Source organism: Macaca mulatta, chromosome 3, assembly GCF_049350105.2.
Source record: "Macaca mulatta isolate MMU2019108-1 chromosome 3, T2T-MMU8v2.0, whole genome shotgun sequence".
Taxonomy (NCBI): Eukaryota; Metazoa; Chordata; class Mammalia; order Primates; family Cercopithecidae; genus Macaca; species Macaca mulatta.
This window is the reverse complement of record NC_133408.1, coordinates 127,204,731-127,493,088: the sequence shown is the minus strand read 5'-3', so window position 1 is coordinate 127,493,088 and position 288,358 is coordinate 127,204,731. Positions and strand designations below refer to the sequence as shown.

General features: G+C 37.7%; 4 protein-coding genes across 23 annotated transcripts; 1 reads left to right on the top strand and 3 right to left on the bottom strand.

Moving 5' to 3' along the window:
* Positions 1–560: 560 nt before the first annotated feature.
* On the bottom strand, positions 561–8,185 carry MTERF1 (mitochondrial transcription termination factor 1). 4 transcript variants are annotated; one of them, XM_015134126.3, is made up of 3 exons: positions 8,098–8,185; positions 7,514–7,572; positions 561–2,437 (listed from the first exon to the last, which is right to left on the bottom strand). In XM_015134126.3, the coding sequence occupies exons 2-3, from the start codon at positions 7,540–7,542 to the stop codon at positions 1,267–1,269; spliced, it is 1,200 nt and encodes a 399-aa protein (XP_014989612.2). In that variant the 5' UTR covers positions 7,543–7,572; positions 8,098–8,185; the 3' UTR covers positions 561–1,266. The 4 variants fall into 4 exon arrangements, with proteins under 4 accessions (XP_014989612.2, XP_001092039.3, XP_077853203.1 ...); XM_001092039.5 differs by having other exon boundaries at positions 8,115–8,185; XM_077997077.1 differs by lacking the exon at positions 7,514–7,572.
* A 47,988-nt stretch (positions 8,186–56,173) lies between these two features.
* AKAP9 (A-kinase anchoring protein 9) lies at positions 56,174–228,965 on the top strand. Of its 17 annotated transcripts, XM_077997065.1 has the most exons (51): positions 56,174–56,375; positions 88,302–88,559; positions 94,569–94,613; positions 107,076–107,129; positions 107,794–107,964; positions 109,498–109,653; positions 110,466–110,663; positions 115,982–118,369; positions 127,162–127,375; positions 128,654–128,733; positions 130,567–130,705; positions 131,454–131,539; positions 137,006–137,120; positions 137,579–137,777; positions 142,917–143,013; positions 144,834–144,926; positions 155,220–155,576; positions 157,465–157,689; positions 158,833–158,973; positions 159,437–159,540; positions 162,022–162,227; positions 169,730–169,962; positions 178,224–178,386; positions 179,219–179,431; positions 180,416–180,454; positions 182,443–182,675; positions 183,943–184,062; positions 187,518–187,694; positions 188,357–188,461; positions 195,301–195,453; positions 196,140–196,319; positions 197,832–198,905; positions 201,540–201,680; positions 202,189–202,674; positions 203,686–203,749; positions 203,868–203,989; positions 204,544–204,735; positions 205,276–205,464; positions 208,397–208,541; positions 212,096–212,315; positions 214,024–214,174; positions 215,278–215,946; positions 216,175–216,383; positions 216,698–216,803; positions 218,595–218,777; positions 219,786–219,986; positions 221,472–221,704; positions 224,152–224,237; positions 225,777–225,906; positions 226,808–226,947; positions 228,419–228,965. In XM_077997065.1, the coding sequence occupies exons 1-51, from the start codon at positions 56,328–56,330 to the stop codon at positions 228,454–228,456; spliced, it is 11,769 nt and encodes a 3,922-aa protein (XP_077853191.1). In that variant the 5' UTR covers positions 56,174–56,327; the 3' UTR covers positions 228,457–228,965. The 17 variants fall into 17 exon arrangements, with proteins under 17 accessions (XP_077853191.1, XP_014989607.3, XP_028701912.2 ...); XM_015134121.3 differs by lacking the exon at positions 180,416–180,454 and having other exon boundaries at positions 187,518–187,670; XM_028846079.2 differs by lacking the exon at positions 180,416–180,454.
* A 1,061-nt stretch (positions 228,966–230,026) lies between these two features.
* CYP51A1 (cytochrome P450 family 51 subfamily A member 1) lies at positions 230,027–252,962 on the bottom strand. Its single transcript, XM_015134225.3, has 10 exons — positions 252,684–252,962; positions 250,253–250,351; positions 247,336–247,512; positions 245,974–246,100; positions 244,723–244,897; positions 242,209–242,328; positions 241,597–241,792; positions 236,803–236,898; positions 235,331–235,499; positions 230,027–232,115 (listed from the first exon to the last, which is right to left on the bottom strand). Exons 1-10 carry the CDS (start codon positions 252,855–252,857, stop codon positions 231,937–231,939), a joined length of 1,512 nt encoding a protein of 503 aa, XP_014989711.1. The 5' UTR covers positions 252,858–252,962; the 3' UTR covers positions 230,027–231,936.
* Positions 252,963–262,950: 9,988 nt separating this feature from the next.
* On the bottom strand, positions 262,951–284,121 carry LRRD1 (leucine rich repeats and death domain containing 1). The gene is made up of 5 exons (XM_015134223.3): positions 282,052–284,121; positions 277,537–277,735; positions 269,254–269,415; positions 264,478–264,595; positions 262,951–263,183 (listed from the first exon to the last, which is right to left on the bottom strand). The coding sequence occupies exons 1-5, from the start codon at positions 283,975–283,977 to the stop codon at positions 262,997–262,999; spliced, it is 2,592 nt and encodes an 863-aa protein (XP_014989709.1). The 5' UTR covers positions 283,978–284,121; the 3' UTR covers positions 262,951–262,996.
* Between the last annotated feature and the right edge of the window lie 4,237 nt (positions 284,122–288,358).

The window sequence follows — 288,358 nt, the reverse complement described above, 5'->3', positions numbered from 1 at the left end:
GAGGTGCATTTTCATTTGATTCCTACCAACTCTGGAAGGTCAATTTCTAGTGTTACAGATGAGAAAAACAGGTTCAGTAAATTTAAAACATTAACACAAGTTATTCAGGAATGGTGCCCAGATACATCACTCTAAAGCTCTTGCTTTCTAAACTGTGCCATGCTTGCCATCAAATAAACAAAGATAATTATAATAATAGTATTGTTGAATATATAAATGGCCTTAGAAAAGCAGACATATTGTTTTTATCAATAGTAGGAATAAGGTTTTTTAAGGCATCACTGATAGCAAGTGAGGTTTAAAAGGTTGAGCGCCATTATGTTAATTCAAAAACGACATCTAGAAAACAAATGCCTCTGGAAAATAATTAAAAGTCATATAATTAAAAGTCATATAATTTGTCCCATATCTTTCAGTTTATGTCAGAGCTAGATTGTATCTTGAAAATACCGACATTATCTGATTTGTCATTTTTTAAGTCAACGCCTCTGAAAATTACTCAATATTAGCTGAAATGCCAACAAAATGCACAGAAATGATTACCATTTCCTTAAACTATATTAGGCAAAAATATTCCTTTATTTAGATTATTCACATTTAGTTTTTTATGCACATTTAAGACTTCATAAACACTTAATATTAGCAATTCCAGAAGGGTAGGTAGATTTTTTAAATATAATTACTCTTATAAAAGGAAGAAACACAGACTTAACACTAAAGGACTGTATTTTGTGACTTCACCTATAATGCAACTAATCATCTACTTAGTTGCTATATTAATCTATTCGCTTCTGCAGCAAATTATCACTGACTCAGTGGTTTAAAAGAACACAAATTTACCATATTATGGTTCTGTGGGTCATAAGTTTGACATTGATCCCACTGAGCTAAAAAGGTGCCAGCAAGGCTGCATTCTTTCTGGGGACTCTAAGGGAGAATCTGTTTCCTTGCCTCTTTCATTTTTTTTTTTTTTTACAGGCCCCCTTCATTCCTTGGCTCAAGGTGTCTTCCTCTTTCAAAGCCCCCTTTTACCTTCCTTCAAAAGTGGTCGTCTTTCTTATATACGATCACTCTGCCCTCCTCTTTTGCCTCCCTCTTCAACTTTTAAAGACCCCTATGATTATATTGGGCCCTCCCAAGTAATTCAGGATAATCTCCCCATCTTAAGGCCCTTAATAACATTTTAACTTAATCACTTCTGCAAAATTCTTTTGCAATGTGGCATAACATATTTACATTTCCTGAGAATTAAAAACACTGGCATCCTTAGGCCAATCTGCTTAACTTTTTCAATTTAGCTTCGTATCTTTTTTTACTCCAAGATAGAAGACTGATGTTTAAAGTACTCAAGTTACAGCCAGCATTTACCAATTCTCTGATTCGACTTTTTAAAGTACTTATGCTTGAATCCAGAACCCGAGGATTTTCAATTATTTGTGAAATACTAACGTTTTCTTCTAAGAGGCAGTCTATTTTATCATTAAACTTCTTCTCTGCCAAGAAGATCACATCTGGATAGCTTAAGACAAACTTCTGTACCTCTTCTTCAGTACATTCAAGAGAAAACAGCTTCTTTTTGATATTTGTGTAGCTTCTTCTGGCATAGTCATTGGAAAGATCTAGGATTTCAGCTCCTGGACCACATATCAGAACCAGCAGTTCCTCACTGTTCAAGTTGAAAGTTGACTGTAAGAATTCAATGTTAGCTTTTACCCGCTTGGTGCTCTGAATTAAGATAAAAGGGTTTTTAAAAATTATCTTCCTGACAAAATCTGTGGGATCATTGTGACCCAATGACAAACAGGTTGCCTGCAAAAAATCAACCATCTGTTTATTCAGATCAAGACTATTGGAGAAGGTACGAGGGGCATTGGTCAACAATCGACAAAGGCATTTACGGGTCAATCCAACTGAGTAGAGGAACTTTATATTATTCTCTAAGTTTAAGTTGTTATTGGACCGAAAAAAGGATTCAGGAGAACGTTCCAAAATATTTACAATTTCAAGGTCTGATGTCACAATATTTCTCCACAGATCCCACCGTTTTGAAAGATTCTCAGGAGTACGTGTTATTGCTCGTGGGTATCTTGATATGATGCTAGCAATCACTTCTTTGCTAGCTCCTTTGGAAAGAAGGAACGTCTTCAGGTCCTGCTCATTGGTAATCATCCTATGAAAAACTCCAGGCTGTCGTTTCCTTGCCATGTCAACATCTACTCCCATAGTAAGTAAGTTGTTCAGTAGGTCCTCATTTTCCGAAGGCTCACTGTCTGCATTATGACACTTCACACCAAAAAGTCTAAATGAAACTGATTTGAAGATGATTTCTTCTGAAAATCGGGTCATCCAACATCTTGAACCAAAGAGAAAGTTACTTCTCATATGCCAGAGGTTTCTTGGTGCCATAATGGTTAGGTAGTTCAAACCTTTTGAAGTGCTGTGTAAAACAACACATAAAATATTATACAAATGCATGTGTTAAACAACTAAATGGCCATATTATGATCCTATGAGCATCATGGTCATTTCTATGAGAATATTACCTTCAGTTCCAGCTCTACAGAACTGTGTTAATAATTCAGCCACTGCACTGTCTCTCCCTAGCTCACTGCTTCTGTTATTTGTAGGCATGGGGCTGCTTCCATTGTTAACATAAAGAAAAACAGGATGGGGCACCATTAGTGACCCAGAATTGTTCTTCCTTTTTTCATGCTCTTTTTGTTTACCCTTGCCTGCCTTGGCTACCTAAAATCAGTTGACCCTCTCCATCTCTGCTTTGTCCTCCGGATTTCCAAACTTTTTTTTTTTTTTTTTTTTTGAGACAGGGTCTCACTCTGTCATCCAGACTGGAGTGCAGCAGCACAATCATGGCTCGCTGCAACCTCATCTCCCTAGGCTCAGGTGATGCTCCCAGCTCAGCCTCCCAAGTAGTTGGGACCACAGGAATGCCCCCACACACCCAGCTAATTTTTTATTTTTATTTTTTGTAGACACAGCGTTTCACTATGTCACTCAGGCTGGTCTCAAACTCCTGGGCTCAAGTGATCTGCCTGCCTTGGCTTCCTAAAGTGCTGGGATTACAGGTGTGAGCCACCATGCCAGGTCTGGCTTATTGCCTTATATTTCAATTTTCCAGGTCTTTGACCTTGCCCTGCCCATAGATACTAGATTTCTTTGCCTCTGGCCTCCTGGTTTTCAAACTCTAAATCTAGCCCTGAAAACCAACACCTGATTAATTTCCTAGAAACAGTAATTCATAATATTGATTGTTAATGAACATATGAGGAAACAGAGGAAATTCTCAACATCTTGAACATCTTTTTCTAGATTCATGCTACCCTTTATATCCATGTTACCATTAAAGCCTTAATTTTTCTTAGCTTATATAGAGCTCTAGTCAACAGCTCTTGATCACAATCATTTGGTTTACCCTGCCATTCCCTACATTGTAATCCAATAATTCCAAACCAATTTTCATCTTCAAAATGATCTAGTTGCGATATTAAATCCTCATAGCCCATCACATGTGAAACTGTGCTGAAAGATGGCATGTAAACATTAAAACATTACTTTCACCATTCTCCCCTTCTCCATCACCATATTAACAAGACTAGTTTTGGGCTGTTTGCATGTGTTGCACAACACTTTCAACTTGCAGCTTCTAGCATGTGACTAAAACCTCAATAACTCATTTTTCCTGATCATTTAGAAATGGGGCTCAAAACATACAAGCTTATTTATAATCATAATCATAGATCCCTATTAAATTGAGCATCTCTATTTATAAGAAATATTTTATGGGAAAAGCAACAGAAAAAGTGTTCTGTTATTCAACCTATCTGATTTGTTTCTAAGCTACTTGTGCCTGAGTCATATAACGTACATACATATTTTTTTAAACTGTACTTTTGCCTTTTTAGAATATATAGCTGTAACAAGTTCATGCTTGATTTCTAATTACTTACAACGGGCTCTTACTTAGAAAAGGTATTCTTTTTTCTCCTTTTCCTAATTAAGCATAAAATAGAAAATAGAGATAGATGATTCCAACCCACTACTAAACTCTTTGGGCTAAAGACACTGCTTTCAAGATCAATTTCAAAGAAAGCCTCTTTGTGTCTGTCCTTTCAATTACTCCAATTTTAACTAGAACTTGATTATGCCTACAGGCAGGGAACATTCCTGTGGCTCACATAATCTACAGATTCTCACAGAATTGGGAAAAGACCCCAAAACTATAGAATCAAGTAATGTGTAAAGCCAAATGCAAGGCACTCACAACATAAACATCAAACAACAAAAGCACATTTTAGATTGATCCATACTCTGCTGAACTCACTATTCTTCACTTCTCCATAATACCACATACTACTCTGTAACTACATACTCTTCCAAAAATGCATGAATTTCGAAACTAAAATACAATTATCCTTCTAACTGAAGAATGAAGGCTCTTCCTTGCATAGCTCAACAGCCTGTTCTCTCTTCCAGATGCTCGAGTGACCTCTACTGGAATAATGGGGCAGAATGCATCAGCTGGAAATCAGACCAGTACTTTCTAGAGAGGTCCAAGATGATACAATGGGATGGAGGAAGAAAACAGTAAAACTACAATTTATATTTGTCTTAGCCTTTGAAAATTCTTTCTACATATGCTTTATAATATAAACAATATGATGGTACTGTAAGACATATAATCAATAAACAAATGTACATATATTGTAGGTATATTTTTATTGACAATGTACACAATCAAGGAAGTGTGGACTACTACTTTAGACAGTGCACTTTCTTAAGACTATTAGCATCATGGTAAACAGGCTGAACAAGCCACAGAATGTTAAACAGAAATTATATTAATAGCAAACTAAAAATAAGTGAAAATGTATGCCAAAATTCCTAACAAAAAGTAACAAATCTATAAATGTTTCTTCTAAATCTGTCACAAGTAAATTTGATGTCTTGTGTATAACTCATCCTTCATGGAAGTATCTTCCACACAAACTAACATGCCCCAAACTTGAGTATCTTTCCCAGTCCCCAAAGTTGCCCTCTTCTGACTAAAGATATCATTATCACAATCACTATCCTAAGAGTCATTTGTGATAAAAATCCAAAAGTGAGCTTTGCTTTCTTCCTCTTCCTCAACTCCAGTCATCAAATCAAGTAGATTCAACTTCTTTGGCATCTCTCTGAAATCCACCCTCGCTAATCTTTGTAATTCTCATTCTGTTACAAGTCTTCATTCTCTTTCACCCAGCCTGTAACAGCCACCTGATGCGCTTCTCTGACATCAATCACTCAAAACTGCCACCATACTGATATTTGTAAAATGATGTGATTATGTCCCTCATTCTCTGATTAAAGACCTTCTGTAACTCTCCCCGAAAAAACAAAATCTTCAAAGTGATCTTTTTCTAGCTACCTTTTCAGTTAGTTCTAACAACCTTACCATCTACTTCTAACTACCTTTCCAGCTATCTCTTCTATTCTACCACCTCAATACCTAGCACTACTGCCTCTCAAACCTCTGATCCCAAACATCTTTGCCCATTCCTGTCTCCCTGCCTTTGCTTAAGTTGCTCTTTCTTTTAGAAAGGCCCATCCTCCTGATGCCTATCCATAGGACAAGGTCCCATTCAAATATAATCTTCCCTCAAATCCTTAAAATACTTACAATTGAAGTCAATCATTTGTTTTATGATAACTTATTACTAAGGAATCTAAAACTAAGCTTTCTATTTATAGAAAACAAGAGCTGAAATGGACTTACAACAGGCATCTGAAATTTGGTCTTGATTACAATACTAAAATGCAATAAATTTACTCTAAAAATGACATGTGTGGTCTCAACTAAACCTAGAAACAGTAATTAATATCGATTGTTAATGAACATATGAGAAAACAGAGGAAATTCTCAAATATTGTTAATGGGCCAGAACCAGAATTTGGCACCAGCTGCCACAATTTTAAATGTTCATAGCCTTTAACGCAGCATTTCCACTCCCTGGAGATTATCCAAATGGAATAAAAAGGGCCAGGGGCAGCAGCTCACATCTGTAATCTCAGTATTTTGGAAAGCCAAGGTGGAAGGATTGCTTAAACCCAGGAGTTTGAGACCAGCCTGGGCAACAAAGTGAGACCCTTATTCTACAAAAAATCAAACTATTAGCCAACTGTAACAGTGCACACCTATAGTCCCAGTTGCTCAGGAGGCTGAGGCAGGAGGACTGCTTGAGCCCAGGAGGTCAAGGCTACAGTGAGCCATAATCTAGCCACGGCATCCCAGGCTGGATGACGGAATGAGCCCATCTCAAAAAGAAAAAAAAACAAGAATACGTGTTTGTTATGAAAAATAATGACCAGGCCAAGCACAGTGGTTTTACGCCTATAATCTCACCACTTTGGGAGGCCAGGAGTTTGAGATCAGCCTGGCCAACATAACGAAACCCCATCTCTACTAAAAATACTAAAATTAGCCAGGCATGGTGATACATGCCTCTAATCCCAGCTACTCAAGTGGCTAAGGCTCAAGAACTGCTTAAACCTGGGAGGTGGAAGTTGTAGTGAGCTGAGATTGCACCACTGCACTCCAGCCTGGGTGACAGAGCAAGACTCTGTCTCATAAAAAAAGAAAAAGAAAGAAAAAGGAAGACCACCATAACATTATTAGCTACGGCATAGAAGAAGAAACTCAAATGGCCACTAATAGAATGATTAATAAATTGTGGTACATCTAGGCTGTATACTATAAAGGTGCCAAAAATAAAGACTGATCTACTGCAATAAAAAGATGTCAAAGATACTCTACATGACAAACTGCCTAACAGTATGGATAATGCCATGTATGTTAAAGGCAGTGGGGGGACATTAATATATACAGAGGTGGAATGACAGTTATTTCTGAAAGATTATTGGAGGCTATGTACTACTTCTGAAATACTGGGACTTTAATGAATATGTGCTACTTTGCAGTCGGACAAAAAAGTTTTAAACAAGTAAAAATGGCCTTAGGTGTGAAAAACAATGGGAAATACGTATTATCTTTATCGATTTTTCGGTTTCTAGCACCAAAAAAGTCACACTTCAAAATTCTCCATGATGCTTTACTCTTAGCAACGGATCTCCATTCAAAATATTCATAATATCTAGTAGGGTAAATGAACACCTAAATAGCCTAATACAAGAAAGTCACCAACTTTCCTCATGTACAAATTTCAGAAATGGCACCTATTCCAAAATTGACTTCAATCTATTTCTCAAATTGACTTTTTAAGTTAACCAAAACCATTATCCCAAGGGCTAATGTTCAAACTTAACAAACACACTGAAAATCTCTATGCTTGTAGTATGATCGGTCTAAAAAAAAGATTTACGTTCCCCTCTGCCCCACAACTGGCCTATTAAACAGGCTGTTAATGGAAATAATCACTGGCCCTAAGATGCCACATTCCAGCTGGTCTTCTTTTGATACAGCAAGCTAAGTTTGGAGATCTTTACATGCATTTCTCACCTTGTTTGTCTTAAGGAAAGGCTCTGCATCCCTCTAGAAAGGCTGGAGAACAGCTGTCCCTAGAAATGACACACATACACAAAAAAGGCAAAATATTTCAGGCCTTCCTAATACAAAACAAGAGTTCGATCCCAGCTAACGTTCGCATTGCATTATGTTCTCGTGAGACGCATTACCTCTTGCAAACAACATCTCTCAGACATACAGAAAAGAAAACGGCAAGTACATGCCTACATATGATGGGAAAAGGTAGCGGAATCACGAATGTTTTGTAAAACCAAAGCTAAGTGCTTCATATACATTGTCTCGCTTTACTCCCCACAACAATTTAGAAGGTAGGCATAAGCCTTAAAATTACAAAATCTGAAACAGCGCCGAGCTCCCATACTAGCCTGCCTTCGCTAGCTGAAGCATTAGGATTCGAACCCAGGTGGATCTTTCTTAACTCAAAACCAAGGTAATTCCACACCGAAGGCTCTTTCCATCCCTCTTCCTCCCCCAAGGGCAACTCTGCAAGGGGTTGCACTGTACAGCAGTCACCCACACCCACTTCTTAACAAAAAGAAAGGAAAGCACGGCCTCACCAACTTGCCAATCTCACCCTAAAGTGCATCCACCCGCTGTAAACGGCTTTTACTTCCGCCTCTGGGGTCCGGAGCTGCGAGGAGAAGCGGAAGTGGAAAAGACTAACTTCCGGCCTCGGGTCGCGCGCAGAGGTGACGCCATTGGTCCTGCGCCCCCTCGTGGCGGTACTTCAGCCCTTCGTAGCCCGAAGCTAGGGGCCTGGCAGGGGGCAGCAAGAGACCGCCTTGAGCGCCGGGTATTGAACGCCCAAGACGGGTTTTGGAGGGCGCGGTGGGGCCTGGGACTCCGAGTCGCCTGGGCAGATGGCCGTGGGGGAACTGTAGGGCATTCTATAGGGATCCTATGGTGGCATCCACTGCCTGCCGACGACACGTGGTGGGAAGGTCGCTATTATTTGCATGCCATGTCGCAGTTTTTGATAATGCGATTGCTGCTCCTAATGTGACTAACGCGATGCCGATCAACATCTCGGCGTGTTTTGGTGCAGGAAAAGCGGGTGTGGACTCTCTGTTTAGTCCCAGATTCTCTTTCTTTCATGAACTACCGTGGAAATCCTAGAGTGTCACTCCTGGTCTGAATTCAGCATCCGCCTTCAGGCTGGGAATCAATTCTAGTATATACTTCGATTTACTTGCTTGCAGCTCGAATTCAAATATGGTTCTTTTGACATTGTGACGGGTTTGCGCTATTTAAAGAATGAAGGCAACCGAAACCTCATCTCCACAGTGGATGCGTTTTTGCTCCCTCCTGAAGCGTTGCCTTAAACCACGCAGTCCTCAGCCTCACCTGCCTAGTGATGGTGACAATGGAGGAGATAAAGCTTCAATTCAAGGCACTTCTACTGTGGCCATCAAAAGAAAGATAATATTTACGTTAATGAATTAATCGTGTCTGTTGAGTTATCCTCAAGAGACAACAGTGATTTGGTCCTTAAAAAAACACAGGATCAACAGGGTTGACCCTGAATTTTACAAGGAGGAAAAATTTCAGGCATTACTAACTCCTCCATGTAAGAGCCTAATGATATAATTTTCTGGCTGGGAGCGATGGCTCAGGCCTGTAATCCCAGCACTTTGGGAGGCCGAGGCAGGAGGATGGCTTAAGGCTAGGAGTTCGAGACCAGCCTGGCCAACATGGTGAAACCCCTGTCTCTACAAAAAATACAATTAGCCAGGCGTGGTCAAAGGTGCCTGTAGTCCCAGCTGCTCGGGAGGCTAAGGTGGGAGAATCACCTGAGCCTGGGAGGTTGAGGCTGCAGTGAGCCGTGATTGTGCCACTACACTCTATCCTGGATGACACAGTGAGACCGTGTCTCAAAAAAGAAAAAGAATTTTCTTTATGCCATTTCTTTTTTCCTTTTTTTTTTTTTTTTTTTTTTTTTTTTTTTAAGACGGAGTCTCACTCTGTTGCCAGGCTGGAGTGCAATGTGCGATCTCGGCTCACTACAACCTTTGCCTCCCGGGTTCAAGCAATTCCCCTGCCTCAGCCTCCCGAGTAGCTGGAACTACAGGCGCCTACCACCATGCCCCGCAATTTTTTTTGTTTTTTTTTGTTTTTGTTTTTGTTTTTTTTGTATTTTAGTAGAGATGGGGTTTCACCATGTTGGCCAAGATGGTCTCCATCTCCTGACCTCGTGATCCACCCACCTCGGCCTCCCAAAGTGTTGGGATTACAGGCGTGAGCCAACGTGCCCGGCCTCTTCATCCCATTTCTATGCCAATGAACCAATTATGTTTTACCGTCAATCTTCCCCTTTGACTACTCCTAGCTGGGTGGTTGTTGTCACTTTGTTTTTAATTAACTCTGTTTTGTTGGTTTAGAAGGATAAAGATTTATCTTTGGGAATTTAAAATACTAGTAATCAGTCTATCTATTAAGTGAAACTACTTACTGCAATTCATCCAGGTAAAAATTAGTCCTGAAAAATTGGAAATGGCTGTTAAAATGTGAATTTCTAAACTCTATATTCCTTCTTCATGGAAGGAGCTCCTATGTCTGAATTAATATTATTATATATTATGTATATACATACACACAAACTGCTTTACAATCGGCATGTAAAAAAATAAAATTTAGGGATTAAATTAAATAAAATAACCTTTGAGATTATTGAGGCCCAGGCCTCTCATTTTACAAATGAGAACACTGAAACCCCTAGAGTAGGAACTACCAAGAGAATGCACATCTTATACTTCCTTTACCAGTAAGTCTAAGATTTATACCACATACTTTGTTGTATTGACTTAGCTATCAAGAATTATTTCAGACTTACTTAAGTAACGTCACCCATGTTGGTTTTTAGTGATATTTTGTCGGTAAAGGTAGATTGGTTTTTTGAAAATAAGTTATATTTCCCCTCAGAAATTTTCCGATTACAAATCTATTTTAAATGTGTATTATAAAATACTGAAAGTATAACAATAGAAGTGTAATAATGGTTGTGTTAGGATGTTGTATAATTAATTAGGTTTCTTTCTTATTGTATTTCTTCAATGATTTTTGAAATGTCATTACCTCCAGTAAGAGAAATGACTATTGCCTCATCATCCTTTATGATGTTTTACAATAGGACCTGTATATACTTTGCCTGTATTTCATTTGTTTATTCAATGAACATTTATTGAGCACCTGCATATTCCAGGCCCTGTTTTCAGGTTAGGGGATATAGTGGGAACCAAGACAAAGCCCCTGCCTTCCTGGACCTTATTTCTAGTGATGGATCTTACTCTCAGCCTGAATGTCTTCTCCTCTACATGCCTCTTCCATCTCCTTCCCCAAGACCATAGCGACCCATGTCCCTACCAAGTTGATGTAATTAAGAAAAATAAAGTGGCTGAGTGTAGTGATTCACACCTGTAATCCCAACACATAGGACTTAGATACTCAGAAGCTGGGCTGAAAGTCAAGTCTGCACACAGAATCTGTGCTCTATTCAGAAGTGCCTCTGCCTTTTACAATTAAGAATGTTTTGACTGTGCCAAATGTGCCTGTTCCTCTGCCCTAGAAGTGTCCTTCTTGCTTCATGCAAATAGATTTCTGGCAAACCACAGCCCCTCAGTTGACCATTCGTTCATGTTTGAATCTCAGCAAGCCCAAATAAGGTCAAAAAGAAAGTTGCCCTTCATTCCTCCCACCCTTACCTTCAGTCGATAAACACCCACAGATTCCTGGATTCAGTAGACAAATGCCTGCCCCACCCCCACATCAACTTCACAGACAGACCTGCTAGCTTCCTATGTGACTTACTTGAGGGCCCTCAGAGAAACATCAGGTCTCTACCCAGGACTCCCTTATTCCATTCTCTTGCCTGCAGCTGTTTTGTTTGCATAAAGCATAAAATGTCTCCCAGTTGTTCAAGGCTAATTAAAGAAGTAGATAAAATTACCCAGAGTATCTCAGGTTAACACTTTGTTGGCAAAAAATGAAAAAGATTGCTTAATTTCCCCCCCTTTCACAATTGCTTTTTAACAATTTAAGATTTCTAAAGATTTTACTTCAGGCAACTTTATTTCTCTTAAGTGTGCCTAAAGACTTCCTGAGTCAGCTTTCATGTTCCCACACTCATTACCACAAGGGTCTGTGGCAAAGAACTGGATATTTAGCCTAGCAAATTTGCTGATTCCAGACCTGATATGATCGCAATTCCCATGGTAGTTGGATCAGCCCGACAGAGTTGGCCAAAGAAACCCAATAATCATTTGAGATCCCATTTAGCCTCATGAGTTTAAGTACCTTTTGGATTGTTTGATTCTGCTGCACCAAACCTTCAATTAATTACCACGAAGTGATTCTTAATCATTGGTAGAAAAATTAATCTCAACAGAGAGGAGGGGAGCAAACATTCACAAGATGAAATACTATTTTTATTGTCCGAAACTATTTTCCTTTTCTGTTTAAGATGTTTCTTGAAATTCCTCCTTTAGAGATTTATTCCTTGGTATAAACTGTGCTGATTTAAAATTGCAAATGTATTTGAAAGGGAAAGCATATTAAGCCAAAAGTCAGCAACCTTTTCCTATAAAGGACCAAATAGTATTTGAGGCTTTGTGGGTCACATACTGTCTCTGTTGCAAATTCTTTTTTTTCTTTCCATCTTTCACAACCCATTAAAAGTATAAAAACCATTCTTAGCTTGGGGGCTGCTGGGCCACTGGCCATAGTCTGCTAAGACCTGCATTAAAAACTATAGTGAACTACTCACATATAACTGTAACTTCATTTGTTGATTGCTATATTAAAGACATCCAAAAACTAGGACTTTTAAGAGAAAGTACGTGGAGAGAAAAATAATATTTGAAAACATTTATGTAATGCTATCTGCCATGCACAATTCTAATCATTTCACCTATATTAACTCATTTTGTTGTATAATGGAAGTAATATTATCTCCATTTTACAAATGGGGAAACTGAGATGGAGACTATGTGACTTCCCCAAGCTCACGCAGGTAGTAAGTAAGGGAGCCAGTATTGCAACCTAAGAAGTCAGGCTCCAGAGTCTATGACTGTATTCACAATGCTATGCTGACACTCAGGGAGACATAATACTTTAATTTACGTTAGAAAATACAAATAAGAAAGGGGCAAAAAAAATAGTAATAATTTCACTTGTAATTCCATCACCTAGAAATAACCACTATTTATATTTTATTTATATTATTTTGGTTAATATCCTTCCAGAACATATGAAAGAATATAAACCAGAAGAATATAAATAAAATATATACACTAAGTATTTTAGGCATTGTGGGTGACATATTGTGTAACTGTAACTGAAGCTAAATTACAGTTATATGTGAGTAGCTCATTATACTTTAATGCAGGTCTTATTAGACTGGCCTATATACATATACCCATAGAGTATATTGAATATCTTTATTCAACCCTACGAGGCAGGTATCATTTTGCAGATGAAACTTAGGCTCAGATGAATTAAGTGACTGTGTGTCTTAGTACATTTTTTGTGTTGCTATAAAGGATTACCTGAAGCTGAGTAATTTATAAAAAAAAAGAGGTTTAATTGGATCACAGTTCTGCTGGCTGTATAGGAAGCATGGCACTGACATCTTCTCAGCTTCTGGTGAGGGCCTCAGGAAGTTTACAATCATGCTGGAAGGCAAAGGGCGAGCAAGCGTCTCATGTGGCAAGAGGGAACAAGCGGGGGACAGGAGGTGCCACACACTTTTAAACAACAGGGTCTCACAAGAACTTACTCTCTCTTACAAGGACAGCACCAAGAATATGAGGAATCTGCCCCCATGACCCAAACACTTCCCACCAGGCCCTACCTCCAAGACTGGGGATTACATCTCAACATTGGATTTGGAGGGGACAGCCAAACTATATCAAGGCTGTACAAGAAGCTTGGTGCCAGCATTTGCTTCTAGAGAGAGCCTCAGGCTGCTTCTACTCACAGTAAAAGGCAAAAGGGCATGCAAAGATCATGTGGCAAGAGAGGAAGTGAGGGGTGGGGGATGCCATGCTCTTTTTAACAACCAGCTCTCATGGGAAGTAAGAGTGACAACTCACTCATTACAACATCAAGCCTGTATCTCTCCCATTATGCCCTACCTCCAACATTGAGGATCATATTTCAACATGAGGTTTGGAGGGTCAAACATCCAAGCAATAGCATTATGTCAGGATCATAAAGCTAATGTTTGTGAAACCAGGATCTGAACCCAAGCTACTGCTTCTAGAACCTGTACTCTTAATCCCTTGCTTATACTGCATTTGAGATTATACTTCGTTGTATAAAAAGTCCTTTTCACCTCAAGCTTATAGAGAAGTCACTTTGTTCTTTAAAAGTCCTTTTCACTTCAAGTTCATAAAGCCCAGGCACATATATTTTCTTCCAGTACTTTCATTATTATTTTTCTTGTTTTTCCTTTAAATCTTTGAATCATCTGGATTTTATTCTGGAATGAGAAATGAAGTAGAAATTTATTTTTGTTTCTTTTCAAAATTGCTAGTCAATTGTCCCAACATCATTTAATGAATAGTACTTTATTTCCCCTTTGCTTTGAAATACTACTGTATCATATACAAAATTATAAAGTAATATTTTATTACAATTTTTGGATGACTGCATTCCAGTTTTGGAAATATTACTCAAAGTCTGTTGTGATTGTCTAACTTAAGTGTTGATATGAAGCAAGGAAAGTAGGTTTTAGGCTGATTTAAGAATTTTCCTTTATAGATTATTTTTCTTTTTTAAAAAATTAAAAGGATTCAGTTAAGCATATTTTGGCTCAAACTTTCCAGTTGTTATAGGAGTGTGAAAAATGGAAACTGAGCCTGAAGGAATACTGAATATCTTGTCCAACCTGCCTTATTTATAGATAAGGAAACTGAGGTCCAAAATGGTAAAAAGTATTATTTAACAAATAATGTTGCTAATTAGTGACTATTACACAGGATTCTTTCAATTGCAGGTGACAGAAATGCAACTCAAGCTAACTCAACCCAAAAGGGGAAAGAGCACAATTATTTTCTCCTATGGGAAAAAGAGAGGCAGAGGTGTCCTCAGGCACGACTTAATCCAGGAATTAAATTAGACCCACCGCTCTCTTTGCATCTCGTCTCAGCTTCTTTCTATACGTAGTCCTAATTTTCTCAGGCTCTCCCATGCAACAAGGTGTATGGCTACCAGTATCTCTAAGGTTGCAACCTTTTTACTGGAAATGTAAAGGAAAGAGAGAAATTATATTAGTCTTTGAACATCAAATCAAAAATAAATATTCAGATTAGCTTCTTTGAGTCATATGACCATCCCATTATTTTGGAGGTGGCAGGATATAATGTAATTGGCAGTTCCAGAAAAACTATCTGGAGTTGGAGAAAGGAAGTTAAGGGAAATAGGTGCTCACTATTACTAGCATGAAGAAAAGGAGGTTGGACAGACAAAAGCATCTACTGTCCACCAGGACAGCTAGAGACCCTGAATTGGAGTTGGGGGTCTTTGATCTTTCCTTCAATCATCTTTCCATTTCTCTATTTATTCATTCAACACATAGTTACTGAGCAGTCTATGAGAATTGTTATTTAGCTGCAAGCAACAGAATCTCCAGTCAATGATGGCTTACATAGCAAAAAATCTAGAGATAGCAGTTAGTTGTTCATGTTGTTTTCTAACACTATGTAGTCTCACCATTTCTCAAGCACACCCTTGCGCTTCCTTGCCTCTGGTCCTTTGTTTGCTCCTCTTCTCTCCATCTCTACTTGTTAGTCACTTAACCCACAGAGCAATACCATCTCTCCCTGAAGCCTTCCCAAATCCACTTCTTTCCCACTTCTGTATAAATCAGAATAAATCTTTCCCACTTCTATATGTATGCAGCACTTTATTCAATCATTATAACACTGAATTCATTCTACCATGTGTTGAAATTAATTTGTTGCATACGTATCGATTTTCTCCACTTTTAGAAAATCCTTGAGGACACAGACTTTTATCCATTTTTGTGGAATACAGGTGTCAACATCCCCCATCCTCTGTCTCTGCCAGCTATACATGCTCCCTGCTGGAGCTAGAATCTAGGACCACTCTGAGTTCTGCTAAAGTAAACCACATCACATATAAACATTAGTGAGCAATATAGACCTCACTGCTGGTTTGTCAAGGGGTTACATACCATACCAAATAGAAAAACAACATTGAGATCTCCTGTTAAACTCACTGGCCCACAATTTCTTCTTACTGACCAATTGGTCCTCAAGCCTCCAGACTTCTCTCCCCATTATTTTGTCCCAATTTAGCTGTGCCCTGGCCCCATCTTCACACTGGCACCCCCAAACCCAGCATCAGGCTCAGCAAAATAAAGTTTCATCTACGTAACAGCCTTGCAGGTTTTATTATCCCCATTTTACAGTTCAGAAAAGGGAGTCACAAAGAGGTTAAATAAATAGCCCCATATCACACAGCTAGGAAGTAGGAACCAGAAATTGAACCCAGGCTATCTAAATCCAGAGCTTGGGCCCTAATAACTGTACTCTCTAACCTTTATAGAACGCAGTGCCTTCCCTAGCAAGGTATCAATATGTTAGTTGGATTAAATTTACTTGCATAAGAGCATCAGAAACACTCTAGCCTCTTATATTTCTAATTAACTTATGTCATTATGTCATTTTATGTCATTCATGAATATCTAAAGCTTTCTGTTTTTACTAGTATTACATGAATGAACGAATGAATGAACCTACTAATTTATTGACTCTGGAACTCAGATTCCTCATCTGAAAATTATTTTATTGGTCATATAACATCCACCATTATATCGTTGGTTATATAATATCCACCATGTGGGTGCCAGAGAAACCATGAAGTATAAGAAATACTTCCTGCTTTTGACAAGTCTAGTGGAGATATTTACAGTCTGAAAGAAAAGGATGAACCTAGTGATATCAAAGGCCCCTTCCAGCTCTAAAATTCTAAGATTCTATTTAGTGGGAGATTTGCTCACATTGTACCTAAGTGGTAGACTTTTTATTACAAGGAGACGGCTCATACTTCCTCCCCTCCTAAGTGCACAAATCAGTGCAAAAAGAGTAAATTCTGATACATTTTAAATGACTACTGCCCTTGCTAGGCACTCGAAGAGGAGACAAGTACTGCTTGTCATATAACCACTGAGGAGTGAATAATGTAGGGCTGCCTCAAAGCAAAATAACAAAGAATAAGAGGACTTACTGCACCGCCCCCTGCCAGCCTTCCTCACTGCACTCCAAACTCCACTATGTACTAACCAGTGCCCTCCAGATCCTTTGTATATACTTTACACTAGCCACGCCAGCCAAACATGAAGTGTCCCCTACTCCAGAACTGCTTGTAGAGCTTCCTTCTTCACTTTTACCCATGAGGTGGATGCTTGACTCTTTCACCTCTGTATACTTCATATCCTGTGGTTCTCAAACCTAGCTTCTATTAACATCACCTAGGGAGCTTGTAAACATACAGAAGCCCAGCTCTTCACTGCCAGGGATTCTGATTTCATTGGTTTGACCTGAGGCCCAGATACTGGTCAGATTTTCATTGTTTTTCTTTTTAATTTCCAGCAGATTATTCTAATATGTAGCCAGAATTGAGAACTACTGAACCTTTGAAACCAGAGTTGCTTAATTTTTACCTGCTGGTTAAGCCCTTACTCTGGATTCTGGGGTCAATTCTGATCTCATCCAGGGAGTATTCAAGGATTCTTAGGCCAGCAGCTCAGCAGCTCAACCCTCAGAGCTTAATCCCACTGTGGCCTGGACTCCCAATTGCAGTAATTACAGGCTGTTGTTGTTCATTGTGACTAAGCCTCTGCCCCAAAAGGAACGTGAGTGATAAAAGGAGAAAGAGTTGCTAGGCAGACAAAACGGCAGTTGTTTAATGCCCTCCCACTTCTTTCTGCCCCCCATCCCCTATTCTCAACATTTTAACAAAGTTGTACTGAGTAAATAGTGTCACTTAGTGACAAGCATGCATAGGAAATCATCTGACCAAACATCTCTTCAGCCATGCTTTATGTCAAGCTGCCAGATAGTTCTCTTTATTTCACTGCATACCTCTTTAGTGATACCTTAATAATCTCTTTCCCACAGATGACTCATCTTTAATCCCCTTCCCTTTCTTTTCCCTCTTTTAACTTGTACCTAGTTAATTCCAGAATCTTCTGCTTTCCTTTGATTCATGTTTACAACCTCTCCCCCAACGCTGACTGTATCATGCCTAAGCATAAGTGGTAAAAATGGTATATTTTTCTTTTTTTTTTTTTTTTGAACCCCATATACACTGGAATATCAGTGGTTTATTTAAACCAAAGAAAAAGAAAACTAAATTTTTTTAAAAGTGGAATTTTGATATGAAAATAAAGAACATCTAGTGTCCATAAAAGTACTACTATTTGACACTTGTTTGGCAATGGTTTTTTTTTTTTTTTTACTACTTCTTTCCCCTTTTTTTTTAACAACACTTCATTGGCGTAGGTTATTCTCAGAACATTAGCACTATCTATAATATTGTTTACATTGGAAATTCTACTCTAAGTACCAAAGTTTTGGAAGCCAGCTCATCTGTAAATTGAGGACTGCATGAATATGCCTAACAGTGTGCTGGGCACCACATTAACTAAGAAATCCACTTTGCCAGTGTCAGAGGGAATTGTCTTTAAGGTTTGCCAAAGGAGAGGAATGCATATGAAGGCAGACTTTAATAGCATATGTTTCTATGGATAAGACTGATGACTGGCCGGGCGCAGTGGCTCGTGCCTGTAATCCAAGCACTTTCGGAGGCTGAGGCAGGTGGATCATTTGAGGTCAGGAGTTCAAGACCAGCCTAGCCAATATGGTGAAACCCCATCTCTACTAAAAATGCAAAAATTAGCTGGGCAGTAGTGGCACACGCCTGTAATCCCAGCTACTCAGAGGGCTGAGGCAGGAGAATAACTTGAATCTGGGAGGGGGAGGTTGTGGTAAGCCAAGATCATACCACTGCACTCCAGTCTGGGCAACAGAATGAGACTCTGTCTCAAAAAAACAAACAAACAAACAAACAAACAAAATGACCGATGACTTCCCAGCCATCAATGAGGTGTAGGGAGTTATTCTCTTCTTTGCCCTAGCAGAATCTGCCGTATATGATGTTCTTAGTGCCAAGCACTAAGACATAGCACCAGTGAACCCATTAATTACTAAAAGAATCTGTTGAAGCAGTTCCTATTATCATGCCTGGAACTATTCTCAGAAAGGTGCTTTTAAATTTTAAATATTTGTCTAATTAAAGATAAGTACTCCAAAGTATGTTCATTTTTCCTGACATTAAATATAAACCTAACCTTGATTCTGTTCTCTATTTTAACCAGGCAGTGTGATCCTCTGTGAACATTAGCAGAAGACCAAAAAATAAAATAAAATTTTTGAAAGCACATAAACGATTAATTTTTTCTATTATGCAGTGAAGTATATGTTCTGTATTGCCGTTGAAAATAATGCGATCATGATTTGTGATCTGTATGTGTTTTTAGTACATATTCAAATTAGCCATTGTGAATCAAGTATACTAAAATCGTTTAATTAATTGCCTGCATTATTTAAACCCCTACTTAAATTTCTACCCTAGACATGTTATTCCTACAGACTAAATTATTCATCTCACCAAACTTTCTAGACTGACAAAGCCACTTGCTTTCTAGCTAAAATGATATTGTGAAAGCGAGTATCTGCTCAATAAATACTTTTTCTTTTATTAAAAGATAAGGGTAAAGAGCCATCATGTCTAAAAATAGATACTTGGAGCTTAAAATCTGTCAGACCATATGTTGTAGGACTCCAAGATCCAGGAAACAAAGACCTTCTCCTGGGGGTATGTATTATTACAATCATTCTAGAAGATTAAGTGCCAGTTCATTTGTATAACTATCCAGTCATGTAAACATCCTCAGAAGAGAAACAGATATGAATTCCTGGGGATGGAGAAGGAAAAACATTAGTGAATTGGCACTGAACTGACCTGCATGCATTTGTGCCTGTGTTGTGAGAATCCATATGAGCATGTGATTTTTTTCCTAGTATCCTTAAGATTTATTTTCAGGAAAAAAGTTTTACTTTTCTTGTTTCTCATTGAGTCTCAATGAGTGGCAACAAAATATAGGATTTGAGATAGTCTTTGCCTATAAGCAAGATAGCATTTTACAAAGCATTATAGTGTCTTTGTTATTCTTTTTTCCATGTTGAAATTTTAACATTTTTTTCTGTTTTACTTCATTTTTTTATTTGTTTTTGTTTTTTGAGAGAGAATCTTGCTCTGTCACCCAGGCTGGAGTGCAGTGACATGATCATATCTCATTGTAACTTTAAATTCCTGAGCTCAAGGGATCCTCCTCCCTCAGTCCCCTGAGTAGCTGGGACTACAGATGTACTCCATCATGCCTGGCTAATTTTTTAAATTTTTTGTAGAGACAGGGTCTCACTTTGTTGCCCAGGCTGGTCTCAAACTCCTGGGCTCAAGCAATCCTCCTGCCTCAGCCTACCAAAATGCTAGGATTACAGATGTGAGCCCCTGCCCCGGCCCACTTGTAAAGTTTAAAAACTTATTTTAAAGCTTTGACATAAGTTCTCAAACCTGTTGCCATTAATCTCTAAATATGTCTTACATATATAGTGCACATTTTATAATGTTTTACATATTTTATATGGTGCGCACTTAATCATCTTCAGAAATTTAATTACAATTTGCTATTAGATAATCATTCTGAGACTGTGTACATCGTACATTGAAGCGATGTGGCAGGTACTCAGTTTGGACCACAAACAATTGCAACCTCCAAATGGGATTTTTTTCTACATTAGTAACTATCAAATCTCCACTTCTCTTTAGATCAGAGAGACCCAATTACATTGGCATATTTACAAAGCCAAACACTTTTTAAATGTTGAGGTTGAGAGGTCCAAGTCTTCTCTAATTACTTGGCAATGATTGTGCAGACTAGTTGTAAAGGTAGAAATCTCTATTCTTTTTCAACGAATAAAATAACTCAAGTCTTTTTCAAGTAATGGAGATGGTAGGAAGAGATGAATTTCATTTCAGTGTGTTACTTCTAGGTCATGAGGCCATATTTCTTTTAGTTTTTAAAATTATATGTGTGCGTATATATATTTACATACACATGATACCAAAATATAAAAGCATATACGATAAAAGCTAAATCTCTCTACCTTTCCTCTACTTTTTCCTCTTTTCCCAAAGAGGGAAAAAGTTACTCATTTTCCCTCTTTGGAAGCAAACACTATACCCAGTTTCTTGAAGATTCTTCCAGTGACAACCTATTCATTTGCCAACATACGTGCATAAATTTTCCCTCTTTGTCTCTTTTTCTCTCCCTCTCCCTCACCCCTGACTCTGTCCTTTCACGCACAAGATAGTGTATCATATATTTTGCTCTGTTCCTTGATTTTTCACTCTTGGCCTTTGTTCCAAATCAGTATATATAAAAGTCATTATTCAAGTTAGTGGCTGCATAGCGATCCATTGTATGAATATATCATAATTCATCTAAACAGTCTGTATGATGAGTGTTTAGACATTTTTTCATCTTTTACTATTGCAAATACTCTGCAACAAATATTTTATTTGCATGTACTTTGGGTTGCACATATGCAAGATTATCTATACAATAAATACCTGAGAGTTGATATTATTAGGTCAAAGAGGATGAGCATTTTTAATTTTGACAAATAGAACAAAATTGCCCTCCAAAAAAGTTGTACCAATTTTCATTTCCAACAGTAATGTATGAGAAGGAAGTCATATTTTTGACTCATTTTATATTTGTGTTCAAAAGGAATAAAAGAACAAAATATTCTTTCTACACGTTATAAATGTTAGCAAAATGCAACATTTGAAAGATAGAAAATATAAAGTAAGAGATAGCAACTTGACTGCACTGTATATAGCAAACATTTCAGTTGGTTGGCAAGCAAGAAAATAATCATATCATAATATGAGAAACGGTTTTGAATTACAATTTTCAAAACCATGAAAATTACTATATCTATTTCTATTAATATTATTAAAAGTAATAGTTATTACCATAATAATGATAATAATAGAGAAAATATTGTATGGGATACACAAAACTTTGACACATAAAACAAGTATGTCATTCGACTGTGACTTGTTAAAAATCTGTGCTAAAATAGACATCATAATATTACAAGACTCTAAATTAGGCCTCAAGTTGATAAATAGATATTCTGGAAGTACGTCTTAAAATTTTTTTAGAAAAAAAAAAACACTTAAAGATTGGAAAACTTCAACAGAGTATAAAACTTTTGACCAGGAGGCCAAATACTATGCTACTTCATAAAATGAAAGAAGTTTTACAAACATAGAAATCGTAAAGAAAAATCTAAGCACATAGTTTTGGAGGTAAGAGACTTAAGGAATATTAATGTCCAAAAAAAAAAAAAAAAGGATTCCTCCCTTAATAAAGTTTCTAAGAGCACCAGGTGACTATTTCACTAAGGAAAATTAAAGTATGCCTTAGCATAATCTAATATTGTCACTTCTGGATATTTGGGATGTTAACAGATAAAAATGTGTTTTTTTATGAAGAATTGACAAAGTAAGATAATAGTGACCTGTTCTATAAAATTTCTGAATAATATGAATTATAATTACAAAATTAAAAACAGAAATCATCTCCTTTATTAAGAAAAGAATTCTCAACCGTCTTTTTGTCATTCACAATTCATTTTGTCAGTCAAAATTAAGGCCTAACTAAAAGTTGATACCACTGTGTGAATTTTTCTTATTACCTTACAGTAATTGGACTAGATATTCAGTGGAAAACCTCATTACTGAAACTCTGTTATTAAAAGTGGGTGAATGAATCATTTTTATTTATCCACAATATTTCTGCATATTTATGGGATATGTATGATATTTTGCTACATGAACAGAATGTGTAATGATCAAGTCAGGATATCATTTTTATGTGTTGGGAACATTGTAAGTCTCTTCTTCTAGCTATTTGAAATGTGCACTGTGTTCTTGTTAACTATAGTTACCCTCTCTGCTATCAAATATTAAAACTTATTCCTTCTATCTAACTCAATGTTTGTACCGATAAAAGAAAAACTTCAGCCAAATTAAATTTAAAGGAGTTTAATTGAGCAATGAACGATTCACAAATTGAGCACCCTGCCATGCCAGAGTAGAGTCAGAGACTCCAGCGTAGTCACGTGGTGGGAGAAGATTTATGGACAGAAAAAGGAAAGTAACATACAGAAAACTGAAATGACGTAAAGAAACAGTCGGATTGGTTACAGGTTGGCACTTACCTTATTTGAACATGGTTCCAACAGTTGGCTACATTTGATTGGCCGAAACTCAGTAATTGGCACAAGTAGGCTTCGGTCTGTTTACAGCTCCACTAGTTATAGCTCATGATGTACATATAAACCTTTAAGCTGAACTTAAAACATGTACGGAGGCAGCTTTAGGCTAATCTTGATTTAACAGTGCCCATTAACCAACCTCTCACATTCCCTCCTTCTGCCAGAACAAATAGTTTAAAGACAGTCCCACACAGCTAGTTATTAAATTTATTATAAATTGTGTCTACAAGATAACAAAGGAAACAATTTGGTCAAGTAACTACTGGTCAAGTCAGTTAAACATAGTTAACATAGCTTTGGGCATAGCCTAAGCCTCCTATGCTTGAAGATTAAATGCAAAGTGGTGCATAAAGTACTCAGCATGGTGACCAGGGCATATTGAGCACTCAATAAAATCCTTACTATAAAAACAAAAACATGCCGGGTGCGGTGGCTCATGCCTGTAATCCCAGCACTTTGGGAGGCCGAGGTGGGTGGATCGCGAGGTCAGGAGATCGAGACCATCCTGGCTAACATGGTGAAACCTCGTCTCTACTAAAAAAAAAAAAAAAAAAAAAAAAAAAAAAAAAAAATTAGCTGGGCATGGTTGGGGGCGCCTGTAGTCCCAGCTACTCAGGAGGCTGAGGCAGGAGAATAACGTGAACCCGGGAGGCAGAACTTGCAGTGAGCAGAGACTGTGAGCCACTGCACTCCAGCCTGGGCAAGAGAGCGAGACTCCGTCTCAAAAAAAAAAAAGAAAAGAAAAGAAACAAAAAACATAAAACAAAAACATGAAACCAGTCAAACCAGTCTTTTGACATCATAAAGATAAACTGTCATTTGACTGAATTTTTCATATTTCACACAAATATTTTTCATGCTATAATCTCAGCCCTAATCTCAAATGACAGAGAAAAAGGTAGCAAAAACACTACTTTATAGTAGTTCTTTAAAATTAATTATGTAACTCTGTGGCATGTTTCACCACAACAGATGAGTCAAAAAACATGACTCCTATAAAGTAGCATTAATCTCACATAAAATTAAATAGTACTGTTCTTTGTATGAACAAGAAATGCACTGAAATGATTGAACACTTGTGTTTAATACTAATATTAAGTAATCTATCCTTACTGACTCACAATAGCATGGTCATTATCATCATCATCATTATCATCATCATTTCTAGCATCAGCATCATATGTGATACCAAAGCATTAAGTAATTTTTAAGCTTAAATGATCAATTCTCCATCCTATTGTCTTTTCAACACTGATTTTATTGCTGCAGCTACTTGATGTTGGGCATCTTTAGGTTCTGGAACTTTACACACTCGTATCTTCTCTCTGAAGAGTTAACATCACATACAATTCAAGAGTACAAAGAGAACTGATTATATATTTCTTCAGATAAACAAGTCTTCTTGTACAAATGTAGAAGTCAACTCCTGGATTTCTGAAATAATACATCTTGAATGTTCCCCAGATGCTGCTACCATGGCGACAGACTAACTGGTAACATTCTGGAGTGCTTTACTGTAATGGCTGGTTCTGTTATTTCTTAAAGCAGAGAAATGGTTTTAAAAAGTAAAAGACTAAAATGAAATATTTCCCAAGTTGTTGCCCCTTTTTTCTGTTTATCTACAATGCTGTCTCAGCAAAACACAAAATCTAGACCAAATTAATATCCCACAAAAATTTCTCATGTGTAATTTCTATGGTTTTCTTCCTTCTTATATTAGTCTTTAAAAAGTCATTGAATTCATTAATGAACAGGATATTTAGCTACCCTGACAACCAATATCTTTACAATCAATTAAAAATCATCCATGCTGGTGTCTAAATTCAGTTGTTAATATATCCATTAAAAAAACAGGGTGAAGTGTTTGTTTTCCAAATTAAGTTTTGTTTTTTTGGGGTTTTTTTGTTGTTGTTTTTTTTTGAGACGGAGTCTCACTCCGTCGCCCAGGCTGGAGTGCGGTGGCCAGATCTCAGCTCACTGCACGCTCTGCCTCCCGGGTTTACGCCATTCTCCTGCCTCAGCCTCCGAGTAGCTGGGATTACAGGCGCCTGCTACCTCGCCCAGCTAGTTTTTGTTTTTTTTTTTTTTTTTGTATTTTTAGTAGAGACGGGGTTTCACCATGTTAGCCAGGATGGTCTCGATCTCCTGACCTTGTGATCCACCCATCTCGGCCTCCCAAAATGCTGGGATTACAGGCTTGAGCCACCGCGCCCGGCCATGTTTTGTTTTGTTTTGTTTTGTTTTTGAGACAGAGTCTCGCTCTGTCACCCCGGCTGGAGTGTGGTGACACAATCTCAGCTCACTGCAACCTCCGCCTCCCGGGTTCAAGGGATTCTCCTGCCTCAACCTCCCCAGTAGCTGGGATTACAGGCACCCACCACCATACTCGACTAATTTTTGTATTTTTAGTAGAGACAGTGTTTCACCATGTTGGCCAAACTGGTCCTAACCTCAAGTGATCACTCCTGAAAAGTGATCTGCCCGCCTCAGCCTCACAAAGTGCTGGCATTATAGATGTGAGTCACTGTGCTCAGCCATGTTTATTTTTTATTTATTTATTCATTTATTTTTGAGACAGAGTTTTGCTCTTGTTGCCCAGGCTGGAGTGCAATGGCAGGATCTCGGCTCGCTGCAACCTCCGCCTCCCAGGTTCAAGCAATTCTCCAGCCTCAGCCTCCCCAGTAGCTGGAATTACAGGCACTCACCATCGCCCGGCTACTTTTTTTTTTTTTTCTGAGACAGAGTCTTGCACTGTCGCCCAGGCTGGAGTGCAGAGGCCCGATCTCGGCTCACTGCAACCTCCATCTCCCAGGTTCAAGCAATTCTCGTGCCTCAGCCTCCCAAAGTGCTGGGATTACAGGCGTGTGCCACAGCGTCCGGCCTAATTATTTTTGAAGCAAACATTATCAAAGAAAGAAATTAGCCAGACATCTAATTAAATTTCCTTTACACTTTGCAAAAAGATTCTCACATAAGATTACAATGATTAACTTTCTATAAAAATAACTGCAGGTAATGAGTGCTTTATATACATTAACTCATTTAAGTCTTATGATAACCCTAAAAATTAGAAATTATTATCTTTTCTTTACAAATGAGGAAATTGCAGGTCAGAAGAATTAAATAACTTGTCTACTACAGTTATACAGTTAGTAGTAAGATTGAGGCAGAGCTGGACTTGCAACTAGATCTACTCCAAATACTATGATCACTTATATGTGAGTGAAAGCAAAGATATTGTGTAGATATTCATCTCCAGAGAAAAGAAAAAAGCCAGAAGAAATTAATTTGAGGCTGGGTGCTGTGGCTCAAGCCTGTAATCCCAGCACTTTGGGAGGCCAAGGTGGATGGATCACCTGAGGTCGGGAGTTCAAGATCAACCTGACCAACATGGAGAAACCCCATCTATACTAAAAATACAAAATTAGCTAGGCATGGTGGTGCATGCCTGTAGTCCCAGCTACTCAGGAGACTGAGGCAGAAGAATCGATAGAACCTGGAGGCAGAGGTTGTGGTGAGCCGAGATCGCGCTATTGCACTTCAGCCTGGGCAACAAGAGTGAAACTCCGTCTCAAAAAAACAAACAAACAAAAAGAAGTTGATTTGAATTATGATAGGGAGCATTGAAGCTAGCTTATAGAGAGTGCTATGTTATCAATGAGGATGAGATGTGGAAAGGAAGCACTCAGGGAGTTACAAAGGTACTGGTAGTGCTCCCGTTATTAAATTGGGTGGTGGTTTCACTGGTGCTCATTATGTCACCATACTTTATCCCTTATGTATGGGTTACAATATCAGTGCATATTAAAATACTATGTAACAAAAATATTTTTAAAAATTTATCAGAGAGGTGAGTTATTGAGTAATGTTGTGAAGTCTTTGTCTACGTATCTTAAAAAATAAAAACCAATATTCTTTTCCTCTGAGTACCACATAATCCATGACAGGGTTGAATGCTACCATGGCACACACAGAAGTCCTGACTGTACACTTAACTGCCATTACTGTTTCTTTGCTATTTCTGTGTTAGAACTCAAATGACTCCACTGGGTATTAGAGAAAATCTGCCCTTACAATAGGATTAGAACAAAAATCTCAAGAGGATCAGTTCTTCCAGGAAGGTCATTTTGATTCAAGTGGACAACTTGAATTTGGATTATAGCCTTTGAGTAATTCCTATTACGCCAACAGCTGCCTTTCCTTGATATTAATGTACTAGACTGAATTTTTAGAATGGCAAACCATTGCGACATCATGTTAAAGCACACATATGTCCATGTTCTCAAAACTAGTAGTTTGTCTCTGTTAGCTGATGTGTTCTCTCAAAGTGACCCCAATAAAAACTGATTAATTCATGATTATTTTTTCAGTTCTATCCTGTTCTCACAGATATCTGATAGGCCAATTGATCTTATTCATTTATTTTTATTGTAAAAGCAGTCATGCCTATGGTCAGAAAAATTTCACCCCGAATGCCACTTTTCAGAGGTAACCATTGTCTCTTACCATCCATGTTTAGTTCCTTTATTATTTCCATAACTTTAAGTGACATTTCTCTAATATTATTATTATTGTTATTATTATATTGACACAGTCTTGCTCTGTCACCCAGTCTGGAGTGCAGAGGCATGATCTCAGCTCACTGCAAACTCCACTTCCTAGGTTCAAGCGATTCTCCTGCCTCAGCCTCCTGAGTAGCTGGGATGACAGGCATGCACCACCATAGCCAGCTAATTTTTGTGTTTTTAGTAGAGATGGGGTTTCACCATGTTGGCCAGGCTGGTTTCGAACACCTGGCCTCAAGTGATCCCCCGCCTTGGCCTCCCAAAGTGCTGGGATTACAGGTATGAGCCACCACACCAAGCCTATTTATTGATTTTAGATTAACTTTTTACATCTTAAGTTTTATGTTTATCAAAATTCATTTATATAACTTAAGAAATCAAATAGTACTATTAAATTGATAATGGACAGGAGCCTGCGAGGGTCCTATTCCTCTCAATCTCTCATGCCCAGCCTCCAGATTTAACTTCTTTCAGCTCTTTTATCTCTTACTTTAGCTATTTACACTTATATTTCTAGCTAACATGCATATAGTGCTCTTTTAATTATTCCATGTTAGGTATTTATTTATCAATTTCTTATGATGAAAAATTTCGATTGGCTCCTGTACATCATTTCATCACATTCTTATCTAACCCAACCTTACATTTTTGGTCAACTCAGTATTCATTTTACATATGCACATATTGTTCATAACTAAGCCACAAAGTGTTATTTATTTATTTATTTATTTATTTATTTTAGCGACAGGGTCTTGCTCTGTCTGTTGCCCAACCTAGAGTGCAGTGATATGATCATAGTTCACTGCAGCCTCAAACCCATGGGATCAAGGGATCCTCCCACTTAGCCTCCTGCACAGTTAACAGTACAGGTGCACAACACCAAGCCCTGCTAATTTTTTTTTTTTTTCCGATAAAGACAGGATCTCACTCTGTTGCCCAGGCTGGCCTCAAACTCCTGGCCTCAAAAAATCTTCCTGCCTTGTTCTCTCAGAGTGTTGGGATTACAGGTGTTAGCTACCGTGCCAGACCCGTCTATTACCATCTTTTCCACAAAATCTCCAATAGGACTGTAGAAGTTCTCTCATTAAGAACAAATATATCAGGGGAGCTCTCAGTTCTGGTTTTGTTTTTTTGGAGACATCTTTTTTGGAGTCCAGGTCCTCCTGCTCCTGTCAACTGGTTGCTCTCTAGACCTTCTGCATGGCAACAGCCTAAAGTTTTCCCTAATTATCATCTTGGGTTCTCCCTTTGCCTTTCCTCTATGTTGAAATCCTTGTTTCCTGGAAACTATGTCTTCCTATTTCTTGATTTTCTTCCTCATTTTAGTGGACATATATCATCTGATAGCTTCCTAAGTTCATGAGAACAAAGTTTTTGAAATCTTGCAAATCTGAAAGTGTCTTCAATTGACCTCCATGCCCTATTATGTTTGACTGGATATATAATCCAGGGATGCTGCAAATCATTTTTCCTTAAATTTTTAAGGTCTTGATCTTTTGTCTTTCACCGTCCAATGTTGAGAAGCATGGTGCCATTCTGATCCCTGAATCTGTTGTTGTTGTTTTTTCTCTATAGGACCTTTTATAAAACATTCATTTATTTACAAATATTTATTGAACAGCCATTACTGTACTAGGGTCTGTTTTAGATGCCGGGGATTACAGCATTGAAAAAAAGAAAGGCACACATTCCTGCCTTTGTGGAGCTTACATTCTAGTGGGGGAGACACATAATAAATAAGATAAATAAGTAGAACATATAGTATATTAGGTAGTGATAAATACTCAAGAAGAAAAGGAGAATATGTAGTGTCAGGGGTAGAAATTTGGATAAGGGCCTTACTTAAAAGAAAACTTTAAGTAAAGACTTGAAGGTAGTAAAGTACCAAGCCATGCTAATATCCAGGGAACTTCCTTTCTGGGCAGAAAGAACATTCAGTGCACAGGCTGTGAGACAGAAGTGTGACTGGTTTGTTTGAGGAACAAGAAGCACTTGTTAGGGAAGCCAGTGTGGTTGGAGCAAAGTGAATAAGGTGAAAGGTAGAAGGCAATGAGGTCAGAGCAATAAGATGGGCCAGATCATGTGAGGAAATCAGTTTATACTCTACAAGAGATGAGAGGCTATTAGAGAATTTTTAGCAGAAGTGGGACTAATCTGACTTTGGCATCAAGCAAAAGAATCGCCTGACAGAAGAGGTAGGGGTGAGCACTTAGAAAGCTATTGCAGTAATCCAGGTGAGTGGCAATGGTGGCTTGCACCAGAGTGAGGTAGTGGAGGTGTGAGAAATGGTCAAATTCTGGACATATTCCAAAGGTAGAGCTAACAGTATTTGTTGACTTAATGCATGTAGAAAGTGAGAGAAAGGAGTCAAGCATGAAAAGGTTTTGGCCTGCAAAAAGAAAGAAAGGAGTTGCCCTTAGCTAAGGATGGAGAAGTCTATGAGAAGAACAGGTTGGAAGATGTATCTGTAGCTCAATTCTGTTCATATGAAATCTGAGATGTCAACTGGAGATATCACATAGACAGTCTGGGAGAAGTCCAAGCTAAGATATAAATCTAAGACTTCTGAAAGTATCAATGGTATTTAAAGTCTTGTGATTGGATAAGACCACCCAGAGAGTGTGAGTAGGTACAAAAGTCCAAGGCACTCCAACATTTAGAGGTTGAAAAGATGAAAAGGAATCAGGAAAAAAAAAAAGACAGAGAAGGAGCAGCCAGAAAATTAAGACAAAAACTAAGTGTAATGTGCCCTGGAAGTCAAGTGAAGAAGAGTCTCAAGGAGGGGAGAGTGATTATCTGTGTCAAAAGCTGTTGATAAATCAAGGAAGATGAGGCCTGAGAGACAGCCATAGATTTAACATCATGGAGGTCATCAGAGACTTTAGGTAGAGAAGTTTTGATGACATGATAGCGATTATGATTACATGAAAACATGATTACAGTGGGTTTAAGAAAGAATGGGTGGATGGGTGGAGAGAAATTGGTAATGGCTAGAGTGTTGCTGAAAAGGGAAACAAAAATGGAGCAGAAACTGGAGACGTGGGTTTAAGAAAAGGCTGGCTTTATACACACACACACACACACACACAGAGAGAGAGAGAGAGAAGAGAAGAAGAGAATTGCTGGAGCAACCTCCTTGAGTAGGCAAGAGGGGATGAAATCTAATGTACAAGTGGAGAAATTGGCCTTTGCTAGGCGAGTTCACCCAAAGTAACAGGAGAAAGCAGAACATGGGCCCCCGTGATGCAGGTAGAAGGATACTGTGGTGGTGGAAGTTTGTATAAGATCTCTTTTAGTTGTTTCAAAACCTTTCTTTGCAAAAGACATTGTTAGCTTAAAGGGAGGAAGCTGGCAGAGTTGGAGTTTGATGAGAGCGGAGATGGTATGAGGTGGTCACTAGGAGCAAGAATGAACCTTGGAAATACGGCATGAGTAAAACAGCATTAGACCAGAATGTCTCATTCTAATTCTTGGGATTAGTGTCATTAAAATTATGCTAGTCAGTGTGGTTTTTCCGCAGTTTTATTCAACTGTGGCAGGGAGTACAGACAAAGAGTGAGCTTTGAGTTGGACTTAATCCAAGTTGTGGTTTTCTCAAACAAGGACAAAGAAGGAAAAAAGGCAAGGGAGATGAAGGCACAAGATCTCTTTATACCCAGAGTTCTGTAATTTTTCTGTGATTGCCTTAGTATAGGACATCTCTCATTCATTGTGCTAGACAATCTGTGGGCTCTTTCAAAGTGGAATTTCATTCTATTTAGTTCTGGAAAATTCTCTTGCATTATTTCTTTCATAATTTATCCCCTCCACCTTCTCTGTTATCACTTTCTAAAACCTCTACTAGCTAGGCCTCTAATTTTCTTATTATTTCTCATCTCTGCCTTGTTTTGTTTACTTCCTGGGTAATTTCCTAAAGGTTATCTTCCAGCTCTTCTATTGAGTTTTTTTTTTTTTTTTTTTTTCCACTACTCTGTTTTGTTTTCCAAGAGCTTGTTCTTGGTCGTTGAATATTACTTTTTTATAGCCTATTGTTTTTGCTTCAAGTGTGCAATCAATATCCTCTCTTTATCTCTGAAGACATACCATTTATGTACTTAAAAATGTTTTTCTTCACGCTGCACTGTCTCTGTTTTCTCTAAGTTTTGGTTTCAGTTTATTTTGGCATCTGTTTTTTATATTAAAAGTTTCCTTCAAATGTTTGGTGCTTCTTTTTTTAAAATCTCTCTCTCTCTCTCTCTCTCTCCCCCCCCCCCCGTCTCTGTGTGTGTATGTGTGTGTGCGCAAGTGTGCGTGTGTGTGTGTCTCACAGTGTCTTGCTCTGTCACCTGGGCTACAGTGCAATTCCATAATCATATCTTACTGCAACTACCTCTGCCTCCTGAGCTCAAACAAGCCTGCCACCTCAGCCTGCCAAGTAGCTGGGACCATAGGTGCACACCACCACACCCAGCTAATTTTGTAGAGTTGAGATTTCACCATGTTTCCCAGGCTGGTCTCAAACTACTGGGCTCAAGCTATCTTCCTGCCTAGGCCTCCCAAAGTGCTGAGATTACAGGCATGAGTCATCACGGCTAGCCTATCTGGTGGTTCTTGATTATCTGTTTGCTTGTGTGTACATTGGCGGTGTTTATTGATAAGTGGGTTCCTCTAAGAGTGATGTGCCAGGACTATTGAGTCAGAAGGCCTCCAAAAAGGACCTTCTCATCTTGTCTCAGGCTGATCCATTTCCTCAGAGAGGATTTCTGGCAACATTGTATCTGGGAGTATATGTCTAGCCTAAAGAGTTCTGGAAGCCAAGAAGGAAAACAGAGGCAGGGAGGTTTACTGACTCTTCTATCAGTTTGACACCCTACCCCTAATCTCAGCTGTACCTGATGTCTCCAAGACCAGAGCCTCTCTAATTCGAAATTTCTAGATGCACTCCCAGAAGACTTCTGTCTTTTCCCGAAATGACTTTGCTCTTCTGCAGACAATGGGGATTTCAGATTTCTTTTTATCTACTAAATCTTTTACTCAGATCAACTTTCTATCTTCTAAAATCTTTATGATATCTCTGGCTTGATGTCATCTCCTCTCACATTCCTTTTATCCTTTAAGGTTTATATCTTCTTAAAGGCCAAAGCTTCTATTTATGCCTTTTGGTGAAGCTTATTCCATGCTCTTCCCTGACTCCACAGTGGAGAAGACTTAATATTTGAGATAATAAAAGTTAGAAGTCCCAAGAAAATGGCCATCTATATTAATCATAGACTGGCACTATAGATTTAATTCTGTCCCCCCAAAAGATGTCAGAGTCCCAATACCTAACCTGTGAATGTGACCTAACTTAGAAATATGGACTTTACAGACAATCAAGTTCAAATGAGGTCGTTAGGGTAAGCCCTAATCCATTATGACTTATAATGAGATATTTGGACACAGATACAGAGACAGACACGAATGGAAGACGGATTATGTGAAGTCACCCAGGGAGAATGCCATGTGTCAATAATAGCAGAGACTGAAGTATTACATCTATAAGGCAAGGAATGCCAAAGACTTCCAGCAAATAGTGAGAAGCTAGGAGAGAGGCATGGAACAAATTCTCACAGCCCTGAGATGGGACCGACCCTGCTGACACCTTGATCTCACACTTCTACCCTTCATAACTGTGAGACAATACATTTCTATTGACTAGGCCACTCGGTTTGTGGTTCTTTGTTATAGCTGCCCTAGCTGACTAATTTACCGGATGTTGGGAATGCATGAGCTCAACTCTTCCTACTTTTCTCCTTTGCCTTATTTTTCCAGCAGAGAGGATAGAAAATGAATGGCAAACAATCTGGGTGAACTACCAAGGCAAGATGGAGCTAGACTGAACAGAGGAGACTGAGGTTAGATAATTATAAGGAAACTGAGATTTGTAGTCTCTGACATTCATTCTGATACCTTTGAACACTGGCTGGCACCAGAGTCCTGGTAAAAATATTAGTCTGATTAGCTGGAGTGTGGAGACACATGCCTGTGGTCCCAGTTACTCAGGAGGCTGAGGCGGGAGAATCGCTTGAACCTGGAAGGCAGAGGTTGCAGTGAGCTGAGACCGCACCACTGCACAGCCTGGATGACAGAGCAAGACTCTGTCTCAAAAAAAAAAAAAAAAAAAAAAGATTAGTCTGTTGTTCTCCTGTTCTTTCTGAATTTTTTTCCTAACCACGTCTCTTTTCTGACCTTTGGCCTTCATTCAGTCGATGTCCAAAATTTTTCCTTTCAACCACAGACCTCTCCTCTCATGCTCAAAATTTCTATCTTTTTTCCATCAAATAACTCATCCCCTACTTCTTCAATAACACTACTACTTCCTTGGAGATAGCTGCTTTTTATGGGTGGTGATCTGATTTAAAGTGAATGACTGATGGAATTTAAAAGAGAGATAGGTTTGGGCTTCAGGACCCTTCAGTGTTCTTTGCTGATTACCTTTCTTGTTTTTTTCTGAAGTAGCTGTAGTAAAGTGCTGTAGTGACTCAGAGCTTGGTTTGAATTCCAGCTCTGTCAGTTATTATCCACGTGATAAAACAGAAAACATTTCAATGCTCTCAGTTTCCATTTCTTTATTTGTGAGAATTATTGGCCAATAAAGTTTTTCTCACAGGGTTTTAGTGAGGATTAAATGAATAATATAAATAAAACCCCTAGGCAGTGCCCTGTGCTGTACAAGCATAAAATGAAAGCTAGCTTTCATACCTAAGCATTTATCTTATGCAGTTTAACCCAGAAGAAGGAGCATGAAATCAGTCCTGCCCTAACAAACTATACCCCTCCATTCATCACTACTTTCCATGTCTTTGTAAGAAAAATTCCACAGGGAGTCTGTAAAACTAAAGAAAATTACTGAGGCTCATCTCAAACAATTTAAAGGTTTATTTTGTCAATGTTGAGGATATGCCTGGGAAAAAGAGACACAATTCATAATAGGATGTGTGGCCTATATGTTTTCCAAAGAGGATTTGAAGCCTTCAATATTTAAAGGGGGAAAAATGGGCAAGAGGGGAAAGGGGAAAGAAAATAAAAGAGGGAGGATGTGGTCAAATGCTTGTGAGGCTTTAGTTAGAACTCACTGAATCCACATGTTGCATGTGAAAAAAGGAAAGTAGATGGAAGAGTCAATTATGAATTCCTCTAGTGCTCAGTGAATCTGCATTTTTACATGAGATAATCATAAAGTAGGAGAAGCAGTCAAATATGCTTTTGTCTTAGATGAACAGAGGGATAACTTCTAGCCCTGTCTTTGTCTCCTACTTGCGAATATAAGTTGTTATTTACATTGTCAGGGTGAAATTCAACAGAACTCAGTTTTAGGGAATTATGAGGGAAGCCTTCTGGGGAGATATGTGGCCTTCTAGTCAATGTCTTTGTAGCTATCAATTTAGGAGCAAAAAGACAGCCTAACTTTTCTTCTTGCCATAGTGAGTTTGAGGTCCTGAGATTTAATTTTCCTTTCATGTGTCATAACTTAAAGAAAGATCATGGTGGGTCCAGGGCATTGTGGATATTCCTAAACTCCAGTTGGAATCTTTGTGAGTAGACAGCATCCTGCTGGAGCAATTTTCCTATCTTGATGAATGTAGATCTTAATTACAATCACTTAATGTCCTGTGTTATAGACATAGATAATATGAGACCCTTTGGGTTATTCTGTATCTCCCCAAGATGTGTCTCAGAACTGAATCTCATGAATAAATGTGGGATATCAGCTTCATGTCTTTTTCCCTACCTACGTCTCATAAGGAAGAGAATTTGCATTTAGCTATATGACTTGCTGAGCAACAAGCACATTAAGATTTTAAAATAAAATGAAGTTTGCTCCCAAGCCATTTTCTTTTCAATAACTCCTTTAATGTATTTAATCCCCCCCTTTTTTTTTTACATTTTAGAACTATTCAAAAGATTCAAATGCTTCAGTATCTGTGGTCACACCTTCCTTGTTATTTTAACCCACTATCTAGCTTAGTTGCTCATGGAGAAGAATCATTAGTATCTTTTACACTTTGGGAATCACTGAAGAAATAATAGTTTTTCAGTAATCAAGCAACTTACTACATTTTATGCTTTTTGTTGATCATTACTGTCTAGTTTTGCTGCATTCTTAAATGTTTATATGATCTAAATAATTGAGGCATGGCCACTAAACATATATCTATGTAAGACTTATGTAAGAAATTAAGAAGAATTCAATAGAGCAACAATTCTTTACTCCTATCTCTTCCCATTCCCTGACCTGCAGAAAAGGAATGGCAAACTGTAAATGCTATTTCTATTTTTTGAGAATGAAGGAAGGAACTTAGAATAATAGTGAAACTTCATGACCTGATCAAGAACTATATTCAGTTAAAATATTTTTTGGGAGTTTTCCTGAAACTTCTTTAGGCAACTGGGTGAGGAGGAGGACAAGGCTAGTCTCTATTTCTGTGGCTCTACTAAATGTTTTCTCCAAAAGCCTCCGAATTTTTTCTTATTTGGAAGAAAGGTTATTTAATCTTTTGAAACCACTTTCTCATGGAATAGTTTTAATTAATGTTTTGGCAATTATGCTATCACTGTCTTTCAAAGAGTAAAAGAATAAAATTGCAAAACTGAAAATATTCTAGTTATCTTTAGAAAGTTTCACTGTAGATATTATACATCATCTTCTGAATTATCTGAGACTCTGTAATTATCTTATTAACAAATTATAACTGATCATTATTCTCAGATCTTTTTTTCCAGATTTATTGAGGTATAATAGACAAATATTATTCTAATATCTTATACAAGGTTTTACCACCATTTAAATACTAAGATGAGGACAGATTATGGAATGTGTTAAGCTACAGAATTGCAGTGTAGTCCACGCAAACTGTGATTATTAGCCACAATATCTTCCTTCAGTTCAAAGTAAGATTGTCTTTTAATTTTTATGAGGAACTCTAGTTACAGTTTATGAGAACACCCCACGAGGTCAGAAATTGTCAAGATTCTTTTCATATATTTGTTAGGGGAAAAAAATCCCTACTTTAAACCCAGTAAAATTATCATGCATTGTCCTGTGGTGACAGGGGGAAAGGAAACATGGCCATGGTTAAGGGCACTAATCTTAGCGGTCTGACAGACCCAGGACCAAAGTCTGCCTCTACAAAAGTTGCTCAACCTCTCTGAAACTGAGTCTCCTCATACCAAAATGGAAATAATACATTCCTCATAGAGTTGTTAGGATTATGTATAAAAAGTTTAGTACGTGACTGATAGATACTTGGAAGGCACTCAACGAGTATTAGTTCTCACAATTATTTTTATGGTATGCAATTTGAACTTTTTCAGCATGCATAATTTCCTCTTATTTTAGCAAATATTATTTTATTTTATTTTAGAGACCAGATTTCCAGAAGCTATGTAACATCTTGTTCTTTACTTATATTTGTCCTCTTGTTTACCTTTAAAACCAACACAACTTTTATAAGTGTACATTCTAGTTTATCAGTACTAATATTTAATCAATAACAAGGTACATTTCCTTAATATGCCTTTTCCCTCATGTCAATGCTTCCGTGACAAACTATTTTGGGTCATTGTAGAATCCCATTGGGTGAGATGTAGAATGTAACAAATCACATAATATGAAATTGTTATATCACTAGTGTCATTCAAAACTCCAAGTAAAATGTATTTTTCATTTTCTTGACTAACCCAACTAGGGTAGCTAAAACAAATAGTTTATTTTTCCGACATAATGAGAAATCGAGGTGGACAATTACTGTAGTGGTTCAACGACTTAGCACCGTTATAGTGAGTATGTCTGCATTTCTCTTGGTCTTTCTGCACAGACACAAATGAAAGTGGCAACTCCAGGAATACTGTCTAGGAAGAAAGGGGAATGGCTGAAGGGTATGTTAGCTACCTCTCTTCCTTTTTTAAAAATTGTGATATAATTTATATGTAATAAAATTAATATATCTTAAATATACCAATCAACGAATGTTGACAAAGGTATATACACTAATGTGGTCATTACATAAATAAACATGTAGAACATTTTCATCAGTACTGAAATTCCCTTGTGCTCCTTTACAGACAGTCCCCTTACCTGTTCCAGAAGCAACTATAGTTCTAATTTCTATAAGTAAAGGCTTGTTTTATCTATTTTTAAATTTCATAACAATTAAATCATACAGTATGTATACTTGTCTGGATTTTTTCACTCAACATAATACTTTTGAGATTTTCATATGTGTATCAATAGTATATTAGTCTGTTTTCACACTGCTATAAAGAAATACCTGAGACTAGGTAATTTATTTTAAAAAGAGGTTTAATTGATTCACAATTATGTATGGCTAGGGAGGCCTCAGGAAACTTACAATCATGGCCAAAGGCAAAGAATAAGCAAGTACCTTCTTTACTAGGTGGTAGGAGAGAGAGTGCATGAAGGGGGAACCACCAAACACTTGCAAAACCATCAGATCCCAGCACTTTGGGAGGTTGAAGTAGGCGGATTGCTTACAGCCAGGAGTTCGAGACCAGCCTGGCCAACATGGTGAAACCCCTCTCTACTAAAAATACAAAAATTAGCCAGGTGTGGTGGCATGCACTTGTAATCCCAGCTACTTGGGAGGCTGAGACAGGAGAATCACTTGAAACCTGGAGGTGGAGGTTGCAGTGAGCTGAGATTGCACCACTGTACTCCAGCCAGGACAACAGAGTAAGACTCCATCTCAAAAAAAAAAAAAAAAAGAAAAAGAAAAAAGAAAAAGAAAGAAAAGAAAAGAACCCCTCAGATCTCATGAGAACTCACTCATTATCATGAGAATAGCATGGGGAAACCATCCCCATGATCCAGTCACCTCCCACCAGGTCCCTCCCTCAACATGTGGGGAATATGGGGATTACAATTTGAGATGAGATTTGGGTGGGGACACAGAGTCAAACCATATCAAACAGATTGTGCCTTTTTATTGTGAGTATATTCCACTGTCTATTCCTTTCTTATCAGGATACCAAAAGCTTTTCTAGAAACTTTCCTAGTAAATCTTGGGTCTCTTGGGTCATATCTGGTCACACAGTCACTGCTTGCTGCAAAGGAGGCTAGGAAAGCATTTGTGTTTCTAGCTCCTATCATAGGGGACTACAAAGGAGAATCAGACTGAGAATGACTTTTGAGTAGCCAAACAACATCCACCAAAATGAATTTCACAGTTTTCAATTATATGATGAAACTTAGATTTTATTCTTTCTATTAAAAAGTACTGATTATCTTATTTATATACTACTATTATTATTTGATATATGCATATGTGGTCAGGCGTGGTGGCTCACGTCTGTAATCCCAGCACTTTGGGAGGCCGAGGAAGACAGATCACCTGAGGTCAGAAGTTCAAGACCACCCTGGCCAATGTGGTGAAACCCTATCTTTACTAAAAATACAAAATTAGCCTGGCATGGTGGTACATGCCTGTAGTTCCAGCTACTCGGGAGGCTGAGGCAGGAGAATCACTTGAACTCGGGAAGCAAAGGTTGCAGTGAGCTGAGATTGCGCCATTGCACTCACACTTGGTCCATAAGAACAAAACTCCGTCTAAAAAAAAAAAAAAAGAAAGAAATATGCAGATGTATATTTCAAGGTAAATGTAAGTTTAACTTGGAAGAAACCTACTAAAGAGTGGGTTAGAGAGAAAAAACGAGGAAAATTTAAAAATGGGAATTATGAAGCTATTTGCTCCACAATCTAAGAAAACAATGATAAATACAATAAAGAAATCTAAAATAGAAGTATAGCATTATGAAATGTGGTCGGGCGTGGTTGCTCACACCTGTAATCCCGACACTTTGAGAGGCCGAAGGGGGCAGATCACGAGGTCAGGAGATCGAGACCATCCTAGCTAACACAGTAAAACCCCGTCTCTACTAAAAATACAAAAAATTATCCCAGCATGGTGGCGGGCGCCTGTAGTCCCAGCTACTTGGGAGGCTGAGGCAGGAAAATCACAGGAACCCGGGAGGTGGAGGTTGCAGCAAGTCAAGATCGCACCACTGTACTCCAACCTGGGTGAAAGAGTGAGACTCCATCTCAAAAAATAAATAATATATAAAAATTATGAAATGTTTTGGCCAGGCACAGTGGCTCACACCTGTAATTCCAGCACTTTGGGAGGCCAAGGTGGGTGGATCACGAGGTCAGGAGATCAAGACCATCCTGGCCAACATGGTGAAACCCTGTCTCTACTAAAAATACAAAAATTAGCTGGCTGTGGTGGCGCATGCCTGTAATCCCAGTGACTTGGGAGGCTGAGACAGGAGAATTGCCTGAACCCTGGAGGTGGAGATTGCGGTGAGCGGAGATTGTACCACTGCACTCCAGCCTGGCAACAGAGCAAGACTCCATCTCAAAATTAATTAATTAATTAATTAATTAAAATAAAATGAAATTATGAAATGTGTAATTGGAATTCTAAGCCATCACATTCTCTAAAACTACACTGTCCAGTATGGTAGCCATTAGCCACATGTGGCTTTTTAAGTTAAAATTAGATGAAATTGCTGGGTGGAGTGGCTCAAGCCTATAATCCCAGCACTTTGGGAGGTCAAGGAAGGAGGATTGCTTGAGGCCAGGAGTTTGGGACCAGCCTGGGCAACATAGCAAGACTCTGTCTCTACAAAAAAAACATGTTTTTTAAAAAATTAGCCGGGCATGGTGTGCACACTTGTAGTCCTAGCTACTCAAAAGGCTGAGGTGGGAGGATTGCTTAAACTCAGCAGGTTGAGGCTGCGGAGAGCTATGATTGTGCCACTGCACTCCAGCCTGGGTGACAGAGTGAGACCTTGTATCTAAAAAAAAACAAAAAAACAAACAAACAAAAAAAACAAAAAAAACTAGGCTGGGTGTGGTGGCTCATGCCTGTAATCCTAGCACTTTGGGAAGCCAAAGTGGGAGGATGGCTTGAGCTTAGGAATTCAAGACCCACCTGGGCAACAGAGTGAGGCCTCATCTCTACCAAAAAATTTAAAATTAGCCAGGCTCAGGAGTTTGAGACCAGCTGGGAACACATAGTGAGATTTTGTTTCTGCAAAAAGATTTAAAAATTAGCCAAGTGTGGTGGTGCACACCTGTAGTCTTATCTTCAAGTGGCTGAGGTGGGACGATTGTTTAAGGCCAGCAAGTCAAGGCTACACTGAGCTATGATCATGCCACTGTACCCCAGCCTGGGTGACAGAATGAAACTCTGTCTCAGACAAAAAAAGGAAAGTTAAATGAATTTAAAATTTAGTTCCTTCATTTGTGCTAGCCAAATTTGAAATGTTCAATAGCTACATGTGACTAGTGACTACCATATTAGTGAGTGCAGATATAGATTTCTTTAATCATTGTGGAAAGCTGTATATAACAGCACTTGGCCAATAAAGAGAAAGAAAAGAACAAATAAAGATCATTCCCAATCATTAGAATACCATCTTAATTGATTTGGGGAACTATCAAAGAATGCTGTGTAGTTTTACTACAAAAATATTTAGTATATATTTAAGTAACTATCAAAAAGCAAAAGAGGGGGAGAGAGAGAACTAAAAGACCGTTCATTCTTTCAGTAAATATTTACTGAGCACAGACCATGTGCCAAACTGGGATACAGCAATGAACAAAATAAAAAGTCACTGTTTTGGTGGAACTTCTGGTATGAGTTGACAGAGAAACATAAAATAAACAAATGATGTGATAAAAGAAAATCTTAAGCCAAATTAAATTTAAAGGAGATTAATTGAACGATGAATGATCCACGAATTGGGCAGCCCCCAGAATCACAGCAGATTCACAGAGACTACAGCGCAGCCACATGGTGAAAGAAGATTTATAAACACAAAAAGGGGAAATAATGTACAGAAATCAGAAGTGAGGTACAGAATGACTGGATTGGTTACAAGTTGCCATTTGCCTTATTTGAACACAGTTTGAACACTTAGCAGTGTGTGAGTGGTTAAAGTACAGCTGCTGGGACTTGCCAAGACTCAGCTATTGTTACAGGCATATACTCCTAAATTAGGTTTTTAACCTTGTCTGCCTATTAAGCTAGGTTGCAGTTTGTCCACAAGGACTCAAATATAGAAGTATGGAGTCCTTCTCAGGCTATATTTAGTTAGCTTTAACAGATGTCAGGTAACTTTTTTGTGGCAAGTGCCACACACAAAAAATAATAATAATAGAGCTGGAGCTGGGTGCACTTGGAATCCCAGCTACTCTGAAAGTTCAGGAGGGAGGATCACTTGAGCTTGGGAGTTCAAGGCCAACCTGGGCAACATAGTGAGACTCCATCTCTAAATAAATAAATAAACAAATAACACTGGACAAGGAATGGGGCAGAACATGTTTATAGGGTGTGTAGGAAAGACGTCCTCTGATAAGATGATAATTACACAGAGGCCAGAAGGGGATAAGGAAATGAGCCATTTGGCTATATGGAGAAAGAACATTCCAGGCAGTAGGAATAGCCAAGTGCAAAGAACCTGAAGTAGATAATATGCTTGGCTTTTTGGAGAAAAATTAAGAAAGTCAGTGTGACTGGATCAGAGTAGGACTAGAGGATACAGTAAGAGTAAAAATACAAAATATTAGCCAGGTGTGATGGCATGTGCCTGTAGTCTCAGCTACAGATGAAGTCAGACACCAAATCCAGAAGGCCTTATAAGGATTTTAGGGTTTACTCTGAATGATATGGAATGCCATTAAAAGATGTTTTGTTTTGTTTTGTTTTTGAGACAAAGTCTCACTCTGTCACCCAGGCTGGACTGCAGCAGCATGATCTCAGCTCTCTGCAACTTCTGCCTCCTGGGTTGAAGCGATTCTCCTGCCTCAACCTCCTGAGTAGCTGAGACTGCAGGTGCCCACCATCACACCTGGCTAATTTTTGTATTTTTAGTAGAGATGGGTTTTCACCATGTTGGCCAGGCTAATCTCGAACTCCTGACCTCAGATGCTCCGCCCACCTCAACCTCCTAAAGTGCTGGGATTACAGGTTCAAGCCACCACACCTGGCCCATTAAAGGGTTTTGAGTGGAGGAATGACATGATGTGACTTACATTTTACAAGGATTAGTCTGGTTACAGTATGAATAATATATTACAAGGAAGCAAGGGTAGAAACAAAGATATCAGTTAGGACCTTGGCAAAATTCAAGGTGAGAGATGATGGTGGCTTGGACCAGGGTAGCACTTGCAGAAGTGAGAACAAGTAACAGGGTTATGGATCTATTTGAACACAATTGGCTATTAGACTGACTATGGGTTATAGGAGAAATAGAAGAGACAAGGATGACTCCAAGAAACTCCTTGGTAGGATGACTCCTACCAAAGAAACTCCTAAAGTAGGACTACCATTTACTGTGATAAGAAGGACAACTGGAAGAGCAGGTTTTGGAGGGAAAACCAAAGGTTGGTTTTAAACATATGTAAATGTGTGTTACTTGTTCAAGTAGAGTTGATAAGTAAGTTGATAAATAATCAGAGAAACAAATTTTGAGTTCAAGGGAAAGGTCCAAGATAGAAATATAAGTAGACAGCCTATCAGTGGAATTTTAAGCAATGGCACTAGATGAGATCACTCACTATCAAAGTAGTGAAAATCTGAGGACTTATCTTGGTCACTGCAACATTTAGAGGTCAGGAAAATGAGAAATAGCCAACTGTGAGCACTGAATTTGACATGTCGGCCATAGGTTACTCTGACAACAGTAGTTTGGGTAGAGTGGTGAAGATGAAAGCTGGCTTCAAGTGGGTTCAAGAAACAATAAAGAAACTTGAGACAGTGAACCCAGACAACTCTTTTGGGGTGTTTTACTGCAAAAGGAATCACAGAAATGGTGTGGTGGCCAGACTGCCCTGCCACATGGGGTTGAGAGTTTTTGTTTCTTTTCAGATAGGAGGTTGTCATTTTTATATGCTGATGCAATGATTGATCTATTAAAGAGGAAACTGTAGGTGGAAGAGGGGACAATTACTGAAACAGTGCCCTAGAGCAAGAGGGAAAGGGAGGCAATGGAAGGGTTGGCTTTAAATAGGAGTGATAGAATCATTTATTGTTACAGGCAGGAAGGAACTTGCAGAGTAAGCAAAATGTGGGTACATGTGCAGATATGTCAACTGATATGGTGGTGAGAGAATGTGAACATTTTCTTTCCTAAGTAATTAAGAATCAAGCCGGGCTCGGTGGCTCACGCCTGTAATCCCAGCACTTTGGGAGGCTGAGCCGGGTGGATCACCTGAGGTCGGGAGTTTGAGACCAGCCTGACCAATATGGTGAAACCCTATCGCTACTAAAAATACAAAAATTAGCCCAGCTGTGGTGGCATGTGCCTATAATCCCAGCTACTTGGGAGGCTGAGGTGGGAGAATCGCTTGAACCCAAGAGACGGAGGTTGCAGTAAGCTGAGATAGTGCCACTGCACTCCAGCCTGGGAGACAGAGGGAGGCTCTCTCTCAAAAAAAAAAAAAAAAAGAATCAAGATCATTACCCAAAAGCCAGAAACTGTGTAGAAGGTATTGAAAGTTTATGGAGAAAAAAGATATTAATTCAGTCAACAAGATAAATGAATAAAAGAATTGACTATGAAAATGTAGTAAATTTAAAGTAAGACTGGTTAACATAATTGAGTGCTATGTTTTTAGCCAAGTTCAGCAGCTGGAGTGAATTTTATTCAAGTTTAGGGAGGGAGAGAGTCAAAATCAAAAGAGATAGGGTATATGCAAGGAGTGAATGTAGTAACGGTCCATAAACCTAAGCTGTATAAGGCAAGAAGTAAGGATTTCAGTGGGTACAAGAAGATATTAAGGTCAACAGATTAAACATCATTACATAAAGAATTATTGGAAGTTAGGGTCCCCAAGGAAATCAGCTGAAAAATAAGAGGGGGTATTTTAGAATGGGATATTTTAAATTGAAATTATTAAGGGGTACAGACATTAGTAATGACAAAGTCTACAATGTAACAGTAGGTAAGGATGGCTTAGGTAGGATGGAGGACAAAATCATCAGAAGATAGAAAGTCAAGTAACTGAAGCCAGGTATGGTGGCACATACCTGTAATCCCAGCACTTTGGGACGCAGAGGCAGGCAGATTACTTGAGGCCAGGAGTTCAAGACAAGTCTGGCCAACATGGAGAAACTCTGTCTGTAATAAAAATACAAAAAATTAGCTGGGCATGGTGGCATGTGCCTGTAATCCCATAGTCCCAGCTGCTCGGGAGGCTGAGGCATGAGCATTGCTTGAACACGGGAGGCAGAGGTTGCAGTGAGCCCAGAATGTACTGCTGCACTGGGTGACAGAGTGAGATTGTCTCAAAAAGAAGAAAGAAAAAAAAGGGGCAAGTAACTAAGGGATCAGGGTACTGGAAGGATCATCTACATGAATATTGAAATCACCAAGAATTATGACAGAAATTATAGTAAAAAGAGTCAATGAGGGCAGGTCTAAAATTCAAGGAATGAGGAGTTGAGATCTGCAACAGAACAGTTGATAGGTGGTACTATCTGATACCATGAACTTCAGAAAGGTTCACAGTCTGTTGACACAGTAAAGGGTAAGACTCTTACCCCACTTCTAAGCCCATTAACACTAGGGCTTTGGGAGAGAAACAGCTCCCACATGAGAAGACTGCAGGGAAAGCAGTATGCTAGGGGAGAGCTGAGTTTCAGATAAGAAGTGAAGGGAGAAAGATCAGAGAAAATGTTTTGAGATATCTGGGATTTTGCTAACTAAAATACACTTGTGAGTTCTAAAGGGCAGATTGGAAAGGTTTAATTTGGGAGATGAAAGAGATTGGGGAGGAAGCAAAAGACAGGGGTTGTATTACAGAATGTGTGAAAAGTTCTCTTGAACCTTTTGTTTTTTAAAAAAAAGGACAGGAGAGGATTGAAGCCATTAGCTAGACGATTCAGTTGTTTGTTCTGCTCAAGTATTCTGATTATTATATTAATCTACTGTTTAGCTTGTCTTGTGCAGATATAACTTTCGTAAATTATCAAAGATGAAACAAAGGAGATTAAAGAGATCAAAACTGTACACGGGCTCTGTGAATTCATTGTTTCCACTACTTTCTCATCTCTAGTTCCTAGGGACTGCAGTGGTTGTTATAGCAATTTGGATGAAAATATATAGAACAGAAATTGTCATAAGACGTTTATTGAAAATCAATTTATGTTTTTCATTATCTGAACAGGTAATGGAAAAAAGAGTAATCATGAAAAGTACAGCCACACTGATACTAGAGTGAGGTATCTCTTTCTAATTTTATGTCTTTACACCTAAGCTGTTTTTTTTTTTTTTTTTTTTTAATGAATCCCTTGGTCAGTCTATGCAGAATTGAATTTCATTGATATACAAATCTATATTCCCTACTGTATAAGAATGTAAAAGTAATCAAATCATAAACAAGGGCAAATTTTGTGAAATCACTATTTATACCAATATAGTATAACACGTTAAAAATACATGTGCACAAATAAGTTGTATATTTTATATTATAAGTTTTGGAGAGCTATTTGGTCATGAGTACATTTGCAAATAAAATGAAAATCAAATACTGGTTGGCAAAATGCTCAACCTAAGACTTTACAACCAATGAATATCATACTAAAAAATACAATATTTATATAGTATAAGGATTGGGAACTGGAAATGCTTGATGGTGACCTCTTGTAATGGTCAAAATGAATGACTTTTGAGTTATAAAATGTATTCTATGAACATCACCTTTATTAGTTTTTTGCTGATAAGGACACTTGCGTTTTACATATCCACCTCACCTTATATGACAAACGTAATTCCTTACATCATCTAATACCCAGTCCATTGCATTGTCTCAAAAATGTATTTTTTCAGTTGTTTGTTAGAAACAGAGTTCAGAAGATGCCTACAAACTTTATTTGATTATGCATCTATGTCTTGTTATTCTAGGACTGTCTGCTTTTCCCCCTCCATTAGAGAAAACAGTCATACAAGGTCTAGTCTTGTAGAATGTCTCACATTCTAGATCTGGATAACTGTTTTCTCATGGTGTCCTTTAACTCATCCTTTCACCACTTGGATTCCATATGAACTGGTGTTTGGCTACAGAGGCTTAATTTGATTCTGGTTCTTTTTCAAGGCAAGAACATTACATAGGTGGTACTACTGCACTTCCTGTTGCATCACATTATGAGGCATGTAATGTCTGGTTGTTCCACTCTGAGTGATGGTGAGTCTGATCAGTAGGTTTAGATGGTATATCCTGATCCTTTCATTAGAAAATTTTCAATCGGTCTTACAACTAATGACTTTAACACCCATTGATAAATGTTGCCCAGATCCATTATTTCTTTGGGGTTTGCAAAATAGTTATTTTTGAATTCTATCATTTATTTTGCATTTTATCTTTCCTCAGTGTTTTTATGCTACTACATTGGTGTACAATAGTGTTAGTATTTTTTAAGGGATTCTTTTTTGTTTCCATTTTGATTTAATTTTGTTTTTTCATTATGTAAAACATTGCATTTATGTACATTCAGAGAAGTCTACCTTTACATCCTTTCTCATCTATCCTCTTCTCTCCCTCCCATTATAGATAACTGTTTTTTAAAGTGTTTGGTGGCAGGGTGCGGTAGCTCATGCCTGTAAATCCCAGCACTTTGAGAGGCTGAGAAGGGCCGATTGCTTAAACCTAAGAGTTTGAGACCAGCCTAGGCAACATGGCAAAAATCCGTCTCTACAAAAAATTAAAAAATTAGCCGGGCATGGTGATGCATGCCTGTAGTCCCAGCTACATCAGAGGCTGAGGTGGGAGGAACATCTGAGGCCTGGAGGTCAAGACTGCAGTAAGCTGTGATTGCACCACTGCACTCCAGCCTGGGCAACAACTGTCTCATAAAAGAAAAAAAGTGTTTGGTTTAGGCTTCTGTTGTTTCAAATACATACGCACATGCATATAACCTCTTTTGTTTACATGAAACCGTCACATTATAAACACAGTTCTATACCTTGCTTATGTCATCTAATAATATTCTACAGATTGTGTCATATCAGCATACAGAGATTGAGTCTATTTCACAGTTGTTAAGTACTCCATGTGTGGATCTACCAAACATTATTCAGTCAGTTCGCTACTGAAAATTTGGTTTGTTTGCAGTCTTTTGTCGTTATACACAATGCTGCAATGAATAGACCTGTATATACATAATTGTACATTTTTGCCAGTAAATCTGTGGGTTGGATTTCTAGAAATGGGATTACAGGATTAAAGAGTGAATACATATAATCTTGCTAGTTTCTGCAAAATCCTTCTTGACAGGAATTATGTCATTTTGCATTCTTACCAACAATATGTAAGAATGGCTGTTTCCCCAAAACCATGCCAACATAGTATGTTTCAAACTTTTGGATTTTTGCCGACCTAATTAATGTATGTATAAAATGGTATCTTAGTTTGTGTTTGTCTCATTATTGGGCAAGGTCCAGCAATTTTTCATGTTAAAGTACTATTTACATTTCTTTTTCTGTGAATTGTTAATATATTTTGCCTACTTTTCAAACCTAGATTATTTAAAGATGTGCTTCCTCTATTAGGAATTATAACATTTATAATTCTCCCCAAATTTGAATTCTGTAACAAAGACTATAATTAATATCATAAAAAAGAAACAATAATTTCACATGTGTGTCGATACATATTTGGCAAATCATTACTTACAGAACAGAAGGCTTGCCTTCAGACCACCTGCATCACTGGCACTGTCACATAGGCTACTTACTAAACATGACCTAAGAAATTTATGTTTCTAATAAACACTCCATGTAATCCACAAGCACATTAAAGTTTAGGAACCACTGTAGTAGAAGATACAAAATCAATGAATCAACCCATGTAACTCATATGTTAACATAATGTCTAAGGTTTGTTTTTTTATTTATTTTTTTTGAGACAGAGTCTCACTCTGTCGCCCAGGCTGGAGTGCAGTATCGGGATCTGCAAGCTCCGCCTCCCGGGTTCACGCCATTCTCCTGCCTCAGCCTCCCGAGTAGCTGGGACTACAGGCGCCCGCCACCATGCCCAGCTAATTTTTTGTATTTTTAGTAGAGACAGGGTTTCACTCTGTTAGCCTGGATGGTCTGGATCTCCTGACCTCGTGATTTGCCCGCCTAGGCCTCCCAAAGTGCTGGGATTACAGGCGTGAGCCACCGCACCTGGCCATGTTTGAGTTTTTTTAAACTTCTATAGAATGTATAAAGATTAAAGTTAAAATCTATCTCATAAAGGAAAATCAGCAAACTTAACAACTCTAAATAATAATTATACCTGTAGACTTAAAAATTTTGTATTTTAAATGATTAAAAAACAGTGCTATTTCAGAACCGGAAATACCATTTGACCCAGCAATCTCTTTACTGGGTGTATACCCAAAGGATTATAAATAATTCTGCTATAAAGACACATGCACACGTATGTTTACTGCAGCTGCCCCGAATGAGGCAGCCATATTGCTTGGATTCTTCTGGAATTTTTGAAATACGAGATAAAGGACTAGTCTACCATGGTGGCAATGGAAAAGGAAAATTTGCAAAGGAGTCAGATACTGGGGGAAAAAAAAAAAAGCTCACAGGGCATAGTATCTAATATGATGGATGATGTAGAAAGGAATAAAATATATAACTTGGCTGGGGATGGTGGTTCACGCCTGTAATCCCAGCCCTTTGGGAGGCCAAGGCACATGGATCACTTGAGGGCAGAAGTTCAAGACCAGCCTGGTGAACATGATGAAAACCAATCTGTACCAAAAAATGCAAAAATTAGCCAGGCGTGGTGGTGTGCACCTGTAGTCCTAGCTACTTGGGAGGCTGAGGTGGGAGAATTGCTTGAACCCAGGAGGAGTAGGTTGCAGTGAGCTGAGATGGCACCACTGCACTCCAGCCTGAGTGACAGAGTGAGACCCTGTCTCAAAATGAAAAAACAGAGATAACTCCAAGATATCAAGTTGAGGAGAGTGGAAGAAGGTCATTAACTGAAATACTTTGGAAGTGTTGCCACTGGAGGGAAAACCTTGTGCATAGTTTGGGGCGATTTGCGTGGCAAGTGAAGGTTGGAAGTGTTTGGTGGAAATACTAACGGACAATGTCTTCTAAAAAGAAGTAAAGTCATGAAGATAGACATAATGATTAAACAACTGAGTAGGTCATTACCTAGTTTAGAAAAAAAAAATCATAGATGCAAGTTTCCTCTGAATGATTTTGGTCCTGTTTATAATCAAATAATAGCTTTATTACCATAGGATCATTTATCTAGATCTTTGTTATATTAATTTAGACTTCAAAAATTGAAGGAAGTAATTAGTAAAATCCTAGGGGATGAAGACAGATTGATTAATGAGCACAAATAAACAGTTTGGAGAAATAAGACCATATTTTGACCATATCAAAATAGTGTTTGATATGTCAGTAGGGTGACTATCTATAGTTTACAATAATCTATTATATATTTCAAATAGCTGCAAGAGAATAATTCGAATGTTTCTAGCATAAAGAAAAGACATATTTATGGGGATGGATATATTTAAATATTTAAGGTGATGGATATCTCTGATTTGATTTTTACAAATTGTATGAATATTAAATTATCACATGTACCCTGAAAATATATACATCTATTAAATATTAATTTTTAAAATTTTAAAATAAATGCTTCTGAGGAATGAGAAAGATGAATATGTTTGTCAAGAGTCATTGATGAGATGTTTGAGGGAATCTGACTCAGTACAAGATAACATTTTTAAAAAGGTTTGTATAACAAGATATAGCATTCACTAGTAGGCGAAGAGCCTTCAAGAACTGGGTTAAATTTTAAAAGCCCATGTACATTTTAGAGATTCATGGACGATGATATGGTTGAATTACATATTGATAATTTACTCATGTGAAAACTCCAGAAGACCACATGCTAAAAAGAAGGCAAAACCAGCATTGTAAGGGAAAAATGTGATCTGCATTTAAATGAAAATGAAGTTAATAACTCAATCATGGTATATTGCTATTAAAATATGTGTGACATAAATGGGAATTAAGTATATAGGAAACACAAGATAAGTATGCTATGGAGAGACATATAATTCAAATATTTAATGACAATCATTTGGTTACTTAAATTAGTTATTTGAGAATTTGGCAAAGATTCAGAGAATGGCAACAAAAATGATCAAATATATTTTAAACAGACCTAATAAGAAATGGCTAAAGGAATATTATTTAATCCACAAGAAAATAGGCTAAAGACAAACTGTGATGTCCTGCCTCCTGATTTAGGAGGTAGGTTTTGTCCCCTTCAAAATAGGAGAGTTTATTATTATTATTATTAACATAATCTAAGGAATTGCTTTAACTGCTGCTGCAGCTTTTGTGAGGTCAAGGTTTAAGTGATATGTATTGGTGACTAAAATGAAATGACTGATAGGTTGTACCTGACTAATTTGTGAAAGAGCAAATAACATGGAAGTGACAACATATCCTGGGAGTAGGGTAGCGGGGTGGTGGAAGAAAGCTCAAAATATTTAACTACAGTATTAGAACAATCTTGTTTGCTGATTCACATAGGTATTCTACATACACTAGTTTGCTATCTTACCAATGAAGAACTAGTACCATTCAAGTGGAAAATATAAAAAGTACCTTTAGAAATCTTGAATTTAGGCCTGGCATGGTGGCTCGTACCTGTAATCTCAGCACTTTGGGAGGCTGAGAAAGGTATATCGCTTGAGCTCAGGAGTTCAAGACCAGGCTGGGCAACATAGGGAGATCCCTTCTCTACACAAAAATTTTAATAATTAGCCAGGTATGGTGGCATGCACCTGTAGTCCCAGCTACTCAGGAGCCTGAGGTGGGAGGATCAATTGAGCCTGGACGGTCAAAGCTGCAGTGAACCGTGATCGTGCTACTGCACTCCAGCCTGGGCGACAGAGTGAGAACCTGTCTCAAAAAAAAAAAAAAAAAAAATCTTGTATTTAATCTCTCAGGGGAAATGAGTGTTGTGCAGTATTCTTACTATTGGAAGGCACATCAACACTAAAAGAAATGTAGCTTAATTAAATTATGAATTTTACAGATGTTATAAACAGAATCACTAGAATGTAACCCCAATAGAGGATACCAATTAGATTTTATTTCCCTTTTCAATTCTGGTCCATTGGACATGACTGCCAGAGGCTCTTTGTTGAGAAGGATACTGAGGCAGTGCTTGCACTCAGTTGGAAATAATTAATGATTGATTTACAGTGCCTTCTATGGAAGCCTCCAGAGACCTTCACCTGGCTATATCCAATGTTTATTTCTCAGTCCTCATTTTACGTGACCTTTTTTTTTTTTTTTTTTTTTTTTTTTGAGACGGAGTCTCGCTCTGCCGCCCAGGCTGGAGTGCAGTGGCTGGATCTCAGCTCATTGCAAGCTCCGCCTCCCGGGTTCACGCCATTCTCCTGCCTCAGCCTCCCGAGTAGCTGGGACTACAGGCGCCCGCCACCTCGCCCGGCTAGTTTTTTGTATTTTTTAGTAGAGACGGGGTTTCACCGTGTTAGCCAGGATGGTCTCGATCTCCTGACCTCGTGATCCGCCCGTCTCGGCCTCCCAAAGTGCTGGGATTACAGGCTTGAGCCACCGCGCCCGGCCACGTGACCTATTAACAGCAGTTGTCTTGGTTCATCACTCCTTCCTCCTTCACTTTCTTCGCTTGGCGACTGGTTCCTTTCACATAGCTAGCCACTGTTCTCAGTCTCATTTGCAGATTCTGCTCACCTTTCCTCCCTCTTAGAGTTGAAGTATTCCAAAACTCAGTCATTGTAACACCTTTCTATCTAAACTTGCTCCTTAGAGCAGCATGGTCCAATAGAAAAATAATGCGAGCCACAAATGCAAGCCACATATGTAATTTGAAACTTTGTAGTAACTTCGTTTAAAAAAAGAAACTGATAAAATTAATATATATCTTATTAAACCCAATATGTCCTAAATATAATCATTTTAATAATATAAAAATAGTGCAATATTTTAAGTTATTTTATTTTAATATTAAGTCTTCCCAATCCAAAGTGTTACACTTGCAGCACATCTCAATTCAGACTAGCTAATAGATGTTGTATTGAATAGCATGACCCTAGATTATCTCATCCAATTCCTTAACTTAAAATACCATCTACATCCTGAATACTGACTGTCACATTTTTATTTCTAGCTTGGACCTGTCTCCTGAATTCCAGACTAACTGATGTCTAAGGGTGACATCAGTTCTCGGATTCCGAATGTGTATGTCTAACTTACCATGTCCAAAACTGAACACGTGGTCCCCAGATTTGCTTTTCTCCATTTTAGTTACTGGCAACTTCATAACTTCAGTTGCTCAAGCCAAAAATGTTGGAATCAACCTTGACTTTTCTTTTTGTCTCAAACCTCATATCCAATTTACAACTCCTATGATACTATTGGTTCTATGTTCAAAAGATATCCAGAATCTAATTCCATATCATTTCCTCCACTACAGTACTATGGCCCAAATTCCCATTATCTAGGATTACTGAAATAACATCCAAACTGATCCCCCTTTCTCCTCATAGCAGCCAAATGTCTGTGAATAACATAAGCCAAATCATGTCATTCATCTGGTCAAAATTCTCCAATAGCTCCTAATCTTACCCAGAGTACAAGCTGAAGTCCTTACAACGACCTTTAGAACTCTACAGGATCTGAGGCCAAGCATGGTGGTTCACCTCTAACCCCAGCACTTTGGAAGGCTGAGGCGGGTGGATTGCTTGAGCTTGGGAGTTTCAGACCAGCCTGGGCAACATGGTAAAACCCTGTCTCTACAACAAATACAAAAATAAGCTGGTTGTGGCTGAGTGCACCTGTGGCCCCAGCTACTCAGGAGGCTGAGGTGGGAGGATTGCTTGAGCCCAGGAGGTTGCAGTGAGCCAAGATCAGGCCACTACACTCAACCTGGGTGACACAGTGAGGTTCCGTTTAAAAAAGAAAGAAAGAAAGAAAATAACTCTACAGGATCTGGCCCCCTGTTACTTTTCTGACTTCATCTCCCACTATTTCCCTTGCTTATTCCATTCTAGCCACCCCCTCTTCCTTGAGAAGGTCCATCATGGTCTTTCTTGAGGGCCTTTCTTTGGATTTGCTGTACCCTCAACTATCTCCATGGCTCTCTACCCCACCTACCACCCCCTTGTTTTTTTGAGACAGTGTCACCTGTTGTCTAGGCTAGAGTGCAATGGTACAATCTGGGCTCACTGCTTTGGCCTCCTGGGCTCAAGTGATCCTCCCCCCTCAGACTCTGGAGTAGCTAGCTCCCGCCACCACACCCAGCTAATTGTTTTTGTTTGTTTGTTTGTTTGTTTTTGTAGAGACAAGGTTTCGTCATGTTGCCCAGGCTGGTTTCGAACTCCTGAGCTTAAGCGATCTGCCCCCCTCAGCCTCCCAAAGTGCTGGGATTACAGGTGTACACCACCCCACCCAGCCTTCTCATCTTTTTCAAGTCTTTGCTGAAATATCTTCTGAAAGAATCACTTGAATAAGTGAATGACATGACATGAATGAATGATTGGTATGACGAGATGTGACAGAATAGGTGCCATAAGGAAGAGTCAGAGCACTAGTGCCCAATGCTTGCCCTTCTAATAGAAGTTAACACAAATCTAACTTTCAATATTGATTGAGCACCCATTATGTAAAATAGACATGTATATGATTGGCTGCTATCAGTGAAGGGAAACATTGAAATAATCTTGTTGCTTTGGAAGGTATTCTTGAACATTTTCAGCACATACAAATAGCTGACTTCCTTAGTCACTGAGAAGGCAGTATCCCTTAACAAACAGGAATAGCTTCAGATACCCCAGGGCTTCCCCCTCCTAGGCAATCAGCATCTACACACATAATCCCTCAATCCAGGCAGTATTTAAATCACTGCACAATTAGAACACTTACTTCTAGTCATTACTCTTAATTTGATGGGTAACTAAATCACTTACTGCCTCAATTCTTTTATCCCTATGATAAAATGTCTAATTTCACCTGGTTCCCAATTCAGGTTGAGATAACAGGACAACATGCACTTGGCTGTTAGAAGTTGGCAGAATGTATGCATTACAGAACTTAAGAAAAAATCTTTTTTAAAGCTAAGATTTCTAAACGAGGGCTATTTAAAACTCATCCTCAGTTTGTAGTCAGACTTTAGGTCTTTAGTCTCTCCTTTTATATACATATTCTTTTAGAGATAATTGTCAGCAATCATGCTTGGACAAAAAATTGTATTACAGGTAACTGTTTTTCCTCTCTTCCTTTCTTTTCTCTTCTCCGCACATAAATATGAAACCTGAGTAATCAACCAGAGACATTGAAATGTGTAGTTCACTCCAGGAATGGATTTGAGCGTTGGAGGGTAGGGAGAAGAATACAAAGGATCGAGGGAGCACATGTAGGGGAAACAAGGAAAGATAGTAATGCTAAATTTATAAACACTGCTCAATTCAATCCAAAAAGCGTTTATTGAGTGCAGAGCTCTGTGCTGGTCATTTTAGTAAAACCAAGATGAGCAAGACTCATGATGATTCTCTGTCATCAAGGACCTGGGAGTATGAGCTGAACTAAGACGCACACAAATTATTAAAATATGGTGCAGGGTACCCTATTTTAATAGGGTACATAAAGGAAGTCCAAGGAGAAATAAAGCTGACATTAAGAACGTTTTAATATGCCAGGGCAGTTACATATATTAACAACCCTTCCAAAAATTCCAGGTAGGCTCAGGGAGAATAGGAAACTTGTCATTAAAGCTAGAAAGTTGGTGTAGTCTGGCATTGTCCCTAACCTAGGTTCTGAAGCTCAAGCTCCTTTCAGAACGCTACTGTTAAAGGGAAGCCCGAAGGAGTCGGGGGAGGGGAGTACGTTTTGACTGGATGTGTCTCGGTTGCCGTGGAGGGAACAGGAGGTCAGAAAAGCCATTTGGAGGCAGCGTGTGCGATAGGACTAGAAGGATGAACCGGAGATTGAGTGGGAACCAGTGGAGGGAAGAGGGAGGGACTTTTCAGGCTAAGGAAGTAACAAGAGCAATTAGCTCCTCTCATAATTCCTTGAGTCGAGGAGTTAACGTAGGTAGAAAAACTGGCGTCCGCCCCCCCACCACCCTCCACCCCTGGAACTTTTCCATTGGAGCTTTTAGGTGTTCGCCAATTTCACCATTAGGTGTGTTATTTTTGTAACTTGAAGGAAAAAACAAAAAACTCATGTTTTAATAGCACTGGATTCCTCGGAGGGTGGGGGTCCGGCCAGGAGCCTCTGGCACATTCCGTCCCTTCTACCCCTCAGCTCGGCCGCCACCTGCGAGCCATTGATGTGCGGGAAGGGCGCTCCCTACGGCGGGATCCTCGCGGGTCGGAGGCCGGTCCCAGGCCTGGCGGGGGTTGACCCCGGAGGGCTGGGCCGGGGCGGGACCCCAGACGCACCTGCCCGCGAGGCGGCTGCGCGGACAGACGTTCCAGCCCCTCCCGCCTCGCCGTGTGTTTACGTGGAGACGAAGATGGCGGCGGCGGCGGCGGTGACGGCGCTTCCCGTGCGGCTGAGGGCGATCAGCCAGTGAGCGCCGAGACTGTTTCCACTTCGGGCGGGGGAGCGCCGGCCTGGCTCGGCTCTCTGGGCAGCGGAGCTTGCTGTCCCACCTCCGTCGAAACCGACCTTTCTCCGACCACCCCTCAACCCCTGTTTTCCCCTGCCTTCCTTGCAGAGGCCATGGAGGACGAGGAGAGACAGAAGAAGCTGGAAGCCGGCAAAGCCAAGGTAGGAGAGCCCGAGGCAACTGGGCCTGCAGTGGGAGGCGATGGCTAGCAATGGGTGGGAGGGGGTCTGGGAAGCTGAGTTCGCTGCAGCCTCAGTGCACTGCCGGAGAGGGAGGTGCTGCAGGGTCTGCATCTCTCCTCGCCCTCCTCCTTTCCCCTTTTTCCAGTTGGGGGACAAAGCCTTGTGCTGCTAGCTAGCTGATAATACTTCCGTGAGGATTGAATGTTGTGCCTTCTTTCTCGTGAATGTCCAAATAAAACTCCCCTTTTACTGTATTGCTGTAAACTAGTGTTTAGTTGCTTCTAAACCTCCGACCTTTCATTTTTTAAGGAGTTTTCTGGGTGGTGCAGGCATTGTGTTTTCCAGGGTGGGGATTTAGGGCTTTTCTTTATTGGGTTGGGGATTTGTGCGCTGATCATCGGCTTGTCTTCCTTAGGTGGCACGCTGGCACTCTTGGGTGTGTGTGATTGGCCTGTGACAGCTGTCTCAGCAGTGGCTTGTGTGTGCCACAAGTGCCAGCTGTGAACTTGGCTTTAGGGGCGTTTTTAGAAGCGTGTCTTTGTATGTTTGTACTTGAAGGTCTTTGTCATGGCATGCGCTTTTGTGTCGTATGGAATGTTATTGCAGTCTGTGAATGGAACTTCTGGGGACCGAAAGGTTCCATATGCCTAGTAACACCTATAGAATTCCTGCTTTAAGTAATTTAGTTGTTATATATCTCTCTGGCGAATCCTGATTATGCGTGTGCGTGTGTGTGTATATGTGTGTGTACGTGTATGGAAAAGCCTGTAAAGCAAACAATACAATACACAATTATACAGAGGCATCGTTCATTGGGCTTCATGAGAAATTTAACATATACAAAATATAAGCTGCGTAGCATATTTCTTTTAAAAATTACATATTTGAGCGTATATTTTGTCTGGGCTCAAAAGCCCCCTTCCTCCCTTCAATGAAGTCTTCTTTTATAGATTATATTCTTTTTAGAGATAATTGTTAGCAGTCATACTTGGACAAAAAATTGTATTACAGGTAACTGTTTTTCCTATCTTCCTTTCTTTTCTCTTCTCCGCACATAAACAAAGGAACCCAGGTTGGTGATTTATTAGCAATGAAGGGCCATACCGCAGAGATGCAGTGATAGAAGCTCAACACAAGTTTGTTAAATGAATATAAATGTAAAAACTAGCTTCATATTTCTAAAATATAGTTGACTTTCCTATAGGATCCCTCTATTTAAGGTCAAGATTTAAATGCTTGTATATAGCCAGGTAAATTTTTACTTTCGGATCTATAAATGGTGGGAAAGGGTAATCAGGGTACCTTTAGAAGCCCAAGCGCTTACACTTGTGCAGTCTGAGGGGCTGAGCAAGCTCTGTGCATCTAAGGAAGTAGTGGAGATGAAGTGTGTGCCCCCTCCAAAAGCACTGAAGATCTAATTAGATATCTTATTTGTCTGTTACCTCAGAATTTTTATTGCCTGCCCCCAGAAATATCTTTCCTAAATATATGTGAAGCAGTCCTACAAAACATGGTTTACTTTGGACATACACATTTCATAATAGAGGATTTATTTAAATTGCTTGCAGTTGTAGTTGATTTGGCAAAATACAATTCTAGTTTCTTTGTGTGTTTCTTTGTCTTTCAAAATTCTGCGTATGGGGTAAAAACCAACATGTTTAAGATGAATTTTTGTTGTAAAAGATTACCTTCTTTTAGAATTTAGTCCTTTTTCCAGTAAGATAGAAATCTATGAGACTTGTAAGGCAAGGTATGTTTGCTGCAACATTAACTATACAATGTAAAAATGCTGACATTGGGAGCCTGGGGCGAGAGGATCGCTTGACCCCAGGAGTTCAAGACCAACCTGGGCAACATAGACTCCACAAAAAATTAAAAAAAAAAAAAATAGCTGGGCATGGTGGTGTGCGCCTGTATGTATTCCCAGCTACTCGGAAGTCTAAGGTGGGAGGATCACTTGAGCCCAGGAGTTCGAGGCTGCAGGGAGCCATCATCATGCCGCTGCACTTCAGCCTGGGCAACAGAATGAGATCCTGTTTCAAAAAACAAACAAACAAACAAACAAAAAAACCCTGGAAATAACTTTTAAAGACAACATGAAGAGAATCATTTTCTAAGTTATATAAACATGATGGAATATTTTAAAGCCATTAAGATTATGAAGATTGCTAGGAATATGAAAAATAGTGTGGAAAGGGCATTATCAAAAATAACGTATACATTATTTCATTTGTATAAACGTGTGCTTTCAGATTAGAACTGAAAAACTCTGGATTATAATGTCATTCAGCAAACCTATATTGAACCCCCATTTTATACCTAGAGGTGGTGACAGTGTCTGCTCTCAAGTTGCTCACTGTTTAGTGGGAGAGACAGACTCTGGGTGATAAGTACAAAGAGGGATGAGCTGCAGTGGGATTTGGGGGATATTTTTCCAGATTTTGTTAAAGTGTTTTAAATGCTACGATCTCATTTTATAGAATTACTAATAAGGCTCTTACTATTGATATTAATGCACCGTAATATAATGCCTTTCAAATAGTAGTTATATGTATTTGCTTAATGAATGAGCAGAATGATTACTGAGTCATTAATAAGTGTTACTTTACTAGCATGGTTGTAATTTAATAACAGTAATCTAGAATTCTCTTAATGTGAATTCCATATTCCTGGTATCAGAAACAACTTTAAATGATCATTTTCCAAAGTTTATCTGAGACTTCATTCTCCAAATGTCTCATTTGTTCACTGGACTTAAGTATTGTATTTGATAATCTAGTTTCACAAACCACAACTTATAAGTCTTTTGGGGGGTAATTTATTGGTAAACGGTTCCACTGAAAAATTCCCTTTCTGTGTCTAAACCTTATAAATGATGACTTCTTAAATAGCTTGTCATGTATGTGGTATAATATATAGTATACTTTATAAAATATTTTATACTACCCCAAATCTGTAATAATGGGTTAATAAATTGTGGTATTTAAAATAATTCTACAAAGACTTTTTGAGTTCAGAAAATGCCCACAAATAATGCCAGGTTAAAAAGAAAAAAGTTACCAGAAAAAGGTATATGTACATGTTTAAATATCAAGACACCTGAAGCACCAAGATATAAATTGTGGTTATCTCTGGGTTGTGGGTTATAGGCAATTTTAATTTTCTTTACACTTTTAGTAATTTCCAAATTATTGATACAATATATCTCTTTTATGCCCAGAAAAGAAGGATCAAGTGCCTTTTTTTTTTTTTTTTTTTTTTTTTTGAGACAGGCTGTCTCCCAGGCTAGAGTGCAGTGGCACGATCTTAGCTCACTGCAGCCTCCACCTCCCAGGTTCAAGTGATTCTCCTGCCACAGCCTCTCGAGTAGCTGGGATTACAGGCATGTACCACCACGCCTGGCTAATTTTTGTATTTTTAGTAGAGATGGGGTTTCACCATGTTGGACAGGCTGGTCTCAAACTCCTGCCCTCAAGTGATCTGCCTGCCTCGATGTCCCAAAGTGCTGGGATTACAGGCATGAGCCACTGCACTCAGCCTCAAATGCCATTTTTAAAAAACCATGAAGGCTTATTAAATATATTATATTAAACACGTTTTAGTGTATGACCATTATCCAGAACAGGAAAATGAGGCATAGAATAACTTATGTTTCCTATTTTAGTGTAGGCCTGGAATTGTAATTGTTATTTCAGTGCAGTGTATTATATAGTTGGGATTATACTGTTAGACATTTTATAGATCTCCTGTTTTTGTTGTTCTTCTTTCCTTGCTGTTAGTTCTTATTGCTATGGGAATGCTCTTACTCTTCAGCTGCCTCTTTTCCTAATTTGCTGTTTTAGGTTTGCTACAAGTAAACCCAGAACTGAGCTTGATAGAATACTATGTAAAAAGAAAACAACAACAAAAAAACAAAGACCTTAGGCGGGGTGTGATGGCTTACACCTGTAATCCCAACACTTTGGGAGGCTGACGTGGGAGGATCGCTTGAGCCCAGAGGTTCTAGACCAGCCTGGACCATAAGACCCCATCTCTAAAAAGAAAAAAGTAAAAAACCAAAACAGGCAGGGTGCAGTGGCTCACGCCTGTAATCCAAGCACTTTAGGAGGCCGAGGTGGGTGGATCACCTGAGGTCAGGAGTTCGAGACCAGCCTGGCCAACATGGCAAAACCTCGTCTCTACTAAAAAATATAAAAAATTAGTCGGGCGTGGTGGCGGGCACTAATCCCAGCTACTGAGGAGGTGGAGGCAGGAGAATCACTTGAACCCAGGAGGTGGAATTTGCAGTGAACTGAGGTTGTGCCACTGCACTCCAGCCTGGATGACAGAGCAAGACTCTATCTCAAAAAAACAAACCAAAACAAAAACGGAGACCAGTGGAGCTTGCCCAGTGGGCTTTAGGGCAATTTAGTTTTTCTGCTGCTTGTTGGTTATTTTGGTTTACTATTGGGTCTCAGCTATTTCCTCAGTATTGATGTTGCAAGAAGCATGACCCTGGGAGATGTAAGACATTACTGCATTATGTATTAAGTAAATATTTTCAGAGCTAGGCTAACTCCCTCTACAGTGTTTTGACAGGGATGGCACTACATAGGTTGTCCTTGTGTTGAACCAAACTATTTTAACTCTGCTTTAAATGACTTCATTTTTTCCCAAGTATAATTATTCATGTCCCGTAAAGAAAGTATTGTAATTTAAGTGAACAGAATTAGAGGACAGTTGTATATTTAATATAAAATTATTACTCTTGTAAATTTGCATTAGGTATACTTTTTTTAAGTTATTCAGTATTTTATATAATGTGCATTATTTGCTGAAGAATAAAAAATTATTGCCTGTTATATTCAGTAATTTGTAATTACATGACTTTTGTTTAACAAGCATTTTCAGTGTGAAGAGTAGTTCCAATTGTGTACCAAAAAAAGGATGGTGCTTCATGCAAGCTGTGTATGGATTATTGATAGCAGGACTTTTCAATTACTGTTTCCACTGTGATAGACAAAGCTGGTTATGGTGTAAAACTGTTCTTTGCATGTTTCAGATAATGTGTTCCACAGCTAAGAAAGTGTTTTCCCTTCCTGTTTTAAGCATTCTAGTTTTTTATACTTACATGTGACAGAGCTTACTTAGCATTCGGAGTAGATGCAGCAGTTTGATAACCTTCATCAACATTTATTGTGGCAATGGTACATTGCCTATGACTTAAAACTAATTCATGACCTTCAGGCTTTTTTTTTTGTTTTTTTGTTTGAGACAAGGTCTCGCTCTGTTGTCCAGGATGGAGTGGCAGCCTGCCTCGACCTCCTGAGCTCAAGTGATCCTTCTGCCTCAACCTCCTGAGCACCTGGGACTACAGATGTGCACCACCACACCTGGCTAATTTTTTAAAATTTTTCGTAGAGATTGGATTTCACCATGTTGCCCAGGCTGGTGTTGAACTCCTGGGCTCAAGCGATCCTCCTGCCTTAGCCTCCCAAAGTGCCAGGATTATAGGTGTGACGCACTGCACCCAGCTCAGGCTTTGTCAGAATGAAGCAAAACATGGTGTTTAGAGAGAGAATGTGGAGGAAGGAATGTGATGCCCTGTCAGTGAAACTGAAAGTTGAATGATAGCTCATGGAAAGAGGAAGTGAAAAAGATAGGATACATCCAAGTGATTGAAATATGACAAGAATAGAACAAAAATTTTTTTCAAACAAAAACATCTCTCATTTTATAAATAAAAAGATTCATAGTAAAAACTATGACTACAAAATGTCTATTATAGGCTACTGAATATTGAAATGTAAGTGAATTTCTTCTAATATAGCTAGAAAAGGTTATGGTAAATTGTTAAAACAATAAGGGACATTGTTTATATTTATTTCTTAGTAAGGTTCCACTAAAATTAAGATTAGTCACTTTATATAATTGGTTAACATTCATTTAAAAACTTTAATTTGAAAAAGCTGCGGAATTTTTCAAAACTTATTTATAAAAGCGGTTTGGCATCTGGCGGGGGGAGGTGTGTGTGTGTGTGCTGGAGAGAGGGAGAAAGAGAATTTATAATATTGCTCTCTGGCCTGGTAGAAATGGCACTAGGACTTTGGAGACATTTGTTTGCTCGTTTGTTCAACCAACGTTTTTGAACGCCTACGACTGCAGCTATGAACTTTTACTTAGCAAGCTTTTTTTCCCGCCCTTTCCACCCCCACCCTCGCCCCCCGCCAAGATGGAGTCTCGCTTTGTCGCCCAGGCTGGAGTGCAGTGGCACGATCTTGGCTCACTGCAATCTCTGCTTCCCAGGTTCCAGCTATTCTCCTGCCTCAGCCTCCCGAGTAGCTGGGACTATGGCGCCTGCCACCACACCTGGCTAGTTTTTGTATTTTTAGTAGAGACAGGGTTTCACCATATTGGCTAGGCTGGTCTCGAACTCCTGACCTTGTGATCCGTCCGCCTTGGCCTCCCAAAGTGCTGGGATTACAGGCGTGAGCAACCACGCCTGGCCGCAGGCATTTATTTAAATGATCACAAATTCTGTGCCTTATTTTCTATTGGAATAATCTTATGATGTGTATCTCAACAGGTGTTTTGAAGGATAAATGAAATAATGGGAGCTTTTTGAGTTCTCTAGGTGCTAGATATAAAGAACCTATAATTATTTTTTTAATTGAGGTGAAACGCGTAAGAAAAATTAACCATCTTAAAGTGAACAGTTCAGTGGCTTAACACAATGTTATGCAACTACCACTTCTATCTACTTCCCAAACATTTTTTCATCTCTATAACCCTGTGCCCATCAAGCAGATATTCTTCATTGCTTCTTCCCTCTAGCCACTAACAATCACCAACACACTCTCTGAATTTACCAGTTCTAGATATTTCATATAAATGGAATCATGTAATATGTAACCCTTTGTGTCTGACTTCTTTCACTTAGTATGTTTTCAAGGTTCATCCATTTTGTTGCATATATCAGTACTTCTTTCCTTTTTATGGCTGAATAATATTCCATTGTATGTGTATACCATAATTTGTTTATCCATTTCTAGACATTTGGGTTGTTTCTACCTTTTGGCTATTGTGAATAGTGCTGTTATGAACATTTGTATGGATGTATTTGAGTACCTGTTTTCATTTCTCTTGGGATATACTTAGTAGTAGAACTGAGCAAGGTAATATGGTAGTTATATTTCAACTTTTTGAGGAACTGTCAGACTGTTTCCATAGTGACCGTACCATTTTACATTCCCATCAGCAATGTGTGAGACATTCCAGTTTTCCCATAGCCTCACTAACACTTGTGTTTTCTGGTTTTTGTTTGTTTGTTTGTTTTTAATACTCATCCTTGTGAGTATTAAGTGGTTTCTAATTGTGGCTTTGGTTTGTATTTTCCTAGTAAATAATGATGTTAAGTATCATCTTTTAATGTGCTTTTTGGCCATTTGTAGGTGTTTTGTTTTGTTTTTTGTTTTTTTTTTGAGATGGAGTTTTGCTGTTGTCACCCAGGCTGGAGTGCAATGGTGCAACCTCAGCTCACTGCAGCCTCTGCCTCCTGGGTTCAAGCAATTCTCCTGCTTCAGCCTTCTGAGTAGCTGGGATTACAGCCACCCACCACCACGCCCAGCTAATTTTTTTGTGTTTTTAGCAGAGATGGGGTTTCATCATGTTGGCCGGGCTGGTCTTGAACTCCTGACCTCAGGTGATCTGCCCACCTTGGCCTCCCAAAGTGCTGGGATTACAGGCCTGAGCCACTGTGCCCAGCCCATTTGTAGATCTTCTTTAGAGAAATGTCTGTTAATATCCCTTGCCCATTTTTTAATTGGGTTGTTACCAACTTCTTTTATCTAATATTAATTATATCTATATCTATATCTATACTATCTATATATATATATCCTTTCTATATTTGTGGAGAGAGAGAGAGCGTGTGCACTCAAGTGCCAGAGAGGAATGGGTAGAAATACATATCCCCAGTGGGATTATCTTCCTTTTTTTTTTTTTAGGCTTTTTGGGCTTTGCCAAAATTTAAATTGTTGCTTCCTTTGAATAATAGATTCTTGGTGAGTTGATAAGAGCATGATGCTGAAGTTTGATTTCTTTGTTGGCCAGTGAGTCATTCCATTCCATGACCAGCTGTTTTACAAGTGCATGCAGTTGGTCAAAGGGGCACCTGTTGGATTTTTGGCTTGATCATTGCCAATCCATTTACACTGTGAGAAAAAAGTAACTTAGTGTTCAAAAATAAAAAGACCTGTCATTTTAGTATGTGAACATGGCAGATCTATAGCTACTTCACCAGTATGAGATGTCTTTGTTATCATATTGATACCCCTTTTACTTTTTATCTTAGTCATCACCAAAATGTAACTTACAACACTTAGTGCCCTTCTAGGTGCACTGCATAAAGCTTTGGTTGATTTGTGCATGGGTTTTTTTTTTTTTTTTTTTTTTTGAGACGGAGTCTTGCTGTGTCTCCCAGGCTGGAGTGCAGTGGCGTGATCTCGGCTCACTGCAAGCTCCGCCTCCCGGGTTCACGCCATTCTCCCGCCTCAGCCTCCCAAGTAGCTGAGACTACAGGCGCCCGCCACCACGCCCGGCTAGTTTTTTGTATTTTTAGTAGAGACGGGGTTTCACCATGTTAGCCAGGATAGTCTCGATCTCCTGACCTCGTGATCCACCCGCCTCGGCCTCCCAAAGTGCTGGGATTACAGGCTTGAGCCACCGCGCCCGGCCGAGCATGGGTTTAACAGTATTCAAAAGTGTTCAATATTTAGAGTATTCAAAAATTTAATATTATTTCAGGAGTAGTTTTGCTTAGGTTCTTGTTTAAATTTATAGAGTCTTTTGTACTATGTAAAATTCCTTTTTCCTCCTTGTTCATGAACAATGTAGTGTTTGTTTTCAGTTACCATCAGAGTTATGATTCTTTTTTTTTTTTTTTTTTGAGACGGAGTCTCACGCTGTTGCCCAGGCTGGAGTGCAGTGGCGCGATCTCGGCTCACTGCAAGCTCCGCCTCCCGGGTTCCCGCCATTCTCCTGCCTCAGCCTCCTGAGTAGCTGGGACTACAGGCGCCCGCCACCGCGCCCGGCTAATTTTTTGTATTTTTAGTAGAGACGGGGTTTCACTGTGGTCTCGATCTCCTGACCTTGTGATCCGCCCGCCTCGGCCTCCCAAAGTGCTGGGATTACAGGCTTGAGCCACCGCGCCCGGCCTAGAGTTATGATTCTTATTGTGGTTTACTGTTCTCTGAGATTTTTGTGTGGTCTGAAAGTTTCTCTGTAAGTCGAAGGGTTTTTCCCCCTTTTAAGAAATCATTTCTTAAAGCCCCCAAGATTATTGTTTTGATGATTCAGAACTATACTCAACTTTACCATAGAAAGTTCTAATCCATAAAGATTGTTTTCATAGGTTCACTGATTTACAGATCTCTGAAAAACTAATAGGGTATAAAATCTAGGCTCCCCTATGTACTGAACACACTACATAATTTGTTGTTTAATAGGATTGCTCATTGTGGGCTCTGTGATTAGGCTGTATTTATTCCTCCAGGATCCCACTTTTTTTTTTTTTTTTTTGAGACGGAGTCTTGCTCTGTCACCCAGGCTGAAGTGCAGTGGCGTGATCTCAGCTCACTGCAAGCTCTGCCTGCCGGGTTCACACCATTCTCCTGCCTCAGCCTCCCCAGCAGCTGGGACTACAGGTGCACGTCACCACACCTGGCTAATTTTTTTGTATTTTTAGTAGAGACGGGATTTTACCATGTTGGCCAGGCTGGTCTTGACCGCCTGACCTCGTGATCCACCCACCTTGGCCTCCCAAAGTGCTGGGATTACAGGCGTGAGCCACCGCACCCGGCCCAGGGTCTCACTTTTATTCAAGTTAGTATTGCCTTATTAGTTGTTTCCCCAGAGAAGATAGTGACAGGGATCAATTATAACTAGAATAGTAGTTCTCCGTATGTATCATGAATCAAATTTTGTGTGTGAAGGAGACCTTGTGGGGATTGCAGTGGGCATGAAGCAGAGATCTCAGTTAATTCTTATGCCATTTATATTCTCTTGACTATATATATATTGGTTTCTTGAGAGCCAAGTAAATTAGTAGATCTTCTTCTAAATGGCAAGTTATTAGAAAAGAAACTATGTTAAAACTGCATTAGCAAATATCTACTGGGAGTTTATGTATGAAGTAATGAGTTTTGGCTGAAAGTTACAGAAACTCTCTTATCTATTCATATACAACTTAAAAATATTGGAAATACTTTTGGTGTGAATTTTTTTATACTTGCCAAAATAATATTTAATTTTAATTTGTATAAATTCCTTTCACAATGAAAATTCGTATCTGAGCATTTCTAATGCCTCGTATAACAAGAGAACTCTCACTTTTCCACTTTAAACAACCATTCATAATTTTTATAATAAGTTTGAGAAAAAGAAAATTAGAGTTCTTTTTTAGTTGAAAAGAATATGTAGTTTTTTAATAAATTCAAAGGGTGAGATAAGGTAGGTAATTTTAATAGGCCTCAGGATTTTAATTGTATGGCAGGAAAGTCTGTCTACTTTTTCTCTAGGATTTGTACTTAAATTTTTTTATTGTTCTATGCTTTCTCTTCTTTCTTTCTCTATCTCACTCTCTTTCTCTCTATTTTCTTTTTCGCCCTTTTTTTTCTTTTCTTTCATTTTTGAGACAGGATCTCACTCTCTTGCCCCGGCTAGAGAGTAGTGGCATGATCATGGCTCATTGCAGCCTCGACCTCCTGAACTCAGTTGATCCTCTCACTTCAGGCTCCTGAGTAGCTGGGGCTACAGGGGCTCACCACAATGCCTGGCTAATTTTTAAAATTTTTGTAGAGACAGGGTTTTGCCATGTTGCCCAGGCTGGTCTTGAGCTCCTGGGCTCAAGCGGTTCTCCCACCTTGGCCGGCCAGTATGCTGGGATTATAGGTGTGAGTCACCACTCCCAGCCAATGTTCTCTTTTCTGTCTCATGCACCATGATATTTTCTAGGCTCAGTAGTTTAGTTTATACTTACTAATATATTCAGAAAGCATCTTGGTTAAAAAATCCTTTGAATTATTCTGTGATTATGTCCCTTTATTCTATACACTCATAACCAAATCCTACTTTTTAAATTAAAAATTTGTTTCACACACTTGGCGGTGAGCCGAGATCGCGCCGCTGCACTCCATCCTGGGCAACAGAGTGAGACTCTGTCTCAAAAAATAAAAAATAAAATAAAAAATAAATAAATAATTAAAAAGTTGTCTCACACTTAACCTTTTTCTTTCAATTCTAATATTGCAGTCGAATAGAATCAGGCCCACATTCCCTCATCTATTTGGTTTCCTTGCCTCTACTTCATCTTCTCTGGTTCATCCTATATATTGTCACTGGGTTAATCTTAAAACACCCTTTTCATTTTGTTAATCCTCTACTCCATTCTTTTCAGTCTTTCAGATCAAATCCTAGATAACTTAATATTTACTCAAGCCTCTACTTTATGCAAGTCAGTGGGAATTCAGAGATAAAGTCACAAGCCTGCCTCTGATACTTTCACATTCGAGTAGAGTAGAAAGTCAATCACAATATAGTAAGTTAAGTATTCAGAGTGAAGTACAGGGAGTTATTTACTCACTCAGTAAATATGATTGAGCACTTACTACTTGCTAGACACTTTGCTAACACTATAGGATGTTAGAGACATGGACTCTGCTAAGCATAAGCTTTATTTAGTCAGTAGGCAGAGACATAAAGAGATAATTATAAATACACAATGGGTAATATAATTCTGGGTCCATGAAAAACACAGAGGAGGGATATCTGATTCCATTTTAGCAGTTAGGAAAGGCTTTCTGGATGGATAAACCCTGAATGAAGCCTTAAAGGATGGGGAGGGACTGCCCAGGTGAGAAGGGAGTGGAAGGTGAGTAGAAGCTTTCAGAAGAATGAGACAAAATGGAAAAAGCACAGAGATGTGGAATCATTTGACTTGTTTTGGAGAAGGCATTGTATTACCTACCTTGTTTGGTATTATTGGAGTATAAAGCTATTAGCAAGATGTGGCAAGAAATGAGACTATAGGCTAGGGCTCCATCTTGAAGATCCTTGAATCTATGTTAAGGAGATTGAATTTTATCCCGTACTTTGTGGGAATCTATTAATGAGGGGTGTTTTTGTGTTTTATGTATTTTTTTAGAGGCAGGGTCTCACTCTTTCACCCAGGCTTGAGTGCAGTGGCGTGATCATAGATCATTGCAGCCTTGAACTCCCAGGCTGAAGCAATCCTCCTGCCTCAACCTCCCGAGTAGCTGGAACTACAGGCATAAGCCACCCCACCTGGCTTATTGATGAGTGTTTAAGCTGGGGAATAATATGGTTAGCTAGATTTGCATTTTAGATAGACGTATTCGACAACTGTGTGGAGGATAGGTTGAGGAGGATAAAACCATTTACGAGGCTGTTGAAAGTACAAATGACAGACAGTGAGGCAGGAACAGAGGGGATACATCAGTAAATATATAGAAGGTAAAATCAGCAGAACTTGGTGACTGGCTGGATCTGAAAGGTAAAGGATAGTGAGCATGGAGAACAAATATTTACTACTAAGAAAAATGTGGTCAAGGTTTCAGTTGTTGACTTAGGCAAGATTGTGAAATCAGTTTTGTACATTTTATAAGTTCCTTATTATACATCTAAATGGAATTTTTCAAAGATTTTGAATTGATAATTGTAGTGGTTATGAGGTTGGACTGGACCAGACCATCTAGGCTCAAGTCCTGACTCTGCCGTTTACTAGTTTTTTGACATCAGGAATTTACTTAACCTCTCTCCTCCTCTGTTCCTCCTCTAGAAAATGAGAACAATAATAGTACCTGCCTTGGTACTTGGGGTTGTTGTGAGGATTCACTGATAAGTATAAAACATTTAGAACATCAGTTTGTAAGAAGTGTTCAAGAAGTGTCAGGCATTATCATCATTATTGTCATTCTGGAGTATAGAGGATTAAGCTATATAACAGAAAATGGGATTGGAGAACTAGGGATCAGATAATGAGGAGCCACATATGACATTTAAAATGTTGTGGATGTTATCCTAAAAGTAGTGGAAAACTGTTAAAGAATGTGTGTTTGTCATGGTTAACCTCTAATGTTATTTCTTTACCCCCCGCCCCAACACACACACAAAATCTCACCTTAAGATAGGTATGCTGCCACCAGGTGGCAGTTGTATGTTATTGCTGTACAAATGAAGTAATAAAAACCACTATGTTCCTTTTTTAACATAAAATATTTACTTGATTAAAATAGCCAAGTGTAAGCAATCTAATTCTAGTAGGGCTCTTTTGTTCCAAAACAAACAAACAAACAAAACCCAGTTAAGTAAAGGAGAGAAAAGAGAGGGTAATTGTAAAGATGTGGAGGTTTCAGAGGAAGTTCAGAGTATCGCTGGGCCTCATGGAAACTGAAAAGCCATTGGAAACTGGTGCCATTCTCTCCATCATTTTTTTTCTCTCACTTTCACAATATGTTATGCTCCTCTCTTTGTAGATCAGCTTCCTTGCCTACATATCAGTTTGCACATGACCAAAATTATGGGATGAGTCTCCAAATCTGTTCTAGCCAATGGAATTGTTTCCTACTAAATATACCTTTATTTATTTATTTTGAGACAGGGTCTCACTCTGTCACTTAAGCTGGAGTGCAGTGGCATGATCATGACTCACTGCAGCCTCAACCTCCTGGATTCTAGTAATCCTTCCACCTCAGCCTCCCAAGTAACTACTACAGGTACATGCCACCATGCCCAATTATTTTTTATAGAGGCAGGGTCTCACTGTGTTGCCTAGGTTGGTCCTGGGCTTGAGTGATCCTCCCACCTCAGCCTCCTGAAGTCCTGGGGTTATGGGCGTGAGCCACTGCCCAGCTCTACTAAATATACTTTAAAAAGAACAAAGAAGGGGAATATAAAAATTATATAAATATAGAAACACATCTACTTACAGAGTAATCATCGAGCCTAGAGGCTCCCAAATTTTGCTGCATATGGGAAACACCAGGGAAGCTTTACAAATTTTTTGATGCCTACATTACATCCCATACCAAAATCAGAAAATCTGGGGTGTCAGCCCTCACTATTTTTTGTAAAGATACCCAGTGAGCAGTAAACTTTAGGACCCACTAACACAGCCACTTTACTTGATTCTACAACACTGTGATTATGTCTCATGACCTCTTCTAAGCCAGCTACTTTACTTGGTGTGGAACTGAAGGAATAGGGATGATTCAATGCCAGAAGGAAAATTGACTGTGTTGGATACAAACAGAAGCGTTTTATAGTCTGTAACATGTTTAGTAGGTTGATTATGTAAACTGTACTTTATAGATGATTTTAGGAGTATCTGTAGATTGATATGATTATTTCATGATGCACTCCTTTTAGAATCCTTTATATAAGATGAATCTCCTCATGTTATCTTTCTGGACAACTTTATTACCTCCTTGTTCCCTAATTCTGAGAGAAGAATCTAACCGATTGACCTTTCTTTCCTTATCAAACTTAGGGTGGGAGGAGAGGCAGGGGTGTCATGGATGGGAGAAGCTATGAGCACTGGTTAGTTCCCTCAGAAGGAAGTTCTACATACTTTATACTTAAATGTTTCTTCTACAAAAGAATATATGTGAAATGTATGTATAAAATAAAGACTGATGATAAAAAGAACACCTCTATACCTGTCACCCTGCTGAAGAGGCATACACGTATGAATATATTTGAAACCTTTCCTCATATCATCCCAACCCTTCACTTGAGGTACCTATAGTTCTGAATTTGTTTATTTCCTTGCTTTTCTATACCACATCTATGTACACATACAACATATTCGTTTTCCTGTGCTTGAACTTAATGGTATATGAAGTCATCAGTGATTTGCCTTTTGTTCAGTATCATGTAGAGCATGTTCACTTCCGCATAGTATTCCATTATAGGAATTTACATCAGTATCCATTGTGAGGTCAGTAAGTATTTGGGTTGTTTCCAGTTTTTACTGTTATAAATACTGCCACTGTGCTATTTTTTTTCTGTTATGATGTACAGCACATGCTAAGGGTTTAGAGATATGCAGAGATCATGATCCCAAGGTCCTTCAGTCCTTGGGGGTAGTGACTATGTTCAGGAATAGAGTAAGAAGAGGGAGTGAAGTCAAAAGCAAACTGATATTCATGTGTTTATTACATGCCTGGTTTCATCACATAAATATCTCACAGATGTCCATGGGAGTTGATGATGGATGCTGGATACCCGATGTCCATCAACATGGACCACTATGCTGACCAGATGCAGCAGTTCTTTTATTTTTTAGCAAATATTTCCTGCAAAAATATATCCATATAAAAGGGAATAATGTATAATATAGGTTTATAAATGAGTTAACCTCAGATGGTAAACTGGCATGCATTTTATGCTGTTAGAGAGTGTCTGTTTGTTACAAATATACCTTGCTTTGGGCATTCTTCTTTACATAAACTGTGCGGTGTTAATTTGTTGTTTATTTTTAATGGGATTAAACTTAATAATATGCTTAGGGTAGATAACGTTGGGGCAAAATGCCATTCTTCTTACTGTTCATTGTTAGCAGTAACCGAGATGACTATAAAATGAAGCAGAGATAGGTGGCATCTAAACAGCACTTTCTTTCTCTTTAGGGATAAGATTTCTAGTAGGTATGTAGTTGTATATATCCTTTAAAAAAAATAGTGATATTAGCATATGGGCCCATGACAATTTTATTAGTTTTAGTGAGTATTCTTTAGAGTTGTGTGAGGGAGTCAGGCAGTAAAGATCATTCAAAGAGAAAAACAATTACCTGTTGTGTTATAACCTACAAGTAATGATTTTGAATAGTTTGTTATTGTCTATTCTTTGTTTCTATGCATAAGTAAAATGTTACTTAAATCTTTATATATGCAGTTTTGTTCTTTTTTACCCAAGTTTATGTTGAGAGCATTTTCCCTCATTAAGATTTTTTTTGAAAACATCATCATCATCATTATTATTATTATTTATTATTATTATTTGAGACAGGGTCTCTTGTCAGCCAGGCCGGAATGTAGTAGCTCACTCCATTCTCCACCTCTCAGGCTCAAGTGTCCCTCCCACCTCAGCCTGCCAAGTGGCTAGGACCACAGGCCTGCGCCACCATGCCTGGCTAATTTTTGTATTTTTTGTAGAGATGAGGTTTCACTATGTTGCCCAGGTTTGTCTTGAATTCCTGGGCTTAAGCAATATGCCCACCTCAGCCTCTCAAAGTGCTAGGATTACAGGCATGAGCCACCACGTTGACTTGAAAACATTATTTTTGACAGCTGCATGTTGTTACATTGCATGGTTGTGCAATAGTGTAACCATGGACCTGATATATCACCTTGGTTTTTAAAATAATTTTAATTTTATTATTATTACTATTTTTGAGATAGGGTCTCACTCTGTTGCCCAGCCTGGAGTGGAGTGCAGTGATGTGATCCTAGCTCAGTGCAGCCTCACTCCTGGGCTCAAGCAGTCCTTCCACCTCAGCCTTTCAAGTAGCTGGGACCAAAGGTGTGGGCCACCACTCCTGGCTAATTTTTTTTTAAAAATTTACTTTTTTAAGAGATGGATCTTCTTATGCTGTTCTGGCTGGCCTCAAACTCCTGGCCTCAAGTGATCTTCCACTTTAGCTTCCCAAAGCACATACTCTTTTTGAAACATTATTTTCATTCAACAAATAAACATTTGTGTTTATGTGGCAGGCAATGAAATTGTGTTAAAATATGCAACATTTAGATGGTTTCTTAAGCTGCAGAATTTGTTTTCTTTTTAGATATGATGGTGGTCCAAAACCTTTATTAAAAAAAAATTATATCATTATATTAAATGAGATTATAGGCTATAAGTAGGACTGAACTGGTCACTCAATAGTATAAAATCCTGTGGTCTTTTCCATTCCTGATTCCCTCAGGCCTATTTGACACTGTTATTTTCCAACAGTTTGTATCTTTGTGGTATTTAATAATACTTTAGAGCATACTTAAAATGTTGCTTTTATCTTCTTTGCTTTCAGTTGCCTTACTTCAACTTCATTTACAAATGGTCTTTGGGACAACTGTTACAATCTTTTTATTTCCCTAGTTAGGCTACTGGAGTTTTGTTGTAGTCGTTTGTATAGCATTCTTGTTTATCATTCGTTAAGGAATATTAAAAACGTTTAAAGGCAGCATTGACAAATATATATAGTCATCATAATTAGAATTAATTAGTATTTTTTAACTTTTCTACAGCAAAAACAAAAAACAGCTCTATTTACCGCTATTTTTGAATACTGGAGAAACTAGGTAACACATTTAAGTAATATTTGGTACCATTCTCTCTAGAGTATATTTGTGTCATCGTGTTTGTTTTTATTTTCTCTCCAGTCTTATCAAAAAAGCACTTGTCTGTTTGGTGATATCACTTGCTCATGTTCTTTAAGTTAGTGTTCTAGGATTGTACTGTAATGACAGATGAATGAAAAGCGAGATGAGAATGCATGGAAAGCAAATGGTATAATTGGAAGTTGGATTTTGAGTCAGATATTGTTGTTCCATTTTATTTTGCTGCTTACTGCTTATGATCTTGGACAGATAACCCATATTCATCTTTAAATCTCAGTTTCCACATTCTTTCAACATTTCCTGACTTCTCCCCACATGACCCCATCTAAATTAAATCTTTTCTGTCTGAGGCTCTCCTAGTACCTTTTTCTTCAAAGCACTTTTTATCACTTGAGATGATACATTTCTGTGTTTATCTATATTTAATTTGTTTTTCCCACCTGTATTACAATTCATGAGAGTAGGGTTTATATCTCTTTTATTCCTCACTACATGTCTTACCTTAGCACAAAGTTGCATACATGGTGGGCAGTCAATAAATATCTGTTGAATAAATACACTACTTACTACCTGACATATGCCAAGTTATTTTCTTCACAGGTAAAACTCTACAACCACATCTCTTTTGGAAAGCCTTCTATGAAGAAATCAGGACAAGAGAGGTTCCCATACCACCTCCTTAAATATATATAGGACTGTTGAGTTAATGAAATTGTGTATTAGCTTTTTTCTCATTTATTTCTCATAACTTGATGAAATGAGGGACTGTTATTAAATAATAGTAGACTAAAGGGTCCTACTGTTAAGATCATATATTTTGACACGTCTAGCACAGTGCCTGGCACATAATGAACAATGAACACTCAAGAAGCTGAAGAGATTCCAAATAGTTGAATTTTTGAAGTGACATTATAAAAACTTGGCTTTTTTTTTTTTTTTTTTGAGACAGTCTCACTCTTTTGCCCAGGCTGGAGTGCAGTGGTGCCATCTCGGCTCGCTGCAACCTCCGCCTCCCAGGTTTAAGTGATTCTCCTGCCTCAGCCTCCAGAGTAGCTGGGATTATGGTGCCTACCACCACACCCGGCTAATTTTTGTGTTTTTAGTAGAGACGAGGTTTCACCACGTTGGTCAGGCTGGTCTACATCTCCTGACCTCAGACGATCCGCCCACAGCCTCCCCAACTGCAGGGATTATAGGTGTGAGCCACCGCACCCAGCCAAAACGTGGCATATTTTATACAGCATTTTGAAAATTCATTGTTTTATTCAGAATGATCATTTATTAAGTTAAAAATCTTGAGTTTAAGCAATCAGTTATTATTTGTATTAAGTCATTTATTCATGTTCTGATCAGAGTAAGACATTTGCTTGAGATTCAAACCAGTTTTGAAAGACAATTATATATGGACATAATATCTTTCCAGTAAATCTTGCAACTATTTCTGTGACTACATATGTTAACATTTTTATAATTGGCTTCCAAATAACAAACACAGATGGCTGTAGTCTGAATTTTCATCATGTTTTAGAATAAATGTTTTCTCAGAAATTTAAAGTGCATCATTTCAGTATAAGATGATTACCTAATTGAGTAGAATTTTTTCCTTATCTGCTAGCTTGCCATTTTTCAGATTGAAAGTAAATAGCTTAAATATCTATTAATGTAAGAAATTGGATATATATAATCTTGTTCCCTCTCTCACATTTTTACCAAACAGAACTCTTGCTAAAAAGTTATTGTAGGTATTATTTTTCTGAGAATTTAAATTTTGTTTTGCTTTTTTTCTTTTGGTGGAGGAGAGAGATTATAATTTTTTGTGTTTTAATTCATTTAATAAGTAACTAGAAATTTGTTAATTTTGAAACCATGAGGTTTTAAGATAGTAGAATTAAATATGCCTGTTAGACTGTTTTGGTTCTCAAGTCCTATGAAGTGGTGCTTAAAATTATTGCTTAATGGTGACTTTTCTGTAAAAGATAAATTATTTTTTCTTAACATGTATTTATTGAATATTATTTTAGGCTTTGTATGTATAGCAGTGAACAAAAGAAAAGCCCTTACCCTCATTGAACTTACCTTCCGGTTAATCTGAAAAATAATATGACTTCATATAATCAGTAACATAGGCCTAAAACAATGCCATGGTAATTTAATGTCCTTAAAAGTGATGCATTCTAAGCACTATAATAGAAAAATTCCTCCTTTTATTCCATATCTATCCATTGTCTTTTTAATTTGGGTTCATTTAATAATGAATATTATTGTCTCAGATTTTTAATTGAACTTTTTATAACGCAAAGTTTTTTTTCTCACATATTATGTGTTTGCAAATCTGAATAAATATTAAATATAAATTACGTATACCCTAATTACAGTTGGAATCTCAAACCAAATTTTCATCTTTGCCCTGATATATTTTGCTGTCTCAATGTATTTTCTAATGCAGACAATGTAGAATTTTAAGTTTCTGAAATTGAGCATAAATATCAATAATACTATTAATTTCTTTTGGTTTTGCATTCTCTCTTAGGAATCTTTTCTTTTTAAACAATGCGCCTAGAATTTTGATTCCATTTACAGATAATATATTTAGCAGTATTCCAGTTGGTTTATTTTTAAGAATGAATTTGCTGTCCTCCAAAGTAGTTTAAGTGCATTCCAGTTGCTTAATGTACAGATAGAGGCAACTGGTCTTGCACCTGTTCCTCAAGGAGACATGAGGTGAAATAACTGTGTAGTTGCTGAATAACTGGGAAAAAATTTAAATATAATCTATTTTTATATTCTACTGGGCTAGTGATTAGCTATTTCTGATTTACAAATTAGATGTCTTCATTAAGTAAACAATACGTATACTTTCCTTCATCCACAGCAGACAAAATAAGTATAAAATATGTTGTGTGTTATTCTGTAGATAACATATTTGTCACATATTTTGATAGTAATATGAGCATCATTAAAAATTGCTTTATTTTTATGATAAATTTTCTGGCCATTGTTGTAATTGGTCTAATTAATACTAGTAATCTATTAATACTAGTAGTGTATTTCTTTTTTTTAAGGCACAAAGAAACTTACACTTTTTCTTATTCTTTTGTTTCTCTCCTCTCAGAATGACCAAACAGCTCAAATTCAATTTAAGAATAGGTGGCTAATAGTTGCTTCTTAGAAAAATTAGAAAATCTATTGCATAAAAAAGGAAATTTCACATGAGCAAAAGGAAAAATACCTGCAATCTCAAGTCCAGAGATACACCAAAGTTATTAGTTATATTCTTCCAGAGTTTCTCTATGCCTACAAGTACGATGTTATTAAAATTCCAGCTAGATATAATTGTTGAAGGATGTGAGTTTGAGTCCTGCGTTCTCTGTTAAAAGGGGTGTACAGGCCGGTCGCGGTGGCTCACGCCTGTAATCCCAGCACTTTGGGAGACCAAGACCGGTGGATCGTGAGGTCAGGAGATCGAGACCATCCTGGCTAACACTGTGAAACCCCGTCTCTACTAAAAATATGAAAAACTAGCAGGGCGAGGTGGCGGGCGCCTGTAGTCCCAGCTACCCGGGGGGCTGAGGCAGGAGAATGGCGTAAACCCGGGAGGCAGAGCTTGCAGTGAGCTGAGATCCGGCCACTGCACTCCAGCGTGGGCGACAGAGCGAGACTCCGTCTCAAAAAAAACAAAAACAAAAACAAAAAAACAAAAAAACCCAAAAAATATTAGCCTGGTGTGGCTGCATGCGCCTGTAGTCCCAGCTACTTGGGAGGCTGAGGCAGGAGGACGGCATGAACCTGCAGCGAGCGGAGATCGCGCCACTGCACTCCAGCCCGGGCGACAGCGAGACTCTGTCTCAAAAAAAAAAAAAATACTGTGCAGAAGCTCTTTAATGAGATCCCATTTGTCAATTTTGGCTTTTGCTGCCGTTGCTTTTGGTGTTTTAGACATGAAGTCTTTGCCCATGCCTATGTCCTGAATGGTACTACCTAGGTTTTCCTCTAGGGTTTTTATGGTATTAGGTCTAACATTTAAGTCTCTAATCCATCTTGAATTAATTTTCGTATAAGGAGTAAGGAAAGGATCCAGTTTCAGCTTTCTACTTATGGCTAGCCAATTTTCCCAGCACCATTTATTAAATAGGGAATCTTTTCCCCATTTCTTGTTTCTCTCAGGTTTGTCAAAGATCAGATGGCTGTAGATGTGTCGTATTATTTCTGAGGGCTCTGTTCTGTTCCATTGGTCTATATCTCTGTTTTGGTACCAGTACCATGCTGTTTTGGTTACTGTAGCCTTGTAGAATAGTTTGAAGTCAGGTAGCGTGATGCCTCCAGCTTTGTTCTTTTGACTTACGATTGTCTTGGAGATGCGGGCTCTTTTTTGGTTCCATAGAGCTTCTGCACAGCAAAAGAAACTACCATCAGAGTGAACAGGCAACCTACAGAATGGGAGAAAATTTTTGCAATCTACTCATTTGACAAAGGGCTAATATCCAGAACCTACAAAGAACTCAAACAAATTTACAAGAAAAAAACAAACAACCCCATCAAAAAGTGGGCAAAGGATATGAACAGACATTTCTCAAAAGAAGACATTCATACAGCCAACAGACACATGAAAAAATGCTCATCATCACTGGCCATCAGAGAAATGCAAATCAAAACCACAATGAGATACCATCTCACACCAGTTAGAATGGCGATCATTAAAAAGTCAGGAAACAACAGGTGCTGGAGAGGATGTGGAGAAATAGGAACACTTTTACACTGTTGGTGGGATTGTAAACTAGTTCAACCATTATGGAAAACAGTATGGCGATTCCTCAAGGATCTAGAAGTAGATGTACTATATGACCCAGCCGTCCCATTAGTGGTGTATACCCAAAGGATTATAAATCATGCTGCTCTAAAGACACATGCACACGTATGTTTATTGCGGCACTATTCACAATAGCAAAGACTTGGAATCAACCCAAATGTCCATCAGTGACAGACTGGATTAAGAAAATGTGGCACATATACACCATGGAATACTATGCAGCTATAAAAAAGGATGAGTTTGTGTCCTTTGTAGGGACATGGATGCAGCTGGAAACCATCATTCTTAGCAAACTATCACAAGAACAGAAAACCAAACACCGCATGTTCTCACTCATAGGTGGGAACTGAACAATGAGATCACTTGGACTCGGGAAGGGGAACATCACACACCGGGGCCTATCATGGGGAGGGGGGAGGGGGGAGGTATTGCATTGGGAGTTATACCTGATGTAAATAACGAGTTGATGGGTGCTGACGAGTTGATGGGTGCAGCACAGCAACATGGCACAAGTATACATATGTAACAAACCTGCACGTTATGTACATGTACCCTAGAACTTAAAATAATAATAATAATAATAATAAATAATAATAATAAAATAAATAAATATAAAGAGGTGTACATATTTTTTCATAAAAATCGATCATACAGCAGTAATATACCTACTACTGTGTCATGAACATTTTTGTTAGCAATAATGGTTTACATTAATATTTTAATATGGAGTCATAATAGTTAACCTAGTGTTGCCTAAAGCATGTGATACATCTGATGTTAGGTGGTGATATTTTAGGTCTATCCTGATCCAGTATTAAAAACATTGGATAAATGGGTACAATGTACACTACTTGGGTAATGCCTACCCTAAAAGCCCAGACTTCACCACTATGTAATAAAACTGGATTTGTACCCTCTAAATCTATAACAATAAAAAAATAGAAAAATAGAGAAAAACATTAGATAGTATTGTAAGAAAGTTATTATGAGGTTTGCCAGTTTTCTTTTAGTTCATCTGCTTATGATAGCCAAGAGTCTGTTTGATACTCATATATCTTTAACATCCTTTTAACACTTGCCCATTTCTCTCATACCCTTCAACAAAATCTAACTAAAATTTTAATAATTTTTTCATTGTATTTGTTTTTGTTTACTTTTCTAAAAAAGAAATGACAGTGATACTGACATTTAATTTGTGCCAGGGATAGAGTCTCCTTTTAAAATAAATTTACTTTAAAATTTTTATTGATGTGTAATGTATATATTTTGGGAATACATGTGATAATTTAATGCACTCATATAGTTTGTAAAGATCAAATCAGTGTAATTGGGATGTCCGTTACCTTTAATTGGATATTCAAATATTTTTTAGAAATATTCAAATTATTTTCTTCTAGCTATTTTGAAATATTCAGTAGATTTTTGTAAACTATAGTCACCCTACCAATCTATCAAATACTAGGTTTTATTTCTTCTGTTAAACTCTTCTTTGTACCCATTGTCAGCCCCTCTTCATCTTCTCCACCCTCCTACCCTTCCCAGTCTCTGGTAACCACCAATCTACTCACTATTTTCGTCTACTTTTTCACCTCCCATATATGAGTGAGAACATGTGATATTTGTCTTTCTGTGCTTATTTCACTTAACATAATGTCCTCCAGTTGTGTCCGTGGTGCTGCAAATGACAATTTGTTTTTTTTGTGACTGAATAATATTCCATTGTATACATACCACGTTTTCTTTATCGGTTTATCAATTGATTTGCACTTAGGCTAATTTCATATTTTAGCTATTGTGAATACTATTACAAAAAAAAAATGGGAATGCAGATATCTCCTTTATATGTTGATTTCCTTTCTTTTGAATATATACCCAGTAGGGGAATTGCTGGATCCTATGATAGTTCTATTTTTAGTTTTTTAGAAATCCTCCATACAGTTTTCCATAGTGGCTGTGCTGATTTACATTTCTATTAACAGTGTACAAGGGTTCTTCTCTTTCCACATCCTCCCCTGCATCTGTTATTCCCTGTCTTTTTGATAAAAGTCAGTTTAACTGCAGTGAGATAATATATCATGGTGGTTGTGATTTGCAATTCTCTGATGATTAGTAACATTGAGCATTGTTTCATATACTTGTTGGCCACTTGTATTCTTTTGAGAAATGTCTATTCAGATCTTTTGCCCATGTTTTAGTCAGATTATTTGCTCTTTTGCTGTCCAGCTGTTTGAACTTCTTATATATTCTGGTTGTTGTTAACTCCCTGTCAGATGAGTAGCTTGTAGCTATTTTCTCCCATTCTGTGGGTTGTCTCTTCACTTTGTTTTGATTGTTTCCTTTGCTGTACAGAAACTTTTTAGCTTTTTAGCTTTGGAAGCATTTTTTTAATTATTTATTTTTTATAGTGATAGATCTATGTCTCACTATGTTATCCAGGCCAGTCTCAAACTCTCAGGCTCACGTGATTCTCCTGCCTTGGCCGCCCATTGTGCTGGGCTTACAGGTGTGAGCCACCATGCTTCTGAAACTTTTTAGCCTGGTTCCATTTGTTTTTGCTTTGGTTGTCTGTGCTCTTGAGATCTTAGACAAAAAAAAACTTTCCCCAGACCAATGTTCTAGAGTATTTCTCTACTGTTTTCTTTTAGTAGTTTCAGGTTTTAGATTTTTTAGTCCATTTTGATAGGATATTTTTGTATATGGTAAGAGATACATATGTAGTTTCATTCTTCTACATATGGTTATCCAATTTTCCCAGCATCATTTATTGAAGAGATTGTCCTTTTCTCAGACTATATGGTCTGTTCTGGAGAATGTTCCATGTGCTGTGTAAAAGAATGTGTATTCTTCAGCAGTTGGGTGAAATGTTTTGTAAATATCAGTTTAGCCTATTTAGTCTAGTGTGTAGTTTAACTCTGATGTCTATTTTCTGGACGTTGTATATTCTTGGCACCTTTGTAGAAAATGAGTTGACTGTAAATGTGTGAATTTATATCTGGGTTCTCTGTTTTGTTCCATTTGTCTGTGTGTCTGTTTTTATGCCAAGACCATGCTGATTTGTTAGTATGGCTTTGTAGTATATTTTGAAGTCAGGTAGTGTGATGCTTCCAGCTTTGCTTTAGCTTTTTGCTTTGGCTGTCTGTGATCTTTTGTGGTTTCTATCAACATTTTAAGATTGTTTTTTCTATTTCTGTGAGTAATGGCATTGGTATTTCAATAGGGATCGTATTGAATCTGTAAGTTGCTTTGGGTAGTATCATTTTTACAATATTCTTCTAATCCACAAACATGGATTTCTCTCCATTTTTTAATGTCCTGTTCCATTTCTTTCATCACTGTTTTATAGTTTTCCTTGTATAGATTTTTTACTTCTTTAATTAAATTGATTTCTGGGTATTTTATATTCTTTGTAGCTATAGTAAATGGGATTACTTTCTTGATTTCTTTTTCAGATTGTTTGCTGTTGGTATACATAACTGCTACTGATTTTTGTATGTTGATTGTGTATCCTGCTATTTTACTGAATTTGTTTATCAGTTCTAACAGCTTTTGGTGGAGTCTTTAGGTTTTTCTAAGTATAAGATCATATTGTATGCAAATAAGGCTAAATTGACCTTTTCCTTTCCAATTTGGTTGTCCTTTATTTTTTTCTCTTGCTTAGTTGCTGTGGCCAGGACTTCCAGTATTATGTTGCGTGAAAGTGGACCTCCTGGTCTTGTTCCAGATTTAGAGGAAAGGCTTTTAATTTTTCCCGATTCAGTGTGATATGAGCTGTGGGTTTGCCATATATGGCCTTTATTATTTTGAGGTATTCTTCTGTATCCAGTTTGTTGAGGGATGTTGAATTGTATTAAATGCTTTTTCAGCATTAATTGAAATGGTCATAGGGTGGTGTTCTTGATTCTTTCAATGTGATGTATCACATTTGTTGAGTTGCACATGTTTAACTATCCTTGTATCTTTGGGATGAATCCCACTTGATCATGGTGAATGATCTTTTTAATGTGTTGTTGAATTCAGTTTGCTAGTATTTTGTTGAGGATTTTTGCATCTATGTTCATCAGTGATATTGGCCTGTAGTTTTCTTTTTCTGTTGTGTTCTTGTCTGGTTTTGGTATCAGGGTAATGTTGGTTTCATAGAATGAGTTTGGAAGTACTCCCTTCTCTTCAGTTTTTTGAAGAGTTTGTGGAGAATTGTTATTCTTTCTTCAAATGTTTGGTAGAATTCAGAAGTGAAGCCATCAAGTCCTGGGCTTTTCTTTGATGGGAGACTCTGTGTGTGTGTGTGTGTGTGTGTGTGTGTGATTGGGTCTCATTCTGTTGTGAGGCTGGGGTGCAGTGGTGTGTTCACAGGTTACTGCAACCTCTGCCTCCTGGGCTCAAGCCGTCTTGCCATGTCAGCCTCCCAAGTAGCTGGGACCACAGGCATGTGCCACCATGCCTGGTTAATTTTTTTGTATTTTGGTAGAGACGAGAATTTGCCATGTTGCCCAGGCTGGTCTCAAACTCCTGAGTTCATGCTCAAGCAATCTGCTTACTTCGGCCTCTGAAAGTGCTGAGATTACAGGTGTGAGCCACCACTCCCAGCTTGATGAGAGACTTTTTATTGAGGCTTCGATTTCATTATTGGTTTGTTGAGGTTTTCTATTTCTTCATGGTTCAATTTTGGTGGGTTCTATGTGTCCAGAAATTTACTTATCTTTTTATTCTAAGTTTTTGAATTTGTTAGCATATAGTTGTTTATAATAGTCTGTAATGATTTTTGTATTTCCGTGGTCTCAGTTTTTATATCTTCTTTTTCATTTCTGATTTTATTTGACCTTTCTCCTTTTGTGACAATTAGTATAACTAAAGGTTTGTTGATTTTGTTTATGTTTTCAGAAAAGCAACTTTTTGTTTCATTGACTTCTGTATTGACTGTTTTGGCCTCAATTTCATTTGTCTCTGCTCTGATTTTTGTTATTTCTTTTCTTCTACTAATTTTGGGTTTGGTTTGTTCTTGGTTTTCTAGTTCCTTGCAGTGCATTGTTTGGTTGTTTGTTTGAAGTCTTTCTCGTATTGTTTTATTGGTATAAATTTCCCTCTGAGTACTGCTTTTGCTTTATCACCTAGATTTTGGTATGTTGTATTTCCACTTTCGTTTCTTTCAGGAAATTTAAAAATTGCCCTTTTAATTTTGTCATGAACCCATTTGCCCTGCAGGAATATGTTGGTTTTTTGTTTGTTTGTTTGTTTTGTTTTTTGAGACAGGGCCTTTCTCTGTTGCCCAGGCTGGAGTGCAATGGACCTCCTGGGCTCAAGCAATCCTCCTGTCTGAGCCTCTCAAGTAGCTGGGACCACAGGCGTGGGACACCATGCCTAGCTAATGTTTTGAATTTTTGTAGGTTTGAGACCAACCTGGGCAACAAAGTGAAATCTTGTTGTCCAGGTTTGTTTTGAACTCCTGGGCTCAAGCAGTCATCCCACCTCAGCCACTCAAAGTGCTGGGATTACAGACATGAGCCACCATGCCCAGCAGGAACATGCTTAATTATTATTTGTTTGTGTTTTCTGAGGTTCTTCTTGTGACTGATTTTTAGTTTTATTCCATTATGGTCAGAAACGATACTTGATATGATTTCTACCTTTTGAATTTGTTGAGACTTGTTTTATGACCTAATATATGGTCTATTCCGGAGAATGTTCCATGATGAAAAGAATACTCTTCAGGAGTTGGGTGAAATGTTCTGTAAATATCAGTCTGGCCTATTTGGCATAGTGTGTATTTTAATTCTGATGTTTTCTTTAATTTTCTCTTGGGATGATCTGTCCAATACCGGGATTGGGGTATTTAAGTTCCCTACTATTATTGTATTGCAGTCTGTCTCTCCCTTTAGATCTATTAATACTTGCATTTTATGCTTGGGAGCTGTGGTGCTGGGTGCATAGATATTTATAATAGTTATATACTCTTGCTGAATTGACCCTTTATCATTATATAATGACCTTCTTTGTCTCTTTTTATAGTCTTGACTGGTAGCCTGTTTTATCTGATGTAAGTATAGCTACTCCCATTCTTTTTTGGTGTCCAGTTGCATGGAATATCCTTTTCCACCCCTTCACTTTCAGTCTGTGCATGTTCTTAATAGGCGAAGTGGGTTTTTTGTGGGCAGCTTATGGTTAGGTCTTACTTCTGTATTGATTCAGCCACTTTCGCCATTTTAACTGAAGAATTGAGTGTATTTACATTCAGTATTATTATTAATAAGTGAGGTCTTACTAGTGCTATTTTGTTGCTTGTTTTCTGATTGTTTTGTAATTCCTCTCTTCCTTTCTTACTCTCTTTCTTTGAAGTTAAGTGATTTTTTTTTTTCTGGTAGTATGTTTTAATTTGTTGATTTTTATTTGTAGTGAATATAGTACAGTTTTTGGCATTGTGGTTACCATGAGACTTAAAAAGACATAGGTTCAAGAAGTTATTTTAACGAGATGACAGCTTACCTTGGATCACAAAGAAAAGAATAGAAACAAAAGAAAAAAAGAAAAAAAAACCCCTCTATAACTCCATTCCCTCCACATTTTGACTTTATTTTGTCTCAATTTACATGTTTTTATATTGCCCATTTCTTAATAAGATGCTGTAGCTATTAATGTTTTTGGCAGGTTTGTCTTTTGGACTTCATCCTAGAGTTACGAGTGGGCGCTACACCACAATTACAGTATTAGAGTATTGTGGGTTTGTCCATGTACTTAATTTTACTCGTGGGTTGTATACCTTTACATGTTTTGTTTCTTCACATTAGTGTTTTTTCTTTCAGGTTGAAGAACTCTCTTTAGCTTTTCTTGTCAAACAGGTCTGTGTTAGTGAATCCTCTCAGCTTTTGTTTGTCTGTGAAAGACTTTATTCCTCTTCTTTGTATTTGAAGGATAACTTTGCTGAATACAGTATCTTTGGGTGGCTATTTTTTTCCTTCAGCACTTTGAACATGTCCCACATCCTCCTATATGGTTTCTTCCTCCTGTACGACCTCTGTGGTATCTGTTTAGAAGTCTGTTGCCAGACAAATTGTAGCTCTTTTGTACAGCTCTTTAATGCCTTGTTTGCTTCTTTTCTTTTGCCACTTTTAGGATCCTGTGTTTGTCCTTGACCATTGAAAGTTTGATTATTACATGCTTTGGAGTAATCTTTTTTGGGTCAAATCTGCCTTGTTCTCTAATGTTCCTATACCTGGATATTTTATCTCTTTCTCCGGTTTTGGAAAGTTTTTATTATTTCTTGAATAAGATTTCTCTCCCCTTGCATTATAGTTAGGCATTATATTATGTAGTGCTGAAGAACAGGCAGTGACATAGTACAAAAAAAAGATACAAAAACAATACATAAATTACAAAGACTCTCTGAGTGATCACATTCAGTAAAAAACAAAACAAGCCAGACAGTGAAGACTAGAACTCCCTTTGAACACTGATAATTCTTAGATTTGATCTTTCGAGGTAATTTTCTGTATCTTGTAGGTGATCTTTGTTCCTTTTCATTCTTTATTTTTTCTCCTCTGTGTATTTTAAAGTAGCCTGTCTTTGAGCTCACTGATTCTTTTTTCTGTTTGATCCATTCTCCTGTTGAAAGCCTCTAATGATTCTTTCTGTTCAGCAAATCTATTTCTTAATTCCAGAATTTCTGTTTGATTGATTAAAAAATTTTAATCTTTGTTAAATTTTTGTAGTAAATTTCTGAATTGCTTGTCTGTGTTATGGAGATCACTAAGTTTCCTTTAAACTGCTATTTTGAATTCTTGTTCACAGACTTCACATATTTCTCTCTTGTTAGGGTCATTCACTAGTTCTTTGCTTTGTCCATTTGACTAAGTCAAGGTTTCCCATTTGTTGTTGTTTCTTGTGGATATATGTCTATGTTTTTAAAGTGAAGATTTTGTTATTTATTCTAGTCTTCTCTGTCTGGCTTGTTTTAGCTTTTACTGGATGTGTTTGCTTAGAGAATCTTTCATGTTTTGCTGTGTTTTATTTTTGCAGTATGTCACTGCCTCCGTTTCAGTACTCCATAATATAATGCATATGATGCCTTTAGCCCCAGTTTGCCTCAGTTCTAGTAAACAATCAGTGTTATCCATCCTTGATGGTAAGGTCCCAAAGGCCCCTGGCTGGCTAGGGGCTCGTGCCCAGAGGACCTGTGGCATGAACCTCTTACAGTGTGATGCTGCTGAACAGCCAGTCTGATTTGGTGTCTCCTTTGGCCAAGTTACAAAGCAGGGTTTTTCAGGGCTAGGAATGGTAGTCTTGCATTCCCACTTTGCCTCTGGCTGTTAGGCATATTTTTCCCTTCAGATATTCCCAGTACTTCCCATGAGTCGAGCCAGGGACAGATCTCCTGTCAAGGAGCCCAAGTTGATGGGGAAGCTGGTTGTCCACCTTGATCTTACTTTTTCCAGTGTGGAAACCGTGAGTCAGGGGAATATTTTCCATGTTTGGTGCTGGGCAGATTAGGAGAATGGGAATCAGGAAAATCAAAGTCTAATTCTTTTAACTTCTGCTCAGAGTTTTTTCACTTCTCTGTGGTCTTGAATACTATTTTTTTCCTCATATTTGAGTTCTGGGATATTGCCAGTAATAATCTAGGCACTGTATATTTGTTTTTGGTTTTCTGTGAGGGGGAGTGAAGGCAGCTTGCTTCTATGCCGCCATTTTGGGGCTATTAGGTCAGTGCAAAAGCAATTGCAGTTTTTGTATTGACCTAATAGAAGCCTCTGTTCTTAAAATAAATTTAAATAAGAAAACTACATTGGTTAAAACATGTTAAGTAAATGATACATAAAGGTGGCTCTAGGATAGGACAAAAATCCTGATGATGATATGTAAATGATTAAGGGCCAGAAAGCACTGCTGTTTGATATTTAAGTTATTTCCAGTTTTTTTCCCATTATAAATAAGGCTGCAGTGACCACTTTATATAGCTAAATCTTTTTGCATGAACTAAATGTTTTTAGTGTACAGTAATAGAAGACCCAGAAATTCCAGAAAGCAAATTCATTTAGTGCTCTGTGTGTGCGTGTGTGTATGTGTGTGTGTTTTCATATAATCTAAAATCCAGAAATTGGCTAGCACAGTGGCTCACGTCTATAATCCCAGCATTTTGGGGAGGCTGAGGCAGATGGATTGCTTGAGTCTGGGAATTGAAGCCCAGCCTGGGCAACATGGCAGAAACCTGTCTGTACAAAAAATACAAGAATTAAATTAGCCAGGTGTGATGACATGTTCCTGTGGTTCCAGCTACTTGGGGGCTGAGGTGGGAGGATCCGTTGAGCCCAGAAGGTTGAGGTGAGCTGTGATGGTGCTGCTGTACTCTAGCCTGGGTGACAGAGTAAGACCCTGTCTCAAAAAGTAAAAATAAAATAAAATCTTGGTGAGATTATATTCTCACCAAGCCGTGAATGACAGTGCCTGATTTCCCTTATTCTGCCTAATTCTGGGCGAATTTTCTTTTATTTAGACATGACGTTTTCAGTTCTTACCCCTCAATATTTCAGTAGGTTTATTCAGAAATGTTTCTTTGCATTCCAGTAGTTACATTAAAGACTGTAATAATTGTTCTTTATTTTGTCATCATTTTTTTTAGTGATAGTTTGGTCTTTAAAAGAGAGACTCCCAAAGCTGCTTTTTTCTTGGTGGCAATAAAGAAAAATTATCTTTGACAATAATGGTAATTTTTTTTCTTAGCTTGCCCAGTTTCGACAAAGAAAAGCTCAATCGGATGGGCAGAATCCTTCTAAGAAGCAGAAAAAAAAGAGAAAAACGACAAGCAGTAAACATGATGTGTCAGCACACCATAATTTGAATGTTGATCAATCACAGTGTGATGAAATGTACATAAATAGTTCTCAGAGAGTAGAATCAACTGTGACTCCTGAATCTACAATAATGAGAACTCTACCTAGTGGAGAAATAACCAGTCATGAGCAGGTCTTCTCTGTGGAAGTAAGTATTCTCCCAGATTTTTAATCATTTATGGTTCTCAGTGTAAAGTAGTCATAATAACAACAGTCATTAGCAACTATGCACAATTTGATCATGATTTTTATATCATCTTGAACGTTTTAGTAGTATGGTAACTAAACAGTCGTACCTAAAATATTTTATCACCTCAAAGAGGGAGTTTTGTGAGTTTAATTTAACATTGTTGAACAACTGCAGTACACCAAAGATTGAGCACCAGTGTTACAAAGATGGATATGATTGTCGCTGCCCTTTAGGAAAATTATTCTAGTGGAGAAGGCAGATTTAAAGATATGCAGTGTGCTATGATTAGGCCTTTGCTAGTATGGGAGATAGGTGTCCAACTTCATTTTTGTTTGTTTGTGACTATCCAGTTGTACCAATACCATTTGTTGAAAAGATTATTCTTTTCCCAATGAACTGACAGTGAATATAAAGGTGAGGGTTTATATTTATTCCCTCAGTTATATTCTGTAGATCTGTATGTTTAGCCGTTGCTACTGTGCCCCCAAGTCTTGATTAATGTAGCTTTATAACAAATTTTGAAATCAGTAAGTGTGAGTCTTCCAACTTGCTTCTTTTTTGGATTGTTTTGGTCATTGCCTTGCATTTCTGTATCAATTTTAGGGTCAAGTTTTTCTGTTTCTGCATTAAAAACACCAAGGATTTTGACAGGGATTGCATTGAATCTGTTTTGTCATCTTAACAATATTAAATTTTCAACCTATGAATGCAGGATTTTTTATTTATTTAGGTTTTTAGTTTTTTTTAATGTTATCTTGTAGTTTTCAGTGTAAATGTCTTACATTTGTTTTGTTAAATATACTCTCAAGCATTTTTAAAACATTTTTATTTATTTACTTTTTGAGATGGGGTCTCACTCTGTCACCCAGGTTGGAGTGCAGTGGCACCATCTCGGCTCACTGCAACCTCTGACACCCAGGTCCAAGCCATCCTCCCACCTCAGTCTCCTGAGTAGCGGGGACCACAGGTGCATGCTACCACACCTGGCTAAAGTTTTGTATTTTTGGTAGAGATGGGATTTCACCATGTTGCCCAGGCTGGTCTCAAACTCCTGAGCTCAGGAGATCCACCCACCTTGGCCTCCCAAAGTCCTGGGATTACAGGCATGAGCCACCGTACTTGGCTTTGTTTTGGTTATTTTATTTTTATTTTTTTTGTGGAAACGTGGCCTCACTTTGTGCCTGGGCTGGTCTCGAATTCCGAGATTCAAGCCATCCTCCTGCTCTGGCTCCCAAAGTGCTTATGCCTGTGAAGTATTATTTATAGGCATGAGCCACTATGCCTGGCCACCAAGCATTTTATTGCTGTTTTATTTCTAAGCATTTTACTGCTTTTTACTGTGATTCTAAATATAATTGTATTCTTAACTTTATTTTTTGATTGTTCATTATCCATGTATAGAAATACAACTACATTTGTATATTGATCTTGTATCCTGTACCCTTGCAGAACTAACTCATCTGTAAGTTCTAATAGGTTTGTGTGTGTGTGTGTGTGTGTGTGTGTGTGTGTGTGTGTGAATTCCTTGGATTTTCCCTGTGTGCAAGATCATATTATCTGCAACTAAACTAGAAATGTTTAACTTCTTCCTTTCCAATGTTGATGCTCTTTTTTCTTTTTTCTAATTGCCATAGCTGGAAGATATAGGACAATGTTGAAAAGAAGTGGTGAAAGCAGATGTCCTTGTATTGTTTCTCATAATAAGGGGAAAGCATTCAGGTTTTTTTTTAACCATTGAGTTTTATATTAGCTTTTTTTTTTTTTTTATGGTAACTATCCTTTATCGGATTGAGGAGGTTCCCTTTTATTCCTGGTTGATTAAGTGTTTTCATTATGAAGAAATGTTGAGGGTTTTTTTGTTTGGTTTTTATTTTTTATTTTTATTTATTTATTTTTTTGAGACAAAGTCTCACTTTGTCACCCAAGCTGGAGTGCAATGGGGTGATCTCAGCTCACTGCAGCCTCTACCTCCCAGGTTCAAGCAATTCTCCTGCCTCAGCCTCCTGAGTAGTTGGGATTGTGAGCCATCACACCCAACTGATTTTTGTATTTTTAGTAGACATGGGGTTTCACCATGTTGGCCAAGGTGGTCTTGAACTCCTGACCCCAAGTGATAACGTCCACCTCAGCCTCCCAAAGTGCCGGGACTACAGGCGTTAGCCACCGTGCCCAGCCATTTATTTTATTGTTTTTTGAGACAGGATCTCACTCTATTGTCCAGGCTGGCATGCAGTGGCTCACTCATGGCTCACTGCAGCCTCAACCTCCTAGGCTCCAGCGATCCTCCCACCTCAGCCCCACAAGTAGCTGGAAGTACAGGCCCATGCCACCCCACCCAGCTAATTTGCGTATTTTTTTGTAGAGACAGAGTTTTGCCATGTTGCCCGGGCTGGTCTTGAACTCCTGGATTCAAGTGATTGCCTGCTTCAGCCTCCCAAAGTGCTAGGATTATAGGCATGAGGCAGTGCTCCCAAACTGAGTGTTGAGTTTTGTTAAATGCTTTTTTTGTGTCTATTTGCAATGACTTTAATATGAAAACCGTTACCGGGGACAAAAGATGTTATAGCACACATTTTATATTATATAAATTCAGTCTTTTAAAATATTTTGAGTATTTAAATGGTCTAACATATAGTCATCTTTCTATTTTTCAGAGTGGATAATTGCAATTGATCTATCTTGAAGTTTGCTGATTCTCTGTCCCTCCTACTTAGATCTACTACTGAGTCCTTCCAGTGGCTTTTTCATTTATTTTCCTTTTCAACTCCAGAATTTTTATTTGATTCTTGTATAATTTCTTTGTTTTATTGATATTCTTCATTTGGTGAGGTGTTGTTCTTACAATTTAAATTTTTTTTTGGTCTCATTTTTAGATTTTATTTCCTTTAGCTACTTGACTGTATTTAAAATGGCCAAGTTAAAATCTTTGTTGGCCAGGCGTGGTGGCTTATACCTGTAATCCCAGCACTTTGGGAGGCGGAGGCAAGGGGATTACTTGAGCCCAAGAGTTGGAGACCAGCCTGGGCAACAAAGGGAGATCCTGTCTTTACAAAAAGTAAAAAAAATTAGCCGGGCATGGTTGTACACACCTGTGGTCCCAGCTACTCCAGAGGCTAAGGTGGGAGAATCGCTTGAGCCCAAGAGGTGGAGGCTGCAGCAAGCTGTGATCATACCACTGCATTCCAGCCTGGGTGACAGAGTGAGATCCTGTCGCAAAAAACAAGACAAAACTGAAAATAACTTTGTCTATTAAGTACAATAACTGTGTTCCTCAGGGACAGTTTCTATTGGCCATTGTTTTTCTTGTGCATAGGCTATCGTTTCCTTTTTTTTTTTTGTATGTCTTGTAATTTTTGTTTTATTAAAGCTGGAATTTTAAAAATAATGCAGCGTGGCAACTCTACTGCTTGATTTGGCCCAAAGGTGTATTATCTTTTTTTAATATAACAAACCAATGTTTTTGGGTTATCTATTCTATAGTTTTAGCATTTTGAATGCAACAACTGTCTTATTCATCATTTAATTCTCAGTACTACCGTTTCTAGTACACAATATGCACTTAATGAATATGAGGGTTGTATCATGAAAGTGTTTCAGATTTAAAAAATAATCTCGGCTGAGTGCGGTAGCTTACGCCTGTAATCCCAACGTTTGGGGAGGCTGAGGCGGGCAGATCACTAGAGGTTAGGAGTTCAAGACCAGTCTGGCCAACATGGTGAAACCTTGTCTCTACTAAAAATACAAAAATTAGCTGGGCATGGTGGTGTGTGCCTGTAATCCTAGCTACTCGGGAGGCCGAGGCAGGAGATTTGCTTGAACCTGGAAGGTGGAGGTTGCAGTGAGCCAAGATCATGCCACTGCACTCCAGCCTGGGCAACAGAGCGAGACTCTGTCTGAAAAGAAAAAAAAGAGACTCTTGTGAGTTAGGAACCACTGTTAATAGCATTTTAGATTACAGGCAAGTTTATTTTTGTTCTTGACCTTGGTTACTACTTCATGGAGAAGGTAGTTTTAGAACTTGGACTTGAATGTTGAATAGAATTTCCACAGGTGTAGATGAGAAAGGAGACAGTGACAGTTAATATTTGTTGAATGAAGGGGTGAAACTCTCTGGGTCTCACCTTTCTAACCATTAAAATGAGATTCTTAGGTTAGATGAGAAGGTCAATAGTGAAAATAGTACTTTTGGAGTCAGAAAATTTGGATTTGTTCTTGACTCTTTCCACTACTTCTTTTAGGGAAGCTTGAAAAAGCTGCTCACTTCATACCCAAATCCAGGGATGTGATAGTGAAACAAGAATGACTTTAAAAGTGCTTTTGTAAACTATAAAGGTGTTACAACAACAAAGGTGGTTATTTTTTCTTTAGTTATTACTTTTTTTAGCATCAAGATGTTATAATTTTTCTTTCAGATAAATTGACCTTTTCTTTTTTATTGATTCATTTAAATTATTATTACTATTTTTTAAGGCAGTGTCTCACTCTGTCACCCAGACCAGAGTGCAATGGCATGATCTTGGTTCACCACAAGCTCTCCCTCCCAGGCTCAAGCAATTCTCCTGCCTCAGCCTCCCAGGTAGCTGGGATTACAGGCGTGCACCACTACCGCCCAGCTAGTTTTTGTATTTTTTTTTTTTTAAGCAGAGACGAGGTTTCACCATTTTGGCCAGGCTGGTCTCGAACTCCTGACCTTAAATGATCCACCCACCTCAGCCTCCCAAAGTGCTGGGATTACAGGCGTGAGCCACCATTCCTGGCCGAACTTTTCTAACAGTAGCATTTTAGGATTTTGTTTCATTTTAAAGAGGTACAGTAGTTCCTCCTCATTTGTGGATAGTTGTATTATTCCATTTTCATGCTGCTGATAAAGACATACCAGAGACTAGGTCATTTATAAAGAAAAAGAGGTTTAATGGACTCACAGTTCCACATGGCTGGGGAGGCCTCACAATCATGGTGGAAGGCAAAAGGCATGTCTTACATGGTAGCAGACATGAGAGAAATGAGAGCCAAGGGAAAAGGGAAACCCCTTATAAAACCATCAGATCTCATGAGACTTACTCGTTACCACAAGAACAGTATGGGGGAAACTGCTCTCATGATTCAGTTATGTCCCAGCAGGTCCCTCCTAAAACACATGGGAATTATGGGAGCTACAATTCAAAATGACATTTGGATGGGGAACTCAGCCAAACCATATTGAGAGTATAGTCCAGCACCCACAGTGGAGACCTGAAACCACAGATAGTACTGAACTCTATATATACTGTGTTTTTTTCTATACTTATATACTTATGATAAAGTTTAATTGATAAATTAGGCATAGTACTCTTGTGCTTTGGGGCCATTACTTGAACACAAGCACTGCAATACTGCATACTGCCATACTGTATGGCAGTGCATCTGATAATGGAGGTGGTTACCAAGTAACTATTGGGCAGGTAGCATATACTGTGTGGATATGGTGTACAAAGGGACGATTCATGTCCTGGATGGGACAGAGTAAGATTTCATCATGCCACTTAGAACAGTACACAATTTAAAACTTATGAATTGTTTATTTTTGGAATTTTCCATTTTAATATTTTCTAATCACAGTTAACCATGGGTAAATGAAATTATAGGAAGCCATACTATACAGAGGGGGCTACTGTATGAGGATTGAAGAATTTTGTCTTACTTGGTACTTTTGGCTTACAAATGATATGTATATGAGACCCTGTATGAAAGTACCTCTTGATACTTTTATATTTAGAAAAATGCCTATGGGTACATTTTAGTTGCATTATTTTGCCATTGTTATTTATAATTAAATAAAAATTTTAAAGATTTGAATAATTTTTACTAGTTTTTCAGTGGCATTTTATATGACTTTTCTATCATATGTTACCAATAGCAATGACTTAGTAAAGTATGATATTTAGCACAAAAAGTCATAATTATATTTGGTTTTTATTTTTGTTTTAGCTGGAAAGTGAAATTTCAACCACAGCAGATGACTACAGTTCAGAGGTAAGACTAAATTATATTGATTTCTAATATCATAAATAAACATATTTTACATTATTATTGAAATTGTTGATTGTTGCTACTTGATTTCTTGTCACTCATACTTCTCTTGTATTTTTATAAATGTAATGTTAAGTGACTAGCACCTGAGGATTATGTATTACTGACTTTTTTTTTTCGGATTGTTAGCTAAGGTCTTAAGTCTGGTTGAATAGCTTGGTGTCTGTTTTAGTTTCTGGAAAGTATTTGATACTGGGTTTCTTAGACATGTGACTATTACAAGGCATCCATATTTAGCACAGTAAAAATATCAAAATTTTTTTGAGACTTTGGATAGGACATTTCATTTTGAGTAATGCTTTTTTATAAATGCTTGAATTCTAGTTAGTCATATGAACTTGTTTATTGAAATTAATGTTTCAGTAGTAGTTTTTACTTTAGGTGATCAAGGTATTTTTCCACTTTAGGAAATACCTTCTTTATGTGTTGGCAAAAGTATATGTCATTTTGTTATCTTTTTCTTATTCTTTTAGATGTGATTGTCATTTCTTTACTCCAGAATTTGAGGAGACTATAAACTATTCTGTTCTATGAATGGTTTAGCAACTCTGTGTATTCAGTAAGTCTCAATTTATTGTAGGTTTCTAATAGGAAAAAAAAACCCTCCATGTTCTTAAATGAACATATTACTGTTTTAGATTGCTTATAGCAATAAAAACTGCTACTTTAGAAGTTAATGTGTTTAAAAGTTGGAATATACTTACTAGTAATCTGGCCAGGAAAATAATTAGCCAACATTAAATAAATACATTGGTGCCTGATTTAGGCTTAAGTTGCCTTATGGGAAGTATCTTGATTTAAAATCACTGCTTACAATTCAGAGTCTGCTTTTGTGACTTTAAATTTGGGGCACATATAGTTGGCCCATATCCCTGGGTTCTGCATTTGAGGATATGACCAACCACAGATAGAAAATATTCAGAAAAAAATAAAAAAATAGCAGTACAACCATAAAAAATATATAACATTTAAAAATACAGTATAACAACTAAGTACATAGTAATCTTAGAGGTGATTTAAAGTATATGGGCAGATGTCCACAGGTTGTATGCAAATACTATGCCATTAAGGGTCTTGGGCATCCATGATTTTAGTATCCTTAGGGGAGTTCCTAGAACTAATTCCCTTGAAGACACCAAGGGATTATTGCATTTGAAAACCTTTTTTCCTCCATAATGCTGTAATTTTTAATAGCTTGTATTTCTTTTTTTTTTTCCGAGAGGGAGTCTTGCTCTGTCGCCCAGGCTAGAGTGCAGTGGCGTGATGTTGGCTCACTGAAACTTCTGCCTTCTGGGTTCAAGCAATTCTCTGCCTCAGCCTCCCAAGCTGGGACTACAGGCATGCGCCACCACACCCGGCTAATTTTTGTATTTTTAGTAGAGACGGGGTTTCACCATCTTCGCCAGGCTGGTCTTGAACTCCTGACCTCGTGAGCTAACTGCCTCCGCGTCCCAAAGTGCTGGGATTACAGGTGTAAGCCACAGCGCCTGGCTATAGCTTGTATTTCTTGATTGAAAGTCTTAGATGCTTTGGTGCTTAAACTGCCTGTATCTTTGGTGGCACCCCAGAGTTCCACAAAGTGCATTTTTATCTTTACACTAAAGTGAATGTTTTTTTATACGCTAGTGACTGTAGGTCAGACCATCCCATATATGCCCATGAAATTTGGTTAAAATTTGTGTAGCTGTTTTCTCACATTGAGATAATAGAGCAAATTTTAATTTAATTTTTTTGTCATTCTAAGTATTATTTTATGTATGTATATGTATGTATTTATTATACTTTAGGTTCTAGGGTACCTGTGCACAACGTGCAGGTTTGTTACATAGGTATACATGTGTCATGCTGATTTGCTACACCCATCAACTTGTCATTTACATTGGGTATTTCTCCTAATGCTATCTCTCCAACCCGACAGGCCCCCATGTGTGATGTTCCATGCTCTGTGTCCAAGTGTTCTCATTGTTCAATTTCCACCTATGAGTGAGAACATGTGGTGTTTGGTTTTCTGTCATTGTGATAGTTTGCTCAGAATGATGGTTTCCAGCTTTATCCATGTCTCTGCAAAGGACATGAACTCATCCTTTTTTATGGCTGCATACTATTCCATGGTGTATATGTGCCACATTTTCTTTATCCAGTTTATCATTGATGAGCTTTTGGGTTGGTTCCAAGTCTTTGCTATTGTGAATAGTGCTGCAGTAAATACATGTGTGCATATGTCTTTATAGTAGCATGATTTATAATCCTTTGGGCATATACCCAGTAATGGGATCACTGGGTCAAATGGTATCTCTAGTTCTAGATCCTTGAGGAATTGCCACACTGTCTTCCACAGTGATTGAACTAATTTACACTCCCACCAACGGTGTAAAAGCATTCCTGTTTCTCCACATCCTCTCCAGTATCTGTTGTTTCCTGATTTTTTAATGATCGCCATTCTAACTGGTGTGAGATGATATCTCATTGTGGTTTTGATTTGCATTTCTCTGATGACCAGTGATGATCATTTTTTCATGTTTTTTTTTTTTTGCATAAATATCTTCTTTTGAGAAGTGTCTGTTCATATCCTTTGCCCACTTTTTGATGGAGTTGTTTGCTTTTTTTTCTATTGTTATTATTATTATACTTTAACTTCTAGGGTACATGTGCACAACATGCAGATTTGTTACATAGGTATGCATGTGCCATATTGGTTTGCTGCACCCATTAACTCGTCATTTACGTTTGGTGTTTCTCCTAATGCTATTCCTCCCCCTCCCTGCCACCCATGACAGGCCCTCGTGTGTGATGTTCCCCGCCCTGTGTCCAAGTGTTCTCATTGTTCAATTCCCTCCTATGAGTGAGAATATGTGGTGTTTGGTTTTCTGTCCTTGTGATAGTTTGCTCAGAATGATGGTTTCCAGCTTCATCCATGTCCCTACAAAGGACATGAACTCATCCTTTTTTATGACTGCTTAGTATTCCATGGTGTATATGTGCCACATTTTCTTAATCCAGTCTATCATTGATGGACATTTGGGTTGGTTCTAAGTTTTTGCTATTGTGAATAGTGCCACAATAAACATATGTGTGCATGTGTCTTTATAGTAGCATGATTTATAATCCTTTGAGTATACACCCAGTAATGGGATCACTGGGTCACATGGTATTTCTAGTTCTAGATCCTTGAGGAATCGCCCCCCTGTCTTCCACAATAATTGAACTAGTTTACACTCCCACCAATGGTGTAAAAGCATTCCTATTTCTCCATATCCTCTCCAGCACCTGTTGTTTCCTGACTTTTTAATGATCGCCGTTCTAACTGGTGTGAGATGGTATCTCATTGTGGTTTTGATTTGCATTTCTCTGATGACCAGTGATGATGAGCCCATTTTTTCATGTGTCTTTTGGCTGCATAACTGTCTTCTTTTGTGAAGTGTCTGTTCATATAATTTGCCCAATTTTTGATTGTTTTTTTCTTGTAAATTTGTTTAAGTTCTTTATAGATTCTGGATATTAGCCCTTTGTCAGATGGGTAGATTGCAAAAATTTGCTCCCATTCTGTAGGTTTCCTGTTCACTCTGATGGTGGTTTCTTTTGCCGTGCAGAAGCTCTTTAGTTTCATTAGATCCCATTTGTCTATTTTGGCTTTTGTTGCCATTGCTTTTGGTGTCATTTTGTGCCATTGCTTTCATGAAGTCCTTGCCCATGCCTATGTACTGAGTGGTACAGGCTAGGTTTTCTTCTAGGGTTTTTATGGTTTTAGGTCTAACATTTAAGTCTTTAATCCATCTTGAATTAATTTTTGTATAAGGTGTGAGGAAGGGATCAAGTTTCAGCTTCCTACATATGGCTAGCCAGTTTTCCCAGCGCCATTTATTAAATAGGAAATCCTTTTGCCATTGCTTGTTTTTGTTAGGTTTGTGAAAGATCAAATGGTTGTCGATGTGTGGTGTTATTTCTGAGGCCTCTGTTCTGTTCCATTGGTCTATATCTCTGTTTTGGTACCAGTACCATGCTGTTTTGGTTACTGTAGCCTTGTAGTATAGTTTGAAGTCAGGTAGCATGATGTCCCCAGCTTTGTTCCTTTTGCTTAGGATTGTCTTGGCAATGCGGGCTCTTTTTTGGTTCCATATGAAGTTTAAAGTAGTTTTTTCCAATTCTGTGAAGAAAATCATTGGTACCTTGATGGGGATGGCATGGAATCTATACATTACCTTGGGCAATATGGCCATTTTCACGATATTAATTCTTCCTATCCATGAGCATGGAATGTTTTTCCATTTGTTTGTGTCCTCTTTTATTTCATTGAGCAGTGGTTTGTAGTTCTCCTTGAAGAGATCTTTCACATCTCTTGTAAGTTGGATTCCTAGGTATTTTATTCTCTTTGAAGCAGTTGTGAGTGGGAGTTTACTCATAATTTGGCTCTCTGTCTGTTATTGGTGTATAAGAATGCTTGGGATTTTTGCATATTGATTTTGTATCCTGAGACTTGGCTGAAGTTGCTTATCAGCTTACAGAGACTTTGGGCTGAGACAGTGGGGTTTTCTAAATATACAATCATGTCATCTGCAAACAGGGACAATTTGACTTCCTCTTTTCCTAATTGAATACCCTTTATTTCTTCCTCTTGCCTGATTGCCCTAGCCAGAACTTCCAACACTATGTTGAATAGGAGTGGTGAGAGAGGGCATTGGTGTCTTGTGCCAGTTTTCAAGGGGAATGCTTCCAGTTTTTGCCCATTGAGTATGATATTGGCTGTGGGTTTGTCATAAATAGCTCTCATTATTTTGAGATACGTTCATCAATACCTAGTTTATTGAGATTTTTTAGCATGAAAGGCTGTTGAATTTTGTTGAAGGCCTTTTCTGCATCTATTGAGATAATCAAGTGGTTTTTGTCATTGGTTCTGTTTATGTGATGGATTACATTTATTGATTTGTATATGTTGAACCAGCCATGCATCCCAGTGATGAAGCCCACTTGATCATGGTGGATAAGGTTTTTGGTGTGCTGCTGAATTCGGTTTGCCAGTATTTTATTGAGGATTTTTGCATCGATGTTCATCAGGGATACTGGTCTAAAATTCTTTTTTGTTGTGTCTCTGCCAGGCTTTGGTATCAGGATGATGCTGGCCTCATAAAATGAATTAGGGAGGATTCCCTCCCCCCGGCTTTTTTTTTGTGGCAGAGTCTCACTCTGTTGCCCAGGCTGGAGTGCAGTGGCGCGATCTCAGCTCGCTGCAATCTTAGCCTGCAAGGTTCGAGCAATTCTCCTGCCTCAGCCTGCTGAGTACCTGGGACTACAGGTGTGCGCCACCATGCCTGGCTAATTTTTTGTATTTTTATTGGAGATGGGGTTTCACTATGCTGGTCAAGCTGGTCTCGAACTCCTGACCTCATGATCTCTCCACCTCGGCCTCCCAAAGTGCTGGATTTACAGGCATGAGCCACCTCGCCCGGCTGATTGCCCCTTTTACTGTTGATTGGAATAGTTTCGGGAGGAGTGGTACCAGCTCCTCTTTGTACCTCTGGTAGAATTTGACTTTGAATCCGTCTGGTCCTGGACTTTTTTTGGTTGGTAGGCTATGAATTATTGCCTCAATTTCAGAGCCTGTTATTGGTCTAATCACAGATTCAACTTCTTCCTGGTTTAGTCTTGGGAGGGTGTACATATCCAGGAATTCATCCATTTCTTCTAGATGGAAAAAATGGGACCTGCTGAGCCAGGCACGGGAGAGAATCTCTTGGTCTGCCAGTTTCTAAGACCATTGGAAAAGCGCAGTACTGGGCAAGAGTGTCCTGTTTTTCCAGGTACAGTCTGTCGTGGCTTCCCTTGGCTAGGAAAGGGAAATTCTCTGACCCTTTACACTTCCGGGGTGAGGCAACGTCCCACCCTGCTTCAGCTCGTCCTCCATGGGCTGCACCCACTGTCCAACCAGTCCCAGTGAGATGAACCAGATACCTCAGTTGGAAATGCAGAAATCTCCCGTCTTCTGTGTCGATCACGCTGGGAGCTGCAGACCGGAGCTGTTCCTATTTGGCCTTCTTGGAACGGATCCTTACAAATTTTAATTTTAAATATTGATTTGAAAAGCTAAAGAGATCAAAAGATGGTGATTTTCAGGTTTTCTTTAGAAAAATGTGAATTAATAATATGGGAAATTCTTGTTATAATAAGACAGTCTTCAGCTAAATTTTTTAAATTAAAAAACTGGTGAAGATTATCAGGTTCCGAAAAATGTAGTGAAACTATTTATCTGTGATACCTAGTAAATACGATGTGTTTTAAGGTAAGGTACAAATAGTATTTAAATATAAGCACGACCAATAAAACTTAGAACAGTATTTATCATTCTTGTTGACCATAGCTCGTGGTGAGAAATATATTTTACATACATGTTTGTAATTTCATATATATATAGTTACATATGTTTATAGTTGTATACGTGAATAATTATATATGAATAAATATGTATATGTACATACTTTTTTTCAAACAAGTTCTTGGAAAGATACTTATTCTTACACAGTATGACATAGCTTGTGATAATACTGTTTCTTGTTAATGTTGGTCAAAAAAACTAAATTGATGAGCTGTCTTACCGTGTGGAATAAATAGTAACTTAGAAGATTACATTGAAAAAAGATAATTATGGGCCTGGCATGGTGGCTCATTCATGCCTGTAATCCCAGCACTTTGGGAGGCCAAAGTCGGAGTTTGAGACCAGTTTGACCAACATGGTGCAAACCCATGTCTACTAAAAATAACAAAAATTAGCTGAACATAATGGTGCATGCCCGTAGTCCCAGCTACTCAGGAGGCTGAGGCGGGAAAATTGTTTGAATCCAGGAAGTGGAGGTTACAGTGAGCCGAGATAGCGCCATTGGACTCCAGCCTGGGCAAGGATGAAATTCCATTTAAAAAAAAAAAAAAAGAAAAAAGATAATTATGAAATAATTTTTGACAGATTTGACCTGGTTTGAATTATAACCCTAGTAATATTATATGTGTTATGTATAGATTCACAATGGATTATACTTTGAGAAATTTATAGATTCACTTTGTCTAGAGAAAACATAGAAGTAAAGTTGATCGTTGGTGAAATGTTTGATATGTGTCGTCAAAATTGCTAAGATGGATGCTAGTTGGATCTATGATGCTGTAGGCTAGTTTTGAGGCTTGAATTCCTCCATTTAATAATATTAGACTGGCTTGACTGAACTAGAATTACAGGAAACTTCTAAGCCATATCCACATATTCAGGAGGCGGAAGAATCATCAGTGGACCAAATTTATAACCTGAGAAATAAATCTCATACTGTAATAGTTTTTATATTGGAACTTTTGTGGAATTATCTCTCAATAGCACACCTAAAAAATGAGATTTATTGGCTGGGCATAGTAGCTCACACCTGTAATCTCTGCACTTTGGGAGGCCAAGGTGGGAAGATCACTGGAGCCCAGGAGTTCGAGACCAGCCTTGGCAACATAGGGAGATGTCATCTCTACAAATTAAAATAATAAAATAAAATTAGCCAGGCATAGTGGCGAGCACATGTAGTCCCAGCTACTTGGGAGGCTGAGGTGGCACTACTGGCACTCCAGCCTTGGTGACAGAGCAAGACCCCATCTGAAAAAAAAAAAAAAAAAAATTAGGTGATAGTGTGTGTCTGTACTCCCAGCTGCTCAAGAGAATGAAGTAGGAAGATCCCTTGCACCCAGGAGTTTGAGGCTGCAATGACCTAATGATCACACCACTGCACTCCAGCCTGGGTGACACAGTGAGACTTTGTCTCAAAAAGAGAAAGAGAGAGAGAAAGATTTCTGGGCAGCATGTAACATCATAACTTCACTGCAATGACATATTTGCAAAGTTTAATAATCTTGGGAGATCTAGATTGTATTTGAGTATTCTAAAATTTTGAAAGCAAGTAGTTTTAATCATAGACCACATAATTATCTTGTATTTTGCCTAAATATGACTGTCGTTTTTCTGGTAAATAGGGCAATAAAATGTAAGAAAAGAGCAGGGGGACTTTGGAGCCATAAAGTCCTGTTTACATACTTCATCACCTTTGAGCTCTATGAACCTGGGCACATCACTTAAACTCTGAAATACAGTTTGTTTTATTATTATTATTATTATTGTACTTTAAGTTCTAGGGTACATGTACACAATGTTCAGGTTTGTTACATAGGTATACATATGCTATGTTGGTTTGTTGCACCCATCAACTAGTCATTTACATTAGGTGAAATACCATTTTTTGAACTGTAAAATGGGGGACGATAATAATATCTACCTGACAGGATAGTTGCGTACCTCACAAACTAGTTCACAAAATAACCTTGAGAATGTTTAATACATGATTGGTATACATTAGACATTCAGCAAAGCGTGGTTTTTAAAATTGCTCATCACTTGAAGTATACTTTTCTTTACACTATGTTTTTATGAAATGAGTGATGAGGATTCCCTTAATAAATTGTTCTCAGAGGGATTTCAGGTTCTGATAATATTTGATTAGAACTTAGTTTGTAAATTGTATTTATTTAGGTATGTTGTGGGTTTAATGTTCTTGACTGCTGTGACTAGTACACTCATTGGGTTGGAAAACTGGTTCCATCTTAGAATTAGTCAAATAATTCTATTCCAAGATATCTTTTGTAGAAATATGTATCCTATTATGTACACTGGAGAAATCAGACTAAATGAAAAATACTCTTCTTACAAATTAAATTATATGCAATCATCTTCAATCATTAATGAAGGAACATTTCATGTCCAGAATGCCATATTTACATGAATTGTTTTTGATACCCTTTGAGCAGGGTTATTTGGAGGAAGTTGGGAATACAGGCAATATAGAGTCAAGACAAGTAAATAAATATACTTGTCTTGTATAATAGGAAGATGAAATGATAGTAATTGGGTATTCACTTTATTATAGATTTCATCTGATTATTGAATACTTTTTAACGAAGTGCTTGTACGGTTTATGACATTTGTTTTAATCTCATTAATTACTTGATTCCAACTCCATGAGTCATTTAGGCACCATTGAACTCTTATAATTTTCATGAACTTTTATGAGCCATCAGATTTTTATTTTTTGTGAAAATATTCAGTAGTAATGTTTTTAACGTATATATTTCCAAATTAAGTATAAGAATAAGGCATTAATCATAAGTAAGGATGAGTTGTTCTTTTTTGTTTCATCAGCCTAGTGTTCACCACAAGGATGAGTTTTTGTGTGAAGGCCATTTTATAGTCACACAATGAAAGTTACCTTTCCTCTGATTCTTTCTGAATAACAATCTTGTTATGATGTGATACCTCTATAAAACATTTTAGAATTTGAAATGTACCTCACTTGTACTTTCCCAGATCTTTGAGTCGTCTGTGCAAATAGAGTAAATTTTTCTGTGAATGCAGAAGGAATATATTAACATAGTCTGTAGGTTAAATAACTTCAACAAATGCCACAGTAAAAAAGGACATTGAGAGAAGTTGAGCTTTTTTCTGCTGAAGGAGTCTGTTAATCTAATCTTCATGTGTCAAATCATTTATTTACTTTCACATGAAGTATGTATAGTGTTAGAAGTAAGTACAGTGTTAGAAGCCTAATTTTAGCAGAAGAGAAAAATACCCTTTAGATATCAATAAAATAATTATCTAAATTAAAAATAGAATAATTTATTGTTAACTATTAATGATCCTGATATTCTGTTAAGTGTTCCTATTCTAACTTTGGAATATAGTGTGTTTTAGTTTAGTTCTGGTGAATAATCTTTTATAACCAATTTATATGATGTTAAACTTTTCAAATTTATTAATATTGATAAGTTTTACATTTATTATAGCATAGATATGTTTTGAAAAACAGTCATGTATTAATAGTATTTTAAGAATTCAATATATATGAGTTCAAGTATAACATTTGCTTGTCTGAATTAGAGAAAAATGAAACAGCAGTGGCTAAATAAAGTATTAGATGAAATTTTATAAACATAATTATTACAAACTGATAACTGATTCATGTAATACTGACATCATCACTCCTTAAAGGAATATTCATTGCTTTATATCATATTTGAAGAAGCAGTAGTCCCCTTATCCCTGTTTTTACTTTCTGTAGTCAACCATTATCTGAAAATATTAAATGGAAAATTCCAGAATAAACAATTCGTAAGTTTTAAATTGTGCCTTGTTCTGGGTAGCATGGGGAAGTCTTGCCACATCCCATTCATCCCACCCAAGATGTGGATCATCCCTTTGAACATACAGTAGATCCACACCATATACTCTGTCCATCTCGTATTCACTTAGTCTGTCTACCTTATCAGATCAAAAAAACATAGTGTACATGGGGTTCAATACTATTTATGATTTCAGGCATCCACTGGGGTTCTTGGAACATATCCCCTGTGGATTAAGGAAGATTACTGTATTCATAAACATCCATTTCGTTACACCAGTAGGCTACAGTAAAATATTTTAGAGGACACATCAGAATGCTTCATTTCAGGATCAAGGAAAGCTAATTGCAATTTAGAAGTATTTAATTTGAAAGTTATTGCAAATGACTTGATACTAATAATCTTTTCTTCCAATTAAAAATAAATTTTTTTAGAGACGTTCTCAGTATGTTGCCCACAGTGGAGTGTGGTGGCAATTAATGGGTGTGCCAGTAGTGCCCTATATCCTCAAACTCCTGGGCTCAAGCAATCCTCCTGCCTTAGCCTCCCTTGCAGCTGGGACTACAGGCATGCACAACTGCACCTGTCTTATTGATATTAATAATCTTAATAGAGTTAGTACCCCTGCCTTCTAATAGTTTTCACCAATTGCAATATTGTTTTACCATAGAATTTTCTTTTTTTTTTTTAACTTTAGCTTTGCTTTTCGGAAATTGTCCTTAGCTGGGTGCAGTGGCTCATGCCTGTAATACCAGCACTTTGGGAGGCCAAGGCAGGTGGATCACCTGAGGTCAGGAGTTTGAGACCAACTTGGGCATGGTGATGTTCACCTATATTCCCAGCTACTTGGGAGGCTGATTCTCCTCAGGCAGGAGAATCACTTGAGCCTGGGAAGTGGAGGTTGCAGTGAGCCGAGATCACACCACTGCACTCCAGCCGGGGCAACAGAACAAGACTTTTTCTCAAAAATAAACAAACAAACAAACAAACAGAAAACATCATCCTTATGATAAAGGCAAAATAATCAAACTCTGATAAAGAACACTTGGTTAGGATTTTTACTTTTCAAAGTGTTGTGGCCCATGTGGATCTAAACCTGTTTCTGGGCCTGTCTATCCTATGCTTTTCAACAGCAATAAATCCATTATCTTGGATTCCTTTAACATAGAAGTGTGAATAATTAAGATTTGGGAGATACATAGTTGGTTTTGGCACTGTTAAGGGGGAAAGAGGATTACTAAGTGGATTAGTTGATCTTTAATTTCTCACTAGGTCAACCCTGAAGACATATTCTGTTATTTTCCTTCCTCCTACCAAAAAATATCTGTGCTAGAGATTACTGCTGGAGATGGGCAGTCATATGTTATAGAAAATCTCCACGGCCGGGCGCGGTGGCTCAAGCCTGTAATCCCAGCACTTTGGGAGGCCGAGACGGGCGGATCACGAGGTCAGGAGATCAAGATCATCCTGGCTAACCCGGTGAAACCCTGTCTCTACTAAAAAATACCAAAAACTAGCCGGGCGAGGTGGCGGGCGCCTGTAGTCCCAGCTACTCAGGAGGCTGAGGCAGGAGAATGGCGTGAACCCAGGAGGTGGAGCTTGCAGTGAGCTGAGATCCGAGATCCGGCCACTGCACTCCAGCCTGGGCGACAGAGCGAGACTCCGTCTCAAAAAAAAAAAAAAAAAGAAAATCTCCACATGGGTCAGTGTTGGCATAGCTGTCATAGTACTAGCCCCAGAGGAACGTTCTTGAGGGAGTGTTCTTACCTGTTTATCTCCTCCTGCCACTTACCTTGCTCATCCACTTCAAGACATTTCTACCAGTAAATTGTTTTACTTGAAAATGAATAGGGCTTAATAAAAAAAATTATTTAAACTATTTTAAGGAAGCCTTTCATAGAAGAGGATTTACTGAGGTTTATACTTCTGAAGAGCAACAGAAACTGCACTTAGAACTTTAATTCACTTAAGTGAAAATGTATATATGTAGTTCAGTGTCTTCTGCATTGTAAGCACTCAGATGTGTGAGGAATGATTGACATTTGAAATGGTCATTATGTCTCTTAGATATTTTAAATTAATCTCTGTATCTGTTTTTGCCAATGATGCATTTTCCCTAGGAATAAAAGACATACACATGAATACAGTTAACAGAAATATTGTTAGCTAAATAAAATTATGTCTAAGATCATAATATATCAGGACATTGTTTTTATACAGGTAAATGGTTGCAGTTTTGTGATGAAAACAGGAAAACCTACAAATTTATTAAGGGTATGGTATTTAAAACTACTCATGATACTAATGTTGTATACTATTTAAAATCATCTGGCTTACTAACAAAACTTTTTCCTGCATGTACTTCTTTCTGTGTGTGATTTCAAATTAATTTTAATGTTTACTAAAACAAAGTTATCTACCATTTATTATAAAACTCAATTGTAGACCAGGCATGGTGGCTCACATCTTTAATCCCAGCACTTTGGGAGGCTGAAGCAGGTGGATCACTGAGATCAGGAGTTCGAGACCAGCCTGACCAACAAAGTGAAACCCCATCTCTACTATAAGTACAAAAATTAGCCAGACGTGGTGGCAGCCACCTGTAGTCCCAAGCTATTCGGGAGGGTGAGACGAGAGAATTGCTTGAACCTGGGAAGCAGAAGTTGCAGTGAGCTGAGATTGCGCCACTGCACTCCAACCTGGGTGACGGAGCAAGACCCTGTCAAAAAAAGAAAACTCAATTGTAACAGAATTTGCGGATAGCCTGTTTATATTCTTGAGGTAAATGCCATGTTAACAAAGTAGGTTGCCATACTGTAATCTTCCAGGTGGTGAGTGATGTTTTAAAGTGGACCTTGCTGTGGATTTCAGTATTTTAATCTCTCTCCCTAAGGAATATTGCTAGTACTGAATTCTTTAAAATCTTGGATTAATTTAGGAAGAAGAATTTGGTGTTGATGATTCTTATTCTGAACAAGGAGCACAGTACAGTCTGACTCACCTAGAGATGATGGAAAGTGAGTTGGCTGGGAAGCAGCATGAGATTGAAGAGCTAAACAGAGAGCTGGAAGAAATGAGGGTTACCTATGGGACTGAAGGACTGCAGCAGGTATGTTTATTTTCTATGGCTTTTGATTTGCTACTCACAAAAACAGAAACAGGAACTGTGAATAATAGTGGTCTTTAAAGATGTTTTTTTCTTTTTTTTTTTTTTAACTTTTTGCTTTTTTTTTTTTTTCATACAGGGTCTTGCTGTCTCCCAGGCTGGAGTGTAGTGGTGCAGTCTCGGCCCACTGCATCCTCTGCCTTCTGGGCTCAAGTGATCCTCCCACCTCAGCCTTCTGAGTAACTGGGACTATAGGCATGCATTAACACACCCAGCTAATTTTTTGTAGAGACGGGGTGTCACCTCAAATTCCTGGACTCCCCTTGGACTCCCAAAGTGCTAGGATTACAGGCGTGAGCTACCGTGCCTGGCCTAAAGAAGGGGGTTTTCAAATGGTAACTTAGTGGGACACAGTGGCATGCCCCTGTAGTTCTAGTTACTCAGGAGGCTGAGGTGGGAGGATCGCTTGACCCATGAGTTCAGGTCCAACCTGGGCAACATTGAGAGTCCCTGTCTCTTAAAAAATCAAACAGAAAACTAAATGGTAACGATATCACTTACAATTTTTGTTCTTATACACAGCATAAATAACCCTGCTTAAAAGTAGGATTTCATTAACAGGGTTGATATAACACAGACTCTTTTTTAACTTTATGATAAATCACTTTAGTAAGACAGATGTTTTTGTAATCAGCCTGAGAGAAAATTATGGTGCAAACCACATCAAAATATAACTTAAGTCCGTTAAGAATGTCAGCAAGTTGGGCATGGTGGCTCATGCCTGTAATCCTAGTACTTCATGAGGCTGAGGCAAGAGGATAACTTGAGTCTAGTAGTTTGAGACTGGCCTGGTGAAAATAGCAAGACCCCGCTTCTACAAAAAATTTAAAAATTAGCCAGGCATAGTGGTGTATGCCTGTAGTCCTAGTTACTTGGGAGGCTGAAATGGGAAGATCAGTTCAGCCCAGGAGATTGAGGCAGTAGTGAGCCAAAATCACACCACTGCACTCTAACCTGTGCAACAGAGCGAGACCCTGTCTCCAAAAAGAACAGAAAAACAATGTCAGTGGGTCCTTGTAAGTAACCTCTTGTGGTTAGACTAACATCTGTGGTTAGACTGCCATAACTATCTATGGCAGTCAGTTATGAAAACAAGGTGAAATAGGATGTTGATGAGGATGACAAAATACATTTCAGTCTCATCCTCTTCAGAAACAAGTTGGAATTAAACATGTCTAGGGTGGTGTTGCCTGGGAACAGATTAGGGGCACCCCTAAATATAAAGGCACTTGTCCTTCTATAAGTAAATATATGGATTAGTCAGATCAAATATAATTTTTTCCTTAGTTCAGATAAATTTTTTGAAGTTGATTTGGAAGCACCAATTTCTATAATAGTTCTCAAATGTGGAAAAGACTGCTTACAAAATGTAAGAATTCTGCCAATGTGTTTTGAATTCTTATTTTGAAAAAGTTGCCTGTAATAATAGTCAATTTTTTAAAAAAAATAAATCTAGCACTTACTATTTTCTTTTAGTTACAAGAATTTGAAGCTGCCATTAAACAAAGAGATGGCATTATAACCCAGCTCACTGCTAATTTACAACAAGCAAGAAGAGAAAAGGATGAGACAATGAGAGAATTTTTAGAGTTGACAGAACAGAGTCAAAAATTACAGATTCAGTTTCAGCAAGTAAGTGTTACTAATGCAACAAAATTCATTAGTTTTTTAGTAATGAATTTTAAAAATTCAAGAACAAATCTAAATTTGTTGAAAAGCCATTTCTTATATCATGTATGAAAAATTAGTGAATATGTGTTGCTATGTTAACCAGGAATTTAATTCATATTTCTTAAATGGTTTTCTACTAATATTTCCTTTGTATTTCCTCCCTGTCTCTATTTTGAAATCTTACAAATCTTATAAGGTTGATTGAGGGTATTTCTGCAGAAATTAACCTGTAGTCACATCCTACCTTTGCCAATTCTGGTATGGTTTATTTTAGTTAGGTTCTAAATGATAATAAGACTAAATATATTCCATTTTCTTTTAATTAGAGCCACAGGAATCTAATTGCATTAATCAGAATTTCTGATGGCAAGTAGCAAAACAATTTGAAATAGCTGAAGCAAAAGGGAGGTATTTAGTGTAAGGATTCAGGCTGTTTCCAGAATCCAAGGGCAGAAATACAACCAGGCCTCTGAAAGGGATTGGAACTACAAACTGGAAAGCCACGGAGAATTTGGGAAGTACTGTCTTTGAGGCCTCACTTTTCTTCCCATATCTACCTCAGTCTCAGGAGACCTAGCTTCTCTGCTGTATCATGGAAAAGATAATTTTATTGGCTCAGCTTGGGTATACCTATCTAGTTAGCCAAGGTAGCATGTTTGCTAGGGTCTCAAGCCTGCAAAGTTCCCAGAGAGCTATTGCAGGCACACCCCAAAGGTGTCTATTCCCTAATACAGTCACTTCAGAATTTAACATTTTGAGGTTTCTATTTTCAGTTGCAGGCTAGTGAAACTCTGAGAAACAGCACTCATAGTAGCACAGCTGCAGACTTACTACAAGCCAAACAGCAGATCCGCACTCATCAACAGCAGCTTGAAGAACAAGACCACTTACTAGAAGATTATCAGAAAAAGAAAGAAGACTTCACAATGCAAATTAGTTTCTTGCAAGAAAAAATTAAAGTATATGAAATGGTATGTTTATTTTAAGGAAGTCAGCTAACTTGTAGAAGCTTTACAGTTTAAAGTTTTTTATGCAAGTGGCTTTTTTTGTTAGGCACATGAATCACAAAATTTCATAATTAAGCTCTTTGTGTAATTTATTTCAAAAGCAAATGGGAATCTCAGTAATAGAGTTTTTAAGATAATAGTCATTACTGAGTTCCCTAAAAGTGATCAACCTATGTTAAACTGAATTAGCAGGAAAATCTGAATTTATAACTATAGTTTTTTTTGTCATTTATAATTATTTCCACTTATTTTAGCCATGGTTGTGAAATTCAGAAAATATTTTCACAACAGAAAGAAATTTTATGGATTTTAATGAGAAAAAAAATCGAATATAGTCAGTTCTCTTTATTTACATGAGTTATGTTCCATAGACTTAAGTTTCTGGGAACACTTATTTAGCAAATAAGTTCTCTGGTGGGGGGCTGGTGGAGGAAGTATGTGTCTGTGTATGGGTGTGTATATTTTACATATATGTATACCACATTGATTATAATCTTAAATCATAAAAACTACTCATCCTGGAAGATTGTTTCTTTATTTTTTAAAAGAGAAATCAAGGTTCAGAAGTGACTTGCTTGAGGCTGCCCCACTAACAGGTGTCAGGCTGGGATTCAGATCCTGTCAGTTACCCCAGAGCTGGAGCTTCCTATACTATACTGCACTGCCTCGGGTCCTCTCCATCCCTCTGGTCCTCTCTATAAGGGATGAACAAGGCAGTGTGTCACCTTGTTTGACCTCAGCTAAAAGTGTATGTCCAGTAACTCAAATTTTTTGTCACTCTGTGCACACCTACAAATGACTGAAAGCACCATGAGCATTGATTTGGGTGTTACAAATAAATTTTTGCAAGAACTCACAAATATGGAATCTGCAAAGAATGAGGATGGATTGTACATGCTATATAATACTTTTTATAAACTTAGGAGGTTCTTCTGCAAGATGTTGAGAAATTACCAAGACAAGAATATTGTTTGGATAATAATAATAGTAGTAATTAGCATTTATTAAGTGCTTACTGTGTAATACACAGTATTCAAAGCATCTTACACATATTAACTCATTGAATCATCACCGTAGGCCTGTGCAATAGAAGTACCATTATCACTACTATTTTCTAAATGAGGACACCAAGACAAAGCAAGATGAGGTAAATTGCTCTGGTATACACAGGTAATAAGTTGATAGAGCCAGATTTCAAATCTAGGTTGTCTGACTCCAGAGACTGCTTTTAAATAATAGGGAGTGTACAAATTGGTAACAATGATATTATGAAAAATACGTGCTTTACAACTATAAGGTAATTTAAAAGTAATTAGGTAAGTGTTTACAGAACACCTATTTTTGTAGCAGGCCCTTGAAAGAAATACAGTGAGGCTTAAAGTGTGCCCTTTTCTTCACTGGAACTCATAGATTAGTAGGAGAGCTATGGCATGTACAAAGGACACCACAAAACCAGGATAAATGTGGGCCAAAAGTGCTTTGAAAGTTCTGAATAGGTCTGGCTTCATGAGGGAAGAGATTCAGGGTAGGCTTTATTGGAGGAGTTTCTATTTCAGTTAAGTTTGTAAGTTGGAACACCCCCTTTTTAATTGTATTTTGTTTCCCCAGCAGTTGGTCTAATGCATAGAACATAGTAGCTACTCAATACTTACTTCGTAAACAAGTGGATAAATTAAGGATCTAAACTGATAGAAATGGGGAGAACATTTTAGACAGAGTGTGGAGTAGGCATAAAGACTTAGGATGAAACATGTTAAAAATCAGTAAGGATCAAAAAATGGTGTAATTTATCTAGAAACAGTAGTCTTTGAAGGTTAATCTTTCCAGGAGGTAAGAGTAGAAGGATAATCTAGGGCTCGGTGAGAAGAGCCTGGAGATTGGATTGTATTAGATTTACTCTGTGGGCCATATAAATTGAGATTATCTAAAATTCAAGTAATTCATTTTTGTAGGGGGAATAACCTTTGTTTATTTGAATGTAACAAGAATACTTTTATCAATCTGTTTTTCACTATTTACATATTTTTAAAATTTTTATTCTTAAGAAAATGAATCCCCCCGAGTAATAGTTCTATTGGCAGCTGAGGCATTAGGGTCAGCCAAGGCATTAGGGTCAGAAATGAAATGGTCTTTGTTCCCTAGACCAGTGGTCCCCAACCTTGTTGGCACCAAGGACCAGTTTCATGGAAGACACTTTCTCCACAGACTTGGGGGAGGAATGGTTTGGGGATGACATCAGGCATTAGTTAGATTCATATAAGGAGCTTGCAACCTAGATCCTTCACATGGACAGTTCACAATAAGGTTTGAGCTCCTATGAGAATCTAATGCTGCAGCTGATCTGACAGAGGCGAGCTTACTGCTCGCTTACCTCCTGCTGTGGAGCCCAGTCCTTAACAGGCCCCAGCCGGTACTGGGTCCGCAGCCTGGAGGTTGGGGACCCCTTCCTTACACAACTGTGTCGATGATCAAAAGCTCATTCTCATTGTCCTAATCCTGCAAACTTCCTATCGTGCCATAGCATATTATTCCCCACCATCTCAGGTGTATTTCCAAAAGATAGTGTATTCAACCACAAGGCTTTTTTTTTAAGACCACAAAATATAAGTGGTTTAAAACCGTGTACTTTGAAATGAGTGACACTAAGAAAAATAAACCATAAGTTTGTGTTGTTTAATGGTTGAATGAAGAATTATTGTTGGTTGTTATTATATCAGGTGTTGGACAATTTTGAATTAAATGATACTGTTTTATGAAGACCCGCCTCCCTTACCGAAATCAGGAAACAGAAAAGTTAGATTTTATAACATTAACATTTTTCAAACTTAGTTACTTATTTAACAGTTTAACTGGAATTGACCACCATGAACCGATTTTACTTTCTCATAGGCTCCAAATGTGTTATAGATTTCTTTCTAGTATGTAAATATATTATACTTGTATATATTAATAGTGCAGTAAGAATAAAATGCCTTAATAGATGATATTTTATTTTAGCATATTCTGTGAGATAGAGGAAATAATATTATCTTTGTTGTACGGATGAAACACTGGGATTCAAGGAGATTAAACTGATTTACTAATATCCTGTTGTAGTGCAGAGTTTGAAGTAAGAAGGCTCAGGACTTGGTAATAACATGGTAATATTGGATGGGATATGTGATACTAAGACAAAAGCTGATAGAATTTTGCCCAAGAGGCTGCACAGGATAACATTCATTGCCTTGGTTAATTTGTATAGTACAGAATCTGGCCTTCAACTTGTAGGTTCAGAAGTCTGATTTTTTTTTTTTCCCCTGTCAACTGAGACGAGCTACCTCAGAAGTGAACTCAGATTTTCCAAGTTCACGAGACTAATTTTTTTTGTTTGTTTTGAGACAGAGTCTCGCTCTGTCTCACAGGCTGGAGTCCAATGGTGAGATCTCAGCTCACTGCAACCTCTGTCCTCCAGGTTCATGTGATTCTCCTGCCTTAGCCTCCTGAGTAGCTGGGATCACAGTTGCCCACCCTCACACCTGGCTAATTTTTGTATTTTTAGTAGAGACGGGGTTTCACCATGAGGCTAATGTTTAAAGCTTGAATAAGATTATTAATTTACAATGAGAAATCATTATCACAGGGACCTAAATATTTCAAGTTCATTGGATTTTTATATTATTTCCATGGGCAGATGAATTTTAAAAGTCAAATAATAATTATGAAGTTAGTTAGTGACCATGAGATCAAAAGGTTTTAGAGGAATCACATGTTCAGGGGCATTAGGCTGAGATAACCTGATCTATCTCTCTCACAGTAGGAATGATCATGCCTATAGATGGGAATTCTTTTTTTTTTTTTTTTTTTTTGAGACGGAGTCTCGCTCTGACGCCCAGGCTGGAGTGCAGTGGCCGGATCTCAGCTCACTGCAAGCTCCGCCTCCCGGGTTTACGCCATTCTCCTGCCTCAGCCTCCCGAGTAGCTGGGACGACAGGCGCCCGCCACCTCGCCCGGCTAGTTTTTTGTATTTTTTTTAGTAGAGACGGGGTTTCACCGGGTTAGCCAGGATGGTCTCGATCTCCTGACCTTGTGATCCGCCCGTCTTGGCCTCCCAAAGTGCTGGGATTACAGGCTTGAGCCACCGCGCCCGGCCTAGATGGGAATTCTTAAATGCTGTTTGCTACAAGCCCTGACGTTTCTTTCTACGTTAGGTAATGTTTTTTCTAGAGCGACCAGAATTCTCAAAGGCTGTATTTGAATGGGCACTGCTAACATTTCTCTCTGAGGCTTTTCTTTTTCTCAGCCTTGACGTTTCTTCTTTAGATAAGTTAATACATTCATTCAAGGCACCTTTGAATCCTGTTTGCCTGGGACTCCTGTCTCCTTAAAATAATTTTACTTACCTACTTATGTTCTGATCCATTCTGTAGATTTCATGTATTTATTTGTCTTTGAGACTATAGCCCTCTGTTACTTACAGAAGCAACTAAGTTACTGAAGCAAAACTTTGACCGAGGGCCTCTGCTTGACTTTGTCATGCTGAAGTAATCACAATAACAAATATGCCTTGGCCTGTGTCTGCGCTTAGCCTTGTCTCCGTTCCAGAATAGAATCCCAAATAAGAACTGGGGGAGAGTATCTGCTTTGCTTTCAAAATTCTGTTTAAACCAAAAGTTTAGGACCAAGTTGATATGCCATAAATGGTATAGTTGTCTTAGATGTCACTTGAGGTTCAACCTTTTAAGCATTGCATATCTCTAAATTTCTGACTGACTTAAGAGCCCAGGACTGAAGTTAAGACAGACCATTAGGAATCTGTTTTTGTTGTTTTTCTTTTCCATAGCCCTTGCCCATGACACACATTGAAGTCACCAGAATACATGTGAGGAACTTTGATTTGTTTTTATCTTTCTGAATGTGTTTAGAGTATATGCAGTACTTTAGCTATAGAGAATACTAAATATTTAGAATGTTGATCAGTTATTAAGAAAAATGAGAATATAACAGTTTGGAGACATCTAAAATCAGACTGGGTTTTTAAACTAAAACTTTTAATCACAGAAATGTTAAGAGAAATTTCTTCTAAGAAGGCCATAACTACTGTAGTGTTTGCTCACAAGTAGTGTTGGGTACACGAGTTCTAGGTCTCATTATTGTGGAAAAAATTGAGGGGCAGGACCAACATTTACTTTTTGTAGAATTTTTTAAAAAGGAAACTTCTATCAATCTTTTGGTAATGAGATGAAGCGGTATAATTTGCCAGAATCTAAAAATGCCATCTTACATTTTCATTTTTTTCCCTAAAGGAACAAGATAAAAAAGTAGAAAACTCAAATAAAGAAGAAATACAGGAAAAGGAGACAATCATTGAAGAATTAAACACAAAAATAATAGAAGAAGAAAAGAAAACTCTTGAGCTAAAGGATAAATTAACAGCTGCTGATAAATTACTAGGAGAATTACAAGAACAGGTTGTGCAAAAGAACCAAGAAATAAAAAATATGAAATTAGAGCTGACTAATTCTAAGCAAAAAGAAAGACAATCTTCTGAAGAAATAAAACAGTTAATGGGGACAGTCGAAGAACTTCAGAAGAGAAATCATAAAGACAGCCAGTTCGAAACTGATATAGTACAACGAATGGAACAAGAAACACAAAGAAAGTTAGAACAACTCCGAGCAGAGCTGGATGAGATGTATGGGCAGCAGATAGTGCAAATGAAACAAGAATTAATAAGACAACACGTGTCACAGATGGAGGAACTTAAAACACGGCATAAGGGAGAAATGGAGAATGCTTTAAGGTCATATCCAAATATTACAGTTAATGAAGATCAGATAAAGTTAATGAATGTGGCAATAAATGAACTGAATATAAAATTGCAAGATACTAACTCTCAAAAGGAAAAACTCAAGGAAGAACTAGGAGTAATTTTAGAAGAAAAGTGTGCTCTGCAGAGACAGCTTGAAGACCTTTTTGAAGAATTGAGCTTTTCAAGGGAACAAATTCAGAGAGCTAGACAGACAATAGCTGAACAAGAAAGTAAACTGAATGAAGCACAAAAGTCCCTTAGTACAGTGGAAGATTTGAAAGCTGAGATTGTTTCTGCATCTGAATCCCGAAAGGAACTAGAATTAAAACATGAAGCAGAAGTTACAAATTATAAGATAAAACTTGAAATGTTAGAAAAAGAAAAGAATGCTGTGTTAGACAGAATGGCTGAATCACAAGAAGCTGAATTAGAGAGGCTGAGAACACAGCTTCTATTTAGTCATGAAGAAGAACTTTCCAAATTGAAGGAAGATTTAGAAATTGAACATCAAATAAATATTGAAAAACTTAAAGATAATTTAGGCATTCACTATAAACAGCAGATAGATGGTTTACAGAATGAAATGAGTCAAAAGATAGAAACCATGCAGTTTGAAAAAGACAATTTGATAACTAAGCAGAATCAATTAATTTTGGAAATTTCGAAGCTAAAAGATTTACAGCAGTCTCTTGTAAATTCAAAGTCAGAAGAAATGACTCTTCAAATCAATGAACTTCAAAAAGAAATTGAAATACTCAGACAAGAAGAAAAGGAAAAGGGTACACTTGAACAAGAAGTTCAAGAATTACAACTTAAAATAGAACTATTAGAAAAACAGATGAAGGAAAAAGAGAATGATCTTCAAGAAAAATTCACACAACTTGAAGCAGAGAATAGCATTCTTAAAGATGAAAAGAAAGCTCTTGAAGACATGTTGAAAATACATACTCCGGATAACCAAGAAGAAAGATTGATTTTCATAGACTCCATTAAGTCCAAATCCAAAGACTCTGTCTGGGAAAAAGAAATAGAAATACTTACAGAGGAAAATGAGGACCTCAAACAGCAATGTATTCAGCTAAATGAAGAGATTGAAAAGCAAAGGAACACTTTTTCATTTGCGGAAAAAAACTTTGAAGTTAACTATCAAGAGTTACAAGAGGAATATGCTTGCCTTCTCAAAGTAAAAGATGATTTAGAAGACAGTAAAAATAAACAGGAATTAGAGTATAAAAGTAAGCTTAAAGCACTTAATGAAGAGCTTCATTTGCAAAGAATAAATCCAACTACAGTGAAAACGAAAAGTTCTGTCTTTGATGAAGACAAAACTTTTGTAGCAGAAACATTGGAAATGGGTGAGGTTGTTGAGAAGGATACAACAGAACTCATGGAAAAACTTGAGGTAACCAAGCGAGAGAAATTAGAGCTGTCACAGAGACTAGCTGATCTTTCTGAACAATTGAAACAGAAACATGGTGAGATTAGTTTTCTAAATGAAGAAGTTAAATCTTTAAAGCAAGAGAAAGAACAAGTTTTATTGAGATGTAGAGAGCTAGAAATCATTATTAACCACAACAGGGCAGAAAATGTACAGTCATGTGATACTCAAGTAAGCTCCTTATCAGATGGAGTTGTGACTATGACAAGCAGGGATGCTGAAGGATCAGTTTCTAAAGTAAATAAAAGTTTTGGTGAAGAATCAAAAATAATGGTGGAAGATAAAGTTTCTTTTGAAAATATGACTACTGGAAAAGAAAGTAAGCAAGAACAGTTGATTTTGGATCACTTACCATCTGTAACAAAGGAATCATCACTTAGAGCAGCTCAACCAAGTGAAAATGATAAACTTCAGAAAGAACTCAATGTACTTAAATCAGAACAGGTATGTTTACTTATTTACATATGGTAAAGCACAATGAAAATGTACGTTTCGGCCAGGCGCAGTGGCTCACGCCTGTAATCGTAGCACTTTGGGAGGCCAAGGCTGGCGGATCACAAGGTCAGGAGATCAAGACCATCCTGGCTAACATGGTGAAACCCTGTCTCTACTAAAAACACAAAAAATTAGCTGGGCATGGTGGCGGGTGCCTGTAGTCCCAGCTGCTGGGGAGACTGAGGCAGGAAAATGGCGTGAACCCAGGAGGCAGAGCTTGCAGTGAGCCAAGATCGTGCCACTGTGCTCTAGCCTGGACAAGAGAGTGAGACTCTGTCTCAAAAAAAAAAAAAAGAGAGAAAAAAAGAAAATGTACATTTCACACTAAGGCTTCACCTTCATAAAACATAAATTCATATCCTTAGAAGAAAATGAAAATGAACCCTCTAATGTAATTTTAACTTGAGCCTATCATTTATTTATCATTTAAGTATTTTTTTTAAACCATTGTTGACTTTCTTTCAATCTATGTTGCATATTCTGCTTAGGAAATAAAACACACTAATGGATTCAGATTTTCTTTGGAAAGACAAGAGTTTGTATAACTTTGTGGAGAATCTCAGCATTAGAAAAGTTACTAATTTCATTTTATAATTTTTGTTATAATCTCAAAGATTTGTTTCAGTTTTATTTCATAGTGATGTTTTCAAGTCTCCACAACTGAAAATGAACTCCTAAGCTTTTTAGTAGTCTTTATAGTTGTTAGGTGGTTATGAAATTATATTTTCCTGGAAGAAAGAAAACCCCTTGATTTAAGTCCTAGAGTTTTTTCAGAATCTTTGTTATACCTGAAGGGAAAAAAACAGTATTAACTCTAAATATAGTTAAAGAATTATATGTATATAATAACAGATCACTCCTGATAATTTATATTTGCCAGATACTGATATTAAAATAACAGGAAAATTCTGCTATCTACAGTGTAATGATGCTAACTAAAGTTTTATGTGTTTCTTCATTTATCTAACAAATGTTTATTGACTCTCTTGGCAAGTACGAATATAGTGGCCAACAAGAGAGAGGTTTCTGGTCTCAAAGAACATGTATTTTAGTCAGGGAGGCAGGTGATAAATGAAACAAGTAGGATAGTTAGAAATAGTGATAACGTCTATGAAGAAATAGGATAATGTGATAGAGAATGATGGAGAGAGAGGGTAATAACAACATTAAATATGGTGGTCAGGAAAGGTCTCTAGGAGGAATTGACATTTGAACTGAGATCTGAATGACATTGAAGCTCTAAGTAGAGCAATTGTAAAGACATGGGTAAGTTTAAAGAACAAAATGAAGGCCTGTGTAGTTGAGTTTGAGAGAGCAAGAGAGTGGAAGAAGAGTTTGAAGGAGAAAGAGACCAGACCTTGGAGAATCTTACAGACTTTGGAAGTCATTGGAAAATTTTCTCTTTTTATTCCTAAATATATCATATTTGTGATCTTATATCAAATGTCGAGATATTTTATATTTATGATTTATATCAAATGTAGAGATATTTTATATATTTAATTGCCTAAATAGCGTCAAGAAATTCAAATTGCTTAACGGTTTTTTTTTTTTTTTTTTTTTTTTTTTTGAGACCGAGTCTCACTCTGCCACCCAGGCTGGAATGCAGTGGTGTGATCTCAGCTCACTGCAACCTCTGCCTCCCAGGTGCAATCAATTCTCCTGCCTCAGCTCCTGAGTAGCTGGGATTACAGGCATGCGCCATCACGCCTGGGTAATTTTTGTACTTTTAGTAGAGACAAGGTTTCACCATGTTGGCCAGATTGGTCTCAAACTTCTGACCTTAGGTGATCCAACAGCCTCGGCCTCCCAAAGTGCTGGGATTACAGGTGCGAGCCACTGCGCCTGGCCAAATTGCTTAACTATTAGTGTTCTGTTAAATGTCTGGAATTGTTTTCAAAACCATAATGTGTGGCAGTTACTTGTGAAAATGTCACACATCTTTTAATTTTTTTTAGAAAGCATTTTTGGAAGAAGACCTGCATTTGACCCTGAGCTGTCAAAATGGTCAAATTTTCTTAGTAAGAATTCTAATTTTCTTTTTTTTTTTTTTTTTTTTTTTTTGAGACAGGCTCTCACTGCTCTCCAGACTAGAATCTCATGGTGCAATCACAGCATCCTGCAGCCTTGACCTCCTGGACTCAGGTGATCCTCTCACTTCAGCCTCCTGAGTAGCTGGGATTACAGGCATGCACCACACACCCAGCTAGTTTTTTGTATTTTTTGTAGAGGCAGGGATTTGCCATGTTGCCCAGGCTGGTCTCAAACTCCTGGGCTTAAATTAAACGATCTTCTTGACTTGGCCTCCTAAAGTGCTGGGATTATAGGCATGAGTCTTTGTCCCCAGCCAGAATTCTGTTTTCTCTAATAAAGAGATACTAAAAAAATACTTTTGATGGCATTCAGATACCCTCTATGTGACATTGACTACATAAAGTAAAGGGGAGCAAGCCTGTAAACTTCCTGCCCATTCATCATTACCAAGACAGACCTCTTTATTGATGGAAAGGGAAGTTCACAGAAGAAATCGAGCAGTGACTTACACAATGGTAACACCTAAGAGCAGCCTAAATATGCTTGAAATAATGTGGATGCCACAAAAATATCTCTAATATACTTAGGAAGTTTGGGCAGAAGGAGAAAAATAAAAACATCATAGAAGTCTTTTCAGGGTTGGGATGCAAGGAAGAAGGAAGAGTGACAGGAATTTTATAGATACTGATTAATTATTGATGCAGGGAGAGGTCATAGATTGAAGTGTATGTGTTTAAACTCGAAGATAATTATTAGAATCAAAAGAGATGCCGGAGCTTAGAAACTACAGCAGGAACCACTAGAATATCAGCTCCTTGAGAGCAGGGACCCAGTCTCCTGTATCTCTAGTGCCTAGAATAATGTCTAACACATGATAGGCAGTAAATAATTTTTTTAAATGAATGAATGAATGCATGAATAAAAGGGGGGGAATAAATAAAGCCCACTTATCAAGAACCAACAGTGAAATAGCACAGGCCTTCACGTTGGAGTCAGGAAGATCAGAATAGCTTTTGTCACTTGCTGTTCTGTTATGTAGGTCCTAACCATTGCAAAGACAAAAAGATACGTGGTATGATTGGAGAGAAAGATACTTGTCATAATTCACATGTATAATTAAATTAAAAAATTAAACATGAGAAATGAAAGTCTTTTTTTTTTTTTTTTTAGACGGAGTCTCACTCTGTTGCCCAGGCTAGAGTGGATCTCAGCTCACTACAAATTCAGCCTATCGAGTAGCTGGGATTACAGGTGGCCACCACCACGCCTGGCTAATTTTTGTATTTTTAGTACAGATGGGGTTTCACCATGTTGGCCAGCCTGGTCTTGAACTACTGACCTCAAGTGATTTACATCTTTAATGTAAAATAAATATGAATAAGCCAATGTAAATAAAATTGTAACACTTTAATGAAGGATAAGAGACTTGAATAAATGAAAAGTCTCATTTCTGAGTGGGAAGATTTGAATATTGTAAAAATCCAGGTTATCTCTAGATTAATCTGTAATCCTTATGTAGTTCCATTCCAACTCACAATGAAAAGTTACTGAAATTCAGCTTAGTAATTGGTGTATAGTTTATCTGGAAGAAGAAATGCACAAGAGTCAAGAATATTTTTGAAAAACACAGAATAGTAATTGCTGTATAGTTGATGTGGAAGAAGAAATACACAAGAAGAGTCAAGAATATTTTTGAAAAATGCAGAATGCATTTAACATGATATGTTGAATAACTTTAGCCTTAAATGTACTGATTTTATAAATATTGAAAATGAGTTAAGCTATTAGTTCTAGAAGCTAGAATATCAGAGCATGTAGACTTAAGAAAAGTAGAAAGAAGGAAATAATAAAGTTAAGAACAAAATAAGCAAAGTTAGAATAACCAAAACAGGAAGAAGAGTTTTCAAGGATTTTGAAAGTTTATTATTTGTAAACACTAGTGGCTGGGCATGGTGGCTCACACCTGTAATCCCAGCACTTTGGGAGGCTGAGGTGGACAGATCACGAGGTCAGGAGTTCGAGACTGGCCTGACCAACATGGTGAAACCCCGTCTCTAATAAAAATAGAAAAATTAGCCGGGCGTGGGAGCGCGTGCCTGTAATCCCAGCTATTCAGAAGGCTGAGGCAGGAGAATTTCTTGAACCCAGGAGACAGAGGTTGTAGTGAGCTGAGATTGCGCCACTGCACTCCAGCGTAGGTGACAGAGCAAGAAAGACTGTGTCTCAAAAATAAATAAATAAATAAAATAAAATAAACACTAGTAAAGTGTTGGACTTCCAAGAATATGGGCCAGTGGGTGCGGTGGCTCACACCTGTAATCCCAGCACTTTGGTAGGCCAAGGTGGGTGGATCCCAAGGTGAGACCAGGAGATCGAGACCATCCTGACTAACATGGTGAAACCCCATCTCTACTAAAAATACAAAAAATTAGCTGGGCCTGGTGGCATGTGCCTGTAATCCCAGCTACTCAGGGGACTGAGGCAGGTGAATTGCTTGAACCCAGGAGGTGGAGGTTGCAGTGAGCCAAGGTCGCGCCACTGCACTCCAGCCTGGGTGACAAAGGGAGACTCCATCTCAAAAAAAAAAAAAAAAGAATATGGGCCAGGCATGGTGGCTCACGCCTGTAATCCCAGCACTTTGGGAGGCTGAGGCAGGTGGATCACGAGGTCAGGAGATCAAGACCATCCTGGCCAACATGGTGAAACCCTGTCTCTACTAAAAATACAAAAAATTAGCTGGGCGTGGTGGTGCGCACCTGTAGTCTCAGCTACTTGGGAAGTTGAGGCAGGAGAATTGCTTGAAACCCAGAGACGGAGATTGCAGTGAGCTGAGATCGCGCCACTGCACTCCAGCCTAGCAACAGAGTGAGACTCTGTCAAAAAAAAAAAAAAAAAAAAGAAGAGTATGATCAGGGAAAAAAAGACAAACCAAATGAGGCTTGGTGCAGTTGCTCGCACCTATAATCCCAGTGCTTTGGATGGCTGAGACAGGAGGATTGCTTGAGCCCAGGAGTTCAAGACCAACCTGGACAACATAGCAAGGTGCCTGTCTCCACAAAAAATTTAAAAATCAGCCAGGTATGATGGCATGTGCCTGTAGTCTCAGCTATTTGAGAGGCTGAGGTAGGAGAATTGCTTCACCCCAGGAGTTAGAGGCTGCAGTGAGCTATGATTGCACCATTGTACTTCAGCCTGGGCGACAGAGTGAGACCCTATCTCTAAAACAAACAAAATCAAATGAATGAAAATAAAAACATAAGTATAGATACCATAGAGATTCATAAAAGAATACTATAAATAAATGTCCATCAATAATTTTGAAAATAGAGATGAACTGGATGGTTTTCTGGAAGAATATAAACTACCTCAATCAACTCGAAATACAAAACCTGAATAAACCAATAACCATTAAATAATTTGAAATCATAGAGGTTTTCCCTCTCTCCTCTCCTCCAACCAAAAATATTAGACTGAGACCATTTTACAAGTGGGTCTTACCACCTCAACCAGTATGTAATTGCTTAATAAAATAGAATTAAAGAACTAGAGGGAAGAAAAGAAGGAAAGAAGAAAGGTAAGATAGACAAAAGAAAAACCCAGTTATCTTATGAGACTGATAAGAAGACCTGATAAGAACAGTACAAACAAATAAAATCATAGATGAATCTTACTTATGAGTGGTTGTAGAAATCCTAAATAAAATATTAGCAAATTATTCTTTTTTTTTTTTTTTGAAACGGAGTCTCGCTCTGTCGCCCAGGCTGGAGTGCAGTGGCCGGATCTCAGCTCACTGCAAGCTCCGCCTCCCTGGTTCACGCCATTCTCCTGCCTCAGCCTCCCGAGTAGCTGGGACTACAGGCGCCCGCCACCTCGCCCGGCTATTTTTTTTGGATTTTTTATTAGAGACGGGGTTTCACCGTATTAGCCAGGATGGTCTCGATCTCCTGACCTCGTGATCCACCCGTCTCAGCCTCCCAAAGTGCTGGGATTACAGGCTTGAGCCACTGCGCCCGGCTGCAAATTATAGGAATGGAAGAATAATTCAATATCTGAAAAATCTATTAATGTTAACTTCACATTCATAGATAGCAGGAAAAAAATCCATATGATCTATTTTATTTTTTATTTTGTTTTGTTTTTGAGATGGGATCTTGCTCTGTCACCCAGGCTGGAGTGCAGTGGGACAGTCACATTTCACTGTGGCTACAACCTCCCAGGCTCATGTGATCCTCCCGATTCAGCCTCCCAACTAGCTGGGACCACAGGCACATAGCACCATGCCCAGCTAAGATTTTTTAAAACATTTTTGTACAGACAGGAGGATCTCGCTGTGTTGCCCAGGCAGGTCTAAAATGTAGGGGATCAGTCAGGGTGGTGGGAGATAAAGTTATAGGAAATAGACACAAACCTTCTTGGAAGGCTGGGAGGTTTGCGTAGCTTCAGTGAAAGATTTGATTGAAGGCAGCTGAATTCTATTAAAAGCTTAGGACGTAGGTACATAGTAATGTAGGGGAGTTTACCTAAAGAGCTTGTTTACTCATGTGGTCCTAAGACAGACCTTTGATCATTTGCAGGACTGCTCTCTCTGGGGAGGATGACCAGATTACCCACAAGTGTGTTGACTCAAAGCCTTTGTCATTAAATCTATGCTGAATAAATGCCCACAGGACCAGCTAGTCAGGGCATGCGGCTGCTGCAATTCTTTCTGTGAGCAGCCTGGCCCCCTAACCACTCTTTTACTAAATACTGGTGTCTGAGTACGTTATTCATCCATTGTGCAGCCTGAGTCTGCGGGTCAGACCTTGGCACTTTAACTCCTGGTCTCAAGCAGTTATTCCACATTGACCTCCCAAAGTGCTGAGATTACAGGAGTGAGCCATCATGCCTGGCCTTATTTTATTTTTTTAGAGACAAGTTCTTGCTCTTGCCAGGCTGGAGTGCAGTGGCATAATTATAGCTCACTGCAACCTTGAACTCCTGGACTCAGGCAGTCTTCCCATCTCAGCCTCCTAAGTAGCTGGGACTACAGGCACATATTACCACTCCTGGCTAATTTATTATTTTTTTTTAGAGATGGGGTCTTTTTATGTTGCCCAGGCTGGTTTTGAATTCCTGGACTCAAGCGATGCTCCCACCTGAGCCTCCTGAGTAGCTGGGATTATAAGTACAAGTTACCGTGTCCAACCCATATAATCATTTTAATATATATTGGAAAAGAATCCATAAAAAACCTAATAACTCATAATTTTTTTTCAATGGAGAAAATCCGGAATAGAAGGGAAATTTCTTAACCGCAGTAATTGTTTTCATTAAAACATTTAGCAGATAACATTTCTAATAGTGAAATTTAGAAGCATTCTCCTTAATATCAAGTAAGTATAGAATAAAATATGATAGAAGCATTCCCATTAAAATTAAATATAGAATCAAGTGTAGGATACCTACTTTCAACATTACTATTTCAACATTGGTTTGTAGTTCCTAGCCAATGCAATTTGACAAGAATAAGAAATGAGATAAAGAATATGAAAACTTCTTTATGAATAACAAAATAAACCCTACACAAGATGTTTTGAACTTTTGTCAAGAAAATTATAAAACACTGAAGCATGTAAATATCTCACTATATGGCAATATGTACCATATTCATAGTGGAAAGATGTAAAGAAAAATGTCAGTTCTCTCCAAATTATTCTCCGTATTCAGTGTATTTCCAGTTATAATTACAAGGAAATTTTTCATGGATCTTGAAAAACTGATTGTAAAATTGATACAGACAAGTAAATACTCAAGAATAATCAATAGAGTCCTAGAAAAATGTATTGCATCTGATAACAAGATTTACTACAAAATCATGATAGACAGTATGGTTTGATGCTAGAATGGACAAATAGATCAGTGGAGCATAATGGAAAGCCCGAAACTCATTGAGATCCTTGTGAAATTTTAGTATATAGGAAAGAGACCCTACAAGTCAACTTTTATTTAATAATACTTAGTGAGCCTCTGCTGCATTCTACACAGTTTTATTCCCTGGTGATATAACAGTGAATAAAAACAAGTAGTAGGGGGGGTGCAGTAGCTCATGCCTGTAATCTCAGCACTTTGGAAGGATGGCTTGAGCCCAGGAGTTTCAGGCCAGCCTGGGCAACAGAGTGAGACCCCATCTTTACCTAAAAATAGAAAGTTAGCTGGACATGGTGGCATGCACCAGTAGTCCTAACTACTTGGGAGGCTGAGGTGGGAGGAGCGCTTGAACCCAGGAGGTCAAGGCTGCAGTGAGCCATGACTGCACCACTGTACTCTAGCCTGGGTGACAGAATAAGACCCTGTCTCCAAAAAAAAAAAAAAAAAAAAAAAAAAGCATTTATTAATTTGGGGTGTGAGTACATAAATGTTGGTTACTTCATTATTTCCATTTCTGTACATTTAAAATATTTTAGAACAAAAAATTAAAGATGAGTCATGCCAGCTATACCAAAAATATCACAATTTAGTATAAAACAGAGGCAATGAAAACATTGTGCTACTTTCCTTGAAATAGAAAAGTAGATCAATGCAACAGAATGAAGACAGAAAAAAAAATTAGCCTTCAGTTCTCTTATGAATTTTTAAACTCTTGTAGTCAGTATATGCAAAAAATAGGAGTTGAATTATTTGATTTGTCATTTAAAAATATTATAATGTTTACATATGTTTACTTTAAGAATGATTTAAGGCTACAGATGGAAGCCCAACGCATTTGCCTCTCTCTGGTTTATTCAACTCATGTGGATCAGGTCCGTGAATATATGGAAAATGAAAAAGATAAAGCTCTTTGCAGTCTTAAAGAGGAGCTTATTTCTGCTCAAGAGGAAAAGATCAAGGAACTTCAGAAAATACACCAGTTAGAGCTACAGAATACGAAAACTCAAGAAACAGGTAAAATGGTTTCTGACTTATAAGTACCATGATCCAAATAAGTATTGGATAGAGCCCGCCATTCTATAATTTTTTCCTTGTCATAGAACCCACAGAGGAAGGTGATTTCCAGTTGTTGATATAATCACTAGGCATTCATTTAAGTGCTTGAGAAAGCTGAAATCATTCTCCAATAGGAAGTCACAATCCACTGAGAAAGTATATATAAAATAAACAATTTATCCAGCAGAAGAACGAATAGAAAGAATGGGAGGAGAAAGGAGAAATATCTAGTGCTTCCTGGCAGGATGAGTAGGGTGAGGTGGGAGACAGAGTAGTGGGGTTGGAATTTTAAGGGAGGTTCTGGAGTCCTTAGAATTGAGGTGTAAAGGTACACCCATTTTGAAAAATTGAGAGTTCAAGGTGTGTGAGAAAGTAGTTGGGGTTATAGCTGGAGAGATTGGCAAGAGCTTGATTAGAAAAAGTTTTGTTCTGAAAGAAGCATGTATAAGCCTTATGCTGTTGGTGATAAGACCTACTACAGGGTTTTAAATAGAGTAACACAATATGGTTTTTATTTTATGATGACACCACTGGGGTGAGTTGGAGGAGGTGAAATTAGTGATTAGAACACCAGGTAAGCAACTAAGGCTATCGTTTCCATAAACAGTAAGTATTAACTAAATCTTAATGAGGATAGAAAAGAAGTTTGCATTCAAAAGTAGAAATTTGAGAATGGCTTAAATAAGAGTACAAACTTTTAAAATTCAGGAGTGCTTTGGGTTTTAATTTAATAAGATTTTAAGCATGTAATATTTTTATTGATGTCCTCTTCAAACAGGTTAGTGTTTTTCAAACTAGAGGCTAATTAATAGGTCCATTAATGGGTGGTGAAGTCAGTTTAGTGAGTAATGATCAACATTTAAAAAAAAAAACAAAGTAGAGTAGAACAGAAAACATTGGAGTACATGGCACTATAGTAGAAGAATAAATATTGATTTCTGAGATTTTTATTTCAGTTTTACATAGATGTATGTAATAGGTTATGATATATGATGCGTTTTTTTATGTTGGGTTTTAGTAAAAAGAAGTCACTGCTTTGTACCATTTTGTGGATAGAAGTGGAAAATCTCACAAATTTTCTGAGACAATGTTGAGCAATGGAAAATAACTCAAAGAAATAAAGAATTTAAAATGATTCTTATTGCAGGGGAGTTTCCAGTTGAAACATAAGTTAAATATTATCATAGTTCTTAAGTATGTAAATTGAATCTCTTAATCCATTATCTGTTCTATTAGGTGATGAAGGAAAGCCTTTACATCTGCTCATTGGAAAACTTCGAAAGGCAGTGTCTGAAGAATGTTCTTATTTTTTACAGGTAAGATGTTTAAAAGTACTTTTATGGCCAGGTGTGGTGGCTGACACTTGTAATCCCAGCACTTTGGGAGGCTGAGGTGGGCGGATCACTTGAGTTCGAGACCAGCCCTGCCAACATGGTGAAACCTGGTCTCTACCAAAAAATACAAAAATGAGTCCGGCGTGGTGATGTGTGCCTATAGTCCCAGTTACTGGGGAGACTGAGGCATTGGAATCGCTTGGGCTTGAAAGGTAGAGGTTGCATTGATGAGTGGAGATCATGCTACTGCACTCCAGCCTGGGTGACAGAGTGGGACTCTGTCTCAAAAAAAAGAAAATAATAATAGATTTTAAAAAATAAATAAAAAGTACTTTTACACAAGGAGTGCTAAATTATAAGTTGCTACTAATTTGATGATCACCCAGCCTAGTTTTCTCCACTACCTTACTTCAGAACTGTACTTAGAAAGTATTCCTGAGTTTTTAAGTTAAAATGAGCATTAAAAATTTTCCTGATAATCTGTTTGAAACAAAAGAAATTCTGGTAAATTATCTCACCTGTAGAACAGACAGTAATTGTTGGTGTTGCCATAGATGAGTTACAAGGACAAGATGGAGACATCTTGGGAGACTGTGTAGAGTGAGCCAAAACACTAAGATGGCACCTATCTTTCTGGGTCCCAGTTTCTTTGTCTGTAAATTGGATGATTGTTTACGGTTTCTAAAATCAACTCTAATGTGAAAAAACTGCATCTTAGGGGCTATGCTGAAAATTTAATAAACTTAATTATTAATTGACAGTATAGTTTAAGCAAATCTCAAGAAATCTGAAGAAATAGCAGTGAACAATTTGATTTTTAAGTCTAGAAGTTGGTGGTGGTAATTTTTTAGTTATATGAGGAACAAAGGTAAAAGTTATTTGAAAGCTTATCAAATGATTATGGGGCATGTATTCTTTTAAATGATGATAGAATTGTCTGTTGCCCAGGAGAAGAACCAAAACAATGGGTCACATATTTTCAATTTTTGTGTGTGTATATAAATTACATAAAACTATTCTCGTGTGTTAGGAATCTTTTTTGTTTTTCTTTTTTTATTTGAGACAGAGAGTCTTGCTCTGTCGCCCAGGCTGGAGTGCAGTGGCACAGTCTCCGTTCACTGCGACCTCTGCCTCCCAGGTTCAAGCTATTCTTGTGCCTCATCTACCGAGTAGCTGGGATGACAGATGCAGGCCACCACGCCCGGCTAGTTTTTGTATTTTTAGTAGAGATGAGGTTTTGCCATGTTGGCCAGGCTGGTCTCAAACTCCTGACCTCAGGTGATCCACCTGCCTCGACCTCCCAAAGTGCTGGGATTACAGGCGTGAGCCACTACGCCTGGCCTCATGTGTTATATTATCTTAAGTATATGAATGTAATTCTCTTGCTTGATATAATTTCTTTAGAATTTATAGATTTCTTTCTGATCAGCATTTCTGAACTTCCATCCTTGTCCTGTGGTGTTTTTTCAAAGGTATTTGAGATTACAGAGATAACATCAGAAATAGGATTCAAGCTAGGAAGTAGTTGATTAAAGTATAAGATAAATTCTATTATTATAAGGAAGCAAAAAAAATTATGGTTTTTTGCAATGAAGATTATTATCTTCCTGATATAAGAAGATTTCATGCCAGAGAGACAGAGAAATTTAGACTTGTTTCTTTTGCAGATTGATAAGGGTATGGAGAGAAGGTTTTCTTAATTATTTTTATGTGCCATTTTGACTGCCTTACATCAAGGAGAATAATGTTTAATGATCTTTAGAAGTAGAAATCAAAATTTAAATTCCTTAAAATACCCAATTTTGTTGTTGACAGACTTTATGCAGTGTCCTTGGTGAATATTATACTCCTGCTTTAAAATGTGAAGTAAATGCAGAAGATAGGGAGAATTCTGGTGATTACACTTCTGAAAATGAAGATTCAGAATTACAAGATTATAGATATGAAGTTCAAGGTAATAAAAGCTTACCATACTATTAAACAGTATTTAATCCTCTTAATTGATGACAGATCTTTACTTTTTATTATGATTTAATCACCCAGCCAAGTTGTTTATCATCTTAACATCTTATCCTCCTTTCACGTTCATGAAATCTTATATTTAATATACATTTAAAATTTTTGTAGTGCGATAATGGTGATATGAAGATAATTGGAGCTGTCCGCTATTGTCTATCCTCTCTCTCTCTACTCCTATCTTTTTCCTTATCCTAATTCTTTCTTTTAACTTTTTATACCATAGATCCAAATTTTTAAACGTTATTGTATTTATTGAATAAGTTCATATCAATGGTTTTTGCTTTAAAATGAGTAAGATTAACATTAAGAAATAAGAAATATATTAGTATCTTTCTTAATATAGATCTGCTATTAGTTTGTTTTAGCAAATAGTAACCTCACACTTTTTTGATGTTCTTTCACAGATAAAATGTTTCCTAGCCCTGTCCATTTGTATAGATAATGAACAAAATGTGTATAAATTAATGACTACCAAAAGAAATTAACATATTTTAATATGAAATTTTCAGGTTATCTTCGTAGCAGGCATTTCACATGAATGAAATTTCAATTTTTAGTTACTAAATATCTGAGGTTTACTTCTAGCAGGCAATTTTTTTAAGTTATAAATAGGTGAATAATATTTATTGGAAGATGCAGACTTTTACTGTGAAGTGAAATTATTATAATTGTTTACCATCCAGACTTTCAAGAAAATATGCACACTCTTCTCAACAAAGTAACAGAAGAATACAACAAACTCTTGGTACTTCAAACACGACTAAGCAAGGTCTGTGAAATGGAAAATGTATTGTAATATTTGCATTTATTGTATTACCTGCTTTTTTATAAGCTGCTTTTATCAACCAAGAATTTCTAAAATAAGAGAATGTGAAAAAGGAGATTGGGAAAAGCGATATATATTTGTAGTAGATAATTTATATTGGTAAGCTAAAAGAATTTCTGCAAGTCAAATAATAACCCCTTTAGAGAGTTTTTAAAGTTATGATAATTTAAAATATATATAATGTATCAACTGGTAAACTGTGTGAAACAATTGCATTTAATTTTACTTACAACATAAAGCAGTGGGCCTTCTGTTTTAGAGAAAATTGGTAATGAGTTTAGTTGCTTAGTACATAGCTAATTAGTTTCACACAGCATTATATATGTCAATTTTATGTTCAAGCAATTTTTAAAAACGTCTATAGAAAACTAGGTAAGATAGTTTTCTATCATGGCACAGTGTAATTTATTAACTCTATCAGAACAACGTAAGGCATATATTGGCAAGGATAAATGTAATTCTCATGTAGAAAGAAATCCAGAAAGATGTCTATGTGTATTTTTGGGGGGTGCTTTTTGATGTTCAGTTAATTATTAAAATGTTTAGGCAGATTTGAAAGATTTAATTGTTAGTGAAAGTTATAATGTTGATGAGTTATGTTTTGGCTGAAATTCTTCCTCTCCATCTCTCTGCCCTTCTTTCTTTCCCTCCTGTTTCTTCTTCCCCACTCTGTTTCTGTGCAATTAAGTACAACCTTATCTAGCCTTTCCAAAAATCTATAAACCTACTCCAGTAGATTTATATGAGTAGAATCTATTTTGGTTTCATCTCTTATTTTCTTGTTCATTATGGATTTATGCCTTTTAAATATTCTTTACTATCATTTTAATTGCGTAATCAAAAGGGAAGAAGTTTGCGTCACTAATCACAAATGTAAATGCCTACATTAATTTAGTTAATAAAATAAATGAAGAAGGCCAAGGCCAAGTGAAACCTGGAGAAAACATGCCTCATCCAAAAGGGGTGCAGCTGCCCAGCTTACGCATCTTGTTGCCATTAAGTAGGAATCAGGGCCCAGTGTTGCTAGTACTTTTAATCTATTAATTTTATATGGTTTTTTTTCTTTTAAAAATATTAGGAAATATAAACCGGGCATGGTGGCACATACCTGTCCTCCCTGCTACTTGAGAAGCTGAGGTGGGAGGATCACTTGAACCTAGGAGTTTGCGGCTGCATGAGCTATGATTGTGCCACTGCACTCCTGCCTGGGCAACAGAGCTTAAGACCTCATCTCTGAAAATATAACACACACACACACACACACACACACACACACACACAGAAATATTCAAAAATAAACGGATTCTATTTTAAGGTTGGGAAACAGAAAGCAGCCAGACAACAACAAAAACTGTTTTGTCCCCAAAAGAGCACTATAAAAGTATAGACTGGATTTAAAGTTCAAGCCTTCACTTTGTAACCTCAGATATAAACACATGCTCAGTGTACTATCTTGAACTAGTTTTCTTTTTACTTTAATCTATTATTTCTTGACTGTAGTATTTGCTGCTTTCTGATAATGTTTTCTTCCCTTAGCTTCTGTAGCTTTTCAAGCCTCCATTTTGGACTTTAGCTACCCTGTCTATTTTACCAGGGATCTTTATTTGATCCTCTTAATCTGAATGCTTTTTTCATCTCCTTTCATTGCTTTTAGATCTCTATGTTTAGGTCAGTCCTTCTGAGCTGCAGAGTCATATATCTCATCAGTTATCTCTACTCAAAACTCTTGTAGGTATGTTTCAATCAGCATATTGAAATATGAATTTATTAACTTCTGCTGCTTAAACCAGCTTCTCTCGTCTCAGTTTCAAGGAACAACATTCAACCAGAAACTTGGGAATTTGTCTTACATAATCTTCTCTTTTCACTCCTGGTCTTCTACCATACTGATATATACACTGAAGGGAGTATAAAGAATATGAAAGAAAAACTTATACTTTGTTCTCATTCAGTTATCCAGTCAATTTTTATTTTTATTTTTATTTTACTGTACTTTTTTTTTTTTTTTTTCTCTGAGACAGAGTCTTGCTCTGTCTCGCAGGCTGGAGTACAGTGGCACGATCTCGGCTCACTGCAACCTCCGCCTCCCAGGTTCAAGCGATTCTCCTGCCTCAGCCTCCTGAGTAGCTGGAATTACAGGCAAGCTGCACCACACCCAGCTAATTTTTGTATTCTTAGTAGAGACGGGCTTTCACCATGTTGGCCAGGCTGGTTTCGAACTCTTAACCTCATGATCTGCCTGCCTTGGCCTCCCAAAGTGCTAAGATTACAGACGTGAGCCACCGCACCCAGCCTACTTACTTATGTATTTATTTATTTATTCCTTAGATCTGAGGACAGACTGGACAGCCAATATTTATTATTTGCTAATTAAATGCCAGGTTGTTCTATGTACTGGGAATAAAGTAATGAAGTCACCAGACTGAAGAAATGTATAAATTAATGGGATTTATGAACTAGTTTAAGGAATGTCATATACATATATACTATTTTACACATATATATATACACACACACACACATATACATAAAATAGTTTTCCATGGCAACATTCTAGTAGGTGTTTAGAAGAGAAATGTAAGGCCGAGCATGGTGGCTCATACCTGCAATCCCAGCACTTTAGGAGGCCAAGGTGGGCCAATCACCTGAGGTCAGGAGTTGGAGACCAGCCTGGCCAACATGGTGAAACCCCATCTCTACTAAAAAAGACACAAAAATAATTAGCTGGGTGTGGTGACATGTGCCTATAATCCCAGCTACTTGGGAGGCTGACACAGGAGAATCGCTTGAAACCAGAAGGTGGAGGTTGCAGTGAGCCAAGACTGCGCTGCTGCACTCCAGCCTGGGCAACAGAGTGAGACTCCATCTCAAAAAAAAAAAGAGAAAAGAAAAGAAATGTAAGTAAATACGTTTGCTTAACAGGTAGATGAATATAGCAAACAGGTAGATGTCTTTTCTGCACAAGGGGTAATAAGAAGATATCATATTTGAATTCTGTAAATTAGCTGCAATTAGAGAGGCATTTCAGAGTTAACTTTGGGATCAGGATCAGCACTGCAATACATCACTGCCTAACTTTTTGGCTTCATCTTCTAATCTTCCTCCTCATTTCAGCCATACTGAAATACTTAGTTTCCCAAATGCACCCTAGGCTTTTTTGCATGCTGCCCTTTCTGCATAATACTGCCCATCCCCTCCCAGCCTTTTTGGTTTGTTCCCGCTTGTTCCAGTTGGTTCAAATGTTTACTCCCTCTGTGTCATCTGCTTTACCTATCTTCCTAGGCTTAGGCATTTATTCCTCTGTTTCCTTAGCAACAGTACAGGCCTTGCTTATCATGCTTCTCTTTTTTCGTTACTTTATTTTTTTTTTATTTTTTATTTTTTTTGAGATGGAGTCTCCCTCTGTCGCCCAGGCCAGAGTGCAGTGGCGCGATCTAGGCTCACTGCAAGCTCCGCCTCCCAGGTTCACGCCATTCTCCTGCCTCAGCCTCCCCAGTAGCTGGGACTACAGGCGCCCACCACCATGCCCAGCTAATTTTTTTGTATTTTTAGTATAGACGGGGTTTCACCATGTTAGCCAGGATGGTCTTGATCTCCTGACCTCGTGATCCACCCGCCTTGGCCTCCCAAAGTGCTGGGATTACAGGCATGAGCCACCGCGCCTGGCCTTTTTTTGTTACTTTAAATACTTGATTACCCTTCTGTCCTTCCTCCATGTTCCTATAGCTTCTTATACGCATTTGCATTTGTATCACATTACTTTTCATATTATATAATTGTTTGTTTACCATTCTGCCTCTTTCACTATTATTCTAAACCCTTTGGAATCAGGGAATCTTCTGTTTATTTTTGTTTCCTCCTCTTATCACAGTGTTAGCATACAGTAAAGGCTTAATAAATGTTTGCTGAATGAGTTAGAAAGGTTGGACTAGAAACTTAATAATTTACCCGATGATCTTTATTTTCCCTGGGAACTAAGAGGTAAGATCTCTGTTGAAACGTACTCATGGGGTAGGAGTTGGTTAGAGGATTTATAAGAGTAGTGGACAGTTAAAACAGCCTTCTTGGCAAATAGCTTTTTTTCTTTTGCTCACCTGCTTCTACAGTATCCTTTGTTCATCTGGTCTTGCAAGTCCAAACTCTTTCCCCTTGCTTTTAAAGTCTTACGTAATTTGGATCTATCTTATTTAACTAGCTTTATTTCCCCCTCCGTATCCAAATTAAACTCTTCTCAAGAAGATCATTGTCAATTATGGCATATGTCATTCTTTCATAAATTTTCTTACTCTTTCTTCCTTAGAGCCTTCCCAAATCATTGCCAAAAACATATGAGCCTAAATCAAAATTGACTTCCATAATTATTCAGATCCACATCAGTCTTCTTTATCATTGTAGTTATAGTCAAATTTTATAGTTTAGCCGTTCTCTAATTGTTTATTTTCCCATCTGATTGATGAATTCCATGCAGGCAGATATATTGTTATTTTTTAAACGGATTTTATATTTTTACTATCTCTTGTCACAGTGCTGGTCACATTGATTATTAAGTATTTGATGAATGAATAAATTAGTACACACAGGTATCTGACATATTGCTGCTTAATTTTATTTGTTTATTTACTTATTTTTTTGAGGCAGAGTCTTGCTCTGTCTCCCATGCTAGAGTTCAATGACTCAATCTTGGCTCACTGCAACCTCCCCTTCCCAGGTTCAAGAAATTCACCTTCCTTAGCCTCCCAAGTAGCTGGGATTACAGGTTTGCGCCACCACACCTGGCTAATTTTTCAATTTTTAGTAAAGATGAAGTTCACTATGTTGACCAGGCTGGTCCTGAACTCCTGACTTCAGGTGATCCACCCACCTCGCTTTCCCAAAGTGCTTGGATTACAGGCTTGCTGCTTTTTAATAGTTAAGGAAATGAGCTGAGATTTATCTATTTTCATTCTTTTCTTTTCTTTTGTTTACTGTACAGAGCAGCATACCATTTGTCAGTTACCTGGTTGTACATAGGACATATCTAGAGATACATAAGCTGTATTAATCAAGTATTGGTAATATAAAATTTATTATGTACAAATTGAAATTTCAAAGACCAGGTTATACTATAAATATTGTTATCAGCTTTCTACCAAAATTCTCAGAAGCACTTGTTTTTGTAGTAAAATGAACTTCCTTTTAGATATCAAAGAACATTACTAACATAATTTCAGTGCTGTGAAAGGTATGGAATATGAATTACTGTTACAGAAGAGAACAGGGAATAACTTAGAAGGGAAAACACTTGTATTAGAGTGCCACAATTTTGGGTGGTTTTAAAAAAGCATCTTAATGCAGAGTTGCTTTAATACAGCTTTCTAATTGCTGGATTACGTATTTATGTTACTGCTTTTATTCTGTGGTTTTCAATAGATTTGGGGACAGCAAACAGATGGTATGAAACTTGAATTTGGAGAAGAAAACCTTCCAAAAGAGGAAACAAAGTTTTTATCAATCCATTCTCAGATGACCAGTTTGGAAGACAGTGGTAAATTTTGATCATATACCACAATGTGGTGTTTTTATACCAAGTATTGAGTAATTTGCTTTTTTACTTTAAAATTTGAGCTAACATAGTGACGTTGGGCATTTCACTGTAGCCTCTCTGATCTCAATGTTTTCATCCTTAAAATGAAAGATTTGGGTTACTTATCTATTTGGTCCTTTTTCACTTCTTATGTTCTGTAATAGTAAATTGTTTTAAATTTTAAAGATATAAAATGTTGGATTTAGGAGTACTGCAGCATGAGGATCAAAAAGATTATCTTGAATTGTACTATTTATATTTTCTTGTTTTCATCAGAATGAGTTTAAATTGAAACCAGAGTTATTACCACTTAAAACATACTCTTTCAAAAAAGAATATTTTCTGTACACAGTGATTGTGCTATTTCACTAAGAAACTTCTGTTGAAATGTGCATTTTTTGTCTCTTTATATAACATAGATGTCAATCATAAAAGCAAGTTATCTTCTCTACAACATCTTGAAAAAACTGAACAACTTGAAGAACAAGTTCAAGAATTAGAAAGCCTCATATCCTCTTTGCAGCAACAATTGAAAGAAACTGAACAAAGCTATGAGGCAGAGATCCACTATTTACGGAAGAGGCTTCAAGCTGTTAGTGAGTCCACAGTTCCGCCAAGGTATTCATCTGCTTATAGCTTCATTCAACAGTATTTGTAGCTTTGTAACAATTATAGTATCATCTAGAATGGCTATTTACAAAAAGTAACTTAAGCAAAGTTGCTGAAAAGAGATAGGATGCAGCATTTTTAAGAAAGAAGAGCAGGAGATCATTCTATATCTTTGAAATGCCTGAAATAAATGTTGATGTAAATCAAAGAGATTATAGGAATTCTACTTAAATTTTTACATTATAAAGATGTTGGAGGCCGGGCGCGGTGGCTCAAGCCTGTAATCCCAGCACTTTGGGAGGCCGAGGCGGGCGGATCACAAGGTCAGGAGATCGAGACCACAGTGAAACCCCGTCTCTACTAAAAATACAAAAAATTAGCCGGGCGCGGTGGCGGGCGCCTGTAGTCCCAGCTACTCAGGAGGCTGAGGCAGGAGAATGGTGGGAACGCGGGAGGCGGAGCTTGCAGTGAGCCGAGATTGCGCCACTGCACTCCAGCCTGGGCAACAGCGTGAGACTCCGTCTCAAAAAAAAAAAAAAAAAAAAAAGATGTTGGTTGTTGTTAATCTGCTTAATTAAATCGGCAGTGTGCATGTATTTGCAGTTTATTCTGTACCTAGTCTTTGGTACTTTGATATGGTGAATACTTAAGGAATATAAGATAGGATCACTCCAGTCATGGCAGGATTTCACTTTGTCTCATGTTCAAATTAACCACGTCCAAAGTAGAACTCTGGATCTTCTCAAAATTTGCTCCTTCTGCAGTTATATCCATCTGTCGTTACTCCTCTTTCTCTTATACCTCTTTTCTAGTCTATCAAGACATCCTGTTTTCTCTGCCTTCAAAAATATATCCAAACTGTACCACTCCTTAAAACCTTGCTGGTCTCTGCCATCCTTTTGTCTCACCTGGATTACCCTAACTCCTCCCTAAAGTCTGTTCTCAACACAGTTAGAGCAGGTGCCAGAATCTTGCTTTTAAAATTTAAAATAGATTATGTCATTCCAAAGCTCTTCTGTCCTACATGATGAGTACCCATTACTTTTCTGACTTTTAATCTCCTACTGACTTGTCTGTCACTGTCTTCTGACCCCAAGATGCTGTCACCAGTAACAAGCATTATCAGTATGCTTCTGCTTTAGGGACTTCTCATTGGCTGTTCCTTCTACCTAGAATGGTCTTCCTCCAGATATGTGCCTGGCCAACACCCTCACCTCCTTTGGATCATTACTCAAGTGTCATGTTCTCATGAGGCTTTTCTTAATCACTCTGTGTAAATTAAAATTGTCTCCTAGAACGCTGATTCCTATTTCCCTACTTTACTTTTTCTACATTACTTAATATTGTCCATTTATATATATGTATACATTATACACATTTTATATAGTATATATTACTTATATAACTAGGCTGGTTGTGGTGGCTCATGCCTGTAATCCCAGCATTTTGAGAGGCGGAGGCAGGCAGATTACCTGAGGTTAGGAGTTCGAGACTGGCCTGGCCAATATGGCAAAACTCCATCTCTACTAATAATACAAAAATTAGCCAAGCATGGTGGCATGCACCTGTAATCCCAGCTACTCAGGAGGCTAAGGCATAAGAATCACTTGAACCTAGGAAGCGGAGGTTGCGGTGAGCTGAATTCGCACCACTACACTCCAGCCTGGGTGACAGAGCAGAGCAAGACTCTGCCTGAAAAAAAAAAAAAAATATATATATATATATATATATAAACACCAAATATCTGTAAATTTGGAGGGGGTGGATTCATTTTTATTTTGTTTATTGTTCGTCTCTGGTCAAAGACTTTAAACTTTATAAGGGTGGGGCTCTTTTTCCATTTAGGTCAGTGATATGTCCCAAACACCTAAGATAATTCTCTGTGCATAATAGGTACTCAATAAGTTATTTTTTTAATGAATAAACAGTTTATAATTTAGTTGGGAAGTATGATATAATATATAACTAGCTCTATAAAACCCTCAGAGATTTATTCTAACTTTGGCTGGCTCTGCTATTCTAGCACTGTCTTCATAGGCACTTGCTAGTAAAACCTCAACACAGTTTTTTTGGATAGTGAATGAAAATTGAATGTCTACTTGTTTGGAACTAGTCGTTACTCTTCTGTATTTGGAACCTACATAGGGCTTTGGAATTGTTTGCTTGGTATTGGCTTAGCCTTATAAAGCTCCCATTTTCTTTGAGATTGGTGGTTTCTAAACATGACCGTACATCAGAAATAGTGGAAGTTTTTGAACTTTAATATAATTTTTTTAATACTTATAATGAAAGATCACTGAATTATAATTTGGAGAGTCATACTCAATAACTTTGAGATAGAATATGGAAATTTGTGTTTTTAACAATATAATTCAGAGGCATGGAACCCATAGATTGACATTTGGAAACCACTGCTTTCTGATATGAAACAAAATAGGTGATTAGGAAGAACTTTCTAATAACCAGTCAGTATTTCAAGTAATCTTCCTTTAATTAATGATGCTTTCTCTCCAAAGCATGAAGAAAAGAGAGGCTTCTGGAAACGTAGGCTTACATTGTTATTCCTGCATTTGGGCTTCTGCCAGCTCACCACCCTCTCTCAGAGTTTCTGTAATACTCCGTGGAAATGTGTTGACAATGCCTTTGAACCAAAACCATTCATTTGCTCCCTGCACCCCTACCAAAAAGAGTCTTACTCACCACCATCCTCATTCTTACTAATAGTAATGAGTCAAAATTTTTTTTTTGTAAATAGCATCACATATTTTGGACACAACTGTAACACATTTTGAATAGAGTATACTGTTCCCTGTGGGTAGACTTGAAATGGTTAAGAAAAATAATTGAGTCATTCTTTTAACAAATATTGGGTGTTTCATACTAGAAACCTCTAAGAGAAACACTCTGATGTTGGAAAGATCATGGGTTTTAGCCAGACAGATCTGCATTTAACCCTGATTTGACCTTTTACTGACTATATGATCTTGGACAGATTATTTAAACATCTCTAAATAATAATAGGGATAATAATAATTACCCTTAAGATTGTGAGGATTAAATGAAACAGTAACCGAAAAGAGCCTTAGCTAGATATCCTGGAGGTAGAATTAGATGTTTATGTAAAGTGGCTATTTCCTTCCAGGGACTTCAGTGTAATCACCGAAATAATAATTACTTGCAATAATTTTTGAAGGTAATGGTTGGGGAATATAACATAGTGATATAACTAAAACGCTGGAATTTAAACCCATCTCTTTGTGGCATTTTTTACTGCACATCTGTAATACTGCCTATTAGAGTAATAACAGCAAAATGGAAATGAAGGATGAGTATTAAGACATTGCAATGGAAGGAATGTTGGAAACAAAGCAGAGGGGAAAAAACAAAGATAACTCTGTGTTGCTTGAGCCTAGGGAATATGGAAAATGAAAGTACATCACATAAATAGGAAATTCAACAGGGGTTGCAGATAGTAGGAGCTTAATTGCAAGAGGGGAGCAGTGAATTAAGTTTATGCCGGACTATTTTTTCAGTTTGGAGTAAACACTTTCAAATACTGTAATGCTTAAAGAATGAAGTCATTGTGGACTAAGTAGTACTTTTTGGAGTTTAGATCATAGTGGCTGGATAGATAATCAGGAGGATTTTCTAGGCTGTGAAAATAAGATCCAAGACATAAAGCCAAGAATCAGAGGAGTATATACAAGGGACAGTGAGGAAAACAGAGACAAAATAGCAATAAAGAAGAAGCAGGAAAGGGCAGAGAAGAAAGACAAGAAGAACAAGTTTTTAGAAGCATGGGATGGTCATAGAACATGAGAAGGTAGTTCACAGCAGGAAAAACCTAAATGGCCAATAATGTTTGAAAGAAAATGTCTTCTCAAAAATAAAGACATACATGTTCTAGCAAAGTTTTACAATTGTTATGACCCCCGATTGCTGAAGTTTTGAGAAAATACTTAAATGATACAATTATGATAATAAAATTAATAAAACTTTTTGGAATATAGCCCTGAATTAAAACATGAACTATTAAGCTTAACAATTACTTACAAGATTTTATCATATAGAAACATCCATGGAAGTGTGCCAAGATACATTTGTGAAGATCTGTATTATAGCATTGTTTGTAATGGTGAACAATTGGAAGCAATCAAATGGCCATCATTAGGGGTTTAGTTATATAAGTTATGAAATGGGATGATGACAACTTTTATCTGCCCAGTTTTGGACGGAATTTAGGATAGAAAAGAATACGAGAAAGAAAGGTATGTGGACAAGAGGAGGGTCGAACTAAGAAAGCAACATAGTTGTACATGAAAATGGGTGTGGAAGATTGTATTTGCCAGAAATGAAAATTATAATTTCCTCCTTTTATTTTTTTCCCATGGTTCCTAAATACTGATCTTAGTTTTTATGACCTAAGTTAAGCATTTTAAGAAAAAAAAATTTTTTAAATAATGAATGCATGTAAAAACTACACAATACAGATGTGAATACCAAAAAATTAAACAAAAAAGTCCAAAAGTGAGTATTTGTAAATTAAGATTCTTCTCTGTACCACCACTGCTCCTGAGTTCCACTAGAGGTAAACGTTGTTACTTTTGATGTGGACACATAGGAAAAAAATCAAACTTTGTGTATCCAAATATACATATGTATGTTAAAAGAAGTTTCTCATAAAAGTGAGATTTTACAAACTTTTTAAAAGTCACTAATATATCTTAGATAACTTTTAAAAAAAAGTTAATACTGGCCAAGCATAGTGGCTCATGCCTCTAATCCCAGCACATTTGGAGGCTGAGGTGGGAGGATCACTTGAGGCCAGGAGTTTGAGATCAACCTGTGTAATATAGTGAGTCCCCATCTCTCCAAAAAAAAGTCAGTATGTATAGTTCCATATCATACATTTGTAGTGTAAGATGACATAAAATTCAGTTGATCATCTGTTAAAATACTGTTACTCAATTGTGTTCTTTTAAGTGGAAATATTAGTCAAAAATATGATTTAAGTTACAATACCTACAACCCTTGACTCATTTTTGTCTCCCATACCCCGGTACACATTTTATGTGTGTTATAGATTTTGGATGAACACTAAAGCACATATACAACTCTAATTCTTTAACCTTTTTTATTTATATTCAGCTTCCCCGTTGATTCGGTGGTAATTACAGAATCTGATGCACAGAGAACAATGTACCCTGGAAGTTGTGTGAAAAAGAATATTGATGGTACAATAGAGGTATTATATTTTTAATTTTTATCTTTTAACTGTTATATACACTGATTTTTCTACTATCATTTTTATGTCTGGTTTACTGTAGTTGCTGAGAAGTAAGCATAATAAATATGAGGATAATACCTTATATAGAAAACTCAGAATACATATGTAAAGAAATTTAGCCGGGCGCGGTGGCTCAAGCCTGTAATCCCAGCACTTTGGGAGGCCGAGACGGGTGGATCACGAGGTCAGGAGATCGAGACCATCCTGGCTAACACGGTGAAACCCCGTCTCTACTAAAAAATACAAAAATACTAGCCGGGCGCGGTGGCGGGCGCCTGTAGTCCCAGCTACTTGGGAGGCTGAGGCAGGAGAATGGCGTGAACCCGGGAGGCGGAGCTTGCAGTGAGCTGAGATCTGGCCACTGCACTCCAGCCTGGGCGACAGAGCGAGACTTCGTCTCAAAAAAAAAAAAAAGAAATTTAATCTATTTTTATAGCATAGGAAAAACACAGAGGAAGTTTGAGGGGTTATATTTCCTTAAATATGTTATAGTTTAAGATTTATCTTGTTTTTTGTAACATGTGGGCTATGTACAAATTAGTTTCAGTGCCCTGGTCAACATAGCTTTGTCTTTCCAGCATGGGAATTTGGACCAGGCCATCTCTAGAAAAGTGCTTAGGGGCCAGGCGCGATGACTCACGCCTGTAATTCCAGCACTTTGGGAGGCCAAGGCATGTGGATCACAAGGTCAAGAGATCAAGACCAGCCTGGCTAACACAGTGAAACCCCATCTCTACCAAAAATACAAAAAATTAGCTGGGCGTGGTAGCACTTGCCTGTAGTCCCAGTCGCTCAGGAGGCTGAGACAGGAGAATCGCTTGAACCCAGGAGGTGGAGGTTGCAGTGAGCTGAGATTGCGCCCCTGCACTCCAGCCTGGGTGACAGAACGAGACTCCCCCATCACAAAAAAAAAAAAAAAGAAAAAAGTGTTTAGGAATCCCCAGAATCCAAGACAGTAGGGCTGGGATAATAGATTAGGCCTACTCCAGTAAGGTCCATTCGGTATATAAAAGTTCCACATCTTTTACAGCGCATGCCATCTAACTAAACCACCCCCTGCCTCTGCTCAGCATTGTATTATTCTCAATTTCTCACACCTGCGACTTTCTCAAACCTGCAACTGCTGAACCCTGGTTTTCACTCAGATTTTTAGCTCTTAAGTCACAGAAAAAATTAAGATCATCATTCTTCCTGGCTCAGTATACAGAGGAAAGATGTTAGACATTTCCTTGATTCTGCTATACTCATCCCATATCATGATAATTGCTAAATAAATACTTTCATACTGAGAACATGTTTATATTTTTTTAAAGTTTATAGTTTTTTCTATTGATAACTGTAACTTTGTATTTGTAGAAAATTAGATAGTATTAATAAGTACCAAGAAGAAAAGAAAATTTGCTTGTAATTTTATGAGCAAACAATGCCACTGTTTAACATTTTACTTAAAAGGAAATATATACACACATATATATTGTATTAGTTATATTTAAGTATCCTTTTCCCACTCTAGAACTGTATGTTGGCATTTATAAATATGTAAACATATTCCTCTTTGCATCTTTGATTGTTAAGTTCACAGTAGTAAGTATAATTATTTACTAGAATTATTTACTAAAATTGTTTTTAATTGAGAGAATTAAAATTGATTTTTTGCTGAAAGTGTGTAGAACTTTTCTAAAAATACTGATACTTTGGGGAGATTTTGAGGTAGAAGTTTAAAAATAAGTGGTGTATAATTAATGTAAATAAATGTCATGTTTTGCTTTTAAATATAGTTTTCTGGTGAATTTGGAGTGAAAGAGGAAACAAATATCGTTAAGTTGCTTGAAAAACAATACCAAGAACAATTAGAAGAAGAAGTAGCTAAGGTAAGCTTATAGCTTATCTGGAAGATTATCTTAGTTTATATTCCCTTTGAGCCTTCAAAAATAGCATGGATTTTATTGATGGTATGTACTTTATTTTTATAAGTTTCATATATAGTTCATCTTTAAGTGTTTGGATAATGATATCAATTATAGTTGCCTTTAAACAAAATATCTTGTGAACTTTTATTTGAGAAGAGCATTCTTTGATGTAGACTAGTAATTAGAAGCTTTTCAGAATGCCAAAACAAGTCTATATATTTGTTGCCTTGTGAAGGAGTTTGGTCTTCCTTAAAAGTTGGGAAGAAGATAGGAAAAGAAAGAGAAAGTGGTTGGTCCTCTGTGTATATTATCTGTATCTATTTCCAATCAGAAAAGCTTTGTTAGGTAATGACTACAGATACTAAGGGAGGATTATCAGTGAGTATTAATTAGCTCCTGGCTAAGTGAAGGAGTTTATCAATGTGAATTTTGCTCATCTCTGTATGCTTATCTGCTGTGTCCAGGGTCGTTCTTTAATATTAGCCATATAACCTAGTGTAACGTTATGGTTCTATTTGTTTTGTCTTTGTATTCCTTTTCAAAATGTGTATACCTGGTTGGCTTTTAATATTGGAACTGGCCGGGTGCAGTGGCTCATGCCTGTAATCCCACCACTTTGGGAGGCCAAGGTGGGCAGATCACCTGAGGTCGGGAGTTTGAGACCAGCCTGACCAAAATGGAGAAACCCCAGCTCTACTAAAAATACAAAATTAGCCAGGTGTGGTGGCTCATGTCTGTAATCCCAGCCATTCAGGAGGCTGAGGCAGGAGAATCACTTGAACCTGGAAGGCAGAGGTTGTGGTGAGCTGAGGTCATGCCATTGCACTCCAGCCTGGCCAACAAGAGCGAAATTCCATCTAAAAAAAAAAAAATATATATACACACACACACACACACACACACACACACACATACAGGAACTATTGAATTATGAGTTTGCTTTTTTTTTAATAATATTTCAACTGTCTTAATATAACAATCCCAGTGGAATATGTGGATTTTAAAGGGGTGGGATTGATTGGTAGGATATAAAGGAAATATATAAGGAATTAGGAAAAACATAAATTAGATGAGGAAGTCAAGACCCAAGGAAATATCTGGGCCATAAGGACTTGTTCACTTATGACTAAAGCGAAAAGTGAAACACTATCTTTTTTTTTATAGCTTTCAATGTCTAGTTCTTGGAGGAATGCAAGTTTTCTCTTGCATGTAGCTCTTATACAAATTTATCAAATGGAATGGTATAGTAATTAATGTGAGGTTTGGTATTGGATATACCATATTTTAAATTCTTGTTCTTTTGGTTTACTAGATTTGTGACCTTAGGAAAGTTACTTGTGAATCTCAGCGTTTTATATGTTGAAAGAGGAAACTGATATAGTAGTAATTTTTATAAGGATTCAATGAGCTAATGCCTACAGAGCAGTTAGCAAATGAGTTGATACATAGTAAAGACTCATAAATACTATCTTAAAAGTAGTCTTATTACTGTGATAATGGTGGTAATATGAAGATGTTTTATAAAGCATTACTCACTCAAGCTGATAGCAAAGCACTAAAGTACCGGTCAGTGAAGACTCTTCTAAATGCAGCCAAGATACTGTGATCCAAGAGACTACATTTGATGGCCCAGCTTGGTCCTAGAATAATACAGATTGTCGACATTAGTCACCAGTACCGATGGGATTATTCTGTACTCTGTACCCCTCAGATATGGTAGAAGAAGGTTGAAGACCATTTTTCTTTTTTCTTTTCTTTTTTTTTTTTTTTTTGAGACAGGGTCTGGCTCTGTCGCCCAGGCTGGAGTGCAGTGGCGCAATCTCTGCTCACTGCAATCTCCAACTCCTGGGCTCAAGCCATCCTCCCACCTAAGCCTCCCAAGTAGCTGGTACTACAGGTGTGCACCACCACCCCAACTAATTTTTTTGTATTTTTTTTGTGGAGATAGGGTTTTGCCATGTTAGCCAAGCTGGTCTTGAACTCCTGATCTCAAGCAGTCTACTCGTCTTGGCCTACCAAAGTGCTGGAATGGCAGGCGTGAGCCACCATGCCTGGCTGAGAATCATTTTTCTAAAAGCACAAGGCTATATAGAAGAAGCCCAGTAAGAGTAGTGATTCCCAGTATATATCACACTAGAGTCCTCCTGTGATTTGAGCACATACTACTGAAATTAGACATTCATTTACATTTCACTGTTAGGCAGTGTTCTGGGTGCTGAGGTATGACAGAGAATAAAAGAGGATGAAATCTTTACTTCCATAGACCTTACATTCTAGTTGGTACAGATAGACAACATACAAACGATGGTAAGTACTATAAAGAAAAAAAAAAAAAAGGGACTAGGAAAATCCATGGGGAGTGAGATGGTGTTATTTTATATAGGGTTGTCATGGAAGGCCTGACTTTATGAAGTGACATTAGAGGAAAATCCTAAAGGAAGTGAGGGAGTGAATCAGGAAGATATCAGGTTGAGGACCTTTTAAAGAAATATGAAAGGGAAAGTCAAGAGAGACAAGACAAAAAGAAAGGTCAAAAATTACTCTAACAGGTGTCTTTAAGATGTGGTCAGGAGACTTGACTAGAGTTTGTGAAGGTTGCTTGCCCAGCTGCTACCTCTGCTGAGTTGGAGGACAATTCAGTTTAATCCTGCAACTCCCACATTCATGGTGAAATACTGTGAAATCTTGGCACAGATTTGTCTTTTCTGCAGATGTACAGGAGGAGAATTTTCCTTTTCCTGCATACGGGAAGAAGAAATACAGGGAAAGAGGGCAAGCGTTCACACTTAAGGGGAATATATTACTCTAGGTTATTTGACCTGAGCAACTTGAAGAATGGAGTTGGTATTTGCTTAGAGTTCTTTAGTAGGATGGAAAAGACTGCAAAGGAGTAGTTTTGAAGAGGAATGAGGAGACTCAGAATTCAGCTTTTGACTCATTAAATGCAAAAATATTTACTAAATGTCCAAATATAAATGTTGAGGAACAGCCAAGGAAATGTTGAGTAAAGCAGTGTTTGGGATATATAAATCTAGATTTTAGGAAATAAGATAAGAAATATAAATTTGGGAGTTAGCATATAGTGCAAGGTTTTTTTTTTTTTTTTGAGACGAAGTCTCGCTATGCCGCCCAGGCTGGAGTGCCGTGGCCGGATCTCAGCTCACTGCAAGCTCTGCCTCCCGGGTTTACGCCATTCTCCTGCCTCAGCCTCCCGAGTAGCTGGGACTACAGGCGCCCGCCACCTCGCCCGGCTAGTTTTTTTTGTATTTTTTAGTAGAGACGGGGTTTCACCGTGTTAGCCAGGATGGTCTTGATCTCCTGACCTCATGATCCGCCCGTCTCGGCCTCCCAAAGTGCTGGGATTACAGGCTTGAGCCACCGCGCCAGGCCTAGTGCAATGTTTTTTAAACTGTGAGTTGTAACTCATTTTTAAGGCATGAAATCCATTTAGGGGGTTGGGAGTAGGATTTTAATGTTAATGGAAAGTTTTAATTATATAGACACATATGTACCTGTGTATGCTTTGGGTCATAATATAACATGTGGTTTTGTTGTTTTATGTTGTTTTATGTGTGTGTATGTTTGCCATGGATTGCAGTGAAAAAAATTGAAAAACTAATATAGGGAATAAGTGTAGATAGAGAAGATATCTGGGAACGGACCTGAAGCATGTCAATGTTTAGAGACCAGATAAATAAGGAAAAACAAAGGAGATGGAGAAGGAGCAGTAAGTTAGATATGGGAAGAACAAAAGAATGGGCATGGCAGAAACCAAGTAAAACTATTATCAAGCAGAGAATGTATTAAACTGTATCAGATGTTCCTAATAGGTCAAGAAAGATTATTACTGCAAATTAATCATTTGATTTTACAAGATGAAATCATTGGTGACTTTCACGAGAACACATTTGATGGCATGGTGTAGACAAACTGATTAGACTGGGTTTGAGAGAGAATGAAGGAGAAGAATGAGGAGATGAACTATATTGAGGAGTTTTACTTAAAAGGGGAGCAGAGAAATAGAGTGGTAAAGAGTGATGTAGGGGGTCAAGTGGTGAGTTTTTCTTGTTGCTGTTTTGTTTTTATTTAAGATAATAGGTATTACATCTACTTTTGTGCTCATGGAAATGATTGAAGAGAGAGGGAGGGAAATAGCTAATTTAGGATACAGAGGAGCAGTTGCTGGAGTAGTGTTCTTGATTAGAAGATCATACCCTGGATGGTTGCCATTAGATAGGAGCATGGCAGTTTATAATAACAGGAAGGAAGGCAAAGAATATTTGGTTTGTTATTCGGATATCTTTTGAGATGTAGTATTCAGAGCCTATGAAAGTTCTCTTCTAGTAATTGCTTACATTTTCTCACTAAAACAAGAAGCAAGGTCAACACCTGAGAGAGACAAAGAAAGAGAAGATGTTGGAAGTTTAAGAGAAGGGAAAAGTTCTGTCTAGGGGAAGGAATCAGAAATGGAGTAAACTAGGGAAGTTGAGTTAAATTGCCTGATTCTACCAAGGGCCCATTTTAAAGGTAGTGGTTATGAATTTAAAATGAGACCAATCAGGTTGGTTGGATTTTTTAGACAGTATAGCGAAGGGAAAGGAAAGAGTAACAGGGTAGTTAAGTCTGTTTTTTTTAAGTTTCCAAACCAGAATCCTGTTTTTTTTTTTTTTTTTGAGACAGAGTCTCACACTGTCACCCAGGCTGTAGTGCAATGGCGTGATCTCTGCTCACTGCAACCTCTCCCTCCCAGGTTTATGTGATTCTCTTTCCTCAGCCTCCCAAGTAGCTGGGATTATAGGCACACACCACCACACCTGGCTAAGTTTTGTATTTTCAGTAGAGATGGGGTTTCACTATGTTGGCCAGACTGGTCTTGAACTCCTGACCTCAAGATCCACCTGCCTTGGCCTCCCAAAGTGCTTGGATTACAGGTGTGAGCCACTGCACCCGGCCCCAAACCAGAATTCTTTTATCTGTCATTTCTTTCTAATCTGAATGCATATACAAAAGAAAGTGATCTTTATGATACCAATTTTTCAAAATTTCAACAGCTTCCTTTGTGTTTTTTGTTGTTCTTTGTTTGTAATCATCTCTGCTGAGGTATAATTTACATAATATGAAATTCACCAATTATAACTGCAAAATTTGGTGAGTTTTAGCAAGTGTTAAAAGTTGGGAAACTGGCCGGGCGCGGTGGCTCAAGCCTGTAATCCCAGCACTTTGGGAGGCCGAGACAGGCGGATCACGAGGTCAGGAGATCAACACCATCCTGGCTAACCCGGTGAAACCCCGTCTCTACTAAAAAAATACAAAAAACTAGCCAGGTGAAGTGGCGGGTGCCTGTAGTCCCAGCTACTCGGGAGGCTGAGGCAGGAGAATGGTGTAAACCCGGGAGGCGGAGCTTGCAGTGAGCTGAGATCCGGCCACTGCACTCCAGCCTGGGCGACAGAGCCAGACTCCGTCTCAAAAAAAAAAAAAAGTAAAAAAAAAAAAAAAAAAAAAAAAAAAGTTGGGAAACTAATACCACAATCAAGGTATAAAACATTTCAGTCATCCCTAGAAGTTTTCTCATGCCCTCTGGGAGACAACCCCCTCCCTTTATACATTACTAGATTCTGTTTGCTAATATTGTGGCAAAGATACTTATGTCTGTGTTCATGAGAAATATTATTTCAAGTTTGGTTTTCTTGTAATGTCTTGGTTTTCATATCAGAATAATGCTGGCCTCCATACAATGTTGAAATATATTGCCTCTTTTATTTTCTGGAGTAATTTACATAGAATTGGTATTATTTCATCCTTAAATATATTTTAGATATGCTGGTGAATGCTACTGGGCCTGGAGTTTTCTTTGTTGAAATATGTGTTTAAGCCATGAATCCAGTTTATCTAATAGATTTAGTTTTATGTTAGTTATCTATTTATTTTTGAATGAGTGTTGGTAGTTTGTATCACTCAAAGAATTGGTCCATTTCCTTTAAGCTGTTGAATTTATATAGGTAGGTAAAGTTGTATTGTAGTATTCTTTTTTTTTTTTTTTTGAGATGGAGTTTCGCTCTTGTCGCCCAGGCTGGGGTGCAGTAGCACAATTTCGGCTCACTACAACCTCTGCCTCTGGATTCAAGTGATTCTCCTGCCTCAGCCTCTCAAGTAGCTGGGATTACAGGCATGCACCACCACACCCAGCTAATTTTTGTGGGTTGTTTTTTTTTCTTCAGTAGAGACGAGGTTACACCATGTTGGCTCTAACTCCTGACCTCAAGTGATCCACCTACCTCGGCCTCCCAAAGTACTGGGATCATGGGTGTTAGCCACCATGCCCCGCCTGTAGTATTCTTTTATTATTTAATGTCTGTGGAATCTGTAGTGTTATCCCTATTTCTCACCTTTTTGTCAGATTGGTTAGAGGTTTATTGATTGTATTAGTATATTAAGGATTCAGCTTTTTGTTTCCTTGTTGTTTTTATTGGTTTTGTTTTTATTTTCAAATGCTACCCATATCTTTTTGATACCCTTTTTCTGCTTGCTTTGGATTTAATTTGCTCTTCTGCTTTTCTAAAGGGAATTTCTTCTTTTCTAATGTGTGCATTTAATGCTATACTCGAAAGCATAGCGTTATACCTTTAAACATTATAGCTTGTAAGTATAGCAATGTTTCCTTATAAGCAATGTTTAAAGCTGCATTCTGCAAATTTTCATTCAATCCAAATATATTATTTCCCCTGTGTCTTCCTCTTTGATTCATGGGTTATTTAGAAATGCACTGATTTTCACATTTTTGTGATTTTCAGATAGCTTCCCATGGTTGATTGATTAATTTTTAAGTTTCTTTGTGGTCTGGCAAAATGCCTCATATAATTTCAGTTCTTTTAAATTTGATGCCTAAAATGTGGACTTTTCTGGGTGAATGCTCCATGTGTACTTGAGAAGAGTATGTGTTCTGCTGTTATTTAAATTTCAGATTTCCCTCTGGTGCCATTTTTCTTTAGCCTGAAAACCTTCCCTTAGCATTTATTTTAGAGCAGGTGTGCTGACAATGAGTTCAACATACAACGAATTTTATGTTGCCTAATTTTGAATTGTACATTAAATGTTTTATATTTTATGTTTTATGTGCTCTGGATGTCATTATAATTCTTTGAAGAATGTGAATTTTTTTTTTAAAATAGGCAGTCCACCTAGTTAGGTTCAGACTAAAACTCCTGTTTCATCTTTCCCATACAAATCACCTAAGTGTTGACTTCCCTCTGCAGTCTCCTAGCCACTGTTTACTCTTCAGAATTCTTCAGCTGTTTTGTATTTTGCTGAGAGTTTTTAGGTAATCAGTGGGAGAAGCAGGCCGTAGTGGGCTTATTTTATGTTGCCTGGAAGCACAGTCTTTGTGTTTTCTTATTCCATAATTCAGATGCAATTATTGCCTTGTAGCATCAGTATTTCAATTTATCCACATTTTTTTTTTTTTTTTTTTTTTTTTTGGAGACAGAGTCTCGCTCTGTCGCCCAGGCTGGAGTGCAATGGCCAGATCTCAGCTCACTGCAAGCTCGGCCTCCCGGGTTTACGCCATTCTCCTGCCTCAGCCTCCTGAGTAGCTGGGACTACAGGCGCCCGCCACCTCGCCCAGCTAGTTTTTTGTATTTTTTTTTTTTTTTTAGTAGAGACGGGGTTTCACCATGTTAGCCAGGATGGTGTTGATCTCCTGACCTCATGATCCGCCTGTCTTGGCCTCCCAAAGTGCTGGGATTACAGGTTTGAGCCACCGCGCCCGGCCACCCACATATTTTTTTAAGAAGATTGTTTATGCTCTAATCCTTTTTGCATCTTAGGCCATCGTTTTAGAATCTTACTTCTTTTTGAAGAAAATGTTTTAGAAGTTTTTTTTTTTTACTGATTATCTGTTAGGAGTAAGCTATGTTTTTTAGTTGTCTTTATTTTATTTCTTTATTTTGTTTTTATCCATAAAAGTTTGTTTTGTTGACTATTTGAACCTGGTTAACAGTTATTTTTATGCCAGAACTTTGAAAGTAACTTCCAGTGTTTTCTGATTTCTTGTTTCTGCCGACAAGGTCCTTGTTACTTTCTTGTTCCCATGTGGTTAATACATCTTTTTTTCTTTGGAAACATTTAAGATCTTTTTGATTTTGGTGTTCTCTTTTTTCCTTTTTCTTTTTTTTAAGAGATGGATTCTGTCAGCAAGGCTGGAGTGCAGTGGTGTGATCATAGCTCACTATAGCCTTGCACTCCTGAGCTCACGCAATCCTCTCACCTTAGTCCCTGGAGTAGCTTACCACACCCAGCTACAGATGTTTTTGTAGACATGAGGTATTTGTTTTTATTATAATTCATTGATCATCTTGAATCTTGGCAGTGGTGTCTTCTGTAAATATTCTCAGCCATTGTCTCGTGAAATAGTCCATTTCCATTGTTCTCTATTATATCTACCTGGAACTCTAATTAGATGTTGATTGACCATTCTCTATCCTTCATATCTCTGTTCTCTTTCATATTTTTAATCTTTTTTTTCCATGTTACATTTTCAATATATTCAGTATGAAGAGACAGAGGCAAATCAGGTTCAAGACAGGAAATTAAAACAAAACGCAGTCATAAGGTTTTGATCACTAGTTACAGAAGGCTAAAGATATGTTTTGTTAAGTTGTATGATCTAGTTAATTATTTTTAATTATCTTTGTCTTTTGACATTTTGCTGTAATGGTATGTGTTCCAGATGACATTGTTGTTACCAAACCCTGGTTCTTTCTGAGCTAGCATAGGCACCACCCAGAGGTCCCATTTGGTAGGTGAGATATAGTAGCAGGATTATCTGGGAAGAAGCAGGATGATATGTAGTGTTTAAGGTGCTTGAGCTCTGTATAGACACATTTTGATTCAAATTTCTGCCCTAACATTTATTAAATATGTGATGTCATTTCTAATGTTGCAGCACTTGCATTTTCTCTGCATTGGCTACTGGTATTATAATTATTCCTCTTAAGTCAGTTGTGCATTATACTTCTAGACAGACTCATTTAGATGTGGAATAGTATAATATTACCTTTTGGAAAGTTAGCTTAGGCAAGACTATAGGATTTTGAACCCTAGCTTTAATGATTTATTTGCTTTGTGTTTTTGAGTCAAATTACTCCAAAGGAGGCTAGCACAGGAACCAGGTGGGAATCAGGACCCCACATAGGTGAATAAGATTCAAGACAGGAAATTAAAACAAAAGTTCAGTTATATTTCCTGGACCAGCAAGGAAAACAAAGAAGGCTGCAGGTCTGTAAGTACAAATATTTCCAATCCCAGGCATACTTTATTCTGGGTTTATTACAACCAGCCTTCCTTCATTACAAATTATCTGTGGAAAAAGGACATAAAGTTATTGATACAGTTGGTTCTCAAAGGTGTAGGGACTTGTCAGAGCCAAAACTGCTAGTCAGAATTCCTAAGTACCTGTCATGGGGTGGGATGGGAGGCTAGAATAAGCAGGGATTCAGGATCATAGTGGTAGTGAAAAGTCAAGTTGGATTATAATGAAATGTCTACTCATATTTACTAGTCATACAAACTAAGTGTTCCGCTTCTGGGAATTTGTTTTGAGGAAATAAAATATATGCACAATTATATAATTACAAATATTTCATCACATTGGTGTTTAAAAATAGTAAAGGAGTGGAATCACTCTAAATGTCCAACATAGAGAATTGATTTAATAAACTTATACTACATGTATGTAATACGAAACTTTGAACCCATCAGAAATTATATAGAAATGTATTTCTATTTCTTAACTTGAAGATATATTTACTATAGTTAAGCTATAAAAACTGGTTACAGTATTAGAATATGATCACATTTTTATAGGAAAATGATATCTGTATCTATTCATATCTATCTCTGTAAAGAAGAATAAGAAGATTTGGGAAAGTATTTACTAAAATGTTTACAGTGATTTTTCTTGGAAGAGAGAAATATAAGGGCTTTTATTTTCTAATTTTTACTGAAAATTTATGGCTGTTATAGTAAGAAAACATTTTACTTTTTATTTAAAATGGCAGGTAGTAAAATAAATACTTTGACATTAGATTTATTGTAAAATAGAGAATCTATCTCGGTATTACTTTATTATAGGATTTCTTTTTGTTTAGAACCGTGAGGCCATGCTTTTTTCTGTTCATACAATTTTGAGTAGTAACTTGCTTTTTAAATTCCTGCTGATATTTCTAAATCCTTTATTGTTTGCTTTTATTTCTTTAGGTTATTGTGTCAATGAGTATAGCATTTGCTCAACAAACTGAACTGTCTAGAATATCTGGGGGAAAAGAAAATACTACATCATCAAAGCAAGCACATGCTGTGTGTCACCAAGAAAAACAGCATTATTTTAATGAAATGAAATTATCACAGGATCAAACTGGTTTTCAGACTTTTGAGACAGTGGATGTGAAATTTAAAGAAGAATTTAAACCACTTAGTAAAGAGTTAGGAGAACATGGAAAGGAAATTTTATTATCAAATAATGATCCCGATGATATACGAGAATCAAAGGACTGTGTACTGACTATTTCAGAAGAAATGTTCTCCAAAGATAAGACATTTATAGTCAGACAGTCTGTAAGTATGCCTCCTTGAACATAAAAAACTTATTTAAAAATTGTGAATTCCTTCACTATGAAAATATTAGCAATCATGCTGCATAATATTTGGAGGAGGAAAATACCAAACTCAGTCTTATGACTCACATTGTTGTTTTGTTTTTGAGGCGGAGTCTCACTCTGTCGCCAGGGTGGAGTGCAGTAGCACCATCTCGGCTCACTGCAACCTCCGCCTCCCAGGTTCAAGGGATTCTTCTGCCTCAGCCTCCTGAGTAATTGGGACTACAGGCGCGTGCCACCACATCCAGCTAATTTTTGTATTTTTAGTAGAGACAGGATTTACCATGTTGGCCAGGATGGTCTCAATCTCTTGACCTTGTGATCCACCCTCCTCGGCCTCCCAGAGTGCTGGGATTACAGGCATGAGCCACCGTGCCCGGCCGATTCACACTGTTAATGTGTTTTATTAATTGTAAGATATATGGATAAGTGACTTAATATTAGTATCAAATAAAACAAGTCTGGTTCATAATATTCTTGTTTATCTTAAAGACGTTGTACCTGGTAAAATCCCATTGTAAGTTGTATGCACATTAATTCTCTTTCAACCAATTCGAGATTAATTATACTACAATTTGGTAATATCTGTGAATAAAAGATTTGCTTAATTAAATATAACAACATTACAAGGAAATAGCTACCTATTTAGGATGACTAAAAGATTTTATTATCTATATCCTAACTATTGGTTTCTTTACTTATTTATTAATAGAAGATCTGTTCTGTGTCTATACCTCAACTGTTAAACAGAAAGTAATAAATCCTACTTCTTTTAACATCTGAATTAAATTTTTTAATTAATATTCAGGATAGGTTATGTTTTGTTCAGACTAATATTCAAGTAAATTGCCAACTCCAGGCCAAGTGTGGTGGCTCATGCCTGTAATCCGAGCACTTTGGGAGGCTGAGGCAGGTGGATCACTTGAGGTCAGGAGTTTGAGACCAGCCTAGCCAACATGGTAAAACCCCATTTCTACTAAAAATGCAAAAAATTAGCTGGGCATGGCAGTGCATGCCTGTAATCCCTGCTATTTGGGAGGCTGAGGCAGAGAAATCACTTGAACTGGGGAGGTGTAGATTGTAGTAGCCAAGATGGTGCCACTGCACTGCAGCCTGGGTGACACCAAGACTCCGTCTCAAAAATAAATAAATAAAATAAAATTACCATCTCTTTGTGGAATGCGAAACTTGTTAGGTGTTCTTGAAGACCTCTTTAATTTACCATCAACTGTTCAAAGCAAAATGATTTAAGTAACATCTCTCCAGGAAATGATGTACTCATAGAATGTATTAAGGAATTGACTTCTTATGAGCGTGAGACTCTGGAATGTAAAGCTTTTATTTTCAAATAAAATGTATTGAAAATTATTTTTTATCAGTAGTTCTCTGTAGTACTGTGATAACCACTGTGTAAATTAAATGGATAGTTTCTCATGTTTCATACATTTAATTTTAAAATATAAATATTCCATTGATATTATTTACCCGTCATAAAATGTCAAGAGGAATAATGGCATTATAGCTTCATTAAGGGTAGAAGGAATCTTAAGTATCTTAGTTCTTTTTGTTTTCTATTAGAATTAGATTAAGTCTAAACTAATTGATAAATAATTGTTTTGCTTTTGGAAAATAATATATATAATGATAATAAAGTAGCTTTATGTTGTTTTGGAATTGTAATGAAGAAAAACACCATTTTTAAAAGTATGTTTTTGTTTAATAATAAAATCACACGCTTTATGGCATAAGTAATAGAATTGCTTTCGTATTTGTTTAAAATATTAATGCTGACAGATTTTTACAAAATGTGTTATGGCTGAATTTTTTTTTTTTCTTTACTCTTGAAGATTCATGATGAGATTTCGGTGTCAAGCATGGATGCTTCTAGACAACTAATGTTGAATGAAGAACAATTGGAAGATATGAGGCAGGAACTTGTACGACAATACCAAGAACATCAACAGGCAACAGAATTGTTAAGGCAGGCACATATGCGACAAATGGAGAGACAGCGAGAAGACCAGGAACAGCTACAAGAAGAGATTAAGAGACTTAATAAACAATTAGCCCAGGTAAGGGTCTTGTAGTCCCTATTCTCTCCCCAATTTTTTTTTTCCAAACACCAACTTCAACCAGATCCCCAGTAAAAACAACAGTATTTTTTATGTAGCCATAATTTTTTTTTGCCAAAATCTGAATAAACTACATATATTTAGCATCAGGAACACACTCTATACTAACACAGCAGCTTTAGATCTTGTTAGGGACACCTCTGTCAACCTTGGAGTGGGCATTGTCTTTCTGTCATTTTATTTAACTCCTTTTTCAAGCACTGGAAAAGTGGCTACACGGTTGTTGGGGTTTTTTTTTTTTAAATCTATTAACCATATATAGCAAACGCAGTTTGACATTTTGGAAATAACATTGTGCTGAGGTGCTCCATTATGCAGTTACTATCGTTCAGTTTTACTATATTCATATAGTTTTGTGAGTCCACCAATTAGCATCTCAAAGTTTTACCTTTATCTGTCTTTAATCCATCTTTTTAATCATGAATGGAAATCGGAAGTAGTATGCTTCTGGAACTCTTTCCAGGGAAACATCTCTTCTTGATTTGAGAAATGCAAATTTATTTAACATTCTTATCCCTTTCTTGACTAAATTTAAATACTTCTTGGTATTTGGGAGCTGGATTCTTGTCAACTGCTATATAAAATATACTCACAAAATCATTGCAGAAAAGCAAGAAATATTTATGTAGAAGTTCTTATGACAATGGATTTATTGAATTTAATTTTGAAAACTGAAGCTAAAAAGGAGATAAGAAATAACTAGAGATAACTATTAACATGTATTCTTTCAAATATAAAATAATAGGAAAATTGGGAGCTGAGCATAAAACATAATTTGGAAAATTAACTTTGCTTTTCTTCATTGCATTTTGTGAATTCAGACTTCTTAATTTTCAATGCAAAATTGACGAAAACTAAGTGAACTGCACAAATTCCTGAATATTTAGGCTTAATTGGCTTTTTAAAAATATTTTAAATTTTGCATTGATCTTTGTATATACTTTTAACCCCTTATGATGGAATACGAATCATAAGTAGAACCAGGACCTGTTGGTCCCAGGGGTTAAAAGAAATCTGCTTAATATTTCTACCCTTTTTCTCTGTCGCAAACAATATTCTCTCATGACCTTTTTTCTTATTTAGAGATCCTCCATAGATAATGAAAACCTGGTTTCAGAGAGAGAGAGGGTGCTTTTAGAGGAGCTGGAAGCACTAAAGCAGCTGTCTTTAGCTGGAAGAGAGAAGCTGTGTTGTGAGCTGCGCAACAGCAGTACGCAAACACAGGTAGTATGGACTTTGGCCCACCTAGGAGCAGTGGATCAACAATTCAGTAGGATTTGTTTATCTTTGTTGTTGGTATGAGGTGTACTCTTTTATAGGTACTGAGCTTAACATATTTGTGACTGCATACATGTAAGGTAGGTGGAGTCAAAATGCCTTATATTTCATTTAAGGTAATTTGAATCTGACATTGCTGTTAACAAGAGAACCTAACAAACTTTATTGTTGCACTATAGCATGCATAATTTGAACCCATTAAACTTTTTTATTTATGTACGAGAATGTTTTATGCTCTTTTGATGACACTAGTCTCAAATATAGTTAAATATTATACCAAACAGTATCAATTTTGTGCACAGAGATTTCTATTTTATCTCATACCCATATAGAAGAATGACATGCTATTTCCAAGATGACAGGTTTTCTTTCTGTCTTCTCCTCTCTTCCTTTACTCAAATTTAAACAGAATGGAAATGAAAACCAAGGAGAAGCTGAAGAACAGACATTTAAAGAAAAGGAATTGGACAGAAAACCTGAACATGTGCCTCCTGAGATTTTGTCTAATGAAAGGTATACAAAATGTGTACTTTTTCAGTGCAAAGTAGATTAAAATGGTTGTTTCAATGTAATAGACTTTGTCCTTATTTTTATCTTGTACATTGATACTTTGTCTTAAATATCATCATACTATATGTGTATGAAACATGTCCATATATGTGTAGTATGTAAAGGATTTTCAGTTTTTTATCATTAAATAGATACAATTTTAAAAAAATCATTTCTATATAAATTTTGATTGGATATTAATCACATACTTAACTGTTAATATTAAGGTATTTGGATATTGAAACTTTCTTGATTAATTTTATACTTATATGCCATTTTGTATCCTAAAAACACAGTTCTACTTGTGAACTGTATTCTTTCACTGTATGGACATGTATTCAGTGTAAGCCATCCCCTGCCTTGTTTATTCTGAGAAAAAAATTACCGTTAGTGTAAATATTCTAAACTTCTTTCATGCATTTGCTACGTAACAGATGACAACTTTTAATCCATATCCCAGTCCTATAGAGGGATAAATTAATCACCTGATGTTAGCAAAACTTTTCCTTACTTTGATTTTGTAGAGGTTAATATAAAAATGTAAAATATTAGGTAAGAATAGTTATCCTACATTAGTATTAAAGACTTTAAGCACAATATTTTAAACTTTGTTCAAATGAAAATAATTTCTTTAATTTTAAATTAAAACTAATATTTACTAACTTAATTTCCTCCTTTTCCAATTTCTGTGACTGTCAACCCTCTTGTGTCCTCCTAACCTCCTTCCTCAGCTTGCATGGAGGAATTTGGCCCCTAAGATTTTGGCTTCCCCATTGGATCATCAGTATGGAACGCAGTCAGTATGGAACTCAAACAAGAAAGACAGTGTATGAAAATTAGAGTTACCATGGCAATATAAAATAAACACTTTGTTTATTTTATATTTTTTATCTCTAATTGGTAAATTTTGAAAACTATGCAGTATTTAATTTTTAGGAATTTTTACAGTAAGTGCCAATAAAATGAGTATTTTTTTTTAACCATCATATTAATCATTTAAGTAGAAATATTTTCACATTATTCTAGTCCTGGGGTTCGGCGCTTAAACAAAACCTCAGAACAAGTTAAGGAAATAAAACCCTTGGCTTCCTACTAAATTATTTTAGTTTTATTTTTAGTATTCTTGATTATATAAGCAGAGAACTTGATCTAGGTGCAAAAATAGAACTGTCTCTTTCACTTGACAAATACTAATGGAAAACTTCTCCATTTATTATCTTGTCTTAAAATAGATATGTCATGTGCCTGTGAAAACAGGTATCCTTTAGCCTGATTGTTGGCAATCGCCTACAATGTGAAGCTAAAAGATAAAACTATCTTAAGGCAGAAGACCTTTACCGTGAAAATCTTTTATTTAGTCTGCATGTATAAAGTGTGCCTTTGTTGAACTGAGTTGCTAGGACAAGAGAGTTGTTTAGTTTTTAAGAAAATTAATCAGGCAACCTTCTGAATCACCACTTATGGAAATACCTTGCTTCACATGGTAGAATGTTCATGTTAAGCAAAAAAGAGAGTGTACAAAAACACTTTGTTCAGGATGATCTCATTTTTGTTTTTAAAATATGTATATATTTATAAGAGGCAGGAGGAAAAGTCTAGAAATATAGGTATTAAAATTGTCATAGTTATTGCTGAGGTTTTTGGTGGGTGGTTTGCAGTATTTTCCAGATTTTTTAAAATAAGGATTACTTTTTAAAAAGAGAGACACCAAATTCATTCTATTTAGTTGAAAACAGGGTTCTTCTACTGACTGAAATGAGTGGTGAGTGTAACTTGAGAAATTTCTGTCTCTGGAGCAGATGTAATAAAAACAGCCTGTGATACTCCCTCTGGTGTTGACAGATAGTGATATTTCATTACAGACCTTTTTAAAAACAGATCTCTGCCTAAGTATTACTTTTTGTAATTTAAATATTCAGCTCATTACCATTAACTTGTACAAATACTGCCACATAATTTTTTCTGGTGTGATTTTGAAATTATGTTTTAAAATATGTTTTTATGTTTAACATATAGAAAGATTAAATGTACAAAATACATATGTATAACCATGAGCAGCAAGCTCAATAACTTGCATATGCTTTGGCACTGCCATACTTTTTAAAACTTAAATTTTGTCTCCCAAAATTTTCTCTTAACCTAGTTACTAGCTTAAGACTTTAGTTATTTTTTTCAAGTCAATTAGACATTGTACATTTTGAAAAATGGCATGATTAAGCTGATTGGCCAAAATTTTTCAGACAAAACAAATCATTTTATAATATAGTCACAAATAAAAAACAAGACGCACTTTATTGTAGATGCTATTGGGTATTATTTTAACAAAGAGGATCATCTGTTATTTTTCAAATCAAATATTTTGCAGTGTACTTTTTAGTGGACATAAGCAAAGTGTTTGCTTCAAAAATATTAAACATTTTAATCAATGCTTCTTTATCTATACAGGTATGCACTCCAGAAAGCTAATAACAGACTTTTGAAGATCCTTTTAGAAGTTGTAAAGACAACAGCAGCTGTTGAAGAAACAATTGGTCGCCATGTCCTTGGGATTCTAGATAGATCTAGTAAAAGCCAGTCATCTGCCAGCCTAATTTGGAGGTCAGAAGCAGAGGCATCTGTAAAGTCATGTGTCCATGAGGAACATACAAGAGGTACTAGTTTTCTATGTTGTTGAAACAATCATTTCAACAAATCTTGCCGAGTTCAAGGCATTTTGCCATGTGTGGAAAATATAGAAGAGAAAATAAGTATTTTCCAGCAAATGGACCTTCAAACAGAAATACATTAGAGTGACTCTTCTCAAATACCATTATTGTATAGCATTTGCAAGTGGGTATCATAGAGTTGTCATTATATTTATCCAGGGTTGCCACGGTGCCTACATAAACCAGAATGCTGTTACATTTCTCCACCAATAAAAAAATTTCTGCATCAGCACTCAGGACTCTTACCAGTATCTGTGAGGTATGGATGACATCCTGAAACCATCCTATAAATTAAGGAAAGATTAGAAATAAAGACTTTTTAGGAACCTAGCACCAGTTTCACATACCTGTTGAAATGGTTGGAAGAAAGCCTTGATAAGAAACCCAAGGTTTTTGGACTGTTCTCTGCTAGATTCTTTCTTCCTTTTGAAAAAGTGGATTGAAATATTATGCAATGTATATGGATCCAGAGATTAGGCCCTGATATGCCAGAGCTGTCTTTGTAACTCTGTCTTCCTTCAGCTGTGTGGATTCGGCTCTTCTTTCCGTTGCCTTTTTTTTTAAAGACAGTGTCTCGCTCTGTCGCCCAGGCTGGAGTGCAGTGGCGCATGCTAGGCTCACTGCAACCTCTGCCTCCTGGGTTCAAGCATTCTCCTGCCTCAGCCTGTCAAGTAGCTGGGACTACAGGTGCATGCCACCACACCCAGCTAATTTTTGTATTTTTAGTAGAGATGGGATTTTACCATGTTAGCCAGGCTGGTCTTGAATTCCTGACCTAAGGTGATCTGCCTGGCTTGGCCTCCCAAAGTGCTGGGATTACAGGCGTGAGCCACCATGCCTGGCCTCTTCTTTGCATTTCTTCCCATCACATTGCTGAACTCCATTGTCTCTTGTTTTTTCAATTTCTTTTTCCTTGCAGGAGAGGGAAATGAGGAAATCAGAAGTGGGGAAAAGTTTTGTGAGATGGAGAAACATAGGATCTGGACTCCTGGCTCAGATCAAGCTCGCAGTTCACTATCATTCCACACTCAAGCATCTCTCCCAGTTAGAGGCAGACCTAAGATGCCAGTTTTTGTAACTTTTGAAGAGCATTCTGTTTGTTAAATTTCATGTGGAGAAATGAGAAGAAATTATCCCATTTATGGAAGGTTTGCCTAATTATAAGTTAGCCAGTAGTGTGTTTCTAAGTACAGAGAAAAACTTGATTTGGAATTGCAAATAAAACTGATTTTTAAACACCTCAGTTGAGTTCAAAGATAGTTTTAAAAATTGCTTTTGGTAAATTAAAAGCTGAAATAATACTGAATTTTAAACCTTGCTTTCAAATTCACTCTTTTCAAACTTGGTAGAATTTTTCGAATTAACTTCACTCTTGGTTAAGCTCTCAATCACGGCTATTTTATTTCTGCATATGGATCTTTATAGAGAAGAATTAGGTAACATTTTCTTAGTCTGGTAAAAGTGTTTATCAAATTATGCTTTTTAAAAAACAATTATTTCACAAGCTTATTTCACTTAACCATTTAGGGAGGGATTTTGCAGTTCTACTGGTAAGACCTAGAGACCAGGTTGACTGCCATATTCAAAAGATACTCTGAGAATGTTCTGTGCATTACAGATGTATTTTGTGCTTTTGTTGTTAGTAGTTCTCTTAGATACTTCTCAACATGGCTGCCAAAGTATTCAGTAGACAACATGCCTTGAAAGACAGTGAACTTACTTCCAGAGCACTGTCTCCATAAAAAGGAATAAACTGATAATTTAACTTAAGCACAGAGGATTATATTTATGTTCATTTTCCATGAGAAAGCAGACCTAAAAAGACTTCTGATCAACTAGCCTATTTTCTTGCATAAGTGTATCTCAATCTTCCAACACAGGTGAAATATGTATATCCTATTTTAAGATACAGTAATGGTTTTCTTTCCTTTTTTCTTTTGAGTCTCTCTCTGTCGCCTAGGCTGGAGAGCAGTGGCTCAATCTCTGCTAACTGCAACCTCCACCTCCGGGTTCAAGTGATTCTCCTGCCGCAGCCTCCCAAGTAGCTGGGATTACAGGTGCCTGCTGCCATGCCTGGCTAATATTTTTGTATTTTTAGTAGAGACAGGGTTTTACTGTGTTGGCCAGGCTGGTTTCGAACTCCTGACCTCAAGTGATCCACCAGCCTCGACCTCCCAGAGTGCTAGAATTACAGGCGTGAGCCACTGCAACTGACCATAGTTTTCAATTATAAGCAATTTTATGAGTTTAATTCTACAGACATTTGCTTAACTATTTCTCTACGCTTTTAGCTTTACAGTAATTCATAGTCTAATGAAGAAGTCATTGCTATTCTGATTCAAAGCAAAATAGTCATAATACTTAATATTTTGCCTAAAACCACTACATATATTTGTATTAACTACTCCCTTTAAAATTTTAGTTAACTGTTGGCCAATTCTGAAAGAATAATATTGAGATAAGAGGAAAAACTAAATCCAGAGTTAAGAAATATAGTGTGTAGAATATTGTAGCAGAGATAATTTTGCTAGGATTAGTATCATTGGTTATATTTACTTTCCATTTAGTTACCTCCATCTTACTGTTTTTATGTTTAGCAGCAGTATCTTACTAATAAAATTAGAATAACCACTGATATCACTGGGGGACACTTAATGGATCCATCTTGCATCTTTGAGGATATATTGAGTTATTAGAATTTATAATTTAAAACTTTTTTTATAAACTTGAAAGAAAATACTGGCTTTAAAATATTATCACTGTGCTCCATATGTAAGAATTTTTTCTGATATTCCTTCATAAATATAATGGAAGCATTATTTTTTAAAATGAAATACACTTTTGAAAGATTTATGTTTTTTACTATAACAAAAATTTAAATCAATCTAATTGCGAAGCAACTTTTGCTTTTCAGTTTTCATATATGACTTTTTGTTGTAACACTTGTGATGTATTTTCAGCCTTCAAGTCTGAACATGTTTTGATTTTAAACATGTATGGACTTGTTAACACTCAAAAAATTAAGGAATAAAGTTGCTAATATTTGCTTCCTCTTAAGAGTAACCTACTTTATGAAATTAAAGGGAAATTTTGAGCTAACATAAAATCACTTAAACCTGAATGAATATTAGATCAGTTCATAAAAATGAATTCCCCAGGTTGTGTTGAAAAAAAATTTCCTTCAGGTGTTCGCTGTGATGATTCAGTAGTTTTATGCTCACCTCTCCCATAGGAGGCCAGGGATGGAATCTTATCTGCTGCTGCCTCCTTTTGGAGAAATGAGTTCTTACAGAAAGAATGCTAGGGGCTGAGAGTCATGGCTCACGCCTGTAATCCCAACACTTTGGGAGGCCAAGGCAGGCAGATGACCTGAAGTCAGGAGTTCAAGACCAGCCTGGCCAACAGGGTGAAACCCCATCTCTGCTTAAAATATGAAAATTAGCCAGGTGTGGCGGCACATGCCTGTAATCCCAACTACTCATGAGGCTGAAGCAGGATAATGCTTGAACCCAGGGGTGGAGGTTGCAGTGAGCCGAGATCGCACCACTGCACTAATCAGAAGGCCTTGTTTCTTTTCTAGCCCACTGTGATACTGGGCAAACCTGTTAAGTCTCCCAGGGCTTCAGTACAGTTTTCTCAACTGTCAGATACCAGGGTCAGACTAGAGCCTAGTGGTTTCCATTGGAGCCATAGAAGAGAGCCTTTGGGGCAGAGAAGGCTTTATTAAATTGCCTATCCTGCTTTAACCTGAGGAATTTATTGTTGTCTGTCAGGGAATGAATATGATATAATTCATAAAGTTAATAACTAAAGGACTTTAATAACCATCATTTACTATGTTTAAGACATAAATCCAAGAGGTTCACCACTTTGAAATGATTCTATTTACCAAAGTGGACATTCTAAGATTGTTATTGGCATCTTGTGACATTCCGCTGCTAATCTATATTATCCTCTGAATTTTTCCCTCCAAGACTAGTTGTTAAAGTCTTTCTCATTTTTCTATTTTATAGGATTTTTTTTTTTAATTCACTTTTTTCTTGGAACATATTCAGATTATTTCAGATGGTTTATACCTTCAAAATGTTATTAAGAAAATACCTTAAGCTAGTTGACATCTTCACCTTTTCTAGGTACTTTAATGTCTATTTTTAAAAATTAGCCATTTCAAGAAGCTAACATTCAAAGACCTTTTATAAGTTGCTCTCATGCACCCTCTATATTTTGTGGTTGAGATTTGCTCCCATCTAATACACAATACCTTCAGTCTTTTCCTCATGTTGATTCCTTCTCTATAGCCCAAAACATTAGACTATCTTCATACTGCCTTAAAACTGTAAGAAGTGTTGGATTTTTCTCACCTTTTTTCCCTGCTCAAGGTAAATTTAAGCAAACTTTTCTTTCTTTTTTTTTTTTTTTTTTTTTGAGACGGAGTTTTGCTCTGTTGCCCAGGCGGGAGTGCAGTGGTGCAATCTTGGCTTACTGCAACCTCCACCTCCCGTGCCACCATGCACAGCTAATTTTTGTATTTTTTAGTAGAGATGGAGTTTGGTCATATTGGTCAGGCTGGTGTTGAACTCCTGACCTCGTTATCCGCCTGCCTCGGCCTCCCAAAGTGCTGGGATTATAGGCGTGAGCCACCGCACCCAGATGATTTGACAACTGGGAGGTCAGTGTTGTCCTTTGAGAGAGCAGCTTTGGTACTGCAGGAATAGAAATCAAGGCTGGTGAACACAGGAGTCTCCATAGCATTTTCTCAGTCCTTGTCCTGTTTATCTTTCTAGACAAATAATGTTACTAAAGTGTCTTGAAGCTGTCCTTTTTTGTCTGCTGGAACATCTCTTTCCTGCCTCCCTCTGATATTTTTTAACACAGGTTCTTTTGTTAGATTATGATATACAGAGGCTTCAACTTTGCCTTTCTTCTCTCACTAAAAATTACTCCTAAGACAGATGTATCTACTTCCAAGGTTTCAATTCTCACCTTTCTACAAATGACTTCTAAGTCATTGCAGACCCAAAATTCCAACAGTTGACTCATCTCCACAAATCCCATTAACACTTTAGACTAATCATTTTTCATCCCTACTCTGTATACTTTCTCCTGATTTCTTAGTATTTTTCTTAATGATTTCTCTGTCACCTAAGAATCATCTAAGCTGGAAGCCCAGAGTCATCTTATACATAATCTTCTTTCCTTGTCTTCTTCTACATTGTCTTCTCCAACCTGTGCTCTTTCTCAACACCACCCCCCACCACCCATCATCTTAGTTCATGTCTTTATCCCCTCTCATCTAGACAATTGAAATAACCTGTAACCAATTTTTTCTCCTTAACTTACCTCTGCATTGCTACAGTTTGCTTCCTGATTCACATATTTGATATTATCTTCTTGTTCAAAATATGATTTACTCTTTCCATTTGTTTATAGCAAAACCCCTAAGGTTCCTATAAAATTTAAGACCATTTACAACTTGAATCCAGCTTACTTTCCAGCTCCCTTCTTTTAGCTCTCTCACCTACCTCACCACCACTTCACCATGTCCCTTTGCCCTAAAAAGCCTAGAGTTCCCATCATATCGCACTGTTCCCTTTGCCTCACATTTCTGTACCCATGAGAAAGAAAATGTTACTAGAATGTATTTAATTTTTCACATAAAGATGCTATAAATTCCAAGATTATCTTGCACTTCTAAATATTTTCAAGGCATTCAATTTTGAGCACATGGAGTACTATAAATAAGTAACAGTGTAGCTGATGTGTTTTTTACTTTGGGGAATAAAAACACAAAGTGAAAGTTGTATTTACTGTTACCTAAAAAATTAGATAAACCTATATATAATGGCAGACATTTAAAATCATGCCCTAAAATGCAATTTTGGGCTCTACAGCCAGTGACTTACAAAGAGGACGTGCTTAGTGAATATTGAATCGTGCTGAATTCAGATCTTGCATCTGAAGCTGTATCTGATGTCATTACTACATAGATTAAGAAAACTCAATATGGCACTAGCTACTTTAGCAAGACAAGTTCTAGTAAGTAGAACAGGTCAAAAGTACTTAATAGTGGTTAAGAAACAAAAATATTAACAGTTGTTTTCATATATGAAAGTACAAATCACAAAAATTAAATACTAATATACCTGAAATAAGCAAAAAACAAAACAAAACAAAAGCAGGATCATGTAGGAATTCAGCATAGAATCATTTCTACTATACAACTTGCATACAACCAAAGGGATAATTAAGATGCATATGCATTCAAGCTTTGAAAATGCCAAACAGCAACCCATGAAAATATCGAAATTAGCTCAGTCGAGAGAGTGGGATAGCACATTGTACTTCAAACTCAGTACCTATTAGCAATATAAGGAGGTTACCTGACTGCTAGTTTCACTTATGGCTTCTAGGAGTTTTTCAACTGCTGCTTGTAGTTGAGAGCTAATGTGTCAAACTGAGTGCTTATTCCAAGCACTTGGTACCTGAAGATTTCCTCTGCTTTAATTTGTTAACTTTGTACACTTACTGATAACAAATATGTACTACATGCAATAAAAGATTAGGTAATTCCTCTTCAGGAAACTTCACTGTTGGGTTGTAACATCTGCCACAAATGAGTATTTAATGTCAGTGGTGAATAGCCTGTGCTTTTATTATAGCTTAGAGAAAACACTTGGAAAGCTTATCTTCTACCCATGCAAACTCATTTTTTTTACATAAGAAATAAGAATAGTGTGGGTAATGTAGATAACAATGTCCATAATTAAATTAGAACTGCTTGTCAGCCTAATCTTATCCCAGTATTCCTCTTTAAAAAGTAGCAAGCAACAAAATGGTCTTAGTTCCTTTTACTGTGTAGCCAGAGCAGATTGTATTGCCCAGTGTTGGCTCAAAAAGTTAGTCATCACCAGACAAATTCAAGCACTTATTTCTATCCTGTAATCCCAATGTAGGCTCAAAAGTCAGTCTGCTCCCGACAAATTCAAGCACTTATTTCTATCCCTCTGTACACTTGGAACGGCCTACTGCACAATGCTTCTCTTTTCTTGTGATTGTTTATGTGTTTGCTTATTACATTGTAAAGTCGTCAAGGGTTGGAGCCAGATCTTGTCACCTATATGTCCCTATTACTTAGCAAACTCTGCACGGTGGGCATGTAGTAAATTTCTGTTGATAGGTATCTCAGAAATTTTTATCAAAGAAAAAAATACTGAATTACCCAAATAATTTCTGCAAATTCCTGTTAGCATAACATTTCTCATTCTTTTGCTTGGTTATTGAATAATATTATATCCTATATTTGCATATTTTATTTGTTTGGTTGCAATGTTATTTTAAAAGACCTTACAATTTCCATGATTTCCAGTGTTACTTTGATTTTGTTTTATAACTTTAAAAAAGTATGATTATTATAATTAATTTATGCCTTTAAAATACTGTTATTCTAGTTACAGATGAATCCATTCCCTCTTATTCTGGAAGTGATATGCCAAGAAATGACATTAATATGTGGTCAAAAGTAACTGAGGAAGGAACAGAGCTGTCACAACGACTCGTGAGGAGTGGTTTTGCTGGAACTGAAATAGACCCTGAAAATGAAGAACTTGTGCTGAACATTAGCTCTCGACTACAAGCAGCAGTTGAAAAACTCCTAGAAGCCATAAGTGAAACTAGCAGTCAGGTAACCTCCTTATATTGCTAATATGTACTGAGTTTGAAGTACAATGTGCTATCCCACTCTCTCGACTGAGCTAATTTCGATATTTTCATGGGTTGCTGTTTGGCATTTTCAAAGCTTGAATGCATATGCATCTTAATTATCCCTTTGGTTGTACAAAAGTTGTATAGTAGAAATGATTCTACACTGAATTCCTACATGGTCCTGCTTTTGTTTTGTTTTGTTTTTTGCTTATTTCAGGTATATTAGTATTTAATTTTTGTGATTTGTACTTTCATATATGAAAACAACTGTTAATACTTTTTGTTTCTTAACCACTATTAAGTACTTTTGACCTGGATCTTGGCCAGTATTAATGCTGTTGCTGCTACTTGATACCATTGTAAATTATGAGCAGTTTAGTTAATGCAACATAGTATTTGTCTTTTGAGGAGCAACGTGAAAAATGTTAAATAAATCAAAAATGGTCAGTGGTTCCAATAGGCTACTTGTTTTTAACAGGCTATTAGAGAGAAACTTCTTCAAAATTTGTTAATGCTGCCAATAGTCAAGCGTGTGGGCTCCGCCTGAAACATTCACTTCCCCAGGCCAAGACCACAGCTCATAGCAGCTGTCTGCTTATGTGACCAGGTAGTGAAGTACAGTAGGAGTCTGACCATGGCATTTTCCAGATTTTTCCCAATTTGTTAAATACTAAATCCACACTGTGTTATTTAGCTTCTACTGTATTGTTGTAATTTAAATATCACTGAATGGATCACAAAAGCTTTGTGTAGAGCAGTAACCCTACGGCAGAGACTTTTCAAAGTGCAGCCCTTAACCAGCAATATCAACATCACCTGGTGATATGTTCAATATATAAATTCTTAGGCCCTACCCCAGACCTACTGAAATTGGGAGCCCAGCAACCTGTGTTTTTAATAAGTCCTTTATATGATTCTGATTCACACTAAAGTTTGAGAACCACTAATCTGTGGATTATTAGTATAATGTTCACATTGTTCTCTGGCTTAATTTTGAAGTACTGTACTAACATCTTTTATATAAAATGTTAAGCTAATTGTTGACATTAGGTATAATAAGTTATAAAAATCAGATATTTCTTAAGTAAATAATATTTTTCAGCATTTCGAATAGGAGTTTTAAAAACTTTCTTTTAAACTAATTTCAGTTCGGTTTTTAATCTTCCATGGATAGATGCTTAAAGCCATTGATTTCTTCAGAATAGTCTCATTAATTAATAACTAAAATTATCTTGAACCTGATGAATATTTTTAACGGATTGACACAGAATAATGTGTAATATCTTTGTGAAATAACTTATATTCCACTTTCCTCTTCAACATGTCATTATTTGGTTCTACTTTATAATAGTATACTTCCCTTTAACTTTCTTTTTTTTTTTTTCACTTATTATAACAAAATGTAAAACAGCTGGGAGGCATGCTGTGATATCTTTGTGTTTTCAGTGAAAGAGAAATTCAGGAAAATAGCTTTGTACAGAATACTCTGAGACCAGAGAAGAGAGCAGCATCTGACATATTAGAGTATACTGGGGACCAAGTAAAGTTTACTGTGGGACTTGATGCTTAAGATGAGTCATTCAGTGGCAAAATTTTTGAATATTAGGGCACTGGACAAGAATCTGCCTTATAGGCTGATTGGCTGATTTCATAATGTGTATTATAGGAGTTATTTACTTTAGATATTTTATTTGAGGGGTAACTTGCCCAGTGGTATGTCCAAGTCCATATTATAATACATTTCTTGCAATGGTTTTACCTCTCTTTTGCTTGGACAGGCTACCATACAATCAGGCTTATATTTACTTTATTGTTAGGTTCCTACTGGTTGGGATAGCTTTCATGATAGTATTAAAAAGAATGCTTAAGAGACTGCCGTAAGGCCCTTAGAGAGGTAATCTCTTTAACACAATCCTTATTCAGTAGTCTCTTTGTGGTTCTGCAGAAATGTTATCTTTGAGAGTATGGTTTCACAGATTCTAGACTCCTGGATCAGGTAGAAATCAAAACCATTCTCTTCTTTGGGAATAGTTTTTCAGCAATTAAAGTTTTCCAGAATCCAGAAGTATTATTTAGAGCCATAGGAGGTTATTTACCAAGAGATTCCCCTAGGCCTTGGAAGAAATTAATGGATATGTAATTTATTCCCATGGTGTGATTTTCACTATAAGAAATTTTCATGGGCTTCCTAATACTTGTTTTTAAGAATTACAACATCAAAGCTACATGCTTCTATATTTTCTCCAGAAAAGGAATCTGAGGATGAAACAGTAGTATAACTTAAGATTTTGTTTTGTCATTGTTGTGTTTGAAACATAACTGTAATCAAAATACTGAAACACATTTTGCCTTCAAGTATTGTCCCCAGTATGCTCAGCATTGGTCCAGGCTCCGTCAGGGTAATGTTTACAGGTTATAGGCCCTCTGTGAAATAACTTAGAAAAATAGGGAACAAATCAAAGTCCAAAAGAGAGCAACAAAAGTGTTTTACAGTTTGAAGAAAATAATTTATGAAGAAAGGTGGTTAAATGGTTTGACATTATTTGATTTAAGTAAAGCTATTTTGTTTAGGAAACAACTCTATGCTGCAAATTAATAGCCTTCAAATATACATTAAAATCTCAATTATCTGAAACCCAGGGATAATAAGCTAGTCTGGATAATTAAAAGTGTGTTCTTCTAAGTCATATTATAACTATCTTTGATTGCAAGAAGTTTTATATGCTTTCTAAAACAGAGGGGAAGCAAGATAGAATATAATTTGAATTATTCTAATTCAGTCACCTTTCTGAACATCAATTAATATATCATCAGTTAATATTACTGTTGTTACAAGGGCTGTATGCCACTATCCTGAATCACCTTTCTTTAATACTGCTTTTTTGAGTCTTTTTTGCCCTAATTTTACTCTATTTTCTTTGTGTAAGCTTCTTACCTTGACCTGTGTTCCTAATATAACTACTTACTTACAGGTTTTTGTTTTACATGGATGGAAGCAAGTTTTACATGCTTCCAAAAATGGGTGAAACAATAGACTATAATTTCAATTATTTTAGTTCCAGGTCATCTTTATGAACATGAATTAATATAATATTCCATCAATTAATATACTGTTATGAGGACTCTTTGCCCTATACTGTGATCATCTTAATCTGTTACTTTTTTTGGTCCATTTTTCTCAGTAATTTCTCTCTCGTATCTTTGTAGTTAGTTCTTATCCTGACCTAAATGTTACTGTTTATAAAGGGCTGTTTCTTACTTACAGATTTTGTTTTTGCTTCAAATAAGAGAATTTGGATATCAGATTATCAAAACAAACTGTAGTTTGCAGAGGGAGCAGGGAAAGAGTATTTTAAGAGGTATTTGATAGGCTAAGCGTGGGTCCCCACAGTTCATAAAGCTGAGCAGCTGGGATATTGACAACTTCTATCTGCCAAAGCCCCACTAAAGTCACATTTAGCTGCAGCAGTGATAAGATTAGTCCTCTATCTTGTATAGGTGTTTATTAGGGTTTCTTATGCAACCCTCCAGTTAGCCTGTGAACGTGCTTTGTTAAGACATCTTCACAGACTAACTGGAGGGTCGCATAAGAAAGCCTAATAAAAAAATTTTATTGCCTAGTCCAGACTTGTAAGAGGCAACTGCCCCTCCACAGGAAATACAATCCATTTCCCTGTAAATTCTGGCTTTCTGTAGAAAATGTAATTTTCTCTGCCCTAATTATTAGTCTACCTACCGTGAAATGGTTTGAGTACTGGCTTACACAACTTTATAGTGTGAGTCACTGTAGAATGGATTTGTGTTGGTATTACCTGCCTTCTTTAGCATGCATTTTTCCATTTAAATAAAGGCTTTGTGGATTTAGGATATTTAGTTACTGGATAGAAAAACACCAAAATGAGGGCTTTTTCCTTTCTTTAAAACAACTTTCATTATTGAAAATCTTTTAATATTAAAAAGTAAGTTGTTGATCTAAAATTCTGAGTGGCTTACTTATTCACCATTGCCCAGGTTTCTGGAGCTACCCAGAGGCTATTATATATAACTTGGGCTTTTAAAGTTTAGTCAGGGTTCATAGGATACCTTAAGTGGTATAGTTTTCAACTATTATATACAGTGCAGCTTTAAAAAGAATTTTTTCCTTAACATGTACTCCATAAACAATATGAAAATAGGTTATAACTGAAATGTCTATATTTAGTTTTAGTGGCTGCTTGAAAGATGAGTAATATTTCTAAGGAAATAGCAAAAGTAAGTTTTTAATTTTCCAGAAATAATTATGGTTATTTTATATACTTGAATAACTTATTACTACTAATGTGGACTCCAACATAATTAATTTCACATTTTTAAATTAAAGCAATTTTTTAATGGAATGGAAAAACACCAGCTTATCTTACAGACATTATAAACTTGTCTAAATGCCCTTTCAAAGTCGTGACGTGGAACTTGGATCCTGTCTGGCAGGCTTTTTTGTGGGCGTATTAATTCACATTCCACCTGTCAGTGTACCTATAGGTAAAGACATTAAACCACACCCTCTGTTCTGACCTTTTCCTCAGGGGACACTGACTAGAATCCTTTGGCTCAGCATGAGAGGCTACTTGAATAGCTCAGTTCAAAAGAGCTTTTCCTTTTGAATAGAATGAAGCAGCAAGAGCAAGGGAAATAATGTTGCAACTGGATTTCTCAAGACTGCTACTATGGAGATTTCAAACTTGACCTTCCCTGCCAGGTTCTGCTTTGAAGGCTTACTTACTACTACAGACATCGTTGATACTAAAAGCAGTTTTATTGCTCATCTAATTAGATGTTTATATTTTTATTTTTCTCTTCAAGGACTTAGTTATGCTAGTTTAAAAGGTGTTTTTGTTTGCTTGCTTTTTGTTTTTTGTTTTTTTTGGTTTTTGTTTTAGTTTGGGTTTTTTTGAGGGTGGATGAAGATTGATAAGAGACCTAAGTTTTTTTTAGATTTTTAGTTTTTTTCCTGGACTTTCCCTTCCTTTTATTGTGCAGTTGTATGAATTAATTTTATAATGTTTATTTGGTAGTGCTAAAGAAGGAAATTTTTATACTGCTATGATAGATCTTGATAAACTAAAAAGAACTTTTTAATGTACTAGAAAACTGATAAAGCAAATTAGGAAGCTTGGCAGCTATATCTTCTGAGATGGATTCTTATAGCACCTATTTGGCAACTGTCAAACTCAGTGGCTCATGGTTAGAAGAGCAAGATGAAGACATTTATGAGGTTGAGTCTCGCGTGCCTTTACCACATCCTTTTCCTCTATTTGAACATTTGGATGAAAATAACTCAGTAATTGTTAATACTTCTATTTTCCATATTATTCATAAAAGAAATGGACATATATTAAAGCTTATTTCTAAAATTTCACTGCCTACCCCTCCTTATTCAGTAAGTATAAAAAATATTCATTTAAACACTATAATGAGAAATTAAATTTTCAGTGTCTATATTAATGCTAAATGGGATAGAACCTTGTTTGATGTGTTACTATTCATTCATCCTAGATGTATTTAAGGGCTAAATTTGGTCTGAGTTCCAACTTGGCTATGTTTTTAATTACAGAAAGCAGAATGAGATAATATTACATTTCTCCAATGCCAGGCAGGTTGTTTAAAAAGATCTTGCTTTTCCTTAAGATTCTTGCTTTTGTACGTTTGTGATGCCCATCCTGAATAAGAATGGAATAATTATTATATTTGAGAGACTGGGTATTGTGATACTTATAAAACAGCTAAGTGAATTGTCATTGAGCAATTAGGAAATATTTACAATCATGATATATTGGATGTTCCAGACAAGGAAAAAAGGAAGCTTGGGTTCTAATTTTAATATTCTTAACAACCTAAGGAACTTATTTTTTGTTTTTAATATGCCTCCTAATCTTGTGGAACAAGATCCCTTTCTGCTTTTTATATGAAATATATTTTATAAACATTGTTAAGGATAAGTGTTTAGCATAAAGAGGCTTGAATATTTAGTATTTCAGGTTCACTACAAGTTATTCAGTATAACTAAAAGTTATTCAGCACTTTTTATGACTTTCATAGCTTTATCCTGTACTAGTTAATATTTAACAAGCCAAATGGTTTTCAGAATAGTTTTGCTACCTCTTTTGCAACTTTTATATTAAAGTGACAGAATATTAACTGATACTTTACATGTACTTTTAATGTAATTATAAGTTTCTTAAATATTTTGGAAATACTGAATATTAAATTTTATATACTTCATATTGTTATAGATATTAGAAATAAACATACTCTGAATGGAAGAAGATTCTTTATTAAGTATTTGGATGAACATTTGAAGGGTGTTTCTTATCTCCCGATAAAGTATGAATCTCATCTGCTGTAATAAATGAAATTTTTTTGCTAAATTTACTATATTTGATTGTTCCAACTTTTTTGTTTTATTTTATAAAACTGAAGTTTTTTCTTGTGGTTTTATGATAAATATTTAAATGGATTATAAGCCTGGTTAAATCTTGTCAAGAAGTAGAACATGGAAACAAAGACTTATTTAATTTACTTACCTAAAGCAAGCATTTATTTTGTTGTAAATCCTTTGTTGTATCCCTATAGTAAATTTGAAAAAGGAAAAAAAATGCATATCCTTTTTAGTCATGTGTATTTACTACATAGTCTTTATGTAATGAACAGAAAAAAATGACATACGTGTATATAAAAGCAATTGATACGTTTTTAAAATATGGATTGTGACTGTAAATTCAGGAAGTAGTTGTATATAAATTAGTTCATACTTTATTATGTGTCTTTATAATAAAAATTAATGATATTAGTTATCCACACTTAAAGGAAAAACTCTTGCCAACTAAAAGTAAAAATACTCCTTTTGAGATAACATATTACGGGTATTTTAGGAAATAATTTATAATTTAGAATGTAGGATTAATTTTCTATTATGAGTCTTAAATGTGTATTCATATTAATTTTAAACACGTTATAAGTGATATTTGAGATATCCTATTAAAACAAGAATAATCGTATACTGGATATTTTGGAAATTGATTTAGAGTGGCCATCAAAAACTATAGTTACTCTAAAATCCATTTGCTATGACAAATGCTGCTCGGATGTGAAAAGCAGAAGTCTTTAACAATAAAGTATTATTTAATATTATCATGATTTTGTAATACATTTTCGATATGTGTCTATAAATTAGAAACCACTACATTTGATCATATTTTAAGCTTAAAATGTAGTAATATCTTTTTAATGCACAAAGTACTTTATATATAAATTTACAAATTCTTATGACTTTACTGTGAGCCTGTTATTAATATATGTGATGGTTTTTTGTTAAAATTTTTGGACTAAATACTAGAAACATTTGAGTTCAATTTTTTCCCATGTAATTGTTTCAGTAATAACAGATAAGCAGGTACTAATATTCAAAAGCTCAGAAAACTAAGGCAGAGACAGTAGTTTTCTGCAATTTCACAGAGCTCATTTAGTAGCAGTGATCAAGAGAGCTTTGGCCTTAAGCCTCCTATCATCTTAAAAAATTGTTTAAGAATATAGTCAGTATGTGCTATTGGTAGTATTTTAAGGAATCTGTGTTTATGGTTAATGTCTGTGTATTGTAAGGTTTTGAAAATAAGCTGAATATTCATAGGAGCTTTAGATGTTTCACAAATGGACAGAAATACAAAGCTTTTAGTTAAGTACATGGATTATAAATATAATTTCATTTTGTTGTGCCACTATGGTTTTGTTAATTGATGCCACTGTATTAATCATGTATTATTAGTACCCCACAGTATACAACAGATACTGTAGGAGTCACAATCCATAAATACTAAATGTAAAAAAGTTTATCATAGACCATATAGCTACATAAAATTCTTTGGCAAATACAGTAAATGCCTGTGCTTTGTTAATTTTATATCTTCTTTTATATGATAAACTACACAGCCATTGATTTAAAGTGGCTTATATCCAAAAGAAGCATATTCTTTTGTTCTGTAAAGCTAGAATATGTCACTTTACAGAAAGTTGTGCACAGCCAATATACATGTCTCCTCTGATTTATCCTGCCTGCTAATCTTAGCATGCACTGGTAATATCTATATGACTACAATTCAGTAGTATCTCTTTATTTTAAAATCCCCCTTTTTTCCAGCTTTAATGGGGAACGAAACTAGTATTTCCACACTTTATTTTCTTTTATATATTGTTTCCCTCTTTGTTTAGCTTGAACATGCGAAAGTTACACAGACAGAGTTGATGCGTGAGTCGTTTAGACAGAAACAAGAAGCAACAGAGTCCCTTAAGTGCCAAGAGGACCTTCGAGAGCGCCTTCATGAGGAGTCCAGGGCCAGAGAACAGCTAGCTGTGGAGCTCAGTAAGGCTGAGGGTGAGCAATTTGCCATTGACAACTAAGGGTACAGAAATTTCAGTCTTAAAATAGAGACTTTTGATGCACAGCCAGGTTTGGAAGCCGTCAATCCAATTTAGAGTGACCATTAAAAAGTACTTGTGGTTTATCTTCAAAGTTCCTCCAAGCAATTTTTAAAACTATATATATATATTTAATTATAAAAAGAATTTATAGAGTTACAGAAAATATTAATAATTTCAGAAAATACCAAAAAGGATGGTGGTGACTTGTTACCATAATCACACCATCTTAAGACAACCTTTGTAATTTAAAGATGAGGAAACTGAAGCTTAAAGATGTTATTAAATTGTTAAAGGGCACCATTACCATTAAATGGTGATTCCAGGCTTTGAATCTCTAAAGCCCTATGCTCTTTTTAATTCTTCTCTGCTGTTACGGGTGTTGGCCTTCTAAAATTACTTAAAATACCAACTTTCTAATTTTCAAAATGTGATTCATTTCACAAGCATCTAATTTGTATTAAGCTTTTCAGAAACTTATTGTTTATATCTGTTTAATAAAGTGAGTTACACCTACGTGATGTGATACTTTAGTATAGCAAAGTATTAGAAAATTCAGAGAAATTTCATGTTTTTGCACAATGGTAAACAACGAAATGTCTGCATTGACCATACCCTATTAAAGGTTGATAGTTGTTGTGATGAGCAGCAAATTCATTCAAGACTTTTAATAGGTTGGAATGATGGAAAGTTTTGCTAACAGTACACCTTTTGTTGTTTATATTAAAACCTAGTGGTTGAATCTGAAATGAATAATAGTTCTATTTTCTGTTAATTTTATTTTATAGGTGTCATTGATGGCTATGCAGATGAAAAAACTCTTTTTGAAAGGCAAATTCAGGAAAAAACTGATATAATAGATCGTCTTGAGCAGGAGTTGTTATGTGCAAGTAACAGATTGCAAGAATTGGAGGCAGAGCAACAGCAGATCCAAGAAGAAAGAGAATTACTGTCCAGACAAAAGGAAGCTATGAAAGCAGAGGCAGGCCCAGTTGAACAACGTATGTATTTTCTGAATTTGTATGAAACATTCCACTGATTTTATTTATATTCTTCAAAGGCTTAAAGTGGCTTTTTTCCTCTTTCAGTGCCATTATTCATATATTTTATAGAGATTTGAAAAATTATAAGAAATCTACCTTATAGATAAATGTCTCATTAGCCAATCATGTGGAATTAGGTTTGTTTTTTTTTCTTTGTCTTTTTCTTTTTCCTTAGGCAGATGTTAACAGGAAAAGATAGTTCTTCATTTATCCTCAGACTTCTGCTTCAAGAGAAAGCTGCAAATAATGAGGCAGGATATTTTTAAAATTGTATAAGGTTTAGTTCTAATAGCAGAGAAGCAGCAAAAATGTATACTTGGATTAAATATCTAAAAGCACTGATCTGGCACTAGTAATGAGCAGGTGGAGGGGATTTTTGACTTGCAAGCAGAGTAGATTTAAAAAGGTCAGTGGCTGGTAGGCTGACATCTAGTTTAATCTAAGTAGGAATTCAATAATACTTAAATGTATAAGTAACCTTTCATTTTTCATTAAATAAGAAATTAAGTAATATCTTGAAGTGAAAGTTTGTTTAGCAGTAAATGTCAGTCTTTGTAACGATGGAACTTTAAATCCTGTTTACCATGTCCTCTTTGATGTTACACATGCAGTTGGATTTTTAAATGTTTTAATTTTTCACTTATTTCATTTTATCAGTTTAGAAATACAGCATACATTTTTGTAATATAGTTAAGTTTCTTCCGGCTGCTCAAATTAATTAAACAGGTTTAGTTTGGAATTTTTAATGTGGAAAGTATATGTCATGCAAAATATTCAAGAAATACTGGAACTTCTCAAAATATTACCAGTGATAATCAGTGTCTTCAACTCTTGCTTTTGATACGTGTGTGTGCATGTGCATTATCCCATTTTAGGAAGTGGGAGACATATAAATTATACTTTTGTTTTGTCTTTTTTTGTTGTTTTTCTCTATTCTCCTAGGACTAGTAGATGCTGCAGTCGATGCAGCAGCGGGAGCAGGTGTGTGTATACAATTGCATGGCCAGTGTTTGGGTGGTAGACTTGAAACTCCAAAATGTGGGTGACCTCTGGATTTTCAACCAACTAACATCTCTAGTTTTGCAGTGTTGCTGTTGTTTCATACTTACAGTTTTTAACAACAAAAAAAAAACTTTTCTTATGCTAAAAGTACAAATTTTCATTGAAATTAACATCTGAGATTCATACTGACCATCATCTTATGATGTCTGTTTTTGCATAGAGCTTAAAACCATTTTGATTTTGTTTGTTTGTTTGTTTTTGAGATGGAGTCTTGCTCAGTCGCCCAGGCTAGAGTGCAGTGGTGTGATCTCAGCTCACTTCCACCTCAGCCTCCTGAGTAACTGAGACTACAGGCGGGAGCCACTACACCTGGCTAATTTTTTGTACTTTTAGTAGAGATGGGGTTTCACCATGTCGGCCAGGCTGGTCTCGATCTCCTGGCCTCAGGTGATCCACCCACCTCGGCCTCCCAAAGTGCTGGGATTACAGGCGTGAGCCACCGTACCCAGCCAGTTTGATTTTTTTAAGAAAACATTTAATAAATATATTAAACTCTGTCAATCTATGAGTTTTTAAAATGTTCCTTCTAGGCCGGGCGCGGTGGCTCAAGCCTGTAATCCCAGCACTTTGGGAGGCCGAGACGGGCGGATCACGAAGTCAGATCAAGACCATCCGGGCTAACACGGTGAAACCCTGTCTCTACTAAAAATACAAAAAAATTAGCCGGGCGTGGTGGCGGGCGCTTGTAGTCCCAGCTACTCGGGAGGCTGAGGCAGGAGAATGGCGTAAACCCGGGAGGCAGAGCTTGCAGTGAGCTGAGATCCGGCCACTGTACTCCAGCCTGGGTGACAGAGCGAGACTCCTCTCAAAAAAAAAAAAAAGAAAAATGTTCCTTCTAAATCAGGAAGTATGTAAGATGATGGTAGCAAAAGATCAATAAAATTTAATAGAGACTTTTTGGTTGATTTATTTTTGTATTAACATCTAATATTAGTATTGTTTTAAAAGGAAAGCTGTTTTCTAGAGATTCCTAGTCCTGAGTACAATGTTGGCATACCAGTTAATTTAAAGACCCTAGGGATATGTTCTTTCCATTTTCTTCATTAGAAGATTGTTTTATTTTTATTATATACACTGTTATATTAATAATAATAGCTAACACATAGTGCTTACCATACCTCAGACACTCTTCTTTACATATATTCACTCATTTAATGCCAAAATAACTCTAAGAAATCAGTAATAATATTATTCTCAGTTTACATATAAGGAAACTAAAGGACGTCATCATAATTGTCACATGGGAGGTAAGTTGCTGAGCTAGGTTGAGCCTACAGTCTGTTCTTAAGCACTACACCATACTGCCTCTCATAAATGTCAGTTTTCCCTTGATCCACATACGTGTGACCATGCAAAAGCAACTCAGGAATATGGATCTAATAAGGAGTAAGACTAACAGGAAATTTCAATTATAGCTGTATTTGTATTTCTGTAACTCTTAGACTTGCCTTGGTTAAAGATTTACAGTGTTTGATCTTCATGTTTTTTGTGTATGCAAATAAAATTGACTTTATGGGTTTGGAATGAATTGCTTTTTGCCTGAGGTGAAGAGAGCGGTGAGTTTTTTCTGTGCTTGAATTTAATTGGACTTTGTTCTTTGCCCAATAGTAAAAATAGATTTTTTTTGGTTATTTGCTATGTTGTTTTCACAAAAAATATTATTTTTAGTGACAGGACATATTTTTGTTAATTCTGCGTAATTTTATTAATAGCTTGTTTGTTTATATAGAAGTATTTTAATATAATTTTGATATTTTCATAAGAGAATATTTACTTTCATGTGTATTTAAAATTATTCTCAGCCTTTTATTTCATGAAGGTAAAATTTGGACATAGTTATCAGGGATTTCATTATCATAACATCATTAATTATTATTTAATTCAGTATACTTTGTATTAATGTACAGAATTACTACAGGAGACAGAAAAATTAATGAAGGAAAAACTAGAAGTACAATGTCAAGCTGAAAAAGTACGTGATGACCTTCAAAAACAAGTGAAAGCTCTAGAAATAGATGTGGAAGAACAAGTCAGTAGGTTTATAGAGCTGGAACAAGAAAAAAATGCTGAACTAATGGATTTAAGACAGCAAAACCAAGCATTGGAAAAGCAGTTAGAAAAAATGAGAAAATTTTTAGATGTAAGTATTCTCAAGTTGAATATTGATTTTTCTCAGTAGAATGTTCTTTGCTAGTATACTAGCCTATGAATTTTAAATCATGAAAAGACTGTTGAATTAGTTTTTCAATGTTTTATTAGGTGTCGATTCTGCTAATTGATCAAAAAGTACTATTCCAATCATTAATTTTTATTATACAGCACTCAGAATTAAAATCAGTACATTTTATTATGTATTGAATTATACATAATAAAAATTATGAATAAGCCCCACTAGTTTACGTTTCCAAATTCAGATCAGAAGCTTATTCTAGTTTTTTATTTAACCACAGGGTAAGATAGGCAAAGAGATAATGGGCCACCACTGTTTCACCTGTAAAAGATACACACAGGTAACAGTGTGGCCTTGGAAATGGGCCTGGAACAGTGGTCATGCTGCCATTACTCTCTTCCAAAAATATGTTAAATCTCTAATTTCACATTTTTTTTTCCTTTGAGATTTCACTTAAACCTGATATTCTCTTCATAGATCAGAGAATCAGATTCTTACTCATTTTATAACTTTAGGCATAAAACCTAGATTAGGATTCAAGAAACTGATTTTCCAAACAATTTGTTTTATTTATTTTGTTTAATGGCTAAACTAACAGTGGAATTCCTCCTTTGTTCCAAAAAAGGAAATTCATTTTAAGGTGAATATTTTTTCATCCTGTATTTAATATTACTTGAATAAAAAAAGAAATGTACTTCAAATAATATTTAGATACTAATACTTGAAGTTTTGTTGAGGAGCCCAAATAGGTTATATGGCATATAAAAAATAAAATGTTGGCTGGGTGCGGTGGCTCACATGTGTAATCCCAGCACTTTGGGAGGCCGAGGCAGGCGGATCATGAGGTCAGGAGATTGAGACCATCCTGTCTAACACGGTGAAACCCCGTCTCTACTAAAAAATACAAAAAAAATTAGCCGGGCGTGATGGCGGGTGCCATCAGGAGGCTGAGGCAGGAGAATGGCGTGAACCCGGGAGGCGGAGCTTTCAGTGAGCCACGTTTGCACCACTGCACTCCAGCCTGGGCGGCAGAGCGAGACTCCATCTCGAAAAATAAATTAATTAATTAAAATTAAATGTTATCTTTTAAAATTTTTGTGGTTTGGGATACTCATGGTCATCAGTCCTTTGTCTTCAAACAAAACTAACATGTATCTAAAGGGGAAGTAAGAAATAATAGCTTCACTAAATACTGTTTCTTCAGCTACTGTCATTATTATTATTATTAAACTTTTAGGAGCAAGCCATTGATAGAGAACATGAGAGAGACGTATTCCAACAGGAAATACAGAAACTAGAACAGCAACTTAAGGTTGTTCCTCGATTCCAGCCTATCAGTGAACATCAAACTAGAGAGGTAAGAACTTTACTGACATTGCCCACTTTACAGTAATTTGTATCAAGTGTAAAATAAGATGCATATCATTAAAAACTTAAAAGTGGATTCTTTCTGTTGTATGTAAATCTTCAAAATCAGAAAACTTAATATTACTTAAGCAAGAGAAGGTAATTAACCCTAAAAATTGTTGGTATTGAAATTTGGAATAATTTCCACCTGCTTATGTCTTTCCCAATTAAATAAACTCTGTTTTACAATTTCTTTATTCCCATTCCTAACAAAAGTGACCAAAAGAGTTACCTCTGTTCACTCTTTACTTTCCCATTTCCTATTCTGTTATTAGTCCACTCCAGTGAAGTATCCAACCCTTGTTTCTCAGTAGGGTTATACTTTCTACTCCATTTAAATTGTTCTTGTGAAGGTGACCCAGAGCCTGACGGCTATAGCTAATATCCAACTCTGTCTCCATCCTACTCAACCATTCGGAGGCATTTATTGCAGCCTTCTGCCATAAATACTTCCTTCTCTTGGTTTCTGTGACACACCTACTCTGCTGGTCTCTATCCTCTAGTCTTTGTTTCTCCTTTTCCTACCCAACATAAATGATGGAGTGCCCCAAAACTTACACTTGGGCCTCTTCTTATTTCCTATTTGTAGCCTCTTCCCAGGCAGTCGTATATAAATGACTCCAAGTCTGTATTTTCATCTGTGACATCTCTGTTAAGCTCCAGAATTGGATATCCAGTGCCTACTCTGTCTCTGCTTAGATGTCTCAAAATTAACATGTCCAAAAGAGAGTCTTGATTCCTGATTAGCCACAACCAGAGAAAGACAAGCATAAAACATTTTCCTTCTTCATCTCAGTAAATTCTGTTCCTTCTAACCTGCCCCATTGCTGAGAACTAGAATCAGCCTTGATTCCCCTCTTTTTCTCAACCCCTACTTCCAACACATTGATGGGTCAGATTGCACTACATCTTTCTGTTCTTTGCACTTTTGTTCATCCTTCTAAATCCCAGTTGTCATTTGTTTGCCTGGATCCCTGTGGTAGCCTCTTAACCAGTCTCCTGCTTCTCCTTTTTCACCCCAACTACCTATTTTCCTCATAGAAACATAGTCAAAACTCCACATTTACCAAATGAATGCTACATAAATGAGAGAGGATTCATTGTATGAATACCTAAAGATGGCTTGTCATGGTGATAAAGACATTGTGTTTAGCGTAAGGCAATCCCAGTTTGTATCACGGCTCTGCCATTTACTAGGTAATGACAATAACTACGTCAGTTAACCTCTGAAATCTCTGTTAATTCATTTCTAAAATAGAGATCATAATAGCACCCACATCATAGGAGTGTTGAGCTGGCACATAGTGAACACTTTAGTATTATTTCTGAAAACAATTTTTATTTTGAATGTAATTTCTGAACAGTTTAGTGGGTTTCATTTCTCTTAAAAGAAAACCAAAGAAGTACAGAGTGCCTATAAACTCCTTGTAATAAAATGTTATCTACTAGAGTAGTACAAAAGTTATCAGTCTCCACAGTTTCTAGTTATTGCCCCATTTCTGACAAACATATTTTCGGCTTTTAAAAAATAGTCATTTAGGGACTGGGCGCGGTGGCTCAAGCCTGTAATCCCAACACTTTGGAAGGCCGAGGCGGGTGGATCACAAGGTCAGGAGATCGAGACCATCCTGGCTAACACGGTGAAACCCCATCTCTAATAAAAAAATACAAAAAATAAGCCGGGCACGGTGGCAGGCGCCTGTAGTCCCAGCTACTTGGGAGGCTGAGGCAGGAGAATGGCGTGAACCCGGGAGGCGGAGCTTGCAGTGAGCCGAGATCGAGCCACTGCACTCCAGCCTGGGCGACAGAGCGAGACTGCGTCTCAAAAAAAAAAAAAAGTAGTCATTTATTGTAGTTCAAAGAATATTTAACCTGTCATTTCCTATTATGTCGTTTTCTTTTACTTGAAAGGTTGGCCTGCTTCACTCATGAAACTTTTAAGAAACTAACAAAGATGTGCATGTTTGATTTTTTTTTTTCTGTTGCACCATTTTATTGTACCTACATTGTTGCCTTTTTTTTTTTTTACCTTACTCCAAATCTTAATCAACTTATTAAAGTTTCTCCTCAGCAACTTTTTTTTTCCTTTTTTTTCTTTTTTTCTTTAAAACCAACTGCATGTATCAGTGGCTTTATTGCTATCATCCTTGAACCTGAAATTATAGTTAAGCTTACATTCTTTTAGTGTTCTGAGAAATAACTGTCGTTTTTTAGATAATTTCCTCGGAATATTTCACTGAAAAGAAAAAGTAGAATTTTACTTTATTTCTTACCATCACATGTTGCTTTTTTTAAAGTAAGCTTTCCTTCCTCACTTTCCTTACAGTACTACTAATCCTTCCTGTATTCTTCTGTCACAGAACCATTCACTTGAAGGGATCTCCATATTATTCTTAGGGAATAGGTCTTGGCACACATCATTATTTTGGTTAAAGGAGAAACGAAGACTAGAGACACTTAGGGAAACCCTCAAGGTGCGCAGATCCCTCTCACTCCCCTTCATCCTTGTCTTTTTCCTGGGCTGATGGAATGTATAGATTGAAAAAGCTTTCCCAATGACTGTTTTCAAAATATAGTCCATAAAAGATTTATTTAGGTCATTTTATCTCATACAAGAGTAAATCAGTACTCTACAAATTTCTCATCTTTATTAGGATTTAGTGTGGTTGTGCCATTAGATAATTCAGCCTTATGAAAAATGCATTTTTCCCCTCTTCCTAGGTGGAGAAAGTGTTAGTCTTAAGAGAAAGAACTTTTTTTAAAGGATTACTTGAAAGCAATATTATTTGTGATCTACTAGCATTGCTTAATTTTTTCAACTTGTAAAATGTCACCTTTGTTGAAGACAATAGTTGCTATCTTTATACAAAGTGAAATTAGCATAACATTTAAAAATGCTTTTTGGAAAGAAAATTTTTGAAGTGAAGATATGTTTTATATGCATTGAGTATTCTTTAAAATGCTTGAGAGAAGTGTTTCAGATTTCAGATATTTTGAATTTTGTAATATTTGCATTATACTTACCTATCCAGCAGCCTAATTTGAAATGTGAAATGCTCCAATGAGCATTTCCTTTGAGCATGATATCAGTGCTCAAAATGTTTCAAATTTTGACCTAGGCTTGTTGGTGTGCATCTGTAGTCCCAGCTACTCAGGAGGCTGATGCAAGATCGCTTGAGCCCAGGAGTTTGAGGCTGTAGTGCATGATGATCGTGCCTGTAAATAGCCACTGCATTCCAGCCTGGGCAACATAATAAGACTCCATTTGTTAAACAGACAAACAAAAAAGTTTCAGATTTTGTAGCATTTTGGATTGTAGATATCCAAAATGAGAGGTAACTCAACGTATACTAACTAGCTTGCTGAAATTTTTTTTAATTAAATTTTTTGCCTCTTATATTTCAGGTTGAACAGTTAACAAATCATCTGAAGGAAAAAACAGACAAATGCAGTGAGCTTTTGCTCTCTAAAGAGCAGCTTCAAAGGGATATACAGGAAAGGAATGAAGAAATAGAGAAACTGGAGTTCAGAGTAAGAGAACTGGAGCAGGCGCTACTTGTGAGTGCAGATACTTTTCAAAAGGTGTGGCATTTTATTTGGGCTAACTTTATTAAGTGTTTTAATGAAGAATGCTCTTAAATTAATTTGTCAACTTCTTTAGGTATTATTACATAATATGTTTATGTCTCTGTTGACATCATAACCATTTCTGTTTGTTCTTATTTCCAAATGTTGCTTGCATGTCAGTCCTGAGAAGGGAAGAGTTTTTTGTTGTTGTTGTTGTTTTGTTTTTTTGAGACCTAGTTTCGCTCTTGTTGCCCAGTGTGGAGTGCAATGGTGCAACCTCAGCTCACCACTACCTCCGCCTCCTCAGTTCAAGTGATTGTTCTGCCTCAGCCTCCCAAGTTGCTGGTATTACAGGCATGAGCCACCACACCCAGCTGATTTTGTATTTTTAGTAGAGATGGGGTTTCTCCATTTTGGTCAGGCTGGCCTCAAACTCCCAACCTCAGGTGATCCACCTGCCTCAGCTTCCCAAGTGCCAGGATTACAGGCTTGAGCCACTGTGCCTGACCAACTTTTTAATTATTCGCTAATTAGAAGTACACTTTCTACTTCTAATTGGAGAAACAGGATTGCTGCTTCTCAAAAAAAACAAAACAAAACAAAAAAACAAAAACAAAAAAACTAGATAATCAGGATTTAGTTTATGAAATTTTGAGAAAATTTTTACATATTTAAAGGTAGAGGACCGAAAACAGTTTGGAGCTGTAGAAGCTAAACCAGAATTGTCCCTAGAAGTACAACTGCAGGCTGAGCGAGATGCCATAGACAGAAAGGAAAAAGAGGTAAGGAGTTTATTTTTAAATGACACAGTGTGGTTTGAATTATTTTAAATCAGTTACCTTGAAAATATTATTTGAACTGAATGGAGTTTATGATCTAAAACCACAGTCGAGGCTGTTTGTCAGCTCAGTGCCAAAACTGACCTTGAACAAGGCAGTAAACATGTGAGTAAGCTGATGGGAAAGAAGAGTGCTCCAGATGGAATAGCCAGTGTAAAGGCCTCGAAGCAGGACGAAGTTCAGAGGAACAGGAAGAAGGCCAACTTAGCAGGCATGTAGAGGGTGGAGAAACATAGTAGTGTTAGGACAAAAGGCAATATCCGTTTTCTCATAACCATAGAATAGATACTGAATTATTGCTGCTTTGCTGTGTGGTTTTTTTTTATTATTATTATATTGCCCCGGGAGATTATAGTGCTATTTTACAATATACAGAATATGTTCTTAAAACAAAAGAGTAATAGTAAATTTCTTTAATAGTAAAACAATTATATAAAGTTCTCCTTTGTTTCTCTGCCCCTTCTTCCAAAAAACTAAAACTTTACTTTCAGAACAGTGGTCACTTCAGCTTCCTAATGTATAACTTACTTAAGCCTTTGTCTACAAATAGTTTTTTAAAAACATGTCCTACTCTACATTGTCTAGCTATATCTTATCATTTAAAATGTTTAAAATTTTTTAAATTACATTTTTGTCTCTAATATTCTCAGGACACTTACTATATTTTAACAAATAGTTATGAACTTAAGCTGCTTTGAAAAATATAAGAATGATTTCGATATCAGCTAAAACTGTAGCTCAGAAAACTTGTAGATTAGAGGAGAAAAAAGGCATCTATGTAAGTGACTATAGTTGAAATCATTTCCATAAGAAGGATTATTTTCTCACTATCACATAATACTGAGTAATGTTTATCTGAGAGGCTCTTATTTATTTTGATTTTTGATTTTTTTGTGGGAGGTGGGGAGCACTTTTGTTTATATGTAACTATTTCTGTGTTTCATAGAGTTAACATTTAAAGATTTCCCTTAAACTGAGTAAAGTAATTATATGTTACCTAAAAAGACAGACCTTCTAAACTGTACCCAAAGCAATGATAGTTGACTGTGGATAGTTGATTAACCTTACTGATTTTATATTTTTATTATCTTTTGAATATAATATAGCACTGCTATCTTGAATTAAGTATCTAATAACTGTCTACCTTTTACTCAGAATCAGAGTTGTTCAAAACTATGAGAAACTTTAGAGGGCATCTGTCAACTGACTAATGTTTTTTACAGATAAGGAGAGAAGCAGTCAATGAGTAAGTGGTTAAACTGACAGCTGACCCTAATAACAGTAACAAGTACTTTATCAAAACCCATTCACCTGCCGGTAACTGGAGACTGAGAGACAGGAATATAGAGTTAAAATGTCTTTTATTGAAAATAACCTCTTAAGCATTTTTCCCCAGAAACTAGGCAAATGCTTTTAGATATCTGATGGAGTATAAAAATAAGATGTCCCTATGTATCATGGTATTTGAGATACTTTACTCTGAGAACCCAAATTTGTATAAAACACTTTTAAGTTTATTAGAAATTTAGAAATGCAGGATGAATAAAAAGAGAAGAAAACTGCAAAAGAAAGGAGTTTTAGAATTATAGGAGGAGGTAGTAAATGGGGAAAGGATTAGAAGGATTTTAGAAAAAGATACATTCAATAGGTTTTAGCTCTCTGTAGAGCTAATGAGATCTAGCTTACAGTTCACAATAATAAATAATAATAGTTAATTTTGTTGGCCTCTGTAATTAGACAGTACTAAGTATTTTAAATGCCCTTTTACCATTAATACTTACACTCTTCCCCAGGACAGGCTCTGTTTTCTCCATTTTACAGATGTGTAAACTGAGCCTTAAGAAAGGTTAAATAACTTGATCATGGTCACACCTTAAGTGGTTGAAAAGGAGTTCCACTCAGATTTCTGTGAGTCTGAAGCCCTTGTGATACTATACTGCCAAAGCATTGGGGCCTGTTTTGTCTTGTTGGTGAGAAGTATTAAAGACTGCCATTCAACATTTAGTGAGCTCTTAATGTACGTGTAGCACCAGTATCCAATTGTAAAACCAGCACTGGACATCAAGGAATCTACTGTGTAATTAAGGAGACATATGTACATTTGAAAGAGATAAAAATACGTTTTAAAAAAGAAAACAGGCCAGGCGCGGTGGCTCACGTCTGTAATCCCAGCACTTTGCGAGGCTGAGGCGGGCGGATCACTAGGTCAGGAGATCGAGACCATCCTGGCTAACACAGTGAAAGCCCATCTCTACTAAAAATACAAACGAACAAACAAACAAAGCCAGGCGTGGTGGCGGGCGCCTATAGTCCCAGCTACTTGGGAGGCCAAAGCAGCAGAATGGTGTGAACCCAGGAGGTGGAGCTTGCAGTGAGCCAAGATCCTGTCACTGCACTCCAGCCTCGGTGACAGAGCGAGACTCCGTCTCAAAAAAAAAAAGAAAACAAAAATAGATGCAAATTAATCCAAATATTAATTTCAATTATTAGATAAATTAAACAAGATTAAAACAAATATTTACCAGCCTCTGTTTTTAAATCTTAATGTTCTTCTGGTTGTGGGTGGTTGTAGGCTCAATAATGAGAGAGCCTCCTGGTGCTAAACTAGAGGCTGACTGAACAAGAGGAAAGAATGTCCCATAGTGTCATTTGGGGGACTTGAAGTCTCTGATATGATGCCTGAACTTCAGCTACTTAGAATAGGAAAGTTAGTGCTTTAGACCAGTGCATTTCAAACTTCAATGCACATGCGAATCACCCAGGGATCTTGTTAAAACACAAGTCTTATACAAAAATTAACTCCAGACAGATTAAAGACTAAGACCTAAAACCATAAAAACCCTAGAAGAAAACCTAGACAATACCATTCAGGACATAGGCATGGGCAAAGACTTCATGACTTAAAAACCAAAGCAATGACAACAAAAGCCAAAATTGACAAATGGGATCCAATTAAATGAAAGAGCTTCTGCACAGCAAAAGAAACTATCATCAGAATGAACAGGCAACCTACCGAATGGGAGAGAATTTTTGCAGTCTATCCGTCTGACAAAGGGCTAATATCCAGAATCTATGAAGAACTTAAACAAATTTACAAGAAAAAAACAACCCCATCAAAAAGTGGACAAAGGATATGAACAGATACTTCTCAAAAGAAGACGTTTGTGTGACCAACAAACATATGAAGAAAAGCTCATCATCACTGGTCATTAGAGAAATGCAAATCAAAACCACAATGAGATACCATCTCATGCCAGTTAGAATGGTGATCATTAAAGAGGAAACAACAGATGCTGGAGAGGATGTGGAGAAATAGGAACGCCTTTACACTGTTGGTGGGAGTGTAAATTAGTTCAACCATTGTAGAAGACAGTGTGGCGATTCCTCAAGGATCTAGAACCAGAAATACCTTTTGACCCAGCAATGCCATTACTGGGTATATACCCAAAGGATTATAAATCATTCTACTATAAAGACACATGCACACACATGTTTATTGCAGCACTGTTCACGATAGCAAAGACTTGGAACCAACTCAAATGCCCATCAATGATAGACTGGATAAAGAAAGTGTGGCACATATACACCATGGAATACTATGCAGCCATAAAAAAGGATGGGTTCATGTCCTTTGCAGGGACATGGATGAAGCTGGAAACCATCATTCTCAGCAAACTAACATGGGAACAGAAAACCAAACACCACATGTTCTCACTCATAAGTGGGAGCTGAACAATGAGAACACATGGACAGAGAGAGAGGAACATCAGACACTGGGGCCTTTCAGGTGGTGAGGGGCTAAGGAGGGGATAGCATTAGGAGAAATACCTAATGTAGATGACAGATTGATGGGTGCAGGAAACCACGATGGCACATGTATACCTATGTAATAAACCTGTGCATCCTGCACATGTATCCCAGAACTTAAAGTATAATTTTTTAAAAAAGATTAAAAAGGAATATATAATAGAGTTCATTTCCTATCTGATTACTGTAAAACAATAAAATGAGTCAAAAGTTAAAAAAATAAAATAAAACACAAGTCTGGGGTGTGACATGGCATTTTGCACACCCAACATGCTCCCACATGATGCCAACTCTACTGCTCTTAAGACCACACTTTGAATAGCAAGGCTTCATGTCACAAAGTTAACAGTTTGGTCATAAACTGTTGTATAAAAAAAGGAAATTTCATATGAGGTAGGGCAGCAATTTGAACTTAAATAACTATTTATGTGTTGATTTTAAAATAATACCTTGTCATCAGAGTAGTTATAGAAATGTAGGAATAGTTGTAAGTACTATGTGAGATCACTTTGAAGAAGATATAATCATTACAGTTTCCAACAACCTGATAATTATTTATGTTCAGTCATTAAATGTATTTCAGTGTCTACTGAGTTTAATAACCAGTGTTACAGAAAAATTTTTAAGTGTAAGTCTTAGACATTAGTTATTAGAAGCAGGATAAGTGATAGTTTAGAGTGGAAGATTCAGAGATAAATTCCCAGGTTCAAAAGCTGGCTTCTCCACATACTTACCATGTGGCCTCAAAGCAAATTACTCCTCTCTGTGACGTCCATCCTCATCTCTAAAATGGGGATACTCAGAACAGATCTCATAAGGTTGTTACAGGGTTTTAAGAAATAATACATATAAAGCACTTTGTACAGTGCTTAGCAGTAAACTCTTTACAAGTGATGGCTATTACTACTAGTATTGATACTGTTTAGGAAATACTAAGCTAACTGGTTTTTAAGGATTTGTCAGTGTTCAGATATGGTTCTCAGTATGTGATTTGTTAGTGTGTAATCAGCGATGCCCTCTTTCAGTTTCTAAGGCAGTAAATGATTTATAGGCTGCTTTCTGAGCCACTTGTCACTAAGTGCTGCTGAGGACAGGCTCTGTTGCCTTAGATAACAGAGATGCTCCTGCATCTTAGTTTGCTTTTTGACCAGCAGTTTTGATCATGAGGTAAATACACATTTGGAAATCATTCATTCACTTTGTATTAAGTAGCAACAAACCAGTGAGCTAAATGAATATTACTGTCATCAACCAAAACCAATTTTTAAACATAAAAATAACTGAAGGGGGCCAGCCCCTCCACACCTGTGGGTATTTCTCATCAGGTGGGACGAGAGACTGAGAAAAGAAAGAAGACACAGAGACAAAGTATAGAGAAACAACAATGGGCCCAGGGGACCAGTGCTCAGCATACAGAGGACCCACGCCGGCACTGGTCTCTGAGTTCCCTTAGTATTTATTGATCGCTATCTCTACTATCTCGATGAGGGGATGTGGCAGGACTATAGGGTAATGGTGGGAAGAGGGTCAGCAGGAAAACGTGTGAGCAAAGGTCTCTGTGTCATAAATAAGTTTAAGGAAAGGTGCTGTGCCTTGATGTGCATGTAGTCCAGATTTATGTTTGACTTTACACAAGCGCCTCAGTGCAGTAAAGAGCAGTATTGCCGCCAGCATGTCTCACGTCCAGCCATAAGGCGGTTTTCTCCTATCTCAGTAAATAGAATGTATGATCGGATTTTATACCAAGACATTCCATTCCCAGGGACAAGCAGGAGACAGATGCCTTCCTCTTATCTCAACTGCAAAGAGGCCTTCCTCTTTCACTAATCCTCTTCAGCACAGACCCTACATGGGTGTCGGGCTGGGGAATCATCAGGTCTTTCCCTTCCCACAAGGCTGTATCTCAGGCTGTCTCAGTGGGGAGAAACCTTGGACAATACCCAGGCTTTCTTGGGCAGAGGTCCCTGCAGCTTTCCGCAGTGCATTGTGTCCCTGGGTACTCGAGACTGGAGAATGGCGATGAGTTTTACCAAGCATACTGCCTGCAAACACATTTTTAACAAAGCACATCCTGCACAGCCCTAAATCCATTAAACCTTGAGTCAACACAGCACATGCTTCTGCAAGCACAGGGTTGGGGCTAGCGTTACAGATTAACAGCATCTCAAGGCAGAAGAATTTTTCTTAGTACAGAACAAAATGGAGTTTATTTTGTCTTCTTCTTTCTACATAGACACAGTAACAGTCTGATCTCTCTCATTCCCCTACAAATAACTAATTCTTAATATTCATCATTCATTTCAGTCTCTAACCATCAAAAAGCAGTTGCTTTACCATTATTGATAATCCATCCTCAAAATGATTAAATAAATTTCTGTTGTCCTACCTATAGGAGCTATCTAATTTTCTCCTGAATTGTGTAATTCATTTTCTCTAAGGTTTTTGTAAATCAGACCTAAGGATCTCTTGGTCTTAGTTTCTATCTTGGCTTCCTTCTGCTTAACAAGCCACATGGCAGCCAGGCCTTTTAGTGAGTTAATTAGATATTTTTGGACTACATTCAGTCTTATACGGTGGCTAACAAAACAATTCTACAGCTTTTCTAGGCCTTTTGATAGCAAATAAATGTAACATAAACTAAGATTTAATATGTGGATTCTTTCCCTTCCTCCTATGACTCCTTTCTGCTTCAGGAGAAGATACTTACATAGGAAATGGCTCCTTTTATCCTTTCTCAGAAGGTTTCCTCTCTGCTTTACATAGGACAGTTTAAGGGTGGCCAGTTTGAGCATGTCTAGGAACCACACAGGTAACACAGGTTATACCTGGCTTAGAAAAACCACATTCTTTTATTCTTATGACTCATGTTTTAAGCATGCATACTTTGTAAAGCAAATATAACACTCTTCATTTTATCTTGATAAATAAACATTTGTATAAACATCTTTTCTCTTTTGATAATTTTGATATTAAAGATTACAAACTTAGAAGAGCAATTAGAACAGTTTAGAGAAGAACTGGAAAATAAGAATGAAGAAGTTCAACAATTACATATGCAATTAGAAATACAGAAAAAGGAATCTACTACCCGCCTACAAGAACTTGAACAAGAAAACAAATTATTTAAGGTAATTAGTTTAGAAAAACTTTTATCTGTAAATAAGTCATAGTTTCAGTCCTATATTGCTTTATTATTATTATTTTTTTTTTTTTTTTTTTTTTTTTTTGAGACTGAGTCTCACTCTGTTACCCAGGCTGGAGTGCAATGATGTGATCTCGGCTCATTGCAAGCTCTGCCTCCCAGGTTCAAGCGATTCTCCTGCCTCAGCCTCCCGAGTAACTGGGACTACAGGCGTGTGCCACCATGCCTGGTGGCATTTTTGTATTTTCAGTAGAGATGGGGTTTCTCTGTGTTAGCCAGGACACTCTTGATCTCCTGACCTCATGATCTGCCTGCCTTGGCCTCCCAAAGTGCTGGGATTACAGGCGTGAGCCACCACACCTGGTCCCTATATTGCTTTATTAAGCATTTGGTAAATCCAGCTGTTAAATAATACTCAACAGATGGACATTAACAGGTAGACACATTTGCATAGAACTTATTTTCAGCCCAACCTGAACATTTGAATTCATCATAAGTGAAAATTTTGGGATCATTTATCAAAATAGTTTAAGAATTATTGATTTACAATAACCATATGCTATCTCTGATTGTATTCATTTGTATGTTATAGGCTCTGTTTTCTTTTGTAATTATGTTCTGAAAATGATGTGTAATGATTATTCCAACTGTGATAATTATTTTTGTTCCTAGGATGACATGGAGAAACTGGGACTTGCCATAAAGGAATCTGATGCTGTGTCTACTCAAGACCAACATGTACTATTTGGGAAATTTGCCCAAATAATACAGGAAAAAGAGGTAGAAATTGACCAATTAAATGAACAAATTATGAAACTCCAGCAGCAACTTAAAATTACGACAGATAACAAGGTATACTCATTTAAAATTGATTATGAAATTAATATGAGCCAGAGTTTTAAAGGGCTAAATGGTTATAATGTTGCTCTCCATTGAATTTAAAAAACAAACCAATTTTATTTTATTCTTTTTTTTTTTTTTTTTGAGACGGAGTCTCGCTCTGTCGCCCAGGCTGGAGTGCAGTGGCCGGATCTCAGCTCACTGCAAGCTCCGCCTCCCGGGTCTATGCCATTCTCCTGCCTCAGCCTCCCGAGTAGCTGGGACTACAGGCGCCCGCCACCTCACCTGGCTAGTTTTTTGTATTTTTTAGTAGAGACGGGGTTTCACCGTATTTAGCCAGGCTGGTCTCGATCTCCTGACCTTGTGATCCGCCCGTCTCGGCCTCCCAAAGTGCTGGGATTACAGGCTTGAGCCACCGCGCCCGGCCTCAATTTTATTTTATTCTATTTCATTTATTTTGAGACGGCGTCTCACTCTGTCGCCCAGGCTGAAGTCCAGTGGCACAACCTCGACTCACTACAACCTCCGCCTCCTAGGTTCAAGCGATTCTCCTGCCTCAGCCTCCCGAGTAGCTGGGATTACAGGCACCCACCACCCCACCTGGCTAATTTTTGTATTTTTAATAGAAATGGGGTTTCACCATGTTGACCAGGCTGATCTCTAACTCCTGATGTCAGGTGATCCACCCACCTCAGCCTCCCAAAGTGCTGGGATTACAGGCATGAGCCACCACACCTGGCCCACTTCTCTTTTAATTCATTAATTTTAATTTATTAAGACACATTGGTGGCCAGGCACAGTGGCTCACACCTGTAATCTTTATACTTTAGGAAGCCTAGGTGGGCGGATTGCTTGGGCCCAGGAGTTCAAGACCAGCCTGGGCAACATGGTGAAACTTTGTCTCTACAAAAAATATGAAAATTAACTGGACATGGTGGCATACCACCTGTAGTCCCAGCTGCCGTGAGCCATGATCATGCCACTGCACTCCAGCCTGAGTGACAGAGTGAGACCCTGTCTCAAAAAGAAAAAAAAAAAAAGCAAAGACACATTGGCTTAATAATTTATATGTATTTTTCTCCCCTCCTAATATTGTCATAGGATTTTAATGTTTTTCAGAAAGGCTCTGTGACTTAGATTTTATCATATTATTCTAACCAAATCTATTATAAATTCTAATATTTAATATGAGTTAAGTAAGGTAATTACCTTTGGTCCCATCGGTTGTAGCCTTTATTTCCTTACTTCATCCTTTTCCATTAAGAAGTATTGATATTGACTATTTTCCTAATAGGGAATCAGCAACTAAAAGCTTATATTACTTTATACTTAACAGAACTTTCTGGGCCTTGTTTGATATGATGGGGCAGATATTGGTCTATAATGAAATTAAGGTAGTATGTCTGAGAAGTAGTATATTATTTTTGTGTGTGATCATCTCTTTGAGGTACTGCCCTAAAATAAAGTAAAATTTTCAAAATATAAATACATATATATTATGTATGTTACCTTTTTCATTAATAGGTTATTGAAGAAAAAAATGAACTGATAAGGGATCTTGAAACCCAGATAGAATGTTTGATGAGTGATCAAGAATGTGTGAAGAGAAATAGAGAAGAAGAAATAGAGCAGCTCAATGAAGTGATTGAAAAACTTCAACAGGAATTGGCAAATATTGGACAGAAGACACTAGTGGATGCTCATTCCCTCCCAGAAGAAGCAGACAGTTTAAAACATCAATTGGATATGGTTATAGCTGAAAAGCTGGCTTTGGAACAGCAAGTAGAAACCACTAATGAAGAAATGACCTTCACGAAAAATATACTTAAAGAAACCAATTTTAAAATGAATCAGCTAACACAGGAATTATTCAGCTTAAAGAGAGAACGTGAAAGTATGGAAAAGATTCAAAGTATACCAGGGAAAAGTGTTAACATGGCCATAGATGATCTGAGCAAAGACAAACCTGAACTGGAAGTAGTCCTTACAGAGGATGCTCTTAAATCCTTAGAAAATCAGACATACCTCAAATCTTTTGAAGAAAATGGCAAAGGTTCCATAATTAATTTGGAAACAAGGTTGCTACAACTTGAGAGCACTGTTAGTGCAAAGGACTTAGAACTTACCCAGTGTTATAAACAAATAAAAGACATGCAAGAACAAGGCCAGTCTGAAATAGAAGTGCTTCAAAAGAAGATTCTAAATCTACAGAAAATACTTGAAGAAAAAGTGGCTGCTGCTCTTGTGAGTCAAATCCAACTTGAGGCAGTTCAGGAATATGCAAAGTTCTGTCAAGATAATCAAACAATTTCATCAGAACCTGAAAGAACAAATATTCAGAATTTAAATCAACTAAGAGAAGATGAGTCAGGGTCAAATATATCAGCATTAACCTTGAGAATATCAGAATTAGAAAGCCAGCTTGTTGAAATGCATACTAGTTTGATTTTAGGAAAAGAACAAGTAGAAATTGCAGAAAAAAATGTTTTAGAAAAAGAAAAGAAGCTGCTAGAACTACAGAAGCTATTGGAGGGCAATGAGAAAAAACAGGGAGGGAAAGAAAGGAAAAGAAGCCCTCAAGATTTTGAAGTTCTCAAGGTTGGTTTTGTATTTGATTATTTTCACTTAAGTACTCCTAAGTTAATTGCTAATTTACTAAATATGGTGTTCTGTTTACATCTAGCAATTTATACAAAAGGATTTTTATAAAAATATACCACTTATAAAAAATACGCTGTTGTTAAAAGAAAAACTAGGCTGGGTGCAGTGGCTCACGCCTGTAATCCCAGCACTTTGGGAGGCAGAGGTGGGTGGATCACCAGGTCAGGAGGTCGAGACCATCCTGGCTGACACGGTGAAACCCCATCTCTACTAAAAATACAAAAAATTAGCCGGGCATGGTGATGGGCATCTGTAGTCACAGTTACTCAGGAGGCTGAGGCAGGAGAATGGCGTGAACCCAGGAGGCAGAGCTTGCATGAGCCAAGATCACGCCACTGCACTCCAGCCTGAGCAACAGAGCAAAACTCCATCTCAAAAAAAAAAAAAAAAAGAAAAGAAAAACTAGACAAACTAAATTTACGAGAGTTTATTTGAACAAAAAAGGATTCATGAATTGGGTAGCACTCAGAACCAGAGGAGTTTCACGAATCTCTTTTGTGCAACAGTGGCCGGTGAATATTTATAGACAGAACTACCAAATAAAGTACAGTTACAGCTAGGTGTTTGCCTTATTTGGACCCGGTCTGCTCAGTTGACTGCTTGTCATTCGCTAAGAGTAGCTGTTTATTATACTCCTAAGATAATGTTTTCCATTTACATACTCCTAAGTTAGGTTTACGTACTCCTAAGTTAGGTTGCAATTCCTTACATAGGAACTCAAGATACAGAGAGAGCCTCAGGCCAAATTTAACTTAACATTGTGTAGTCATATCATTATCACTAAAATAATGGATACAGACTGTATTTTGTAATCTTCAAATGTGATGTTTATTTCATGAACATCATCATTAAATGGAGCAGTCAGAAGAAACTAAGAAACATTAACTTTAGCAAATGTCCTCTAGGACTTGTGGGGATTTTTTTCTTAATTTCCTTCTAATATGCATGTTATGTTATCATTCCTTTTAAGTAATAATAAGTATGAAAATATATTAGGATTGACAAAGAATGCAGACTTTACAGAAAAAATCTATTATTTAATAACATCTACTGAATTAATGTGTGGGTGACATATTTTACAAATTTTTTTTTTTTCTCGAGACAGAGTCTTGCTCTGTTGCCCAGGCTGGAGTGCAGTGGTGTGACGTCAGCTCACTGCAGCCTCCACCTTCTGGGTTTCCAGCGATTCTCCTGCCTCAGCCTCCCAGGTGGCTGGGATTACAGACATGCCACACCACACCAGGCTAAATCTTTTTTGTATTTTTTTTTTTTTTTTTTTAGTAGAGACGAAGTTTCTGCATGTTAGCCAGGCTGGTCTCAAATTCCTGGCCTCAACTGATCCGCCTGCCTCAGCCTCCCAAAGTGCTAGGATTACAGGTGTTAGCCACCACGCCCGGCCAACTTTTACAAATTTTATACCTGATAATAGATTTCATCTGTTTTAAGTAAAAATGCATAGTTGACCTCTGTAAGTTTACTTATGTGAAGATCTGAAATCATAGTTCTCTATTATAGATAGGATAAGAGCTTTTTTTCCCTCCAAATTCTCACCTTATAAATTTATAACTTTGAGTAGCAGAACTTCAGTCTTCTCTAAACACCAGGAGATTAACTGATAAATCACAATTATTTAATTATATAATGTATTTTGCAAAGAATAATAATTACCTGGCTTTTTCCTCCTTCATTGGAACTAAATTACTCTAAGTTATAAATAATTAAAATAGTAATATAACTTTCTTTTTTTTTTTGGAGACAGAGTCTTACTCTGTTGCCCAGGCTGAAGTGTAGTGGCACGGTTTGACTCACTGCAACCTCTCCCTCCTGAGCAGCTGGGACTACAGGCATGCACTACCACACCTGGCTAATTTTTGTATTTTTTGTAGAGACAGTTTTGCCATGTTGAGGCCAGTAGACTGGCCTCGAACTCCTGACCTCAAGTGATCTACCTGTCTCAGCCTCTCAAAGTGCTGGGATTACAGGCATGAGTCATCATGCCTTGCCTAAAATAGTAATACTTTCCATGTATGAGTTCTAAGAAATATCTTAGTTACACTTGGTTTCTTTTGACGAAAGTGCTATAAATATGAAGAACTTTTTGAATGGTAATAAAGAATATTTTCACTAATAATTTATAAATTTTTCGGATGTATATGAATGACATTATTTGCCTTTTATTCCCAGAAAATCATTCTTTTTTTGTTTGTTTGTTTTGTTTTGTTTTACATTCTCTTTTTTTTTTTCTTTTTTTTTTTTCTTTTTTTTTTTTATATTATTATACTTTAAGTTCTAGGGTACATGTGCATAACGTGCAGGTTTGTTACATATGTATACTTGTGCCATGTTGCTGTGCTGCACCCATCAACAAGAAGAAAATCATTATCTCAAGAATATAAGATGATGGTTCTGAAAAAGCTTCTGTGTTTTTGGAAAGAGCATTGATTTGTTGCAACTCCTTTTATCTGTAGGCAGTCATTCTTTGGGTAGTTTTATTAGAATGTATAAGTGCCTTGAATTTAGCTGTATTTTTTTTAAAAGTATGTGTTTCTTATGTTTTCCGCTGTCATTCAGACAACTACTGAGCTATTTCATAGCAATGAGGAAAGTGGATTTTTAAATGAACTCGAGGCTCTTAGAGCTGAATCGGTGGCTACTAAAGCACAACTTACCGGTTATAAAGAAAAGACTGAAAAACTTCAAGGAGAGCTTTTGGTAAGATAAGTAACATACCTCCTAATTCACTCATTTCTACCTATCTTAATTGCATTTCAAAGTATATACTCATCTGTAGCAAATCAAGTTCCATAACTTAAAAACTAGATAAAAAGTATTTTGTGGATTTGATGAAAACTTTCATTGTTGTAAATTTCTTTACCAACATCTTCTTGCTTGGTTTTCCTGGGGATCTTTGTTAGGAGGATACTTTTCATTTCCATTCTGTTAATGAAGGAGTAGAAAGTTGTTAAAGAGGACTGTGTATCCCATGAGAACCAAAAGTAGAAGCTGATAAAATTATTTCACTTTTATAGTAATCTATGACCATACATACATACAAATATATATATGTAAACTATGAGTGTTTCTAAAATGTTTTTCCTACTACTCTGAGGAAAATGAACATATAATCATGAATTACATTCCTCCCACCCCCTTTAAATTCTGCATTTAATATGGAAAGATTTGAACTGAATGCCCTACTGTTCTATTCATTATGTTTTAGATAAAAGAAACAAATATGGCATCTCTTCAAAAAGACTTAAGCCAAGTTAGGGATCACCTCGCAGAGGCAAAAGAGAAATTGTCCATTTTAGAAAAAGAAGATAAGACTGCGGTACAAGAAAACAAAAAGGCCTGCATGTTCGAGCCACTTCCTGTAAAACTGAGTAAAAGCATTGCATCCCAGACAGATGGGACTCTGAAGGTCAATAGCAGCAATCAGACTCCACAAATTCTTGTTAAGAATGCAGGAATACAAATTGATTTACAGAGTGAATGTTCCTCAGAAGAAGTTACTGAAATAATCAGTCAGTTTACTGAAAAAATTGAGAAGATGCAAGAACTACATGCTGCTGAAATTTTGGACATGGAATCCAGACATATTTCAGAAACTGAAACCTTAAAGAGGGAACACTATGTTGCTGTTCAGTTACTGAAAGAGGAATGTGGTACCTTGAAGGCAGTGATACAGCGTCTGAGAAGTAAAGAGGTATTTGGTTTCTATAATATTGTTCTTCAACATTGTGTGCTTTTTAAAAAAAAAAAAAATCATTTAAATTAATTCATTTTGTAGATGACAAACCAAAATGCAACTCATTAAGGCACTTGATCTTTCTAAGTAGGTGTATTATCAAGGCAAGTTTTTAACTCCTTGTACAGTATTACTTTTTTAAAATTTTTATTTATTTATTTTTCTTTTATTATACTTTAAGTTCTGAGATACACGTGCAGGATGTGCAGGTTTGTTACATAGGTATACACGTGCCATGGTGGTTTGCTGCACCCATCAACCCGTCGTCTACATTAAGTATTTCTCCTAATGCTATCCCTCCCCTAGCCCCCATGCCCCGACAGGCCCTGGTGTGTGATGTTCCCCTCCCTGTGTCCATGTCTTCTCATTGTTTAACTCCCACTTATGAGTGAGAACATGTGGTGTTTGGTTTTCTGTTCTTGTGTTAGTCTGCTGAGAATGATGGTTTCCAGCTTCATCCATGTCCCTGCAAATGATATGAACTCATCCTTTTTTATGGCTGCATAGTATTCCATGGTATATATGTGCTACATTTTCTTTATCTAGTTTATCACTGATGGGCATTTGGGTTGGTTCCAACATTGTGTGCTTTTAAAAGAAAATGAGAAAACTTAGGGCAGTCTCTTCCTTACGATACTATCACAATTTTAATAGTTTTGAACTTTTTTAAATTTAAAGAGGTTTTAGTTTTAAAATTTTTTTAATCTTTCCATTGTGTAGAGTTAAATAATATATGATGTTCCTTTATGGATTTGGAACATGTTATCATTCCTTAATTCACGAATATCTCTTCTTATGGTAATATTCATGAAGAAACAGACTTGTTTTAAAAAACCATGAATAGTTTCATTTATTATGAAAGGTGTGACAGATTTGATTACAGCATGAGAAACCAGCAAAATAATTCAGCGTATTCTATTTTTATTAAAGCAAAAAATATATGTATTTTTTTTTGTTTTCTCTAATTAGGGATCCGCAATTCCTGAGTTAACACATTCTGATGCTTACCAGACTAGAGAAATATGCTCCAGTGGTAAGTTTTATAAATATCTGTAATGTTTGTAGTATTTGTTTAAGAAATATTGGTTTTTTGGGGACATGGGGGTTGATTTTTTTTTTTTTTTAACAGCAAATGATTTTCTTTATTTTAGATTCTGGATCAGACTGGGGTCAGGGAATTTATCTTACACACAGTCAAGGATTTGACACAGCATCAGAAGGCCAAGGAGAAGAAAGTGAAAGTGCAACAGATTCCTTTCCAAAGAAAATAAAGGTACTAAAAGATAGATACCTTTTATTAACTCAGCCAGTGTTGTTTCTATGTTGAACATAGCACTTCATTAGAAGTTATGTGGTGGGATCGTTTCTGAAGAGAGAATTGCATAGCTAGAAAGAACCTGAGAGATCTATTTTATTTCCATATTTCACAGATAATAAAGTAAGAGATTTAATGATGATATGTATGAAGACTTTTTTCTTAATAATTCTTATTCCTGATGTTTTCGTTTGCCAGAATTTTTAAAGTAGTCTTAAAGAGTAGAAGTTATATCCCATGTATTTATTTTGGTCAAATCAGTGGCTTATCAGTAAACCTAGGAAGAGTACATTAGCCAAACAGAAGGAACTTAGAGATGAGAGCTATGGAAGGTCATAGGCCATCTGCTGGAGTTGGCTTACCTCTCCACAGGAAGAAGGCATTCAGTAATGTTGAGCTGGAGTTTTCTCTCTGCAAGCTATCTTGCTTAAAATTTATTTCTCTTTGTATGTCTAATTTTTCAGTCTGTGAAGAAGTTGTCATAATTCTGGCTTTTGGGTTTTGGTTTCTAGGGATTACTGAGAGCTGTCCATAATGAAGGCATGCAGGTGCTTTCTCTCACTGAGTCTCCCTATAATGATGGAGAGGACCATTCTATTCAGCAGATTTCAGAATCTTGGCTAGAAGAGAGAAAAGCTTACCTCAGTACAATCTCATCTCTAAAGGATTTAATTACCAAAATGCAACTGCAAAGAGAAGCTGAGGTACCCAGAGAATACTACACATCTAAATCGTTTTATGTATTATTTTAACAATAATAATACATTATAAATTATCTTTTATACATATTTTTGCATGAATAACTATATATATTTTCACACTTGAAACTCTGCCAGGAACAGTGCCTCACGCCTGTAATCCCAGCACTTTGGGAGGCCGAGGTGGGCGGATCACTTGAGGTCAGGAGTTCAAGACCAGCCTGGCTAACGTGTTGAAACCCATCTCTATTGAAAATATAAAAATTAGCCAGGCGTGGTGGTGGGTGCCTGTAATCCCAGCTACTCGGGAGACTGAGGCAGGAGAATCACTTAAATCTGGGAGGTGGAGGTTGCAGTGAGCCGAGATCGTGCCACTGTACTCCAGCCTGAGCAACAGAGTGAGACTGTCTCAAAAAGAAAAAAAAAAGAGAAGAAGTACACATGCTCCTAGACTTTTAATTATTTTTCTTTGTAGATTAATATTTTTAGAATGTTTTGAAAATATGCTTATTTGAAAACTAACTTTGGTTATATGTACTTTGCTAGGTTTATGATAGTTCTCAATCTCATGAGAGCTTCTCAGACTGGCGAGGTGAACTACTGCTTGCCCTTCAACAAGTTTTCTTAGAAGAGCGTAGTGTTTTACTAGCGGCATTTCGGACGGAGCTGACAGCTCTAGGTACTACAGATGCAGTTGGCTTACTAAACTGTTTGGAACAGAGAATTCAAGAACAGGTATAATGAAACTTCATTTTAATAGAAATAAGGAAATGACTATTAATTTTAGAGTCTTAATTTAAGTATGAAGGTTAAGATTTTAATAGGATCCACTATGAATTTTTTTTTTTAATTATTGTAACTGTTTTAACATGTTAGAAAGTAAGAAAGACTGAAAGTTAAAGAGCTGATTTTCTAACTTAGGAAATTAGAAAAAGAGCAACAAAATAATCCCAAACTAATTTGAGAGAGTAAATTCTCATTATTTGCACTGGTTATGTTCTATAAAGTTGCTCTGAACATTGAACAGTCATTGCTTCTAAGGGAAATACAAGGTTAGGTTCCTGTAAGCCTTTGGTCACAACATTTTCATCAATCAGTACATAACTTTGTCTATATGTGATTCTATTTTAAGACATCTTATTTACTGTATATTATTGATTGATTAACCTTAAACACCACCAACAGCACTATAACTCATGCCTGAAAAAAACTTGTCTGACATATATTTTCTCCTTAAGGCACATCGCAGCCTTCTCATACTTAGGAACACCATAAAGCACTTCAGCACTACTTTTGGGGGCCATTCTAAACAGTGAAATCACAAATAAAAAGCACAAAAATTTGAAACATCACTAAATACTCTGTAAAAAGGGCATTTGACTTTAGCTGGGGACATCCACATTGGACCATTTAAATTTTCTGCTGCTCTATGCATTTCTGTGAAAGACCATGAAAGCAACACAACAATGAATTTGGGAGTTACAAATAAATTTTAGTGAGAAGGCAAATCTGCAAATATGGAATCAGAATAATGAGGATTCCCTTTAATGAAGAAAAAGGCGTCAATAGATACATTGTTACAATAAGATAAAATGTTAAAAGTTGGACATTTGAACTTTTCTGAAGAATTGGTTAAGCAAAATGATAAAGCACACATTTTTAAAGTTAGGAATGAACTGAAGATATAGTTGAGATATAAAAATGATAGAATATTATGAATAATTTCATGAGAATAAACAAACACCTGGGTGAAATGGACAGATTTCCTAAAAAAAAAAAAATCACTTATGAAAACTCTTTCATTAAGAAACAGAAAACCTCCAAAGACCTATTACTAGTAACAGAATCAAATCAATAGTTAAAAATCTACTATAATACTTAACACCCAGATCTTGTTTTTTAATATATTCTCCACTGAAAAGAACTAGGACTTCCTGCAGAACTGGTGATTTTAGGGATGGATCAGGGAAAGTACAAGGTGAGCCTGGAATATCTTGTTTTGCTGACAAGTAAGGAATTGTTCAAAGAATAAAGGGAACATGTTGAAAGGTCACAGAAGCCAGCTTAAAGGAGCTCCAACTGGCCAAATTCTAGAAAAATTTAAACATTATACTAAATGATAGTAACAAATTATAAGCCAAAGAGTGAAATAAGAACTCATGAGACCATACTGATATAAATAAATAAATATATAAATATATATATAAATAAATAAATAGTATTACCATGGAATGACAGCTAGTAAATGTAGAAGGAACAATGAAAGGAAATTACCCTTTACTAAACACTATATTATTAAATCACTCTTTATTAAACACTATTCAAGTAATAGTTTGCAATGGGTGCTAAAATTATTGTGAAAAGGTTTGATAAGAAACTGTATTTACATAATCTCAAAGTAAATCCCCAGAAAATATTCTTTAATTACCAGGGAAAACCAGTAACTTTGCAGTGGAGAAACCTTGCAGATACCACCTTAACCAAGTGATCAGAATGACTATTACCAGTAATGGAATAGACATCATACAGTTCCTAATATGAAGGGCACAGTGCCACTTTCACAGTATTTTTGTCAAATGAATATTCATAGTCCACTCTTGGGGAAATGTCAGACCAAAACAAATTGAGAACACTACATCTATCAAAATAAAAAATAGTGACACCAAGTACTGGTGAGGAAGAAAAGAAACTGTCTCATACGTTGCTGGTAGGATTGTAAAATGGGAGGGCAATAGCCAAAAACTGGAAACATCCTAAATGTCCTTTGACAGAAGAATGGATGGACAAACTGTGGTACATCCATACAATGAAATATTACTCAGCAATTAAAAAGAAACAAACTGTTTATGCCTGCAACCATTTGTATGCTATATAATGCTCTTAAAATGACAAAATTATAGTAATAAAGATCAGTGGTTGACAGGGGTTAGGGTTAGGGAGAGAGTATGACTATAGAGGGGTTTCTTTGTGGTGATAAAACAGTTGGTATTCTGATGGTAGTGGTGGTTACACGAACCTGTCTGTACCTATGATCAAATTTTGTAGAATTACACACCAGGAAAATTAATGACTGCATGTGAACACTAATGAAATCTGAATAAGCCCTATAGTTTAGTATTGTACTAATACCATTTTCCTGGTTTTGATAATACACTATGGTAATGCAAGACGGTATCACTGGGAAAAGCTGGCTAACAGATACATGGGAACTTTAGCTTAAATTAATCAAAATAAAAAGTGTTTTAAAATTGAGGAACATACAACAAAATAGCCTGTAGTCTTCAAAAATTCAAAGTCATGAAAGACAAAGAAAGACTTAGGAATATCACTTTTTTTCTTTTTGCTGTGAAGCACATTTCACAAAATTTGAATGGGCTCTGTACATCACATAATAGTATTGTAGTAATGTTAATTCTACTTTCGCTAATTGTAGTTATGTATGTAAAGAATGTTCTTGTTTTAAGGAAATACAGTCTCGTATTTAGAGGTAAAGGAGCATTTGTCTGCAGCATATCCTCATACATTTTGGAAAGGAAAAATAAGAAAAATTTTTTAAAAAGAAAATTTTAGTATGTGTGTTCCATTCATTCTTCTTCAGATTTCTTGGTTGTTAATTGTATTGCCTTTACATCTCTCGTCACTTGATGTTTACCTTCCTTTGTTACAGGGTGTTGAATATCAAGCAGCTATGGAATACCTGCAGAAAGCAGATAGAAGGAGTTTGTTATCTGAAATTCAGGCACTGCATGCACAAATGAATGGCAGGAAAATTACTCTGAAAAGAGAACAAGAGAATGAGAAATCAAGCCAAGGTATGTTGTATGACAAGCTCGTATGGTTACATAAATAGGTGAAAAGATTTCACTTTGTTTTCTTTCTTATTATTATTAAGTTAAAACATATTTTCTGTCACATTTCCTTCTCATTCTCATAATGTTAAGGATACAATCTATATTAATTACTCTAGGATCTAATTGGTTGTAGACAGCTATGTTGACTTTAAAATAAACTGCTATTCCCCTAATCAGGTTAAGCCCATTGGGTTCATTCTTTTTCTTTATTTTAGAGCTGTATGTTAAGAAAACAGTCTTTCCAGTCATAAAACAGAAAATACTCTTTCGAGGAAAATCCACCGTGCATATAACTAATTCCTTTTTAATCCTTTTTAAAAAATTGTGAGCCATAACATACAGAAAATTACAAATTGCAAATATGCCTTATGACACATTATTAAATGAGTATCTATGGAAACATCACCCATGTGAATATAGCCAGTATCCCGAAAGCCCCTTCTCCCAAGCATATGCTCCTCTGAGTAACTTAGAGGTAATCATAGTTCTGATTTTTCTTTAGTTTTACTACCTATTTATATATTCCTAAAACATGTAAGTTTCAAGTTTTTCCTGTTCTTGAACTTTATCAATCTGTATGTGTTTTTTATCTTGTTTCTTTCACCTCTCTGTAACATTCTTCCAACATTCCTCCAAGTTACTGCATTTTTCAAGTTACTGCATTCTTCCAAATTAGTAGTAGAACATTCTTCCAAGTTACTGCATTTATCTCTAGTTCATTCATCCTTGTTACTCCATAACTCTGTAACCCTGTGTAGGGCCAGGCGCAGTGGCTCACACCTGTAATCCCAGCACTTTGGGAGGCTGACATGGGTGGATCACGAGGTCAGGAGTTCAAGACCTGCCTGGCCAAGGTGGTGAAACCCCGTCTCTATTAAAAATACAAAAAGTAGCCAGGCATGGTGGCAGGCGCCTGTAATACCAGTCACTCAGGAGGCAGAGGCAGAGAATTGCTTGAACCCAGAAAGTGGAGGTTGCAGTGAGCTACAATCGCTCCACTGCACTCCAGCCTGGATGACAGAGCAAGACTCCGTCTCAAAAAAAAAAAAAAGAATTCCCTGTATAGATATTCCAAAATTTATATATCCATTCTATTAATATGAGCATTTGGATTGTTTCTACTTTTTAGCTGTTTAACTATCAATGCTATTATAAACATTGTTGTATAGTGTTTCTGCTACATATGTGCATTCTTCTTCTCAGTATATAACTAAGAGTAGAATTGCTGGGTCATGGAATGCCTATCTTAGATAACTTCAAACGATTTTCCTTCATGGTCATGTTAGTTTATACACTTACTAGCAGTATATGAGAGTTACGTTGCTTCACATCTTTGCCAACAGCTGGTATAGTCAGACTACTGTTGCCAATCTGCTGGGTGTGCAGTGGATTTTTATTGTGGTTTTAATTGGCTGTTCTCTAATTTCTGAAGTGTTTAGTCCTTTTTCATATGGTAATTGGCTAGTTTGATTTTTATTTTTGTGATATGCTCGTTTAGGTACTTTTTGATAAGAGTATCTGATCTTTTAAATTGAGCTACAGATGGAAATCATTAGAAAGTAAAGTGAAATCTAATTTTCATCATCTCCACTGAGGACACATGGCTGTGTGTTCAGCAATTTTGTTTCATGTACTGGTAGAAACATGTATCCTTTTGGAAATTTTGAAGGTCACAGCATGGTCTCACATTGGTCATTAAAAAGCTGAAGCAGGCTGGGCACAGTGGTTCACGCCTGTAATCCCAGCACTTTGGGAAGCCAAGGCGGAAGGATCACCAGGTCAGGAGTTCGAGACCAGCCTGTCCAACATGGTGAAACCCTGTCTCTACTGAAAATACAAAAATTAGCTGGGCATGGTGGTGGGTGCCTGTAATCCCAGCTACTGGGGAGGTTGAGGCAGGAGAATCGTTTGAACCCGGGAGGTGGAGGTTGCAGTGAGTCGGGATTGCGCCATTGCACTCCAGCCTGGGCTACAGGGCAAGAGTGTCTCAAAAAAATAAAAGCTAAAGCATTCTTATCACTGAGTTTAAGAAGGAAAAAAAAACGAAAGCAAGTTAAAATTACTTCAGAAAAAAGAGTCATAATGAGATAAACATATCACTTTAAATGTAGGCTTAATTGAAGATGCCTTTTAGAGATAAATTAATATTGTTTTACTTAGGTTAAATAGAACACCATTGAAAGCTTAATTAATGTCACAGATTCACATTTATGTAAATCCTTAACCTCTAAAGTTTTTAGAAGCCTTAATTAAACATGATTGATTATCATCTAAAGCTAATGTTATTTCTGTCTCCTAACATCACTAATATGAATTGTAATGTGAATTGTTGAACTTTGATAGTATTTTTTAAGTTAAAAATCCTTTTCTTATTAGAGTAGTATAGTATTACATATTTATGGTGGAATACAGAAAAGAATAGAGTGAAAATCATTCCTTGAATCACCTAAATCCTATAATGACTACCTAACAGCTGGGTAAATATGTCTCCAGACCTTTTCAATGTGCCTGTGTACATATGTTTATATTTTTCATAAAAAAGGAATCCTGATACATATTTTATAACATGCCTTTTTTTTTTTTCATTTAACATGCTGAGGGATTTAAATTTTTCAGTTTGTTTTTATTGTAGCAAACATGTAGCAAGAGTTTGGTTGGCCTTTAATGGATAAAAGGACAGTATCCAAAGTGGGGTTTGGATTTCCCACTTCTGGGAACAGAGTCATATTAAAGTTCCGAGGGACTCTCTGCAAAGGGGTGCTGAACAAAAGAAATAAGCAGTGCTCATCATTGTAGTCAGTTACTTGGGAAATTCCTGCAAGTACTTTGTGTGGCAAGTACTTTGTGTGGGTATCAAAAAATCTTTGGAATTTTTTAAAGTACGTTGTTGAAATTCTGAATGTACAAATATGAGTTCCATTTAAAGTTTTTTTTTAATTTTAAATCTTGCATCCATTAATGTATTGTGTTAAACTTTTATCCTTATGTATTTATAGTTCTGAAATCTTGGCCAATAGCACTGTGAGGAAAACATGCCTGAAATTTATTTTTATATATTACCAACTCTTTTTGTTTGTTTTTTTGAGACAGGCTCTCACTCTGTCACCGAGGCTGGAGTACAGTGGCATGGTCTCAGCTCCTTGCAACCTCCACCTCCTGAGCTCAAGCAGTCCTCCCACCTCAGCCTTCTGAGTAGATGGGACTACAGGCACATGCCAGCACACCCAGCTGATTTTTGTATTTTTAGTAGAGACAGAATTTCACCATGTTGCCCAGGCTGGTCTTGAACTCCTGGCCTTAAGCAGTCCTCCCTCCCACCTCAGCCTCACAAAGTGCTGGGATTACAGGTATGAGCCACCATGCCTGTACTGCATTACCAACTTTTGGGATTATAATTTTTCATGTTTCCTTTGAAGTAATCTCCTAAACTACAAATCAGTTCTTATCAACAAATATTTATAAACCAAATATGAGTTGCTTGATTATGTTTTAAATATTAATCATGTTCTGTGTAGAACTCTTGGAATATAATATACAGCAGAAGCAGTCTCAAATGCTGGAGATGCAAGTGGAGCTCAGCAGTATGAAAGACAGAGCAACGGAACTGCAGGAGCAGCTGAGTTCTGAGAAAATGGTGGTGGCTGAACTGAGGAGTGAGCTTGCACAAACTAAACTGGAACTAGAAACAACACTCAAGGCACAGCATAAACACCTAAAGGAATTGGAGGCTTTCAGGTGTGCCAGGCTTCCTTATTATAAACATGTTACAAGGAATGGGAGTAATTTGTCATAAACACTGTGCAAATATATAACACACATGATATTTAAATACCATGCAATATAACATGCATGATGTTTAAATAGCATGCAACTGTTTTTTTCAAGGAAAAACTATAATAGAAAAAAAACTAAATTTTTCCAAATGATGAACTTACAACATATTCTCTACTGTGACTTCAGTTCTGTGTGAGACTTGTATGAGATATATTTTGACTTTGACCTTTATTTTACCATCAGCCAATTTGAAGTGATATTTATGAATGCAGTAGAATTCATGATTGAGTGAGCTGAAATATGCAAAATATTTGAAGAGACAGTGCTTGTTAAAAGAATATATTTGTTGATACAAATACTGCGATATTCTGTTGCCAAAGACACATTATAACTAGTCGTTTTTATATTGAACATTAGCTTCACACACAAATAGACATGGTGATTACCATGTTCAGTAAAAGACAAAAAATTTATTTACTTTTTATTTATTTATTCTATTTTTTATTTATTTAATTGTCTTGAGACGGAGTCTCACTCTGTCACCCAGACTGGAGTGCAGTGGTGTGATTCCAGCTCACTGCAAGTTCCACCACCTGGGTTCAAGCGATTCTCCTGCCTCAGCCTCCTGAGTGGCTGGGATTATAGGCACCCACCAGTATGCCCAGCTAATTTTTGTATTTTCAATAGAAATTGAGTTTCACCATGTTGGCCAAGCTGGTCTCGAACTCCTGACCTCAGGTAACCCACCCACCTCAGCCTCCCAAAGTGCAGGGATTACAGGTGTGAGCTGCCATGCCCAGCCAAAATTTTTATTAATACTATTTTGTAACAATAAATTGCATAGTTGTTTGCATTGATAATTAATAACTAATAATTGTAGTACTAGAAACAGTTAATTTGAAGCCAGGTGTGGTGACTAATGCCTGTAATCCCAGCACTTTGGGAGGCCGAGGCGGGTGGATCACCTGAGGTCAGGAATTTGAGACCAGCCTGGCCAACATAGTGAAACCCCGTCTCTACTAAAAATACAAAAAATTAACCGGGTATGCTGTCGTACATCTGTAATCCCAGCTACTTGGGAGGGTGAGGAAGGAGGACCACTTGAACCCAGGAGGCGGAGGTTGCAGTGAGTCAAGATTGCGCCATTGCACGCCATCCTGGGTGACAAGAGGGAAACTCTGTCTCAAAAAAAAAAAACAGGACCAGGCGCGGTGGCTCACGCCTGTAAATCCAGCACTTTGAGAGGCCCAGGCAGGCAGATCATGAGGTCAAGAGATTGAGACCATCCTGGCCAGCATGATGAAACTCCATCTCTACTGAAAATACAAAAATTAGTTGGGCATGGTGGTGTGCGCCTGTAGTCCCAGCTACTTGGGAGGCTGAGGGAGGAAAATTGGTTTAACCCGGGAGGTGGAGGTTGCAGTGAGCCAAGATGACACTACTGCACTCCATCCTGGCGACGGAGCAAGACTCAGTCTCAAAACAAAACAAAAAAAAGAGAAAGAGTTAATTTGAAATGAACCCCAGTCAAGAATCTTTAATAGTTTATATTTTCCTCTTAGCTAGCATATTATATGCCTCAGCTTATCAGTGGAAGCTGTTTTTCTCTCTCTCATTATATGCTTCATCAACATAGCTTTATGGAAGTTCATTTGTCTTTCTGACTTAGGTTGGAAGTTAAAGATAAGACAGATGAAGTACATTTGCTTAATGACACATTAGCAAGTGAACAGAAAAAATCAAGAGAGCTCCAATGGGCTTTGGAGAAAGAGAAAGCGAAGTTGGGACACAGTGAAGAACGGGATAAAGAAGAACTTGAGGTACTGTTATCTTTGTCTTTAAATGTCTCTGGAAAATCCAGAATGATAGAAGAGAGTCTTGAGACTTTCCTCCATCTAAAATGTCAACCTTAGACTTCTTAATAAGATGCGGTAAGTTGTTCACTTAGGCATTCAATACTATATAATGTTATCTAAACAATATTATGAGGAAATGCTAATGGAATGGTGATTGGTTTGTTTGTTAGTTTGTTTTGCTACATCCAAAGATGCATATAGACTGCTCTTCTGCAACATGTTTTGGTCATGTGAATTGGTACACAGAGATAAACATGGCAATCCTGTCAGTTTAATACAGAAGTAGTTTTGGTTCCTGTTTTCTCCTAGGGAAGAGGAACAGGGATACTTTTCTGGATCCCTCACTGCTTAAGAACATTTAAAGTGAACATTGGCCCCTTTCAGAGAGACACACCCCTGCTTTGCAAGGCTCTCAGCTCAAGGCAGGTTGTACTACTACATGCAGTATCTACTTTTAATAGAGATGGAGTTGTCTCATTGGCTCAGAGCTCTTCTAGCCACTTAAATGTATGCTGCTTCATTACTTAGTGAGGTTAAGATTTTTTGAGAAAAGTATTTTACCCTTCTTTTGTTTATATTTCATGATTTTGCACTAACTACTGAACATTTAAGTTAATAAACTAAATCAGTTCTATTTTCTAATACAGATACTATCAGCATAGTATTAACAAAGGCATGGTTGTATACTTATAAAGGTTTTTTTTGTTTTGTTTTGTTTTTTTGAGTCAAAGTCTCGCTCTGTTGCCCACCCTGGAGGGCAGTGTGGCATAATCTAGGCTCACTGCAACTTCCACCTCCCAGGTTCAAGCGATTCTCCTGCCTCAGCCTCCCAAGTAGCTGGGACTACAGGCATGTGCCACTGCACCCAGTTAATTTTTTGTATTTTTAGTAGAGACGTAGAGACAGGGTTTCACCATGTTGGCCAGGCTGGTCTTGAACTCTTGACCTCAGGTGATCTGCCCTCCTCGGCCTCCCAAAGTGCTGGGATTACAGGCGTGAGCCACCATGCCTGGCCAAGTATTTGTAATAATACTAACAAATTCTTAAATTTGACTTTCTCATACCAGGATCTGAAGTTTTCACTTGAGAGTCAGAAACAAAGGAATCTTCAGCTAAATCTACTTTTGGAACAACAGAAACAACTACTGGACGAATCCCAGCAAAAAATAGAATCACAGAGAATGCTATATGATGCCCAGTTGTCAGAAGAACACGGTCGAAACTTAGAGCTTCAAGTACTTCTTGAATCTGAGAAAGTTCGAATTCGGGAAATGAGTAGTACCCTAGATAGGGAGCGGGAATTGCACGCACAGCTGCAGAGCAATGATGGTACTGGGCAGTCTCGGCCATCCTTGCCCTCAGAGGACCTACTGAAAGAGCTGCAGAAACAGCTAGAGGAAAAACACAGTCGCATAGTAGAACTGTTAAATGAGACTGAAAAATATAAACTGGATTCTTTGCAAACACGACAGCAAATGGAAAAAGATAGGCAGGTTCATAGGAAAACACTGCAGACAGAACAAGAGGCCAACACTGAGGGACAGAAAAAAATGCATGAGCTCCAGTCCAAAGTGGAAGATCTTCAGCGCCAGCTGGAAGAGAAAAGACAACAAGTTTATAAGTTAGACCTTGAAGGACAGAGACTACAAGGAATCATGCAGGAATTCCAGAAGCAAGAACTAGAACGAGAAGAAAAACGAGAAAGTAGAAGAATTCTGTATCAGAACCTTAATGAGGTAAACTGACAGTTTCTTTTTAGATATTTTTAAGGTAAGTACTGCAGCCCTTTGATCATTAAATTTTGATATTGGATTAAATTACTTAAATAACTGTTTGTAAATCACCTAAAAATGAAATATATAGACGTTTGTTGGATATAAACAATAATTGTGTTCCCTTAAGATAGACTGTGATATGCTCTTCACTTATAATTATTGTTTTCTTATTCTGTCCAAAATTGCCAGCCAGCCACGTGGAGCTTAACCAGTGATCGAACTAGAAATTGGGTTCTTCAACAGAAAATAGAAGGAGAAACAAAGGAATCAAACTACGCTAAATTGATTGAAATGAATGGAGGAGGAACCGGCTGTAATCATGAATTAGAAATGAGCAGACAAAAGCTTCAATGTGTAGCTTCAAAACTACAGGTTCTAGCCCAGAAAGCCTCTAAGAGGTTAGACTTTTCTGCCTGATCTTTGGGAAAGCAGCATTCTTAGGCTGGGTAGACCCCATGCCTCTTTGACAGCTAGCCAAGGGTGGGGAATTGAAATTTTAAAGGTAATGCATGTTTGCATTAGGAGGTGATATTCTTTAACAGAACTCAAATGTCTGAAAATAACTATCTAACACTTTGACCCAGGGAAGAGAGCACAGTATATAAGGGAGAAGTGATAGGTGAAGTAGAACGTCACCTGCTCTGTAATGTTTGTGGTAGTAAACACCCCCAATTGAGAAGGTATGTTTTGACTTTTTGTCTTTTTCTTAAAGACTACAGTTTGAAATAGCAGATGATGAAGATTTCATTTGGGTTCAGGAAAATATTGATGAAATTATTTTACAACTACAGAAATTAATTGGCCAACAAGGTGAAGAGGTAATACTTTTTAAAAGTTATTTCGGAAGCATTGAGAGCAAAGATTTAATAGAAACTGAATCATTTGAAACTTGCAGCATATTGTTTATACTCTTTATAGAGTTTTATTTGTATCTTTTCATTTATTTTAAATATGAGTAATAATGCTTGCTTTCCCCCAAGAGAAGATAATGAAGGCTTGTGGGGGAAGTTAGCTTTCATTATTGTTACTGAATAATTATGTTGACCTTTTGCCGTATGGAGACAAGCTTCCTGAAAGAGTGATCTAGCTTCTATCCTCTCTACTCCGTGAAACACCCTTAGACGCCTACCAGTGTCTAAACAATTGACTAATCTGGTGAATCTTTTCAGTCTTTTTCTTGACTTCTTTGTAGCATTTGATACTTTTGATCTCTTTTATTTTCTTAAGACCTTCTCTTTCCTTGCGTGTCATGTCAGTATTCTAACATTTCTTCTGCTTCTTTCATCAGTTACCTTTATGGTTCCTCTTCCTACCCTCTTCCTTCTTTTCTGTAACCTATAACTATGAAAGCTCACACAGTCCAACACCCTGAGCTCTCACTAGACTTATTATTAAACAAATACTTATATTGAACACTTACTGTGTGCCAGATAAGTGCCAGATAGGTTCTGGAGATACAGTGAACAAATCTGACTAAAACCTCACCCTTATGGAGCTTATCTTTAGTGGACTGTGGTTCTAGTCTAAACCTCTGTCCTGTGTTCCAGGCTTATATTTTCTTTTTTGTTTTGTTTTTTGAGATGGAGTCTTACTCTGTCACCCAGGCTGGAGTGCAGTGGCGCAATCTCAACTCACTGCAACCTCTGCTTCCTGGGTTCACTCCATTCTCCTGCCTCAGCCTCCCGAATAGCTGGGACTATAGGCACTCGCCAGTAGGCCCGGCTAATTTTTTGTATTCTTTAGTAGAGATGGGGTTTCACTGTGTTAGCCAGGATGGTCTCGATCTCCTGACCTCATAATCCGCCCGCCTCGGCCTCCTAAAGTGCTGGGATTACAGCCGTGAGCCACCGCGCCCGGCCCAGGCTTATATTTTCAGTTAGTTACTAGACATTTTTCCTTAGGGAAATGTACCCCATAGTGACCCTATAGGAACCTCACAGGCACATTCCAAACTGAACTCCGTCTTCCCTTTCTCCTTCCTGCTCCAGACCCTCATTTCTAGTCATGATACCGCCCAGTTTAGAAAGCTGGAAGTCACCATAGACCACTTTCCTTCACCCTTCCCTGCACGTCTAGATAGTCACTAAGTCCTGTCCCTCTTATCTTCTAAATACCTCTCCCACACACCTTTTACTTTCTGTCCCTTAGGCATTGCCTCCATTCAGGCTTTCAGCATTTCTTACCTGGCTGTTGAAACAACTTGCTGATAGGTCTACCTGACACGAAGATATCTTCCCTGATTTCCCCTGCTTTGTACATTACTACCAAAGGAATTTTTCCAACACATAAATTTTGTGTCGTATTTTTGCATCAAGCTTTTCATGACTCTCCATTGCCTACATTTAGGTCTGTTATTCATAAAGTAAAGCAATCTAGACTTAACAGGCAACCTACAACACCCCGAAAGGAATACACACTCGCTCAAGCCTGTGTGCCTTTTGCTTAATGTGCCCTTATCTTTTCTGCCTGGTAAATATCTACCTATTACTGAAGACTCAACTCAAGCACCAATTCATGAACTTTGTTGCTCTCGGTGCCTATTCACCCTTTATATGCATTATTCACATCCATTTGTGCTTAAGTGACCTTACACCATTTTATTTTTCCAGCCCAGCTTGGTGTCCCCAAGTACTTCTTGTGGCTCCTTGACTGAAAGACTACTGAGACAAAATGCTGAGCTGACAGGGCATATTAGTCAACTGACTGAAGAGAAGAATGACTTAAGGAACATGGTTATGAAGCTGGAAGAGCAGATCAGGTGGTATCGACAGACAGGAGCTGGTAGAGATAATGTATGTCCATTTTTAGCATCTCCATATATGAGAATTCGTGCATGCTTATCATTTCTGCTATCTAGTTCAAGTTTTAATCCTGTTAATGTAAAACTATCACGTACCTGATTCTTAGTAGGATCTGCAGAAAATTTTATAGGGATGACAATAATAATATTACTATTACTACTAAGTTACTAATAATTACTGTTATTTATTGGAAACCATCTCTGTACTCGACTCTGGGTTGTATACATAAAGAATGTCTAATCCGCATCCACCTTATACCTGAGAAAACTGAACTGAAGTCGTAGTCAAACCAAGATACATGTATCTCCAAAGCCAGATACTTTGCTACCTAGGCACCAACAACAGATACACAAAATGTTCAAATGTGAATCCTGACTGTTCTCTTCGGTTACTTATCAGTCATTGTGTTCATGACTCAAATAGAAGGTGCTGTTAAATTATGTCTTTCAGTCTGATAAATTACGCTGAGAATTTACTTAAAATTTTTCCATTTAAAAACAGGTATAAAATTAATTGCTAGTTTCCATAATCACCCAATATAAAGATAGAAAAGACCTGTAAGACAACTGTATGGTTAAATACATGATAACACATTTATGTGCCTTTTATAGAAATCCACTTATTATGTACATACTGGCTTGTTTTTTTCCCACTTCTCCAATACACTATTTCAGGCACAGGCTCAAAATTTGGACCCAAATGGTCTGTTAGGTCTCTTGATGTTTTTAGTTCAAAGCTCTGCTAATCTGCTAAACCTTCCCTGTGGCCAGGCTTTCTCAAGGACTTTTAGTTGTAAAACTAATGTATTTAGCAAAGGACCATGTACTTAGAGTTAGTGTATATGCATAATGTCAATTGAGATTGGCTTTGAACTTTGTCTAGGTGGGGTCAGAAAGTTGAGACTGCACCATCATTGAGCTATCTTTAATATGTGTAGCTCAGACTTTTCTTCAGAGACTTGTTCTTAAAAATCATGTAAGTAGTCTGTGGTCTTTGCAGTCTTCCAGGTTTTCATTGAATGGTGGTGCCAACATTGAAGCCATCATTGCCTCTGAAAAAGAGGTATGGAACAGAGAAAAATTGACTCTCCAGAAATCTTTGAAAAGGGCAGAGGCTGAAGTATACAAACTGAAAGCTGAACTAAGAAATGACTCTTTACTTCAAACTCTAAGCCCTGATTCTGAACATGTCACTTTAAAGGTAGGAGACATCTCCCATCTAAACATCACAGTTTGTTCTATGTTTTTGCCTTCTTTCATCTCTCACTGACCTTAAATAAATAGACTAAAGAAATTTAGGGCCGGGCACGGTGGCTCACGCCTGTAATCCCAGCACTTTGGGAGGCCACGATGCGCGGATCACGAGGTCAGGAGATTAAAACTATCCTGGCTAACATGGTGAAACCCCGTCTCTACCAAAAATACAAAAACAAAAAAAATTAGCCGGGTGTGGTGGTGGGCGCCTGTAGTCCCAGCTACTCAGGAGGCTGAGGCAGGAGAATGACATGAACCTGGGAGGCAGAGCTTGCAGTGAGCCGAGATTGCGCCACTGCACTCCAGCCTGGGTGACAGAGTGAGACTCCGTCTCAAAAAAAAAAAAAAAAATAGATGATATTCAGGTTTTGTGTCTAGGTCTCTTTATTCAGTCTTTGTCATGAATGCAGGTCACAGAGGTTTGTGGAAAGGCATGCCCAGGACTGGGACCAGATTAACCTCTATTAATGGTCCCAGTGACAGCATCCTGGGCTCGTGGTTCCACTTTCCCTGGTTTCATCCCTAATAGACCAAAAGAATGTTATATGTAAGAGCATCATACTCTGTAAAATGGTAAGCCCTCTGAAAGCCTCCCTAGTGACTAATAATGAATGTTGTTAAAACTACCTTAATCAGTCAACATAAAATTCAAAACATAAAGAAAAACTTTTGGAACATTTATTCCAGTTTATGACTCTGAAGGGATAGAAAACATTAACATTTAAAAAGTTAGATTAGGCCAGGCACGGTGGCTCACACCTGTAATCCCAGCACTTTGGGAGGCCGAGGTGGGTGGATTACTGAGGTCAGGAGTTTGAGATCAGCCTGGCCAACATGGTGAAATCCCATCTGTACTAGAAATACAAAAACTAGCCAGGCATGGTGGTGGGTGCCTGTAATCCCACCTACTTAGGAGGCTGAGGTAGGAGAATTGCTTGAACCCGGAAGACGGAGGTTGCAGTGAGCCGAGATCACGCCACTGCACTCTAGCCTGGGTGAGAGAGTGAGACTCCATCTCATAAATAAATAAATAAATAAATAAATAAATAAATACATTAGTGACCCTAATGAAAATAGCTCTGTACAATTAAAACAAGAAAAAAAAAAAAAAAAAGATGAAATTGGGATGACAAAAATATTTGCAATTAATATTATTAATGAGGGCTAAATCCTAAAAGAAGAAGTCTAACTATTACTATTCAGACTCCATTGACTAAAAGAGGCAAAAGTGTAAAGCTTAGTTAATTTATCTTAAATTTCACCTTTGCTGATAAAGTAGAAAACAGTGATAGGATACCTGCCATTTTATTACTACTACTATTACTACAATACTACTACTACTGCTACTTGTTAAAATCTAGGTTATTTTCCCCTGGAGAGCAGGTTGAATGTTTTCTTAATGTCTTTATGTTCTTCTCTTCCTTAAATATAGAGAATTTATGGCAAATACTTGAGGGCAGAAAGTTTTCGAAAGGCTCTCATTTACCAGAAGAAATATCTGCTGCTGTTACTGGGTGGGTTCCAGGAATGTGAAGATGCCACTTTGGCCCTGCTTGCCCGGATGGGGGGGCAGCCAGCTTTCACGGATCTAGAGGTGATCACCAATCGCCCAAAGGGCTTCACCAGGTTTCGGTCGGCCGTCAGAGTATCCATTGCAATTTCCAGGTGAAGAACTTGAAGGAAAATGCATTTTACTAATAGACTCTCTAAAAGGATTAGTTCTTTTTAATTCTCCCTCTATTCTTTTCTGGTTATACTCTATATTTGTATAGTAGGCGGTATGTGCCATCACTGAAGCATGTCTGCTTTGTTTTTCTAGGTTTTCATTCAGCAGGAATAGTGGCAGGGTATGTGTAGACTATGAAAAGGGCCTTCCTAGGTCCAGGAAGCTGGTGACTCAGAGCTGGCCTATCCAGTCAGGGTTGCCTTTTAGAAAACAATCTGGACCAGGCACAGTGCCTCATGCCTGTAATCCCAGCACTTTGGGAAGCCAAGGCGGGCAAATCACAAGGTCAGAAGATCAAGACCAGCCTGGCCAACGTGGTGAAACCCTGTCTCTACTAAAAAAACAAAAAATTAGCTGGGCGTAGTGGCAGGTGCCTATAGTCCCAGCTACTCAGAGTGAGACTCTGTCAAAAAAAAGAAAAAGAAAAAGGCCGGGTGTGGTGGCTCACATCTGTAATTCCAGCACTTTGGGAGGCCAAGGCAGGCGGATCACAAGGTCAGGAGATCGAGACCATTGTGGCTATGCTGAAACCTCATCTCTACTAAAAATACAAAAAAAATTAGCCAGGCATGGTGGCGGGCGCCTATAGTCCCAGCTACTTGGGAGGCTGAGGCAGGACAATGGCGTGAACCCAGGAGGCGGAGCTTGCAGTGAGCCAAGATCGTACCACTGTACTCCAACCTGGGCGACAGAAGGAGACTCCATCTCAAAAAAAAAAAAAAAATCTGAATAAGCCCATGAACAAGCTCACACATGTAAAAAAAAGATTATAACATTTAAAAATGTGCTTGACAAATTACTTCTTAGGCTGGCATACATTCATTTTCTTCATTGCTAAGATAACCCAGTTTTGGTGCCCAGCTATGGAAGGTCCTTTCCTAACTGCATTCAAGTCAGAGGTTAGCCTTTAGGGCATTGGATTTTTGCTAGTGCTTTTGTTGTTCTTTCTCTAGTAATCCCAAGCAAAGAACTCTGGTATTCATTCTGTCTGTGATTGACATGCAGCCAAGACTCAAACTACTTTGAGGACCTGGCCCAATACATTCTTCTGACCTGGTTATATGCATACAAACACCAAGGCTTCTCCATGCATCCTCCTCCCTTTTAGGAGGCAGACAGATCTTAAAGGAATTTTGCTTTTTAAAGTTCTTTCTGTCAGGTCACATCTGATGCTTCTTTAAGGAGTTTTACCCTTTTTTTCTTATTTATTTTTCTCTAAAAATATGGCACAATTTTTTAATTGGAAGCTGTCTGAGATCATCTGGTCTAGAATCTCATTCCACACTTGAAGAAACTGAGGCAGGGAGAGGTTACAAAGCCAGTAGTGATAGAGCTGGGACAACCAGCTCAGTCTCCCCAGTCTCATTCATGCTGGCTCTGGAAACAGGAACACAGGTTTTATCTTAGTGTGGGCCTCAGACCCTCCTTGCTTCTGATATTCCATATTGTAGTCTCCTGGTTTCATTTACTCTTTCTCACCTTTCATTTCCTTCATCACCTTGTATAGAGTTAAACCAGGGTAAGTGCTGGTAGATGCATTGATGAAAAAATAATAATTCCTGCCTAAATACCTAAAGGCAGCTCACTTTCTAGTGGGGAAGACTAATATGCACAGAACTTAGAATATAATAAATAAATGGGAGGTCACAGGAGTTAGCTAGTAATTTTGATTAGAGGGATCTAGAGAGGCTTCATGAAAGCAATGTAGAAGTTGTTATTGACAAACTTCACTCTGCCCTGCTTTTTCTTATCCAAGATTATGTTTATCATATTTTGACCCTCCTAAGACGGAGCCTTGGAACTGATTCAAAATAAATCAAAACTGGTGCTCCAAAAGCTCCTTGGGCCATAATGGGGCAGGTGGTAACTTGCTGCACCTGGTTCATGAAGCTAACACTCCCATTCCTTTTGAAACCAACATTTTTTGTCCCTAATCAAAGGGACAAGAGCCTCACCCACCTTGCAGCATTCCCAGCACATTCTTATTGCCAATTTAAGGGTCTTTTTGTTCACTTCTTATTTCATCTGCCCTTTATTCTCTATTCTTTTTTCATTACTTCTCACCCTTTCTTTGCCTACTTTTCCCATCTACTTTTGCCTTCCATCTCCTTGTACCCCATTTATCCCTCAAGCCAGAACCTGATGCTGACAGTATAAGAGACCTGTAATGCCTCTTGGGAAGGGGATAAGGGGATCTTGAATCCCTATTCCTCTGTTCCAGTTGATTTTGTCACAATGGGCATTGACATAGTTTAATTGGGCAATCGTGAAATTTGACATATGTTCTATGTTCATATTTAAATGTATGATGTGATTTTTGTAGGAAGTATACATACTGTTTACATTATAGATGTGCTGTGAAATTTTATCTTGGAATCTTTTTTAGAATGAAATTTTTGGTTCGACGGTGGCATCGAGTCACAGGTTCTGGTTCCATCAATATTAACAGAGATGGCTTTGGACTGAATCAAGGTGAAGTCAAAATAGCATATTTTCTTATGTTTATGACTCTCTAAATCAGAGGTCCCCCACCCCCAGGCTATGGACCCATACTTGTCTGTGGCCTGTTAGGAACCAGGCCGCACAGCAGCAGGTGAGTGGCGGGGACTACTGCCCGAGCTCCACCTCCTGGCAGATCAGCCGTGGCATTAGATTCTCATAGGAGCACAGACCTTATTGTGAACTGCACATGTGAGGAATCTAGGTTGTGTGCTCCTTATGAGAATCTAACTAATGCCTGATGATCTGGGGTGGAACAGTTTCATCCAGAAACCATTCCGGCCCCTCTGGGTCCATGGAAAAATTGTCTTCCATGAAATGCGTCCCTGGTGCCAAAAAGGTTAGGGACTGCTGCTCTGAATTACTGCATGTGTAATACTTACCAAATAATGAATTCTGGAAACAATGTTTTCCAAAGACAAAGCCCTTATAACTGCCAAAACTAGGTAACTTCACTGTTTTTTAAAGAGGATAATAATAGCTGATTTTCATGGAGAACTTAGTCTGCACCGGGCTGTGCTCTTTTCATGTATTCTCCCAATCCTGTGATAGAAATACAGTTGTTACTATTCTCACTTTTAGATGAAAAACCGAGGCATGGAAAACACATGTCATTTGCCCCAGAATGGCCAGTAGGGAAGTGATGGAATCAGGACCAAACACTGGCAGTCTGGCTCCAGAGCCCATACTCTTCATAACTGCATTTAAGGCACTGGCTCAAGACAGGATTGCTGTTAGTCATATGGAATAATTATGAAGTTTTCATAATTTAACAATATTCAAACAGGTTTCTGAGTTTACCAAGAGGTTGTATAATAATGGTAACAGCTAAAATTCCTTCTCTCTACACCTAGAAGTGGAAACAAACTAGGGCTTGAACATTTCTGGCAATAAAGATGAGGTCCAAATCTGGGGAGCACACAGAGGTACAGAGGACACAGCATCCCTGTGCTGTGTATTCACAGTAAACCACCTTCACATACTCTACCAGGAGCTGAGCATCCGAGAGAGGGGAAATAGCTTTGGTGCCCTACACAAAGTATTTTGAAATATCATTACACTGAAACAGCTGAAATTTGTACCATAATAAGTTGTGTTTTATTAAAAGTTAGCAAATCTTGATTTTAAGTCAATAGAATGGAATGTTTACATAGTCTAATATTTTTTATCCACATCATTTCCCACAAACCACACATACTCAGACACCCCTCACCTCTCATCTACTTAGAGCTAAGGTCTTTAAAAAAGAAAGTATGCCAATTAAATAATTTTCTTTGAGACATAATTCCAGATATCAGAAATACTCATATTCAAAAGTAAACAAAATAACATTTGAAAGCCAAATTTTTGTTTGCACTGTTTCTCCTTTAGCAAGAATAGTAAGAAATGACTATAAATAGGAGATGGTATAATATAGTATAATAGTCTTTTGAGCAGTTATCTATTTTGTAGAAATTTTTTAAGGGCTTGGGTTTTATTTTTCTTTACAAGGAATATTTTGGGTTACTTTAGGTGCAGAAAAGACTGACTCATTTTTTCATTCTTCTGGTGGGCTGGAGCTATATGGAGAACCAAGACACACAACGTATCGCTCAAGATCAGATCTGGACTATATTAGGTCCCCTTTACCATTTCAGAATAGGTAAGAATTTGAGAAAACCTGCCTGGAATTGTTAAATGTATTCATATTTAACAGAGAAAAATGGACATTTTTAGGGCTTTGACTTCTTTGCATTGAGACAGACATCTTTGTTATATGTAATTTACATAATCTGACCAGGCATGGTGGCTCACACCTATAATCCCAGCACTTTGGGAGGCTGAGGTGGGCAGATCATGAGGTCAGGAGTTCAAGACCAGCTGGTTCGAGACCAGCCTGGCCAACATGGTGAAACCCTGTCTCTACTTAAAATACAAAAAAATTAGCCGGGCATGGTGGTGGGTGCTTGTTATCCCAGCTACTGGGGAGGCTGAGGCAGGAGAATCGCTTGAACTCAAGAGGCAAAGGTTGCAGTGAGCCGAGATTGCACCACTGCACTCTAGCCTGGGCAAAAAGCAAGACTTGGTTTCCAAAAAAATAATAATAATAATGCACATAATCTAAGGCTCAATGTAAAAATGTAAACACCAGTGTTTAAATTTGTAACTGATTTCCAAGGGTATAGCAAACAAAGCTGACCAAGTGTTATTTAGTATATGCTGTGATTAGATATTGGGAAAAGTATTGATTAAAATTGATAGTCTCTGACCATTATGAAAAGCTTAACAATCTTCATGACAAGATGCATTTATACATACCCAATTTATTGAGACCTCTGCCACAAGCATTGTATTGGACATTCTTATGTTGACTTAGTAGCATCTTTGAATTTATTGAAGAGTCGTCTCTTTCTCATCCCAAACTCCAAAGCTGAAGCTTAGGGGATATACATTATGTGTGTACAAGTGACCCACCTTTTTGGGGAAGGGAGTAGAGGCAGGTTGGTAACTTGTATGCATATTTCTGGATAACTTGATTCATGTACATATTTTTAATCCTTTAGGTACCCAGGCACTCCAGCTGATTTCATTCCTGGTTCTTTAGCATGTTCTCAGCTTCAGAATTACGATCCTGACAGAGCCCTAACAGATTATATCACTCGGCTGGAGGCACTGCAAAGACGACTTGGAACTATACAGTCAGGTACTCTAAGTTTAACCACATCTTGGCAGCACCACAGTGCTAGACCCACAGCTCCCCTTTTTTTGAAATTCTTTCACACTCATCATTAGGATAATCAAAGCTTCCAGTTTAGTGCATGAGCTATTAAGTTAGCCAAAGCTTAAACTCTTGTAACCAGCAGAGAAACTGACTTTAAATAATTTAAGTGAAAATATGATTTATCACCCCAGATCTCACTCCTCCCAAAAATGATTTCCTACTATCTTCATTCAGCGGACTGATGACACAAATGCACAATGAGCACCAATGTGCAAGGTACTCTGAGTCTACAGAGCCTTACTGGAGAACGTATTCCTAAGTAGTGCGTGGCAGAAAGTGGTAAGGCCGTGCCACAGCACTCCAGCGTGGGCAGCAAAGTGAGACCCTGTCTCAAAGAAAAAAAAAAAGTGGTAAGGCATACAAATCGGGTGGAGTTAAGAAGGAAGCACTTGCTTTAAGCACTTAATGTAACCATTTTCCCTGCTACTATATGGTGCCTTTATGTATCATCCAAAAAAATTATCCCATTTTAAAATACTTCGTAAGGATTCTTTTATTTTTCTTTGTTCAAAAACAAAAAGCAATTCATACTTTAAAATAAAGGTGGATTCCCTGTTCATGGAAGGAAAACCTCTTTTCCCTTTCTCACTTCAGTTCACTCCTGATTCAAAGACTTTGAATCACTTAGTAGTTTCTCTCTTCCTTCAAGAAAGCATTTGTTTAAACCCAAGCATCTTGTAGTAATAGGAAACTTTTATTATCATAGCTGAGTGTGCTTGTTGGTTTGCCTTGGCTTGTTTTGTTTTGAGCATCCAAATTTCACAAAACCCAGATTTTGAAGACCAAAAGATTTTTCAAAAATGTATGAGGTATAGAACATTCAACTTTTGAGAGCACTTTAAAAAAAACTCTATACATTAGTCTCACCTACTTTGCTATAGAGTCAGTCATGGTGATTTTTAAATATATATTCAAAATCTCTTAAAAATCAGCTTAAGTATATGGGCTGGGCACGGTGGCTCATGCCTGTAATCCCAGCACTTTGGGAGGCCGAGGTCAGGAGTTCAAGACCAGCCAGTTCGAGACTAGCCTGGCCAACATGGTGAAACCCCATCTCTACTAAAAATACAAAAATAGCTGGGCATGGTGGCACGTATGTATAGTCCCAGCTACTCGGGAGGCTGAGGCAGGAGAATCGCTTGAACCCAGGAGGCGGGGGTTGCAGTGCACCAAGATCACACCACTGCATTCCAGCCTGGGCAACAGAGTAAGACTCTATGTCGGCGGAGGGTGGGGGCGGGGGGGAAGGGGGGACCAGTTTATCAGTTTAAGTATGAAGACATTTTAAGGAAAAAATGGAGAATAATAATTTCCTTTGTGTGAACTCTAGTGGGTCTGATACAGGTAGCAATGTAATTTGAAATCAGTTGAATTTCCTGTTTTTCTCTCATAGGTTCAACTACTCAATTTCATGCTGGCATGAGAAGATAATCCATTGAAACATCATTAGTTGAAGTGATTTTAAACAGATTTCATTTTGTAAATCATTGGTTCTTTTGTGCTTTTGTATTGTGAATATTTGATGGGACCAATATGAACACAGCTTATGATTGTATACAAATCCCTTGCCAGCACATGAAAACAAACTGGAATTTGTATATATAAGCATTGTGTATGTATTCATGCACAATAATCATTGAATTACCTGTATATTTGTGGAATGCTAATTTAAAACATTAAATTATGAACCTTGTGTATTTATCAAATGGGTGAAAAGATTAAACTTTTACGCATTACAATACCGCTGAATGTGTAGCTCGAGGTGTCCTGCACTTTCCTTATAAGGCTACTGAAGTTACATGTTTTGCCTAATATATTCTACTGGTGATGAAAACAGATACCACTTGTAGAGACCTATTTTTGTATAATGGTAGAAGTTTCGAATTTTATGGGGTATTTTGTCAAGTACTGAAATAAAAATGACTTCACCATTTTCACCACACTGTATTTGAACCTTCTTCATTTTTAACTGAGCTATAGTTCTTGGTACATAGCATCTCATTACTTATGTCAAATATGTAGGAGTGAGAGATTCAGAGAAAGTTGTCCTAATCTTAGAGTTAATACTGTTGAAAAGTTTTCCATGTGTCTTTGTATCAACTTTACATCTACATAATGTTTTTTAAAAGCTATATTGGTATTTCATGATTGATCAATATTTACTGCATTACAGTTAGTGTTACTTGATTCCAAAGAAGTGTTCTCACAAATCCATGGCCCACTAAAAAGATGAAGAAATCATTAACTCAAAAGATCTTAATCACATTGCAGCAGAATTAAACAGTATCCCTGTTGTCCAAGCCAAATTCAGACTGGGAGGCTGTCACAGAGATAATACAAATCGCAATGTTATTTCTCATCTGGAGTCCTCCCCAATAACATGGCAACTCACTAAAAACAGCAAGAGGACTAGTATTTGATGCTTACATCCGGAGGATTTTGTCTTCTTATTTGATGTTCCATGATTTATACCAACACAAACAGGCATGGGAGAAAGTTGTACAGTCTTGAACATTTCCAATTTCAGTCATCCCTCAGCATGTGTGGGGGATTCGTTCCAGGATCCCCCTTGGATACTACAGTCCGCGAATGCTTAAGTCTCTTATAAAACAATGTGCTATTTGCAAATAATCTACAATATCCTCCTGTGTACTTCACATCATCTCCAGATTATTTGATACCTAATACAATGTGAACATTATGTAAATAGTTGCTACTTATTTTTTTATTGTTGTGGGGTTTTATTTTTAATATTTTAAACCTGCAGTTGGTTGAATCAGAGTATGCAGAACCCACAAATACAAGGGGCCAACTATACTTAAATTTTCCACATTAGAAGCTGGGTTCCAATAAGAGGAATTCTAGAAATAGCAAACATACTCTAAAGCAGTTAGTTGAAGGGGCAGGTTGTGGGTAAAAACCTTTTTCAGCTAAGCATGGCTTGCCATTCAAGGCCATTCTGCTCTAGGAGACAGTGGAGAAAAAAAACATGGACAAATGATCTGATCAAGCTGAGTTTACTGCCATTGTTTGACCACCAAGCCTCCTTATGATATTAGGCCTCTGCAGTCACACTTGTTTATGCACCTCAATAATTAGTCTGTGATTAAAAATGAAATCTGTTAAGTCTAAAACTATTCACTAAACATTAGACTAGCCTTATCTCAGGTTCGTAACTAGATACTTCAAGAAATCTGTAACATCTGTAATATGAAAATATCTGAGATTTCTATTGACAAAATCATGGATACTGCTAATGTTGCCCAAATTCATAAATGAAATAAATACTAAATTGCAGTTAGAAATTAGTGCAAATAAAGATGTAATTTTTCCCTCACTCAAGTTCCTGGATTCCCTAACTCTGCTCACTGAAGCACATACTTTACAATTCATGAATACAGGCTATATTTTTTCAAAGAGAATTTTAATGTGAAAAATTAGCAGAGATTCTGCCTTCACAATTAGAGTTTAACATGAGTCTTCCAGCCTTTTAAAAAGAACTGTAATATACAGAAAGCAAAATATTTTGGCATCATCTAGTGAAAACAGATGATGTGGTATTTTTTCAGCCATCTCATATAGTTAGGCCCGGAGTTATAATTTAAGATAAGTTGATTCCTAAACAGAATGTGCTTTACAGAATGTCCCAATTACATTACTCCCAAGGACCTTGTTTCAGATTATCTTAAAGTCAGAGTTCACTGATCTCACATTTTTAAAAGAAAAAAGTTAGTTTAACTGTTTTAATCAACACAAGTAGTAACAAACATCCCTAACTGGATTCTAGAGAGGAAGCAGGGAAGGCCAGGCACGGTGGCTCATGCCTGTAACCCCAGCACTTTGGGAGGCTGAGGCGGGTGGATCACGAGGTCAGGAGTTCAAGACTAGCCTGGCCAACATAGTGAAACCTCCATCTCTACTAAAAATACAAAAAATTAGCCAGGCACGGTGGTAGGCGCCTGTAATCCCAACTACTTGGGAAGCTGAGGCAGAGATTTGCTTGAACCCGGGAGGCGGAGGATCCAATGAGCCGAGATCGTGCCACTGCACTCCAGCCTCGGCAACAGAGCTAGACTCCATCTCAAAAAAAAAAAAAGAGAGGAAGCAGGGAACATGTGAGCCAAAACAAAATTATCCCCTAAGGACTTGACTTTGGACTTCCACATAAATGTGACCTTGTAGAACTAGATACATACTTATCAGGTAAACATGTAATTATTTAGTAATTAGATCAAGATACACGAGCAGTCTTTAGCATTAATAATTACATTATTTTTAAGAAATCTTATCAAATATGGTCCTAGATCTCTTAATTTCCTATATGCAGTGATTTTAGTTAAAATTCCAAAGGATTTATTTTTCTATAACATCTCCATTTCTGAATACCATCATACTAAAACAGTTAGTATTCTCTTATTCAAGGCTTTAGATGTTCGATTATTCCCTCTTCCATCCTCACACACACAATAATTGCCCAGATAAATAATAACCTGTGGTTTCCAAGTATCTCACTGGGATTTTTATTCTTTATACCTTGCAGGACTAGTCCAAGGTTTGAATACCCTGAACTTATTTGGCAAGAGCTATGAGTACTCTTAAAATTACTACATGGAAATTATATTATTTAGAATCTGCCAATTACCTAGATCCCCCCCTGAACAGTTGTTTTACTAATGAACTTCCTGAAAGCACATGTATAAGTAACATAACTATTAGAAAATGTTTCAAATGCTATTATATTTGATAGAACCATTCAGTTAACAAAATACTAAATCAGAAGTTAAACTGGCTTTTAGAATTACACACTCAAAAAAACAGTACACTACAAGAGTTGTTTTGTACACTTCATTCTCTTCGAACGCCTTTGTGGCTTACAGTGACGATCACATATATTAGCTCCTGGCAGTCTTTTCATTTTGATCTTCGTTTGTAACGAATAACTGGGTTTTCAGGGGTGTGAATCATAGTTGTATAATTCACGGTGGGAAAGTATCCATCAATGAGGTCAAATTCATATAAACGAAGCATAGTGGACCAAATTGTCTTAATTTGAACATAGGCAAAATTTTCCCCAATACAACGATGACGCCCTAAAAAAAAGAAAAAGTTACAAGAATTGGTTTAAATTCTTTCTCATCCTTTTTACTCTAAGGTGATATTTTTATTTACATTTTAGATGAATAGCAAATGTACAGATAGTATAATAAAAAGATGACATTCTTTTCACATAAAACTGTGAATTATTAAAAATTCCAGGAGATTTTCAATATCACATTTTAGGAAAACAGTACTTGACTAATCACATAACTTTTCCAATTACTTTTACTGAAAACATATATCTGGGTTAAATATATGGGAAAGTTTGAATCATAAGATGGTAATCTAGTTTGGGAATATAGTAGAATATTCTGTTTCTGTCCCAAGAAAGCCCTAGTTAAAAGTCAATATGAAAACCTTCCAGTCAAAACCTCAAATGTCATTATAAATGATTATGGAAGAAAATGAGATTTAATGAACCCAAAATAATACATATACTAAAAAGTCACATCCATGTAGAAACTGACAAGCTAATTCTAAAATGTATATGCAAATACAAAGGACCTAGGATATCCAAAGCAATCTTGGAAAAAGAACTGAGTTGGAAGACATAAAACTGATTTCAAATCTGACTTCAAGACTAAAGGTAAAACACAAGAGTGGTACTAGGTAAGGATCAACAAATAGATAAATGGAACACAGCACAGAGCCCAGAACAGAGTATTTTTATGGTTATTTGATTCTCAATAAAGACACCAAGCCAATGAGGAAAAGAAAAGTCTTTTCAACATAAGGTCCAGGAATAACTAGATATTACATGGGGGAAAAATGAAATTTTTCACACCATAATCAAATATTAATTCAAGAAGGGTCACAAACCCTGATGCTAACAGCATAAAGTTTAGTAGAGAAGAACAGGAGAATATCTTCATGACATGGGCTAAGCAAAAATTTCAAGACAGGGCCAGAAAGCAATAACCATTTAAAAAACTGATAAATTAGACTTAACTAAAGATTATTCATTTGTCAAAACTCAATGACTGTTGACTTAAGATTTGGGCATTTCATTGCAAGATTTTTCATCAAAAGAAAAAACATAAACTGATACTGAGTGCTTAGCACAGTGCTTGCTTGGCCCATAACTGTACTTATTTCTAGGAGTGACATTTAAGATGAGCATTTACAAGTTGGTCCATATTTCAAATATAACAACTAAAGAGAAGCTTGGGCTTACAGGAAGAATAGTCAAAGGATTTAATCACAACAAGCAAGAAGTATCCTAAAACTGAATCAACAAAAGAGTAGATAAATTCTGATGATTCACAAAATGTAATATTATGAAAATGAATGAACTATATGCACCAACATAAATAAACAGCACAATTACAAAGTAAAAGAATGAGTAAAGAAATTAGAGACATGTAATGTGATTAATGTGAGATCATATATCCCCCCACAAATTCAAGTCCATCCAGAACCTTAGAATGTGATCTTAACTGGAAAATAGGATCTTTATATATGTAATTATTTAAGATGAGATCACCCTGACTTAGGGTAGGCCTTAGATCCAATGACTGATGTCCTTATAAGAATGCCATGTGAAGATACAGAGACATGAACAAGAAGAAAGCCTGTTGAAGATGGGTAGTAATTGGAATGATGTAGTTACAAGCCAAGGATTGCCAAGAGCCACTAGAAGCTAGGAGGATGCAAGGAAGGATTCTCCTGTAGAACCTTGAGGAGGAGCATGGTCCTGCCAATACCTTGATTTCACACTTTCAGCCTCCAAAACTGTGAGAGAATAAATTTCTATTGTTTTAAGCCACCCATATTGTGGTAATTAGTTACAGAAGCCCTAGGAAACTAACACAAAGATTGAAAAAAAGATTGAGGAGACATTGTATCTGTACTCAAATCTCCCATAAAATATAAGTTCAGAGACTATGGTTAGGACCAACTATAAATGGGATGTTAAAAGGAAACAGATTTCAGCTTTAATATAAGGCTCTAAAAATGACAGCTGTCCAAAAATGGAATGAGCTATCATATAACGTAACTGAATAACCCACAACCCATTTCTAGTAAAGTTCAAGTGGAAACCAGATAATTACTAGTTTTGAAATGATTCATCTTTGGGGCAGAAATTGGGCTACAGAACTAACGCTCTTCCCATCTGTATAACAATGATTCTTTGGCCAGGTGGCGTGGCTCACGCCTGTAATCCCAGCACTTTTGGAGGCCGGGGTGGGCAGATCGCTTCAGGCCAGGAATTCGAGACCAGCCTGGCCAACATGGCGAAACCCAGTCTCTACTAAAAGTACAAAAATTAGCTGAGCATGGTGGTTACACAACTGTAATCCCAACTACTCAGGAGGCTAAGGCACGAGAATTACTTGAACCCAGAGGTGGAGGTTGTAGTGAGCTGAGAGATTGCACCACTGCACTCTAGCCTGGGTGACAAAGCAAGACTCTCTCAAACAAACAAACAAAAAAACTATGATTCTTTTATATATTGTGTTATATACCACAGTATTGAATTTATTACATAAAGTTAAGATATGAAGTTCCCAAAGGACTTTATACTTTCCTTTATACATGGAAAAAGTATGACCAATGACAAGTCATCTGTCATTTAAATGATCCCTTTGGAAAGACTCAAGTCATAGAACATAGTTTAATCAGTACAGAGAACCACTGGATAAAGAAATTACTGGAGAAACAAGGGTATACCTAAATTATTTTAGGATCTTATTGAAAATGAAATTTGCAAGCCTACACACAACCTGCCCAGATTCAAAGACCATTTTCTCATAAGGATATTCACAGAGAGCAAATCCAGAAAAGCTTTAATTTTAAAAGACTGTCTTTGCTTTTTTGTGAAATACTAGTAATCTCTTATATTTAACTTAAATTAATTCCCTGAATGGTGTGCTGACTCCAATGGTTCTTTAAAAGAGAAATCCACAAATAGCTTTAAATACTATTGTAAGGGAAAACAAGGGTGGACTATAAAAATTAGACCTAATAAAACCAGACAGGTTAGGAAGTAATGAAGCATTATATAAGGATTCACTGAACAATTCCATTTAGTACAAAGGAAATATTTTTCTCCAACTTATAAAGATTCGTCTCCTATAAAAGTTTGCAAAAATGTCCCTAATGAGGAAAGGGAGAGATAATTTGTAAACACAATTCATATAGAATATTATGACAGAGACAAGTATGTTATCAGAACAAACATTTCCAATATAAAATATAATCATCTTACCAGCTCCAAATGGCACATAGGCAAACTTTTCCCCTGATGCTGGGTTATCCTGTAAGTAGCGATCAGGATTAAAGTCCAGGCGTTCTACCCATGAGTCTTTAAGTCTTTGATTGACAGTGGGAGAAACACACACCTGATGTCCTGGAGGAATGGTATACCCTGCCACGGTCTATAAACAAAAGCCACACATTTCATTAGAGAATTTTAAAATGTGCTGCCAAATAATCAGATAATTGTGTAATAAAGCATGAACATACATGGATACTCAGCTGCTCCTTGACTTATGATAGGTTTACATCCTGATAAATCCATCATAAAGTCAAAAAATTGTAAGTTGAATCACCATAAATCAAGAACCATCTGTACATGTATTTAAAAACTGGCTAGATAATAGGCAAACTAAAAATTATTTTAACTCAAGATGATTTCCAGTGAGCCAGCGTTAGGTTGGAAGTACACAGTACACAAATCAAACCCATAATGCCTTGGAGGTAGGGTTTGAATTTCAGAGAGACTTTCACTATCCAATTTGTACACTTCATACTAACAATTTTTTACAACAAAATGTTATTTTTAAAACCAAGAAAAATATGTACTTTCATTTTTAAAACCCCAATTGTTAAAGAAAAATGCAGAGCATGATTAGCACTAAAGATAAGCATGTAGGCCGGGCGCGGTGGCTCAAGCCTGTAATCCCAGCACTTTGGGAGGCCAAGGCGGGTAGATCACCTGAGGTCAGGAGTTTGAGACCAGCCTGACCAACATGGAGAAATCCTGTCTCTACTGAAAATACAAAAAATTAGCCAGGTGTGGTGGCATGTCCCTGTAATCTCAGCTACTCGGGAGGCGAGGCAGGAGAATCGCTTGAACCCAGGAGGCAGAGGTTGTGGTGAGCCGAGATTGCGCCATCGCACTCCAGCCTGGGCAACGAGAGAAATCCCATCTTTAAAAAAAAAAAAAAAAAGATTAGCATGTATACTATCTACAATTATGTTAAAAATATGTTTTTAGAATATATGAAACTGAAGTTAGGTAAAAATGATTATTCTACTTTTTTAATTTAAAAAAAAAAATCTATTTTATGCTACTCTACTTCCTCTTTTCCTTTTTTTTGACACAAGGTCTTGCTCTGTTGCCCAGGCAGCAGTGCAGTGGTGTGATCATGGATCACTGCAGTTTCAGCCTCCCAGGCTCAAGCAATCTACCGACATCAGCCTCCTGAGTAGCTGGGACCACAAGCGTGTGCAATTCTGGCCAGCTAATTTTTAGAAAAAAATTTGTAGAGATGAAGTCGGTCTCACTATGTTGGTCTCAAACCAGGCTGGTCTCAAATTCTGGCCTCAAGTGATCCTCCCACCTCAGCCTCCCAACGTATTGAGATTACAGGTGTGAACCACCACACCCAGCTATTTCCTCTTTTTGATAAATAAAAACTGGGGGTATAGAGGGGAAGATGTAGCCAAGATACTCACCTGAGGAGTTCTGGCCATTCTCATCATGATCATTATAGGAGGTCTAAGTCTTAATGTTTCTTTTATACAGCGATCAAGTAAATTTAGATCCTTGAGCTAAAATGAGAAAGCATTTCCTGATTGTTATAAATAACATACTTCAACAGTATAAAAAATTAGTTTAACGTCTTGGTTAGTACAAGACAGCTTGCATTCCAGCTAAAAGTAGAGGTAACTGGTTCAAGGTGGCTGGGATTATCATGCTCTACCACTGTCCAAGGTGAAAAAGGAGGGCAAGGTAACAGAAACAAAGGTGATCCGCCCTGAAGAATGAAGTAAGAACCTACAAAATTCACTCCTCCAAAAAATGAAAACGGTAGCAAAAATAATGTCAACTTTTTCAAAATTCTGGAAGATTAATCAAAGGCTTGCAACAATGTAAGGAGAGTTAATTCAAGAAAAATAAATCTGAATCTTGGTAAGAAGAGTAAGCTTTGTGGTAGTGGAAGTTGTATTTCTCTCATCCTCCTCTCCCCAAATCCATGGTAGCCCCGGAAACCAATAGCATGGCAACTATACCAGCTGTGAAAGCCAGAAGCCTAACAAGTATTAGAGGAGCCAGAGCAAATTTTCCAAAAATAATTAGCAAAAATTGTTTAACACTGAAGGCACCAGAGATGGTGATATCAATTGGTGCTAAGAGACAGAACAAGAAGTTTAAAAGGGAAAACTGGAGAATAAGATGTCCACAGGAGACTTTGAAAAGTTCCAACATAAGAGGATCTTGAAGGCCACACATATATATAAGACCATGCACATGCCCAGGTAAGATCTAAGAGGCTGTAATCTTTTACCTCTGGCTGACCTGTATACACAGGTAGTGAAGGCAGACTTGTAACTGCCTGTTGGAGTGTTAATAACATCCCCTAACACACACACACACAGAGCATTTCAGCAAAAGCTAGGAGACTGGCTGTTCAAAGCACCTCAGTAAATCTCTGTCCAAATATCAGATGCCCACTAAAGTAAGTAAGCAGAGATTTCAAAGACTTCACTAAACAAAGAATGACATAATTAATCCAAGAAAGGCAGTAAACAAACAGCAGCAGCAGTAACAATAACAAAAAGCCAGCAACAATAAACCCAGGGAGGAGGGCATCTGATTTCCACAGTTACCACATTATTTTAAATGTACAGTTTTCAACAAAAGCTTACAAAAAACACACCAAAACAGGAAAGTATGGCCAGTGCATAGAAAAAGAAAGCAGTTTAATAGAAACTATCAATGAAGAAGCCCAGACATTGGACTTACTAGATAATGATTTAAATCAGCTATTATAAATAGGTTCAAAGAATTATAGCAAAATATGCCTAGTTATCGCTAGTAAAATAGAGAATATCAACAAATTTTTTTTTAGAAAACCAAATAGAAATTCAAGAACTGAGAAGTATGAGAACTGAAATGAAAAATTCACCCGAGGGAATCAACAGCAGATTTGAACTGGCAGAAGAAAGAATAACATCAAAATAATAATAATAATAAAATATTTAAGAATACATTTAATAAGAGAAGTTTAAACATTGTACACCAAAAACTGCAAAACACTGTTGAAAGAAATTAAAGAACTAAAATAATAGAAAGACATCCCATGTCCATAGATGTAAAGACTGAAATTGTTAAGATAGCAATGCTCCCAAATTAATATAGCAATACAATGCAAACATTGTCAAAAATCTCAGTTAGCTTCTTTGCAGAAATTGACACACTGACCCCAAAATTCATATGGAAATTAAAGGGACTAGGAGTAGATAAACAGCCTTGAAAAGGACAAAGTCAGAGGACTCACACTCCCGAATTCAAAACTTATTACAAAACTACTGTAATGGCACCAGATTAAACATATCAACGGGATATAACTGAGTCCAGAAATAAAGCCTTAAATTTATGGTCAAGAGGCTTTTTAAAACATTTTTTTTTTGGCAGGGCGCGGTGGCTCAAGCCTGTAATCCCAGCACTTTGGGAGGCCGAGACGGGCGAATCACGAGGTCAGGAGATCGAGACCATCCTGGTTAACACGGTGAAACCTCGTCTCTACTAAAAATACAAAAAACTAGCCGGGCGAGGTGGCGGGCGCCTGTAGTCCCAGCTACTCGGGAGACTGAGGCAGGAGAATGGCGTAAACCTGGGAGGCGGAGCTTGCAGTGAGCTGAGATCCGGCCACTGTACTCCAACCTGGGCGGCAGAGCGAGACTCCGTCTCAAAAAAAAAAAACAAAAAAAACAAAAAAAAAAAACTTTTTTTTTTTTTTTTTTTTTACAGACAGGGTCTCACTATGTTGCCCAGGCTGGACCCCAAGTCCTGGGCTCAAGCGACCTTCCCATCTCAGCTTCTCAGTAGCTGAGAATACAGGCATGTGCCACTGCGCCTGGCTATAATAGATTTTTTTACAAAGACAATTCAACGCAGAAAAAATACTCTTTTCAACAAACAGTGTGGGACAACTGGATAACCACACGCAAAAGAATGATAACCTCACACCATATACATAAATTAATTCAAAACAGATCAAAGACCTAAATGTAAGATATGAAACTACAAAACACTAAGAAGAATACACAGAAATAAATCTTCATACACTTTGATTAGGTACTGGTTTCTCCGACACCAAAAGCACATTAAAAAAAAAAATACATGAACTCTTACAACTCAATAATAAAAAGACAACTCATTTTAAAAATGGGAACAGGATGTGAGCAGACATTTCTCCCAAAGAAGATATACCAAAGCCAAAGAGCACATCATAAGACATTCAACATCACTAGTCACCAGGAAAATGAAAAATCAAAACAAAATACCAACTGGGCACAGTGGTTCACGCCTGTAATCCCAGCACTTTGGGAGGCCAAGGCAGGCGCATGACTTGAGGTCAGGAGTTCGAGACCAGCCTGGCCAATATGGTGAAACCTCATCTCTACTAAAAATACAAAAATTAGCCAGGTGTGGTGGTGTGCACCCAGCTACTTGGGAGGCTGAGGCAGGAGAATAGCTTGAACCCGGGAAGCTGAAGTTGCAGTGAGCCAAGATAGCGCCATTGCACTGAAGCCTGGGCATCTCACCAAGACTGTCTCAAAAAAAAAAAAAAAGTACCACTTCACACCTACTATAACAAAAAAATCAAGTTAACAAGTTTGGTGAGGGGGTGAAGTCAGGACCAACATACACTGTTTATTGAGATTTGAAAGTGGTGCAGCCACTTTTAAAAACAGTGTGGCAGTTCTTCAAAGTTATCTTATGACCCAGCAATTCTACTCCTAGGTATGACCCCCACAAAATTGAAAACACATGTCCACATAAAATCAGTATACAAATACAAATATACAGTATACAAAAAATGTTTAGAGCAGCATTATTCATAATAATTTAAAAGGTGGAAACAACCCAAATGTCCATCAACTGATGAATAAACAAAATGTGGTATATCCATATAATGGAGTATTATTGGTAATAACAAAGACTGAAGTAATGATACATGCTACAACATGGATGAACCCTGGTAACATGCTAAGTGAAACAAGCTAGTCACAAAAGACTACATATTGTATGATCCCATTTATATGAAATATCCAGAATAGGCAAACTCATAGAGGCAAAAAGAGATTAATGGTTGCCAAGGGCAGGAGTCAGGGAGAATGAAGCATGACTGCTAATGGGTACTGGCTGTCTTTTGGGAGTGATGTAAATGTTCTAAAATTAAATTATGATGATGGTTTCCCAACTCTGAATATGCTAAAAACCACAAAGTGTAGATTTTAAATGGATGGATTTATGGTATGTAAATATATCAATTAAGTTGTTATTTTAAAAGTTACTAAAAACAAGAATGAGTATTGAGATATCAATACTGAGCTTACAGAAATAAAAGGGATTATGAGAATACTATGAACAATTGTATGCCAACAAATTAGGTAACCTAGATGAAAAGGACAGATTCCTAGAGATATAAACTACTGAAACTGACATAAGAAGAAATGGAATATCTGAATAAACCTGTAACAAATAAATTGAATTAGTAAGTAAAGTCTTCCCAGAAAGAAAAGCACAGATCTAGATGATTTCACTGTTGAATTTTAGCAAATACGTAAAAAAAAAAAAAAAAAAGGATTAACACCAATCATCCACAAACTCTTCCAAAAATTAGAAGAAAAAAAGAATACTTCCAAATTCATTCTATGAGACCAGTATGATCCTGATATCAAAACTAGCCAAAGACATCACAGTGAAACTAGAGATCAATATCCCTTATGAATATGGATGCAAAAATCCTCAACAAAACACCAGCAAATTGAATGCAGTAACATATAAAAAGAACTATGCACCATGACAAAGTAGGATTTATCCCAGGAATACAATTAACACCTGAAAATCAGTGTAATACACCATATTAATATACAACCAAAAACACAAAAGATAACAGGAAGATGATATCAACAAGGTTTGCTTCCAAGATGGAATGTCAGGTTGTGCAGTGAGTTGTCCTCTCTTCCTTTCCACCCCAGCAAGCTGCACAAAGTGTTTGTAAATATCTAGTCCTCATTACTACTACTACTACTACTTTTAGAAGTCTCTGCTCATGTTATGGCAAGAAGCAATAACATTAAGATATTTTAGGTAAGGTTATGGGGAATTTGCTAAAAATAGAGACGCTGATCAGTTTAAGCTATAATACATAGAAAATCTCAAATTGTCCCTTTTAAAAATTAGCCACAGATACTCAAAGTCATAAGGCAGCAATGAAACTGAAAAATCCAACAAACCTGGTCATAAGTTAAAGGAGGCAGATTCTCTCCACAGACTGTTTTCTGTTCTAAATAACATTTTTCTTGAAGTGTTTTGTCTCTGGCCAAAAAGAAGCCCATCCAAGCACTAGTAGTTGAGGATGTATGCTGCCCTGCCAAGAGTAGTCCAATAAGCATCCCTGCTACTTCATCGTCAGTCAAAGGACGCCCATCCCTAAGGAATGAACCAAACACACAAATTTAACATTTTGGCACATACATTTCATGCCTCAACCTTTAAATAAAGTGACATAATGAATACATTTTTCAGGTATAATAGTCTCTTATATTTGACTATCACAAGTCAGAGTTTTTTTTCTCTTAGGGAAGAGACAGACCAGCACAAAACGATTTTGATTACAAAAGACTCCATTACAGTTCATTAGCAAACTTTTACCATACCCAGTTACTGGGATTACAGTAAGATACAGATGCCGATAGTTTATGTCTCAACAATTTAAAAAGTCCAAGGATCATAGTTACCAACTTATTTTGCCAGCAACACTGTTTTTTAACTGGAAATATTACTTAATTGTGTTTTAATGTGTAATTTCCTGCTTCAGCTTAATATGTTATCTGAATAGCACTTACTTGTATGTAGCATCTAGTAAAGTTTGCAGAATGTCATCAATTTTTTCTTGAGACTGTCTGCGTTTCTGGATTGCCTTATAGAAAATATTCTTGATTTCCCGATGAGCTCTGTCCCTGCGTCTGTAATTAAAAGACAAAGATGATTTTTTTAATAAAGAAATAACCTTCTAGGATCAAATTCATTTTGAAAACCAGGACCTAGCATAAAGCACCTTATTTAACCAACTTTAATGACTCTAAAATAATTGACAAAAAAATCAGAACCAGGAACATATTGGAAGTCATGAAAATCTTACACTGTTAAAAATGTCCATAGTCCCTAAGGGCAAGAACTGTGCTTTATTTAACATATATATCTCAGATTCTTAACATATTACCTATGTTCAAACTAAAGGCCTAAAACAAGGAAGAAATTCCTTTAGGAGTATTTTCCAGTTCAACAGAAAGTAGAATACTCTTAAATTAACATAAAATTCCAATTTTAATACCAAATCAAGTCTTAAAGTAGGAGAGTCACTCTGGTTCCTCTATGGAATCTGATTCTACTTTTCACTTTCTAATACAACAGTTTTTTGTAGGGGGTGAAAATACTAGCAGATTCAGAAAACAAACTTCAACTCCTAAATTTTACCTTTAAATAATATGTTCATTATGTAGCAGGTACCATGTTAAGTATTTTACATGAATTACTCACTTTTATCTTCCTGTGAGGTACATACATTAACCTCAAGTTATAGCTAGCTGCATAAGATCACACAGAAAGCAAACATTGGAGCTTGAATTTAAAACTAGGCAATCTGACTCCCAAGCCCCCTCTTAAATCAAGCCTTCTAATAAAAACTCCTACACTGTTTCATTTACAAGATTGTTATTCTGTTATTGAGAATCGACTGAGACCATGTGTACAGAAGAGAAGATGTTAGAGCTTAACTGTATGAATACAGTCAAACCAGGAAAACATAGGCCTGTTTAAGAAGGTGAATGGAATAATTTGGTTAAATTAGTCAGTATGAGTAAAAGAAAGAAAGACTGGGCCAGAATGTAAAGGGCTTAACATAACAAGTTCTGACTTCATCCAAGAGACACAGCAGGTAGAAACAGGCAGATAGAAATGCACATTTATGGGCCAGGCACTGTGGCTCATGCCTGTAATCCCAGCACTTTGGGAGACCGAGGCAGGCGGATCACGAGGTCAGGAGATCGAGACCATCCTGGCCAACACAGTGAAACCCCATCTCTATTAATAATACAAAAAAATTAGCCGAGTGTGGTGGCAGGCGCCTGTAGTCCCAGCTACTCGGGAAGCTGAGCCAGGAGAATGGCGTGAACCCAGGAGGCGGAGCTTGCAGTGAGCCGAGATGGCACCACTTCACTCCAGCCTGGACGACAGAGTGAGACTCCATCTCAAAAAAAAAAAAAAAAGAAATGCACATTTATGGAGAACCCACTATGGGCCCAGGGCTGTGCTGGGTGTTCTAATATAATATATATTAAAACATTTTGAAACTGCAAAGCTACTTGCAAATATAAGGTATGATGAGTTCCAGAGAACTTTAGAGAATTTCTCCTGGCTCTTCCTTTTACTCCCACCCCTCTTCTAATCTATAACTAGATAGAGGGGACAGAAATAGAAGGAAAAGGGACTAGCAATCTATCTCCTCCCATCTGTCACCTAAACACCTAAACACAAATGAATCAACAAAAGTATAGAAAGCCTACTAATACGCAAAACACTAAGCACTAAGCTGTAGATCACATCCTAAAAGCAATATTTCTTTATATCAGAGGCAGTCCCTGTCCTTAAGAAACAGAAAATTAAATAAAGGCACAAATATTCAAAACAAAGAAACTTCACAATAAAATAAAAAGCCACCCAAGATGTCAAACAAGTGCTTAGAGAAGGGCTGTATCACTTTTAAGTATAGTTCAGAGACTTTCCTGAGGATAAGGAATATGTGAGGTAAGCAGGTTTTAAACTAGGCTGGGCTCAGCGGCTCATGCCTGTAATCCCAACACTTCGGGAGGCTGAGGCAGATGGATCACCTGAGGTCAGGAGTTCGAAACCAGCCTAGCCAACATGATGAAACCCTGTCTCTACTAAAAATACAAAAATCAGTTGGGCATGGTGGCACATGCCTGTAGTCCCAGCTCCTCGGGAGGATGAGGCAAGAGAATTGCTTGAACACAGGAGGCAGAGACTGCAGTGAGCCGAGATCACACCACTGCACTACAGCCAGGGCAACAGAGCAAGACCCCATCTCAAAAACAAAACCATAAATATTAGACTAGACAGACAGTAAATCACCTTTGTAATAAACTGAAACTTACTTTAAATGAGCTCACTATATAAAGAAAACTTGTCTTGAATTCTTATAGAAGAAAGGGGGTTCATAATCTTACCCATTTTGTATGTTTTTCTTGTTTAATTTTTATCTTTGTTAAGGCAAAGCATACCAACACTACAATAATTATACAAAGTTAAATAACCAAGTGTAGTATCTTCCTTATCCATACCTGAAACTAGGCAAAGGCAGCCAACCTGGTAACAGCCAGGCTGCATGGCTGAAACCTCCATCCAAATCTGCATACAGCTGTGCCACCTTTTCATTGAGTTGACTTCTGATTTCCTTTCCATGCAAACAATGGCTAGCTGTTAAAATTATGAGCTCAGAAAGAGCTTCAAACACATCTAGGGGAAAAAGAAGATTATTCTCATTACTATTTCCAAAAAGTGAAAGAAAATTGAGAATAAAAACAGAGCTCAATAACAAACAAGATCCTATTGATATCATCAAAAAAAGTCTGTAGACAGACATGTGACTATGTACAACAATAAAGAGGGGCAATAAACCAAACAATAGGAAGTACCCTGTCCCTCTGAACAGGCAAAACAGATCCCAGAAACACATCTCAAAACCTCACTCATAAGCACTTCATCATAAAAAGAATAAATGTGGTTATTTGATTTTCAGGTCACAATAACAAAAGCAGAAAAATGTTATTTATAGTGCATATGACAATAATAAGGTACTTCCCAAGGAACAGCAGCCAAAGATCAGATTATTTCCCAGGTTAAAAGTAGGAAGATCAGGACTAAAATGGAATTACTAGCCATATACAAAAGAAAACTATAATCACCAATTAGTATATCCCAACACTGGAGACAAACGCACCAAGCAAGCATAATTTGATGACACTCAACTCACAAAAATTATCCAATTAATTTCCTGTTAATTCCACATTCACTAAATGAACTTCCAATGATCATTTGGCTTTCCAATTATATTTGTCAATAAAGAGAATATCAGTAAATATTCTGGATTTCTTGGTGCTGTAATTATAAGTCTCACATGCATTATTACATTGGCATTCTAATTTATACATCAGTTTCTTATATGATTAGAAAATATATCATATCAACTTAAGTACACCAAAAACAAAGATTCTGGACCTCTTATAGAGGCCGAAGGCCAGACCCAGAATGTAGTGACCTGCTGCCCTGGGTCCTGCCGCCCTGTGGGCAGATGTTGCTTCCTACTATGGGCACAGCAATTGCCTCTGAAGGCAATACTTAACTGCAGCCCAGTATAAAAGCTGGATTCTCAGTTATAACTTCATGGTAATCATTACATATCCCTCCCATAAATCCAAGGTAGTTTTACATACACTGTAATTTGCTTTTTATGTACTACACACATATATACTCTACTTTTCTATTCACAGAGAAGTAGAAATGTGAAGATAAACAAAAAACATTTTGCTTACTTTTTTCTCCACTTTCTCCCCAACTCTGAAAGTATTCCTTTGTTTCTTTTTCAATTATAGAAACATGCTGTTTAAAGTGGGCAATGTTAAGGCCACTTTTTAACATTTTCTTCTGCTCCAAGAAAACCTTCAAAAAAATTCAAAAAGGGGATACAGCACTAAAACACATTTTTGTTTTATCATGAAATCCATTTAGATTATTATACCTATGTAACAGTAACACAACTAGTGGTTTTAACCCTTTGGGCATTTACATTTTAAGAGTCTAAAAGAATAAATATATATGACTCTAAATGAATGGAGTCTAAATGAATATCTGAGCAGAGGGATTTTGCAGGGCCCTCTTTTTTGGCCTTAAGGAGAACCATTCATTCCCTCATTCCCCATCACTACAAACAAGATTTAATGTTAACTCTTAACTGCTATAGTAGGATACTGGCTAATGTGTGTTACATTCACAGCCAGAGCCCATACCAAGCTTTGGGGCCAATTGTCTGATTTGTGTTCTATTATCAACTTAAAACAATTTCATATTTGGCTTTTGAGGGTAACACATACACATCGATGTACCCCACACCTGAAGTAGTTGCATTAAAAGAGGACTTCTAAAGTCAGCAATCTCTAAACAGCTCTTATGTTAGAATTTCAGGCAGGAATGGGTAGGTAGGAAGTCCTTTTGATGAAATAACAGGATTGTCTTATAACCCTTTCATATTAAATCCCAATATGCTAAGTTATCACTGATTCCATTATTTATACAGGAAGCCCTTTAATATTGTTTAGCCATGACAGCAACTATAAAACAAAATACCCATTACTTATCAGTTATCCATGGCCCTTCTTCTCACGATTCTTCAGACTTTTGAACCAAGTGAATAAACCGGTTCTACATTGTATTATATTTTTGTTTGGTTGGTTTCTTTGTGGGTGGATGGGTGTGTGTGTGTGGGTGGGTGGGTGGGTGGGTAGGTGTGGTTTTTTGTTTTTGAGATAGAGTCTCACTCTGTTGCCAAGGCTAAAGTGCAGTGGTGTGATCTCAGCTCACTGCAACCTCCACCTCCCGAGTTCAAGCGATTCTCATGCCTCAGCCTCCCAAGTAGCTGGGATTACTGGTGTGCACCACCAGCTCCAGCTAATTTTTATATTTTTAGTAGAGACGGGGTTTCGCCATGTTGACCAGGCTGGTCTCGAACTCCTGACCTCAAGTGATCCACCCACCTCGGCCTCCCAAAGTGCTGGGATTACAGGCATAAGCCACCATGCCTGGCTGTTTCTACATTTTAAATGTATAATGTCTCACTATTAGCTATAACTACTGAAGTATAGATTTGCCTTTGTTCATGGTATAACAGTGTCACCTACTGGATTAGGCACATCGTATGCAACTCCCTTCCCAAACACAGGTGTTGTCAGGCGACTGTAGACATCTTCTGCATTCAGGTCTTCATTTTTACTATTAAAAAGCAGTGCAGCAGCATCACTCCCCAGAAGGTAAGTAAATGTCTTGCCTACCATGGTAAAACTAAATACAGGTCCATACTAAAAAGAGAAAAGTACACATGGTGATGTTACAAAAAACATGCAACACTAAGACAATAACTTTAAAATCACAAAAGAATGCATTATTGAAAAAATAAAAACATATATAAACCTTAAAGCAATTCTTTTCATCTTGCCATACTCCTTCCTTTGTCCAAATTTATAATTATGTTCATTTAGTTGCAAATGTAGTACAAATATAACTGTTAATTATGCTTTTTTCAGTTTATATTGACAATATTTTCTATTGTCTATATAAATATCACAATGTTAATTTACTGACTACTCTTTAATTATAGGACATCAGGGTTTTCTTTAGTTATTACAGCTAATTCTGTGATGAACACCTCTGAAAGTATAGACTTTTCTTCCCCCTTTGTTTAAAAACAAATTTTACAAGACTAATCAAAGATTTTGACCTTTTCTATAGTACCTGCTATGTGAAGAACTAAAAGTTTATTTATCTATTTTAGCACTATCTCACCTATATTAAATGACTTCATTTTTTATTTTATATTAATTTGGTTAGATGTTAAAAGCTTCCCCTTGCAGTTTTCTGATTATTATTGAAGACTAGACTCTGGGGGTATAATCATGAACAAAAATACTGTCCCCAACTCACCAAGCTTAGTCTATTGGAAAAAATACAAATTAATCAATGTAAAACTGCAAATGTGATAAGTATTCAGAAAGGAAAGCAACTCTGTGATGAGAGAATATAAAAAAGGGAGACCTAACAGAGGAAAAGACAACTGGGTTCAGACCAGAAGAATGAGGGGTTAGTTTGGTAGCTAAACATACACAAAGGACCTAAAGGTAAGGGAAAGAGAAAGGAGAAGATGAGAGTTGAGCACGAGGCAGCGTTAGACCTTACAGAGCCTCACAAGCCACTTTAAGGAAGTTTTTAAATGGGTGACAAGAATTTTTCAGAGAAAAAGGAAAGATGCCGTTGAAAGAGAAGTCAACAATACACTGAGAAAACAAATAAAAGTAAAAAGTTCCTGAGACAAAAGAGGGATGGAGAGTTCAGCCTCCAACAAGAGGCAAAATATAGTTGTAATAAAATCAAAGTGGTAGAACACAGTGAACCAGACTGTCTGTGTTCAAATCCCAGCTCCTCCACCTATTTGCTGTATGACTTTGGTCCTATAGTCAGATAACTTACTATCTCTGTGTTTAGTTTCTCTCACCTATACAATGGTAATAATAATAATAGCAGTTCTTCACAGAGCTGCTGCCAAATTTTATATACTTGTATATATTTGTATATAAAATTATATACAAATTTTATACACAGGGCAGAGAAGAGTACCTTGGCTTACTTAGCACCTTAATGACTTGTTTTCCATTATTGTTATCGTTAATAAAAGTATAGGCTCAGAAATCAGAACATGTGTAAATCCTGGCTGGCCACTGTTTAGCAGTGAATCCAAGAAGAAATTATATATCCTCTCTGCTTCTCAGTTTTGTCATCTGTAAAACAAATATACCTGAAAGGGTTTCTGTGCAGCTTCAGTGAGATGATCTTTGTAAAGCACTAAGTACTGGCAGAAAGTAAGTGTTTTATAATTATTACTGTGATAGGAAGAAAAGAGAATAGGATTACTATATAAATACAAATAGGTTTGCATATCTGAAACTGAGAAAATGAGGAAGTTTCCTTTAAATGGTTTTTAATCATTGTCTCCTAAATCAATGTTTTTAATCATTGTCCCCTAAACAGGAGAAAAAATCATCTGCTTTGATGGAGAGGTAGAAAGATTCAGAAGTTTAGAAAAGTGAAGGTTTGAATTAGTCATTGTAATGAGCAGAAAAGTAGGCCCAATCACAAGAACATAATAGGACTGTGGAGCAGTGTTCAAATATCATTAAGGTAAGCAATCATAAAATCAAGAAGAAACTGAGCTGGTGCTGAGGGAGACAATAACTGGCTGCCTCCGAGGGTGACTTCTGCCAGCTGAACACAATGAAAAGATGCAGGGTTTAGGAAATGTAAAGTACAGTATTGGCAAGAGTGTAATGGAAACGACATGCCATGGACCCAAAGTGGAAAAAGGAAAGTGAAGAATGAAGGCTGATGGATCAGGAGAAAGTAAATGGAATGCAAGATTCAACGAGGTCAAAGAATAGTTATAATTTAAGGAGTTGCACAAGCAAACCAGGAGAAGGTATGGTCTAAGAATAGGATATCTACATTAATACTGTGAAGGTGAAAGAGTTAAGAGTGAGAAGTCCAAAGTGAGACTGTGAAGTAAATGGCTTAACTGGCACAGGAAAGCTCATTAGAGAGAAGACGGGCAAAGAATTGAGTAGCTATGCTGTCATGTGAGTCATCCAAGTGGACAGTGAAATCACAGAAGATGTATAGAGCAGGTTAGAAAATCCCACAGATGCATGGTAAAGAAAAATGAGGGTTAATTAATATCAATTTTAACAACAATAAGTGAATAGAAAACTCAGAACAGTGGCTTTTAAACCATAGTTGCCAGAACTACAGGGTTCCTCAGTGGTGTCTCAAAGATGACCCCAGGACATGGGAAAAGCTAAAAGGATAGGTATCTGTAAGATACCACCTCTTAAACCAGAGCAGTTTCCATTTTGTTTCCCATACTGAAGATACATATACAATTACAGTATTTTTAAATGTTCTGCCACTTTTTAAAAAAAAAGTTTAAAAAGCACTTCTCTCGTTTTTTGTTTTTTTTGTTTTTTTCCCCCTCTAATTATTTGGAAGACTTACCTTCTCATATGCATTTTCTAGAAATTCAACTGGACTTTTCCCAAAGGCTATGGCATGCCCAAGGAATGGAATCGGGGAGAAAATGTATGGAGGACTTTTCTACAAGAGAAAAACATAATAAATTCAGTTCTCGCTTCATTTCAAGAGAGAAATCCAGTTTCATTTCATGACCAAACTATTAAACAAAATAGCTATTAAGACTTAAAAAAAAGTTACCAAAAAAAAAAAAGGAAGCATCAGAAGTAACTTGAGAACAGCCAAATCACAAATACCTTAAGAGAGTAGCTATTGTAGAAAAGAACAGAAACTCAAAACAAGGTGTAAAATAAACAACTAGATAAACACTAAGGCACTGTAACTTTAAATGATGGACACTGTCCAGAAAGTGGCCATTTATTATTGGTGTCTCCAGGCAACTTTTCTAACCATTAATAGCAAAAAACCAAAAAGGTCAAACTACAGTTGTCCTTTGCCATTTGTGGGGAACTGGTTCCAGGACCCCCTCATAGATTTGTATCCAGGGATCCTCAAGTCCCTTATATAAAATGGCAAGGTATTTGCGTATAACCTATGCACATCCTCTCATATACCTTAAACCATTTCTATATTATTTACAATACCCAATACAATGTAATGGCTATGTAAATAGTTGTTAAACTGTGTTTTTTTATTTGTATTATTTTTTATTGTTGTGTTATTTTGTATTGGGGTTTTCCCCCAAGTATTTTAGATCTACACTTGGTTGAATTCCCAAATGTGGAATTCGTGTCCCCGGAGGGCCCACTATATTGTTTCTTCACTACTTACTTCTTCTACTACTCACAATTTTAGTCCGAGACACTCGCTTAAAGAAGGTATCAAAAAAACAAACAGTAACTTGTGGTATAGAAAGAAGGGAAATGTTTAAGAAGCTACATTTATTTCTCAGTAAACAATCCATCTCATGCTTCTCTCACTGCAAGTGAACTAGAGCCACTGATTTTAGAGAGTAGATCAGCTCTAGCAAGAACTCTAGCATTCTTCATAAAAGGTTCTTTAGATGCCACAAAATGAGACCTGCAGATTACAACATTAAGCATCCTGAAAATCAAACTTACAATAATGAAAAAGGGTAATACTCCTCAATTCTCTGGTGGTCTCAAATAGAAAGGAGCCCCACAACCTCACAGCACTCCTCAGCTAATAGAACTATCTTTGAACAGTAAAAGTAACTTTGTCTTCCCAGAGACAAATATCACTTCCTTAAAAATCCCATGTGTAGGAAATAAATAAATAAATAAATAAATAACTCTGTCTTATACCTGGTATGGTTCAAACAAAAATTATTTTAAAAGCTACTTGGTCAAAAGTTTGTACATTGCATTGTCAGTAAAAGGATAGTTTTCAAAAGCTACTACTTATTGCTGACTGTAAAGGGTGCATCCATCAAATAACATTTAGGAGGTTGAAAGCTAGGTTAATAAAGCTGTTAAATTGGAGAAAATGATTTTTTTTTTTTTTTTTTTCTGAGATGGAGTCACGCTATCGCCAATGCTGGAGTCCAGTGGCGCGATCTCGGCTTACTGCAACCTCCGCCTCCTGGGTTCAGGCGATTCTCGGGCCTCAGCTTCCCAAGTAGCTGGGACCACAGGAGTGTGCCACCACATCCAGCTAATTTTTGGGGGTTTTTTTTGTATTTTAGTAGAGATAGGGTTTCACCATATTGGCCAGGCTCGTCTGGAACTCCTGACCTCAGGTGATCCACCCGCCTCAGCCTCCCAAAGTGCTGGGATTACAGGCATGAGCCACCGCGTCCGGCCGAGAAACTTGTATTATTAGCATCGGAGGAAGGCCCTTACCATACTCCAGTCATTCCCACTATCACACTCTACACATCCTCCTTAATATGGGTATAAACCGCCATTAGGGGCACTACTACAGCCCACAAAACCCTGAACCACACAGGGCAGCCTCCAGGATGACGGGCCAGCTGCCAACAGCATCGCCATCAGGACCCCCACCAAGGGCCCCAACGACCAGAGGGGTCGTTCAAACCCACAGCCGCCAATCCAGCCACCGCCACTAGGAGCACCACTGCCGTGGTCAGTACAGCCACCGCTACAACCACAAATGCCGCAACCACGACCCCGTCCAGGATCAGATACACAGCCGGGGAGGCCAGCAACGCCTCCCATCACAAGGTAACGGCGGGCGCTACAGCCAGCGCCACCAGCGGCAGTGCCGCCGCCGCAGCCACTACTCCAGCCCCCAGCGCGCCTGCCACCACAGCCACGCCAAGCATGGCTGCAGTCGCCCCCAGTTGCCTTCCAGCCAGAGCACTGAGCCGGTCGGGGCCACTGAGCCGGTCGGGGCCACGGAGCCGCCCACGCCAGCCCTTCGGCCGCCTCAGCTGCGGCACGCGCCCCACTCGGACCCTAAAGAATGTACGTACCGCCCCTGCGGGCAGCTGGACCAGGTGGCCGGCGGCGAGACGGAACAGGTAGACTAAACTGAGGGTGAAGGCGCAGGCGATCAGCAGCATGGACAGGAGGTTGCCGCCTGTCACCTTCTCCATCGCCTGGCCCAGCACCGACCCACCCGCCTGCAGCAAGCCCAGCAACATCATCCCGGCCGCCGCCGCTATTTCACTCTGCCGAAGACACTGAAGGCCGAGGTCGCCACCGCTGCTCCTAGTCGACGGAGCGAGAGAAGCTGGCAGATGGTCGTCCACAGGCGGCCCCGGCCCCCAGGTTTCCTACTAAACCTAGCCCCACCCCTCGGGTCCCACGCGCGCCACCTTGTGCGTCACAGAATGGGGCGGGATGTGCCGCTGGCCACGCCCCTTAAATAACACTCTGCGAAGCCGTGGTCTTCTTGCGCGGGATAGGGGACCTGAGGAAGCGGGCTGCGCCTGTGGCACAGTGGTACGGGAACGGAAGAGAACTTAGCTGAAGAGGCGATCAATCCCTGAGAATCGCGGGCGACCCACTTTTGTATGCCCGGGTGCGGGGTACCAGGGCACGTTGTTGAAGGCACTGAGCGGAGGGATCTCAGGGCGAGTTCGACCGGCTACAGCGCGCTCTGTGATTGCACCGCGAGCGCCTGAGGTGATCTCGGCCTACATCGCGTCAGCGGGGCCTGGGGCGTGAGCACCGCCCCCTGTCCGGGCGCCGGGAACTGTGACACCTTTAACGGTGGCACCTCACCCTGCTCCGGGGCCACGTCCTGGGGACTCCGACAACTCCAAATAAGCCCTCAGGGACTGGGGTTGTGAAAAGCGAGATCGTGAAGACGCTGGCCTTATACCGAAGGGTGGGACGGTGAGGTCAGCCCCGTCCCACTCCTACTAAAATCAACCTGACAGGTATTAATATGCCACCATAAAGTTAACAAAAGTTGGTGATTAAGTATGCTGGGTTTTACGGAAACAGATTTTCCAAAATAAATGTAGATGTTGTAGGACCTCGCGAGCCATTTGAGGCAGCATTCCCCAAGGACGGCACTTTGAAGGTTTAGCGGCCAGAAAGATTCTGAAGCTGAGTTCTGTCCTGCCGTCACAACCTTCGCTCCTATGGCTTCACAGAAGCGTCTCCCATGACTACCAAATTTAACTCCTTCCAGATCACCCATGGGAGCACCTGACCAGATTTATTTAATCAATGTTAAGAACTAGGTTTTGTGCTCAGCTACGGTATAGAGCAGCGAATGAGACAAAACTGCAAGGCCCTGGGGGAATGATTAGGAATAGCCAGTGAAAGGGAAATTAATGAAGTGTGTAAGTATATTAATCAAGAAGTATATCCTTTCCCTTGAGGTAGAATGTAATATATCACCCTCCGCCCCCCGAAGCCTGGGTTAAGAGAGAACATTAACTGCTTATTTCTCCTCTATGCATGGAGAGTCTTATCTGTGTTCCATCGTTTCACATTCCTTGAGGCACAGCGAGTTCTTGCTTCCCTCCCTAGCGCTGCTGTAAAGTCACAAAACTGGTAAGTGTTACAAAAGCAGGTATTCCCAAGGATGTAAGGTGTAACAAATGTAAAACAGTAACTGCCTTTGTTCTTGCTTCTGCAAGTACGCTTCCTGCAGCACGTAACTCCCGCCACAAACTGCTTAAAAGGTGATTGATCCCTTTATTCCGGGCTCAGACTTTCTGGACCCTAGTCCGACTGAGCCGGTGATCACCTTAATAATAAAGGCTCTCCTGAACTCTGCTCGGTCTCTCCCGTCTATGATTTATCCCGCAACACTAGTTGCCTGCGGAACACCTCTACCTAGAGAGCTAACACTCATCTCCGGTCAGTAAATGCAAAACTAAACCCGTTGTCTCCTCCTACCAACTTGTCCCTCCTATAATGCCTGTGATTAAAAGGCATCACTATGGCTGGGCGCGGTGGCTCACGCCTGTAATCCCAGCACTTTGGGAGGCCGAGGCGGGCGGATCACGAGGTCAGGAGATCGAGACTACGGTGAAATCCCGTCTCTACTAAAAATACAAAAAAAATTAGCCGGGCGCGGTGGCGGGCGCCTGTAGTTCCAGCTACTCAGGAGGCTGAGGCAGGAGAATGGCGTGAACCCGGAGGCGGAGCTTGCAGTGAGCCGAGATTGCGCCACTGCACTCCAGCCTGGGCGACAGAGCAAGACTCCGTCGAAAAAAAAAAAAGAAAAAAAAAAGGCATCACTGTGCACACTGTTGCCCTCCTCCATGCTTCATCTAATTAGTCATAAGATCATATAATTCTACCGTCTTAAAAGTTGCACCCTTCCGGGCGGGCCCAGTGATTCACGCCTGTCCCAGCACTTTGGGAGGCCGAGGCGGGCGGATCACGAGGTCAGGAGATCGAGACCACGGTGAAACCCCGTCTCTACTAAAAATACAAAAAAGCAGCGGGGTGCGGTGGCGGGCGCCTGTAGTAGTCCCAGTTACTCAGGAGGTTGAGGCAGGAGAATGGCGTGAACCCGGGAGGCGGAGCTTGCAGTGAGCCAAGATTGTGCCACTGCACTCCAGCCTGGGCGACAGAGCAAGACTCTGTCTCAAAAAAAAAAAAAGAAAAAAAAAAGGCATCACTGTGCACACTGTTGCCCTCCTCCATGCTTCATCTAATCAATCATCAGATCATATAATTCTACCGTCTTAAAAGTTGCACCCTTATGGGCAGGCGCGGTGATTCACGCCTGTAATCCCTGCACTTTGGGGGGCTGAGGCGGGTGGATCACCCGAGGTCAGGAGTTCGAGACCAGCCTGGCCAACATGATGAAACCTCGTCTCTACTAAAAATACAAAATATTAGCCGGGCATGGTGGTGGGCGCCGTTCATCCCAGCTACTCAGGAGGCTGAGGCAGGAGAATCGCTTGAACTCGGGAGGCAAAGGTTGCAGTGAGCTGAGATCACGTCACTGTACTTCAGCCTGGGCAACAAGAGCAAAACTCTGTATCAAAAAAAAAAAAAAGAAAGAAAAGAAACTGTGATATATATATATAGAATGGAATGCTACACAGTCACAAAAAGGAATGAATTATTGGCATTTTCAGCAACCTGGATGGGATTGAAGACTATTATCCTAAGTGAAGTAACTCAGGAATGGAAAACAAAACATCATATGTTCTCACTCATAAGTGGGAGCTAAGCTATGAGGACGCAAATGACCCAATGGACTATGGGGACTCAGGGAAAGGGTGGAAGGGGGTGAGGGATAAAAAGACTACAAATTGGGTTCAGTGTATACTACTTGGTGATGGTTGCGCCAAAATCTCACAAATCACCACTAAAGAACTTACCCATGTAACCAAATACCACGTTTCCTAAAACCCTATGGAAATAAAAAATTAAATTAAAAAAAAAACTCAACAGTTTTCTATTAAGTCAGGTGTAAAAGGGATTTACAACAATCTAAAACAATGCCATTCTTCTCACTAATCTTTTGTTTTTGAAAATACAGCTATAGGCCAGGTGCGGTGGCTGACTTCTGTAATCCCACTACTTTGGGAGGCCCAGGTGGGCAGATCACAAGGTTAGGAGTTTGAGACCAGCCTGACTAACATGGTGAAACCCCATCTCTACTAAAAATACAAAAATTAGATAGGCGTGGTGGCACGTGCCTGTGATGCCAGCTACTCAGGAGGCTGAGGCAGGAGAACTGCTTGAACTCAAGAGGTGGAGGTTGCAGTGAGCTGAGATTGCACCACTGCACTCCAGCCTGAGCGACAGAGCAAGACTGTCTCAAAAAAAAGAAAAGAAAATATAGCTGTATTCGTGAAATGACATTATTTATGTAAACATAGATTATTTTCAATAAATTTATATTTTTATTGATTTTAGTTTGTAATACTGTATTGATAGACATAATCCATTTTTAAAAAATGGCTCTCTAGGGTTCTTAATAATTTATTATTTTAAGTCCTAATGTAACCACCCAAGGGGTTCACCTTGCCCGCTGCCTAGAGAGAGCCGATTCATCAAGGCAGGGAAATTGCAATAGAGAAAGTAATTCACGCAGAGCCAGCTGTGTGGGAGACTGGAGTTTTATTATTACTCAAATCAGTCTCCCTGAGCATTCAGAGAGCAGAGTTTTTAAGTATAACTTGCTGGGCAGGGATAGGGGGTAGCCAGTGACACACGTGTGGTGATTGGTCAGGGATGAAATCATAGGGAGTTGAAGCTGTCTTCTTGCCCTCAGTTCCTGAGAGGAGGCCACAAGATCAGATAAGCCAGTTTATTAGTCTGGGTGGTGCCAGGTGATCCATCAAGTGCAGAGTCTGCAAAATATCTCAAACACTGATCTTAGGAGCAGTTTAGGGAGGGTCAGAATCTTACAGCCTCCAGAGGCAGGAGAATGGCCTGAACCCAGGAGGAGGAGCTGGCAGTGAGCCAAGATCTTGCCACTGCACTCCAGCCTGGGCGACAGAGCTAGACTCCATCTCAAAAAAAGAAAAAAGAAGAAGAAAAAAAAAAATCTTACAGCCTCCAGCTGCATGACTCCTAAATCATAATTTTTAATCCTGTGGCTAATGTTAGTATAGTTCCCAGGCAAGAAGGAGCTCTGTTTTGAGAAAGGGCTGTTACCATCTTTGTTTAAACTATAAACTGCAAACTTAAGTTAGTTTCTCCCAAAGTTCATTCAGCCTACACCCAGGAATGAACAAAGACAGCTTGGAGGTTAGAACAAGATGGAGTCGGAGTCTGGCTGGGCATGGTGATTCACACCTGTAATTTCAGCACTTTGGGAGGCCAAGGTGGGTGGATCACCTAAGGTCAGGAGTTTGAAACCAGTCTGGTCAACATGGGGAAACCCCATCTCTTCTAAAAATACAAAAATTAGCCGAGCGTGGTCATGGGCACCTGTAATCCCACCTACTGAAGAGGCTGAGGCAGAAAAATCGCTTGAACCTGGGAGGCGGAGGTTGCAGTGAGCTGAGATAGCGCCACTGCACTCCAGCCTGGGTGACAGAGTGAGACTGTGCCTCAAAAAAAAAATAAAAATAAAAAAAGAAGCAAGATGGAGTTGGTTAAGTTAAATCTCTTTCACTGTCTCAGTCATAATTCTGCAAAGGCGGTTTCAGGTTCCCTTCATAGACACAGAGCAGTTGTCCTGTCTGAAGTTTACCTCTGTGCTGCTCCTCAGTGAATGGGCTTTCTTTAATCCCTCCCACTTAAAAAAAAAAAAAAAAAAAAAAAAAAAACAGTCCCATTCCCCTTTAGGAAAATTGTAATGCCTACCCACAGGGATTGGTCTCCCTCTGGCATCCACAGCTCACCCCACAACCCTCCAATCCCCAACTCTATCTTTCACCAGCAGAGCAATTCATAAGACACAATTATGCAAAACATAATAAATCTGATTTTTTTTTCCGTAGGAAAAAATCAGGTTCAGGAAAAGGGTCCCATTTGGCACCTCAAGTCTAGGTCCCTCAAGTCTCTACAACAGTATGCAAAGAAAATTTTCATCTTAATTATTTTTATAGTTTTCTGGTAACTTACTGAACCAAGCACACACACACTTTCCAAGGACAAACATTTCTCAGTGCTGGGACAATGCAAATTCAGGTAAGGGAAGACAAACATTTTCCCAAGCACAGATAAATCTACACAGATTTTCCTACTCTTAACAGAATGGGCCAGGCATGGTAGCTCACGCCTTTAATCCCAGCACTTCGGGATGCCAAGGCGGGTGGATGACAAGGTCAAGAGTTCGAGACCAGCCTGGCCAGAATGGTGAAACCCCGTCTCCACTAAAACTACAAAAAAAAAATTAACCGGGCATGGTGGCGTGTGCTTGTAGTCCCAGCTACTTGGGAAGGTGAGGCAGGAGAATTACTTGAAGCCAGGAGGTGGAGGTTGCAGTGAGCCGAGATTGTGCTACTGCACTCCAGCCTGGGCAACAGAGTGAGACTCTGTCTCAAAAAACAAACAAACAAAAAACAATGGGACTGTACAGGATTATGCTGAGAGAATCAGTTTTCCTATTATTCATTCTCTGGATTTCAGACTATGCCAGCTAGAGCATTTGAAACAACACGATCAATGGGACTGTCTACTGCTGGTGGATACTTTTCAGTGACACAAAAGATCTGGCAGTAGCTTTGAAATTATTGCTTTTCTTTACAATAGGTCAGAGTAAATTATCACTATTTTTTAATTAATTGCTTGTAATTTGTGTCATATCTAAGAACCACTGCCTAACCCAAAATTTATACCTATGTTTTCTTCTAAAAGTTTTATGACTTTAGCTTTTCTATTTTGGACTTTAATCCATTTTGAGTTTTGTATGTGGTGTGAGGTAGGGGTCCAAATTTATTATTTTGCTGGTGGATCTAGTTGTTCCAGCACCATTTGTTGAAAATACTGTTTTTCCCCTAATGAATCATCCGACACCTTGTTAAAAATTGATTAACTGGGCCAGGTGTGGTATCTCACACCTGTTATCCCAGCACTTTGGGAGGCTGAGGCAGGCAGCTCACAAGATCAGGAGATTGAGACCACCCTGGCTAACATGGTGATACCCCATCTCTACTAAAAATACAAAAAAAAAAAAAAATGCCAGGCATGGTGGTGGGCGCCTGGAGTCCCAACTACTCGGGAGGCAGAGTCAGGAAAATGGCGTGAACCTGGGAGGTGAAGCTTGCAGTGAGCTGAGATCACATGACTGCACTCCAGCCTGGGTGACAGAGCAAGACTCCATCTAAAAAAAAAAAAAAAAAAAAAAAAGAAATTGATGAACTGTATATGATATAGGGTTTATTTTTGGCCTCTCAATTCTATTCTGTTGATCTATATGTCTATCCTTATGCCAGAACTACACTGTCTTGATTACTGCAGATTTGTATTAAGTTTGAAAGTGAGATCCCAGCACTTTGGGAGGCCAATGCAGGCAGATCACATGAGCCCAGGAGTTCGAGACCAGCTTGGGCAACACAGTGAAACCCCATCTCTAAAAAAATACCAAAACATTAGACAGGCACGGTGGTGTGGGCATGTAGTCCCAGCTACTTGGGAGGCTGAGGTGGGAAGATTGCCTGAGCCCCAGAGGTTGAGGCTGCAGTGAGCTGTGATTGTGCCACTGCACTCCCGCTTGGGCAGCAGAGTGAGGCCCTGTCTCATTTAAAAAAAAAAAAAAAAAAAAAAAAGACAGAAGGAAAGTGAGAAGTATGAGTTCTCCAACTTTGTTAATCATTTTCAAGATTGTTTTGACTACTTTGGGTCCCTTTAGGTTTATTTCATTTTAGGATCAGTTTGTCAATTTCTGCAATGAAGTCAGCTGGACACTTTTTTCTTTCTGTTTTTTTTCTTTTTGTTTTATTTTGTTTGTTTTTCAGACGGAGATCTCACTCTGTCGCCCAGGCCGGAGCAGTGGCACAATCTTGGCTCACTGCAACTTCCACCTCCTGGGCTCAAGAGATCCTCCTGCCTCAGCTTCCCAAGTAGCTAGGACTACAGGCATGCGCCACCATGCCTGGCTAATTTTTGTATTTTTAGTAGAGACGGGATCTCACCATGTTGGCCAGGCTGGTCTCAAACTCCTGACCTCAGATGATCCACCCATCTTAGCCTCCCAAAGTGCTGGGATTACAGGAGTAAGCTACCGCACCTGGCCTATTTTCCAATATTTTTAAAAAGATTTTTGGGCTGGGCGCGGTGGCTCATGCCTATAATCCCAGCACTTTGGGAAGCCAAGGGGTGGATCGCCTGAGGTCAGTCTGGCCAACATAGTGAAACTCCAACTCTACTAAAAATACAAAAAATTAGCTGGGCATGGTGGCAGTTGCCTGTAATCTCAGTTACTCTGGAGGCTGAGGCAGGAGAATCGCTTGAACCCGGGAGGCGGAGGTTGCAGTGAGCCGAGATCACGCCATTGCACTCCAGTCTGGGCAATAAGAGCAAAGCCCATCTCGAAAAAAAAAAAAATTGGATCAGAGGGTGATACGGTTAGATCAATGTTTTTAGAAGGTAAGTCTCGTAGCAATGTACAGTGTGGTCTGGGTGAGACTATAGGCTAGGATATTTGTTAAAAGGTGTACAATTGTAGCAATTTAGCAAGACTTGATAAGAACTGACACTTTGATGGTTCTGATGTTACCCAGCTTTCTTCTTTTCTCTCTGTCTCTCTCTCTCTTACTTCATATCAAAGCTTCACCCAGAACATTTTCTAGTCTTTATAACTTCATTTTTGAAGGAATAGTAGAGAAACCAGTTCATGTCACTTAAATTTTTTTAGGTCTTAAGTTTGCTCATTTGTGAAATGAGAAGATAGACTTCACTAGACAATTTCCAAGGTCCTTCACACTTTAATGTTCTATGGAAGTACCTTGCCTCCAGTGGAAAACATTAACAACAACCATCATTAAGCCAACATAAACCCACAGGTACTCTTATCCCTACTGCAAGAAGTTTTAAAATAGGAAGGATTAGAGACACAGGCTGTATAGTTGTTAAACCAATATGTTATGTTGCACTTCCAAAATGGCAACAAAATATACACTTTAAATTTTAACCTGCAAAATAAATTTCTTTCTTTAACATGGTCTCACATAGAAAATTATTTTTTAAGGTAACAAAAACTGCACTATGTCCACAATATTCTTTTATTTTTTTTTTTTTGAGACAGAGTCTTGCTCTGTTGCCCAGGCTGGAGTGCAGTGGTGCCATCTCGGCTCACTGCAAGCTCCACCTCCTGGGTTCATGCCATTCTCCTGCCTCAGCCTCCCGAGTAGCTGGGACTACAAGCACCCACCACCACACCTGGCTATTTTTTTGTATTTTTAGTAGAGACGGGGTTTCACCGTGTTAGCCAGGATGGTCGATCTCCTGACCTCATGATCCACCCATCTCGGCCTCCCAAAGTGCTGGGATTGCAGGCATGAGCCACCATGCCTGGCCTCCACAATATTCTTAACCACTTGTATTAGGTCTCTTTCCATTCAAAGTTATGGAAACCCAGGTCACACTCCTTAAGTGGGTAAAAAGTAAAAAGTGCAGAAGTAAAATAAGCTTCAGATATGGGGATTGAGGATCAGACACTATAAACAAGGTTCTGTCTCTCTCACGCCATCCAGCTCTCGGCAGACTACTACACACTGTGCATGATATATCAAGACTCCAAGACTCATAACCTACCCGCAAGAAGAGTGCATCTTCCCTGGTAGCTCTGCAAAAAGATCCAAGGGAAACTGTTAATGGCCTGGCTTGAGTCAAATGACTTTCCCTGAGTCAAAATCAATCATTGTGGTTACATGAGTAGAAGACATTGATGTTAGTGCTGGAGTCGGGGAAGAGATTTACACGACAAGGTCAGCTCCACATTGAAATAAGTGCAATGCATTCCCCCTATGAAAGAGGTTTTCTGATAGCGGAAGAAGGGGAGAGGCTCACGTGACAGACAAGACAACAGATGGCCACTCTGTCAATCCTGTCTGGACACTCAACTAAAGGATTACTGCCCCTGGCCCTAGTTTGTGTTTAACAAAGCTCTCCCCTTCCTAATGAAGAAAAAGTAGGAATGGTATATTTATTTCTGTTTTTAAGCCAGCATCTAAAAAGAAACTGTTCTGCTTTCTAACTCCAGTGAAAATCACTAGTAATGTTGATACCTATAAATCGTGGGTTGTATAAAAGCACTATATAACAGAAAAATTTTAACATAATTATTTTCAGGCTGGGCATGGTGGCTCACACCTGTAATCTCAGCACTTTGGGAGGCCCAGGCAGGCAGATCACAAGGTCAGGAGATGGAGACCATCCTGCCCAACATGGTGAAATCCCGTCTCTACTAAAAATACAAAAATTAGCCCAGCGTAGTGGTGGGCACCTGTAGTCCCAGCTACTCGGGAGGCTGAGGCAGGAGAATCACTTGAACACAGGAGGCAGAGGTTGCAGTGAGCCGAGATCACACCACTGCACTCCAGCCTGGGCAACAAGAGCAAAAACTCCATCTCAAAAATAAAAGGAATAATTTTCAAATTCACGCCACTGCACTCCAGCCTGGCCAACAAGAGCAAAACTTCATCTCAGGGAAAAAAAAAAAAAAAAGCAATTATTTTCAAATTCAACATCACTGTAGTAAGACAACAGAGCAAACACACAACACAGTGTCTGTAATATTTTATTATGATAACATTAGAGTGGTAGTTGTAAGTTGTCATCATCTCTTAAGAATGCAAGAAAAGAGATGTAATTCTCTTGTATGATAAAGTGAAGTGAAATGGTTCAAAAACACAGTTTCAATTATAAGTGCATCAAAAGTTTTCAGTTTTTATTATTGATCCACTGGTTAGAATTTAATTGCACGTGTAAAAAGATTTAAAGCTGTTATTTTGTCCATAATTTCATATGCTCCTATCATAGTTAGTGCTCGAATTAGTTGATCTCTTAAAGCAGCAGCAGTTAGTGATAATTTGTTACTCTGTGTTTTCCATATAACAAGTGCTTGGTGGGCTCTCTCACTTAATGAAACAGTGCTGAAAAACATTATTAATAATATAATAGTTAAATGTGTATTAATGTTTAATATATTAAAATTACTAATAATTATTTGAAATGTCAATTAAGAACATTGCTTTAAACTCCTGTAATATTGTATATCTAGGTTTTCAAACTAATTTTACCAAAGTGAAGATGAAATTAATTGGTGAAGAGAATCTCTATAAAAATTTAGCATGGGCCGGGCACCGTGGCTCACGCCTGTAATCCCAGCACTTTGGGAGGCCGAGACGGGTGGATCACGAGGTCAGGAGATCGAGACCATCCTGGCTAACACGGTGAAACCCCATCTCTACTAAAAATACAAAACAAAATTAGCCGGGCATGGTGACGGGCGCCTGTAGTCCCAGCTACATGGGAGGCTGAGGCAGAAGCATGGCGTGAACCTGGGGGGTGGAGCTTGCAGTGAGCAGAGATCGCGCCACTGCACTCCAGCCTGGGCGACAGAGCAAGATTCCGTCTCAAAAAAAAAAAAAAAAAAAAAAAATAGCATGGAGCTGGGGACATAGAAAGTGAATGTTAGCTCCAGCGCATCCCTTGTTCCCTTATAGAAAATCAACAATTCAATTTACATTCAGTTCTCAAGACCTCAAAATCATAATTGTGGGTTATTTCTAATAAACCAGTATATTACTGCTACTATACTCTATGCCTTTTTTTTTTTTTTTTTTTTTTGAGATGGAGTCTCACTGTCTCCCAGGCTGGAGTGCAGTGGCGCCTCCCGGGTTCATGCCATTCTTCTGCCTCAGCCTCCCAAGTAGCTGGGACTACAGGCGCTCACCACCCCTAGCTAATTTTTTGTATTTTTAGGAGAGACGGGTTTTCACCGTGTTAGCCAGGATGGTCTCCATCTCCTGACCTCATGACCCGCCCACCTCAGCCTCCCAAAGTGCTGGGATTACAGGCGTGAGCCACCACGCCCGGTTACTATATGCTTTATAGCTTGATCTCACTTGATTCTCATGACAATTCTCTTACATGAGTATATCCATTTTACCAGTGAAGAAACCAAGTCATCAAGAAGTTAAAGGATTTGCCCAAGGTCACAAAACCAGTTGTGAGTAAAAGTCAAACAGTCTGTCCTCATAGCCCTTGTTCTTCATTATGTTATATAGCCTTCCAACATGGATCACAAACATGTAATACTAAATTCAGCTTTCTATAGCAAAGTAAAGATTGTGTTAATATGAATGTTTCAAAACCATTCAATATCAACATGATATACATCAGAATGAGAATAAATTTGTACTAAAAGCTGTCATTTATACATACCTCTTTGTAGGCATATCAGTTTCTGAGTTTGCCAGGTTTAGTTTTTGACATAAAAATTCAAAATTGGTTTCAGTGATGTTGTTGGCAACTATCTTGAATATCTTCTCTAAGATTTTCTCTATGTTTGAAGATAAAAGAAAACGTATATCTTTTGAAAAAGATAATCTATTTTGAGTTCATATCTAGTTTTCTTATTTCTGTGCTTCTGTGAAATGTATATGTTAAGTAAAACTGAAAATGACAATGCTGGCCGGGCACAGTGGCTCACGCCTGTAATCCCAGCACTTTGGGAAGCCGAGGCAGGTGGATCACCTGAGGTCAAGAGTTCAAGACCAGCCTGGCCAACATGGCAAAACCCCATCTCTAATAAAAATATAAAAATTAGCCAGGCGTGGTGGTGTGTGCCTATAGTCCCAGCTACTCAGGAGGCTGAGGCAGGAGACTCACTTGAACCGGGAAGGCAGAGGTTGCAGTGAGCTGAGACCTCACCACTGTACTCCAGCCTGGGCAACAAAGCAAGACTCTGTCTCAAAAAGAAAAAAAAAAAAAAAGGAAGACAATGGCAGCCAGGCTTGGTGGCTCATGCCTGTAATCCCAGCACTTTGGGAGGCCAAGGCGGGTGGATCACCTGAGGTCACGAGTTCAAGATCAGCCTGACCAACATGGAGAAACCCCGTCTCTACTAAAAACACAAAAAATTAGCCGTGTGTGGTGGCGCATGCCTGTAATCCCAGCTACTCAGGAGGCTCAGGCAGGAGAATAGCTTGAACCCAGGAGGCAGAGGTTGCCATGAGCCAAGATTGCGCCACTGCACTCCAGCCTGGGCAACAAGAGCAAAACTCCGTCTCATGAAAAAAAAAAAATGACAATGACAATGCGGATCTAAAATATAAACTGAAATTTGAAACATTTGTTCCATTTTTTTCTAAAATCCAAAAAATCCAACACTTAAAATGGCCATTGAAAAGATTATTTATAAGCAACTTTTTATCTTTTTTTTGAGACAGAGTTTCACTCTTGTTGCCCAGGCTGGAGTGCAATGGTGTGATCTCGGCTCACCACAACCTCTGCCTCCGGGGTTCAAGTCATTCTCCTGCCTCAGCCTCTCGAGTAGCTGGGATGCGCCACCACACCCGGCTAATTTTTTGTATTTTTAATAGAGATGGGGTTTCTCATGTTTGTCACGCTTGTCTCAAACTCCTGACCTCAGGTGATCTGCCCGCCTCAGCCTCCCAAAGTGCTGGGATTACAGGCATGAGTCACCGCACCCGGCCTATTTATAAGCAACTTTAAAGTGATTTCCAAGCCATTTATTTCTCCACGATTTGAAATGCATTTGACTCCTTCCTTCAATTCTGGCTTTTTAATGTGTGTGGGAATGTTTTGTTTTGTTTTGTTTTGTTTGGTAGAGAATATGGACAACAATTGTATGTGCTTCATCATGTACCAACTTGAGAAACTAAGTTCACATCTACTATAAATATGGTGTATATGTGCATATTTTATATTCAAGTCAATTATTTAATAAGTTGGCTGAACAATTAGTGATTTTAGTGTTTTTAATTAAAACTTCCAGCTAATTTGAACAAGACCCATTTTTTCTGGTCAAAGGTACTGTGAGTTTTTTCTTTTCTTTTTTTTAGACAGGGTCTCACTCTGTTACTCAGACTGGAGTGCAGTGGCATAATCACAGGTCACCACAACCTCGACCTCCCGGGCTCAAATGACTCTCCCACTTCACCCCCACAAGTAGCTGGGACCACGGGTTGTGCCACCATGCCTGGCTAATTTATTATTTTTAATTTTTATTTATTTACTTATTTTGAGACAAAGTCTGGCTCTGTCACCCAGGCTAGAGTACAGTGGCGGGATCTCGTCTCACTGCAACCTCTGCCTCCTGATTAGCTGGAACTACAGGCGCCTCCAGATTAGCAATTCTCCTGCCTCAGCCTCCTGAGTAGTTGGAACTACAGGCACGTACCACCATGTCCAGCTAATTTTTGTATTTTTAGTAGAGATGGGGTTTTGGCATGTTGGCCAGGCCAGTCTCAAACTCCTGGCCTCAAGTTCTCTGCTCACCTCAGTTTTCAAATTTTTTTGTAGCAACAGGGTCTCACTATACTTCATCTTAGCCAAAAGGCTGAGAAGCAATAGGGTCTCATTATATTGCCCAAGCTAGTCTCAAACTCCTGGGCTCAAGCAATCCTCCTGCCTTGGCCTCCCAAAGTCCTGGAACTACAGGTGTGAGCCACTACTCCCAGCCTGTGAGAATTTTTGGAACTCGAGATTTACCATCCACCATGATCAAATATGTTCTATTTTAAAAAGTTTTATATATACTCTCTCAGGCTATATTTCATGCTATGATATATATAAAATTCCAATCTTCTATGTAAAAGTTTAAGAAAAAGGTTCGGCCGGGCGCGGTGGCTCAGGCCTGTAATCCCAGCACTTTGGGAGGCCGAGGTGGGCGGATCACAAGGTCAGAAGATCGAGACCATCCTGGCCAACATGGTGAAACCCCATCTCTATTAAAAATACAAAAAATTAGCCGGGCGTGGTGGCGGGCGCCTGTAGTCCCAGCTACCCCGGAGGCTAAGGCAGGAGAATGGCGTGAACCCGGGAGGCGGAGCTTGCAGTGAGCAGAGATGGGGCCACTGCACTCCAACCTGGGCCACAGAGCAAGACTCCATCTCGAAAAGAAAAAAAAAAAAAAAAAGAAAAATACTCCATTTGTTAATTGCAGAATAAATACATCTCCCAAGCTGATTTCTCTTTGCCCTCATTGGATGCCAAGCCTGCAATATGAAGGCTCCTTGGGCGTAGGGAAAGGAGATAAATGGCTGAGATTCTAAACCTTTCTCTAAAGTAATGTACCTAACAGAAATACTTTATGGATCCTAGAAAACTCCTAAAATCTTTATTTTATAGAAATATAATTACCATAAAAGATCCTTTCTTTTTTTTAGACGGAGTCTCGCACTGTCGCCCCGGCTGGAGTGCAGTGGTTCGATCTCGGCTCACTGCAACCTCTGCCTCCCGGGTTCAAGCGATTCTCCTGCTTCAGCCTCCCGAGTAACTGGGATTGCAGGTGCCCACCACCACGCCCAGCTAATTTTTTGCATTTCTAGTAGAGATGGGATTTCACCATGTTGGCCAGGCTGCTCTCGAACTACTGACCTCGTGATTCACCCATCTTGGCCTCCCAAAGTGCTGGGATTACAGGCATGAGCCACCGCACCTGGCCAAAAGTACTATAAAAAAAGTTTTTATAGTAACAAGTAGGACAATCAACTTGCACAGTAAGTTAAAGAAGGCAGCTACTGTGGCTTTTAATTTTATATTTTAGGTTCCTTTATCAATAAAGCCCAAGTCTTAGAAAAGCCTCTAAATGATAGCCGTGTATATGGATGTATATTGTGACTTTAAGGACTAAGCAATTTTTTGTGACTATCTCACTATGAAATTACATTAGTACAAGCTCCCGATTATGTAGACAAGATACATGATAGAATGATCTGAGGGGACAGTTTTGGATATTCCATTTCCCCAAATCTGGATCATAACTGATTGTTCTCTTGCTTTAAATTAGAGGACCAAAATCTGAATTCTTTCTAACTAGTGATGAAAAGTGGCAAATCAGAGTCCTAGAGGGAAAAGCCTAACTGTTGGGAACCCATCCCCAGGGAAAGAATTGGACAGTGAAGGTTCCCTCCGAGACACTTGAAACCAATCTTCATCTAGTCCCTTTTAAAGAAAATGGGCCTGTTCTCAGAAATAATCAGACACACAACAGAGAGCTCAAGGACAGATGGGATAAAGACTGTCAAAATATTTCAGACAATAGTCATAGTGGGCCAAAGACTGAGTGCCATCTGTGGAATGGCTCCGTGGACTTCCCTCAAGGCCAAATGTATTTTATTTATTTATTTATTTATTTATTTATTTATTTATTTATTTATCTATCTATCTTAAAAATAGAGACAAGGTCACACTATGTGGCCCAGGCTGGTCTCGAACTTCTGAGCTCAAGTGATTCTCCTGCCTTGGCCTCCCAAAGTGTTCGGATTACAGGCGTGAGCCACCACACCCAACTCCAAATGTCTTTTAGAACAACTCCATTTGTTAGAACAGAATGAAACTGACAGATTTCTGTGTGGATTTTGAGTCTGGCCACAATCTCAATGAAACACCTATTGAAGGGCATTAAGGTCAATAGGGTAGGAAATGGCCCACCCCTCCTCCACTTGGATTTGCCTATTTTCAGTGCCTCAATTTGTATGGACCTGGATTAAATAATCTGAATTATCAAAACAAACTCCTAACCTTCAGAAAAGAAAGATGATCAATTTTTTCATATCTCTGCCAGATTGAAAGCCTCCAATTAAAGCAAACCGTCTTTTAATTCATATGAGATAGTGTCTTGTGGCTGGGTGTGGTGGCTTACACCTGTAATCCCAACACTGGGAGGCCAAGACAGGAGGATTGCTTGAGCTCAGGAGTTCAAGACTAGCCTGGGCAACATAGTGAGACCCGTCTCTACTAGAAGATTAAAAAATCAGCCAGGTGCAGTGATGCACACCTGCAGTCCCTGCTACTCAGGAGGCTGAGGTGGGAGGATCACTAGAGCCCAGGAGTCCGAGGCCGCAGGGAATCGTGATCATGCCACTATAGTCTAGCCTGGGTGTCAGAGTGAGACCCTGTCTCCAAAAAAATTAAATTAAAATAAAATAAAAGAGAAATGACTTCTTAGATAGTCAATCACTCACCACCTACCATCTCTTTCATCTGCCCTCTGTAGATAGCGTGCAATAGTGTACAACTGTTTTCCTTTACAGATTTCCATTGGAGGTCTCAGCAAAGGGTTGTCATCAAAATTTATCTCCTTCAGTGAAAAAAGATTGTAGATAGCACTAGGTAGAGCTGTCAGATTATTTCCTAGTAGAAAAAAATTAGAGTTGAATTACATCTTTCTATAAAAGATAACTATGGAGACAAATAACATCTATTATGTCTTGCTGACAAAGTACCAGAGGACCCTCACAATGCAGCAGGTCATAAATTATTTCGGATGTCCACATGCTAAGAGCAAAAAAGAGTGTTTATAGAAAGACAGCTGTGGTTGCTTTCTCTCCTAGGGGTGGCAAAATGAGACAGAGACTATCCTCTTTTAATACAGCAAAGAACTTTATAGAGTGGATGTGATGGTAATTTTTAAACTAAACTGTTTATTTAGCATAATTTTAGATTCATAGAAATGTTGCAGAGATTGTAGCAAGTTCTTCCGCATTCGTCATCTAGCTTTAGTTTCTCCTAATGTTATCTCACATTATCATATTACATTAGTTTAATCTAAGAAACCAGTATTGGTACATTACTACTAAATACACTTCAGACTTCTTTGGATTCATTAGTTTTTCCATCAGTGTCCTTTTTCTGTCTCAGGAAATCTCATTGCATACAGTTATATCTCATTAGTCGCCTCTGGTTTGTGAGAGTTTCTCAATCTTCCCTTGTTTTTCATGACCTTGATAGTTTTAAGAAGTACTGGTTATGAATTTTGTAGAATGTACCATAACTTGAATTTGTCTGATATGTTCTCATTATTAGACTGGGGTTATGGGTTTTTGAAAAGAATACCACAGAGGTGAAGTGCACTTATCACATTATATCAGAGATACCTCATATCCACATGACATCACTAATGATGTTAAATTTTATCTCTTGGATAACACAGTCTCTGCCAGCGTTCTCCAGGATAATGTTATAATTTTTTTCCTTTCCATACTCTATTCTTTGGGAGTAAGTCACTAAATCTAGGCTACCCTCAAGGGGGAGTGGGAATTAAACTCTCCTTCCTAAATGTAATTTTTTCAGTACCATCGTAATCCAATATAAACCTAACATAAAATGTAAAACTGGGGTGGGCACAGTGGTTCATGCCTGTAATCCCAGCACTTCAGGAGGCCAAGGTGGGTGGATCATCTGAGGTCAGGAGTTCGAGATCAGCCTGGCCAACATGGCAAAACCCCATCTCTACTAAAGATACAAAAATTAGCCAAGCATGGTGGTGGGCACCTGTAATCCCAGCTACTGGTTGCAGGGAGCCGAGATAGTGCCATTGCACTCCAGCCTGGGAGACAAGAGCGGAACTCCATCTCAAAAAAAAAAAAAAAAAGACGTAAAACTGTCGCAAAAATGAATTTGTAATCATTTAGAGAGGCCTAAAATTTGCCTTTATATTATTTATATATTTTATAGTTATGTTATTTATAAATATAGATAAAGGAACCTGGTTCCTTTTAGTGAATAATCATATTTAGAAACCAAGATCTGGATACAGTGTTTCTGGGAGTGTATGTATGTAAAATATATTTATTATAAACCTAGAATTTTATATATGTATATATGCACACACATACATGTATAACATATATGTTATAAATCACAGCACATAGTCTTTAGGGTCTGGCTTCTTTCACTTAGCATTACAACAACATCAGTGTTGTTGTGTGTATCAATAGTTTTTTTTTTCTTTTTAGTAATGAGAAGTATTCCATTATATAGATGTAAATAATTTATCCATTTAATACATAAAAGACATTTGAAGAGCTTCCAGTTTTGGCAATTACAAAGGAAGCTTCTCTATAAATTTGCACTCAGTTTTTTGTTGAATACATTTTAATTTCATGTAAAAGAGGAGTCAAAGTGAGATTGATGGTTTGTATGGTTAAGTGTATGTATAACTATATAAGAAACTACCAAACTTTTCTAAAGGGTTGTACCATTTTGTATTTCTTTCATCAGTGTATCAGAGTTTCAGTTACTTGTATTTTGATAGCTTTTGGTATTACCAGATTTTAATTTTAACTATCCCTTTTTTTTTTTTTTTTGGGGGTGGAGTCTCACTCTGTCGCCCAAGCTGGAATGCAGTGGGATGATCTCGGCTCACTGCAACCTCCACCTCCCTGGTTCAAGCAATTCTTCTGCCTCAGTCTCCTGAGTAGCTGGGACTATAAGCGCGTGCCACCACACGGGCTAATTTTTGTAGTTTTAATAGAGACAGGGTTTCACCATATTGGCCAGGCTGGTCTCAAACTCCTGACCCCGTGATTCGCCCACCTGGGCCTCCCAAAGTGCTGGAATTACAGGCATGAGCCACCGCGCCCAGCCTAATTTTAACTATTCTAATAGCAATATTTCATTGTATAGTTAATTTGCATTTCTCTAATATGACTAATAAGCATAATATTTTGGTATGCTTCTTTTCTTCCTTTCTTTCTTTCTTTTTTATTTTGAGACAGAGTCTAGCTCTGTCACCCAGTCTGGAGGGTAGTGGTGTGATTTCAGCTCATTGCAGCTTCCGCCTCCAGGGTTCACACTATTCTTGTGCCTCAGCCTCCCAAGTAGCAGGGACCATAGGCGCAAGCCCCATGCCCAGCTAATTTTTGTATTTTTAGTAGCGATGGAGTTTCACTATGTTGGCCAGGCTGGTCTTGAACTACTGACCTCAAGTGATCCACCTGCCTCAGCCTCCCAAAGTGCTGGGATTATAGGCATGAGCCACCACGCCCAGCCTCTTATGCTTATTTTTAATTCATATAGCTTCTTAGTAAATTATCTGTTCAAAATTTATACCAATTTTTATTAAGTGGTTTGACTTCTTAATTTTGTTTTTAGGTTTTTTTTTTTTTTTTTTTTTTTTTTTGTATTAAGCAAATATTTTCTTCCAATCCATGACTTTGCTTTTCATTCTTTTAAAAAATGTCTGAGCTGGGCACAGTGGCTCATGCCTATAATCTCAGCACTTTGGGAGGCCGAGGCAGGTGGATAACTTGAGGTCAGGAATTCGAGACAAGTCTGGGCAACCTAGTGAAACTCCATCTCTACTAAAAGTATACAAAAATTAGCCAGGCATGGTAGCAGGTGCCTGTAATCCCAGCTACTCAGGAGGCTGAGGCAGGAAACCCCAGAGGCAGAAGCTGCAGTGAGCCTACATTGCATCACTGCACTCCAGGCTGCGTGACACAGCAAGACTCTGTTGTAAAAAAAAAAAAAAAAAAATTAAAAAATTAAAAAATTTAAAGAAGCCTTTAGTCTTGCTCTTGTCACCCAAGCTGGAGTGCAGTGGCACCATCTTGGCTCACTGTAACCTCCGCTTCCTGGATTCAAGTGATTCTCCTGCTTCAGCCTCCCAAGTAGTTGGGATTACAGGCACCCGCCACCATGCCTGGCTAATTTTTTTGTACTTTTAGTAGAGAGAGGGTTTCCCCATGTTGGCCAGGCTGGTCTTGAACTCCTGACGTCAGGAGATCCACCCGCCTCAGCTTTCCAAAGTGCTGGGATTACAGGCATGAGCTATCGTGCCCAGCTGAGAAGTTTCCAATTTTGATGAAAACCAACTTATCAATTATTTTCATTTGTGGATTGCAGTTTCAGTGTTGTATATAAGAAATCCTTGCCAAGGTTTTGATTTTTTTTCACCTTGTTTTTTTGAGACAGGGTCTGGCTTTGTCACCCAGGCTGGAGTGCAGTGGCACGATCTTGGCTCACTGCAGCCTCAGCCTCATGGGTTCAAGTGATCCTCCCACCTCAGCCTCTCAAGTAGCTGGGACTACAGGAGTGCACCACCATACCCAGCTAATCTTTTCGTATTTTGTTTGTAGAGATGGGGTTTCCCCGTGTTGCCCAGGATGGTCCTAAACTCCTGAGTCTCAAGCAATCCTCACATCTCAGCCTCCCAAAGTTATGGGACTATAGGCATGAGCCATGACACCCAGCCTTTTAATATTTTTTCACCTTTTTTTTTTTTTGCAAAATAATATTTTTCTATGTTCTTATCTAGAAGTTTTGTAGTTTTAGCTTTTACATTTAGGTCTGTGATTCATTGTGAGGTAATATTTTTATTTGGTGTGTAGGATCAAAATTATATTGCGGTTGTTTGTTTGTTTTTGCTTTATTTTGTTTTGTTTTGGCTTTTGGACATCCAGTTGATCCAGCAATATTTGTTGAAAATAATGTTCTTTCTCTGTTGGATTATAGTAGTTCCTCCTTATCCATGGGAGATACCTTCCAAGACCCCCCAGCTGATGCCTACAAACCGAATACAGTATCAAACATGATTGCTGTCAATCAGAACACATCTGTTCATGTCTTTCACCCACAAATTTAATGCCTTTTCCTTCTTAACTAAGCACTTATCATGCACTGTGGCTGTAATTTGTGTAGTTTGAGGTGCAACAGCAAAATTGGCACAAATTTCTTTTTCCATCTTCACAATTTCATTGATAGAATATTTGTCCTTAGCGTACATCTTAGCGACTTCATCATATGATTCTTTTCCTTCCAAGTTGAGAACTTTCACCTTTTCACTTAAGAGAAGCACTTTAAGGCTTCTCTTTGGTGTATCCGAATTGCCAGCATCACTACTCTTGTGCTTTAGGGCCATTAATAAGTAAAATAAGGGTTACATGAACACAAGCACTGCGATACTGTGACAGTGGATCTGATAACTGAGACTGCTACTAAGTGACTGACAGGCAGGGAGCACATCCACTGAATGGATTCACATCCCAGGTAGGACAGTGTGAGATTTCATCACGCTACTCAGAAAAGTGCACCATTTTAAACTTATGAATTGTTTATTTCTGGAATTTCCCAGTTAATATTTTCAGACCACTGTTGACCATGAGTAAAACTATGGAAACTGAAACTGTGGATAAGGGGGAACTACCATGGCAAAAAATCAGTTGACCACATAGTGGGTATATCAGTCAGGGTTCTCTAGAGGGACAGGACTAATTATAAAAGGGAGTTTATTAAGGAGTATTGACTCACACAACCACGAGGTGAAGTCTGCCATCTGCAAGCTGAGGCACAAAGAAGCAAGTCCAAGTCCTGAAACCTCAAAAGTAGGGAAGCCGATAGTGCAGCCTTCAGTCTGTGGCCAAAGGCCCTAGAGCCCCTGGCAAACCAGGGGTGTAAGTCCAAGAGTGCAAAAGCTGAAGAACTTGGAGTCCAGTGTTTGAGGGCAGGAAGCATCCAGCATGGGAGAAAGATGGAGGCCAGAAGACATAGCCAGTCTAGTCCTTCCACGTTCTTCTGCCTGCTTCATTCTAGCAGAGCTGGCAGCTGATTGTGCCCACCCAGATTGAGGGTGGGTCTGCCTCGCCCAGTCCACTGACTCAGATGTTAATCTCCTTTGGGAACACCCTCACAGACACACCCAGGAACAATACTTTGCATCCTGCAATCCAATCAAGTTGACACTCAATGTTAACCATCATAGTGGATCTATTTCTAGACTCTCTATTCTGTCCCATTGATCCTTATGTCTGTTGTTTTGCCAATACTATCACTGTCTTCATGACTATAGTTTACATAAGTCTTGAAATCAGGTTTGTGAATCATCCAACTTTGTTTTTCTTCTTCAAAATTGTTTCAGCTATTCTAGTTCCTTTGACTTTTTATATACATTTTATAATTACCTCATTGTTTTCTGAAACAAAAAACTTTGCTAGGATTTTTACTGGAATTGAGTTGAATTTAAAGATAAGTTTTGGGAAACTGACATATTAACAATATTGTCTTCCAATTTATGAACACTATTTATCTCTCTACTTATTTAGGTCTTATTTAGTTTTATCTATGTTACAGTTTTCACCATATAGATCTTATATGTAATTTGTTAGATTTATTTATGGTTTTGGTACAATTTTAAATTATACTTTTAAAGAAATCAATTTCCAATCATTTATTGCTAGTCTGTAGAAATATGATTGATTTTTGTTTATTAACTCTGTATATGGCAATCTTGCCAAACTTACTTGTTCTGTAGATCCTTTGGGATTTTTGACCTAGACAATGTGTCTCTATTATCAGAAATAGTTTTTTCTTCTTCCTTCCCAATCTGTTTACTTTTTATTTCTTTTTCTTGTGTTTTTGTGCTAGTTGGGACTTCCAGTTATAACATCAAAAAGAAGTGGTGAGAAAGGAGAACTTTACTTTAATCTTGATCATAGTGGAAAAGAAATTGTTTACCATGGCGTGTGATATTAGCTATAGGAGTTTTGCAGATGCACTTTTTCAGGTTGAGGAAATTCTCTTCTATTTCTAGCTTAGTGAGTTTTTTTGTTGTTGTTGTTTGTTTTTGAAAATCTTGAAAGGAAATTTTATTTTTTCATATGATATTTGCTTTTTTTTTTTTTTTTGAGATGAGGTCTTGTTCTGTTGCCCAAGCTGGAACGCAGTGGCACAATCATAACTCACTGCAGCCTCAAACTCCCAGGCGCAAGTAATCCTCCTGCCTAAGTCTTCCAAATAGCTGGGATTATAGGCATGAACCACCACATCTGCTTGCTTTGCTTTTTATACTTACAGTGAGAAGTTCATATGGCTTTTCATAAGCCTGTTCAGATGGTGAATTACATGGATTAGTTTTTGAATATTGACTCAACCTTGTATTCCCAGGGTAAATCGCTCTTGGTCACAATATGATATCATTTTTTATATTGATGGATTTGATTTGCTTTAATTCATTAAGGAATTTTGCATCAATGTTCAAGCAGGATATTATTCTGTAAGTTTCCAAGTAATGTATTTGTTTTATTATAGTATTAGGATAGTGCTGGCCTCGTAGAATGAACTGAGACAGGTTTTAGCCTCAATTTTATGACAGAATTTTTAAAATTGTCATTATTTTCTCTTTCTCTCTTTCTCTCTCTCTCTCTCTCTCTCTCTCTCTCCTTCATTCTTTCAGACAGAGTCTCACTCTGTCACCCAGCCTAGAGTGCAGTGGCACAATCTCAGCTCACTGCAACCTCCACCTCCTGGGTCTAAGCGATTCTCCTGCCTCAGCCTCCTGAGTAGTTTTGATTTTGATTACAGGTGTGCCCCACCATACCCGACTAATTTTTTTTTTTTTAAGTAGAGATGGGGTTTCACCACATTGGCCAGGCTGGCATCAAACTCCTGACCTCAAGCGATCCGCCCGCCTCAGCCTCCCAAAGTGCTGGAATTACAGGCATGAGCCACCGTGCCCACCCTAACTTAGTGATTTCTTCTTGAAAATACTTGAAAGAATTCACCAGTGCACCTTTTTGAAATTTGCATTGTTTCTTCTATAAAATACTTGATAGAATTCACCAGTGAAGTTATCTGAGCTAGAAATTTTCTTTGTATGAGAGCTTCTAACCACAAATTCGATTACTCAAATAGATTTAGGACTATCTGTTAGCCCACAATGATATCTACCTCCTGTTACTCACCCCCTTGTATAGTCCCTTCCGACATTATACCAAGGTTGGTCTGTGTGATCAATAGAACAGAGCAGAGGTGGTGTTATGTCACTTCCAAGATTAAGCTTTTAAAGACACTGCTGACTGGGCATGGTGGCTCACGCCTGTAATCCCATCACTTTGGGAGGCTGAGGCTGGTGGATCACCTGAGCCTAGAGAGGTCAAGGCTGCAGTGAGCCATGATCCTGCTACTGTGCTCCAGCTTGGGCAACAGAGTGAGACCTTGTCTCAAAATAAATATATATATATATTTATACTTCAGAATATTTGCTTCAATGAATGTCAAATAATGAACCCGCCTACCTGTTTTGATCTGACTCCTACTTCATAGGCCTGGCTCCCAAGTCTTGCCATAGACATAGGTTCCATGCTCCTTATCCAAACAACAGAGATAGTTTTTTCTTCTTCCTTCCCAACAGAGAAGGAAATGCAGAAAAAATGCTGACCTGAGGTTGTGTAGGTGTGTGTAGAGGAAGAGGTGAGGTTGGGTTCAGAAAGGGAAGAAATACTAAATGACTGGGTATAGGCAGAGAAGAGAGAAAAGAAATGAAAATATGTTCAGGCTCCTCTACTCTTTCAAGGCAGGAACTGGACCTTATACTTTGCTTTCATTTTCTGTACCTAGGACAGTCATTTCCTTCTAATGGTGACTTAATACATTATGTTGACTCTTTGCCATTCTGTATCTTGTCAACAAAATTTGCAACTCAGACATTAATACTCTACTTATTGATTATGCTTACTGATTATGCTTGACACTCACCACTCAGGTTTAGTTGCTGGAGATCATTTAAAGATAGCAAAGATGGTGGAATATAACTTATTTGATTATTGTATGCATGCAAACTAACCAAATTTCTCAATTCTCCTATATTTCTTGGAATCTCTCTGATTGCATTATTTGAGATATCAAGTTCTTTAAGTTGAGTCATATTAGATAGCTCTCCTGGAAGTCTTGTTAACTGTAACAAAGATTAAAAAATTATACTTTTATAAATACATCTTTGCATGACTAAAACTTTTTCTAAAATCAAATGAAAGAGCTTTGTCTGTTTTTGTTTTTGTCTTAAAAAGGACATATTTTATTATGTCACAAATTCTTTGTAACTGACTCTCCCTTCTGGCTAAAACCCACAAGATATTGTGTGACATCCAAGTACCTCCCCAATCTGACCAATGCTTCTAATTCAACCCTGTGGCTTGCTACCCACTTTGCTCACATTCCCATCACTCAGCGTTCATTGTCTCCTTATCCCTTTCCCGCTCCCTAAATCTAACCGTGTTTTGACTTCTTTCCTGTCTTTTCCAACTACTCCATTCCACATTTGATCCCCTTATTCCTAGTCCTATCAACATTGCTTTTTTTTTGTTTTTTTTTTTTGAGATGGAGGTCTCCATCTGTCACCAGGCTGGAGGGCAATGGCGTGATCTCAGCTCACTGCAACCTCCACCTCCCGGGTTCAAGCGATTCTCCTGCCTCAGTCTCTAGAGTACCTGGGATCACAGGTGCCCAGCACCACACCTGGTTAATTTTTGTATTTTTAGTAGAACGGAGTTTTGCCATGTTGGCCAGGCTGATTTTGAACTCCTGACCTCAGGTGATCCTCCCACCTCGGCCTCCCAAAGTGCTGGGATTAAGGGCGTGAGCCACCTTGCCAGGCCCCATTGCTTTTTATTCATCTTTTGTGTGCTTTTTTTAGATTTTTAAAATGACATGATACACGTTTTATACTTTTTGTATGTGTTCCCAAGCACGAAATGCATTTTGACCAAATGTTTAATAATAGTTTGGCAATGTGACCTTAAATAAAAGTTTGGCAATGTGACCTTAAATAAAAATTCCTACTACAAAAAGTGTTGTAAAATTGCAGGAATTAAAATATTCTGTTAAGATGAAGAATACGCATATTTAGAGAAAATAGGGCCTTTATGAGTGGCTTTTGAAATAAAGGATGTTCTATGAACAAAACAATTTTGAATGTGTAGGCACCTCTGAAATAACTAAACAACAAGGTACATTCTGGATGTTGTGCTATATGTTCTTCCAGGTATAAAGGAAGCATAAGAAATAGTTTCCAACTTCACAGAGATTAAAATTTATTTTAGGGAACAGAATATATCCATATGAAAAAATCAGGAAATGGAATGAAGCAATAGGTAATCCAATGCCAAAATAATACAATTAATAACTGATGAATAAAAGTTTAGAAAAGGTTCATTACTACAAATCAGATAACTAAAGTAAAGCTTCATGTAAAAAGTAGAACTTGAATAGCCTCTTAAGAATGAATAGGGGGCTGGGCTCGATGGCTCACACCTGTAATCCCAGCACTTTGGGAGGCCAAGGCGGGTGGATCACAGGAATTCGAGACCAGCCTGGCCAACATGGTGAAACTCCGTCTCTACTAAAAATAGAAAACTTAGCTGGACGTGGAGGTGAGTGCCTGTAATCCCAGCTACTCAGGAGCCTGAGGCAGGAGAATCACTTGAACCCAGGAGGCAGAGGTTGCAGTAAGCTGAGATCACACCACTGTCCTCCAGCCTGAGTGACAGAATATCATGCATAGTCATGGCTAGTGAGAAGCTGACCAGTAAAGAAAGGTGATGCAAAGCAGAGGGAGGTTTGTTTGGATAAGGAGCATGGAACCAGGCCATGGCAAGACTGGAGAGACGGGCCTGTGAAGTAGGAGTCAGATCCAAACAGGTAGGTGGGTTCATTATTTGACATTCAATGAAGGAAATATTCTTTAATTACCTTCTCAACATTTACTAGAGGTGGTGTCTGAGAGTTGTATGATGATAGGGTTCATATAGAAGGAAGATTCCTGTTGGGCATCCTTCCTTTAGTAAAATAAAAGCCCTGTGATTAATCTGACTCTTCTTCAGTAAGTGACCATCTGCTATTACATAAGTTAATTATTTGGGCATTTCATTTCCACCCCAAGGGGGTTATCAATGATATTTTCAACTACATGGGATATTCTTTTTGACAGGAGTTCTTGTAAATAATTTTTTCCATTTGATGACCTTTGCAATGATGTTGCAAATATGTGGACTGTTGCCTTGGGCAGCCACTCACTTTGAGTAGGCAACAGATATGCAATTTGGATTCCTGACAAGCAAGTATGATACATGGAGAACAGTCCTCTGCAATGAAGTCTGACAGCTTTGATAAGGCTTGCTAAAAGGAAGAAACTCCTGGCATAAATCTATGCATGAAGTGAGTGATAACCAAGGACCAGGTTGTAGACAGTGACACTGGAAAATGAGGGAGACAATCCGACAGCTTTTTTAGAGGAAAAATGATACAATTTTGGTGTAAGATGAGGTATAACTGATGATGGAAAAGGAACAAGAATGATTTCATGAGTTTTAGCCTGGCAGGTTTAAAACAAAAACTGGCATCACAAACAGAAATGGAGAAGTTTTGAAAGGAGATGGAAGAAAAATGAGCTGACTTTGAAGTGATATTGAGTGTGTGACAACAAAAGAATAGAACATGTATAATTTCCAGGAAAAAAATGGGAACTATGGGACTACAGCACTGGTGTGAGATCAGCTTTAGTCATGTAGACTTTGGGATAATGTGCATGTAAGTGACAGCAGGTGTGGTGAGAAAGAAGTTAATAAAAAAGAGAGAGTTAGGGACATCATTGGAGATACCAACAGTTATCTTACAAGAGGAGAAAATGAGTGAGATGGTTATGAATCAGTCAATGAATTAACTGATTATTATATTGCAGAACTAAAAATTGTCTGTTAGTACAAAATCAACTTTTTAAATGCAAGGTGTATCATTATTCATTCCATCTGCTTAAGCAAGTATTCCCTGGAGTAGCTTTTCTGGAAATGTATTATATGATAGCTGTTATGTTAAAAATGGTCAAACAAGTTTGGGAAATATGGGAATATTTTGGGAAAATTAGTGCAAGACTCTTCAAAGCTTTTAATAGATCAGTATTCATTGTTATTCTTTAAGAGAAGAACCCAGTGCTTCTTAAAGCTATTTGGGCCGGGCGCGGTGGCTCAAGCCTGTAGTCCCAGCACTTTGGGAGGCCGAGACGGGCGGATCACGAGGTCAGGAGATCGAAACCATCCTGGCTAACATGGTGAAACCCCGTCTCTACTAAAAAATACAAAAAAAATAGCCGGGCGAGGTGGCGGGCGCCTGTAGTCCCAGCTACTCCGGAGGCTGAGGCAGGAGAATGGCATAAACCCGGGAGGTGGAGCTTGCAGTGAGCTGAGATCCGGCCACTGCACTCCAGCCTGGGTGACAGAGCGAGACTCCGTCTCAAAAAAAAAAAAAAAAAAAAAAAAAAAAAAAAAAAAAGCTATTTGATCACAGACGCTGCTCCCCTCCTCCCCTTTTTTTTTTTTTTTTTGAGCAGACTCTCATGGAACTAGGGCTTTTAGGAGTAGACTTTGGGAAGTCCTGACTTAGATAACAGCTGTGTTCTTTTCATTTGTTTACTAAGATCTTCATATAAATCAGTAATGTTTTAGTTTTTAAAAAATTATTTCCATAAAACTTACTCCTAGAGTTTCAGTAAGATAAAATGCTAAACTCTAAAAATGTTAATTCTTATTGATCTAGTAATTCTTCAGGGAAAATTTCCTAAGGAAATAGTCTAAAATATGAAAAAGGCTATATTTATGGAAAAATCATCACAGGATTATTATGAAGAAAAGTTATAACATCCATAAATGCATAACAAGAGGATTAGATCTATAAATCATGTACTGGTTATAACAATTTATTGGGAAGATGATTATATCAAAGAGAAATGCTTATTGGTTAAAAAAAGAAGAATTTAAAACTGAGTGTGTAGTCTTCTATAATTTCTTATAAAACCATATGCATAACGGGAAAAAAGACTAAAAGTTGTGTCAGCGTATGCTAGTAGTTATAATACATGACATGCTTGTGGAATGATTTTTGTCTTAATTTTATCACTTTCCAAACTTTCAGTAATGTGTTTATATGACATTTACAACTTTAAAACTCCTTTTACAATTACACCAAAACAAAAAGGAATCTATAGAATTGTCAGCTTTCATTGCTTCATATTTCATTTTAATGAAATATTTTCCTGTACAGCTTTTGTGTTGTGAAGTGTATTTATAAGCCATATTTGGTGGGGAGGGGGAAGCCTTTCATTTAAAAAATAAACAATTCCAGCTCAATTTAAAACACACATATGGTACACACAGATACACCACAGCTTAAATTCTGATCCTCTCCAGTCTCTCCTTCCCCACAAAGCCCACAGTCTCTTACCTTTCTCCCTTTTATCTGACTTATATTCAGCTGTTCCAGTGATTGAAGTTGGCACAGTTCAATAGGAAAATGTATAAATTGATTGCTTGAGAAGTTTAATTTCTGGATTCCTTTTAAATTACAGATGTCTGAAGATATTTTCTGTAATTGGTTTTCTGAAAGATCAAGTACTCGCAAATTTTCTAAAGTACACAATTCTCTAGGGAAAGTTTCAAATTTATTACAGCATAAAATAAGTACATGGAGTGATATCATATTAGAAATAGATGCTGGAATTTTCTTTATTTGGTTTTTACCAAGATCCAGGTATTTAAGATTAATAAGAGAACAAAAGTGCTCAGAAAATATGAGGAGTTTGTTTTCACTCAATTCTAAATGAAGCAGTTGTTTACTGAAAGATATATCCGCAGGTATTTCTGAAATATAATTTCCATTAACACTCAAATAATAAAGAGAATCTAAAGCACACAGTCCCAACGGAAAATACATTATTTTGTTATAATTCAATTCAATTTTAATTATTTTTTGGCAGTTTTTTATTTCAATGGGAATGCCTGCGATTATGTTTCCTGAAAATTCTAGACTGCATATATTATTAAGATGTGAGATACTGTCAGTTATTTTTACCATATTATTTCTGTTTACATGAAGTTTTCTTAAATTGTTAAGCTTATGGATGTTCTTAGGAAGTTCTGTTAATTTATTATCACTAAGAGTAAGGCATTCCAACATTGCACAGCAACATATTTTCTCTGGTATATTTTTCAATAAATTCTTATCAAGTATAAGAATCCTAAGTTCCCTAAAATTCTCAATTTTGTGTGAAATAACTTCCAATTTATTGTCGGCCAGTTGGAGTTCTTTTATTTTGAGTAACTGAAAAATTTCTACAGCCAGAAAGGTAAGCTTATTATGATCCAGTAAAAGCGTTTCTAAATTTTTAAGCTCCCTAATTTCCTTTGGCAAACTGCTGATCAGGTTTCCAGTAAGGTCTAGTGAAATTAACTTTGGAAGGAAGCACAGAGCTTTAGGAAATATTGTTAATTGATTATATTCCAAATTGAGAACCCGCAAGTATTTTAAACTAGGCAGAGTATCTGGTATATGCCTTAACTTATTTTTACCCAAACTTAAAATTTCCAAGTTTCCAAGACATTCTAAGTCAGAAGGAAAATTTTCAATGTAATTGTTATAAAAAAAGAGTTGTCTGATATTCCCAAGCTGAGATATTTCTTTAGGTATATGTGATATGTGGTTGTGACTGACGTTTAATATCCTTAAATTATGAAGTAACTGAATTTCAGATGGAAGTGATGATAATCCATTTTCTTGCAGGGATAGAATTTCAAGTCCTAGCAGATCACCTGAGTCTGCCCCTTGAAAAGTTTTGATTTGATTCTTGTCTAAATATAGATGTTTTACATATTTGATTTTTAAAATGTCCTTAGGAAATTCCTGTAAACCCTTGGCCTCAAGGTTAACTGTAAAGTTATCTTTACAAGTTGTTTCTAAGCCAAGATGTTTCTGATTTTCTTCAGAGACTTGTGGACTAACTTCTCCTACTGTTTCATGAGATAGGAAGTTAACCAAAGCCTGATATTCTGCAATCCTCCCAGTTAGTGATGATAAACTCTGTGAAGTTTCTGTTCTAGTGCTTGTTTCAGAAAATTGAAGATTTTTCTTTTGTTCTTCATTTCTTTTAGACTTGCTTCCAGAGGAAGATGTTGACTCTAATGTAATCTGTCTAGGATGTGTTTCATAAATCTGGTTAGAAGATTTCCCTTCCAGGTAATCAGAAGCTTCGTTTATCAAATTTGATGTTTCTTTAATAAAGCCAGGCTCCTTCACTGACTGTGATCTAGATTCTTTCCTAAATTGACTAATAGTATCCTCTAGCTCCTCTGACATACCCTCCTTTTCAGACATCTTATTTGCTGATATGTTTTATGCCAATACAAAATTGTAACTTGATTTTAATTTTCATGTTTTTTCCTTTGAATCTACAAAACAAACGTTGAAATTAAAAGATGTAATAGAGATGTCAAAATTACAAATAAATCTTAATACAACTATTTTATTTTATAAGAAATAATTTAATACAAATACAAATAATACATTTATAACAAACTAATTTTATATATAATTCCTGGTTAAGGATGGTTTATTGATTGCATGTACTTATCACATGTTACTCTTGAAATCACTTTAAAATTACAGAAAGAAACAAAAAAGATCAAAGAAAATGAGAAAAAAGCCACAAGGGAATGAGAGGATTCAGTAAATTTCATGGAAAACATAAAAGGGGGCCGGGCGCGGTGGCTCACACCTGTAATCCCAGCACTTTGGGAGGCCGAAGTGGGCGGATCACTTCAGGTCAGGAGTTGGAGACCAGCCTGGCCTACATGGCGAAACCCTGTCTCTTCTAAAAATACAAAAATTAGCTGGGCGTGGTAGTGGGTGTCTGTAATCCCAGCTACTGGGGAGGTTGAGGCAGGAGAATTGCTTGAACCTGGGAGGCAGAGGTTGCAGTGAGCCGAGATTGCACCATTGCACTCCAGCCTGGACAACAAGAGCAAAACTCTATCTCAAAATAAATAAATAAATAACATAACATAACATAAAAGGGAGAGCCAGTGGCCTACCATGCCACAGGTAAAGAGTACCATTCTCATTGTGAACACTGGATGTTTACATATGGTACTAGTGTCTTGCTGTAACAAATTCAGTGCATTATGACAATTTTCTTAGGGGTAGAAGTGAAACGTCTTAAGAAAGGGTACGCTTTCTGTAAGAGTAAACTAGACATTAAACAGTCCTTGCATGGATTGCAACCTACCTGAGACTTCTGAGTGACTCCCGTGGTACCAGCACCAGCTGGGTAGCACCACTCCTCAGAAGTCTGGGTCCCAGCTCTATAAGTCCCTCCTCCAAGCTTGCAGTTTCTAAAGACCCAGTATATTCCCTTTGTCCCTTCAGCCTTAGGGATGGTAACTACTTCCTATGTTTACTATCTCTGTGTTGCTGCAGTTCCATCTTCACCTTTTTAGTTCTCCAGTACTTGTCTAAGCAATTTCTTACATTAAATCCTGTCAAACTGGCATGGTTTGGGTATTCAGTATTTCTACTCTCCCAGAGAGTAGAAAAAGAGGGAACATTTTCCAACTTGTTTGATGAGGCTAGCACTAACCTCAATATCAACACCTAACAAGGACAATATGAAAAAGAAAATTACAGGCCAAATTTACTCAAGAACAAAAATGTAAAAATTCTAAACATTAGGAAATTATTCTAAATATTATAAAGCCATCAATGTATAAAAAGCATACTACTTCATGAGTCAGTTGCATTTGTCCTAGGAATGCACGTTTGGATTTAACAATAGAAAACTAATGTAGTTTGCCACATTAAGAGATTAAAGAAGAAAAACTCATGTAAACATTGCAATAGATGTAGAAGTACTTGATAAGTTGTAACATTTTTCATAATTTACAGAGTAGGAATAGATGGGAATTTATTTAATCTGCTAAAGGGTATCCATAAAAATCTGCAGTAAACATCATATCTAGTGGTGAAACACTGAAAACTTTTGAGATTGGAAGCTAGAAAAGGTTATGCTCATCATTACTTCTATTTAACATTGTACTGAGATAGCAATTAGCCACTGGCATAAGGCAAAAAGAAAAGGTATACGGATTAAAAAGGAAGAAATAAAATGGTCATTAGTCACAGATAATATAATTATATATGTAGAAAATCCAAGCTCATCTACAAGTAAACTATTAGAATAAATAAGAATATTAAGTAATATTGCTAAATACAAAGTCAACATACACAAGTCAATTTTCTTTTTTTATTTTTATTTTTTGTGGGGACAGACAGTCTCACTCTGTCACCAGGCTACAGTGCACTGGTGCTATCTTGGCTCACTGCAACCTCTGACTCCCTGGTTCAAGTGATTCTCCTGCCTCAGCCTCCCGAGTAGCTGGGACTACAGGTGCGTGCCACCACGCCCAGCTAATTTTTGCATTTTTAGTAGAGATGAGGTTTCACCATGTTGGCCAGGATGGTCTCGATCTCCTGACCTCGTGATCCACCCACCTCAGCCTCCCAAAGTGCTGGGATTACAGGCGTGAGCCTGTAAACTTTTTAGTTTTGGTAATTGCACTATGATTATGAAAAATGTTGATATTAGGGGAAGATAGATGAAGGGTAGAAAGGAACTTTCTTTACTATTATTGCAATTTTTCTGTAAGTCTAAAATTATTCAAAATAGAAAAATTTTTAAAGCGATCTGAGCTAAAATGTTCTAAAGTGTTTTTCATCTGGGGTAGTTAAGAAGTTATTCTGCTTGGCTGGGTGCGGTGGCTCACTCCTGTAATCCCAGCACTTTGGGAGGCCGAGGCGGGTGGATCACGCGGTCAGAAGATCCAGACCATACTGGCTAACAGGGTGAAACCACGTCTCTACTAAAAATACAAAAAATTAACCGGGAGTGGTGGCAGGCGCCTGTAGTCCCAGCTACTCGGGAGGCTGAGGCAGGAGAATCGCTTCAACCCGGGCGTCGGAGGTTGCGGTGAGCCGAGATCACGCCATTGCACTCTAGCCTGGGCAGTAAGAGCAAAACTCTGTCTCAAAACAAAACAAAACAAAAAAACTATATGAAAAAGTCTTTCTCTCATTGTTTTCACAAGCACTAAGAGTCTCATTTTAAAACATGGCTGAGCGCGGTGAATCACGCCTGTAATCCCAGCACTTTGGGAAGACGAGGCGGGCAGATCACTTGAGGTCAGGAGTTCGAGACCAGCCTGGCCAACAGGGTGAAACCCCGTCTCTACTAAAAATACAAGAATTAGCCGGTCGTGGTGGCGCGCGCCTGTAATCCCAGCGACTCGGGAGGCTGAGACAGGAGAATCACTTGAACCCAAGAAGCAGAGATTGCCGTGAGCTGAGATTGCACCACTGCATTTCAGCCTGGGCAACAAGCGCAAAACTCCGTTGCAAAAATACATATATACCTACATACATACATACAAATATTGCCAATTTGGTAGGCAAAAATATATGCAAATTCTGTTTTAACAAATATTAATAAAGTTGAACAATGACCCAATGTAATTTGTTACCTATCTGAAAGACAAGTACATTCAGGGAGTTACAGCACTTTTTCATGTCGTGCAGCATCAATAAATTGTTTTCTAAATGTAGAAAAAGAGACAGTACAGGCTAACGCAACATGGGACAGCATGCAAAGCCATGAGAAGTGGGAAAATGGCAGAGAATCTGGGCGTGGCTTACAGGGCCACTGAAGTAAGACAAACCCTTCGCTTCACCTGTGGCCTCCCGCGGCGGCTGCGGCTCCTTTGCGGGACCGGTAGAGGGCGCGCGCGGTTGAGTCCAGCAATTGCGAGGACTTCAGCGGCCCGGCACTGATGCCTCTCCGGACCGTGGCTCCTCTTTCCCAGGCCGAAAGCCCTCCGCTCCGCTGCTCCCCGGCTGGGCCGCACCCACTGCGCGTTTGTGAGCTGGCCATCGGTCACACTGGGATACTCGAGGAGGCGGCGCGGGGCCTCCATTCAATTCCCTAAGAGGGACCCGCGCTGGCCGCGGCAGGCGGGTGGAGAACGCGCGTGTGAGTCTTTGGCTTTCGTACCGGAATCTCCCTGGGAGATTTTACAAGCCCCTCCAATGTTCTGATTGAATTGGTCTGGGGGTCGGTCCGGGCATCTAACGAGCAGCCGGGATGGAGAATTACGTCTGGATTCTGGTCCTCAGAACTTCACTCACGTTAATCAACCCGCGTCCATTTTCGTGGGATTGTCTTGCTCCGAGGCCCTTCCACTGATCTTTATTTTCCTGCCTGATTTAGGGGTCTGCTAACAGGATAAACAGCGGACCATACAGGCACGGTGAAAATGGCATTTGGTGACGTGGAGGACCCAGCTTGCCACCATTGAGGCAGCTCTCCTCAGGTTCTTTTGTCTTGGTTATCCCCGAGCTATCTTCAGGAACCGACAGGCTACCCCACCCCACGCCCGGAATGAAGGCCAGTAACTGGAGGCCAGGAATAATCAAGCACGCTCTCATTGCAAGGAGGTGACGATTGTGCCCGTTTAAAAGGGATGCCTGAGACCATGAGGATTTGGAGTTTTGGAGGCGGATCTGCCTTTGGGGAGTGAGCGTAGGGCCCTAAGAGGTGGTTGTGCTTTGAGACAGTTCCCGGGGCGATGTGTCCCATCATCCAAACATTGCAGCAGAAGTCAAAGTTACAGACTCTAGTTTACCTCCAGCTTTAACATTACCAAAATAT

Coding starts and splice junctions, on each gene's coding strand:
- MTERF1 (XM_001092039.5), bottom strand. Junction 2,438..7,513: donor CTTTCCTTAAGACAAACAAG/GTGAGAAATGCA, acceptor TGTTTTACACAG/CACTTCAAAAGGTTTGAACT.
- AKAP9 (XM_028846075.2), top strand. CDS start 56,328: ATGGAGGACGAGGAGAGACAGAAGAAGCTGGAAGCCGGCAAAGCCAAG. Junction 130,706..131,453: donor TTATAGATATGAAGTTCAAG/GTAATAAAAGCT, acceptor TTTACCATCCAG/ACTTTCAAGAAAATATGCAC. Junction 205,465..208,396: donor AACAGAGAATTCAAGAACAG/GTATAATGAAAC, acceptor CCTTTGTTACAG/GGTGTTGAATATCAAGCAGC.
- CYP51A1 (XM_015134225.3), bottom strand. CDS start 252,857: ATGATGTTGCTGGGCTTGCTGCAGGCGGGTGGGTCGGTGCTGGGCCAG. Junction 242,329..244,722: donor CTGCCTTTGCCTAGTTTCAG/GTATGGATAAGG, acceptor TTTTAATTACAG/ACGCAGGGACAGAGCTCATC. Junction 241,793..242,208: donor TTACTAGATGCTACATACAA/GTAAGTGCTATT, acceptor TTCATTCCTTAG/GGATGGGCGTCCTTTGACTG.
- LRRD1 (XM_015134223.3), bottom strand. CDS start 283,977: ATGTCTGAAAAGGAGGGTATGTCAGAGGAGCTAGAGGATACTATTAGT. Junction 269,416..277,536: donor CCAGCAACTAAACCTGAGTG/GTGAGTGTCAAG, acceptor TTTTTCTACTAG/GAAATAATCTGACAGCTCTA. Junction 263,184..264,477: donor ACTGATATGCCTACAAAGAG/GTATGTATAAAT, acceptor AATGTTTTTCAG/CACTGTTTCATTAAGTGAGA.